Source organism: Pogoniulus pusillus, chromosome 5 (assembly GCF_015220805.1).
Source record: "Pogoniulus pusillus isolate bPogPus1 chromosome 5, bPogPus1.pri, whole genome shotgun sequence".
In the NCBI taxonomy this organism is placed as follows: domain Eukaryota; kingdom Metazoa; phylum Chordata; class Aves; order Piciformes; family Lybiidae; genus Pogoniulus; species Pogoniulus pusillus.
In genome coordinates this window covers 196,964-478,992 of record NC_087268.1, presented here as the reverse complement: position 1 = coordinate 478,992, position 282,029 = coordinate 196,964, and the positions used below count along the sequence as shown (strand labels likewise).

General features: G+C 51.5%; 4 protein-coding genes and 1 long non-coding RNA gene across 7 annotated transcripts; 2 read left to right on the top strand and 3 right to left on the bottom strand.

Annotated features, from left to right (window-relative positions):
* Window positions 1-43,298: 43,298 nt before the first annotated feature.
* Window positions 43,299-49,354, bottom strand: LOC135175623 (uncharacterized). The gene is made up of 3 exons (XR_010302404.1): window positions 49,319-49,354; window positions 47,871-48,015; window positions 43,299-43,535 (listed from the first exon to the last, which is right to left on the bottom strand). It is a non-coding gene; the product is annotated as an uncharacterized LOC135175623 (long non-coding RNA).
* A 30,577-nt stretch (window positions 49,355-79,931) lies between these two features.
* Window positions 79,932-189,288, top strand: SPAG17 (sperm associated antigen 17). Its single transcript, XM_064143929.1, has 46 exons — window positions 79,932-80,120; window positions 99,531-99,671; window positions 101,290-101,349; window positions 109,195-109,326; window positions 113,231-113,423; window positions 114,729-114,923; window positions 116,033-116,208; window positions 117,396-117,551; window positions 121,599-121,736; window positions 121,819-121,929; window positions 123,633-123,783; window positions 125,711-125,926; window positions 128,340-128,428; window positions 129,929-130,045; window positions 131,063-131,217; window positions 134,424-134,608; window positions 136,123-136,217; window positions 137,368-137,604; window positions 139,927-140,038; window positions 141,698-141,826; window positions 144,727-144,840; window positions 148,191-148,396; window positions 149,401-149,521; window positions 151,536-151,909; window positions 152,763-152,886; window positions 153,647-153,858; window positions 155,364-155,508; window positions 155,878-156,038; window positions 157,713-157,889; window positions 159,456-159,577; window positions 161,968-162,098; window positions 162,802-162,929; window positions 163,313-163,495; window positions 165,715-165,828; window positions 167,518-167,563; window positions 170,579-170,681; window positions 171,785-171,838; window positions 174,425-174,527; window positions 175,967-176,063; window positions 176,846-176,944; window positions 177,985-178,145; window positions 179,623-179,792; window positions 182,514-182,574; window positions 185,334-185,487; window positions 187,252-187,380; window positions 189,158-189,288. The coding sequence occupies exons 1-45, from the start codon at window positions 80,025-80,027 to the stop codon at window positions 187,377-187,379; spliced, it is 6,372 nt and encodes a 2,123-aa protein (XP_063999999.1). The 5' UTR covers window positions 79,932-80,024; the 3' UTR covers window position 187,380; window positions 189,158-189,288.
* A 2,098-nt stretch (window positions 189,289-191,386) lies between these two features.
* Window positions 191,387-215,309, bottom strand: WDR3 (WD repeat domain 3). Of its 3 annotated transcripts, none has more exons than XM_064142972.1 (26): window positions 215,151-215,309; window positions 213,010-213,219; window positions 212,494-212,612; window positions 211,566-211,644; window positions 210,165-210,260; window positions 209,584-209,694; window positions 208,109-208,210; window positions 207,892-207,989; window positions 206,644-206,739; window positions 206,136-206,366; window positions 205,172-205,265; window positions 204,782-204,883; window positions 204,282-204,367; window positions 203,810-203,945; window positions 202,292-202,348; window positions 201,498-201,598; window positions 201,239-201,350; window positions 200,998-201,132; window positions 199,092-199,142; window positions 198,476-198,541; window positions 197,634-197,726; window positions 196,044-196,091; window positions 195,627-195,670; window positions 195,018-195,146; window positions 192,241-192,334; window positions 191,387-192,064 (listed from the first exon to the last, which is right to left on the bottom strand). In XM_064142972.1, exons 1-26 carry the CDS (start codon window positions 215,292-215,294, stop codon window positions 191,909-191,911), a joined length of 2,790 nt encoding a protein of 929 aa, XP_063999042.1. In that variant the 5' UTR covers window positions 215,295-215,309; the 3' UTR covers window positions 191,387-191,908. The 3 variants fall into 3 exon arrangements, with proteins under 3 accessions (XP_063999042.1, XP_063999041.1, XP_063999043.1); XM_064142971.1 differs by lacking the exon at window positions 215,151-215,309 and adding an exon at window positions 214,022-214,228; XM_064142973.1 differs by lacking the exon at window positions 215,151-215,309 and having other exon boundaries at window positions 212,494-212,655; window positions 213,010-213,131.
* Window positions 214,917-260,958, top strand: GDAP2 (ganglioside induced differentiation associated protein 2). Its single transcript, XM_064143928.1, is given in 15 exon segments — window positions 214,917-215,028; window positions 216,669-216,910; window positions 220,134-220,273; window positions 223,362-223,515; window positions 224,970-225,058; window positions 226,145-226,221; window positions 226,902-227,061; window positions 229,616-229,766; window positions 230,500-230,576; window positions 232,371-232,381; window positions 232,383-232,448; window positions 232,999-233,138; window positions 233,343-233,397; window positions 238,467-238,614; window positions 260,624-260,958. Coding segments are annotated over 14 exon segments (1,779 nt in total). The 5' UTR covers window positions 214,917-215,028; window positions 216,669-216,734.
* An 8,770-nt stretch (window positions 260,959-269,728) lies between these two features.
* Window positions 269,729-278,207, bottom strand: TENT5C (terminal nucleotidyltransferase 5C). The gene is given in 3 exon segments (XM_064142974.1): window positions 269,729-274,672; window positions 274,675-275,196; window positions 278,176-278,207. Coding segments are annotated over 2 exon segments (1,170 nt in total). The 5' UTR covers window positions 275,171-275,196; window positions 278,176-278,207; the 3' UTR covers window positions 269,729-273,998.
* Between the last annotated feature and the right edge of the window lie 3,822 nt (window positions 278,208-282,029).

The window sequence follows — 282,029 nt, the reverse complement described above, 5'->3', positions numbered from 1 at the left end:
TGTTTTATTAGGCTCTTTCCTAACCCTGACCTCCTCCACTCAGACACACCTCATGGAAAGAGAGGTGGAAGCACAATTTCAGGGGCAAGAAACAGGTAATAATATTAAATGGCCACGGTGGGACTGCAGCAATGGATTGAGCAGATTGGATTTGCCCAGCGCACCAAAATGCCCATTCAGCCCTCACCTCTTTACAGGCTGCCTTCCCAGTCCCTCTGTGCTATATTTCATGGTCAAATTCAGGTGATGACATGGACAATTTAGTGTCTGAGTTCTTTCTAACCCAGGACATGGTGTTGCAATTACACGCTCCAGCGCAGGCCTGCATTCCGAGATAACAAACAACCTTTTGCAAGGGGGGGATGCTTTAATGGAGAGCAGTTCTCTTCTTCTCAGGCTGGAAAGCAGGACAGCAAAGGCCATTTCTCTGCATACCTGCAAAGGCCAACAGGAGCCAGCCAGAAATTCTTCCCCTGAGAGCTAACGACCGCCAAAAAAAAATATGACCACAAAAAGTCTCTGCTTCATCCTTGGTGTTTTGGTACAGGCTCAATGCAAATGCAGCTTTCAGCAGCAGCTCTCTCCCAGATCCATTACCTCTGGCAATTCCACTTCAGTCTCTGCTCTTGCTCAAAACACTCCTCATTGAGCATCAGAGGCTCATTCCAGAAAGCGCTTTTCATGCAAGCAAATTATCTCCCAGCACACAGTCAATAAATCTACATCCAAGTCATCTGCACTGCAATAGTTTTGGCTTCAAGACAATGGTAAAGGACTGTGGGTTAGGAATGCAAAGTACTGTGGGATGCAAATGAAGGGGAAAAAATTCCCCTGTATCAGAAGGCAAGAAGAAACAGAAGAATAGACATGAATGGAGATGCAGGGCCAGGAGGATGCTCAGAGGGCTGCAGCAGCTCTGCTGTGAGCACAGACTGAAAGAGTTGGGGCTGTGCAGGCTGGAGCAGAGGAGGCTCCCAGGCGACCTTCTGGTGGCCTGCCAGCATCTGAAGGGGGCTACAAAAAAAACTGGGGAGGGACTTTTGAGGCTGTGAAGGAGTGGCAGGAGTGGGGGGAATGGAGCAAAGCTGGAGGTGGGGAGAGTGAGAGTGGCTGTGAGGAGGAAGTTGTTGAGCAGGAGAGTGGTGAGAGGCTGGAGTGGGTTGTCCAGGGAGGTGGTTGAGGCCCCATGGCTGGAGGTGTTTAAGGCCAGGCTGGCTGAGGCTGTGGGCAGAGGGGTAGATGATCCTTGTGGTCCCTTCCAGCCCTGACTGGTTCTGTGATTCTATGATTCCAATAGAAGATTACACAAAATGTCTCTAAAGGGAGGCCTGGCAGGGGCAAAATGTTCTTGTGGGCAGCAACATCATCACATAGCTGTTTGAAAAATGTTCCAGGTTTTTGCCAGGATCAGCTTTAAACTTCATTGAAATGTTGGGAGTTGTTGCTTTTCCTATTTCTTAGCACTGCCTCAGTCATAGAATCACAGAATCATAGAATCAAGCAGCTTGGAAGAGACATCCAGGATCACCCAGCCCAACCTAGCACCCAGCCCTGGCCAACCAACCAGACCATGGCACTAAGTGCCCCAGCCAGGCTTGGCTTCAACACCTCCAGGCACAGCCACTCCACCACCTCCCTGGGCAGCCCATTCCAATGCCAATCACTCTCTCTGCCAACAACTTCCTCCTCACTGTTTTGTATTCAGGCACTTTGCTGCGACATCCTTTCAATGCTTTTTCTCTTACACTGAAATCTATCCAGCCTGTCAGAAGAGGACAGACAGGTGGAGCTGTGGCAGGCAGGGCCAGTGTGATGGTTTGGGCTCTTACCCGCCCCCCGCCACTTTTGGAATTGCCCCAGCTAACTCAGACAGCCTCTGGGAATATAAATGAAGCTATTTATTTTACAGCAGCAAATATACAAGCAGCTATTTACAATATATACAGTTATATACAGAAATATACAAAGGATAAACAATACAAAAGCACAACTCCCCTCCCAGAAACCTGAGTCCCCAGGAGGGGCTCTCAAACCACCCCAACACCTCCCCTTGCCCTCTCAACCTTACCCCAGTTCTCAGAAAGAAGAGAGGTGCAGCCAAGAGGTTAGGGAGCAAGGTTAGTGGCAGCAAGGTTAATGAGATGCAGCTTTGTCAAAGCCCAGAAGCAAAGTGAGAGACAAAATGGAGAATGTTTACTTCTCCTTCCCAGAGTTCTCAGTGTGACTGTGAGAGAAGTTGACACAATTGTTTTCATTTCACTGCCTGTTATCTAGTTCTTTTACCAAGACATTCCAGCTTGCTTCTAACTAGCACAGCCAGTCTCTTCCATTAGTTTCTGCCACTGGCCACACAAGATGAAAGACTCTGGCATTTAGGACACCAGAGAATGTACCTAAAGGGGGAGCTGAAATTCAGGCAGTGGAAGATGCTTCCAGAGGTAGCAAGGCACAGGTTTGCATACTGGAAACAGAGAATGGATGTCAGATGATATTGATTCCTAGATGCCTGGGATGGTTTGGGTCTTACCTGCCCCCCTACACTTTGGAAAATCACCCAGACTAGGCTCAGCTGAGCTGGAAATTGAATGAAGCTTAGCACAACACTCAAGCAGGTATTGACAATCTGTACAGCTAGAGACAGACACAGACAAGTGAAAAAGTGATACAGAAACACAGCAGCCCTCCCAGAAACCAGGGAGCCAGCAGGGCTCCCAACCACCCTGCCACCTCCTTCCCACCCCTCTGCCTTACCCCAGACTTTGTCTTATGCTCAAGGTGAGTTTGGAGAATCAGTCAGGGGGGTTAGGAAGCAGAAGAACTAGTTACACAGGCAGCAGGTTAGGTTAGAGAGAGAAATGCAGCCCACAAAGCCCAGAAAACAACTCTATTATCTATATTTCTGTTCTTATCCATCTCAGCAAGCCTATGAGTGCAGCAGCCATCACCACTGCTTCCTTTTCACAGCCTGGCATCTCATTCTTCTCACCAAATCGTTCTAGCTAGGCTCAAACCAGCATAATGTCCCTCTCTCACCCATGTCTTCTCCCAGGCTGAGCTCCACTCACGTTAGGAGAGGCCTGTGCAATCTGTCTTCCATATGCTGCAAAGGGAAACCCTCTCTTCGATGGCCAAACCCTGTCAATTGTTCCCTGCCAGACCCCTCCCCGTGGCTGCTGATGAATGGCCCCAGCATGCAGCCTGCTCTGGGAGAGATGCACTTCGCTCACTGGAGTTTGCAGCCTTTCTCCAAACCTTTCAGCAAGGTTTAACAAGTTCATATTTCTTCACTAGGCTCTGCTTGCAGAACTCTGTCAGAAATGGATAAATCATGTTGGGGGATTACAAAGAGGCATTATCTTGTCACTTGGCCTAGGTTCCTAGTGGGTACTTGTGAATGTGACCCCCACACCAACTGCAGTCAATAGCAGAGAGGCAGTAAGCTCCTTGGGGCTCCAGGCCTTAGTGACCAGAGCAGATTTTCTGCATATTATTCTGCATTATTTATTGTTGCATTTTCATGCTGCCTGCTGGTTTCAAATAACAGTTCAGTGCTCGTGGAGCAGCAGTGGAGAGGTCCTGTGCTTTAGGGGGTAGGAAACTGCTTTTAACACTCCATATTTCATGTGAAATCACTACATGTCTTTATCACTGTCTTTTTAATTGAGGACAGTATTCAATTTCCTGCTTAAAAAAATATGATAAAGATAAGTGACTGAGTCACCACGGTTTAGTTAGTAAAATCTGATAACCCCTACCAATGTGTGACCTCTTACCTAAACAGCATACCTACCTTTGTTGTTGCCTTGTGGAGCTGTGTAAATACCACTCACCACAACAGCAGGGAAATGGTATCTCAGGTCAAACCTACTGAGCAGCTACAGCAGTGTGAAATCAGATCACAGTGTGCTCATTGTCTGGGAGGCTATAACAATCTCACCTAAAGATGAAGTGGTTGATCCTGGTCAACAGTGAAGACAACAATGTTTGTGTGCTAGGTCATAGAATCAAGAAGGGTACCCAGGTATTAGCTCTGGCTGTGGTGCTTTCCTTGATTCATTTTCCACGACAAAGAACTGTGTCCAAACTTGGGGATGTTTTCCCCCTCTAAAAATATCCCAGCGTGTGGCTGCACTGATTAATCAGCATTGTCAGCACAAAACCTTCCTTTCCTGCCCACACAAAAGTGAAACAGCAACTGACCACAAGAAAAACAAAACAACAAACAAACAAAGGAGACAATTGCACTAAGTGAGAGGAAAATATGGCAAGGGAATGCTAATGGGTGCGGAATGCAGATCACAGCAAGTCAAAGCTAAAGCTAAAGGAGTGCACCAGTCAGAAACAAACCAGAGTCACTCCTGTACAGAAAACACCACCTCTGTGTTCACAGTCAGACTTTCTGAGCACTTGCCATGCTGTGTCTTTCATGCAAGGACATTGTGTTCAGGACCCATTAGGTCCAAACCTTCTGTAAGGCTTATAAGGATGAGCTTCAAATGCAGGATGAATAAAAGAACAAAACCTAAGGAAGAAACATGAGCAAGAAAAACCATAATGATTGACCATAGAATGATAGAATCAGGCAGGTTGGAAGAGACCTCCAAGTTCACCCAGCCCAACCTAGCACCCAGCCCTGCCCAATCAACCAGACCATGGCACTAAGTGCCCCAGCCAGGCTTGGCTTCAACACCTCCAGGGACAGTGACTCCACCACCTCCCTGGGCAGCCCATTCCAGGCTTTCACCACTCTCATGCTCAATAACTTCCTCCACACATCCAGCCTGAATCTCCCCATCTCCAGCTTCACTCCCTTCCCCCTAGTGCTGTCACTCCTTGATATCCTGAAAAGTCTCTCCCCATTCTCACACTCTCCAATAGCTTCAAGCACACTGAAAACAGAGTATCAGGGACGCTGTCTCTCAGGCTGCAGCAACTCCACTATACAGCCAGCTCCCAAAAGTATGTAGTGAATGTAGTGATCAGAGTGATCTTTCTCTGATCTACTGATTTGCTTTTTCTGTGTAACACTACTTGCTAAAGTTGCTGTAAAGACTCTAGAACTAGAAATAACTGCAGGGGTGTGGATGAGTGAGTGTGTGACAGTGTGCATCAAACAACAGGGCAGAGCAGAAGTTAAACACTACTAAACAAGACAAGGGCAGACTGCACCAAGCCCATCACAGGTGCGGAGCAACAACGGCGTGATACAGCTCCACCCTGAGCCTGCCTTATTCACAGTACAGCTCCAAGTGACAAAAATCACTTAACAACGTTCTAGTCTCTTTTCTCCTTTTCCAAACTGAGTGAAATAGCATGAGAAAAGCACTGTACCCCTAATTCACAGGCCTGTGCCAACATCAGGATTATCCAATAGATGTGCTGGACTCAAAAATAAACCTAATGTGTAGCACCAACTAGTTCAGCCACTGGCTGCACACACATCAAGAGGCCAGGAGATCAGGGAATGGTTTATCAGCCAAGCTGCCTCCTTCCCCCTTATGCCCTGCAAGACAGGCATAAGGCAGAAACAGCTGAGGTTGGTGTTCTGTGCACAGGTTCTGTCACTGTGACACAAAGGTGTAGCTTCCAGCAGGGGCATATGAAGGTGTCTGTGCTAAGCATTCATGTGGCCAGGCTCAGTTTTTCTGAAGGAAGGCAGTAGGGTGCAAAAGGAGCAGGGTTGCTGCTGCAGGCCATTAACACCTCCTGGAAGTGTGTACTCCAGGTCATGTCTGGCTAGGCTGCACATTCCTCCCTCTCCTACTATCTCTGGCCACTCCCACGGTCCACACACACAACCTGCTACATGTACAATAAATCTGACATGCTGTGCCAGCCTGAGCCTAGCTGGGATGTTTTGGTGAGAAGGATTAGATGCTAGGCTGTGAAAAGGGAACAATGGTGATGGCTGCTGCACTCATAGGCTTGCTGAGATGGATAAGAACAAGAACATAAACATAGGTAACAGAGCTGCTCTCTGGCTTTGGCTTCAGCTGCACTTCTCTCCCTAACCATCTGTCTGTGTAACTAATCCTTCTGCTTCCTAACCCCCCTGGCTGATTCTCCAAACTCACCTTGAATGAAAGTCAAGGATAAGGCAGAGGGGTGGGAAGGAGGTGGCAGGGTGGTTGGGAGCCCCTGCTGGGGACTCTGGTTTCTGGGAGGGCTGCTGTGTTTCTGTTACCACTTTTCAACTTGTCTGTGTCTGTCTCTAGCTGTACAGATTGTCAATACCTGCTTGGGTACTGTGCTAAGCTGTACATAGAAAGCTTCATTCTTTAATTTCCAGCTCAGCTGAGTCTAGTCTGGGGGATTTCTTAAGAGTGGGGGGGCAGGGAACACTCAGACTATCACACATGCCCATCTACCCTCTCCCTGAGGAAGAAGGAGCCCTGACTACATCCATGAAATTAGTAGCTGAGCGCCAAGAAAGCGGAGGGAGGGGTGGTTGGTGTTCCTCTCGCCAAGCATGAGTGCTGAACCTGTGGGGTTCACTGTATCACTAAGGCAAACACGCTTTGCTATGGGGGGATTGGGGGCTTACATGGATGATGAGAGCATACACAATTTTATCAGAGAGACATGGGGGAAATGCCTGACAGACTAAGAAGTCCCTCCTCAGCTTTTTTGAGAGTCTTCTACATCATTTTCTGGCTCTTTTGATACTGCAGGCTTGGAAAGAGACTGTGGACTTCTGTTCAGTCTGCAGAAGAGGAGGCTCCCAGGGGACCTTCTTGTGGCCTTCCAGGGTCTGAAGAGGGCAACAAAAAATCTGGGGAGGGACTTTTGAGGCTGTGAGGGAGTGGCAGGAGTGGGGGGAGTGGAGCAAAGCTGGAGGTGGGGAGAGTGAGAGTGGCTGTGAGGAGGAAGTTGTTGAGCAGGAGAGTGGTGAGAGGCTGGAGTGGGTTGCCCAGGGAGGTGGTTGAGGCCCCATGGCTGGAGGTGTTTGAGGCCAGGCTGGCTGAGGCTGTGTGCAGCCTGCTCTAGGGTAGGGTGTCCCTGGGCATGGCAGGGGGTTGGAGCTGGCTGCTCCTTGTGGTCCCTTCCAGCCCTGACTGACTCTGTGATTCTATGCCTTCAGATCACTGGTCCTTTCCGTGCCATGCCAGGGCTGTTCCCACGGCAAGGGGCCAGAGCTTTCCCTCAGCAAGGCATGTGCAGCTCAGACAGGGGCAAACACTGCCCATCCTACCCAGGCACGAATGCAGCTCTCTTAAAACATAGGCACAGCACTCCCCCCTCCTTTTTTACAGCAGGATGTTGTTCAGTTTGTGGCATGTTAATTGCTATTTACGGGGCTGCTATAAAAATTAGTTGCCTTTTTATAACAAAAGGCCCACAGCCAATATTTTATAGACAGCACACAAGGAGGTTTGGAATCGGTGATTTACACACCAGGAAATAACACTTAATCAGCTGCCCTACCTTCCTGAGCGCCGCTGTGCAGCTCCGCACCACCTCGCCGTTCTCAGCTCCTTATTTATCGGTGCCGATCGCCTGGCACTTCGCGGCAGGGTGCTCCTGCTCTGAGCGGCGCGGCCTGGCACCCGGCCTGGCACCCGGCCTGGCACCCGGCCTGGGGCTCGGTCTGGGACCCGGCCTGGGACCCGGCCTGGGGCTCGGTCTGGGACCCGGCCTGGGGCTCGGTCTGGGACCCGGCCTGGGGCTCGGTCTGGGGCTCGGTCTGGGACCCGGCCTGGGGCTCGGTCTGGGGCTCGGCCTGGGACCCGGCCTGGGGCTCGGTCTGGGGCTCGGCCTGGGACCCGGCCTGGGGCTCGGTCTGGGACCCGGCCTGGGGCTCGGTCTGGGGCTCGGCCTGGGACCCGGCCTGGGGCTCGGTCTGGGGCTCGGCCTGGGGCTCGGCCTGGGACCCGGCCTAGGACCCGGCCTGGCACCCGGCCTGGCACCCGGCCTGGGGCTCGGTCTGGGACCCGGCCTGGGACCCGGCCTGGGACCCGGCCTGGGGCTCGGTCTGGGACCCGGCCTGGGGCTCGGTCTGGGACCTGGCCTGGGACCCGGCCTGGGGCTCGGCCTGGGACCCGGCCTGGGGCTCGGTCTGGGGCTCGGCCTGGGACCCGGCCTAGGACCCGGCCTGGCACCCGGCCTGGGGCTCGGCCTGGGGCTCGGCCTGGCACCCGGCCTGGCGCGCAGGGGCTGTGGCGGCGCCGCTCCGCCCGAGTGCGGCGCCCCGCCCGGCCCAGCGCAGGGGGCTCTAGCGCCGGTGTCTGGCAGCACGAAGCCTGCTTTCGGGGGGCGGCCGCTTGCCCTGGCCACACGCGGGGGGTGCGAGGATGCGGGGCACACAGCTCGGTCACACCGCCCCCGCGGCCAAACGCTCGCTGCCGGCCGCGGAACGCCGCCGCTAACGTCTGCGGCCAGGCCCCGCCGAGCAGCCGGCTGCAGGCTGCCGCCCGCCCTCGGGAAGGCAGGGCGTAGCTGCAGGTAGTTCACGGGCAAGTGAAGGGAGGCACGGATTCTGGCCGGCTTCCATTGTAAGTGCTACAAACCAATCACTTGAGTAATGTCTGCGAACCGCTCCGAGCGCTCGCACTTGGCGCATCGCTGCTGGAGCGCTGCTGGAGCGCTCTGGGCTGCCGGCAAAGTGAAGGGCAGGTGATGTGCTGCCATCAGCAGCGGCAGAAGGTGAGCAGCCTGCTCAGTGTCCAGCCTGACAGCTCCACAGCGCTGACAACTACCCTGCGGAGGAAGTGTTTTGCCCTCCGTGTTCTGCACCCCTCCCTTGCTGGAGAAAACCTGAAAGAAGAATTAAATCACAGGCTCACAGCTCACAGGGTGTCAGGGATTGGAAGGGACCCCAGGAGAGCATCCAGTCCAACCCCCTGCCAGAGCAGGACAATCCTATCTAACACAGAGCACACAGGAACACATCCAGACAGGCCTGGAAAGGCTCCAGAGAAGCAGACCCCACAGCCTCTCTGGGCAGCCTGTGCCAGTGCTCTGGGACCCTTCCAGCAAAGAAGTTCCCCCTTGTGTTGAGGCAGAACCTCCTGTGCTGCAGCTAACACCCATTGCTGCTTGTCCTGTGCCAGGGAGCAGTGAGCAGAGCCTGTCCCCCCCTCCTGGCAGCCCTCAGATACTGATAAACATTGATCAAATCCCCTCTCAGGCTTCTCTTCTCCAGACTGAGCAGCCCCAGGGCCCTCAGCCTCTCCTCATCAGCCATGCCCTGCAGTTCCCTCATCATCCTCGCAGCCCTCTGCTGGACCCTCTCCAGCAGATCCCTGTCCCTCTGAAACTGGGCAGCCCAAAACTGAAGGCAGTGTTCAAGATGAGGTCTCAGCAGGGCAGAGTAGAGGGGGAGGAGTTCTGGGATCCTCCATTCAAGAGAGATGTTGAGGTGCTGGAAGGTGTCCAGAGAAGAGCAACAAAGCTGTGAGGGGCCTGGGGCACAGCCCTGTGAGGAGAGGCCGAGAGAGCTGGGGGTGTGCAGCCTGCAGCAGAGGAGGCTCCCAGGGGACCTTCTTGTGGCCTGCCAGCATCTGAAGGGGGCTACAAAAAAGCTGGGGAGGGACTTTTGAGGCTGTGAGGGAGTGGCAGGAGTGGGGGGAATGGAGCAAAGCTGGAGGTGGGGAGAGTGAGAGTGGCTGTGAGGAGGAAGTTGTTGAGCAGGAGAGTGGTGAGAGGCTGGAGTGGGTTGCCCAGGGAGGTGGTTGAGGCCCCATGGCTGGAGGTGTTTGAGGCCAGGCTGGCTGAGGCTGTGTGCAGCCTGCTCTAGGGTAGGGTGTCCCTGGCCATGGCAGGGAGTTGGGACTGGCTGATCCTTGTGGTCCCTTCTATAGGAAGTGTAGGAGCTGCACAGCTGCAGGCTTGTTGACTGGCAGAATGGTGGGAACCACCTGAGAATCTGCTCCTCTGGACACTGCAACAAGGACTCTCACCCTACCCAAGCCTTGCTTGCTTCTGATTAAGGCCACCAGAAGAAGCATACTCCAGGTGCTCCCTGTTGCTCACCATGGTGGCAGGAACCCTCCTTCCCTCAGACCTAGGTCTGTTCACTCTCAGCCAGTGAGTGGGGTCCCTCTTCAGTCACCCTTGCACATGTGCACTTCATTGTACTAAAGCTATGTAACAGTCCTGGTTTGATTTATGAGGGCTGCATTTCTTCCAGTGATCCCTGCTGGTACAGGACTCACTACTTCCCTTTTATGTGTCAGAGGGCAACTGGCAACCAGCTGTTGGAAACTGATTAAAAAAAGTAACCAAAAAACCAACAAAACACATCCAAGGCCTTCATTACCATCACCATGTTCTTCCAAGCTCCAGTACCTGCCTACAGTCTCTGTAAGGAGGGCAGCAGAAACTGTGGCTGCAGGCTGCCTGTCACTGGTGTGAAGAAGTTGAAATGAAACCATCGGATTTCCCACTTGGAGAAGTCGCTGGAGTCAGCAAACCAAAATGCAGAGCTGCTACCAAGCAACAGCAATTCGCTTTCCATGGGGGGGTTTATGCTCAGGGACCCCACCCTATACACATCCCCCTCTCCCCTCCTTGATGGCTGTTAATAAGGAGATACCAAAAGCTCAGGAGCAATAATTACAGTAATAGCATCTGGTTTTCTGAAAGTGAATCACTCCTCAAACATCCAATCCAGTCCAGTTACCAGTTGGACAGGACCCAGTCTAACTACCAGTAGGACTGCATCCAGTCTGATCCAGCCTGCAGCTGCCTGCAGGGAGGCTGTAGCCAGGTGGGGTTGGGCTCTGCTGCCAGGCACCCAGCAACAGAACAAGGGGACAGAGTCTCAAGTTGTGCCAGGGGAGGTCTAGGCTGGAAGTTAGGAGGAAGTTGTTGTCAGAGAGAGTGATTGGCATTGGAATGGGCTGCCCAGGGAGGTGGTGGAGTGGCTGTGCCTGGAGGTGTTGAAGCCAAGCCTGTCTGGGGCACTTAGTGCCATGGTCTGGTTGGTTGGCCAGGGCTGGGTGCTAGGTTGGGCTGGGTGATCCTGGAGGTCTCTTCCAAGCTGCTTGATTCTATGACCCTGTGCAACCCAGAGTTGGTGTTTACAGAGCACTCCTCAGTCTACCTTACAAGGTGAAAAAACTTTCATATGTGCATCATGTTGGTCCCTGTCTAGGACCTGCTGAACTTAAAGGACAATTGCAACCAAACCTAAAGGAGAATCAGAGAATCAGGCAGGGTTGGAAGGGACCACAAGGATCAGCTAACTCCAGCCCCCCTGCCAGGGGCAGGGACACCCTGCCCTAGAGCAGAAGAGTTGAATGGCTCTGAGCAGGTCCTTAGATTCTTATGAAAATGGGAAGCTGATTTTGGAGAAAAGGCCACATCTGTGTTCTCAGTAGTGGAAAGGCATAGCAAGGAGCTGGGGCTGTTGAGGTGGATGGAGGGAATAGGGCAAGGTCAAAGTGAAGCCAGGAGGTATTAATTCATTGCCTTTAAGGCCCAGATGCCAGCCCTGCACACAAGGCTACACAGCAGTGCCCACAGGTAGTTCATAGCCTTTAAGGCCCAAATGCCAGCCCTGCACACAAGGCTACACAGCAGTGCCCACAGGTAGTTCATGGCCTTTAAAGCCCAGATGCCAGCCCTGCACACAAGGCTACACAGCAGTGCCCACAGGTAGTTCATGGCCTTTAAAGCCCAGATGCCAGCCCTGCACACAAGGCTACACAGCAGTGGCCAGAGTATTGTCAGGGGCTCTTGCAGTGAACTGGTGCCTTCAGGCTCAAGCAGGCTGGAGGTAGCACAGATTTGTGGCTCGTGGTGCCCAACGCCCCATGTCTCCCAAGCCATCCCTGTGCCACCCCCTTCTCCTGGCTCCACACACGCCAAGTGACAGCCTGTCTCAGGGAGGTATTTATTTTTGCATTATTGCCTAGCTTTGTTTTACCTCCTAAGGAAACCTTGCAGTATTTATAGCCTGGCCTCCGCACTTGTAGTATATATTAGCCTTTTATGCCTTCTCTGTCACCTGTTGAAATGAGAACTCAGGGTCTTCGGGCCTCTGCAGCCCTTCCCTTACATTAACTTAAATCACACCAGATGTGGACCCTTACTGCTGAGGAAGACTAATTGATTTCGCCAGTCACAATATGCCTATTGTTTTTTAACACAAATAAACACTGTGGTGTGTGGGGCTTTGGAGGGGAGGGAGGGGAGGTTGGTTTGGTTTAGGGGTTGTTGTTTCTTTGCCACAGAAGCCAAAGGTTATTCAATTAAAGGACTCCAGAAAGTGTGACTAATAATCCACAGGCAGGGTGTTTCTACAGCAGAAAAAAAAACCCGGGGCGAGGGGGGGAAAGAAGAAGAAGAAGAAAACTCTACACTAGCCTGAGAACAGTGGCCTCACCGGGGCTGGCCATAACTGTGATGGATGGCTGGTGTGTGCAAGACGTTATTATTTGTTATGTGAGTGGGGGGAGATGGCAGGCACATTGGCAGTACACCTGCTGGGCTCCAAGAAGCAAGAACAGCTGTGTGCATTGATTTAGACGCTCGCTACTTGGGGCTCCAGGAACGAATCAAGCGACAGCTCGTAAAGAAAGGGGGGAAAGAAAGAAAAAGAGAAAGAAAAAGAAAGAAAAAGAAAAAGGGGGGGAAAAAAAGAGGGTTTTATGATTTCCCAAACCCCCCTGCCCTCTCTCCTCCTCCTTACTGCAAACGAGCAGCCACATCATCTGTTTTGCTAAGGCTGCCGTAAGTCAAACCCAGCCCAGCCCGAGGTGTCAGGCTGGTGCCGTGTCAGGCTGTAACGGCTTACTCCAAAGGCTGGCTGTGGATGCACCCGGGCAGCCCTTTCGGCCTGCCAGAGCTCAGGCACTTACGGGCAGCTCGGGCCGCTGTTAACAACGGAATGAGCTGAGAGTGTTCTAACCGGTGAGTTGATGCTGATGGCAGCTACTCAGTCATACTGTTAAACCAAGAGAAAGTGTGGGCTGCCAGAGCTGCTCCGAGCAGCCTGCTCTATGGCCCCACAGCTTCTCATTGTCCCCCAGCCTCTTCATACTCATAGCATCAACCACGTTGGAAGAGACCTCCAAGCTAGCACCCAGCCCTGCCCAATCAACCAGACCATGGCGCTAAGTGCCTCATCCAGTCCCCTCTTGAACACCTCCAGGGATGATGACTCCACCACCTCCCTGGGCAGCCCATTCCAATGCCAATCATTCTCTCTGACAACAACTTCCTCCTAACATCCAGCCTAGACCTCCCCTGGCACAGCTTGAGACTGTGTCCCCTTGTTCTGGTGCTGGGTGCCTGGCAGCAGAGCCCAACCCCACCTGGCTACAGCCTCCCTTCAGGCAGCTGCAGACAGCAATGAGCTCTGCCCTGAGCCTCCTCTGCTGCAGGCTGCACACCTCCAGCCTCACAGGGCTGTGCTTCAGGCCCCTCCCCAGCTTTGTTGCCCTTCTCTGGACACCTTCCAGCACCTCAACATCTCTCTGCAATGGAGGAGCCCAGAACTGGACACAGCACTCAAGGTGTGACCTGAGCAGTGCTGAGCACAGGGGCAGAAGAACCTCCCTTGTCCTGCTGCCCACACTGCTCCTGAGCCAGCCCAGGATGCCATTGGCTCTGCTGCCCACCTGGGCACTGCTGCCTCAGCTTCAGCTCCTCTCTACCATCACCCCCAGCTCCCTCTATGCCTGGCTGCTCTCAGCCACTCTGTCCCCAGCCTGCAGTGCTGCTTGGGGTTGTTCATCATTCATGAATGTTATTTGACTGGAAGTCAGGAGATGTGTTTATGTTTAAACTGAGAGAGGATATCATAGAATCATAGACTCATAGAATCAAGCAGGTTGGAAGAGAGCTCCAAGCTCACCCAGCCCAACCTAGCACCCAGCCCTGGCCAATCAACCAGACCATGGCACTAAGTGCCCCAGCCAGGCTTTGCTTGAGCACCTCCACGGATGGTGACTCCACCACCTCCCTGGGCAGCCCATTCCATGTCTCAAGCAACCTTGTTGTATTGATTCTCCACTTCAAAAGCAGCAAGTTATCGTCTCAGCTTCTGATACCTTCTTCTGACCCTGGTGTTCTAAGACATCAAGTAGCTTTGGAAGTTCCCTATGTACACAGTGACCCCCAGCCTGCCTCTGCTTAAGATGTAAAATCTTATAGGATCAGAGCACACAGGAGAATTTATTTGCTTTAGAAATCTGTAGTGGTTACCTCCTTCCCCTTCCAGGGCTTTACAAAGAGGCAGGCTGCCAACACTTGACATGTTCCAGATGGATATACAGAACGGCAGTGGGGGTCAGTGGTGCCATGTTCTTGTGGTTAGATGTCAACACAGGAGGATAGGAAACAATGGAGGAAAAGTAGGGTATTTCAGGCAAGGTGTCCTAGCTTCAGAAAGGGCATGGGCTTTTTGTGCCTTTACAAGCACTTTCTCACATTACAGGCTGGTGGGTTTCTAATGAAGCCCCTGTCACTCAATCAATCCCTGCACTTCTCCCCTTAAAGCCAAATAAAACCTATTTTGCCTCTGCCTTTCCCCCTTTGCTGATGTGTGTAAAGTTATCAGCTTCTTGCAGGTGTCTGCTTCTTGCATTTGTCGTGGCAGTTTAACCAAAACCAAAACCAACCAAATCTGAGGCCACAGAAAAGCTTTCACGAGAGGGGTCAAAAGGGCTTCCTCTTCTGCTAAAAGTCTGCCTCATTACTAGCAGTGCTGTGCTAGAGATATTTACCTGTTGGTTGTTTCTCATTTGGCTCTATGTGTGCCTACAGGGGGGCTGGAGTCTTTAGATTAAGCCTACTTACCTCGGGTTTAAATCTTGGGATAATTCTAAGGTAAAAAAAAAAGCAACCTCTCATCCTGCTTTGGCTCCACCCTAACTTTCCCCCCTGTCTTTAAGTTTAGCCTAAATTAAAAGAACAACAAATGGAGAGTAACAATCTCAAACAATTAGGGTTTTGACATCTAAGAAAGCCAATGTTGGGTGAGGTCATCTCATCACAGCCCATAAAGCTATCTTTTCCTCCCTTTGTAATAGACATGTTCCAGTCCAAGTTCCTCCTTAGGCTTCTCGTGGCTAGAGAGAACTAAACATCCCACTTAAAATATGTGTCTGATTTATTGGTTGTCTGGGAGAATTAATGCTACAAAGGCACTAATGTCTCACTTCAAATCAAAAGGTAAAGCAAATCCCAAAAGCATAGACCTCCCCATGAAGAAATTAAGCAACTGATTCATGGCTTATAAAGCCAGAGGGGAGCAGCCCGGTACCTTGAACCTGACCTCTAGAATAGCACAGGCCAGAGCATTTCTTCCCTGAATTAATTCCTCTGGGAGCTAAGGCACACCTTTAAGAGAAACAGTCATCTTAGTTTCCAAATTGCCAGTGGCAGAGAAATTTGCATAGCCACCAGGCCTATTATTTTGATGACTGTCTTGTGATTTAAAAGCCAAAGAGATGTGCCTTGGTTTTGTTCTGAAGTTGCCACGTTGGTGTTTCTAGGTACTGAATCCTTCGAGGCCTGTCTCCAGCAGATAAACAGCAAAGGGAAACAAACCAAGCCAAAACAAGGTTCTCCGTGGAGGCAGATATGGAATGGAGCAAAGCTGGAGCAGGTGGAGATCATAGAATCAGAGAGTCAGTCAGGGCTGGAAGGGACCACAAGGATCAGCCAGTTCCAAACCACCTGCCATGGCCAGGGACACCCTACCCTAGAGCAGGCTGCCCACAGCCTCAGCCAGCCTGGCCTCAAACACCTCCAGGGACAGGGATTCAGACTGGACGTGAGGCAGTAGCATCTCTGTAGCATCCTTTAAGAGGCTGAGTTTTTTTGGAGTCTTTTGCTGCAGTGTAAGTTCCTTGCCTTTGCTGTGAGACTTTTCCTGCTATCCACTATCCAGTGTGGATTGTGGATCTTATGGTCACACCATCACCAAATACCACACCTCTATTCATTTTTCTGCTTTCTAATTCACCTCTAACTTCTAGAGGTCCTCAGGGAGATTGTATTTGGGTGTGTCCCCACTGTGGTCTGAAGCACCCTCTAGAGTACACACACAGCATCCCAGCATCCCACCCCACTCTAGAGTGCACACACAGCAGCCTAGCAACCCACCCCCATCTATACACACAGGATGCCGGCATCTCCCTCAGGGATCAGTCCTGGGACCAGTCTTGTTCAACATCTGTGTGGGTGCTATGGACAGAGGCACTGAGTGCAGCCTCAGCAAGTTTGCTGCTGACACCAAGTTGTGTGGTGCAGCAGCCAGGCTGGAGGGCAGGGATGCATTGCCTTTGGGTTTTGCATAGGACAGATAGATGCTGTTTCTGCTGCAGACAATGCTTTTGTGCCATGTGTCTTACTTCCAATGTATAACCTTCATCCTTAGTCTACCAAAGAACAAATGTCCACTGAAATCAGGGGGTTTAAAAGCTTTGGCTAAAGAGTTTTCTAAGGCACTGAAACAGCTTTTAGATACATCTTAGATTCCTGAGGATGTTCCACAGAACTTGAGAAAAGAAGCCAACACCATGCCAGTAATTATAAATGATCACCAGGAGGACACAGGAGACTAATCCTCTGAAACTTGGCTTAGCAGCCCAGAGTCTGGAGCAGGTGGAGAAGAATCATGGAATCATAGAATCAGTCAGGGTAGGAAGGCACCACAAGGAGCAGCCAGTTCCAACCCCCTGCCATGCCCAGGGACACCCTACCCTAGAGCAGGCTGCACACAGCCTCAGCCAGCCTGGCCTCAAACACCTCCAGCCATGGGGCCTCAACCACCTCCCTGGGCAACCCATTCCAGCCTCTCACCACTCTCCTGCTCAACAACTTCCTCCTCACAGCCACTCTCACTCTCCCCACCTCCAGCTTTGCTCCATTCCCCCCACTCCTGCCACTCCCTCACAGCCTCAAAAGTCCCTCCCCAGATTTTCTGGAGGCCCCTTCAGATCCTGGCAGGCCACAAGAAGGTCCCCTGGGAGCCTCCTCTGCTCCAGCCTGCACAGCCCCAACTCTTTCAGTCTGTGCTCACAGCAGAGCTGCTGCAGCCTCTCAGCATCCTCCTGGCCCTGCTCTGGACACACTCCAGCATCTCCACATCCCTCTTGGAATGGGGTCTCCAGAGCTGGCTGCAGTACTGCAGGTGGGGTCTCAGCAGAGCAGAGCAGAGGGGGAGAATCCCCTCCCTCAGAGGAGGGAAAGGTTGGCCGAGATAGCTGTATGGAGAGAAGATGAACACTTCCACGGGGCAATATGAAACATCTCCTGCTGGATTTTCTCTCCTCTTTGACTGAAAAGTGGAAAATATCCTTAGCTAATCATTACTGGAAGAAATGAGACGCTTGGAGTTCAACATATGGAGAAACCCTTTGGTTCCAGCAGTCTACTTCTCATGTGTGTGTCTGAAGCTGCCAGACACATGCTTCCTTCACACACAAAGCCTTTCTTCCGACCACTGCTCTTCCTTTCCTTTGTCTTCCCTTGAGGCTGGGCTGTGGAGGGAATACTTTGTTACGGAGAGTCGACGTTTTCTTTGCCTCTTGTTTTTTACTTACCCAAAGCTGTTGCACATAATGAAGGCTCTCATTCCACTTGCCCTGGAGAGTATTTACCAGCTAGCAAATATCATAGTTAATTTAATGCAGGACTTTAATCTTAAACCACCTGCTTTGACCTTGCTTGGCTAAACTGCAACAAGCATTCATCTCGGTGCAGCAGTGGATATTTTTGGAAGCCACAAAAAACCCATCAGTTTTCAAATTACAAGACATATGGCTTCTCTGAACTGTCCTTTATGCCTTTGTTCTGAAAAAGATGTTATTTGGGGGCCTTTCATAACTGGAGAACACTTGAATTTGCCAGATGAATCTTCCCAGGTGTTTACTTTATGCTGTTCTCATGTTGCAAATAAACAAGTTTAAATGATGTAAGCATAATCCATTTACCACAGTCCTGTGCACATTAATATTCCTAAGCCTCTTTAAGATGGAAAGAGGGATTCTGGATTCCTATGGCTCAAGGCAATGCCAAGCACAACTGCAGGCTGGGAAGGGACTGGCTGGAGAGCAGCCCTGAGAAGAGGGACTTGGGGATGCTGCTGCACGAGAAGCTCAACAGCAGCCAGCAGTGTGCAATTGCAGCCCAGAAAGCCAAGCAGAGCCTGGGCTGCAGCAGCAGCAGTGTGGCCAGCAGGGCCAGGGAGGGGATTCTCCCCCTCTGCTGTGCTCTGCTGAGACCCCACCTGCAGTACTGCAGCCAGCTCTGGAGACCCCATTCCAAGAGGGATGTGGAGATGCTGTAGTGTCCCCAGAGCAGGGCCAGGAGGATGCTCAGAGGCTGCAGCAGCTCTGCTGTGAGCACAGACTGAAAGAGTTTGGGCTGTGCAGGCTGGAGCAGAGGAGGCTCCCAGGTGACCTTCTTGTGGCCTGCCAGCATCTGAAGAGGGCCTCCAGAAAATCTGGGGAGGGACTTTTGAGGCTGTGAGGGAGTGGCAGGAGTGGGGGGAATGGAGCAAAGCTGGAGGTGGGGAGAGTGAGAGTGGCTGTGAGGAGGAAGTTGTTGAGCAGGAGAGTGGTGAGAGGCTGGAGTGGGCTGCCCAGGGAGGTGGTTGAGGCCCCATGGCTGGAGATGTTTGAGGCCAGGCTGGCTGAGGCTGTGTGCAGCCTGCTCTAGGGTAGGGTGTCCCTGGGCATGGCAGGGGGTTGGAACTGGCTGCTCCTTGTGGTGCCTTCCTACCCTGACTGACTCTATGGTGGCTGTTAGGCATGCCCATGTATCAATGACAATTCACTCCAATATTCAGACCTGGCATAGAGGGGGATGAAAATATGGGGGGAGAGAATGGTGTGAAGTCAGCATAGTCAACGAGTTTTTAGCTGCTGCTGCCATTTGGTTGCGACTAGCCCCACTGCTGTTCTAAGCAGACTGTGACACTTCTTGGCATGGAGTTTCAGACTGGTTAATGGAAAGCTGATAGCTAATAGGTCTCACAGATTTAATCATGAATCATGTACTTGCTTTTACTCAGTAATTTCTCTCCAGCATGGCTGAACAGTGGGGAAATTGAAGCAGTAATGGCTTGAGACAAAAGAGGCTTCGGTTCCCCTTATGCTTGTGACAGTTTGCAGTGAGTATTTTGACAGCATCAGGACAATCAGTGAGTTAAGCTCCACTCCAACGACCCACCTGTCCCACTCCTTTCACCTGTGGCAGCAGTCAGTATAGAACCCTATCAGACCAAACTCACCCAACAGAAGAACAACAATGTGAAACTTCTCCCTTTGGATTGGGAAATGAACTTGCCTGCTAAAAATAGCAAGGCACGTGCCCTCTGTCAGCTTCAGTTTGTGTTGGTTTTGGCACATCATTCCACCTAACACAGCCCAGCATCACAGCTGTTACCCACCTAGGTGGTGCCCACAGCGGGATTATGCACACTGGTACCCGCGGGGTTTGCCGCCTGAATCAAACGTGTGCAGCTGTGCAGGTGCCAGCTGACTCCTCCCGTGGTGCACAGCTTTCTTTTGCCACTGGCTGCTGCTCATTCGCTGGGAGGTCACCCACCATGGGTGAAAGGAGCATTCAATGCTGGCTGAGGCTGTGTGCAGCCTGCTCTAGGGTAGGGTGTCCCTGCCCATGGCAGGGGGTTGGAACTGGCTGATCCTTGTGGTCCCTTCCAACCCTGACTGATTCTGTGATTGTATGACTCTAAGACCTGAGTTTTCATCTCTGGTGTCCTTGGGGTGGTTGATCTCCCAGAGGAGGATCTGGGGGTGTTGCAGCAGATGTAGGGAAGCTTCTTGGACTGGATGATGCTGGTGGTCCTTTCCAAGCACAGTGATTCATAGTGATGAGATGTTGTGCTGAGGGGTTTGGTTTGGTCAGGGACCTGTCCGTGTGAAACTCATGATTGCACTCCATGAGCTTGAAGAGCTTTTCCACTCTGAGGAATTCTGTGGCTTTGGTGGCAAGCAATGCATTTTGTCCCGATGCTGCAGGGAGGCTGAGACTGCAGTTTCCAGCGAGGACAGGCTCCCCTCGAGGCCGGCTGGAACAACCACCTCTTCACAGGCAAAGCCTTTCATCCTGGCAGAAACTGACCCTGCTGAAAATCTGCCAGGAAGTGCCCATGTGAAGATTCTAATTACCTGGGAAAAAAGGAGCTGTGGAAATGGCAGGAGTGCAAGATTCTGACATCTCCCTTTGCGATCCACAGAGCAACACCCGGAGTCCAGCTGGCAACACAAAGAAGATGCATAGCTTTCATTTGCCAGAAACAGAGGCAGGAAGCAGCGACCTGAGCTCTGTGAAGTCCAGCAGGTGCTGGCACTGGTAAAAAGAAGGGGAATTTCACATAAATAAGGTGAAGTGGGCAGGGCTCCTCAGAGCACATGTACCGAAATTCATTACTGTTGAATGAGGAAGCCGAGCAGAGCCATTAATTTTCAGCTCCCTGCAAGATTGATTTGACCTGTATTTAGTGAGGGACTTTTAGTCTTTTGTAGCCACCTGGAGCAGAGGACAGGCAAAGGCCAAGGTATTTCCCTGTCCAGGTGGCCCTCATAAATATCTCAGTAGAATTTATTTTCTTTCATTTACTTTGGCATTGCTTGGGCACTGCTTGATTAAGGGGTGGTGTGTAGGAACTGACATGCCCAGAGATAGACAGCCACATCTGCTAACCATTTGGATTAATTATTACACCTGTACCGTAAAACACATGTTAATAAGGGGCTGGTGGGCAGGTTCGGGTTGCAGTTTCAAAACAGCCCAAAGAGAGCAGAGTGTTAGCCACGTCCAAGGGCAAGCCAAACCTCTCATGAATAAGGCTCTTCGGGGTCCCATGCTGTCCAAGGAAGAGGCAACGCCAAACACACACGACAAGTAAACCAGCTGCAGGAGGAAAGTGCACATCCTGGCAAACTCTGTCTTTGTAGCCTACGGGCTAGAAGGTGAACGAGGTTTCCTTCTCTGCTGTTAGATGTAAGAGGAAAAAAATCATTAATCACTCTGCAGGATACAGCACTTAAATGGGTAAAGTTGCTGAAGGGGTCTGGTTAGCATCAGCCGATTTTTCATTTCCTTTCAGTGGGGACAGTGTGGTGCTCTGGGATCCCTGGAGCCCAGGAGCATGAATGTAGGGATTGAATTTTCAGGAGGAGACAATTAAGAGCAAGCATGTGAGATACAATTGTATTTAAATTAATTCAGGTACCTCAGCTGAAGACCTAAACCCTCTCTACCTTCCTCCTTCTTTGGAAGGCATGTTTGGGAGGGCTTTGCTGGGCTGGCATTAATCATTAATCAGGTGATTTCATTAATCAGGTGATTAATCATTAATCACCTTGAGTGCTGTGTCCAGTTCTGGGCTTCTCAAATCAAGAGACATGTTGAGATACTGGAAGGTGTCCAGAGAAGGACAACAAAGCTGCTGAGGGTCCTGGAGCACAGCCCTGTGAGGAGAGGCTGAGGGAGCTGGGGGGGTGCAGCCTGCAGCAGAGGAGGCTCAGGGCAGAGCTCATTGCTGGATACAATTACCTGCAGGGAGGCTGTAGCCAGGCGGGGTTGGGCTCTGCTGCCAGGCACCCAGCAACAGAACAAGGGCACACAGTCTCAAGCTGTGCCAGGGCAGGTCTAGGCTGGATGTTAGGAGGAAGTTGTTGGCAGAGAGAGTGATTGGCATTGGAATGGGCTGCCCAGGGAGGTGGTGGAGTCACTGTGCCTGGAGGTGTTGAAGCCAAGCCTGGCTGGGGCACTTAATGCCATGGTCTGGTTGCTTGGGCAGGGCTGGGTGCTAGGTTGGGCTGGATGAGCTTGGAGGTCTTTTCCAATCTGACTGATGCTATGATTCTTTGATCAACATCATTCATCCCTGTGTACTAAAATGATCCTTGCAAGTTATTATTAAGGTTTACTATCCAGCTCCACCTTCTGGTAAACTTGTATTAAATCTGACATGTTAGGCTTCTTTCCACTTGTAAACACTGTAAGCAAGACTTTGCTTTGGAACAAGAATAGGTTTATACTTAAAAGCAAGCAGTGGATTTACTTTAAATTTGCTCATTTACATCTTCTTTATGCCCCTGTATGATATGCTGGATGGGTGGGCAGAGGCCACTGGAATGAGATTTAACAAGGCTGAGTGCAGAGCTCTACACTTTGGCCACAACAACCCCAAGCAGCACTACAGGCTGGGGCCAGAGTGGCTGAGAGAAGCCAGGCAGAGAGGGACCTGGGGGTGCTGGGAGAGAGTAGCTGAAGATGAGGCAGCAGAGTGCCCAGGTGGGCAGCAGAGCCAATGGCATCCTGGCCTCTTCCAATCTGGTTGATGCTGCGAGTCTATGATTCTATGCTTAGGGAACTTGTGCACACCTTCTAGAAACCATCAGCACAAAGATGCTTTTTCATTCCACTTACTCTCGTCAAGCCTCCATCTGTGTCCTCCTGCTGCTTAGAATGTTCTAACAATGGGATCTTCATTAGGCCAGTGTGCAAAGAGGAGGATTTTCAACGTGCAGGAGGCTGAAGACAGTGTGTATTTTATTTATTTTCCTGTAAACCACATCCTTAGCTTCTTCCTCATAGAATCATAGGATCAGTCAGGGTTGGAAGGGACCACAAGGAGCTGCCAGTTCCAACCCCCTGCCATGCCCTACCCTAGAGCATCAGCCAGCCTGGCCTCAAACACCTCCAGCCATGGGGCCTCAACCACCTCCCTGGGCAACCCACTCCAGCCTCTCACCACTCTCCTGCTCAACAACTTCCTCCTCACAGCCACTCTCACTCTCCTCACCTCCAGCTTTGCTCCATTCCCCCCACTCCTGGCACTCAGTCACCTCCCTATAAACCACTCCATCTCGCCAGTTGAGTTCAAAAGTCTTACATGCTATGTGGAGACACCCATTGGATGTAATCATTTTTAACTCTGGTCTCCAAGCTTGAACAGAAGTTTCCACACCTCTAACGAGCACACAAAATTTTAACTCTGATTGAAAAAGCACAGCCTGCAGTCTGTCAGAGTATTTAAATTTCTTTGTGTTTAGATACTCAGTTTAAAATTCTGTGTGCTAGACCTCTTAGTGGTTAGGGAAAACAGTGGGGAGTTAGTAGGCTGGAGCCAGAGGGTGTCTGATTTTTGTTGGAAGCTGGAATATCCGAAGCAGGAGTTGGAGGAGCCAAAAGCCCTTCAGAATAATTTTTCTGTTTTGCAAGATAAACAAAAGAGGATTCAAATGAAAGCAATCCTGGGACAGATTCCCAGAGGAGCATACAGCATATTCTGGTGGGGTCCAGGGGCAGTTTGCTGCTTTGATTTATGCCAGCAGCATAAGCGGTTCTATCATTCACCAGCTGCTGAATAGCAGCAGAACCCACAGCAGTAATGTGACTCAGTCATCTACAATACAGCTTTGTCCTGCTTACCTCGCACTTGCCCCATCTCTGCACACATGGGCTAGCTGCTTTCTTCACCAGGAATAAGATCCAGTATAATGTCCTGTCTCTGGAGTGGCTGAGAGCAGCCAGGAAGAAAGGGACCTGGGGGTGCTGGTAGATAGCAGCTGAAGATGAGGCAGCATGTTATAATCACTGCAAGCATCTAGGGACTGAGAGTTGTGCAGACTACAGTCATTTTGCATCTCTGTTCTGTCCTGAAGCCTCCAGGCAATCTCTTAACAGCATGTGAGTGTGTGAGCATGTGAGTCTTCCCAGCTTGTTTAGAACCAAAGACTCAACCAGGTTGGAAGAGACCTCCAATCTCATCCAGTCCAACCTAGCACCCAGCCCTGCCCAATCAACCAGACCATGGCACTAAGTGCCTCATCCAGCCTCCTCACAGGCTCACAGGATGTCAGGGGTTGGAAGGGACCCAAGGAGAGCATCCAGTCCAACCCCCTGCCAGAGCAGGACAATCCTATCTAACACAGAGCACAGAGGAACACATCCAGACAGGCCTGGAAAGGCTCCACAGAAGGAGACCCCACAGCCTCTCTGGGCAGCCTGTGCCAGTGCTCTGGGACCCTTCCAGCAAAGAAGTTCCCCCTTGTGTTGAGGCAGCACCTCCTGTGCTGCAGCTTACACCCATTGCTGCTTGTCCTATGCCAGGGAGCAGTGAGCAGAGCCTGTCCCCCCCTCCTGGCAGCCCTCGGATACTGATAAACATTGATCAAATCCCCTCTCAGTCTTCTCTTCTCCAGACTGAGCAGCCCCAGGGCCCTCAGCCTCTCCTCATCAGCCATGCCCTCCAGTCCCCTCATCATCCTCACAGCCCTCTGCTGGACCCTCTCCAGCAGATCTCTGTCCCTCTCAAACTGGGCAGCCCAAAACTGAACACAGTATCCAAGATGAGGTCTCAGCAGGGCAGAGTAGAGGGGGAGGAGACCCTCCCTTGATCTGCTGGACACACTGCTCCTAACACAGCCCAGGCTCCCATTGGCCTTCTTGGCCACAAGGGCACATTGCTGTGCCATGGGGAACTTGTTAGCCACCAGCACCCCCAGGTCCCTCTGCACAGGGCTGCTCTCCAGCAGTCACCTCCCAGCCTGGACTGCTGCAGTTTGTTATTGCTCCCCAGGTGCAGGACTCTGCTCCTGTCCTTGTTGAACCTCATCTGGTTCCTCTGTGCCCAGCTCTGTGCACAGGGCTCTCTGGATGGCAGCACAGCCTGCAGCTGTCTCAGCCAAGCCTCCCAGCCTGGTGTCAGCAGCAAACTTGCTCCTCTTGAACACCTGCAGGCACAGGGACTCCACCACCTCCCTGGGCAGCCCATTCCAATGCCAATCACTCTCTCTGACAACAACTTCCTCCTGACATCCAGCCTAGACCTCCCCTGCCACAACTTGAGGCTGTGTCCCCTTGTTCTGCTGCTTGGTGCCTGGCAGCAGAGCCCAACCCCACCTGGCTACAGCCTCCCTTCAGGTAGCTGCAGACAGCAGTGAGCTGTGTCCTGAGCCTCCTCTGCTGCAGGCTGCACACCCCCAGCTCCCTCAGCCCAAAGTGCCTTGTGGTACACAGGGAGTGTACTCTGTACAATGCAACAACAATGCACTCCCATGTGTGCCTTCTAAGGAAACAAACTAACTAAACCCCCCCCCCCAAACAAACAAACAAAACCCTAAGCACAAAGGAAGCCTCTTTTTCTTTCACCTAGGTGTTGCCTCAGGTACTTCTCGTTCTTTGTCAGGATTAGAGTATGCCATTCTGGGCTGTTTAAAACGATGCTTAAAATAGGATGTTTGATTCTATCCTTTCTGCCCAGACTTTAGGCTAAACAATGCACTGGTGTCAATAAGTCACTTCCCACAAAAGGAAACTACTTGCGAGGTCACAGGCATCAAATACTGGGACAGAGTCAAGGTCTTCTGTTGTTGGCTCATCATTTTGCCCTGCACAACCAGAGAATTCCAGAAAATGGGCCAGAAAAGCACATCCAGAAACCGTTTTCTCCACTTACTATGTCAACCCTTTCCCCACTCACGATCTGGACCATTTTCTCCCCTCACCTTGCATCCCCAGCAGCTGGGGTTTATTTTCTCTGCACAGACAGTGAATACTACCTCCAGTTATTCTAGAGCCAGAAGTTGAAGAGAGGTGAGACTGGGTGCTGGAATATCTGAGAGTGGAGAAAGTGCTTCCTCACAAGCAAGGCTTCCCATGCAATCCGCAGGCAATCAGAGCTTTAGGTGGCAAATTCATCCCATAGCAAATTGTTCTGCCTAGCTGCTACTAGCTCCCCAGGGCTCTAGTCCCCCTTCCTGTCTGCAGCAGTGCCCTGCTGCTGCCCTGGTGCTTAGCCACTGAGCGCCGATTCACACACTGAACGCAGCAGTGAGCGCAGCATCACGGCGTTTTAACTCCCTGCAGCACGCCGTGAGCAAACGGGCACCAGAGAGGCGTAAAAGAAACAGCAGCAGCACACAAGTGGGAAGATGTTTATGGCATGGAGAAGGAATCAGGCCCCACAACCACCTTCCCAGCTACTAAACCCTTCCTCCCTCCTGTGCCCCTCCTTGTGCTGCCCTCTGTACCTGCGCATGCACACAAGCAGCTAGGCAAAGGGGAGAGGCGGAGGCAGGAGCCGCGCTGCAGGGGTGAAGCAGGGCTGGTCAGCGCCTGCGGGTAGAGCGAGCGTGGCAGCCGTGCCCCAGGCTGCACACGGGCTCACTCGGAGGACATCTGCAGCACTCACATGCACCTGTCACACGTCCCAGGGTGGCCACCGCTCCCGGGAGGCGCTCCAGCAGCGGCATACCTTCCTTTCCAGTCACACCGCCTCTGCCTTGTTTGCTCCGCGGCTGATGTGCAGCTTTAAGTACCTTTAATACGAGTCTTTAATGACAAGCGGCAGGGAAAAGCTTTCACAGCCAGTGCCAGGGGGAAAATCCAACCTGTTAAGCCTTCAGTGTGTCACTGACCACTCTCATCACCTACTACCGATGTCTTAAATAAATCACCCAGATGTGCTGGCCAGGCAGCACTTCATGATTGATATCTTTTAATTCGTTTAAAATGAGGCAAAGAATGGAGGAGAAAGAGATAGAAGCTGATATGTTAAAGTCATCATGGCATGAGGATTCCAGGGGGGGATTTCTGGAGGCAAGCTGATGAAGGCTCTGGAGCTTGGTGGTGCTTTGTCTCTATTACTCCCCTGTTAGAAGCATGGCATTGGCAAGTTTGGCAAGAAATTACGCAGCCCCACATTGCTCAACAGCCCTCAGAGGACCTGCACTGCAGAGACACAAAGGAGGCCAGGCTGGATGGGGCTCTGGCCAGCCTGCTCTAGGCTAGGGCGTCCCTGGCCATGGCAGGGGAGTTGGAACTAGATGATCCTTGTGGTCCCTTCCAACCCTGTCTGACTGTGCTTCTACACTGGCTGTAGAGTCACTAGGTTTTGTTACCATCTATCATTGCTTCTCCCAGCAATAAGGCACTGTGACACTGGCCGGGGCTGGATGCTAGGTTGGACTGGATGAGCTTGGAGGGCTCTCCCAACCTGGTTGGTTCTATGATTCTGTGATTGTGCAGTCACAGTACACCAGCATCTATCCAAAACACAACAGAGATTGCTGTTCCTGCCATTGTACTTACCTCTGCAGAGTAGTTTTTGACACCAAGACCAGAGCTATTGCCCGTGGCAGCTCCAACTCAAGGTTAGCTGCTCTAGCACTATGTGCTGGTTGTGCTGCAGGGCACTGCATCAGCAGGGGAGGTTTTACAGCTTGTGCCTCGTCAGTAATGTCTTGGTACCTGCAGTGGCTCTTCCTCTATTTCCATATCATCCACACTGCAGGAATTTCAAACAGTAGGATGAGGTGGAAGAGTGAGAAGCTGAAAATCTTTATGGGGGGCGAAATAAACTCCCCGAGCATGTGTGTTCTCCGGCTGCCCTATGACAGAATCACACTGCTTGGAAAAGCCCTCTCAGACCCAACCACCATCCGACTCTGCGGTCCCGGAGCCCTGGCTACCCCTGCATTCCTCTCCCTCTGCGGCTGCAGTGGCAGAGGAGAAGCCGCCTGGTCCCCCCCGCCCCGGCGCTGCAGGCGTGCGGGGGGCAGCACGGGGGGGCCTTAGGCACGGAGGGGCCTTAGGCACGGGGGGGGCCTTAGGCACGGGGGGGCCTTAGGCACGAGGGGGCCTTAGGCACGAGGGGGGCTTAGGCACGAGGGGGCCTTAGGCACGAGGGGGGCTTAGGCACGAGGGGGCCTTAGGCACGAGGGGGCCTTAGGCACGAGGGGCCCCTAGGCACGGGGGGGGCTTAGGCACGAGGGGCCCTAGGCACGAGGGGGGCCCCGTGCAGCGCCCGCGCTGGGACCGGCTCTGCTCCGCGCCCGGGCACTGCTGCTCCGCGCCCAGGCAGCGCTGCTCCACTCTGTGCCTCGGGGGCTAGGAACACTGGGGTGCTTCCCGCTCCCGGGGTGCCCGCCTTGGCGTTCACCCCTGCCCGAGCGCTCCTGCCTGCCTGCCGGAGCCTTCCACCCCTCGCCTGGCCTGGATGCAGGCAGCGCAGCTCCGGAGCACTGCTGCTGCACCATCAGCGCCTTTGTGCAGACCTTGACGACCCTCAACGACCCTGCTGCGGCTGCTGAGAGACAGCGAGGGACCGGCCGGGGACCGAGGCGGCCTGACCGTGAGTGGCTCTGGCTCAGCTTTATCATTAAGCAAACGCTACCCATTAACACCTAAAGCCTTTTCCAACTCCTGACTTCGAACCAGTCAGGGTACCTGTGGCACGCTGTAGGTCTTCTCAAGTGAGCTGAATCTGGTAATGAAAACTGAATTAATCTCCGTGTGTAGTTTTGGGGGCAGGCTTTGGGAAAGTAACACAGTGGTTTTGTGCCAAGCTCCTGCCTCGGCCACACTCATCCCCTGCCTCGGCCACACTCATCCCCTGCCTCGGCAGCGCCGCTCGGGGAGCCCAGTGCGCGCAGCAGGTGTGGCGGGGGAAGGCTCTGGTCACAGCCTGCTTCCCTGCGCACAGCGGCCTGGAGGCTGAGATGCTGCTGAGCGAGGGCAGAGCTCCTGAGCCGGGGCTGGCTGAGTGCTCTGCTCCACCACGCACTGCCCTCGCCCCGCAAGCCTGCATGCACCCCGAAGCAGCTGCAGGGGGAGAAGGCAAAAACGAACCGCTTGTGGGGGGACAGAAAGCACTTAAACAGACCCAAAGCTACCAGGGCTTTTCTGTAGGGCTGGCAATGAGAAGCCTCCCGAGGCGAGGATGGGGAGGTTGGAGTGAGGTAGGAGTCAGGCTGTGTGAGATGCTCAGGGAAGCAGGAGGGGGAGCTGCTACTGCTACGACCAGATGGGGAGATGGCCCAAAACATGAGCAGAGCTCTCATTATGCCTCCCAGGCCCTGCTCAGATCTGCAGGAGAATGTGCCTGGTGCCATGAGACAGGATAATTCACCATCCCTCCCACTCAGCCTGCGGGCAGGGGTTCTGCCAGCTGAATGAAAACAAAACCTCTCCAACTAAGTACATAGAAACCATACTCAGCTGGAAATGGCCTTCTGCAGTCCCAGGGCCTCTCTCAAAAGCCAAGTCAGCACTTCATGCTGGCCTGGGCACCAGCACTATGGTCAAATTGTACTGTTGCTCCCTGAAGACATCTCAAAGAACTTTTTGCCATCAGGGGAAGTCCAATGGCTTCACAAGTCTGTGAGAGTTTCACGAAGGCTTTGCTTCAGGGGCAGAGCTGGGGGAGATGCTCTAAGACTGTCCAAAGCCCAGGGTTTCTCTGGAGGAAGCACTGGGCTGTGGCTCCAGATCACTTTCTGTAAGGTTTGCTCCTTTGCAGTGTGTGCTTTTTGTTTAACATTTCTTAAAAGAGGACAGCAAAAATGAAATGTTTCATTCTGCCTGCCCCTGACACCAGAACCCTTATTTCACAAGAGGCATCTATGTTTCAGAGGACTTAGAACCACAGGATGGTCTAGGTTGGAAGGGTCCTCAACGATCATCCAGCTCCAACCCCCCACCATAGGCAGGGACACCTCCCACTAGAGCAGGCTGCTCAAGGCCTCATCCAACCTGGCCTCAAACACCTCAGGGAGGGAGCAGCCACAACCTCCCTGGGCAACCTGTGCCAGTGTCTCACCACCCTCACTGCAAACAACTTCTTCCTAACATCCAGTCTGAATCTCCCCTCTGCCAGTTCAAACCCATTCCCCCTCCTCCTGTCATTACCAGACCTTGTCAATAGTCCCTCCCCAGCCTTCCTGTAGCCCCCTTCAGACACTGCAAGGCCACTCCAAGGTCTCCTCGAATCCTTCTCTTCTCCAGGCTGCAGAGCCCCAACTCTTGTAACCTCTCCTCAGAGCAGAGCTGCTGCAGCCCTCTGGGCACATTCGTGGCCCCCTCTGGACTGGCTCCAACACTTCCATGTCCTGCTTGTGCTGAGGGCTCCAGAACTGCCCCCAGGACTCCAGCAGGGGTGTGAGGAGAGCAGAGCCAAGGGGCAGAATCCCCTCCCTTGCCCTGCTGCCCACACTGCTCTGGCGGCAGCCCAGCCCAGGGTTGTGTCTGGGCTGCACTCACACTGCAGGCTCCTGTGGAGCTTTGCATCACCCCAGACCCCCAGGGCCTTTTCCTCAGGGCTGCACTTGATCTGTGCTACTGAATTCCTACATTTAAGAGAATGGTTTTTAAAATTCCCATTTTCCATGTTCCTCTCTCAAACTTATTGTCAATTTGAGTTAAAAATATTTGATTTCTCCTTCTTTTTCATGCCCATAGTACCATGGCAAACATATTGTCCTCCTGAGGAGGCACTTAGTGGAAGCAACAATTCAGGAGTGCCACATCTTAGCATCATAGAAGCACAGAATCAGTCAGGGTTGGAAGGATCAGCCAGTTCCAGCCCCCCTGCCATGGCCAGGGACACCCTACCCTAGAGCAGGCTGCACACAGCCTCAGCCAGCCTGGCCTCAAACACCTCCAGCCATGGGGCCTCAACCACCTCCCTGGGCAACCCACTCCAGCCTCTCACCACTCTCCTGCTCAACAACTTCCTCCTCACAGCCACTCTCACTCTCCCCACCTCCAGCTTTGCTCCATTCCCCCCACTCCTGCCACTCCTTCACAGCCTCAAAAGTCACAGTATCATCAGGGTTGGAAGAGACCTCACAGATCATCAAGTCCCTCCCCAGCATTTTTGTAGCCCATTTCAGATCCTGGCAGGCCACAAGAAGGTCACCTGGGAGCCTCCTCTTGTTCCCACTGAACAGCCTAGAGAAGGCTCCTGAATCTCCCCAGGTGCCTGACCTCTCCCTGCCGGGCTGCACAAAGGCCAAGGGCTCCAGTGCCTCTCGCAGCCTGTGCCTGATGGCAGCAGCTCCTGCTGCCCGTCAGAGGAGCTCGGGGAGCCCTGTGCTGCACAGACTGACCCTGACAGCCTGTTCCTAGGACCATATATTGCCTCTAAACTGGCTAACACCGAACTCAGCATGGAAATGGAAAGCTATTTGTGGGAGGCTTGTCCTGAGTCCCCAGCAGGGTGTGAGAATTTGTGCTTAGAGCTGGTGGCATGGCCATGCTGCACTGCTGACTGATGCAAGAGCAGGCTGCCAAGAAGAGGCTCCAGCACCACTCCCTAAATAGCCACGATAAAATGCCTACTGGAGCCCCCACCTGCACTCCTGCCCGAGACCCAGGCAGCTCCAAGCTGCTAGGGGAGCTGGGACCTCATCCACCCTCAGAGTATCACTGGGTGAGGTTTCTGTACACTAAGCTTGTCTGTACCTGCCTCACAAGGAGGAGGACTTGGCAGGAAAGTGAGAAAAGGGAAAGTGGAGGAAGAAGAACAGGGGAGGGAGCTCACCAGGACAGGGAACCTGCACGAGTGCCATCACATGGGCCCAGGCATGGTGTCCCTGTGTGCTCAGAGGTGCCTCCTGAGCCCATGGCGGGGATATAATCACATTCTCCTGCATTCCGTTCACTTTCTGGAGGCTAAGTGAGGGCTTGTGTCGAAGCACAGATCTTCACAGGATCACAGCTCACAGGATGCTAGGGGTTGGGAGGGACCCAAGGAGAGCATCCAGTCCAACCCACTGCTTGTCCTATGCCAGGGAGCAGTGAGCAGAGCCTGTCCCCCCCTCCTGGCAGCCCTCAGATACTGATAAACATTGATCAAATCCCCTCTCAGTCTTCTCTTCTCCAGACTGAGCAGCCCCAGGGCCCTCAGCCTCTCCTCATCAGCCATGCCCTGCAGTTCCCTCATCATCCTCCTGGCCCTCTGCTGGACCCTCTCCAGCAGATCCCTGTCCCTCTGAACCTGGGCAGCCCCAGACTCACCACATCCCCTCCTTTATCCCGGCTATTTCCCACATGACACTGAAGTCTCGCCAGTTGAAAAGGTCTGCTGGAAGTTTGTACTGCACAGAAGTTAACCTTTTTGCTCAGAATCAGAATTCCCTTTGGAAGTGTAATTCACCTTTTTTCCCTTCCCCCCTGCTCTCCAGCAATTACAGTACTTCAAAATCCTGGAACATGAACTACATCTGAATGCATCCTGCTTAGTATTTTGTCTGAATTTACTTTGTTCACTTTTTCCTGATGTTTTTTTGGTTCTGCTTTGCAGTATTTGTTTATTTTCAAATTGTTGCCAGTGCTGGAAAAGCTACAGGGGAAATAGCCACAACTCAGTGTCCAGAGAACAGAGACGAGCAGTATCTCTGCCCAGAGGAGCAAGATCTGTTCTTACAGCTTTCTGTGTTGTCAAATTGAGGTGCAAGCGAGACCAGAGAGCACCACAAAACTATATATTAAAGGATAAAGTTGGACAAAACAGAGGGAGAGAGAGAAGGGGAGAGAGAACAAAAAAGAGAAAGAGAAGGACCAGGGAAGGAGAAGAGCAGGGATTATATCACCATCAGCTGCAGATGGGGGGCAGAGAAAGACTTGTGCGTGGGCCAGGGATGCTCTCTGTGGAGCTGGCCAGGAGTTCTTCCCGTGGAGGTGCAGCTCTGGTGGTGCTCTGGTGGAGGTAGATGCACACCTGGGGGCCCACCCTTTGGCAGGCATTGCTCAGATCTTTTTATACAGTTGTTTAGAAGGTGTCCAGGTGCAGCTCCCCAGGGGATCTTCCTGTGCATCCCTGCGTTCCCAGGGGTCCTGCAGCAGCACCAGGGAGTACCCTGAACACACAGAAGCCTTTTCTCTTCAGGGCAGTTGACATAAGACGTGCACACCCTGGGCATTGAAGCCAGGCCGAGGTCCTGGAATTTCCAAGGCACTGTCTGTTGATTTGCATCTCTGAGCTTTCAGCCAAGCACCTCTATGAGCCCAGCAGGTTAACAAAGGCATCTTCATCTTGGATAGGAAGAGACGATGCAATCTCTGTCTTTGATGATGAGCAAGGGAGAGATGATCTAGGCCCTCACACTCAGTTTCTCTTTTTCAAAGCTGATGTAGGGTCAGAACTAGATGATCCTTGTGGTCCCTTCCAACCCTGACTGATTCTACCATTCTGTGATTCCACGATGTGAAATTGCACATCAGCAGTTTCAGTTTCAATTATTTCCCTTCTCACACTGGTTTTCTTAAGGTGATAGAGTCATAAAAAAGTCATGGGAAGCAAAATGAAAAGCTAAGGAGTGAGGAAATAAAACAAACCCCTCTGACATTCTCAAGGTTATTCACTGACATTCTCAAGGTTATTTGCTTTCAGTATTTACAAGTATAAAACCTGTATAAAAAATGAAGGTGCTGGAAGGTGCCCAGAGAAGGGCAAGGAAGCTGGTGAGGGGCCTGGAGCACAGCCCTGTGAGGAGAGACTGAGGGAGCTGGGGGTGTGCAGCCTGCAGCAGAGGAGGCTCAGGGCAGACCTCATTGCTGCCTGCAGCTGCCTGCAGGAAGGCTGTAGCCAGGTGGGGTTGGGCTCTGCTGCCAGGCACCCAGCAGCAGAACAAGGGGACACAGCCTCCAGCTGTGCCAGGGGAGGTCTAGGCTGGATGTTAGGAGGAAGTTCCTGGCAGAGAGAGTGATTGGCATTGGAATGGGCTGCCCAGGGAGGTGGTGGAGTCTCTGTGCCTGGAGGTGTTGAAGCCAAGCCTGGCTGGGGCACTTAGTGCCATGGTCTGGTTGATTGGGCAGGGCTGGGTGCTGGGTTGGTCTGGCTGAGCTTGGAGCTCTCTTCCAACCTGGTTGATTCTATGATTCTGTGTCATTGTGCTTAGGGAAAACAGGAGGAGGCATACAAAGATTAAAAACTGGACCACACTCTGTCTTTAACGCCCTGGAAGCAGAAATAACTTTGTGTTCGGGGTTTTTCTGTGGGACCCTTTTGCTGGTTTTCTGACAGCTACAATCCACAGATGCGTTTGTGTAGTGAGATAAAGGGAAGGAAAGGAAAGGGAAAGTAGCCTAAAATAAGAATATTCATTGGTTCCCCTCTTACCTCTTTGTTTACTGCATGTCATGTCTATCATTCTCCAACATGGAGACACTACTGGTTGCATTATTGATTTGCCCAGTGCTGTTTTCCCTGCATCTCCATTCCACTTTTTTCCATCACCTTTTTCCTCTTTTTCCCGTTTCCCTCAGTCATGCTGAAACTGCTGGACAGGACCTGCACTTAGGGACAGCTTTTGCCATCTGTACCCAGGTGTCTCAGGACACATGGTGGTTAGGTTTTGAGGAGCAAGCCTAGCTTTGAGGATCCTCCTAGCTATGCAGCTTAGCCATTTCTGCCCTAACAACTCTAATGATCTCCATCCTACCAACTGATTTAGCAACCTGTGCCTGCTTTACCCCGGGGCGGGGGGGTGTCCTGGGAACGCTTCTCAGAGTCCGTAGCAGTGCACGCTGTTTGCCGTGGCACACCGAGCCGGGCCTGCGGGACAGGCAGGACCTGCCGCTGTAACAGCTCCACTCCACCTCCCACACCGTGATTTACAGAGAACCCTGGCGTGAGGGCTGCAGAAGGCAGTATTTCTTTTGGAAGGCTCCTTTGCCTGCCCCCTCCACGGCTGCGAGATGCTCAGGCAGCTCACAGGGCAGATCAGATGCCGGCTCATCTGTAGGCAGTAACAGAACCTTCTGGGTAAGTGTATATCCCACCAGGTCAGCTGCTAAGATGTGGCTCTTGCTTTTCAGCCAGGCAGGCAGGCATGAGACACTCTGCCTAAGGCCCAACTTGCACATTCCCACTAAAGCTTAATTTGGCTGCATCGCAACATCTGTGTTGTGCTGAGTCCAGTATCATTCTGTGCTTCCAGGGCCAAACTCATCTATCATCGCAGGCAGCAGTCTGGAAGACGGCAACGGCTGCTGCCTCTAGTCCCAGCTTACTGACAACAAGAAAAAGAAGGGGGAAAAAGAACCAATTCATATTTTTTTCAAGTGCCTGAAGCTGAGGCAGAATCAGGCCTGGATAGTCCTGTACAGGAGGTGCACACCCCTGACATTTAATAAAAGGAGAAAATGACACCCCATAATTTCTATCCCAAGCACTGACTGAAAGGTGACATTACACAATAAGAGTAAATCTCCCTCTCTGCTTATACCAGCCAGGCACCCAGAGGCATTTCTGCCATACCTCCCAAACCAAAATAGCAGCCGGTGAAATACAACCTGCCTGCTGTTGTCAAAAACAAGTGCAAGTATTGTAGTTAATACCTGGCAGCAAGCTGGGGAGCCAAAGTTCACCAGTGGGGCCCCACTGGGGATTCCTGGAGGCACTGTATAAATCTCTGCCCCGCTCCCTGCCGTCGGCTGAGGCTCCTGACACACTGGGTATGGGAGCACCCCCGGAGGTATGCCGCAGCCTGCCAGCAGCAAACAAACGTCACAGCCCAAAATAAGCAGCACGAAAGCATGTACCCTATGCGTGTGTGTGTGCAGGCACAGAGCAGCCAGGGCACTTCTTTGTCGGCTGCAAACGGATAATGAGCTCCTCCGCTGGTGCTGCAGACAGCCTCGAGCTGTTCAATGTTAACCCATCGCTGAGGCTCTCAATCATACAATCATGGAAGCAGGTTGGAAGAGACCACAAGGATCAGCCAGTTCCAAACCCACTGCCATGGCCAGGGACACCCTACCCTAGGGCCAGACTGGAGGGTTGTGCAATACCATAAAATCATCTAATTTTTAGCTGTGCTGACTGCTTGTGCTCTGGACCTGAGTCTTTGTTGTGATTTTGACATTTCTTGGAGTGCAGGTGGCAGCAAGCATAGGATCACAGAATAATAGCGTCAAGCAGGTTGGAAGAAACCTCCAAGCTCATCCAGCCCAACCTAGCACCCAGCCCTGGCCAACCAACCAGACCATGGCACTTTAACAGACAAGTTAAAAAGTAATCACAGAATCAGAGAAGTTCTTAGATTGGAAAAGACCTTCAGGACCATCAAGTCCAATCACGAGTTTCACACTGACAAGTCCTTGACTGAACCAAACTCCATGGCACAACATCTAATCACTGTGAATCACTGTGGATGGAAAGGACCAACAGGATTAGGATCAGAAACCCAGCAGGGCCTCCCAACCACTCTGCCACCTCCCACCCCTCTGCCTTACCCCAGACTTTGCCTCATGTTCAAGGTGTGTTTGGAGAATCAGCCAGGGGAGTTGGGAAGCAGATGGATTAGTTATGCAGCAAGTTAGGTTAGAGAGAGAAGTTCATGCAGCCCCAAAGCCAGAGAGCAACTCTGTTATCTATGATTATGTTCTTGTTCTTACCCATCTCAGCAAGCCTATGAGTGCAGCAGCCATCACCACTGTTTCCTTTGCACAGCCTGGCATCTAACTCCTCTCACCAAAACATCCCAGCTAGGCTCAGGCTGGCACAGCTGTAAATGCAGAGCAGAGCAAAATCCAGGACATCTGTCCAACAGCAAATTCAGACCTTCCAGACCCTTGTTTCATCCCAGCTTAGTGTTTAAAGCATCAGCAGTTCCCAGAGAAGGCAAGCGGGAGCCGGAGCGCACAGCGCCAGGAGGGAGGCGATGCCCGCGCCCCGCGGCAGTCCTGCCGCCCCGCCGCGGATCCGCGCTGCTGCGAGCCAACACTGCCGCGCCGCGGAGCGCTGCAGGGGCTGCAGGCTGCCGCCCGCACCGCGCCCCAGCGCCCTGCGGGGCAGCCTTCCCTGGCGGCAGCACCACTGCCGCCGCAGGCTTCTCAAGCCGAAGGAAGAGGGGGCAATAAGAAACCTGCGTGGCACTGCAGGAAGCCCAGCAATGGGAGCACTGTGCTGAGCGGCTCCGAAGGGGCACCTGGAGCACAGCAGAACTGTCCTGTCCATGTCACATGAAGACTGAAATATCTCATAGAGACATAGAATCAGTCAGGGCTGGAAGGGACCACGAGGATCACCCCAGAGCAGGCTGCACACAGCCTCAGCCAGCCTGGCCTCAAACACCTCCAGCCATGGGGCCTCAACCACCTCCCTGGGCAACCCACTCCAGCCTCTCACCACTCTCCTGCTCAACAACTTCCTCCTCACAGCCACTCTCACTCTCCCCACCTCCAGCTTTGCTCCATTCACCCCAGTCCTGGCACTCCCTCACAGCCTCAAAAGTCCCTCCCCAGTTTTTTTGTAGCCCCCTTCAGATGCTGGCAGGCCACCAGAAGGTCACCTGGGAGCCTCCTCTGCTCCAGCCTGCACAGCCCCAACTCTTTCAGTCTGTGCTCACAGCAGAGCTGCTGCAGCCTCTGAGCATCCTCCTGGCCCTGCTCTGGACACTCTCCAGCATCTCCACATCCCTCTTGCAATGGGGGCTCCAGAGCTGGCTGCAGTACTGCAGGTGGGGTCTCAGCAGAGCACAGCAGAGGGGGAGAATCCCCTCCCTGGCCCTGCTGGCCACACTGCTCCTGCTGCAGCCCAGGCTCTGGTTGCTCAGTCATGCTCCATTATTTTTAGCACTGTTGGCCACACTGCAAGAAGCCCATACAGATTAAAAACATATTCCAAAGGAAAATCTGAAAACATAAATAGGCATAGATATGACTGTGTGAGAGTCTGAAGCTAGCTAGAATGCTTTGGTGAGAAGAATCAGACAGGCTGTGAAAAGGAAGCAACAGTGATGGCTGCACTCATAGGACTGCTGAGATAGATAAAATCAAGAACATAATCATAGATAACAGAGTTGCTCTCTGGCTTTGGGGCTGCATGAACTTCTCTCTCCCTAACTTGCTGCCTGACTAATTCTTCTGCTTCCTAACTCCCCTGGCTGATTCTCCAGACTCACCTTGAGCATAAGACAAAGTCTGGGGTGTCAGAGGGGTAGGAAGGAGGTGGCAGGGTGGTTGGGAGCCCCTGCTGGGCACTCTGGTTTCTGGGAGGGCTTCTGTGCTTCTGTATCACTTTTTCACTTGTCTGTGTCTGTCTCTAGCTGTACAGATTGTCAATACCTGCTTGGGCATTGTGCTAAGCTGTACATAGAAAGCTTCAGTCTTTCATTTCCAGCTCAGCTGAGTCTAGTCCAGGGGATTTTTTTACGTGGGGGGGGCAGGGAACACCCAAGCCATCACAGACTGGCATGAACTCAACATAAGTGGGCATATCTTTCCACCTCTGTGCAAATGTGGTTGTACAAAGTATCCAGACAAGGGTACCCTTTGCACAAGAGATGTGTGCACAACAGCTGCAAACACTCAAGGTGCATCCTGCACGACACAGACCACCACAAGTACGCATGCACAGGCACCGTGAAGCCACATAGCTGCCAGTTTGGGGAGCACCAAACAGTCTGACTTCCTGGGGAGGAGAAGTAACTGATACTTGGCAGGCAAGTGGAAAAAAAATGTTGTTCATAGAATCAAGCAGGTTGGAAGAGACCTCCAAGCTCAGCCAGTCCAACCTAGCACCCAGCCCTGCCCAATCAACCAGACCAACCCCACCTGGCTACAGCCTCCCTTCAGGTAGCTGTAGCCAGCAATGAGCTCTGCCCTGAGCCTCCTCTGCTGCAGGCTGCACACCCCCAGCTCCCTCAGCCTCTCCTCACAGGGTTTGTGTTCCAGGCCTTTGTTTTGGTTGAAATTAAAATGTCAGTTTCAGGGGGTCGAAAAATAAATGAAATGCTTTTTCTCTCAAAACGGCAATTTGAAGTGACAGTTTGGGTTTTAAATGTTGTTTTGTTTGGGGGGGTGTGTGGAGGGTGTGATGTAGGAAAAAAATACTTAAGGCAGAAGGCAAACAAAAATAAGCATTGTGTTTGAACAGGCCAACCCAAGACAAAAAAACACTGCTTGGAGAAAATGAAAACCGACTGGGGAAATGGTAATGAAAGACTTTCCTTTGAGTTGTCTCTGGGGAACCTCTGCTTTCTGAAGGGTGGCAGTGCACACACTTATGCACATGCACCTAGGATTTGTAAGGGGATGCCATGAGGGCACACTTCAGGAGAATAGTGAAGAGGTGATTGGCTGCAGCATGGCTGCACCAAGGGCAAATCACAGAGTCACAGAATCAGTCAGGGTTGGAAGGGACCACAAGGAGCAGCCAGCTAAAACCCCCCTGCCATGCCCAGGGACACCCTACCCTAGAGCAGGCTGCACACAGCCTCAGCCAGCCTGGCCTCAAACACCTCCAGCCATGGGGCCTCAACCACCTCCCTGGGCAGCCCACTCCAGCCTCTCACCACTCTCCTGCTCAACAACTTCCTCCTCACAGCCACTCTCACTCTCCTCACCTCCAGCTTTGCTCCATTCCCCCCACTCCTGCCACTCCCTCACAGCCTCAGAAGTCCCTCCCCAGATTTTTTGTAGCCCCCTTCAGATGCTGGCAAGCCACAAGAAGGTCACTTGGGAGCCTCCTCTGCTCCAGCCTGCACAGCCCCAACTCTTTCAGTCTGTGCTCACAGCAGAGCTGCTGCAGCCTCTGAGCATCCTCCTGGCCCTGCTCTGGACACACTCCAGCATCTCCACAGCCCTCTTGCAATGGGGGCTCCAGAGCTGGCTGCAGTACTGCAGGTGGGGTCTCAGTAGAAGATCCTTGTGGTCCCTTCCCACCCTGACTGATTCGATGATCGTATTCTCTGACTCTACTCAAGCCCTTTGCAGGCTCCCGGGCGTGCCCGTGGGCGCTGTGTCGGAGCCGCGGCGGCTGCGAGGCGCGGGCGGGCGGCAGCTCGCAGCAGGCACACACACACACACACACGCACACGCACACACATTCACACACACACGCACACGCACACACATTCACACACACACACGCACACACATTCACACACACACACACACACACACGCACACAGACACAGACACACACGCACACAGACACACACGCAGATGTGCTCTCCGTTAGGAAGCCTCAGAAATAAAGCCAGCTTTTGATCAAGCGAGCTGCGGTCCCCTGGCTCAGCTTCTCCCGCAGGTGATTCTATAAACAAAGTTTAGTGCCAGTGTGAAAGGACAAATAGGCTATAAATAGTTCCTGACGCCCAGCCCCCTTGTCTCATTGCAGCCCTTGCTCTGAGCCAAACCAGAAGATGGGCTCTGGGCACTCCAAGCCCACTCCTCGCCGTAAACTGATGGAAATACAGGGAACAGCAGGAAGGCTGCAAAACGAGATAGGAAGGGGAGGGGGAGGAAGAGGAGAAAGGCTTTAATTGATTGGAGAGAGTGCTGGGAATGTGAGGAAGAACTCAGGAGTGGAAGGAGGAAAGGGGAGAGCAGCTTGCCCGGTTGCAGTTGTCCTTCGCTGCAGTGGGGGTGTGAAGTGCTCCGTGGGTGCACGCACACGTGGCGCACCTCCAAACCAAACCCCTGCCCCGGCTGATTTAGTGCTCTGCCCCAGCGGTGTATTTACTGCCTCTTGCTCCAGTTAATGGAGCCCAGGGGGCTTCACACCAGCACGGGTCAGTGGCAGAGCGTTTGTTACCTGTGCCAGGCAGCACACCGGAGGCAGGGGAGAGGGAGGGGATCGGCCGCTCAAGCACAAAAAGCAACAGTGCAGAGCCTGTGCAGAGGGACCTGGCTCACTGCGGGCTCTGATTAGGTTTGCAAAGCAGGAGGTTATTCCGACATCTGGAGGGAGTTTGCAAGGAGCTGGGACAACACAGGCCTGATGCAGCAGACTTTGCATGTAATGTGGACTTACACACAGGCAGAGGTGTTAGAAGCACTAGAGAGAACCCGAATTCTCTGGTGCAGGTTAAGCACCCTGCTCGCAGTCAGGGAGAGGTCGTTTTGCCTCTCGAGTTTATAGCTGCCAAATGTGAAATGCTGGCAATTACTGTGCCTTTGAGAGAATCATACAGTCACAGAATCAACCAGGCTGGGAGAGAGCTCCAAGCTCAGCCAGTCCAACCTAGCACCCAGCCCTGCCCAAGCAACCAGACCATGGCACTAAGTGCCTCATCCAGGCTTGGCTTCAACACCTCCAGGCATAGTGACTCCACCACCTCCCTGGGCAGCCCATTCCAATGCCAATCACTCTCTCTGCCATAGCTAATTGTGCCAAGCAAAATGATTTCTACTAAAAGCTGTTCTGAACTTTATCAAATAGGAGGAGAGTTGATTATAAACCATAAGGCTTCAGTTGCTCCAGAGAGAAAATCTGAGCGAGGGATCAGTGATGAGAGAGAGTTGCCAGGAAATATTTGATAAGCAGCAGACATAAGGAACTGTTAAGTGTCCATTTTTAAACCCCTTTTCTTTCCTGCTGTACAAAACCAAGAGCATGATTTGGCTATGTGTGAAGTGCAGAATCTGAAACATCTGGAGGGGTGGTTAGACAAAAGGGTAGAGAAGGAAGACTTTACTTGTTCCTGTTCCCTCATTAAAAAGGTTATTTCTCACAGAATCATAGAATCACTTTGGTTGGAGAAGACCTTTAAGATCATCAAGCCCAACCATTACCTAACTCTACCACGCCTGGTGCTAAACCTCGTCCCTCAGCACCACATCTCTGAGTCTTTTCAACACAGTCCTCCTCAATATCTTTATTGATGATCTGGGCCAGTGCCATGGTCTGGTTGATTGGGCAGGGCTGGGTGCTAGGTTGGACTGGCTGAGCTTGAAGGTCTCTTCCAACCTGCCTGGTTCTATGATTCTATAGATGTATACACACCTATACCTATATGTATACAATACTCAAGCAGGCATTTACAATCTGTACAGCTAGAGACAGACACAGACAAGTGAAAAAGTGATACAGAAGCACAGCAGCCCTCCCAGAAACCAGAGTCCCCAGCAGGGGCTCCCAACCACCCTGCCACCTCCTTCCCACCCCTATGCCTTACCCCAGACTTTGCCTTATGCTCAAGGTGAGTTTGGAGAATCAGCCAGGGGGGTTAGGAAGCAGAGGGATTAGTTACACAGACAGCAGGTTAGGGAGAGAAGGGAGGCAGCCAGAGCCAGAGAGCAGCTGTTATCTCTGTTTGTGTTCTTACTCTTGCCCATCTCAGCAAGCCTGTGAGTGCAGCAGCCATCACCACTGTTTCCTTTGCACAGCCTAGCATCTCATTCCTCTCACCAGAATATCCCAGCTGGGCTCAGACTAGCACAGGGCCAAAGCAGGCAGGCTTCTTTTGCTGTATTCTGTGCCATTCTGTACTTCTGTTCAAAGCAGCAGCGTTTGAAGTGACTCAAGAGCCAACTCTCACCATCTCTTGCAGGCAGAGTCCCACAGCTCATAAATGTCACTGAAATGATTAGTATGTTTTTTTCCCAGTGGCCCACCTCTGTTTTGGTTTGTTCACATTTATCTCATTACTCAAAGTGTGATATTTTACCCTCTTTGGTGCTTCGTGCTGAAAGTACATATGGGTGGCTTGCATAGATTTATGGTGTCTAGAAGGGACCTCTGTCATGATTGAGTTTGATTTCTATATAGCCTAACAAAAGTATGTTTGCCAGGTGATGGCTTCATCTCAGCCGCTGATTTAGGGCAGCATCAAAGCACAGCTTTTAAGAAGACCATGAGTCTCCATTAAAGAGATTTCAAGTGCAGAGAATTTATGACATCCCTGGGTGAAGTGCCACAGTGGTTCATGCTTCTTACAGTTAAAATCTTGACTCTGAATTTCAGTCACCCGAGCTCTGAGCCATCAGCTCACATTGCAGCTTCTGCCATCAAAGAATTCTGTATGCTCTGTTTGAAGAATACCTTCACTCTGATGTACCTCATGCTAATGGTGACATGGGTGTCAGTTGCAGCACAGGAGGTTCCACCTCAGCACAAGGGGGCACTTAGAATAGAATCATAGAATCAAGCAGGTTGGAAGAGAGCTCCAAGCTCAGCCAGTCCAACCTAGCACCCAGCCCTGGCCAATCAACCAGACCATGGCACTGTAAGGGTCCCAGAGCACTGGCACAGGCTGCCCAGAGAGGCTGTGGAGTCTCCTTCCCTGGAGCCTTTCCAGGCCTGTCTGGATGTGTTCCTCTGTCATCTGTGCTAGATTGTGTGGTCTGGCTCTGGCAGGGGGTTGGACTGGATTCTCTCCTTAGGTCCCTTCTAACCCTGACTGATTCTGTGATTCTTCAATACTTACAATGCTTAGACATTGTCAGGTCCTCAGCTGCAAGCCTGTCTCAGGCACCAGCTGGCTGAGAGACTGAGTGACCCAGAGTGATCACTGCCGCTGACTGAGGTTCTGTGGCGAAGGAGACAAGGAGAATAAACCCCAGGGGTGATCACTGTTGATGCAGTGTTGATCCTTGTGGTCCCTTCCAGCCCTGACTGATTCTATGGTTCTATGACTTCTATTTTCCTCACGTGGCCAAACCTCAGTTAATTCTAGGCAATGAGGGCAGCACAGGACACTCTCTGGCAGCTACACCCTGCCTCTGCTTTGCCACACTGCTCCTACTCTGTACTGCCTGTATCTTTCTCCACATCTCTTGCTCTGCCTTCTTCCCTGTAAGCCAGAAAGAAATCCTGCACTTTCCCCTGGTGGAATTGACTCTAAGCCAGTTTATTTTAGTTGCAGAGATGCTGTCAGTCTGTGGGCAGCCCCAGCAGGCCCTGAAAGATTTGGAGGTGTTGAAGGCATGAAGAGAGGGACCTTTTTCAGTGCAGTTGATTCAATACAGCCAATTCTTCCCCTGAGGTTTGGGGAGATGCAGCCTTGGCAAGCTTGGTCAGTAAACTGTTTGTTTATGGAGAGTTATTTTTGTTTCATTGAAACAGCTCTTTAAGGCTCGCAGAAACCCTGAAACAGAGCAGAGTGGAGGTCACCTCGTGGCAGAGAATCACAGCTTTGTATTTTGTTCAGCCCAGCTACCAGATGAGGTTTTCTGTAGGTCTGATAGGGCATTTCTGCTACCTGAGATGTGCCATCCCATGGTCTGACCTCACTGGCCCTAATCTGCAGAGCTAAGGTGGGTCCTAGTGTGCATTTCGCATCACGTCAAGTAAGAGGGTAGATGTTGCCACAGTTCCTAGTGCTGCATGATGCTGATAATGCTGAAAAGGGTCCTGTGGACCAACCCTGGAGCTTTTCCCTTCTTTTACTGTGTTACAGATAGAGAAGTGGCTTCTGCTTCTTGTCTCCTCTCAGATTTATTGAGCATGGGATCAGAAAACCTTTTGCTCCTTTTATTTTCAAACAAGAAATCTTCTTTAAGAGACATCTTTGTGACTGACAGATGTGCCTCACTCAAAGCAAGGTCACTGGACTCTGCAGAAGAGTAAGCAATGTCCTGTTCTGGAACTCTCTGAATTTCTGTGTAGGAGATTAGACAAAAGTGCTAAAATGCTTTCTGACCTCAATTCTGTGAATTTGAGAATCACAGAATCAGTCAGGGTTGGAAGGGACCACAAGGATCAGCCAGCTCCAACCCCCTGCCATGCCCAGGGACACCCTACCCTAGAGCAGGCTGCACACAGCCTCAGCCAGCCTGGCCTCAAACACCTCCAGCCATGGGGCCTCAACCACCTCCCTGGGCAACCCACTCCAGCCTCTCACCACTCTCCTGCTCAGCAACTTCCTCCTCATGTCCAGTCTGACTCTCTCCAGCTTTGCTCCATTCCCCCCAGTCCTGTCCCTAGTCCCTGGCAGCCTCAAAAGTCCCTCCCCAGATTTTTTGGAGCCCCCTTCAGATCCTGGAAGGCCACAAGAAGGTCACCTGGGAGCCTCCTCTGCTCCAGCCTGCACAGCCCCAACTCTTTCAGGCTGTGCTCACAGCAGAGCTGCTGCAGACTCTGAGCATCCTCCTGGCCCTGCTCTGGACACTCTCCAGCATCTCCACATCCCTCTTGCAATGGGGGCTCCAGAGCTGGCTGCAGTACTGCAGGTGGGGTCTCAGCAGAGCAGAGCAGAGGGGGAGAATCCCCTCCCCTGCTGCAGCCCAGGCTCTGCTTGGCCCAGAAGTCTTTCACCCAACACGAAGCCTCTCTTTCTCCTGGCGCTAAGCACCTTGCTAATTATTCAGCTATTAACAGCCGTTTAGCACAGGCAGAGCCGTGGCAGCCGTGGTGGCAGCCTGCGTAGGCGAACAAATGAGGGCAAAGAATGCGTGCTAAAAGGAAAATCAAAGCTGCCTGGTTTATGGCAAAGGCATCTGCAAATGAGCAGAGAGGAAATTGATATCTCGTTAAAATTGGGCAAGGGAGCAAAAGTGAGAGAGAGGAAACTGAAATCTTGTTAAAATAACTGGAGGGTGCCTCCTAATTGTGTGTTTCCAATTGCTTACAAGAGGACATTTACTGGAGGTTTGGAGTGCTTTTGCTTTAACCAGCACCGACAGCAACACTGACTTTATTCTGGCTGCTTGGTGCAGTGGCAGGGACAGAATCTTTTTTACTCAAAACAAGCACTTCAGGACTGGAGATCAGCAAAGTCAATGCAAGCAAAACATGGACAACTGCTTTTTGTTTTAACGAGCAGTTGCAGCACTGAGGCCTGACCTGAGGAGAAGGACCTGGAGGTGCTGCTGGACCAGAGGCTCAGCAGGAGCCAGCAGTGTGCACCTGCAGCCCAGAAAGCCAAGCACAGCCTGGGCTGCAGCAGCAGAAGTGTGGCCAGGGAGGGGATTCTCCCCCTCTGCTGTGCTCTGCTGAGACCCCACCTGCAGTACTGCATCCAGCTCTGGAGCCCCCATTGCAAGAGGGCTGTGGAGATGCTGGAGTGTGTCCAGAGCAGGGCCAGGAGGATGCTCAGAGGCTGCAGCAGCTGTGCTGTGAGCACAGACTGAAAGAGTTGGGGCTGTGCAGGCTGGAGCAGAGCAGGCTCCCAGGTGACCTTCTTGTGGCCTGCCAGCATCTGAAGGGGGCTACAAAAAAGCTGGGGAGGGACTTTTGAGGCTGTGAGGGAGTGGCAGGAGTGGGGGGAATGGAGCAAAGCTGGAGGTGGGGAGAGTGAGAGTGGCTGTGAGGAGGAAGTTGTTGAGCAGGAGAGTGGTGAGAGGCTGGAGTGGGCTGCCCAGGGAGGTGGTTGAGGCCCCCTGGCTGGAGGTGTTTGAGGCCAGGCTGGCTGAGGCTGTGTGCAGCCTGCTCTAGGGTAGGGAGTCCCTGGGCATGGCAGGGGGTTGGAACTGGCTGATCCTTGTGGCCCCGTCCAGCCCTGACTGATTCTTTGACCTCTACCCCACTGCAGATAAAATGGCAGGTGGGGCTTAAAAAGAGGCAGCTCAGCTTTGTAATGCGTTAGCCCAGCAGAGACATCCTTGCTCTGTAATTCAGAGTCAAGTGCTCCCTTCAGCCTGACCAGAAGCCTTTGGCTTTGCTGCAGAGGGGAAAATAAGCTGGAGCAAGAGGATATTCTATGAAAGCATATAATTTATTAATGTCAGTGTTCTGAACTCCTGCTCCCCCACACACTGAACTTTAACAGCAATCTCTGTTCTTACACGGTTATGGAAGACATCCCAGGAATAACACCAAGCAGTAACTGGTTAATGCCAGCAAACATTCCAGCTATCACCAGGGAGAGGAATCTCCCCGCGGCCAAGTGCCGCCTGGGCCAACACACCGCTTGCCCAGCAGATGGGCCCAGGCTCTCTCTGCTCATGGCAGAGGGCAGTAGAGAACTACAGAGGCATTAAAGCATTTACACAAATGCTTATTAATTATCATCACCCTCCCAGGCTAGGTCTCAGCCTGTGCAAGTGTCCAATCTTCAGGAACTCCACCCGTGGACTTGGAGGCTGTGGATCCTCCCGGCTTCGGGGGAAGGATGCAGACATCTGCCCTTGCCCTCCTGGCAGGCCCCCAGGTGCAGAGGCAGGATGCTGCACGGCAGCAGCAGGGCGCTGCACGGTGCCCACGCAGCCCATCCTGCGCGGACAGTCCAGGGCCTGCTCCGGGTGACCGGCGGCTGCAGGCAGCGATGGGCTGCACGGGAGACTGGGCTCTGCAGAGGCAGTGCAGGGTCTAGTCCTGGTAACTCACCCCAGTGCTGTGCAGGCGTGCACAGCTGGCTGGCAGCCCCTGGGAGACTGTCTCCATGGCAAAAAGTAGGTAGCACAGGCAAATAGCAGCAAAGCAGCAGGCATTAGGGGAGCACTGCAGGCGGGGCACGCAGGCAGGCAAGTATAAGCACTTGGTTTACCTGTGTGCCTCCTATTTGTCAGATGTGGGCTGACATTAATGGCCCCTTGGCCACCAGAATGACCACTCAGCTTGGCAGTTAACCAAAGCATGCCATAATAGACATGGGGATAGCATGGGCCTTGCACCCAGTAAGCCATCAGCTAGGCACATGGGCTTACACACCCTGGGCAGGACAGACTTCATGATGCAAGGTCTGCTGTTTCCTTCTGTGCTCATTTGTGTGTGTACCTCTGGTGTGGGCAGAAAAACACATCCAGGCAAGACAAAGCATGCTTAAGCCTGTTTTGGGTCTATGGGCTCTCCATGACAGGCTTGTGCTGGTGTGAGAGTCTAAATGCTCTCTCCCTAACCAACAAGTGAAAGATTGCCTTTGTCAAGCTGCTGGGCTCAGAGAGGTGCTTGGCTGAAAGCTCAGGGGTGCAAATCAATGGACACTGCCTCCGTGCACATCTCATGTCAGCTACCCCTAAGAGAAAAGGCTGCTGTGTGTTCAGGGTATGGACAGGTGAGCAGTGCAGGGAGGGGGCAGAGGCCTCCCTGGTGCTGCTGCAGGACCCCTGGGAACGCAGGGATGCACAGGAAGATTCCCTGGGGAGCTGCACCTGGACACCCTCTAAACAACTGTATAAAAAGACCTGAGCAATGCCTGCCAAAGGGTGGGCCCCCAGGTGTGCACCTCCACCAGAACTCCTGGCCAGCTCCACAGAGAGCATCCCTGGCCCACGCACAAGTCTCTCTCTGCCCCCTATCTGCAGCTGATGGTGATATAATCCCTGCCCTTCTCCTTCTCTCTGGAGGAGAGATTGGGTCAAGGAGATCGAGTCCAACCCCCTGCCAGAGCAGGACAATGCTAACACAGATCACAGAGGAGCACATCCAGACAGGCCTTCAATAAATAATCTTGTGGTGCTCTCTGATCTCGCTTGCACGAGATACTGCTCATCTCTGTTCTCTGGACCTTGACAGCTGGAAACCAGTGAGACTTGCCACTTACCTCCAAGCTCAACGTTAAGCCATCATGTCCAGCAAACAGAAGCAGACTGAGCAGCAGAAACATAGTGGCATTCACTCTCAGTTCTTCCACTGGCAGATTCAACGACTCTGCAAATGCAGCCCTGCCTCAGCTTGCTTCTGAGAGACTGAGGATGAGATCCCAATGGAAATGAAACAGAAATATGAAGTTCTACCATGCTGCAGAAGAAAATCTGGATCTTGCTTTGACAAGAGAATGGATTGCAACTCATCTCAGCTACTGTACTCCAGATGATGTCCTCAAATATGCAGTCAGAGTCAGGAAACCCACTGCAGGCCATAAATGGCAGGAGCAGCGTTCTTGTAAGTCACAAGCAAGTACCTTGAGGCCATCATATGTCCTTGGGAAGACAGAGTTATGTCTGTCCCAGGTTGCACAAGGACAGATGTAGTAAATTGAGCTCTTTTAACTGGTGCCACTGGCCATAGGTCTCCAGAATCATAGAATCAATCAGGTTGGAAGCCTGGCAGAAGAGCCCAACCCCAGCTGGCTACAGCCTCTCTTCAGGTAGTTGTAGACAGCAGTGAGGTCAGCCCTGAGCCTCCTCTTCTGCAGAGTAAGGTTAGTGTGCTGGCATGGGAATCCCTCACACTGTGCTGCTGTGGAATCTTTTTAGGCTGAACATCCACATTTAGTAGGTCTTGTCCTGGAGGATTGCATAAGAATTCTGTGGGCAATGACGTCAAAGGCTCTTTCAAAGTCTAGGTAGACAATAACAACAGCCTTCACCTCCTCCAAGCAGCTCCTGGTCCCTCACCACCACCCCTCACTTCCCCCAAGCAGCTCCTGCTCCCCCACCACTGCTCTTCATCTCCCCCAAGCAGCTCCTGCTCCCCCACCACTGCCTTTCATCTCCCCCAAGCAGCTCCTGCTCCCCCACCACTGCCTTTCATCTCCCCCAAGCAGCTCCTGCTCCCCCACCACTGCCTTTCATCTCCCCCAAGCAGCTCCTGCTCCCCCACCACTGCCTTTCATCTCCCCCAAGCAGCTCCTGCTCCCCCACCACTGCCTTTCATCTCCCCCAAGCAGCTCCTGCTCCCCCACCACTGCCTTTCATCTCCCCCAAGCAGCTCCTGCTCCCCCACCACTGCCTTTCATCTCCCCCAAGCAGCTCCTGCTCCCCCACCACTGCCTTTCATCTCCCCCAAGCAGCTCCTGCTCCCCCCTGTGCCCTTTGCTCTGTCCAAACAGCTCCTGCTCCCCCCCACCATTTTACACCCACCCCAGAGCCTGGGGCAAGACCCTCAAGCAGCCAAGACACCACAGAGAGGAGCTGAGCCCCAGCCAGCAGCCATGGCCAATGCAGGAGCAGCTGTCAAGCCTAGCCCTACCTGACCGGGGGGCCACCAGGCCCCCCGGCCTTTGTTGGACCCTCCACCAGTCACCCAGTGTGCACCAGGGGTACTCACCAGGGATGCCAGGAGGAGGATCCCTCAGCCCAGTTGGGCTCAGCTTGAGGCTTCCACCTCTCCTGGGGCTGATTAAAAAGGGGAGTGGGCAGGGAGTGCAAAGTGGCCACACCTGGGGTGGGAGGAGACTCCAATAGCCCCAGGGGCTCTGGGATTAGGGGGTAAAAAGGTGCAGGTGGTGTGTAAAAGGGGCAGATATGGCATTCAGGTGTGACCTGGCACAGGTGCTGCTGCTCTAGCAGTGAGGTTGGACTAGATGATCTATCGAGGTCCCTTCCAGCCCCTAACCAGTCCTGATTCTGTAATTGTGGATGGAGCTCAGCTTGCACCTACTGCCCTGTCTCAAGGGAAAGAAAACCTATGACAGACTGAGACATTGAGCCGTTGTGAGTGAGCTCACAGTACCAGGCTGAGGTGAGCATAACTTGAAGCCATTAACCTCTTCTGATTGGTAAGGAGCAGATACTGGAACCTGCCCAGAGAGGGGCAGCAAGGCTGGGGAGGGGCCTGGAGCACAGCCCTGTGAGGAGAGGCTGAGGGAGCTGGGGGTGTGCAGCCTGCAGCAGAGGAGGCTCAGGGCAGAGCTCATTGCTGCCTGCAGCTGCCTGCAGGGAGGCTGTAGCCAGGTGGGGTTGGGCTCTGCTGCCAGGCACCCAGCAACAGAACAAGGGGAGACAGCCTCAAGCTGTGCCAGGGCAGGTCTAGGCTGGATGTTAGGAGGAAGTTGTTGGCAGAGAGAGTGATTGGCATTGGAATGGGCTGCCCAGGGAGGTGGTGGAGTTGCTGTGCCTGGAGGTGTTGAAGCCAAGCCTGGCTGGGGCACTTAGTGCCATGGTCTGGTTGCTTGGGCAGGGCTGGGTGCTAGGTTGGGCTGGCTGAGCTTGGAGCTCTCTTCCAGCCTGGTTGATTCTGTGATTCTGTGACTGGATGCCAATACTGACCTCTTTGTGCCTTGGCTGGATAAAGTGACTAAAGTTGATGTGCAATGCAGCCATGTCAGATTTTACTAGGAGGGCCCCCAAATAAATCAAATTCAGTTCAGGATTTCTTCATTACAAGACAAAAGCCACAACATCTTCACCTCTGCTTACTCTTTTCACAGACTGCAGCCAAGCTGCCATCAAGATGTGTGCAAGGCTGGCTCTGACTTAGGTCACTGTGAATCACCCTGCAGCCTTCTGCTGCGGTACACTTGCAAGGGTGAAGGATGTAAAGGCCTTGAGCTACTTCACGTTCAGAGAAACTCTGTTGCAGGCACCATGGAGAAGCAAAGCAAACAGACAGGTGAGACTGCCCATGCAAATGCCACATGGGCCTGAACCAGCCAACCTTCTTCTTTCCAGTGTCCTCTCCTCTCTTCTCCACTTCTGGTGTTGGTTTTTGGTTGTTGTTTCCTTTCCACGAGCCGCTCCTCTGCTAATCCTGCCTGCTGGAATTACCAACGGCACACAAGTGTGTCTAAAACCTTGACGACAGTAATTAATGTGTTCCATCAGCACCCGTGTCTCACGGCCAGCTGTTTTGCTGTAAAACCTGCCAAGCCCTGGAGCAGAAAACTCTGCCCCCTCCTTTGGCTCCACACAAGGTCTGGTGTCACTTTCACTGGACGATTAGTGGCTTTATGGGATCCGTCGGCGCGGGGCAGGGGTTAGGCTGCTCTCAGAGGCATCCCGCAAATCCCCTGGGATAGGAAGCACTCTGCCCAAGGAGACGTGCCCACCGGGAGAGTGGCTGCAGGTGGGGCAGTGAGAAAGCGAGGAGGGGAGGCTGCTTAGGGAGAGGAATGCCACTTCTGTTCTGCTTGGTTATCAGGCACGCAGTAGGGTGCCTGAGGAAGAAAGGTCTTGGCTGCCAGACTGGGCAGCTAAAATAGGAGATATGCCTGATTACTGCAGTAACCACCAGATTCTGTGTTTGAGCTGTCTCTCCTTTATCATACTCCGTGTGGAATCTCAGCAACCTGCCTCGTACTGTCGAGCTCCTGTCACTGCCTCACAGGGAAATCTCCATTCCTAACTGCGCCTGAAGCAGGACTGCAGCGTGGGTATATGCCAGACAGATCTGCCAGCCTGCAAGCAGAAAAGGAACTTCCCCTCAGCTATAAAGAGAAACAACCTGCTAATCCAAGATTTGGAGGAGCTAGAAACAGGAAACCACCTCAAGAAATCCCCTTTTGAGTTTAGGAGTCATTAAGGCTACTGCTGTCCTTCTCTCTCTCATAGAATCACAGAATCAGGCAGGGCTGGAAGGCACCACAAGGAGCAGCCAGTTCCAACTCCCCTGCCATGGGCAGGGACACCCTACCCTAGAGCAGGCTGCCCACAGCCTCAGCCAGCCTGGCCTCAAACACCTCCAGCCATGGGGCCTCAACCACCTCCCTGGGCAACCCAGTCCAGCCTCTCACCACTCTCCTGCTCAACAACTTCCTCCTCATGTCCTGCCTGGACCTCCCCACCTCCAGCTTCACTCCATGAAGCAAGAACATGCAAGCAAATGAATTTTCCCTTTCATTTGTCTCAGTAAGGGCAAAGAAGACTCAGGCAAAGATACAGGTCTTGGATTTGCCCTCCAAACAGTAGGTTTATAACCTTTCTCAAGTCTCCTGAAGGCAATAGTATCAAAGCATTCTCAGCAGAAACATTAAACATGGTAGACCTGAATCTTTTATAAGCTCCCTCTTTTGTCTGGACCCATTCCGTTCTTGGAGGCTCTCAATCCAACTGTGTTGGCTGCCTTAGAAGTCCTTCAAATTCATGACTTATTCCCTTCCTGAACTGTGCTGCAGGCTGCAGGTGGTTGCTCCTGGTTCCTGCACTCCAGATTTGCAGTAGCCCTCTCTAGATTAACTCCTTCACCTTTGGCCTTCTCTTTGCACAGTATGTCTTTGTGCTTTGTTCCCACCTTCACACCTCCAGCTTTGCTCCATCCCCCCCAGTCCTGGCACTTCCTGACAGCCTCAAAAGTCCCTCCCCAGATTTTTTGTAGCCCACTTCAGATCCTGGAAGGCCACAAGAAGGTCACCTGGGAGCCTCCTCTGCTCTAGCCTGCACAGCCCCAACTCTTTCAGTCTGTGCTCACAGCAGAGCTGCTGCAGCCTCTGAGCATCCTCCTGGCCCTGCTCTGGACACACTCCAGCATCTCCACAGCCCTCTTGCAATGGGGGCTCCAGAGCTGGCTGCAGTACTGCAGGTGGGGTCTCAGCAGAGCACAGCAGAGGGGGAGAATCCCCTCCCTGGCCCTGCTGGCCACACTTCTGCTGCTGCAGCCCAGGCTCTGCTTGGCTTTCTGGGCTGCAAGTGCACACTGCTGGCTCATGCCCAGTGCTTTCCCTACCTTCATCACTATGCCTCTGTCGTTGGAGAGGGACTTGCTACCTCCATAGCTTGAAGCCCTGGCACAGGACAGCACGGAGGGCTCCAGGTGAATCACAGGTCACACCCTGAGTTCTGTGTCCAGTTCTGGGCTCCTCCATTGCAGAGAGATGTTGAGGTGCTGGAAGGTGTTTGGAGAAGGGCAGCAAGGCTGGGGAGGGGTCTGGAGCAGAGCCCTGTGAGGAGAGGCTGAGGGAGCTGGGGGTGTGCAGCCTGCAGCAGAGGAGGCTCAGGGCAGAGCTCATTGCTGCCTGCAGCTGCCTGCAGGGAGGCTGTAGCCAGGTGGGGTTGGGCTCTGCTGCCAGGCACCCAGCAACAGAAGAAGGGGACACAGTCTCAAGCTGTGCCAGGGCAGGTCTAGGCTGGATGTTAGGAGGAAGTTGTTGTCAGAGAGAGTGATTGGCATTGGAATGGGCTGCCCAGGGAGGTGGTGGAGTGGCTGTGGCTGGAGGTGTTGAAGCCAAGCCTGGCTGAGGCACTTAGTGCCATGGTCTGGTTGGTTGGGCAGGGCTGGGTGCTAGGTTGGTCTGGCTGAGCTTGGAGCTCTCTTCCAGCCTGGCTGATTCTGTGGTCCTGTGGTTCTGTGAATCAGGCCACATCCCTGCAGGACAACAAGCAAGCCTTCCTGGAGCAGAGGCACAAACACACTGCCGATTGCCAAGCAGATTTTGCCATCATTTTCTCTCCTGTCCTGGCCTCAGTCTGTATTTAAGATGAAAGAGGAGATGGCCATAAACAGCTCTTGAAATAGGCACAGCTGAAGTCAAGGCTGGCTGTGGCGCTGGGGAGCCCCCGGTGGTGCTGTGTGCAGCCGGGCGGCGTTTGCAGGCGAGCTGGAGGCCAGTAATAAGTGCATTTCTGCCCTCCCGATGAAGCAGCCTCTTTAATGCCTGCCTGATCCCAGCCTGGCCATTTAGTCTTCCCAGAGGCAAAGGAGGCTTTTGTGCATTTTATTTCTCCCAGCAGATTTGCAGTCAGCTCTACCATACACCTGCTCCCCTGCCAAAAATAACCTAAAATAAGGTCCTTCTGTTTAGTCTGGAGCCAAGAAAATCTCTGCATGTGTTGAACAACTCTGGCCTCTTGAACACACTTTTTGAATTATGGTTTTTTCCCCCTTTCACTCCTGCTGCACTGAAGGTTTGTAGATGGCTTCCTCTGCTGTATGTATGTGCAGCCCCTCTCTGTGCCCTGCTGAGGCCACACCTGGACATTCCTGTCCAGTTCTGGGCTTTCCAGCTCAGGACAGACAGGGAACTACTGCAGACAGTCCAACAATGGCCACAGAGGTGATTCCAGGATTGGAGCATTGCTCCTTCTGTGGAGCCTTTCCAGGCCTGTCTGCATGTGTTCCTCTGTGCTCTGTGTCAGATAGGATTGTCCTGCTCTGGCAGGGGGTTGGGCTGGATGCTCTCCTTGGGTCCCTTCCAACCCCTGACATCCTGTGAGCCTGTGAAAGGGCTGAAAGACCCAGGGGCTGTTTAGTAAGAAGACAATTGAGAGAGGATCTTATCAATGCTTATCAATATCTAAAGGCTGAGGGAGCTGGGGGCATGCAGCCTGCAGCAGAGGAGGCTCATTGCAGAGCTCATTGCTGCCTGCAGCTGCCTGCAGGGAGGCTGTAGCCAGGTGGGGTTGGGCTCTGCTGCCAGGCACCCAGCAACAGAACAAGGGGACACAGTCTCAAGCTGTGCCAGGGCAGGTCTAGGCTGGATGTTAGGAGGAAGTTGTTGTCAGAGAGAGTGATTGGCATTGGAATGGGCTGCCCAGGGAGGTGGTGGAGTGGCTGTGCCTGGAGGTGTTGAAGCCAAGCCTGGCTGGGGCACTTAGTGCCATGGTCTGGGTGATTGGGCAGGGCTGGGTGCTAGGTTGGACTGGCTGAGCTTGGAGCTCTCTTCCAGCCTGGTTGATTCTGTGATTCTGTGACAGAGTGGGGGTCAAGAGGATGGAGCTGGGCTGCTTTCAGTGCCATCCAGCGATAGGACTAAAGGCAACAGATAGCCAGAAAAGAGGAGGCTTCACTTGAAGATCATGAACAACTTCTGCCATTTGGAAGTGTCAGAGCACTGGGCCAGGCTGCCCAGTAAGGTTGTGGAGTCTCCTTTTCTGAAGACCTTCAGAAATTGCCTGAACGCATTCTTGTGCAACCTGGTTGAGGTGAACCTGCTTGGTGATCCCCAGATGTCCTTTGCCAGCCCTGCCCCTCTGTGATGATGTGATTCTGCAGGTCCATGGTAAGCCTCCAAAGCATGGCTCAAAGGACTGCGGCACTGCATCACAGGTATCCAAGCTTCAAGGTAGAATGTGCTGCACACACTAAGAGTCCTGCAGTGCATTGGTGTCTCTCTCTTGTACAAGGCCTGTGCAGGTCTCTGAAAAGACCACAGTGCTGTTGCTGCTCCCTTTAACTATCTTCTGCACATAGGAGACCAAAGAGTGGCTGGCAGTGGCTTCACTTCCCAGTGGAGGCCTGTGACAAGTGGGGTCCCTCAGGGGTCAGTCCTGGCACCAGTCTTGTTCAACATCTTTGTGGGTGCCATGGACAGAGGCACTGAGTGCAGCCTCAGCCTGCTCTAGGGTAGGGTGTCCCTGGGCACGGCAGGGGGTTGGAGCTGGCTGATCCTGGTGGTCCCTTCCAACCTGACTGAGTCTATGATTCTATCACACACAGTTCTGTTCCTCTGGGGAAGGGAGGTGCAGCCAGGAAGCAGATTAAGTTTCAAAGCATGATAATCGCTTTTGCAGCAGACAATTGGTTTAGGACAATTTATGGCTCACTTTGCATTTCAAAATTCCTCTTCTTAATTTCATTTTATTTTTTGTTTAGCATTTTTTGAGAAAAAAAATCATCAAAACTCATCATACAATGGGAAACTTTTTTTTCACTTGCATAACCAAGAAACATACAATGGGAGTGTGGTAAAACTTTCTGAAGAGCTTTACCTCCGGAGTCGAAACCATGCACTGAAATGGGAGACTATAATGAACGTCCAAACATAACCTTAATGATGGCCTTTACTGCTTTGGAAGCTATTATACAGCCTAAGAACTTGTACCAGCCCAGCATATGGGGGACTTCTTTTTCTCTGACACTGACAGAAGCTTCCTTTCAGCTCAGAAAACATCTTTGGATTCCTTAACTGAATCATCAAAAGGAAAAAAGAAAATAGGAGAGGAGAGGAGAATTACAGGGGAAAAAAACAAGCTTATTGACTCCTAGTTCAATAAGCTCCCAAAAAAACTCAGCCCTGGGACCAGTCTTGTTCAACATCTGTGTGGGTGCCATGGGCAGAGGCACAGAGTGCAGCCTCAGCAAGTTTGCTGCTGACACCAAGCTGTGTGGTGCAGCAGCCAGGCTGGAGGGCAGGGATCCATCCAGAGGGATCTGCACAGGCTGCAGAAGTGGGCACAAGCCAAGCTCAGGAGGTTCAACAAGACCAAGTGCAGGGTCCTGCATCTGGGTGGAGGCAAGAGGATGCTCAGAGGGCTGCAGCAGCTCTGCTGTGAGCACAGACTGAAAGAGTTGGGGCTGTGCAGGCTGGAGCAGAGGAGGCTCCCAGAGGACCTTCTTGTGGCCTGCCAGCATCTGAAGGGGGCTCCAAAAAAATCTGGGGAGGGACTTTTGAGGCTGTGAGGGAGTGGCAGGAGTGGGGGGAATGGAGCAAAGCTGGAGGTGGGGAGAGTGAGAGTGGCTGTGAGGAGGAAGTTGTTGAGCAGGAGAGTGGTGAGAGGCTGGAGTGGGCTGCCCAGGGAGGTGGTTGAGGCCCCATGGCTGGAGGTGTTTGAGGCCAGGCTGGCTGAGGCTGTGTGCAGCCTGCTCTAGGGTAGGGTGTCCCTGGGCATAGCAGGGGGTTGGAACTGGCTGCTCCTTGTGGTCCCTTCCAGCCCTGCCTGATTCTCTGTTTCTATGCAAATAGCAAGAGCAATCTGCCAAACCTCTAATGCCAGAACATTCACTGATTCCATGCCCTGATCTTGTGTTTCTCCTTCCACGTTGGAATAGACAATTTCCCTGTCTCCATATCTTCTCCTGTATTGTCTGCCCTTTCTGTAGCAGCAACACCAATAGTCATGGCACAATAAGAGCAATGAATAAGACTCAGAGGAGGGCCAGAGAGAGAAAGGGTTATATGGAAAAGCCAGAAGAGAGAAGGGATACACAAATTGAGGAGGAAAACACAGGGTCTGGAGGAGACAGGCAGCAAGTGATGTGAGGAATAGGGGTGGCCTTCAGAAAGAAAAGGAGGTTCTGCAGAGGTGTTTTACTTTCCCACCCCTAAGAAGCAGAGAAAGCCATAGGATCACTCTCCTCCTTTCATTGTGCACTCAGTGGAATGCTCCCATCTGGTTTGACACACCAGCTGAATCTACAATCCAGGCTGTAGGCTCTACAAATATGTCAATCAGAGTGACCTGCTGTGAAGACTGTGAGAAGGCACTCTTGTGTTATCCTCACAGGCATGCTAGGCTCACACAGAACCCCTGCTGTATCTTATTTTCCATCTCAGGACACTGGAAAGCTGCTGCAGATGTTATTTTTTTGCCATGCAAGCAAAGGAGTATTGTGATGTGACTAAAGCCATGAAAGATGAGGAAAGCCATGAAATGGGCTCTGGTCTGCGAGCCCCTGAGGAGGGGGATCAGCCACACGCGGGGGCTCTGACACGGGACAGGCTTAGCACTCTTTTACATGACTCATTCCGGAGCCACAGGGACAACCAACTTGGCAAATGTTGCTAGGGAGGTGATGATGAAATTGCTACAGATGTTCTTATACAGAAGGCCTTCAAGAGAAACTCCTGAAGCAACAGTGGTGGCCAAAGGAAACTTCCCTGTTGCCCCACAGAGCAATTTAAACAAGTTTCACCACCCAGCTGCAGGAGCTTTCGCAGAGTTTCGGTCACTCTTTTCTTCTTTCATGCATCTCAGATGTTCTTAGACCCACAAACTCAGTTTGGTAGGTAAATAAAAGGTCTTCATCCCTCACCCCACAAGAAGTGTGAGGAATAGCATCTCTGTACTGCAATCATAGAATCATAGAATCACCCAGGTTGGAAGAGACCTCCAAGCTCATCCAGTCCAACCTAGCACCCAGCCCTAGCCAGTCAACCAGACCATGGCACTAAGTGCCCCAGCCAGGCTTGGCTTGAACACCTCCAGGGACGATGCCTCCACCACCTCCCTGGGCAGCCCATTCCAATGCCAATCACTCTCTCTGTGAAGAACTTCTTCCTAATATCCAGCCTATACCTCCCCTGGCACAACTTGAGGCTGTGTCCCCTTGTTCTGTTGCTGGGTGCCTGGCAGCAGAGCCCAACCCCACCTGGCTACAGCCTCCCTGCAGGCAGCTGCAGATAGCAGTGAGCTCTGCCCTGAGCCTCCTCTGCTGCAGGCTGCACACCCCCAGCTCCCTCAGCCTCTCCTCACAGGGCTGTGCTCCAGGCCCCTCCCCAGCCTTGCTGCCCTTCTCTGGACACCTTCCAGCACCTCAACATCTCTCTTGTATTGAGAAGCTCAGAACTGGACACAGCACTCAAGCTGTGGCCTGGGCAGTGCTGAGCACAGGGGCAGAAGAACCTCCCTTGTCCTGCTGCCCACACTGCTGCTGAGCCAGCCCAGGATGCCATTGGCTCTGCTGCCCACCTGGGCACACTGCTGCCTCATCTTCAGCTCCTCTCTACCAGTACCCCCAGGTCCCTCTCTGCCTGGCTGCTCTCAGCCACTCTGTCCCCAGTAGTGGGGGGGGCATGCCAGTTCTGGAGCTCTTTCTTACTTGTGTAAGCAGTGCTCACAACAGGTATATGGCAGTTGTTCAGCTTCACACATTGCTATTCAAATGGCATTCATATGAATACAGATTCAGATGAATCTTTAAGCTATAGCAAAGTAATTGGAGCAGTTTGCCTTGTACAGTGTTAGTTATTTTTTCACCTTACCACCAAGCTTCCAAAGGAGAAACGGAGCCTGCATAAAGCTCTGTATTGACTTAAGATCATTCCATGCTGTGCTCTTCCACCTGCTAGCTCAGGTTCCTGCCGCAGGCTCTTGGCCTCCGCAGCGCCGGGGGCCTCTGCGGGACCTACCCAGGCGGGGAGTGCTCTAAGGCGGGAGGCAGCCTTTGTGCGAGCTCCACAGGCCTTAACCAGCCTCGGGCTCCTCTGGCACAGTCCCAGGTGAGCTTCTTGCAAACCAGGGTGGCAGGTAGTTGCAAAGCTAAGGTAGCAGGTAGTTGCAAAGCTAAGGTAGCAGGTAGTTGCAAACCAAGGTGGCAGGTAGTTGCAAACCAAGGTGGCAGGTAGTTGCAAAGCTAAGGTGGCAGGTAGTTGCAAAGCTAAGGTAGCAGGTAGTTGCAATGCCAAGGTAGCAGGTAGTTGCAAAGCTAAGGTAGCAGGTAGTTGCAAAGCTAAGGTAGCAGGTAGTTGCAATGCTAAGGTGGCAGGTAGTTGCAAAGCTAAGGTAGCAGGTAGTTGCAAAGCTAAGGTAGCAGGTAGTTGCAAAGCTAAGGTGGCAGGTAGTTGCAAAGCCAAGGTGGCAGGTAGTTGCAAAGCCAAGGTGGCAGGTAGTTGCAAAGCTAAGGTGGCAGGTAGTTGCAAAGCCAAGGTAGCAGGTAGTTGCAATGCTAAGGTGGCAGGTAGTTGCAATGCTAAGGTGGCAGGTAGTTGCAATGCTAAGGTGGCAGGTAGTTGCAATGCCAAGGTAGCAGGTAGTTGCAATGCTAAGGTGGCAGGTAGTTGCAATGCTAAGGTGGCAGGTAGTTGCAATGCTAAGGTGGCAGGTAGTTGCAATGCTAAGGTGGCAGGTAGTTGCAAAGCCAAGGTGGCAGGTAGTTGCAATGCTAAGGTGGCAGGTAGTTGCAAAGCCAAGGTGGCAGGTAGTTGCAATGCCAAGGTGGCAGGTAGTTGCAATGCCAAGGTGGCAGAGGGGCCCATGTAGGGCTCTCCTGTGCAGGTCGTTTCAGCAGAACCAGGCCTTAGCAGAGGATACCTCAGGCCCCCTGTGCTATTTTTTTCTGACAGGTAATCACCATTTAAACGAATGTGTCTGCGTGGGCAACTGATCTGGCTGTGAACACCCTCTGTGATCCCTGGTAGAGTCCTTGCATGCTTCACTGATTCATTAATTTCAGCTTTAACTGAGTTGCTTTACTTATCTTGCTTAACGAACCTGCTGAAGTTAAGTTTCCTAATGGCCTGCAACTGGATCTCAGTCATGCCCCTGAAGGATGTGGGGAGGCAATATGAGACAACCCTGATGAGTCACTGTCATGCTAAGCAGGTCGCACTTGTCCAAAAGGCTTGCGCAAGGGCTGGGGGAAGGAGCTCTCCAGGCTGAAGCTAAACTGGTCTGCGTTGGTCCCGGTCAGGCCCCTGTCCAGCAGCAAGTCAGATCCTGTGACACAAGGAATCCGAGCAGAAAGCCCTTTGTGACTGCAGCCTGCTGCTGTCTGTAACAGCAGAGCGGCAAACGATGCCTCGTGTAAAGCGAGGTGGCAACAGTTCTACTGCAGCAAGCAGATTTTCTGCTCATGGTGAGAACACTTAGAAGTACCACAGGAGTTGCTTTTGTTGTCAAGCCCTTACACAAGGAAAGGCAGCTCTCTTGTGAGTGCTCTGAGAAAACCCAGAGCCCAAGTTTTAGAAGAAATGAAGAGGAAAGGACCAGGGTTTGGTTTGTGCTTTCTAGGTTTACAGTGGGTTCTGGGGCACTGCATAAATAGGTTTTCAAAACCTGGAGCAATAAACAGCCTCTCCTGCTAGAGGATGTTCCCCTGCAGTACCTTCTGCAGGAGCCTTCCTTGTACCCTCACAAAAGTTCACTCTCAATTCTCTATCAGTTAACTAAGATGAAGTTTTACACAGGGGAAGCTAAGACCCTGGACTGGGGTGCCCAGGGAGGTGGCTGAGGCTCTGTCCCTGGAGGTGTTTGAGGCCAGGCTGGATGGGGCTCTGACCAGTCTGCTCTAGGGTAGGGTGTCCCTGCCCATGGGGGGTTGGAGCTGGCTGATCCTTGTGGTCCCTTCCAACCCTGCCTGATTCTATGACTCTATGAAACTTGGCAACAGCTACACAGTCTCAGCAACAGAACAAGGGGACACAGCCTCAAGCTGTGCCAGGGCAGGTCTAGGCTGGATGTTAGGAGGAAGTTGTTGGCAGAGAGAGTGATTGGCATTGGAATGGGCTGCCCAGGGAGGTGGTGGAGTCACTGTGCCTGGAGGTGTTGAAGCCAAGCCTGGCTGGGGCACTTAGTGCCATGGTCTGGTTGGTTGGGCAGGGCTGGGTGCTAGGTTGGGCTGGCTGACTGTAGTGTCTCTTCCAACCTGGTTCTCTATGATGTATGTGAAAGAAAGGCTCTCCCTTTCCTCTTGTCCTGCAGTACAATCATTTGGCCATGTGGTCAGTGTGCTCCTCATCACCTGAGGAAAGTAAGGGCTGTGGGGACTTAAGAGAAGAGGACTGCAAAGAAACTAACTGAAAAAATAATCCACCCTGTGTGCTGGTTTGAGCCTAGCTGGGATATTTTGATGAGAGAAATGAGATGCCAGGCTGTGAAAAGGAAGCAATGGTGATGGCTGCTGCACTCATAGGCTTGCTGAGATGGATAAGAACAGGAACACAAACAGAGATAACAGAGCTGATCTCTGCCTCTGGGGCTGTATGAACTTCTCTAACCATCTGTCTAATCCTTCTGCTGCCTAACCCCCCTGGCTGATTCTCCAAACTCACCTTGAGCATAAGGCAAAGTCTGGGGTAAGGCAGAGGGGTGGGAAGGAGGTGGCAGGGTGGTTGGGAGCCCCTGCTGGGCACTCTGGTTTCTGGGAGGGCTGCTGTGTTTCTGTATCACTTTTTCACTTGTCTGTGTCTGTCTCTAGCTGTACAGATTGTAAACACCTGCTTGGGTACTGTGCTAAGCTGTACATAGAAAGCTTCAGTCTTTCATTTCCAGCTCAGCTGAGTCTAGTTTGGGGGACTTTAATTAAGTGTGGGGGGGCAGGAAACACCCAAACCATCCCAGGCTCTTTGGGAACCACATTTCTTTTCCTTAACTGATCCTTCTTCTCTGCAAAACTTTACTGTCATGTCTCAATAAGACAGTGGAAAACTCATGAAGAATATTCACATCTGAGATGATAAATAACAACTACCAAAACAAAAAATGATGACCTCAGTATTCCACCATTTCAGTCCATTTTTTTAACTGTCTTTAAAAAAAATATTCAGAAAAATTATTTTAGGGGGAAAAAGCCTAAAATTGGCTACTTCCAATTCATAAGCCATTTCCTATTAACACTATCCAACTTGAGATCATACTTATGAGACATAATGCAGAGTCATCAAATCATAGAACCAAGCAGGTTGGAAGAGAGCTCCAAGCTCATCCAGCCCAACCTAGCACCCAGCCCTGCCCAAGCAACCAGACCATGGCACTAAGTGCCCCAGCCAGGCTTGGCTTCAACACCTCCAGGCACAGTGACTCCACCACCTCCCTGGGCAGCCCTTTCCAATGCCAATCACTCTCTCTGCCAACAACTTCCTCCTAACATCCAGCCTAGACCTCCCCTGGCACAGCTTGAGGCTGTGTCCCCTTGTTCTGCTGCTGGGTGCCTGGCAGCAGAGCCCAACCCCACCTGGCTACAGCCTCCCTGCAGGTAGTTGTAGACAGCAAAGAGTAGAGTGCAGAGTAGCACATGGCTGCAGACTTGATACAACAGCATGAGCATTTAAAGCTCTCTTTCTTCTGCAGTATAAATATTACTACCTCAGCTCTCCTTCTTGGTTCCAAATATCTGGATTGTACCAAATTCACCAATTTTTGAGAAAGTACAAAGCAATAAAATCCATTTAGGAGGAGGCCAGAATGAAATCCTTCAGGAAAGTAGCAGTCGCCCTTGAAAAGGAAGGGGGAGGGGGTTAAACTCTCCATTCTTGGGGGGGTTAAACACAACAGTACCAGAGACCTGGCGTGAGGCTCTGATCTGGAGTGCCAGACTGCAACAATGGCAAAGGAAAAAGTCATCAAGAAAAATGCTGACTTCACATCACACCTGATGATAACAACCCCAGCTGCAGTTTCAGGCTGGGGAGCCACACCTCTCCCTCATCACTTTAAAGTCTGCTCTGTTTTTAAAGTTCCTACTAACTCTGACAGTGAAAGAGGCAATTAATGGAATTGCTCATCGGACCCCTGTGTTATGCTTTAGCCCTGGAAGGAAAACCTGCCAGCTTTGCTGAAATCATGCCAGGAGAGTGCGGCCATGTGTGCTATGCACGATCATCCATGTGGGACAGAAGCAAGATGCTCACTTACTCGGACCTTTTACAGCCGCCCGAAGATCAAATGTCTGCTGTGGTTCTAATCACGGCTCGGCTCTGCAGGGCTGCCAAAAGGGAAAGGCCAAAGGAAAGAGGGAGCTCAAAGCTCACCTCATAAGAGCAGGCCCACAGCGACAGGCCAAGCTCAGAAGTGAGCAGGGTGAGAGCGCTATCCAGCTATGGCCGGCACACTGAGGCTGGTGGCATTCCGAGCGAGTCGTTGCAGCGCTCCAGCGTGGCTCCCCGTGCAGCTGGTCACAGTGCTCATCACACAACCGACCTGACGAGTCCTGCGGAGGTTCAGTAATGAATTATCCTCCCCTGCCCCCAGAGGGAGGGAAAAATGTGTGCACTTTTAGTGATTCCCAGAGCTGTACCCTGGCAAGCCTAGGAACGTGTTCAAACTCACCTCTCTCCCTCGGCTTTCTCACTCTACACAGCCTTACCCAGGCTCCCCCTGCTAAAGCCAGTCTCTGGGCGCACACTGCAGCCCTCCCACGCAGCTCAGCACGGCACTGCCAGCGCAGGTCGCCCCCCGCTCCGGCGCGCCCCAGCTCCGGCCGCACGGCAGCAGTCAGCGCCCTCGGGGAGCCCACAGCCTCCAGGGTGTCTCCCAGGGGAGCTGCACACCACCTGTGCTTCCCCACGGCTGACGGCACAGCGCTCATCCACAGGGCTCCATCACCAACAGCTGCCTGCAGGGCAGGGCCCAGAGAGTGGTGGTGAATGGTGCCACAGCCAGTTGGCAGCTGGCACCAGTGGTGTGCCCCAGGGATCAGTGCTGGGCACAGTCCTGTGCAATGTCTTTAGTGATGATCTGGAGCAGGGGATTGAGTCCAGCATCAGTGAGTTTGCAGATGACACCAAGCTAGGAACAGCTGTGGAGCTGCTAGAGGATAGCAGAGCCCTGCAGAGGGACCTGGCCAGGCTGGATGGGTGGGCAGAGGCCAATGGGATGAGACTGAACAAGGCCAAGTGCAGGGTTCTGCACTTTGGCCACAACAACCCCAAGCAGCACTAGAGGCTGGGGCCAGAGTGGCTGAGAGCAGCCAGGCAGAGAGGGAGCTGGGGGTGCTGGCAGAGAGGACGTGAAGACACTGAAGGCAGCAGTGCCCAGGTGGGCAGCAGAGCCACTGGCATCCTGGGCTGGCTCAGGAGCAGTGTGGGCAGCAGAGCCAATGGCTAGACAGACTATGTCAATGAGAACTGGAAGGTGTGAGGTGGCCCTGCCTGCAGCAGGGGGTTGGAGGTCCCTTCCGAGCTAGACCTTGCTATGATTCTGTGACAGCCTGGTATTCAGAACCTGTGTACTTGTTCCTTGAAATAATGAGGCAATTTACTTTGCTGAGCTTTGTACTTTGGTGAAGGCAAAAAAACGTTGTAGATGATTGGTCTTGTGCAAGTTACATTTGAGTCTTCAGTGCCAGGTGGCAGGGGAAGGGTTAACTGCAAGTCCCACCGAGCAGTTGTACAGCTGGTGAAACGCATCTGTCAGCAGAACTATTACTGTCATCCCCAGATCAGTGCAGTGTCCTTGACCCTGCAGGTCGACTGCGAGGCATTAGCTGTTACACTGACAGAGCTGTCATGCCCTGCTGGGAACAGAAAGGTCACAAGACCAATTGGATCAGCCCAAGAGGTAAAACCACTCCTCCTATCCAACAGCAGCTTAGAGGGGCAGGTGAAATGCAGTGTGCTGGAGGCACTCCAGCACCTCTTCCCCTTGGAAACCTGCATTTGAACACTCCCTTTCAAACAGGCAAAGGGAGAGACTCTGCTCATTGCAGTCCCATGGATGCAGGTTACAAGGCCATTGTGCAGCCTGCTAGTGCACAGCTTGCACTAGACACTGAATGGCTGAAGGCTGGAAGGGGGTAGGAAGCAGATTTAAAGAGGGGGGACCACAGGGTTGGCACAGCTGTGGGGGACATAAGCAGTACTGGACAGAGGTTGTAGGACTAAGAGAGTGAAGAGCTGCAGGAGAGATCTAAGATGTTTGTGGTTTTAACCATAAAAAGGTGAATAGGACAGGCTGGAGAGGTGGGCACAAGAAAAGCTCAGGAAGTTCAACAAGACCAAAGGCAAGGTCCTGCAGCTGGGTGGAGGCAATGCCAAGCAGAACTGCAGGCTGGGCAGTGAGTGGCTGGAGAGCAGCCCTGAGGAGAGGGACTTGGGGGTGCTGCTGGAGGAGAAGCTCAACAGGAGCCAGCAGTGTGCACTTGCAGCCCAGAAAGCCAAGCACAGCCTGGGCTGCAGCAGAGCAGCAGTGTGGCCAGCAGGGCCAGGGAGGGGATTCTCCCCCTCTGCTGTGCTCTGCTGAGACCCCACCTGCAGTACTGCAGCCAGCTCTGGGGCCCCCATTCCAAGAGGGATGTGGAGATGCTGGAGTGTGTCCAGAGCAGGGCCAGGAGGATGCTCAGAGGCTGCAGCAGCTCTGCTGTGAGCACAGCCTGAAAGAGTTGGGGCTGTGCAGGCTGGAGCAGAGCAGGCTCCCAGGTGACCTTCTTGTGGCCTGCCAGCAGCTGAAGGGGGCTACAAAAAATCTGGGGAGGGACTTTTGAGGCTGTGAGGGAGTGGCAGGAGTGGGGGGAATGGAGCAAAGCTGGAGGTGGGGAGAGTGAGAGTGGCTGTGAGGAGGAAGTTGTTGAGCAGGAGAGTGGTGAGAGGCTGGAGTGGGTTGCCCAGGGAGGTGGTTGAGGCCCCCTGGCTGGAGGTGTTTCAGGCCAGGCTGGCTGAGGCTGTGTGCAGCCTGCTCTAGGGTAGGGTGTTCCTGGCCATGGCAGGGGGATTGGAAGTAGATGATCCTTGTGGTCCCTTCCAGCCCTGACTGATTCTGTGATTCTAGGGATTAAACCCCCAATTTTTAGTCTCAACTAATTTTGAAGTCTTGCTGATTCCAGCACTGTTTCTCTATCACACTGTTTATAGTGCAGTTGCAGTAACAACTTCTCAGTCACAACAGGGGCAGGGGGCTCTTAATGTCACATTTATTTCTCTGAAGGGATGTGAAGTCTTAAAGCTAATATTTCGTTAGTGACCAACTTCATTAAAGCTGCTCTGATGATATATATAGCCATCTAGGCCAGCGCTGCTCAGCTGCCAAGCCTGGCAATCACACCCAGCTTAGCTGTAATATTGCCTCTACTGCAGTTTTAAATGGGTGATTGACAGCAAGTGGAATGGCAGCCCTTCCCCTCCAGCCCTTCCCTCCATCCCTTTCCTCCAGCCCTTCCCTCCAGCCTTTCCCTGTAGCCCTTCTCTACAGTCCTGTTCAACATCTTTATTGATGATCTGGAGCAGGGGATTGAGTCCAGCATCAGTAAGTTTGCAGATGACACCAAGCTAGGAGCAGCTGTGGAGCTGCTGGAGGGTAGGAGAGCCCTGCAGAGGGACCTGGCCAGGCTGCATGGGTGGGCAGAGGCCAAGGGGATGAGACTGAACAAGGCCAAGTGCAGGGTTCTGCACTTCAGGCATAAGAACCCCAAGTAGCACTAGAGGCTGGGGCCAGAGTGGCTGAGAGCAGCCAGGCAGAGAGGGCCCTGGGGGTGCTGGTAGAGAGGAGCTGAAGATGAGCCAGCAGTGTGCCCAGGTGGGCAGCAGAGCCAATGGCATCCTGGGCTGGCTCAGGAGCAGTGTGGGCAGCAGGACAAGGGGGGTTCTTCTGCCCCTGTGCTCAGCACTGCTCAGGCCACACCTTGAGTGCTGTGCCCAGTTCTGGGCTCCTCCATTGCAGAGAGATGTTGCAGTACTGGAAGGTGTCCACAGGAGGGCGACAAAGCTGTGAGGGGCCTGGAGCAGAGCCCTGTGAGGAGAGGCTGAGGGAGCTGGGGGTGTGCAGCCTGCAGCAGAGGAGGCTCAGGGCAGAGCTCATTGCTGCCTGCAGCTGCCTGCAGGGAGGCTGTAGCCAGGTGGGGTTGGGCTCTGCTGCCAGGCAACCAGCAACAGAACAAGGGCACACAGCCTCAAGCTGTGCCAGGGCAGGTCTAGTCTGGATGTTAGGAGGAAGTTGTTGGCAGAGAGAGTGATTGGCATTGGAATGGGCTGCCCAGGGAGGTGGTGGAGTCGCTGTGCCTGGAGGTGTTGAAGTGCCATGGTCTGGTTGGTTGGGCAGGGCTGGGTGCTAGGTTGGACTGGATGAGCTTGGAGCTCTCTTCCAGCCTGGCTGATTCTGTGAGTCTGTGATTCTCTGAAGTGCTTTCCCTCTTGCTCCTCTAACCTGCACTCCCTGCCAGGTCTGGAACCGTTGTATTTTTGAGGCAATGTCCATTTTTGGGTTAGTTAAATCCCTGCTGACCTCCCTCTTCACACCGTGTGAGAGGGACTCTGCCCTTTTGTTTGACATCCCCAGGCTCTGCAAACCCTGCAGCATTTCTGGAGCCAGCTCAGCACTCGCAGCAGATGGAAGCTGCCAGCCCCGCAGCAGCTGTGCACAGCCTTGATCTCCAGGCTTTCACACAAGGCCTGGAAGCCTCCCTGAGCAAGCCTCCTCTCCCTTTTTTTTCATGTGAAAAGCAGTAACCCTTTGCCCTGCCCAGGCTCTGCTATCGGATTCCAGGGCAGGAATTATGGGCACGGAACTGCACAGGCTAAACCTGTCTCTTGCTTTCTCTGAATGTCTCCCCCTCCCTCCTCCTCTCTCTCCGTGGGAGAATCCAGCCTCAGCCACTGGGGTGGGGAAGGTATTTTTGAGTTGTGTTTATTTGTTGGCACCCTGGTGTCAAAGTGTTTCCCATCAGCTGCATATTAATCTTGTCAGCAGTTTGTGAACGTTTTCCTTGCTCCCTGCCCTAACTAACTGATGGCTTTTGGGTCTCTTGCTACCTTCCATCCTCACCTCCACTGTAATTAAAGAGCAATTACTCTTCCTGATTCCTGTTAAGGTGACTCCAAGCATGTCGAAATGGTAAGGAAGGGACTGTTTGAGCTCTGTGGAGTGAATTTAAGGAAGCTGTGAACTGGCTTTTAGAAAAGCACAGGTGGTTGTGCCAGTCTGAGCCTAGCTGGGATGTTTTGGTGAGAGGAATGAGATGCCAGGCTGTGCAAAGGAAACAGTGGTGATGGCTGCTGCACTCATAGGCTTGCTGAGATGGGAAAGAACAAGAACACAAACACAGATAACAGAGTTGTTCTTGGGCTCTGGGGCTGCATGAACTCCTCCTCTCCCTAACCTGCTGTCTAACTAATCCATCTGCTTCATAACCCCCCTGGCCTATTCTCCAACCTCACCTTGAGGGTAAGGCAAAGTCTGGGATGAGGCAGAGGGGTCAGAAGGAGGTGGCAGGGTGGTTGGGAGCCCCTCCTGGGGACTCTGGTTTCTGGGAGGGCTGCTGTGTTTCTGTATCACTTTTTCACTTGTCTGTGTCTGTCTCTAGCTGTAAAGTGTCAATACCTGCTTGGGCATTGTGCTAAGCTGTACATAGAAAGCTTCAGTCTTTCATTTCCAGCTCAGCTGAGTCTAGTCTGGGGGATTATTTTAACTGTGGGGGGCCAGGGAACACCCAAACCACCCCAGTGGTGATACAAGTATCCAGCCATTGCACGCTCAGGTGATCTTTACAAACCCTTGGCTGCTTGTCCTTGTACTTTTCCACTGATCCAGAGGCACTGATTGGAGCCTGGACTGTGTTCTCTTGAAAAACCCAGGGTCAGTGCAGTCTCACCCGTTCATTTCCTTTGCCTCTCCATGGTTTCTACAACAGATGCACAGACTTTCTCTGAACATAAACTAACTCAAGGCCTTTACACCCTTATCAGCAATGTGCCCAGGTGGGCAGCAGAGCCAATGGCAACCTGGCCTGGCTCAGCAGCAGTGTGGGCAGCAGGACAAGGGAGGTTCTTCTGCCCCTGTGCTCAGCACTGCTCAGGCCACCCCTTGAGTGCTGTGTCCAGTTCTGGGCTCCTCAATTCAAGAGAGATGTTGAGGTGCTGGAAGGTGCCCAGAGAAGGGCAGCAAGGTTTCTCCTGCCACACAGTGGAGCTGTCTGCTGCAGGCAGGCTCTGCCTCCTTTGGAACAGTAAGAGAAAGAGCAGGCTGCGCACTCAGCCGCGCAGCAGGGTGAGCAGGTTTGTGCTGGTTGAAGGCTAGAAAGGCAGCAGGCAAAGGACATGTGACCCCCCAGGTGCTTCAAATGCAGACAGTTCCATAACTTGGCCTCTTCCTGCAGCGATTTCATTTGCCTCCTGTCCAAATACTCCTCCTCTCTTTCTGCTGACACCTCTGCCTTCCCTTTCTGAGCTCCTGGCAGTGTCTCGCTGCCAAACAGACCCAAGTTGCAAGTCATGTCAGCATCATCCTGGCTGGGAGGAATAAGGCTCTGTGGCCCCCAGGGCTGCAGCTATTTCTCTTACTTGTGTTAAGGACTCCTGCATAAAATGTTTTGCCAAAGAAGTGTGAAAATGATGACATAATCTTAGAACCACAGAATCAGTCAGGGTTGGAAGGGACCACAAGGAGCAGCCAGTTCCAACCCCCTGCCATGCCCAGGGACACCCTACCCTAGAGCAGGCTGCACACAGCCTCAGCCAGCCTGGCCTCAAACACCTCTGGCCATGGGGCCTCAACCACCTCCCTGGGCAGCCCATTCCAGCCTCTCACCACTCTCATGATGAAGAACCAGCCTGAACCCATCTCCCCCTAGAGTCTCCAGCAATATTAAGAAGGAATATGAGAGTGACCAGGGCAGGCTAGGGACAGTGAGGAAGAGGAGAAGCTAAAGTGAGTAGAGACTTAGGAAAGAAGGTAGCTATGCCATAGGTGTCTTCCCTTCTTCATCAGTGGTTGCAGTAAGTGTATAAAAAGATGGTTGTTAGGATACTCTCTTTACCCCTCTGCTTCTTTTCTCTTCATACTTGATTCAATTCCTTCTCTAATTCCTCATCCCAGACACTTTTGCCCTTTGGTTCTGCACTCATTTCATCTCCTACTCTTTATACTCTCTTTGCACCCCATTTTTTTTTCCTATTCTGCTTTTTTATTATATCTTAAATCTCTTCTCTTGGCTCTTTTCCCCCCTCATGCCATTATTTTCTTCCCTCTTCAGTCTGCTCAATGGAATAACTGTGGCAATGAAAAAGAAAAAAGAGCAAAAGACAATAGCTGTAATGCCAGATGTCTGAACATCAGCATTCAGTTGTGCTCTTATTTCCACTCATACACAAATCTGCCCAGCTGTTGCACTAAGCCCTTCAAGCAATCAACAAATCCCTGCTCTGCCTGCCCTGAATATATTCATACGTTGAGTCCCATCTGGAATTGCTCATCTTCCATCTCAGGTCCTCTTAAAACTACTTCTGGGTTTGATTGAAGAAAGAATTTTATAAAGAATATTTTGAGCAAATCCCATCCTTTTAGTTGGAAATGTTCTCAACTGACATGTTTTCCACTGTGGGAGTAGGGTGTGCTCCCTTCAGTGTTCCCTGGCCTTTCCTTATGGCTCTCTCTTGCTTCATCTCCATTCATAGAATCCTAGAATCAGTCAGGGTTGGAAGGCACCACAAGGATCAGCAGTTCCAACCCCCCTGCCATGGGCAGGGACACCCTACCCTAGAGTAGGTTCCTTTATATCTTACATCTGTGCTGCAGATTTGCTCTGCCTGTGTTTGAAAGCCCCAAGCTGCTTAGTGCTAGCACCTGTCCAGCTAGTTGGAGAGGGTACAGACCTAGTGGGGACTGTGGAGGGAAGCAGAGGCAGCTCTCTGCATTCTGCATGACACTGAGGGTTAATAGAAGGAAAATATTGATGTTTTATTAAGTTACTCCTATAGGTTGGATCATGTAACGTGCCCAAGATCTAAACAATGATCCTGTTCTGGAGGAATGTGAGGCTCAGACTGATGAGATAAACCGTTTGCTGGGATATCTCTCTGAGCTCAGTCAATTGCTTCCCTTATTTAATTACAGATTAATTGGAAACACTCCTTGCCCAGAGGAACAATTCTTACAACCTGATTTGTTGATAGTATCCTAATCCCTCTTAATATTCCTGTAGACTCTCCCACCATTATGTCATCATTTTCACACTTCTTTGGCAAAACATTTTATGCAGGAGTCCTTAACACAAGTAAGAGAAATAGCTGCAGCCCTGGGGGCCACAGAGCCTTATTCCTCCCAGCCAGGATGATGCTGACATGACTTGCAACTTGGGTCTGTTTGGCAGCGAGACACTGCCAGGAGCTCAGAAAGGGAAGGCAGAGGTGTCAGCAGAAAGAGAGGAGGAGTATTTGGACAGGAGGCAAATGAAATCGCTGCAGGAAGAGGCCAAGTTATGGAACTGTCTGCATTTGAAGCACCTGGGGGGTCACATGTCCTTTGCCTGCTGCCTTTCTAGCCTTCAACCAGCACAAACCTGCTCACCCTGCTGCGCGGCTGAGTGCGCAGCCTGCTCTTTCTCTTACTGTTCCAAAGGAGGCAGAGCCTGCCTGCAGCAGACAGCTCCACTGTGTGGCAGGAGAAACCTGGCCAAGAAAGGAAAAACAAAGCCTGCTTTCAGTCCCTAGGTTTTAATTATTCAGCCAAGCCACTCATCGTTTTGTTAGGCATGGTGCTGACCCAGACAGGCTGGAGAGTTGGGTGGAGGGGAACCTCATGATCATCAGAGAGTCAGAGAATCAACCAGGTGGGAAGAGACTTTAAAAAAATCAACTTAAAACCTGAAAAATTAAATTACAGACCTTTGTCCCCTCTCCTTCTCATATTGAACCCGTTCTGATAAACTTGATTATTTAGGAGCTGCAGTGGCACTAATGTTCCGAAGGAAACGTGGCCTTGTCACAAGGAATGGCTTTGAGGCAGAGCTGTTCCTCTCTCTCTTCTTGTGATAGCTTCTAAAGCCTGGGCAAGTTGGCAAGGCACCATTGTGATGTGCACAGGCCAAAGCCTTGCAGGTGATGTCACCAAGGATCCTGTGCGTGCCCTGCATGCTAACTCAAGTAGGTTGCTTGCAATAGACACTGCTTCTAGAGTTAATAGTGACAGGGCAGACACCCACAGAACTGTGATGATCTGCAAAGGGCACTCAGGAAACACGGTCAAGAAAACCTATTAAATGGAAGTGGATGTGAAGGAGAGAGGAAAGGAGATAAAACTCATTGATACAGATCAGGAAACTGACAGGAGCATAAGAATTGCAAACAGGAGTTGTTTGTGTAATGCTTAGGGCAGGGATCTGAGGAAAAGTGGAGGGTACATTCAGAAGAAAGGAGGAGGAATCTGAGGAAGAGAGACTAAGCTTGGGGAGAAGGCTGGAGCCACAAGCTACACTGAAAACCTGTTAGATGGAGAGATGTGGCAGGAGAGAAATCAGTTCTAGTAGGAGTTGTGTGCAAGGTAAAGGGGTTGGTCTGGATAAACCTAAGGGATAGAAAGGGAGCAGAAAGTATGGAAGGCAAAAAAGGGGGTGAATGTCAAGGGGGAATGAAGTGTCTGAAGAGCTGGAGCAGTACAGAGCAACAGATTGAGGTAAAATGCAGGTAGGGAGAAATTACTGTTAATTGTGAGTGGCACAGAAACACTGACCAGGGAACTAACCAGTCAGTGCTGGTGACACAAATCAGGGAAGGGAGCTAGGGACAAGCTGAACCAGGACACTGAGGCAGGTATGGATTGAACAATATGGCAAAGACAGAACTGCAGCAAGGACCAGGAACAGAGATGGGGCAAAAGTGTCATTGTTTGGAGCTGGCAGAGAAGCTCCCCTGTGATCATGGTCCCCACAGCTCACCAACCCCTGCCACGGAGTGTCTCTGTAAGCCAATAGCAGGTGGCAGTAGGAACTGTGTGACCTCACCTCTTTTTAATGCTCACTCACCTCCTAAACAGCAAACCTCTGCTGTTCCCAGTTATTCCAATGGCTCAAGTGACCAAGGCTGCTGAAAGTGATCTGAAGTTATCAGTTGTGAAATTAAGGATGTCAGCATGATCCTATGGAACTGGCTTGTTTTGCCTCGAGTTCACCTTTCCTCTTTGAGGTATAAGAACACAAGCTCAGGAAAATATTTTAAGAGAACACTATCAAGCTGTTAAGGTCAAAGACTTCAAGTTGCTTAAAATAAGGTCAGCATTGTGAGGCATGGCTCAGGTCAAAAGTATGAGGTTATGCTACCGTAAGAATTTCACTCTGTTTTTCTTCTGATTTCTTTGTATTAATCTCTGCTTTTTATCTAGCAGTGAGCTCCATGTCCTGTTTGCCTTTCAGAACCCAGAGACAATGCATTCAGCCTATCTGGAAATGGCTCCAACAACAACAACAATTCTCTGTGCCCTTCTTCAAATACACATCCTGCAGAGAAAATGCCTATGACAAGAAACGTCTGACAGAGCTTCTGGAAGTTCTCTAGAAACTCCTCCTTTCCCAGTCCAGCAGCTGTTGTCCACCCTGTCCCTGTCAAGCTCCTAGAGGTAGGTCCTTTTAATCTGTTCAGTGGCCTGGGTACTTCAAATACATCTTGAAGAACTGGATCATATTTTCCAGCTGCCCAGTTCCTTATCTGAGTGTGGTCCAGCTTCTGAAATGATCATAGGTTCATAGAATCAGCCAGGTTGGAAGAGACCTCCAATCTCATCCAGTCCAACCTAGCACCCAGCCCTAGCCAGTCAACCAGACCATGGCACTAAGTGCCTCATCCAGGCTTTGTTTGAACACCTCCAGGGACGGTGACTCCACCACCTCCCTGGGCAGCCCATTCCAATGCCAATCACTCCCTGTCAAGAACTTCCTCCTGACATCCAACCTATCATGTCCTGCTATGTCTAATTTGCCTCAGAAACCTGGAAAGAGATGGCTTTCCTGCTGGAGAGACCAGGCAGGACCTGGTAACAGGGCAAGACAAAACCCCATGAACACAAGAATTGCCTTGGCTGGGGCACTGGGGTTTGGTATTTATAGTCTGCCCGACCCCAGGCATTGAATGCAGCTGCAGACTTGGCTTGTTGTATCACTTGGCTTGTTTTTGTCTTTGTTTTAGTTGCACCAACACCTACAAAGGAAGCAGAAAAGGGTTTCTGAGCTTAACCACTGCTAAGTTTTTGCCCAGATGTACAACCTCTGGCATTCCCTCAGATAATTATGGAAGGGCCAGAGGCTTGAGCCTTGGCCACATAGGAATTTTGTCCTCTGCAAAAGGGAAATAAATAGCTCTTAAGAGGAGCCAAACAAGACCAGAGGCTTTGCCATAGGAAATAACAATGCATGGAGCCTAAGTTAGGGGTTAGGCAGGGCCCTGCTGGCATCGCTGGTTTCATTACAGAAGATAGAGCCAGGAGAGGCCATTGTAATTGTCTGCTCCAGCCTCCTGCACAAGACAAGACACAGGACTTCCCTAAATTAGCTTATCTTTGAGATATAGCATCTGCTACAGGAGGAAAAACATCTCATCTTTCCTGGAAGCTTTCCAGAGCAAGGCTAATTTTCCCCAGTGATTAGCCGTGTTTCACATTAAATGTGTGAGGCTGTGGTTGCAGTTGGGACCAGTTGGTCTTTAGCTTCACCCACAGGTATCACCACGAGTTTGTTCAAAGAGGTCCACTCCTCCCTTTGCCTTTCTTGCTGCTCCTGAATGGTAGGATAGCTCCACTGAATGGCATCATCTCAGCAGTGCGGCTCACTGACGGAGCAGGGACTCGAATACCAGCCACGACTGACATCCCTGCCTCCTCGCCAAGGGTTGCAGGGCATCGCTGTGAAGCTCCTTTCTGTTGAAGTCCACGGGGGCCCTGGTGGGAAAGGCAGCACTGCAAACTGTTTATGAGTGAGGTGGCCACTCGGAAATGGCTCTGGCGAGCGATCAGTACAGCAGCGCAGAGCGCAGAGAAGATTCTGGACTGGGTCCTTGCCCCAGTGTGAGTTCCCTGACCTGGCAGATGGGGATTGAGTGTCTGTTTATGCCAAGAGCAGGTTGCTAACATTTCTCCCCTAATTACTAATTATACCAGAGAAAGGGGCTTTACCAGCAGAGCCCTGGAAACGTGAAACTCGATCGGCAGAGATTTGCAGCAAAGATGGAAGACTGATGGGTGACATCAAACAGCTGACAGAGGCCAGGGCAGCCAGACAGACAGCAGCTGCTCCAAGGAGCTTCAGAGGTGGCAGGGGGTGCAGCTGCTCAGGGGAGACAGGAGTCTGTGGGGGAGCAGCAATGAAGGGGTTGCAGCAACTGAACACATCTGTGTCCAGTTCTGGGCTTTCCAGTTCAGGACAGACAGGGAACTACTGCAGACAGTCCAACAGAGGCCCACAGAGGTGATTAGGGGATTGGAGCATTTCTCCTTCTCTGGAGCCTTTCAAGGCCTGTCTGGATGTGTTCCTCTGTGACCTGTGTTAGGTAGTGTTGTCCTGCTCTGGCAGGGAGGTTGGACTCAATCTCCTTGGGTCCCTTCCAACCTCTAACATTCTGTCATCCAGTGAAAGGGCTGCAAGGCCCAGGGGATGCTTAGACTGAAGAAGAACGAGAGAAGATCCTACCAATGCTTATCAATTTCTAAAGGCTGAGGGAGCTGGGAGTGTGCAGCCTGCAGAAGAGGAGGCTCAGGGCAGAGCTCACTGCTGTCTGCAGCTCCATGAAGGGAGGCTGTAGCCAGGTGGGGTTGGGCTCTGCTGCCAGGCACCCAGCAACAGAAGAAGGGGACACAGTCTCAAGCTGTGCCAGGGCAGGTCTGGGCTGGATGTTAGGAGGAAGTTGTTGCCAGAGAGAGTGATTGGCATTGGAATGGGCTGCCCAGGGAGGTGGTGGAGTTGCTGTGCCTGGAGGTGCTGAAGCCAAGCCTGGCTGGGGCACTTAGTGCCATGGTCTGGTTGGTTGGGCAGGGCTGGGTGCTAGGGTGGGCTGGCTGAGCTTGGAGCTCTCTTCCAGCCTGGCTGATTCTGTGACTCTCATATTTTCAGTGCAAACTCTGGCAGAATTCCCCGTGTTGACCCTCCATGGTGTTAATGTTTGCTTTTAATGGATTTCAAACATTTGTATTTATTTTTACAGAGTACAACATTTCATATTCCACTTATTTAGGCTTTGCTTTGTTTGGCTATTGAGAAAGGTTAATGGTTAGTGCTCAGCACTACTGCGTAAGACTTCCTTTCTTGATGGTGGTAAGAGCAAGGAGTTCTACAGAAAGAGATCTCCATGGAGCACCCTCTAACCTGAGGGAAACTACTCTTGTGCCAAAAGAAAACAGGCAATGATACAGGAGTTGAAAGTGCAGGAGAACTGGGTGGAGGTGGGGGGGTTGACTTCTGGAAGGGTGGGAAAACAGAACCATAGAATCAGTCAGGTTGGAAGGCACCACAAGGATCAGCCAGTTCCAACCCCCCTGCCATGCCCAGGGACACCCTACCCTAGAGCAGGCTGCACACAGCCTCAGCCAGCCTGGCCTCAAACACCTCCAGCCATGGGGCCTCAACCACCTCCCTGGGCAACCCACTCCAGCCTCTCACCACTCTCCTGCTCAACAACTTCCTCCTCACAGCCACTCTCACTCTCCCCACCTCCAGCTTTGCTCCATTCCCCCCACTCCTGCCACTCCCTCACAGCCTCAAAAGTCCCTCCCCAGATTTTTTTGGAGGTCTTCTTCAGATCCTGGAAGGCCACAAGAAGGTCACCTGGGAGCCTCCTCTGCTCCAGCCTACACAGCCCCAACTCTTTCAGTCTGTGCTCACAGCAGAGCTGCTGCAGCCTCTGAGCATCCTCCTGGCCCTGCTCTGGACACACTCCAGCATCTCCACAGCCCTCTTGCAATGGGGGCTCCAGAGCTGGATGCAGTACTGCAGGTGGGGTCTCAGCAGAGCACAGCAGAGGGGGAGAATCCCCTCCCTGGCCCTGCTGGCCACACTTCTGCTGCTGCAGCCCAGGCTCTGCTTGGCTTTCTGGGCTGCAAGTGCACACTGCTGGCTCCTGTTGAGCTTCTCCTCCAGCAGCACCCCCAAGTCCCTCTCCTCAGGGCTGCTCTCCAGCCACTCACTGCCCAGCCTGCAGTTGTGTTTGGCACTGCCTCGATGCAGCTGCAGGACCTTGCACTTGGTCTTGTTGAACCTCTTGAGGTTGGCTTGTGCCCACCTCTGCAGCCTGTGCAGGTCCCTCTGGATGCCATCCCCTCCCTTCCCAAGACATTTTCTTTGGATTTATTTATTTGGGAAGAAGAATGCATCCTTGTGATCTGGTTTGGAAAGGGGCAGGAATAAAGCCTGAGACATCAGAGACTTCTGCGCTGACTGGCAGCACTGAACTGCTTCCCAGATTCAGTCACCTACAGCCAGTGGAACTACAATAGCAAACACAGAGGGAATCTTTCTTTAAAGAAGCCAGTGCACAGCCTCCAGATGGAATTTGGAAGTCATTTTACTGACAGATGATAATGGATTTCATTTTGAGCTTTGCCAGGAGCCCCTATACCACTCGCTACAGAGAGAAACAAACCTTCCCCCCACCTGTGCATGCACAAGAGCATCTCTTCTGAAGTTAAATGCAGGGTCCTGCAAGGTTGGATTTTCCTCCAGAGGGAAAATAAAGACAGCTGGTGGAGACTCTCAAACCTAAACTTATTCGCATGGATAAGGGAATTTTGATCTCCTCTGTGCATTCTGCTTGTGACAAACAAAAGAAGCTGAGTACATTTGTAACTCAGCTTGGCAGGAATGCCTGAGTGGAGGAGAGACACTGGCTGCCCAGGCCAACACTGCAGCTGGAGCTGGAGGGGAAAGGGACTAACTATAGCTCACTTTGACGCTGGCCATGTTACTGTGCAGGAAGACTTAAATAGGTTAGGTTTATTGATTGTGCATCTACTGGCCCAGGATCAGAGGGCAGGCCTTGCCATGTGGCAGATGGACTGGCCTGAATCACAGAATGACTGAATGGTAGGGGTTGGAAGAGACCTCTGAAGACCATCTTGTCCAGGCCTGCTACTCGAGCAGCATCACCTAGAGCAAATTGGACAGCAACACATCTAGGCAGGTTGGCAGTGTCTCCAGGACACAGACTTCACAAGCCCTCTGGACAGCCTGTTCCAGTGCTCTGCCACCCCTAAAGGGAAGGATTTTTTTTCCTGATGTTTATGTGGAAACTCCTGTGTTCCAGTTTGTGTCCATTGCCCCTTGTCCTATCACTGGACACCACTGGGAAGACACTCAGCCTTTAGATACCAAAAGGCACTAATGGGAGCCCTGCTCCGTCTCCTCCGGGCCAAAGAGCCCCAAGTCTCTTAGCCTTTCTTCAAAAGGTAGATGCTCCATTCTCCTCACCATTTCAGTGTCTCTCTGCTGGACTCCAGTAGTTTCCTGAACAGAGGAGCTCAGTACTGGATGCAGTATTCCAGATGAGGCCTCACCAGGGAAAAGCAGAAAGGGAAGAGAACTTCTCTCAATCTGCTGGCTTCATTCTTCTTCATGCACCCCAAGATGCCACTGCACTTCTGGGACATGAACTGCATTGTCTTTAAAATTTTTCTGCTCCCTTTCCCTCTAGAGCCATCCCTTGATATTGCCACCATTCAGCAACCCTCATCTTATCAGAAAAGCCCCTAACAATCTGAGAGGGAGAGTTCATTTGGTTTCATTACTGTTAAGTCCAATTCAGAAACTACTGACCTTTGTGGAAAGATAAAAATGCTAAGTGCACCATGCCACACTCAGAAGCAGAGTGGGGATTTGTACTCCAGCTTAACCCTTACCCCTTCAGGGCACATGCACTTACATTTGCCTGATGTAGGAAAGCACTTCCTGGCTCCTAAAGCTAGGACAGATACTTGGTCTGCAGCCACAAGGCCAATGCAGTCCATGTGGGAAGCTTTATGCACATGATACAAACAAATTCAGAGACTGAGAAAGAAACTGTAAGGAATCATTTGGTGGCCAGAGCAAGCAAAGACCTCCTACATTCACGTTGGTATGTGAGAGTTCAGGCCTGAGCAGTGCTGAGCACAGGGGCAGAAGAACCTCCCTTGTCCTGCTGCCCACACTGCTCTTGAGCCAGCCCAGGATGCCATTGGCTCTGCTGCCCACCTGGGCACACTGCTGCCTTCAGTGTCTTCAGCTCCTCTCTGCCAGCACCCCCAGCTCCCTCTCTGCCTGGCTGCTCTCAGCCACTCTGGCCCCAGCCTCTAGTGCTGCTTGGGGTTGTTGTGGCCAAAGTGCAGAACCCTGCACTTGGCCTTGTTCAATCTCATCCCATTGGCCTCTGCCCACCCATCCAGCCTGGCCAGGTCCCTCTGCAGGGCTCTCCTACCCTCCAACAGCTCCACAGCTGCTCCTAGCTTGGTGTCATCTGCAAACTCACTGATGCTGGACTCAATCCCCTGCTCCAGATCACCACTGAAGACATTGCACAGGACTGGGCCCAGCACTGACCCATGTAATCAAGGATCTTTTATTCAGCACATACAGAAGACACTGCCAGCCCAGGGTGCCAATGTAAGGCAGTATCACAGCAGGGCTCTGAGGCTGTGGCCGAAGCCGCAGGACTGCCGGCAGCGCCGGTGGGTGCGGGCGCGGCGGGCAGGGCAGCATGTGGCTCCGGGTGCTTTCACCGAACGTTAAACCACACAGGACAGGTCACTGTCTGCAGCGTGAGATCACGGCGGGACCCCTCTGCGGCGAGTTCTTCATCTTGGCAGCTCTCCTGCTTTCTCTCCCAGCTGTGCCTCCCGCTCCGCTGCTGCCCCCAGCGCGCTAGCACAGGGCAGTCCTTGGGAGCAGCCCTGCGCGCCGCACCTGTGCTCGCAGCCCGCCCGGGGCACTGCTGCTGCGCAGTGCTCGGGGTGCGGCGTTAAACTCGGTGGTCTGGGGCACGCTGCAAGGCCTGCTGCCGGCCCCCGGGAACTGCAGCACGGGCAGCCCTGCCGAAGCCTCTCGCCTGGAGGCAGCTCCAGGTGGCGGCGGCGGCGGCGGCGCTGCGCTCGCGGGCACAGCAGAGCCCCCCCCGCCAGCCCCGTGCGGCAGCGGCGGGAGGAGCCCCGCACGGCGCGGGCGGGAGGCGCGGGCCCCGGGCGAGCCGGTCGCCACGGCGACGCCAGGTGCGTGTCTGCCCGCCCGCCCAGCCGCCATGGGCCCCAGGCGGCCGAAGGCCAGCGAGGGCGGCTCGCCGGGAGCCGAGGTCAAGAGCTGGGAGGCTGCGCTGGTGGCCGCCCCCTTCGAGGAGGTGAAAGCAACCGAGGGGCAGGGCAGGACCGTGCAGGGGCACGGCGGGGCGGGCACAGCCTGCGCGGCGGCCCGAGCGTGGAGGGGACCGGGCCCGGCGCGGCCCCGGCGGCTTGCCTCGCCTGGGCGGTTGGCTCAGTGTCAGTTGGGCTGGGGGGACACCGGGGAACGGGACTCAGGAGGGTGAACCGCCCCGACGCGCCGTGCAGTTGCCCCCTCTTTGCCCCTCCTGCGCCGTTTAAGCAGCTGCTCGGAGGGTTTCTTGCTTTTCTTCCTCGCACCTTTCCTTCTTGGGGCTGTGGGTGCCAGGTTCCAGCTGGGAGTGAGCTCTCTCAAACTGCTGAGCAGCGAGGTTTGCGGAGCTGCTGACGCAGCATTAGCTGCAGCGCTCAGCATGCGAGCCTGTAATTTTCCCCGCTCGGGTCTGTGCAGCTACAAGGCACTTTTTTCCCCCCTTCTTTTGTTTTTTTGTCTTTCCTCCCCCCCTTCCTCTTTACGGAGCGTTAGGACCATTGTGTTGTGCCCACACAGTGTAATTGTAACAAACCTTAACCTGCGAGGGGCGCTTGGGTTCTAGAACAGGGCAGCCATTCAGCAAACAGTAACGTTTAGCTGGTGTGTGGTTTGTCTCTCGCTGCTGCTGCAGCTGAGACAAATTAATTCCGTGGCTTCCTTCTCTGGTGGGTTCCTGTTGTGCCCTGCTGGAAAAAAGAGGAGGTGTTTTCTCGTTCCTGCTTTGTTTTGGGTTCTGTGGGTGTTGTGTTTGCTTTTTGTTGCTTCTTTTGTTTGCTTTTTTTCTGGATGCGAGGAGGAAGTTCCTGGCAGAGAGAGTGATTGGCATTGGAATGGGCTGCCCAGGGAGGTGGTGGAGTCGCCGTGCCTGGAGGTGTTGAAGCCAAGCCTGGCTGGGGCACTTAGTGCCATGGTCTGGTTGACTGGCCAGGGCTGGGTGCTAGGTTGGGCTGGCTGATCTCGGAGCTCTCTTGGACCTGGCTGATTCTATGTTTTTAACGTGCCAGCTGTTCTGGTTACATATGATGACTTTTGAATTCAAGGAGAAGCTTTTAAATTGCCTACTTAATTTTCTGCCCCAAAACCGCCACAGGCGTTCAAGAACTCTTGCAACACTTGATTTGTATTTTATTAGATGGCTTGGGGGTTACGTTGGTTTTTATTTGTTAGTACCAGTTTAGCTGGTAGTAGCCAGGTTTGGCAGGAACAAGTTTAACTGAGCAACCGGTAAGCTGCTCAGCTAAGGTAGTTGTTGCTTGTTTTTCTCTGGAATGTTGATGTTTTTCAGTAGAGTACAGAGGTCCTTGAAGCCGTTTCTTGCTTGTGAATCCTGCCCTTAACTCTAGGAGAACCTCTCTGAAGCATGGGAACGGGGGGAGGTGCAATCTTCGTCACCTCCTCAGTTCCTGACGTTTCTCTCCTGCTTACTAGTAAGGTGTCAAGTAGAGTTTGCTGGTTTGGGGTTTTTTAATGGTAGTGTTTATTGTGGTTGTGGATATCACCCAGCGAATTCAATGAACAAAGCACTTTGTTTGCTGCTTCTACATGCAGTTTAGTGTATTTGCTGAATGCAAACTGTTATGTTGAAGTATTCTTAAAGGTAGGAAAGAGAATGTCCAGCAAATTCACTGAACAAAGCACTTTGTTTGCTGCTGCTGTTTATTATAGTTGCTAAATATTGCTGTTAAATTGCAGTATTTTTGAAGGTAGGAAACAAAATGCCCAGACTGGGTGATCTTGGAGGGCTCTTCCAGCCTGACTGATTCTATGATTCCATGAATTCACTGAACAAAGCACTTTGCTGCTTCTACATGCAGTTCATATTTGGTAAATATTGCTGTTATAGTGATGTGATTTTAAAGGTAGGAAATAAAATGTGCAGTGAATTCACTGAACAGCACTTTGTGTGCTGCTTCTATCTGCAGTTTATTAGAGTTGCTAGATGTTGCTGTTACATTGAAGCATTTTTAGAGGTAGGAAATCAAATGCCCACTGAATTCACTGAACAGCACTTTGCTGCTTCTACATGCAGTTCATATTTGGTAAATATTGCTGTTATAGTGAAGCGATTTTAAAGGTAGGAAATAAAATGCAGAGCAAATTCACTGAACAGAGCACTTTGTGTGCTGCTTCTATCTGCAGTTTATTAGAGTTGCTAAATGCAAACTGTTGTATTGAAGTATTTTTAAAGGCAGGAAAGAAAATGTTGAAAACTTAGGAGATGCCAGGATCAGGAATATTTGGGACCACACACTGAGGCAAACGGGGAGAAGTGCTGAGTGTGTTCACTGAACGGGGAAGGAAAAAAATAAGCGATCAGCCTAATTAAAGGTTGTAATGCCTGTACCCATGAGGGCTGAATTAATCCCATGGCTCCTTAATTCTGGTGTTGTCCAACTGTTTTCTGTTACAGTTAAAACTAATTCCGCGTTCTCTGTCCTGCTGTTGGTGGGCAGAGCCTTGGGAGCACAGGGAGAAGCTGTCTGCCTGCTGCGGTCAGCTCGAACTTGGCTTTTGTGATGCTGGGCAGCTGCTGAAGTTTCTTATTGCAAGCGAATTTTCATTCTGCTCTTATGGGCAGGAATGGGCTCAGTGCAAAGAGATGCTGACAAATCTGAGCATGTGTGAATCGAGATTCATCAGTATGGCAGCTGTGGGTATATCTAATGTAAATAAACATGCTCTGTAATAGCACATCTTTGACACAGCTATGACTGCCGTCCCAAATTTAGTTCTTTCCTCTTGGATGTAGAGGGGATTGAGTATCTTAACTACTCTATCACATAAGAGTTATTTTTTGCTCAAGCATAAACATGACATTTAAAAATCAGATCTCCTCCTGTAACTAGTCTAACCACACTGTCCCTCCTCTCAGCCCAGTAATCTCATAGCACCTAAAAGCTCGACTCAGATGTGTAAAGGTCAGGAACTGAAAACAAGCCTGAAAGAGGAAATCTCCAGCAACTTGAATTGTAGATGCACAAAGTTACCTCTTACTCCTCCTCGGGATTATATGTGTTGTGCTGCAGGAATCTGAAAGTATTTGGGAGATGACAGCAACTCCTATCAGTGTTTCCATAGCCAGTGTGTAAGGAGTTTTTACATCTGCCCAGGGAGGTGCTGGAGTGGCCGTGCCTGGAGGTGTTGAAGCCAAGCCTGGATGAGGCACTTAGTGCCATGGTCTGGTTGATTGGCCAGGGCTGGGTGCTAGGTTGGGCTGGCTGAGCTTGGAGGTCTCTTCCAGCCTGCTTGATTCTGTGATTCTGTGATCTTTTGCTCGTGTCAGCTTAGAGAATATCCTTTGCCTTTATTGGAGCGAAAGGGAATTTCCTAGAACTGGGTTTAAATCGTACCAGATAGACTGAGCAATGAGATTTTATATTTTAACTTGTGTTTATGGCTTAAAAAGTTTTATTAGTTTGATCTCATAAAGGGAGTCATTTTAGCCCTGGTGTTAAGATTTTACGGGCGGCTATGCTAACTGAAATATTTAAATGGTATTTGCTAACCAAATAATTGGCCTTTACTACATGCACTGTAAAAACTGCTAACAGGCAGCTTAAAAACAGGTACAGAGGAGATATGAATTTCTGCAGAGCCTCTCCTTGTAGTTCTGTGCATCTCTTTGGTGTGCTGTGCAGAAGAAATGGAACTGCAAGTTGTGTTTGCATTCAGACAGCAAGATGCTTTGATCGGGTTCGCTGCAGAGTTAAATTCCAACACAGAATTTAGGGTTCTTAGCTTTAAACTTTGCATGCCCTAAGTGGCTAAATAGACATATTTGCTAAGTGGAACAGCAGTCACAGCCCTTAGTTGAATTAACTATATGCTCTAATTAGCTAGCATAAATAAATGTGGGAGCTGGATGCCGTGTCGTGCTGTGACTTCACATCTATATGGTACTTCATTTTATTGTCATTTTGGGGCCTGAAAATGGAACTGAAATGAAACCTGAACCAATTACAAAAATTCTAAAGATGACAGGATCACAGCTCACAGGATGTTAGGATTTGGAAGGGACCCAAGGAGATTGAGTCCACTCCCCGTGCCAGAGCAGGACGATCCTATCTAACACAGATCACAGAGGAACACATCCAGACAGGCCTGGAAAGGCTCCACAGAAGCAGACCCCACAGCCTCTCTGGGCAGCCTGTGCCAGTGCTCTGGGACCCTTCCAGCAAAGAAGTTCCCCCTTGTGTTGAGGCAGCACCTCCTGTGCTGCAGCTTACACCCATTGCTGCTTGTCCTATGCCAGGGAGCAGTGAGCAGAGCCTGTCCCCCCCTCCTGGCAGCCCTCAGATACTGATAAACATTGATCAAATCCCCTCTCAGTCTCCTCCAGACTGAGCAGCCCCAGGGCCCTCAGCCTCTCCTCATCAGCTATGCCCTCCAGTCCCCTCATCATCCTCCTAGCCCTCTGCTGGACCCTCTCCAGCAGATCCCTGTGCCTCTGAAACTGGGCAGCCCAAAACTGAAGGCAGTGTTCAAGATGGGGTCTCAGCAGGGCAGGGCAGAGGGGGAAGAGGACAGCTAGACTATACTAATCAGGTTGCTTCCTCTTTAGAGAGGAACTAACATTCAGTTGAGCCTTGCTACCCTTTAACCTGCCCAGATGGTACTCACAAGCTCAGGCTCTTAAGATCCAAATCCTTTAGTAATACAGGCCTGTATCAGTTGGCAGATAAGGAAAGTGGGCTTGCAGCTTTCTTAGCAGTGCTGCACTGCTTTAGGGCTACAGAAGGTTGCTGCTCAGCAGCCATTCCTAGTAATGTCAGCTGTAATTGCTGATTTACCATCTTCCTCCTTAGTGAAAGTAGAGAGTGCTAGAGGCACTATCACTTGTGAGTGTTCATAAGTCCCAGGCAATACTTGAAAGTCAGGAGGTGAAGGAGCTCTTGCTGTTTGATGTTCAGACCTTAGGAGCTGAAGTTTTCAGATGTTCCTCATCAGGCATTACAGTTCAATTTTTAATAGTGCTGTAATGAAATGAACCTCCTAGTTCTGGCTTCTAAGGAAAAAAGCCACTGCCACCAACAAAGAAAAGATTCCAGCAAGCCCCACAAGCACACACTCCCTGCATCCCTGTCAAATGCCACACAAATAGGTAATGATCCGGATCACAGGGACTGGGATTGCCTGGGTGAGAGGCAGTGTGTGTGAGATGGCTGCTCTGTGCTCAGGTGTGCCTGGCTGCATCAGCTGTCGTCTGTGAGCAGCTGCCCTGCTGTGTCTAGGAACTGAAGCAGAGAAAAACAGGTCTGCTTAAAAGGAGACGAAAAATGGAGAGCCTGTGCCGTGGTCTGGTTGAGTGGACAGGGCTGGGGGCTAGGTTGGACTGGATGAGCTTGGAGGTCTCTACCAACCTGCTTGATTCTATGATTCTGTGATTGCTTTTTCCTGGAGTGCTGCTTGGGGTTGTTGTGGCCAAAGTGCAGAACCCTGCCCTTGGCCTTGTTCAGTCTCATCCCATTGGCCTCTGACCACTCCTCCACCCTGGCCAGGTCCCTCTGCAGGGCTCTTCTGCCTTTCCACAGCTCCACAGCTGCTCCTAGCTTGGTGTCATCTGCAAACTTAGTGATGCTGGACTCAGTCACCTGCTCCAGATCATCACTAAAGACATTGCACAGGACTGGCCCCAGCACTGATCCTTCTGCAATAATATTTGGAAGGATTAAACTAAGTAGAGGAGCAGTTGTATATTGAGGGAGAAAATATTTTTAAAGTAACCATAGGCAGTCCACCTCATTTCCTTCTCTCTATAGCCTGTGATTTTAGGTGGTGAGCTGTAGAAGCAGGGCCTGTTTATTCTCTGTTCTGTCAGTGCCTTGAAGGTTAAGGATACTGTTCCAATATTGATAAGGGCAGTACTGCACAAATCACAGATTTTTAAGGTCACAGAAGAGCAAAGTCAGTTACACACCTCAGACTGTCTCCTCAGGCTGCACATTTGCTGTCCTTGCTTTAGTTGCTGTTCTTAATATTCAGCTCTTGTGAGAAATCATAGAATCACAGCATCAAGCAGGGTGGAAGAGAGCTCCGAGCTCGGCCAGTCAGCATTATCTCTAACACTGTTTGCACTTCTGCAGAGCAGACCTTGTCTCAGGCTGCACAGTGTTCTGCAGAATTGAGGTAGTTATGACTTTCACTGTGAGTTAGCTTGTAGAGGCTCATTCCATGTGCTTTATAATGCATTGGCCAGAGTTTTGCCTGCACTGTAACTGTTCTCTTAGCTGTTCTGTGGAGAAGCTTTGTCCTTTGGAGGCAGAAGAGAATACGTGGCACACTGACATCAAGTGCATGCTTTATACCAAGAGCATACAGTTTGCTGGGAATGTTTGTGTTTCAGTAAATCCTGAGGTGCTTTGGGTTTGTTTTTTTAACAACCTGATTTTCACAAGCAGGATTTACCTTGGTGCTCTGTTAGAGGCTTTGAAGGTGGCCACCACGGTGGAAATCAGGGAAATATTCTCCCCGTTGCTTGTTGTGCTGTTTCAAGGAATGGCCTCTGGATGGAGGGACAGCCAGAGCCTGGGCTGCAGCAGCAGCAGTGTGGCCAGCAGGGCCAGGGAGGGGATTCTCCCCCTCTGCTCTGCTCTGCTGAGACCCCACCTGCAGTAGTGCAGCCAGCTCTGGAGCCCCCATTGCAAGAGGGCTGTGCAGATGCTGGAGTGTGTCCAGAGCAGGGCCAGGAGGATGCTCAGAGGCTGCAGCAGCTCTGCTGTGAGCACAGCCTGAAAGAGTTGGGGCTGTGCAGGCTGGAGCAGAGGAGGCTCCCAGGTGACCTTCTTGTGGCCTGCCAGCATCTGAAGGGGGCTCCAAAACAGCTGGGGAGGGACTTTTGAGGCTGTGAGGGAGTGGCAGGAGTGGGGGGAATGGAGCAAAGCTGGAGGTGGGGAGAGTCAGGCTGGATGTGAGGAGGAAGTTGTTGAGCAGGAGAGTGGTGAGAGGCTGGAGTGGGTTGCCCAGGGAGGTGGTTGAGGCCCCATGGCTGGAGGTGTTTGAGGCCAGGCTGGCTGAGGCTGTGTGCAGCCTGCTCTAGGGTAGGGTGTCCCTGCCCATGGCAGAGGGTTTGGAACTGGCTGCTCCTTGTGGTCCCTTCTAGCTGTCTGATTCTGTGCTTCTAACTTGGATAAGGAAAAGAATGGGAATGGAAGGAGAAAGGAGCTGGCGATAGTTGTCAGCAAGGGGGGAAAGAAGAAAAAGCACTCTTGAGGAGCACAGATTGCCTGGGTAAGTTTGTTGCAGGATGCTGTTAATCAGAGGTGAGCAGGTTTAAATTGTGGGCATGGAAACTTTAGTTGCTTCTAAGGAGAAACTGCAGACAGCCTAAGGCAGGAGGTTTAGGGTTCTGCTGGGAGTGTCTCCCTGTCCCTGAAGGCGTGCAGGAAGCTGTGGGAACAAGCTGCCCAGAGAAGTGGTGTTCTCTAGAGACTTTCAAGACCCATATAGGCTGCTCCTGTGTGACCTGCCTTGGGTGATGCTGCTTTGGCAGAGGAGTTGGAGTCAGTGATCTGCAGAGGTGCCCTGTAACCCCTGCCATTCTATGATTTTATGTTGCTGCTGGACCATGCCTCCCCTGGTATCAGGAGCAGAACTTGGCATTTCCTGAGTCTTCTTGTGCTGTCAGCACCTGTCTGTGGTACTCGTTGGGCCTGGTTCCTCTCCAAAGCAGGTAGTGTAGGGATGGTATCAGTTGCTCCACTAGCTCCATGCCACAGGTGGATGGTTGTTCAAGGCTCTGTCTCTGCTGGCAGGCTCTGGGAACACTGAGATACTGCCAGATGAGGACGTTTCAGATCTCGTTCTCAAAGCCTACAAAGCAGAACAGTGTGGGCAGCAGGACAAGGGAGGTTCTTCTGCCCCTGTGCTCAGCACTGCTCAGGCCACCCCTTGAGTGCTGTGTCCAGTTCTGTGCTCCTCCATTCAAGAGAGATGTTGAGGTGCTGGCAGGTGTTTGGAGAAGAGCATCAAGGTTGGGGAGGGGCCTGGAGCAGAGCCCTGTGAAGAGAGGCTGAGGGAGCTGGGGGTGTGCAGCCTGCAGCAGAGGAGGCTCAGGGCAGAGCTCATTGCTGCCTGCAGCTGCCTGCAGGGAGGCTGTGGCCAGGTGGGTTTGGGCTCTGCTGCCAGGCACCCAGCAACAGAACAAGGGGACACAGCCTCAAGCTGTGCCAGGGCAGGTCTAAGCTGGATGTTAGGAGGAAGTTGTTGTCAGAGAGAGTGATTGGCATTGGAATGGGCTGCCCAGGGAGGTGGTGGTGTGGCTGTGCCTGGAGGTGTTGAAGCCAAGCCTGGCTGGGGCACTCAGTGCTATGGTCTGGTTGGTTGGGCAGGGCTGGGTGCTAGGTTGGGCTGGGTGAGCTTGGAGCTCTCTTCAACCTGCTTGATTCTATCATCCTATGTTTTTTGCCCAAGTGTGGACATCTAAATGCTCTCTGTTCAAAAAATGGTAAAGTTTTTTCCAGCTTTTGGTGGTTCTACAATGACAACTTGAATTCACAATGACTGCAGCTCTGGGGGTTGGGGTGTGGCTGTTACCTGCCCTCCCATGCTTTGCCTTATGTTCAGGGTGAGTTTGGTGGGCTGGCCAGGGGGGTTAAGAAGCAGAAGGATTAGTTAGACAGCAGGTTGGAGCGAGAGAAGTGCAGTCTAAAGAGCCCAGGGAGCCAGTCTGTTTTCTGTGTCTGTGTTCTTGTTCTCACCCATCTCACAAGCCTATGAGTGCAGCAGCCAGCACCGCTGTTCCCCTCTCACGGCCTGGCACCTCATTGCTCTCACCAGAACATCCCAGCCCGGCTCAGGCTGGCACGAAGTGCTGTGCACGCCTTGGTAACGTTGGGATGTTTAGCTCTGCAGCGCTGTGCATGAGATGGGCAACTGTCGGCAGGAGCAGTTCCCATCCCCCATCCCTGCCGGCTGGGCAGGGGAGCAGGAGGGCATCTGCGTGCTGGGTGCAGTGCCCGCACAAGCCATTGCTGCCACCTGCTGCCCCGGCGCGGCCGCACCCCCCTGCACCTTCGGAGCTTAAAACAGCGCCGTGCTGCTGCTCTGCTGCTACCAAACGTTTATGATACAGACAGGTGGTGATGGGTGAAACTGTATCTGAAGCTGCCCTTTCGGGCCCTGGCTCTGCTCTGTAGCTGCTCACAGTTTTGGGAGCTGACAGTGACCTAAGTCATGTCTGTGCCTTTGTTTTGTTCCCCTAAGTATTCCTTGGTTTAAAAATGAAGGTGTGTATAATCACACATCATTGATCAAATCCCCTCCCAGTCTTCTCTTCTCCAGACTGAGCAGCCCCAGGGCCCTCAGCCTCTCCTCATCAGCCATGCCCTCCAGTCCCCTCATCATCCTCACAGCACTCCTCTGGACCCTCTCCAGCAGATCCCTGTCCCTTTCAAACTGGGCAGCCCAAAACTGAAGGCAGTGTTCAAGATGAGGTCTCAGCAGGGCAGAGTAGAGGGGGAGGAGAACCTCCCTTGATCTGCTGGACACACTCCTGCTAACACAGCCCAGGCTCCCATTGGCCTTCTTGGCCACAAGGGCACATTGCTGTGCCATGGGGAACTTGTTAGCCACCAGCACCCCCAGGTCCCTCTGCACAGGGCTGCTCTCCAGCAGTCACCTCCCAGCCTGGACTGCTGCAGTTTGTTATTCCTCCCCAGGTGCAGAACTCTGCACTTGTCTTTGTTGAACCTCATCTGGTTCCTCTGTGCCCAGCTCTCAGCCTGCCCAGGGCTCTCTGGATGGCAGCACAGCCTGCAGCTGTCTCAGCCAAGCCTCCCATCTTGGTGTCAGCAGCAAACTTGCTGAGCAGACTCTGCCTGTCTGTGCCCTCATCAGTGTCACTGATGAAGATGTTGAACAGGACTGGCCCCAGCACTGATCCCTGGGGGACTCCACTGGTCACAGCTCTCCAGCTGGACCTGGCACCATTGATCACCACCCTCTGATCTCTATCTTGTAACCAGTTCCTAACCTGACTCACTGCCTGCTCTTCCAGCCCACACTGCCTCAGCTTGCTCACTATAATGTCATGGGAGATGGTGTCAGAGGCCTTGCTAAGGTTGTGGTAGACTACAGCCACTGCTCTCCCTGAATCTGCCCATTCAGTTATGGCATCATAAAATGCCATCACCGTAATGGTTCTGATTAGTGTGGCAATATCTTGGGACTACCTTGGTTTAGTGAAGATTTTTCCATGTTTACCTCTGTGCAGCTTTGCTGATATCCTTGCAGTTGCCATGTGCAGGTGTGCAATGACCAAAGTAATGTGGTGACCCCTGAAGAGTGCAGAGCAGAAGCGTTGAAGTGCTCATGGCTCAGGCACTGTGGATGCTGGTGGGTTAAATCACATCATTTTCCCAGAATCACAGACTGGTAGGGATCAGCAGGGATGTCTGGAATTCATCTCGTCCAACCCCTCTGCTAGTGCAGCATCACTCAAAGTCAGTCACACAGGAATGCCTGAAGGTGGGTTTGGAATGCCTCCAGAGACAGACTCCACAGCCTGTCTGGGCAGCCTGTGCTGCTGCTCTGCCACACTCAAAGGGAAGAACTCTCTCCTGAGGTTTGTGTGGAACCTCCTGTGTGCCCATTGTGCCCATTGCCCCTTGTCCTGTCCCTGGACACCACAGGCTCCATCCTCCTCTAGATGTTGATAAGTATTAATGAGATCTGCTGTCAGCCCCAGCTCTCAGCTGTCTTGGGTTCAAATGCAAGTTCCCAGAGACTCTTATAAATTTGGTAGACCCAATGACAATTTATAGAATTTATAGAGTTTATAGAGTGCCCTCCCCTCCTCCCCCTCCTTTCCCCAAAAGACAGGGAGAGAGATAAAAGGTAGGGACACCCCAATAAATCAATCTCACTCGATTTGGAAGTAAAAAAGGAAAAGTTTAACAATAACTTAGAAAAAAGGGATTGGAGGTAGGGGAGTTTACAAAGGATGAGGAAGGGAAAACAGCAAAATACAAAACAGGGATGGATACAACCCGAGTAGTGTGATGGTGTCTCTGCCTCGTGGCTGGTATACAGTATCAGTGTGTGTGTGCGGTCATGAACGCAGGTAGTGAGCAAGAGGGCGAAAAGAGGAAGAGACAGGAGAACTCCTGTCTTTTATACCACAGGAAGTGGGGGGAGTGGGCTAACCATCACCTGGAGTGTGGCCCACCCCTGAGGAGGGGCCAAGACCCCTAGGGTCAGGTTCAGGGTCACTCCCCCAGGAGTGTTAACCCTATACATTCCACCCCTTGGTTAGACCACTTCCACCTTCCTAAGAACAGTCTTCTTCTCCAAAGATGGGAAAAAAGTTGTCCATGGGTTAAGAGTTCTTAAAGTCCTTCTTGGTTCCCGGCTGTATCTCAAGGCGATGTGCTCCTCTGGTCCGGTGCAGGTTGCTGAGATGTGAGCAGGGCAGGAACGGAAGAAAAGTCAGTGAAGCAGGAACAGTTCTTGTTGGTACTCAGGAAAAGAGTCTTTTCCCTCTGTGAAGAAAACATCAGGAACAGTCTCTTCATGTCTGGCATCAGGGGAACAGGTGTGGATGAGATGGCTGTAGACATCCTCTGGAGGGAAATCAGGAACAGTCTCTCACTGCAGGGCATCAGTGACGGATCAGGTGCAGGGTTCTGGTTGGACGCCGTGGTGTGATGCGATGCTGTAGGACTCTGGATAGCTGCTGCTGTCATGTAGGTTCTGTTGGACGCCGTGTAGTGGTGAGGGTATAACTACAAAAAACAACTTGTAACCCCTTATGAACTATAATACAAGTATTGCACAACTATGATACAAGTATTGCACAACTATGATACAACTATTATACAACTATAATACAAGATAACCTGAAATATCTGGAACACATGGAATCAACTCTGAGATTTCAAAACCTTTTCAGCTAAAGAGAGGTTTCTCTGAGGGACACACTCGATAACACCAGTTTCCATCATCACCCAGTATGTGTGACCAGGACCCTCTGCGGATACCACCCCTTTGATAGGTTTTCCCCCACCAGAGGCAGGAGCCACCCACACGGTCTTTCCCAGTAGATTCCTTTCACAGACTACAGGAACTCCATCTCCCTCAACTATGGGCAGTAGGGCAGACTGAGCAGGACCAGCTCTGTTAACTGATCCCCTGCTGTTCACCAGCCAAGTGGCTTCTGCAAGGTGCTTCTCCCAGTTGCTGAGAGTTCCACCTCCCATAGCCTTCAGGGTGGTTTTCAGCAGGCCATTGTGTCGCTCAATCTTTCCTGCAGCCTGTGGGTAGTATGGGATGTGATAAACCCATTCTATCCCATGCTCTTTTGCCCAGTTGCTTACAAGGTGGTTCTTGAAATGGGTCCCATTGTCTGACTCAATTCTCTCTGGGGTACCGTGTCTCCACAGGATGTGGCTCTGCAGACCCAGAATGGTGTTACGGGCAGTAGCATGAGGTACTGGGTAGGTTTCCAGCCACCCCGTGCTTCCCTCCACCATGGTTAACACATACTGCTTGCCACTACGAGACCGAGGCAGAGTGATGTAATCAATCTGCCAGGCCTCCCCATACCTGTACTTTGACCACCTTCCCCCGTACCACAAAGGCTTCATGCGCTTAGCTTGCTTTATGGTGGCACAGATGTCACATTCATGGATAACCTGAGTTATGGCCTCCATGGATATGTCCACGGATCTGTCTCGGGCCCATTGGTATGTGGCATCTCTTCCTTGGTGACCAGAAGAGTCATGTGCCCACCGAGCTAAGAACAGTTCACCTTTGTGCTTCCAGTCCAGGTCAATCTGGCAGATGTGGGCAGCCTGGTCAGCTTGATGGTTATGCTGCTGCTCTTCAGTGGCTCTGCTCTTTGGGATGTGAGCACTGATGTGTCGGATTTTAACTGGCAGTTTGTCCAGGCGTGCAGAAATGTCTTGCCAGAGATCAGCAGCCCAAATAGGCTTCCCTTTTCTCTGCCAATCATTTCTCTTCCACTCCTTCAGCCACCCCCATAAGGCATTTGCTACCATCCATGAGTCGGTGTAGATGTATAGCCTTGGCCACTGCTCTCGTTCTGCAATGTCCAGGGCCAGCTGGATGGCTTTCACCTCAGCATACTGGCTGGATTCGCCTTCTCCATCTCTTGCCTCTGCAACCCTGCGTGTGGGGTTCCAGACGGCAGCCTTCCATCTTCGCTTGCTGCCTACCAGGCGGCAGGATCCATCTGTGAAGAGAGCATATGCCTTTTCCTCCTCAGGGAGGTCACTGTATGGGGGGGCTTCCTCGGCACGGGTCACTGCCTTCTCTTCTGCTGGTTTTCCAAAGTCAGTGCCCTCTGGCCAGTTGGTGATGACCTCTACAATGCCTGGACGCTCGAGAGTCCCCATCCTAGCCCTCTGAGTTATCAGAGCCATCCACTTACTCCAAGTGGCATCTGTGGCATGGTGCGGAGTCGAACCCTTCCCCTTAAACATCCAAGTCAGGACTGGAAGCCTTGGAGCTAAAAGGAGTGGTGACTCCGTCCCAATCACCTCAGAGGCAGCTCTGACTCCCTCATAGGCAGCTAGGATTTCTTTCTCTGTGGGGGTATACTTGGTCTCTGAGCCTTTGTACGCCTTGCTCCAGAACCCGAGTGGGCGGCCTCTTGTCTCATCAGGAGCTTTCTGCCATAGGCTCCAGCTAGGACCATTCTCACCGGCTGCTGTGTAGAGAATGTTCTTAATCTCTGGGCCGGTTCGAACTGGTCCCAAGGCCATGGCATGGACCACCTCTCGTTTGATCTGGTCAAATGCCACCTGCTGCTCAGGTCCCCACCCAAAGTTATTCCTCTTTCTTGTAACGTCAAAGAGGGGTTTCACAATTTGACTGTACCCGGGAATGTGCATCTTCCAAAAGCCCACAAACCCCAGGAAGGATTGTGTCTCCTTCCGGTTAGTGGGTTCCACCATAGTGGCCACTTTATTCACCACATCCATAGGGATGTGGCGTCGGCCATCCTGCCAGCGAACTCCCAGGAACTGGATCTCTCTGGTAGGCCCTTTCACTTTGCTTCTCTTAATGGCAAAACCAGCATCCAACAGGATATTAATGATCTTCTCACCCTTCTGGAAGACCTCCTCTGCTGTCTCACCCCATACAATGATGTCATCGATGTACTGCAGATGTTCCGGAGCTCCACCCTTCTCCAGTGCAGTCTGGATGATGCTGTGGCAGATTGTAGGGCTGTGCTTCCACCCTTGAGGCAGTCTGTTCCAGTGGTACTGGACTCCTCTCCAGGTGAAGGCAAACTGCGGCCTACATTCTTCTGCAATGGGGATGGAGAAGAAAGCATTAGCAATGTCAATTGTGGCATACCATTTGGCCTCCTTTGTTTCCAGTTCATACTGCAGCTCCAACATGTCAGGCACGGCTGCGCTGATTGGAGGAGTCACTTCATTCAGGCCTCGGAAATCCACCGTGAGTCTCCACTCCCCCGTCTCCTTTCGCACTGGCCATATCGGGCTGTTGAAGGGCGAGTGGCTCTTGCTGATGACAAGCTGCTGCTCCAGGCGGCGAATCAGCTGCTGTATGGGTAGCAGGGAGTCTCTGTTGGTGCGGTATTGCCTGCGATGAACTACACGAGAAGCAATAGGTAACTTGACATCTTCCACCTTGTGGGTACCAACCACGGAAGGGTCATCTGACAAGCCAGGCATGATAGACAGCTGCTCTTTGTCTGCAGTCTCTACAGCTGCTATGCCAAAAGCCCACTTGTTCCCCTTTGGATCTTTAAAGTACCCTTCCCGGAGAAAGTCGATCCCCAGGATGCAAGGTGCATCAGGGCCAGTTACTATGGAGTGCTTCTCCCACACATTCCCGGTGAGGCTTATCTCAGCCTGCAGCACAGTCAACTCCCGAGACCCCCCTGTGACTCCTGCAATTGTAACAGTATCTGTCCCCCTGTGGCTGGAGGGGATCAGAGTGCATTGGGCACCGGTGTCTACCAACGCTCTGTACTTCTCGGCTTCAGAAGTGCCAGGCCATTTCACAAACACGTCCCAATATACTCTGTTATCCCTGGCCTCCGCCTGGCTGGAGACAGGGCACCTCTAATTCTGAGCAGTGTGACTGCATGAGGCACATGGACCTGAGTTACTGGCTTCACCACCCCTTGAGCGAGAGCGCTGCCTGCGGGACACTGGGGCAACCCCTCTTCTGGAGGAGTTATTCCCTGTGTTTGTCCCCTGCAGTTCCCTTACCCTGGCCCATAGAGCTGAGGTGGGCTGGCCATGCCATCTATCCATGTTTTCCCCATGGTCACACAGTGTTCTCCAGAGTGACCCCCTGTGTGTACCCTGTCTGCTCTGGGCTGGTCTCCTGCGGGGAGGAGGAGGAGCACGGCGTGTGTTCCTTATAGCTGAGACTTGCACCCATTCTGAAGGTGAAGAGCAGTCCTCCTCTGCCTTCTGCATTTCAGAGAAAGAGGCTTTTAGCTCGTTCATTTCTTGGGTGAGGGTCTCTACAGTGGCAATTAAGGTTTTCCTCGACAAACTGTCTTCAAACTGTCTTAGGTCATTCACAAACTCCCTGATTGTGGGAAGGTTGTTGGGGTCTCTGCCCAGCAGCAGTGCTCCCAATGTGGGGGCATATGTGGAAGGGGCACACTGAGTCAGTTTCTTTAAGAGGGCTGGCTTCATGCGGACATCATCAGGGTCCGAGGGCCTCTGGTCGGCTCCATAAATTATCTCTTGAACCGCCATTTGCCTCAGGTATGAGATCCCCTGTTCCATATCTGTCCATCTAAGGGGATGGAAAATCATGTCATCCTTAGTCGGGTACCTGTACCTCACAGCTATCAGAAGCCTGGCCCAAAGTGAGTGGGTACCATCGAGCCTTCCCAGCTCCTTATCCACACCTCCATCCCTCGACAAGGATCCCAGCTGTTTCGCCTCCCTGTGATCTAGGTCCACTGTTTCTGCTCCTGCATCCCAGCATTTCAAAAGCCAGGCTAAAAGGGACTGTCCGTTTGCCCTTGCATACTCCTGCCTTATGTGCCTGATTTCCTTTCTGGGCGTGGAGCTGATAAGGATCACTCCATTATCAGGTCCATTTCCAGCTGGTTGCTGTTGCTGGGGGGTGCTGGTTCCCGAAGAGGTCCCTTGCCCTGGATCGGCATCTGCGGGAGGGTTTTGATTTGATCTTGCTGGCCGCGTGGTTATTGGCGCTAGGTGAAGGGGGCTGGGCTGAGGGGGCAGGGTCCGGGGGGCTGCCCTGGGCGGGACCGGAGGCGGAGTTCGGGGCGGAGCCGCGCTAGGGGCGGTCTGCCCTGTCGCCCATCCCCCGCAGTTGCAGCTGGGGCAGTGAGGACCACCCCTCCCCCTAAGCACCCTAATGGCGGCGCCCACTCGATATTTCCACGTGTCCCAGTTCACCGCTATCTTATTAATTCCCAAACCCACATTTACACACAGTGAAATAACAGCTATCCAGTACCATTTCTCGCCCAAAATATCTGGAGCTTCTGTGCTCCAATGCATATACTCAGATTGATTCCATGTTCCAGAAACATTTCTAAACACAGTGATATTACTAACAGAATTCAGGAAATAGGCATAGACTCGGGCAGGCAAATGCTTAGAATATTCCCAGAGCATATCAATGACAATCCAGAAGACATGGTAACTTATAAACTTTAACAGCCAGCCCCACAACAGCCATGCAAAAGCGTTAATGATTAAGACTTTCAGAATATCCATTTTTTAACTTCCAAATCTTCTCTGAAAGAATTCTTTCTACCTAGCCCCACGTTGAGACGCCAAATAAATTGTCTTGGGTTCAAATGCAAGTTCCCAGAGACTCTTATAAATTTGGTAGACCCAATGACAATTTATAGAATTTATAGAGTTTATAGAGTGCCCTCCCCTCCTCCCCCTCCTTTCCCCAAAAGACAGGGAGAGAGATAAAAGGTAGGGACACCCCAATAAATCAATCTCACTCGATTTGGAAGTAAAAAAGGAAAAGTTTAACAATAACTTAGAAAAAAGGGATTGGAGGTAGGGGAGTTTACAAAGGATGAGGAAGGGAAAACAGCAAAATACAAAACAGGGATGGATACAACCCGAGTAGTGTGATGGTGTCTCTGCCTCGTGGCTGGTATACAGTATCAGTGTGTGTGTGCGGTCATGAACGCAGGTAGTGAGCAAGAGGGCGAAAAGAGGAAGAGACAGGAGAACTCCTGTCTTTTATACCACAGGAAGTGGGGGGAGTGGGCTAACCATCACCTGGAGTGTGGCCCACCCCTGAGGAGGGGCCAAGACCCCTAGGGTCAGGTTCAGGGTCACTCCCCCAGGAGTGTTAACCCTATACATCAGCCTTTCCTTGTAGCATAGATGTTCAATCCCCATGTCATCTTCATGGTTTTCCACTAGACTCTGTCCAGTAGTTCCTTTTGCTTCTTATCATAGGATCAACCAGATTGGAAGAGACCTCCAAGATCATCCAGTGCAAACTAGCACCCAGTGTACAGGGTTGGCCTTGATGTGGGGGGTAATCTTGAACCTAACCCCAGCTGGTCTTGACCCCTCCCCAGGTGATTGTAGTTAGCCCACTCCCCCTTCCTAAGATCCATAAAAGCAGGGGGACTTTCTCTTCTCTCTATCTCTCCCTGCCTGCCAGTGTCACCCCTCCTGTTTGCTGCTGCTCCTTGTCTCACCACGTGGACATCATCACTGCCATTGCCAGCAAATCTGGTTGTATATTTACAGGTTTTGTACCTTGTTTTCCCTTCCCTGTGTTTTTGTAACTTCCCTACCTCGTAGACCTTGTGTTTATTGCTAAACTGTTCTTCTTTTAACTTCCAAATTGCAGTGAGAGTATTTATTTGGCTCTGCTTACCTTTCCTCTCCATCTCAGTCCTTTTCTTCTGAGAAAGAAGGGGGGAGAGGGAAGGGCATCCTAGAAATTGTGATGGGTTCTATCAACTACAATTGAGTCTCTGGGAGATTTGAATTAGAACAGAGACACCCAGCTCTGCCCAATCAACCAGACCATGGCACTAAGTGCCCCAGCCAGGCTTGGCTTCAACACCTCCAGGGACAGCGACTCCACCTCCCTGGGCAGCCCATTCCAATGCCAATCACTCTCTCTTCCAACAACTTCCTCCTAACATCCAGCCTAGACTTGCCCTGGCACAGCCTGAGACTGTGTCCCTTTGTTCTGTTGGCCTGGGGAGCCCAGAACTGGATGCAGTATTCCAGATGAGGCCTCAGCAGTACAGAGTAGGGGTAGAACCCTCCTCGACCTGCTGACCAGAGTCTTTGCAGTGTTTCCTTAGATGCCATTGGCCTCCTTGACTGCGAGGGTACAGCCTGTTGCCCACCAGGGCTCCTGGGCTTTGAAGCTTCCGTGGCTGTGTATCAGTAGATCATGCATTCCTGTCCTTTATTTCTGCAGTTCCTTAGTGCCAAAGTAAGAGATTGCATTTTTCTTTCATGCAAAGATTTCCATTTCACTGCAACCCTTTGAAAGCTGCCACTGTTGTGCATTTGCCAATAGTGCAGGGAAATGTAACTTGCCTTTGGGATGTGTTTTTTTCCTTAGCTCAGAATACTTAATGAAACCATGTAAGGATTATGAAGCATACCCTCATAAACCATGATGCTACAGTTTTCAGGTGTAACAGTGTCTGGGCATTATTTAGTTAACAGGATAAGGGAGCCAAAGTTTGGTTTGGTGTTTTTTCATAGAATCAGTCAGGGTTGGAAGGGACCACAAGGAGCAGCCAGTTCCAACCCCCCTGCCATGCCCAGGGACACCCTACCCTAGAGCAGGCTGCACACAGCCTCAGCCAGCCTGGCCTCAAACACCTCCAGCCATGGGGCCTCAACCACCTCCCTGGGCAACCCAGTCCAGCCTCTCACCACTCTCCTGCTCAACAACTTCCTCCTCACAGCCACTCTCACTCTCCCCACCTCCAGCTTTGCTCCATTCCCCCCAGTCCTGTCCCTAGTCCCTAACAGCCTCAAAAGCCCCTCCCCGGGTTTTCTTTCTACAGCAAATAATCCTAACAGTACCTATATTCAGTGCAATAATACCTATTGTGAGAGTCCTCTTCTTGTGTGCTTACTGAAATGTCAGCTCTGCAAATGGCATTTCAAAGTTGCTTTACCTTTTAGTGATGCTAATACAGCAGTTGCCTGCCGGGAGGTTCCTTGTTAGGTATTTGCATTTCCCATAGTTTAATGCTGCCATCCAATGGCAGAAAGAACTGGAACTAAGTAGAACGTGCTTTTTTGGGGGGTTGGATACAGTTTATTTTGGTGTCATTAATACAGTAATGTTTAATGTGTCTTAAGAGGAGTAACCATCTCTACAGCTTTATCCTTGAAACTGCGGAGAAGTGCTTCTGTTTGCTTGGCTTTTAATACTTGAAATGTTTTCTTTTGGAAAGCAGGATGCCTGGAAGCCAAGCATTGCTTTTATTGTTGGGACTCAACCTGAGGATGAAATCCATACCAAGGCTCTGGCTCTGGCTGTGCAGTTGCCCCTGCGGAAGCTCTTCAGTGTGGTGGCACAGGATGACATTCTCAGACAGGTATTCATAGAGTGAACCACAGGGTGGCCTAGGTTGGAAGGGTCCTCAACGATCATCCAGCTCCAACCCCCCACCACAGGTAGGGACACCTCCCACTAGAGCAGGCTGCTCAAGGCCTCATCCAACCTGGCCTTAAACACCTCCAGGGAGGGAGCAGCCACAACCTTCCTGGGCAACCTGTGCCAGTGTCTCACCACCCTCACTGCAAACAACTTCCTCCTAACATCCAGTCTGAATCTCCCCTCTGCCAGTTCAAACCCATTCCCCCTCCTCCTGTCATTGCAAGACCTTGTCAATAGTCCCTCCCAGCCTTCCTGTAGCCCCCTTCAGATCCTGAAGGCCACTCTAAGGTCTCCTCAAATCCTTCTCTTCTCCAGACTGAACACCCCCAACTCTCATAGCCTCTTCTCGTAGCAGAGCTGCTGCAGCCCTCTGAGCATCTTTGTGGCCCTCCTCTGGACTCACTTGAACAGTTCCATGTCCCTCTTGTTGTGTTGAGGGCTCCAGAACTGCACCCAGGACTGCAGGTGGGGTCTGAGGAGAGCAGAGTAAAGAGGGAGAATCCCCTCCCTTGCCCTGTGCCCACACTGCTCTTGCTGCAACCCAGCACTCACACTGCTAGCTGCACTCACACTGCTGGCTCATGTTGAGCTTTGCATCACCCCAGACCCCCAGGGCCTTTTCCTCAGGGCTGCTCTCAGCCATTCCCCACCCAGTCTGGAGCTGTGCCTTGGATTGTGCCAGTCCAGGTCCCTCTGGATGGATCCCTGCCCTCTGGCAAGTGACTGTGCCACACAGCTTGGTGTCATCTGCACACTTGCTGAGGGTGCACTGATTCCTCTGTCCATATCACTGACAAAGATGTTAAACAACACTGGTGCCAGCACTGACCCCTGAGGGACAGCTCTTGGCACTGGTCTCCAGGTGGCCAGTGTGCCCTTGATCACCACTCTCTGTGTGCAGCCATCCAGTCAATTCCTTATCCAGTGAGTGCTCCACCCATCCAGTCTGTGTTTTTCCAGTTTGGTGACCAGGGTGTCATTCAGGAAAGGAACTTGTAATAACAAATCAGACTCTCTATCTCACTGCTTGCTATTGACTTCTTTTGTGTCTGGTAACTATATAAATTTCATATTCAGTTTAATTACTCCATGGGGATTTTAAACATTACATTAATTACTGCACACTCTACTTGGTCCTTTCCAGCCATGGCTATTCATAGTGATTAGATGATGTGCTAAAGGATTTGGTTGAGTCAAGGACTTGTCAGTGTGAAAGTCATGATTGGAATCAATGATCTCAAAGGTCTTTTCCAGTGTAAGAAATTCTGTGATGAATTCATAGGAGTGAAAAAAGGATCAAAAGAAAAAGTTGCTGTATGAGTTGATCTGCCCCCAGTAAATGGTTAGAGTTTGGTACAGACTTTAAGGTGCTGATCACAAAAGCTCCCTCCCTAAGGCAGAGGGGTGTGGTGAGATGCCCTAAGACAGATGGGTATGGTAAGATGCTACTTCAATCTCCTGGGTTGTTCACACTGTCTTTGCAAAAGGGAATAGTGACTAAAATGGTTTGTGTGAGGTTAAAATCTTCTCACAGTGGAATGTTCTGTTTCTCACAGGTCAGAGAATCTGGGAATCAGAAGGGCAAAAAGGCTAAAGGCATGCCTCTGTACTATGAGGTAGGTTGAAATGTAGTGCAGAGCCACTGCTCTTTCAGAGTGAAGTAAATACAGCTGTGTGATTGTGTTCTGCATGCCTGGGTACATGCAAATCTGTTGGGTGTAGCCCATAAAACCTCAACCATCAAAACACTTAAACTGCTTTCTTTTTGTGGTGTGAATGGTGTTCTGTTAATTAAATGAGAGCCAAGATGTCTTTATGGGGATATAAGTTTTATTATGTCATGCATATGTTAGCTGGCCATATTTTGAGGGTGGTGCCACAAATTACAGAACAACTATGAGACTCCACTCTCTTAGCTGCTCTTCCTGATTGTCTTAGGCTCACAGGATGTCAGGGGCTGGAAGGGACCCATCAAGTCCAACCCCCTGCCAGAGCAGAAAAATCCTATCTAACACAGAGCACAGAGGAACACATCCAGACAGGCCTGGAAAGGCTCCACAGAAGCAGACCCCACAGCCTCTCTGGGCAGCCTGTGCCAGTGCTCTGGGACCCTTCCAGCAAAGAAGTTCCCCCTTGTGTTGAGGCAGCACCTCCTGTGCTGCAGCTTACACCCATTGCTGCTTGTCCTGTGCCAGGGAGCAGTGAGCAGAGCCTGTCCCCCCCTCCTGGCAGCCCTCGGATACTGATAAACATTGATCAAATCCCCTCTCAGTCTTCTCTTCTCCAGACTGAGCAGCCCCAGGGCCCTCAGCCTCTCCTCATCAGCCATGCCCTCCAGTCCCCTCATCATCCTCCTAGCCCTCTGCTGGACCCTCTCCAGCAGATCCCTGTGCCTCTGAAACTGGGCAGCCCAAAACTGAAGGCAGTGTTCAAGATGAGGTCTCAGCAGGGGAGAGTAGAGGGGGAGGAGAACCTCCCTTGATCTGCTGGACACACTGCTGCTAACACACCCCAGGCTCCCATTGGCCTTCTTGGCCACAAGGGTACATTGCTGTGCCATGGGGAACTTGTTAGCCACCAGCACCCCCAGGGCCCTCTGCACAGGGCTGCTCTCCAGCAGGCACCTCCCAGCCTGGACTGCTGCAGTTTGTTATTCCTCCCCAGGTGCAGGACTCTGCTCTTGTCCCTGTTGAACCTCATCTGGTTGCTCTGTGCTCAGCTCTCAGCCTGCCCAGGGCTCTCTGGATGGCAGCACAGCCTGCAGCTGTCTCAGCCAAGCCTCCCAGCCTGGTGTCAGCAGCAAACTTGCTGAGCAGACACTCTGCCCTCCTCAATGTCGCTGTCATATGGCACAAAACACATACCTTTGTTTGTGGGAGTGTAGTTCCTTAAATGAAAGGCATCACCATGTGCCAGTATTCCTTCTAATTTAGTCTGGTTCACCTGGTGTGGTATGTCAGCAGGGCTGGGAATCAGAGTTAGTACAAAGAGTACTTCCTCCTACCTTGTTAATGCTTTGCTTACAGCTTGTGAGTGGTTATAAAATGCTGTGATTAATTAGAAGGTTGTTTAAAATTTTCTCGGGTAGAGCTTTATGACCTTACAGACCTGGAGCATAAAGAATTCTGTTATCCCTCTGAACAAAATCTTGTTTGCATTTTAGTTGTGCAATGGCTAATAAATCTTTTATGTGTCTCAGGGTTTAGTGGACTTTATAACAGGTCTTTTTAGTGGCAGGCTGTTTTTCTGCAATGCCAGACTGCTATCTGAACAAGTCCCTTTGGAGTTATTTACCACTAACACGACTGTGAATTTTATGCAATTAACCTTCTTCATTTAGGATAGCCTCCTAGGCAAACTCACCCTCATACTCTCTGCTTTGTGAAACCTCTGTGGTCCCCCTGACAGAAGGAGTTTGATGTCTAGCTCTAAGCAGAAGCTGTGTGTGATACCTGCATTTAATTAGTAAGAGCGATTTTCCTTGTGAAGTAGATACTTACTAAATTCCAGCTGTCAGTGCTGTGTCTCATTAGCTACTTACTTTGCTCCTCAAAGACATTTTTTTGCTTTCCCAACTTGAAGAGAGAATATAAAATGCCTGTTCTGACCTTTTGCTTGGACTTGGTTTCCGTTCTGGCTGTAGCAAATTAAGAGATTGATCCTGATGCCACAGCGCTAAGATCCTGCCTCCCTGGGCAGAGTTTGCTCCTGAGCGTTCACTTAGAGCATGTGCACAGTTTGCTTTCACTGCAGTAGGGATGAAACAAGCATAATATTGTCTCAGAGCTCAGGGCTGTGCAGTGTTCTTCTGGAAGGAGCATTTCTGTCTTCACTGCATGCAGTTCCCTTCTTCGTGGTGGGATTCAACACACTGGCACTTCCACAAGCACATAATCATTTCAGGGGAGACTGTGGATGGGATTCCTGACATTTAGTGGCCTTTGAACCTATGCTGTGTACGTGTGTTTCATCTGGGGCTGGTGACATGCATAATAATGTGGTTGTTAATGGTCTTCACAGTGGCATTCTTAGCCCATGCCGTTGGCCTTGCATTTTGCATCTGCTGACATGCAGGGGTTGAAAGTACCTCTCAGTGCAGCAGCCTGCAATGCCTACACACCAGCCTTTCCCAGGCTGCTCATGGTATGCTGCAAGAGAATTACATATCCTGTTAAAGTAATACCAGTTGCCAAGATGATTTCCCTTCAGAGTTTGTCTTCTTACTGTACTGAATTTCAACGGAATGATAGAATTAGGCTGCTTGGGAAAGACTTTTAAGATCACTGAGCCCAGCCATTAACCCAGCACTGCCAGTTCATGACTAAACCATGTCCTTCAGCACACTTACACAGCTTTTCAGTCCCTCCAGGGATGGGGACCCCTGGACCGGGGCTTGACAACCTTTTTAGGGGAGAGATGGTTCTTTGTGTCCAACATAAACCTCCCCTGGCACAACTTGAGGCTGTTTCCTCATGTTCTGTCACTTGTTCCTTGGGAAAACAGGCTGATCCTCACCGTGTTGCAGCCTCCTACCTCAGTCCTCAGAGTCACAGTGTGTGACAAGAGCTGTGGTGTTATGTGACTCAAACTGGAACAGGTCTCCTGTTTCTGCACTGCAGCATGATGTCATCACTGGTGTGTGCTACAGGATGTGAAGATCTAAAAGTATCTAAATCTAGGTAGCAAAAATTCTAAGAGCGTGGAGGCTGTAGCCAGGTGGGGTTGGGCTCTGCTGCCAGGCACCCAGCAACAGAACAAGGGGACACAGTCTCAAGTTGTGCCAGGGCAGGTCTAGGCTGGATGTTAGGAGGAAGTTGTTGTCAGAGAGAGTGATTGGCATTGGAGTGGGCTGCCCAGGGAGGTGGTGGAGTGGCTGTGCCTGGAGGTGTTGAAGCCAAGCCTGGCTGGGGCACTTAGTGCCATGGTCTGGTTGACTGGCCAGAGCTGGGTGCTAGGTTGGTCTGGATGATCTTGGAGGTCTCTTCCAAGCTGGTTGATTCTATGGTGGAACACACAGAATGTTGATTTTCTGCTCCTTGCCATCTTTGGCTGAACAAGGGGCCTGTTTGAGTTGCCTGGTGGCTTGCCTCCAGAGCTGCATGGTGCACGGTTCAACGCCTCACTTCATTTTGCCTCCTTGCTAACAGGGAGGGACTGCCAACTCAGATGCTTCAAACTTCAGCACTGGCAAAAGCAGAAGTGTTTTACTGTGCAAGTAAATGTACATTACAGCCAACCCATATCACAGCTCTCAGAATGTCAGGGGTTGGAAGGGACCCAAGGAGAGCATCCAGTCCAACCCCTGCCAGAGCAGGACAATGCTATCTAACACAGAGCACACAGGAACACATTACCAGCCATACTGAGAGACCACTCTCGTTGTTCTGTTTCAACGAACCAAAGATGCTCCCAGATTAAGTCCATCCACTGCCAAGCATAATAGGCACAGTTTTGCCATTAAAGTCCAGTTGAATGGAGTGCTTGCTTATAAATCTTAATTAGTTCATGCTTCATACACAGCTTATTAGAAGGGCTAAAAGATTATTGCTTATAAACAGAATCCTGTATTGTTTTGGCAGTATTTATATCGTGTGTGAGCTTTTTTTTCTTTAGGTTTTGTTTGTTGTGGCTTTCTCCCTAATGTTCTGCCCTCAGAGTCCTTGTTCCACGCAGTTCTTGCCTTAATAGGCAACAGGCTGCAGCAGAGGCAGAGGGCTCCTTGCGTTTTCTCTGTGTAAATCAGGCAGGTTCCTCACACAAAACACAGAACCCAAGGTACTCAGAACTTGTGTAGGTTTGTGAAGCAAACAATGAACAAGCTGAAGTCATTTTTTTTTTTGGTATTAATTTAGCCAAGAGATAAGGAATTTAAAGCAATCTTTAAGCATTGCTGTGAATGGCACTTAGTGCCATGGGCTGGTTGGCTGGGCAGGGCTGGGAGCTAGGTTGGACTGCATGAGCTTGGAGGTCTCTTCCAGCCTGGTTGATTCTGTGATTGAGTTACTGCTTTGCTAGAAGTGGGTGGAATGTAATCTTAGGAAGTGAAGGTTTGTGATGGTTTGGATGTTCCCCACCTCCCCACTCTTATGAAATCCCCCAGACTATACTCAGCTGAGCTGGAAATTGGAGAATGAAGCTTTATGTTTACAATCTGTGCAGCTAGAGACAGACACAGACAAGTGAAAAAGTGATACAGAAACACAGCAGCCCTCCCAGAAACCAGAGTCCCCAGCAGGGGCTCCCAACCACCCTGCCACCTCCTTCTGACCCCTCTGCCTTACCCCAGACTTAGCCTTACATTGAAGGTGAGTTTGGAGAATAGGCCAGGGGGGTTAGGAAGCAGAAGAATTAGTTACACAGACAGCAGGTTAGGGAGAGAAGGGAGGCAGCCAGAGAGCAGCTCCGTTACCTGTGTTTGTGTTCTTGTTCTTACCCATCTCAGCAAGCCTATGAGTGCAGCAGCCATCACCATTGTTTGCTTTTCACAGCCTGGCATCTCATTCCTCTCACCAAAACATCCCAGCTAGGCTCAAACCAGCACACTGAGTAAACTCTAAATGACCAGAAGAGCAGCAGTGATGTCCCCAAGACTGAGAAAGGGAATTTTAAGTGTTGATTATCTGTAGATAAAGAGGGGAAGATAAAATAAGTGAGATTTTAACTTGGAAAAGAGAGAGATTCTTCTCTCACAGTGACATGAATTGCCTGCGTGGAGACAGCTGATGGATTTGTGCCTGGACTAGCATTTTGAGAGATTTTACTCTGCTGAGACCCCACCTGCAGTACTGCATCCAGCTCTGGAGTCCCCATTCCAAGAGGGATGTGGAGATGCTGGAGTGTGTGCAGAGCAGGGCCAGGAGGATGCTGTGTGTCTGAATAGTCCAGAGGACCAGAGATGAACCAGACAATGATCTCCTTGGGTCCCTTCCAACCCTTAACATCCTGTGAAGTTTAACATGCATAAGTGTAACAGCGTTTTTCATTCTTCTGTCCACTGCACAAGGATTGCTCATGTCCTGCCTTTGAGCAGGCTGTGATGGAGGATTGGTTTTTATTTGCTTATGCATAAAGCAGCTTTTACATTGCTGCATGGAAAGCTATTTGCTTTCTTTGTATTGCCATGGGATCATAGAATCAACCAGGTTGGAAGAGCCCTCCAAGCTCAGCCAGTCCAACCTAGCACCCAGCCCTATCCACTCGACCAGGCCATGGCACTAAGTGCCTCAGCCAGGCTTTGCTTGACACCTCCAGGCTCGGCGACTCCACCTCCCTGGGCAGCCCATTCCAATGCCAATCACTCTCTGGCAACATTTTTTCTGGCAAAGCATTTTTCGTGGCTGTGTTTGCTTAGCTCTGTTTCAGTTGAGAAGTGAGAACTGCTGAGGTGGGCAAGAAGCTCTGAGGGCTGGGAGCTAAGGGTGGTGTTTGCGTTTAGACAAGACACAGCTCCGTGCGGTGCAGTGTGCACCTTCATTGTCTGAGCCTCGGCAGCCAAAATTGACCCCAGATGTGCCCAGCTGTAATTGCTCCACCAGGGCAAAAGAGAAACATGTCAGAACATTTCAGTCACACCTCATTCAGCCCACGGTTATAAATAAAGCTGATGGCTGCTTAAAAACAATAGTGGAAAAAAGGTTGTGGTTGTATTATTCCTCAGCAGTGCTTCCTACCTAGGCAAACTTTATTGCAGAGACAGCACACGTGAAAAGGAGCACAGAGCAACGGTTTGTAATGGTGTTTTTGTGTTATTTCATTCTTTTCACAGTAAATAGAGTGCTTATGAGGCTCCAAGGAGAAGGGCCCAGCTGGTAGTGAGTTGTATGAAATTTAGTGGAAACAAGCTGTAAAAAACACAGCCATAAACCAGCCTGTCAGTGCCACACATCTGGACAATGCAGCTGTATGTTCCGCTGCTGTCATCGCCCCACCAAAACTCAATAGCCTTATTTCACCCCAATTAGGCTGCATACCAGCAGGAGCAGAATTACACAGGCAAGGGGGTGGATTTTCTCACCCAGACAGAGCCTCTCAGGTTCCCTTCAGGAAGCTTTTATCTGTCTTTCAGGGCTGGTGTCTCAGACACTAGGAACTTAGAATCACAGAATCAGGCAGGGCTGGAAGAGACCACAAGGGTCAGCCAGCTCCAACCTCCTGCCATGCCCAGGGACACCCTACCTTAGAGCAGGCTGCACACAGCCTCAGCCAGCCTGGCCTCAACCACCTCCCTGGGCAACCCACTCCAGCCTCTCACCACTCTCCTGCTCAACAACTTCCTCCTCACAGCCACTCTCACTCTCCCCACCTCCAGCTTTGCTCCATTCCCCCCACTCCTGCCACTCCCTCACAGCCTCAAAACTCACTCCTTCAGATCCTAGCAGGCCACAAGAAGGTCACCTGGGAGCCTCCTCTGCTCCAGCCTGCACAGCCCCAACTCTTTCAGGCTGTGCTCACAGCAGAGCTGCTATTTCCATTTCACATGTCCAGACCTTACAAGAGCAGCAATAATACACCCATAGTAACAGCTGTGATTTCAGATTGATGACTTGAACAACTCACAGGTTCACTTACCTAATTTTGAAGTCTTTTTGTGTGTTATATGATTAAGAGTTGCATAATGTTATTCTGTGTTTAAAACCTTAACCAAAACACAAAGGCATTTTATTTGGGTGACTCTGTGAATCTTTACAGATTTCCTTTCCATTCCAGTTTTATCTCACACTGTAGCAGATGTAACTCAGTTTGAGGGCTTAGAAACCAATGAGTAGCTGTGCATCTTACTGAAATGTGGCTTTACTGAAAGCATGCCATGCACTGTGCAGTGTGAGACAGCACTTTGTGCCAGTCTGAGCCTAGCTGGGATGTTTTGGTGAGAGGAATGAGATGCCAGGCTGTGCAAAGGAAGCAGTGGTGATGGCTGCTGCACTCATAGGCTTGCTGAGATGGGTAAGAACAAGAACACAAACACAGATAACAGAGTTGTTCTTGGGCTCTGAGGCTGTATTTTTCTCTCTAACTTGCTGCCTGCTTAATCCTGCTTCCTAACCCCCCTGGCCTATTCTCCAGTCTCACCTTGAGCGTAAGGCAAAGTCTGGGGTAAGGCAGAGGGGTGGGAAGGAGGTGGCAGGGTGGTTGGGAGCCCCTGCTGGGGACTCTGGTTTCTGGGAGGGCTGCTGTGTTTCTGTATCACTTTTTCACTTGTCTGTGTCTGTCTCTAGCTGCACAGATTGTCAATACCTGCTTGGGCATTGTGCTAAGCTGTACATAGAAAGCTTCAGTCTTTCATTTCCAGCTCAGCTGAGTCTAGTCTGGGGGATTTCCTAAGGGGGGGGCAGGTGACAACCCAAACCATCACACACTTCCTCATTTCATCATGCAAAATAAGGGTCAGATGTAATACTAAAACTATACAAGTAATAGTTACTCTGTTGTGGTTTTCTCTTTGCTTGTTTTTCTCTCTGCAGGTGATAGAAGTAGCTAAAGCCATTCTGGATGGTGGTGAAGAGATTCCTGTAACACTAACTGGAAAGCTGTTGAAATTTCAACTGCTTTTCCTGAAACAGAAGGACATTCAGAGAAGAGAAGCAGAAAAGAAGGTACTAGAGTATTCCTTGGGGAGGATGCTTAATTGACTTCGGAAGACACTTCTATTCCAGTGCTGTTTCCATAAGTTGAGCTTTCTTTTCACACTTAACTGTATTTGAAGAGAAACATGAATATAAATTTATCTTAAATTATTAGATTAGGGGGAAGAAGCTGTTGTTTTTTGAAAGGCAGGTAAAACAAGGGTAAAAAAAGTTAGGCAAGAACTCTGTCTACTGTGCTCTGCTGAGACCCCACCTGCAGTACTGCATCCAGCTCTGGAGCCCCCATTGCAAGAGGGATGTGGAGATGCTGGAGTGTGTCCAGAGCAGGGCCAGGAGGATGCTCAGAGGCTGCAGCAGCTCTGCTGTGAGCACAGCCTGAAAGAGTTGGGGCTGTGCAGGCTGGAGCAGAGGAGGCTCCCAGGTGACCTTCTTGTGGCCTGCCAGCATCTGAAGAGGGCTACAGAACAGCTGGGGAGGGACTTTTGAGGCTGTGAGGGAGTGCCAGGAGTGGGGGGAATGGAGCAAAGCTGGAGGTGAGGAGAGTGAGAGTGGCTGTGAGGAGGAAGTTGTTGAGCAGGAGAGTGGTGAGAGGCTGGAGTGGGCTGCCCAGGGAGGTGGTTGAGGCCCCATGGCTGGAGGTGTTTGAGGCCAGGCTGGCTGAGGCTGTGTGCAGCCTGATCTAGGGTAGGGTGTCCCTGGGCATGGCAGGGGGTTGGAGCTGGCTGATCCCTGTGGTCTCTTCTAACCATTCCAATGCCAATCACTCTCTCTGCCAACAACTTCCTCCTAACATCCAGCCTAGACCTCCCCTGGCACAACTTGAGACTGTGTCCCCTTGTTCTGTTGGTGCTTGCCTGGCAGCAGAGCCCAACCTCACCTGGCTACAGCCTCCCTGCAGGCAGCTGCAGACAGCAATGAGCTCTGCCCTGAGCCTCCTCTGCTGCAGGCTGCACACCCCCAGCTCCCTCAGCCTCTCCTCCCAGGGCTGTGCTCCAGGCCCCTCCCCAGCCTTGCTGCCCTTCTCTGGACACCTTCCAGCACCTCAACATCTGTCTGCAATGGAGGAGCCCAGAACTGGACACAGCACTCAAAGTGGTGTCTGAGCAGTGCTGAGCACAGGGGCAGGAGAACCTCCCTTGTCCTGCTGCCCACAAGCATCTCTGAAGACTGTTTGGGGTACTAAGTTAAATCTTATAATAATAATTACAGAGCATAAAGCTAATGGAAGGGTAGAAACTTCCCAGAATGCTGCATCATGTAGGGAAAGTGAAATGTGACAGTGAGAGGTGAAGGAAAGAGTCCTGGAAAGGAGAGACTTCTGGTTCCTGAGGTGTTAAGGATGACTTATGTTCTGTGTCAGAATCCTGGCAAGTTCAGAAATGTCTCTGCTTATTTGAGACTCAGCTATATAAATTACTGCAGGCTGGCTGTGACTGTCAAGCCTGATGACTGTGTTGTCTGTTTTGATGTAGCCATCAGATGAGAATTCAAAGTATTAACTATTCACATCTTTGGTTTGAAATGTCCAAAGTGGAATAAGATTGAAAGTAAATTTAAGCATCCAAATAATTCATTTCCCAGCATAAATAATTATCATCAAAGAATCCTTAATGGTTGGGAAAGACTTTAAAGGTCATTGAGTCCAGCCATCCCTGGAGGTGTTCAAGAAAGGCCTGGATGAGGCCCTTTGTGCCATGGTCTGGTTGATTGGGTAGAGCTGGGTGATAGGTTGGACTGGATGGTCTTGGAGGTCTCTTCTAACCAGGTTGATTGTATGATTCTCCAACTCTGCAAAGGCTGCTGTTAAGCCCAGCACCACTTTTCTGCATGTTTCACAGAATTCTTTAGGTTGGAGAAGCCCTTCAAGCTTGTGGAGTCCAGTCATGAGCTTCACACTGACAAGTGCTTGACTAAACCAAACCCCTCAGCACAGCATCTCCTCACTGTGAATGGCTGTGGTCGGAAAGGACCACCAGGATTTGAAACACCTGCAGGGATGTGGATTCAACCACATCTCTTGGGAGCCTGTTCCACTCTTTGAGAAGCCTTTCAGAGAAAAAAATTGCTTCTCGTAGTCAATCTGAGCCTCCACTGATGCAACTTGAATCCATTTCCTCATCTTCTTGTCTTCCCCTTCCTCTCATCTTCATCTCTGGAAGACTTTTCTAAATTGTACAGAAAAGGAATGCATGAGGAAAGGGAAAGCAGGACAGGCTTTGCCGCTGCAGTTTTGACTTTGAACTAAAGCATGGCTTCCACAGCTGGCAAGGCTGCTTCTCCAGCTGGCCTTAGGGACAGTGACTGCAGAGTCGGCTGCCCTATGTCAGATGCACAGAGAGCTTTTCTCATTGCTTTCCTAGCTCTTGAAGTGGCACCAGCAGGATGGTAACAGTAAGTTGATACTGCTTTATTGTGTTAAATTTAGCTTTACCATCCTTAAATGTCACTTTTGCGTTATTAGAATGGGGTGCTGTTGCTGGGTGGAAATAAAGTGGAGGCTTTCTTGCTCTTGCAGCACCTTGCTTTACCTTAATACGTTTGAATGCTTTTAATTTTAGGCTCTGAGCTTTCTGAATTTATAGTGTGAGGCTTTGGGATTCTTAACAAAATCTTTTTTCATTCTTTACTCTTAAATTACTGAGCAGAGCTTTATGTAGGTGTTTTTGCTTGAAAATAATGAGGGTGGCTGAGTAATATCCTGTGTGAAATGAGCCCAAGACTCTTGGTTCTAGTTGATAGTAGACAGATATTTACATCAAAGAGAAATAGTGCTGGTACCATTTTACACCATGCTCTGAAGTGTTAACAGAGATGCTGAAGACTTTTTGTCTTACTGCACTTCAGACCAGGGAAGGTTTCTGGCTGATGGAAGTGCTGTAGTTTAACTTCACAGAATCAGTCAGGGCTGGAAGGGACCACAAGGATCAGCCAGTTCCAACCCCCTGCCATGGCCAGGGACACCCTACCCTAGAGCAGGCTGCCCACAGCCTCAGCCAGCCTGGCCTGAAACACCTCCAGCCATGGGGCCTCAACCACCTCCCTGGGCAACCCACTCCAGCCTCTCACCACTCTCCTGCTCAACAACTTCCTCCTCACAGCCACTCTCACTCTCCCCACCTCCAGCTTTGCTCCATTCCCCCCACTCCTGCCACTCCCTCACAGCCTCAGAAGTCCCTCCCCAGCTTTTTTGGAGCCCCCTTCAGATGCTGGCAGGCCACAAGAAGGTCACCTGGGAGCCTCCTCTGCTCCAGCCTGCACAGCCCCAACTCTTTCAGTCTGTGCTCACAGCAGAGCTGCTGCAGCCTCTGAGCATCCTCCTGGCCCTGCTCTGGACACACTCCAGCATCTCCACAGCCCTCTTGCAATGGGGGCTCCAGAGCTGGCTGCAGTACTGCAGGTGGGGTCTCAGCAGAGCACAGCAGAGGGGGAGAATCCCCTCCCTGGCCCTGCTGGCCACACTTCTGCTGCTGCAGCCCAGGCTCTGCTTGGCTTTCTGGGCTGCAAGTGCACACTGCTGGCTCCTGTTGAGCTTCTGGTGCAGCAGCATCCCCAAGTCCCTCTCCTCAGGGCTGCTCTCCAGCCACTCACTGCCCAGCCTGGAGTGCTTGGCATTGCCTTGAGCACAGTGTTTCTTTACTTGTCTTTCAACAAGCAGGCATTTAATTAGTTTCCTAGGTATAATGTCTACCTTTTTAGTGTGAAATCTTAACATTATGATTTAATAAGAATATAATGAACTGTATGATGTGTTTGAAAATGATACAGCAGAGTGTCCAAGACAGCTTCACCCACCTCAGCGTTGTAGTTTTGCAGCAGTCCACCCTCTGTTCTTCACACAGGCTACAGTCACAACTTAACTTTGTTCACTCTGCACACAGGCTACAGTCACAACTTAGTTTGTTCATCTTGTCAGGCAGAAGAGGAGAGACAGAAAGAAAAAGATGGAGGAAAAGAGAAAGCTAAACCTGATGGCAAAAGGGAGAGCCTCCCTAGTGCAAAGACAGCTGAGAAGGAGAGGAAAGCAGCCCCCTCAGCAGCAGTCCCGGTTAAAAAGGAGACCAAGCTGAAGCGACGGGGAGAAGTGGAGGAGGAAGTCAAATACATTGGTATGCCACATGTGCAGATACACTGATAAACGTGCTAGGAATCTTGCAGCCTGCCGTCTCAAGGTGATATTTGTTCCACCCCGAAGGGTCAGGCATTGCCGCTTTGCATTTGAAGAGGGCTCTGTGTTGCGTTCGGTATTAGGGTAGGTTGTTGTCCCGGGGGGGGCTCCCTCCCCAGGTAGCATAAACTTGCCACAACACAGGTTTTTTTGGAAAGGCAGGCAAAATGAAATAGTATTTGTTATAGTTTAAATGTAACTGCATAAGGAGAATAAACTACCAGAGAAATAGAACAAGCTTAAGGAGGATGGGGAAGGGGTCAAGCGGCAGCAAAGCAGCAGCAGCCGAAACAGCAGTGAGGGAGGATAGCAGCAGGTGCAGCTGAAGCGGCAGAAGCAGCCAGGGGATGATCCAAGCTGTGCCTCTAGACATAGAGCTCTTGATGCTCCAATGAAAGGCCTTCCAGGATCTGAAGGGGGCTACAGGAAGGCTGGGGAGGGACTATTGACAAGGTCTGGTAATGACAGGAGGGGGAATGGGTTTGAACTGGCAGAGGGAAGATTCAGACTGGATGTTAGGAGGAAGTTGTTTGCAGTGAGGGTGGTGAGACACTGGCACAGGTTGCCCAGGGAGGTTGTGGCTGCTCCCTCCCTGGAGGTGTTTGAGGCCAGGTTGGATGAGGCCTTGAGCAGCCTGCTCTAGTGGGAGGTGTCCCTGCCTATGGTGGGGGGTTGGAGCTGGATGATCCTTGAGGACCCTTCCAACCTAGGCCGTTCTGTGATCCTATGAAATGATACTAACTTCCCCATTGTTGCCATTACATGGCCTGTCCCTGGAGTGCCCACCTCTCCTCTGAGCTAGAAGTCTAGCTGAAACAGCCGCCTGTGCAGCCCAAGAAATAAAATACAGGAGAGGTACATGTGGCATGTCAGCATCAAGATCTGCTCTGCTCTGCTGAGACCCCACCTGGACCACTGCATGCAGCTCTGGAGCCCCCATTCCAAGAGAGATGTGGAGATGCTGGAGATTCAGATACCAGATTTGGTAGTTAGATAATGGTGCGACTCAATGACCTTAAAGATCTTCTCCAACCAAAATGCTTCTCTGATTTCCAGGGGCTGGCTACAGAGGACTTCAGTCTAATGCTCATCATTTTGAACCGTGCCTGTGCCTATCCCAAGGATGTTACAAAAGGACTTTCTCTGACCTTCGTTTGCAGTATCCCAATGTAGCCAAGTTAAAGAAGAATTCTGTTTAGCTGTCGAAGGTCCTTGCACTGATCTGGTTTGGTTGTGTTTTGAACAGATGATGAACCAGATGATGGTGCCCATCATTACTTTATCATTTTGGGTTTCCACAACCCTCAGCTGTTGCCTGTGCTGTCTGAACTTGGGATCAACGTTTCCAGTGTGATTAGAATTTCTTCTGAGAACTACAAGACTTTGCAGACATACCTGGAAACAACTGCACTTCAAGGAGCATCTTTGCTTGCACTCGAAGGTAATTGGGTCATGGAACAAAATGTGGGTAGAAAGGAGACTGGTTTTTTATCTGAGTATCCTTCCTGCTTTTATCTGTTCCTTCTGTGGTTTTTATCCCTCTCAGTGCTTTGTGTTGGTGCAGGTTACCTGCGAGGAGCTGTATTTGCAATGCAGAAATGGTATTGCCAGTGATTGATCTATGCAGGTAGTTCTGGGAGGAGGAGGAGTTGTTACGATCAGTTCCTGGAACTCAGTTCCATCCTGCCCCACCTCTTCACGCATGCTCATTGCCACCCAGTGGTCGTCTTTTGGGGTCTCTGGGAGGAGGGCCGACGTCTTCCTCAGTGTGACCTCTCCACCTTTCGTCCTGTTACCTGTGAGCAGCTGTATTTGCAATGCAAAAATTGTACTGCCAGTGATTGATCACCAAACCAGGTGATTTGTCAGTGCAAAAGCTTGCATCAGCTGGACAGTGGAAAGGAAGGACCAAGCAAGCAGTAGTTGCAACAGCCACTGAAAATCATTTTAGCAAATGTTTCCTTCTATGAACTGTTAGCCCAGAAGTGTTGCTAGGCAAAGCTTGGCTCATTTGGTAATTTCAGGGGAATTGCACAGCTGGCCACCTTGGGACTGGGGGTGATGTGATAGCAGCCCTGTGGAAAAGGGCTTTTGACACAGCACTCCAGGTGTGACCTGAGCAGTGCTGAGCACAGGGGCAGAAGAACCTCCCTTGTCCTGCTGCCCACACTGCTCCTGAGCCAGCCCAGGATGCCATTGGCTCTGCTGCCCACCTGCCTGGCTGCTCTCAGCCACTCTGTCCCCAGCCTGTAGCACTGCTTGGAGTTGTTGTGGCCAAAGTGCTGAACTCTGCACTTGGCCCTCTTCGATCTCACCCCCTTGGCCTCTGCCCACCCATCTGTCCTGGCCAGGTCCCTCTGCAGGGCTCTCCTACCCTCCAACAGCTCCACAGCTGCTGCTAGCTTGGTGTCATCTGCAAACTTACTGATGCTGGACTCAATCCTCTGTCCTGAGATCTCTGTGCTTGCAGAAGACTATTATACACTATGTCTGTGTGTGAAAGAGATGTTTTACCATGATTTATCTCACACTGATAATCTTCACTTGTAGAAGCAGAGAAAGGAAAGAAAGATGGAGCTAGCCAGGACCTGGAAACATTTTGGAAATACCTGGAGCCAGTTCTGAGCAGTGGAAAGCATGGATCAAGTCTCTTTAATGTTGCCAGATTTCATCACGTAGTTAAGGAGAGTGTCCTTCCTCCTGACTGGTCTGACAGAGAAATGCTGGTCAGTAGATCCTGCTTTCAACAAGCAGCCCTTACATTTGGGATGTAGCAGTGCAGGTCAGTTCAGAAATAACAGGGTGTTGAGCTTAGTCTTCTATGGAAAGACAACCTGAGTGCTTAGTGTATTTGTAATTATGAGCAAAAGTTACTGCCTGTGAGTCCAGCAACTTTGTTCGGCTTATGTGTGTTCCCAAGGGGTCCTTTGGGCAGAAAGAAATGATTGGGAATCTCCTAATATTGTAGGCCCCACAGCAGTTTCAAACACTTGGAGGTGTTTGAGGTCTCTCTCTCTTTGTACTCAGCGCTGGTGAGGCCACACAGTGAGTACTGGCTCAGGAGCAGTGTGGGCAGCAGGATAAGGGAGGTTCTGCCCCTGTGCTCAGCACTGCTCAGGCCACACCTTGAGTGCTGTGCCAGTTCTGGGCTCCTCCATTGCAGAGAGATGTTGAGGTGCTGGAAGGTGTCCAGAGCAGGGCAGCAAGGCTGGGGAGGGGCCTGGAGCACAGCCCTGTGAGGAGAGGCTGAGGGAGCTGGGGGTGTGCAGCCTGCAGCAGAGGAGGCTCCCAGATGACCTTCTTGTGGCTTTCCAGGATCTGAAGTGAGCTACAAAAAAGCTGGGGAGGGACTTTTCAGGTATCAGGGAGTGATAGGACTGGGGGGAATGGAGCAAAGCTGGAGATGGGTAGGTTCAGAGTGGCTGTGAGGAGGAAGTTGTTGAGCAGGAGAGTGGTGAGAGGCTGGAGTGGGTTGCCCAGGGAGGTGGTTGAGGCCCCCTGGCTGGAGGTGTTTGAGGCCAGGCTGGCTGAGGCTGTGGGCTGCCTGCTCTAGGGTAGGGTGTCCCTGTCCATGGCAGGGGATTGAAACTGGCTGATGCTTGTGGTCCCTTCCAGCCCTGACTGACTCTGTGACTGTACTGTGGAGATCAGCTGTGCTCTATGACAGCTGAAGCAAAGGGCAGCACTCAGTGCAGTGAGTGTGGCACTCTGAGGGCTGTGGCAGTGTTGGTGCAAGCAAAGCTGAGGCCTCGCTTTCTTAGAATAATTCTACAAACATTCTGGATTAATGAAGCAAAAGAGATCCCTTGGAGTGTGTTTGAACACCTGTAGCTCTGCTGGGGAGTCAGTGGCTGGCATGGCTGAGTTATGTGCTGCTTTGGTCTGCAAACTTCCTTTCGTTTTCCTGTCGCAGGTTGAGTTTGGGACAGTGCTGTTCCAGAGCATTGCTTGCTTAATGTATGACTGCCTCGACTGGAGAAGACAGCATCTCAACTACCTGAAAAACACCAAGTTTATTAATGTGCCTGCAGTATCAGAGAGCAAATCCACACAGCCAGCTCTCACGGAGGCAAGAATCCTTTTCACTGTGCTCCTTGTTGAGAATAACGAGCCATAGGCTGGCTGCCTGTCTTTATGCACTCAAGAATTCACCTTGAACCATCACTCCCTGTGTAGTTTCCTGTGAATGAAATGGGGATTTTTGTCTTCAGCATTTAAAACCCGCAAAAGGATGGGGGGAGAGGGGGAGAAGGGAACTGATCACTGAGGAAACAGAAAAAGGTAAATCACAGAATCAGGCAGGGTTGGAAGGGACCACAAGGATCAGCCAGTCCCAACCCCCTGCCATGGCCAGGGACACCCTACCCTAGAGCAGGCTGCACACAGCCTCAGCCAGCCTGGCCTCAAACACCTCCAGCCATGGGGCCTCAGCCACCTCCCTGGGCAACCCACTCCAGCCTCTCACCACTCTCATGGTGAATCTGGAGGCTCATACAGGTATGAGATATCATTAAGTGTAAAAACTCCTTAAATACCTTCTTGTGCCCAAAAAATCAATATGCCTGCAAAGAGCTACTGTGTTGCTGCAGATCTGCAAACTAGGCAAGATTAGTTCTTTTTTCTGGTAAACAATAGCTAAAGTGGCAGAATAAAGTGCCTTACAGGGCATGCACTGGTGACAGGGGCAAAGTGGGCTTAGTCCTTCTGGTGCAGTACTACTGAATACTCATTTAAAGCATTCATCAAACTACATTTGGACTATCTTGTTCCGTTCAGAGTTAGGTGAAATTTGCTTCCACCAGAGCAGGACAATCCTGTCTAACACAGAGCACACAGGAACACATCCAGACAGGCCTGGAAAGGCTCCACAGAAGGAGACCCCACAGCCTCTCTGGGCAGCCTGTGCCAGTGCTCTGGGACCCTTACAGGAATAAGGTTACCCCTTATGTTGAGGCAGAACCTCCTGTGCTGCAGCTTACACCCATTGCTGCTTGTCCTGTGCCAGGGAGCAGTGAGCAGAGCCTGTCCCCCCCTCCTGGCAGCCCTCAGATACTGATAAACATTGATCAAATCCCCTCTCAGTCTTCTCTTCTCCAGACTGAGCAGCCCCAGGGCCCTCAGCCTCTCCTCATCAGCCATGCCCTCCAGTCCCCTCATCATCCTCACAGCCCTCTGCTGGACCCTCTCCAGCAGATCCCTGTCCCTCTGAAACTGGGCAGCCCAAAACTGAAGGCAGTGTTCAAGATGAGGTCTCAGCAGGGCAGAGTAGAGGGGGAGGAGACCCTCCCTTGATCTGCTGGACACACTCCTGCTAACACAGCCCAGGCTCCCATTGGCCTTCTTGGCCCTCGTTCCAGCCATTTATAAGATTTGCTTCAAGTCTAGGATGAAGAAACAGAGATAAGGAATCTCATTTCTCCCACATTTTTGTGCAATCTTCCTTTGTGCCACTATTTCTGAGTTGTTTTTTTTAATCCTTGTTTTTGTTCCTTTAGGTACAACCAACAGCACTTGCAAAGAGCAAAGGATGCAGAGAAGATGGAACTTTGGCACAGGGTATGTCTAAGGGATTAGAGCCCTGGCTGTGGCTGTTCAGTCTGCCATACCATTCACTCCTCTGACAGCACAAATGCTAGGCTGATCTGCACACTTCTGGAGAAGTGATTTGATGTCCTGAGAGTAGTTTCTGGGTGAATACACTGTGACAGTCTCGACACTGGCATGGTGATATCTCAGTTCTTTAGAAAATTAGGATCACAGAACGTTAGGTACTGGAAGGAACCTCAAAAGGTCATCTAGTCCAGCCCCCCTGCCAGAGGAGCATCCTCTATACCAGGCAGCACTGGAACACATCCAGGTGGATTTCTAATATCTCCAGAGAGGGAGAGTGCACAGCCCCCCTGGGCAGCCTGTGCCAGTGCTCTGTCACCCTCATTGTGAAAAAGATTTTCCTCATGTTCTCGTGGAACCTCCTGTGCCTCAGCTTCCACCCTGCTCCCTCTCCTGTCATCGGGCATCACCGAGCTGAGCCTGGCTCCAGCCTCTTTAAGAGTTGGGGCTGTGCAGGCTGGAGCAGAGGAGGCTCCCAGGTGACCTTCTTGTGGCCTGCCAGCATCTGAAGGGGGCTACAGAAAATCTGGGGAGGGACTTCTGAGGCTGTGAGGGAGTGCCAGGAGTGGGGGGAATGGAGTAAAGCTGGAGGTGGGGAGAGTGAGAGTGGCTGTGAGGAGGAAGTTGTTGAGCAGGAGAGTGGTGAGAGGCTGGAGTGGGTTGCCCAGGGAGGGGGTTGAGGCCCCATGGCTGGAGGTGTTTGAGGCCAGGCTGGCTGAGGCTGTGAGCAGCCTGCTCTAGGGTAGGGTGTCCCTGGGCATGGCAGGGGGGTTGGAACTGGCTGCTCCTTGTGGTCCCTTCCAGCCCTGCCTGATTCTGTGGTTCTAACCTGAGCCACGACAGGCTGAGTAACCCTTCCTGCAGATACCTGTGTAGTTAGAGTTCCCCATGAGAACTGGGGGCTGCAATCGCAAGGATGCTGTCAGCTGCCTGTAGAAGGCCTCAGCAACTTCCTCATCCTCATCAGATGGCCTGGAATAGATACCCACAGCTGTGTCACCCATGCTGGCCTGTCCCTTCTTTCACACCCACAAACTCTCGACTCGCCTCTCATCCACCCCTTACTGTGTCTGTTTCTGGCCACAGTCAGGGTTAAGAGGCCTGTGCTGATGGGCTTTGTTAGTCTTGTTTTAAGCTCATTTTCTGCCATTTGAACTGGCTGCTGATGTAAATTGCATTTCTGAAGAAATTGATCTTAATGTTTTATTTCTTATTTAATAAGAGGGAGAAGCTTCTTTCTTGGCTGCTCCTGTGGACATGAGGTACTACAACGACTTACTCAGCCAAGTTCCTGAGGAGTACTTTTCCGTGCCCTTGATGCTGAGCTGCATGTTGGAACAGGTGGGAATGTTCTCTTTCTAGTTCCTGTGGCTGATTTGTTTAGGCCTGGTAGATGGATCAAAGCTCACACATAGGAGGCTGTGCGCAGAGGCACTGACCGAGGCAGCTCAATGCAAAGGAAGTGCAGCTCCACAGTGTCTTGTTTTCTGTCCTGCTGTGCACTTCTCCTGTACTTAGAGTGTATTGTGATTAAGTTGGGCAATTAACGAGGCAGGAATTACAAAATATGTAGTTCTTTCTTTATTTTTGGGAAGCCCTGCCCACAACTATATACAAATTAGTTAAAGTTGGGGTTAATTCGGTTGGGAAACAGAATCACAGCTCACAGGATGCTAGGGGTTGGAAGGGACCCAAGGAGAGTATCCAGTCCAACCCACTGCCAGAGCAGGACAATCCTATCTAACACAGAGCACACAGGAACACATCCAGACAGGCCTGGAAAGGCTCCACAGAAGGAGACCCCACAGCCTCTCTGGGCAGCCTGTGCCAGTGCTCTGGGACCCTTCCAGCAAAGAAGTTCCCCCTTGTGTTGAGGCAGCACCTCCTGTGCTGCAGCTTACACCCATTGCTGCTTGTCCTATGCCAGGGAGCAGTGAGCAGAGCCTGTCCCCCCCTCCTGGCAGCCCTCAGATACTGATAAACATTGATCAAATCCCCTCTCAGTCTTCTCTTCTCCAGACTGAGCAGCCCCAGGTCCCTCAGCCTCTCCTCAAGCTCAGCCAGCCCGACCTAGCACCCAGCCCTGGCCAATCACCCAGACCATGGCACTAAGTGCCCCAGCCAGGCTCGGCTTCAACACCTCCAGGCACAGCGACTCCACCACCTCCCTGGGCAGCCCATTCCAATGCCAATCACTCTCTGCCAACAACTTCCTCCTAACATCCAGCCCAGACCTGCCCTGGCACAGCTTGAGACTGTGTCCCCTTGTTCTGTTGCTGGGTGCCTGGCAGCAGAGCCCAACCCCACCTGGCTACAGCCTCCCTGCAGGCAGCTGCAGACAGCAATGAGCTCTGCCCTGAGGCTGTAGAACAAAAGCTACCTGGTTCTTCTCACTGACAAGATCTATGGCTCTGTGTTTAGCTTGTGGCAGGATCCACTGAGAAGCTCTACTGAAGTTAAGCAGCAGCATGCTGTAATGGAAGCTAACACATATTGTGTTTGCCAGGTTATTGCAAGTGAGGAAGACCTCACACCACCCAGCCTGGTGGTCCCAGAGCCTCGGGCAGATGGGCTCCATCATACCATTGCAGAGCACATAGCTTCCATCCTTCCTTCTCTGGCACTTTCTGAGAGTGAAAAGAAGGTCTGTGTTGCCTTTTGTTTGCTTCCTAAAACGAGCAGTAAATCTGATTCTTGGGGGTTAATACATCTTTCTTTTTCAGCAGGATCTCTACCACTACTTTTCTCCTCAGTACAGTGGCAGACAGATTGTTAGCCCCGGGTACCCTGTCTTTAACTGCCATGATACCCGGGCTCAGCGGCTGCACACGTTGAAGGTATGGTGCTACCTGCCATCTGTAAACTCTCCACAAGTCCACAGGCAGTGAATACTCAGTGCCCTGAGGAGGATGGAGTGGTGTTTTCACAAAGCAGAACGCTGTAGCCTAGATTTTTCCTGCTGAGATAGACGCACTAATGTGTTTAGTCTGGTTTAAGAGGCAGTGAGTTACTCCTACTGGCAGACAGACAGAGAGCATTACTGCAATCTGTTTGCATTATTAATGAGAAGGTTTAGCCTTTGGCATAGGTGAGATTACAGAACTCTGTTGATCTACTGCAGTCAACGCTGATGAAAACTGCAGAGAGTTTCCCTGGCCATGGCAGGGGGGTTGGAACTGGCTGCTCCTTGTGGTCCCTTCCAACCCTGACTGATCCTGTGATTCTATGATTCAGTTGATTAAAACTGTTCAGAATGGAATGCTTTGACAACAATTGATGAAAACAGTGCTCAGAATGGAATGCTTTGACAACAATTGATGAAAACAGTGCTCAGAAACAAATCAGTCTTGACACATTGGAAGTATTCAAGCAAAAGGCAGTAGTGAGTAATCACTGAGGGGTGCTATTAGCAGGTGTATGACTGATACACTTTCTGAGGAGGAAATTCAGGTTATAGCAGAATGTTTGAGGAGTAGATAGAGCAAAAAGGCTTGAAAGGTGTAATCCAAGACAAAGGTACTGTAGATGTGTAATACTAAAAAGAGCAAAGCTAAAAGATGCTAGTAGGTCTCAAAAGATAAATCCTTCAACATATAGGGATGGTCACAGACAGATAATGAGTTTGCAGCCTTCGTTTCTGTGAGGTGGTGTACAGAGTGGCTGAAAGACACATGAAAGGTACCTGCTGCTGCCTCTGAACAGATCAGTACACAGTCAGAGTTTGACTCTAGCTGGCACAGCCAAATAGCTTCTAACAGGTGTCTGTTGGGATGCTATTGGTTATTCTCTTGTGTGATCTGATTTACTGCCTAAAATTTCTGACCTCATGCTTCAGTAGCAAACTGTGAGCACATGTTCAGAGCCTGTGCCTGACCAGCTTAAGCACATGACACAGTTACATGTTTTGCTGTAAAAAAGGCTTCTTTTATTCAGATAGTAGGTTTAGAATTTTCACTGGTGTGAAAGTTTACCTCACCTCTACTGCTCTTGTGCTAGTTTGAGCCTAGCTGGGATATTTTAGTGAGAGCAATTAGATGCTAGGCTGTGCAAAGGAAGCAGTGGTGATGGCTGCTGCACTCATAGGCTTGCTGAAATGGGTAAGAACAAGAACACAAACACAGATAACAGAGCTGCTCTCTGCCTCTGGTTGTATGCACTTCTCTCTCCCTGACTTGCTGTCTAATTAATCCGTCTGCTTCCTACACCCCTGGCTGATCCTCCAAACTCATCCTTGAGCATAAGGCAAAGTCTGGGGTAAGGCAGAGGGGTGGAAAGGAGGTGGCAGGGTGGTTGGGAGCCCCTGCTGGGGACTCTGGTATCTGGGAGGGCTGCTGTGTTTCTGTATCACTTTTTCACTTGTCTGTGTCTGTCTCTAGCTGCACAGATTGTCAATGCCTGCTTGGGCATTGTGCTAAGCTGTACATAGAAAGCTTCAGTCTCTAATTTCCAGCTCAGCTGAGTCTAGTCTGGGGGATTTGGTGATTTTCTTAAGTGTGGGAGGGTAACAGGCAAACCATCACACCTCTGGCTTTTGTTGCAGGTCCAGGGTGACTTAAATCCAGAGAAGATAGAACGCGAGATGATGGATAAACTGCCTCTTGCAGGGCTTGTCCGTTTCGCTCTTCCCTCAGCTGAAAGCAACACCAGACGCTTGGCGAGAGCACACGAGCTCATGCACTATTGCACCAGTGGTAAGCTGATGTTCCTTTTCATTCACATAACTAACTTCCTTCAGTTCTGGTTAGTTGTCCTCCTCAGTAGGAGGAACTTTGAGATAAGGATTTTCATCTCTCTGAAACCTTTGCAGAACTTCCCATACTATACAAGTTAGGGCCAACTTTACAGGCTCACAGCTCACAGGATGTTAGGGGTTGGAAGGGACCCAAGGAGGTCATCGAGCCCACCACCCCTGCCAGAGCAGGGCAATCCTATCTAACACAGATCACAGAGGAGCACATCCAGACAGGCCTGGAAAGGCTGCAGAGAAGGAGACCCCACAGCCTCTCTGGGCAGCCTGTGCCAGTGTGCTGTGAACACACCAGAGCATGGTACCAACATTCCCTTTCAGCCCTAAGCCTTTCCACTTTGCCCTTCAATTCAGCCACTAGGTTAAGAAGACTGTTAATATTCTCACACCTAATGCTCACTTCCCTGGTCCTGCTGGCCACACTATTGCTGATGCAGACCAGGATGCCATTGGCCTTCTTGGCCCCCTGGGCACAGGTAGTTTCAGAAGTTAGACTATTAAGAAATGTGAACTGCAAAATGCCTGTGGTTACATTAATGCTAGCAGCACAAGGCCCAGGATGTTAAGGTACTTTCCCAGTTATTCAGTCCTGAAATCCTTTCTGATGGATTAATTCCCACTCACTGCTTTGTTTCTAGTTGCTGGTATGTTCATTTCGGGCATTGAGCTACGAAGGGGGTTTGTACTGGTGTATCATTCTGATGATAAGTATCAAATCTAGTGGTCTTCACTGATCATGGCACTACAGCTTGCCCAGGGAGCTGGTGGAGTGGCCGTCCCTGGAGGTGTTCAGGCAAAGACTGGATGGGGCACTTAGTGCCATGGTCTGGTTGACTGGCCAGGGCTGGGTGCTAGGTTGGGCTGGCTGAGCTTGGAGCTCTCTTCCAACCTGGTTGATTGTATGATTCTATTGCCAAACTGTCCAACTGTGTACTTAGCCAGCAGTGTCGTCACTTCTACCAAGAGGGTGATTGGTTTGAACAGGAAATGAGACACTCAGCATTTCAAAGATGTGTGACACGTTTGGGTGTTTATCTGCCATAAAGAGAAAACACTTCAAAGAGAAGACACTCTTTGTATGATTTGGACACTAAACTACTGTCTTAAAATCCAGTCCTCCTCATAGAATCACAGAACCATAGATTCACAGATTCATGGAATCATAGAATCCCTGGAGGTGTTGAAGCAAAGCCTGGATGAGGCACTTAGTGCCATGGTCTGGTTGATTGGGTAGGATTGAGGATAGGTTGGACTGCATGATCTTGGTGGTCTCTTCCAACCTGGTTGATTCTATGAACAATTCCAATCAACCAGGTTGAAAGAGACCTCCAAACTCATCCAGCAGAACTTACCACCCAGCCAGATGAACTCCCCAAAGCATCTCAGCATAAATAAGGTTTGTTCTTGCCATTGTTTGCACCTGGCTTGCTTCTAGGTAGGTTATGTGTAACATTCTATGCAAAGAGGGGAAAACCAAGTGATAGTTGTTTGAGAAGCTGCCAAGAGCAAAGAGGAGTTTATAATAAGGAAGTATTTTAATGAACTGGGGGTAACTAATTGTTAACTGGCTGGATAGTCTCCTCAGTGTTTTAAAATCAGCATCATTTGTGCAGAGGCAATGGGCCAAAAGGTACTGAGAGGTGGGGGACACTGCACTGAGGTGGAGGAGCAGTGCAGCATACCGTGCTGCAGTTTGGAACCGTTCAGCTTCGAGTGCAGAGTGTGGCTCAGAGAATTTGATCCAGCACCATTAAGGAAATTGCAGTTGGCTTTTGCAGAGTTGCCAAAAACAATACACTCACATAGTCTCCTATTTATCTGCTGCTGGGCCTTAAGGACATTTTCACTTAATGACTGTAATTCTTTTGTAGAACTTCTGAGCTGGGCTGAAGTAGAAAGAGCCTTCAGAGTGTTTACTTTTGAAAGCCTGATGCTGACTGGGGTGAATGACTCTGCTTTCCTGGAGAGCTCTGGATCAATGGTGGGAGGTCACTGTGAAGTATCCAATATCCCTTGGGATAATCCAGCCAGGTTTGCAACACAGCTGAGACAACTCTTCCTCAGTGGGAAGTCTCCAGGAAGCTCTGGTAAAAAACCCTGTTTACATTACTCCTGAAGAGTTCCAATCCACTGTTCATTCTACCATGGATGTTGCTGTTTCAGGGCTGACTTTTTTTCCATGCATGTACAAATCACTGAATTTCAAATATTGTAGCATCTGTATGTTGGGGTCTTTGCAGAAGCACTGGGTAAAGGAGGCCAGGGGCATCCTGGGGTGCATTAGGAGCAGTGTGTCCAGCAGATCAAGGGAGGTTCTCCTCCCCCTCTACTCTGCCCTGCTGAGACCTCATCTTCAACACTGCCTTCAGTTTTGGGCTGCCCAGTTTCAGAGGCACAGGGATCTGCTGGAGAGGGTCCAGCAGAGGGCTGTGAGGATGATGAGGGGACTGGAGGGCATGGCTGATGAGGAGAGGCTGAGGGCCCTGGGGCTGCTTAGTCTGGAGAAGAGAAGACTGAGAGGGGATTTGATCAATGTTTATCAGTATCTGAGGGCTGCCAGGAGGGGGGGACAGGCTCTGCTCACTGCTCCCTGGCACAGGACAAGCAGCAATGGGTGTAAGCTGCAGCACAGGAGGTGCTGCCTCAACACAAGGGGGAACTTCTTTGCTGGAAGGGTCCCAGAGCACTGGCACAGGCTGCCCAGAGAGGCTGTGGGGTCTGCTTCTGTGGAGCCTTTCCAGGCCTGTCTGGATGTGTTCCTGTGTGCTCTGTGTTAGATAGGATTGTCCTGCTCTGGCAGGGGGTTGGACTGGATGCTCTCCTTGGGTCCCTTCCAACCCCTAATATCCTGTGAGCTGTGAGCCTGTGCTCCGTTTCTGCTGTCACACCTTTAGGCTCATGATGCTCCCCATGCTTTCTCAGGATAGATGCCTTGGCACCTTATATGAGGTCTTTCCTTAGAAGGTCAGAGCAGACAGATCCTGCTTTTCTGCCTCTTCCAAATTGTAGTGTTCTTTGATGGGTTTATTTTACCTTTAAGCTAATCACAATGCTGAATGCTGCAGGTGCAAACATTACACCCAGTGTTTCTGGAATCCTCTAAAGGCAGGCAGTAACAGAGAAGCAAAACCTTCCTGTCTGGGAGCTGAGCTGTGTGTGAGCCACCTAAGGAAACACACTTTCCAGGGTGTTTTCTCCCTGGAAAACTGTTTCTCATGTGTGTATCAATTTTTGTCAACTCTTAGTAACCTCTGCATAACTCTGGACACAAATAACTCTCAGAGTCATGGAACTGTTTTGATGAGAAATGATGCTAGCACACTGGTGGCTGTAAGGAGCATTTGTTAGACCCCAGAAACATGCAGGACTATTTTCAGAAGGGAGACAAGAAGCATCTCATCTGTGGAAGGGATGAACTATTCAGACAGCCTACAACTACATCACTAGCAACAGTAAGGACAGGAGGATGACTATGATGTTTTCTAACACTGATGAAGAGCTAACACATCTAATGGAAGTTCGACCCTTCCTAGCACTCCTTGGTTCAGTGAGAGCAATTCCACAGGGTTTTGGCATATACACTAATTGTTAATGGTTGCTTTCCTCTTGGAAACATTCTCACCTTGGTTCTGAGAGGATTTGAATTCATAGAATCCTAGAACCAAGCAGGTTGGAAGAGAGCTCCAAGCTCTTCCAGCCCAACCTAGCACCCAGCCCTGCCCAAGCAACCAGACCATGGCACTGAGTGCCCCAGCCAGGCTTGGACTCAACACCTCCAGGCACAGCCACTCCACCACCTCCCTGGGCAGCCCATTCCAATGCCAATCACTCTCTCTGCCAACAACTTCCTCCTAACATCCAGCCTAGACCTCCCCTGGCACAGCTTGAGGCTGTGTCCCCTTGTTCTGTTGCTGGGTGCCTGGCAGCAGAGCCCAACCCCACCTGGCTACAGCCTCCCTGCAGGCAGCTGCAGGCAGCAATGAGCTCTGCCCTGAGCCTCCTCTGCTGCAGGCTGCACACCCTCAGCTCCCTCAGCCTCTCCTCACAGGGCTGTGCTCCAGGCCCCTCTCCAGCCTTGCTGCCCTTCTCTGGGCACCTTCCAGCACCTCAACATCTCTCTGCAATGGAGGAGCCCAGAACTGGACACAGCACTCAAGGGGTGACCTGAGCAGTGCTGAGCACAGGGGCAGAAGAACCTCCCTTGTCCTGCTGCCCACACTGTTCCAGATCCAGGCCAGGATGCCATAGTTGTAGACGTCAGTGAGGTCACCCCTCTTGTTCTTATCCATCTCAGCAAGCCTATGAGTGCAGCAGCCATCACCATTGCTTCCTTTGCACAGCCTGGCATCTCATTCCTCTCACCAGAATATCCCAGCTAGGCTCAGACTAGCACAATGGTAATCTGATCAGGGAGGCTAAGGAAATAGCACCACTCCAGCCTTAATGTTTTAGGGGTAACATTTCTGGGATGCTTCTTAAAATTCTGCTTTCAATTTCCAGGACATACAGAAACAATTGGCAAGGATGGAGGAAAAGGCCTGGCTGATCCTTATTGGAGCAAAGAGTCACATCTCTCTACTTCTGATATGGCAAGTGTGAGGGAAGGAATAAACAGTGCAGCATACCACAACAAACACACAACTGTTCAGTGCCAGAATGTGTAACTGGGGACTCCTCTGCAATGCTGCATGTCAGTTTGTGGTATTTGGAAGAAGTGCTGCAGGCTCTGTGAAGTCACAGAATCACAGAGTCAGTCAGGGCTGGAAGGGACCATAAGGAGCAGCCAGTTCCAACCCCCCTGCCATGCCCAGGGACACCCTACCCTAGGGCAGGCTGCACACAGCCTCAGCCAGCCTGGCCTCAAACACCTCCAGCCAGGGGGCCTCAACCACCTCCCTGGGCAGCCCATTCCAGCCTCTCACCACTCTCCTGCTCAACAACTTCCTCCTCACAGCCACTCTCACTCTCCCCACCTCCAGCTTTGCTCCATTCCCCCCACTCCTGCCACTCCCTCACAGCCTCAAAAGTCCCTCCCCAGATTTTTTGTAGCCCCCTTCAGATGCTGGAAGGCCACAAGAAGGTCACCTGGGAGCCTCCTCTGCTCCAGCCTGCACAGCCCCAACTCTTTCAGTCTGTGCTCACAGCAGAGCTGCCTCAGCCCTCTGAGCATCCTCCTGGCCCTGCTCTGGACACACTCCAGCATCTGCACATCCCTCTTGGAATGGGGGTTCCAGAGCTGGATGCAGCACTGCAGGTGGGGTCTCAGCAGAGCAGAGCAGAGGGGGAGAATCCCCTCCCTGGCCCTGAGAGATTGAAATTGCCAAACTGTGTCACATGAGTAGCCTGTGTAGTTTGGCACCTTCAGAATCACCACCCTGACATAAGACCTTGGATAAATACAGCAATTTTACCCTGACTTCGTGGGCCATTTTTAAATATTCCTAATTGCTTACAGAGCTCAGAAACAAATCACCTAATAGTAAAAGTATTTAAATTGTGTTTCACATTAAAAACCCCAAGACAAGAAAAACACCTTTGGGAGTCATTGTGGGGTTGACTAAATAATCCCTTACAGGTTCCTACACATGTGCAGCATTACCCTGTTGGAATCATAGAATCAGTCAGGGCTGGAAGGGACCACAAGGATCAGGCAGTTCCAACCCCCCTGTCATGGCCAGGGACACCCTACCCTAGAGCCAGATGTTAGCTGTGATGCAACATGGGATGTTGCAATAGAACCAGCAACAGAACAAGGGGGGACAGCCTCAAGCTGTGCCAAGGCAGGTCTAGGCTGGATGTTAGGAGGAAGTTGTTGGCAGAGAGAGTGATTGGCATTGGAATGGGCTGCCCAGGGAGGTGATGGAGTCACTGTCCCTGGAGGTGTTGAAGCCAAGCCTGGCTGGGGCACTTAGTGCCATGGTCTGGTTGATTGGGCAGGGCTGAGTGCTAGGTTGGGCTGGATGAGCTTGGAGGTCTCTTCCAACCTGCTTGATTCTGTGATTCTATGTTGTATATGAAGTCACAAGGTTGATTTATACAATTGACACTGAAATGCTGATGTTCATGGGTTTATTTTGATGTATTTTGAGGTGGATTTGGAAAATGCTGGGCTAGGACTGAAGTTAGAAGATCTACAAAAGACCCAGAGGCGCTGTTTGACCGACTGGACTTTCGATGAGCATTTCCAACCACATGTTCTTCTTCAGGTAACTGTGCAGTGACAGTCCTAGACAGAGTCATCCCACAGGTGTCTGTACAAAGAAGCAGGAGCAGAGTATATAGGTATTTTTCCTTGCTAGGCAGAATCAAACAATCGTTTTGATCAGAAAAGTCCCTTAAGATCGTTGAGCCCAGACATTATCTAACTCTTCCAAGGCTGGTGTAAGCCATGGCCCCCAGCACCACATCTCTGTGTTTTTGAAGCACATCTGGAGATGGGGATTTAGCCACCTAACTGGGGAGCCTTTCCTAGGCTTTGAGAACACTTTCAGTGGAGGAGAGGTGGTGGAGTCACCGTCCCTGGAGGTGTTGAAGCCAAGCCTGGCTGGGGCACTTAGTGCCACGGTCTGGTGGATTGGATAGGGCTGAGTGCTAGGTTGGACTGGCTGAGCTTGGAGGTCTCTTCCAGCCTGCTTGATTCTATGATTCTATGATAATGGGCAATCTAAACTGCTCTTGGGACAACTTGAGGCTGTTTCCTCTGACCCTATCACTTGTTACTAGGGAGAAGAAACCAACACCTGTGTCATTGCAGCCTTTCAGGGTGTTGTCGAGAGCGAGGTCTTCCCTCAGTTTCCTTTTCTTCAGACTAGAAAGCCCAGTTCCCTCCTCTGCTTCTCACAAGACCTGTTCTCCAGACCCTTCACCAGTTTTGTTGCCCTTCTCTGGCCTGTTTCAGCGCCACAATGTCTGTCTTGTAGCAAGCACCCCAAAACTGAACCCAGTACTCAAGGTGTGACCTCACCAGTGCTGAATAGGCTGAGGATATCACTTCTCTGGTCCTCCTGGGTAGAGGCCAGGATGCTGTTGTCCTTCTTGGCTACCTGGGCACACTGCTGAATATGCTCAGATGTGATGTGCAGTGTAACTCCAAGATTGCTGGACTCCAGTGTGTTCACATACACGTTGTAGGGGAGCATGCCTTCCTGAAGCTGTGCTCTCTAGCACCCGTGTGTGTGCTAGTGTCTGGAGGGAAGATACACCTTTGTTTCTTTCTTTTCCAGGTTCTTCATACTGCATCCCAAGAGTACAGATGTATTGATTCCTTCTATCATGCTCAAGATAATTCCTTGCTTGTGGTTCTTCACAATCCTAGGAATCAGCAGCGTTTGTGCCAGGAGACTTGGGGTGTTGCACTGCACTCCGATGTTGGATTCAGGTAATTGGGTTTTGTCGCTGTCGTGGCTTCAGCTGAAGCTGCTGCTGTTGTTCATGCCATGCTGCAATCATGCCAGCTTCAAAGATGGAAGTACTGTCTGCAGCAAGGACCTGGGGCCTTGAAGTTCAGATTGATAGATGGGAGGCTTCCTGTTCTCATTGCTGCTTCCGGGTTCCAGGTTCTTGAATGTTGGTCTTCTCCTGCTGGGATGGCAGTGGGACAAAGAGGGATTGAGGGAGTAGTTTTCTTGCTTGGGCTTTTGGCTTGCCTGCTTCTGCTTGCTGCTGCATTGAGCCATGCTTTTTTCTGCAAACAGGCTAAGGTAATTGTGCTTTTTGTGCCACGTTTTTCTGATTCTGCTCAGTGAACTATTCTTAGCTCACTTTTTCCATCTCTCAGTCCCAAGATTTTGTGTGCTACTTTTTCCCTCACTTCAGTGTTGGAGGAATAGAAATAGCAGGAGAAGTGTGGCCAGAAGGGCCAGGGAGGTGATTCTCCCCCTCTACTCTGCTCTGCTCTGCTGAGACCCCACCTGCAGTACTGCAGCCAGCTCTGGAGCCCCTGGGACAAGAGGGCTGTGGAGATGCTGGAGTGTGTCCAGAGCAGGGCCAGGAGGATGCTCAGAGGCTGCAGCAGCTCTGCTGTGAGCACAGCCTGAAGGAGTTTGGGCTGTGTAGGCTGGAGCAGAGGAGGCTCCCAGGTGACCTTCTTGTGGCCTTCCAGCATCTGAAGGGGGCTCCAGAAAATCTGGGGAGGGACTTTTGAGGGTGTGAGGGAGTGGCAGGAGTGGGGGGAATGGAGCAAAGCTGGAGGTGGGGAGAGTGAGAGTGGCTGTGAGGAGGAAGTTGTTGAGCAGGAGAGTGGTGAGAGGCTGGAGTGGGTTGCCCAGGGAGGTGGTTGAGGCCCCATGGCTGGAGGTGTTTGAGGCCAGGCTGGCTGAGGCTGTGTGCAGCCTGCTCTAGGGTAGGGTGTCCCTGGCCATGGGACAGACCACTCCAGCCTCTCACCACTCTCATGCTCAACAACTTCCTCCTCATGGCCAGCCAGAACCTCCTCACCTCCAGCTTTGCTCCATTCCCCCCAGTCCTGGCACTCCTGACAGCGTGAAAAGTCCTCCCCAGCTTTTTGCACCTGCAGATCCCTGTTACCCTGCCTTCTCTGTGGCTAGTCTCATAGTTCATGTAGAACAGTAAAACACCAGCAGTTGTGGTGTTCAAAGGGCAGGCAGCAGGTGGCTGTGCCTGAAACCCAGTGGATGCTACTGGTCCAAAGGCATGGGCCTTCAGTGCTTCCTGTGTAGAAAGCATTTCAGCTCCAGGTAGGAGAAATGGAAGCTGAGTTCTTTCAGATGTTACCAGAACTCCACTTTTGCTCCAAGTTAAGGCCAGTGGCATTTGTGTGCTGTTTCATACTAAGTGCACGACACAAGTTACTGGAAAAGATTCATCCTTTCTGAGAAGTGGTTCTGAGTCAGACACTGGCAGTGCTGACATCAGAGTGCATATTAATAGGATGTGTGTTTTTGGCTTTGAATGACTGTTTCATTGCCCCAAAGTGCTTTCCACATGAATAACCTCTCTTTGTATTTATAATGTATATTCCTCTTCAAGTTATTCCAGCACTGGCACCTTTAGGTTCCTGCCTAGTTCTGACTTTTGATTTCACCACCTTTGGTTTTCGTACCCTGTACACTTTTCTTCAGATGCAACCAAAGCAACCTTGTCCTTACTGAGTATATAATCAAGAGGTTCTCCACAAGTAAGCTTCCCCTACATTTTAGGAGTTGAGATAGAATCACAGAATCAAGCAGATTGGAGGAGACCTCCAAGCTCATCCAGTCCAACCTGATATCCCTTTGCAGAAAGAATAACCAAAGTATCAAATAGAAATAGAATCACTTTGGTTGGAAAAGATCTTCCAGATCATCAGGTCCAACCACTGACACAGCTTTGGCAGGTCACCACCAAACCATGTCCCTCAGCATCACCTCGGCATGGCTTTGAAACCCCTTCAGGGATGGGGCTGCCACTTTCCCTGGCGCCTGTTCTGAGGCTTGACAACCCTTTCAGTACAGAACTTTGTCCCTGATATCCAGCATAAATCTCTTCTGGGGGAACTGTGACAATTTCATCATGTCCTGTGACTTGTTACTGGGGACAGAAGACCAACCCCCACCTCTTGACAACCTCCTTCCAGGTAGCCACAGAAAGCAGCAAGGTCTCCATACTTGCATCCCTTCCACAGCCATCACTTGCAGGAGTATTTCTTCTTGTTATCTTCTTCTCCATGGACACAGAGAGCAACAAGCTCTCCATACTTACATCACTCCCATACTCATCACTTGCATGGGCATTTCTTCCTGTCCCTTTCTTTTCCATATATGGTGTGTATATATATATGTATATATGACATTGTTTCCTTTTCACAGCCTAGCATCTCGTTCTTCTCACCAAAAAGGTTATCTATGGTATATTAAGCTGTGCCAGTCTGAGCCTAGCTGGGATGTTTTGGTGAGAGGAATGAGATGCCAGGCTGTGCAAAGGAAGCAGTGGTGATGGCTGCTGCACTCATAGGCTTGCTGAGATGGGTAAGAACAAGAACACAAACACAGATAACAGAGTTGTTCTTGGGCTCTGGGGCTGCATGAACTTCTCTCTCCCTAACTTGCTGCCTGACTAATTCTTCTGCTTCCTAACTCCCCTGGCTGATCCTCCAAACTCATCCTTGAGCATAAGGCAAAGTCTGGGGTAAGGCAGAGGGGTGGGAAGGAGGTGGCAGGGTGGTTGGGAGCCCCTGCTGGGCACTCTGGTTTCTGGGAGGGCTGCTGTGTTTCTGTATCACTTTTTCACTTGTCTGTGTCTGTCTCTAGCTGTACAGATTGTCAATGCCTGCTTGGGCATTGTGCTAAGCTGTACATAGAAAGCTTCAGTCTCTAATTTCCAGCTCAGCTGAGTCTAGTCTGGGGGATTTTACTTAAGTGGGGGTGGGGGCAGGGAACATCCAAACCATCACTGAGCAAATACCAGACAAAGAAAAGTACCAGCAGCTGTAAAACCTCAGTGAAACCCTGTCAAAGACAAGCTTGCTTTCAAGAGTTGTGGAAAATCTGTGTGTACAGTCCTGAGGAGCTAAGGGAATTTGTTTGGCCTAAAATCATATTAGTAAGAACTGTGTTATGGTAAACTAAGGAGTGTGGTGCTCTTCAGGAACTATCTTGAGATGGTGGCCGACTCAATTGACGACTGGGTGAAAGAGGAAGAAGTCAAATATCAGCAAGAAAAGATGGCTAAGAAACTAGAATCTCTTAAACTGGAAAAAGCCAATGCAGAAAGACCTTCAGAATTGTCTGCAGCTACTGGCAAAAGCCCTGACTTCCCTAGGAAAGCCAAAAGTGAGTGTCTTTGTTCACACAGCTCACAGGGTGCTAGGGGCTTGGAGGGACCTAAGGAGAGCATCCAGTCCAACCCCCTGCCAGAGCAGGACAATCCTATCTAACACAGAGCACACAGGAACACATCCAGACAGGCCTGGAAAGGCTCCACAGAAGCAGACCCCACAGCCTCTCTGGGCAGCCTGTGCCAGTGCTCTGGGACCCTTCCAGCAAAGAAGTTCCCCCTTGTGTTGAGGCAGAACCTCCTGTGCTGCAGCTTACACCCATTGCTGCTTGTCCTGTGCCAGGGAGCAGTGAGCAGAGCCTGTCCCCCCCTCCTGGCAGCCCTCAGATACTGATAAACATTGATCAAATCCCCTCTCAGTCTTCTCTTTTTTTTTTTTTTTTTGTTATATCATAGAAAAATAAACTTTCCTGATAAGGTGCCAAGACCCAAAGTTGTTCAGGGCAGAACTGGATGAATTTTAATGTATTGCAAATGTTACCATTGGTTTGTTGTCTGTGTAGGGATAAATAAGCAGTGAATTAAATACTTTAAAGACTTGGGACTTTTTAGTCTGGAAAAGAGAAGATTAGAGGGGATTTGATGAGCTCTGCTGAGACCCCACCTGCAGTACTGCAGCCAGCTCTGGAGCCCCCATTGCAAGAGGGCTGTGGAGATGCAGGAGTGTGTCCAGAGCAGGGCCAGGAGGATGCTCAGAGGCTGCAGCAGCTCTGCTGTGAGCACAGACTGAAAGAGTTGGGGCTGTGCAGGCTGGAGCAGAGGAGGCTCCCAGGGGACCTTCTTGTGGCCTGCCAGCATCTGAAGGGGGCTACAAAAAATCTGGGGAGGGACTTTTGAGGCTGTGAGGGAGTGGCAGGAGTGGGGGGAATGGAGCAAAGCTGGAGGTGGGGAGAGTGAGAGTGGCTGTGAGGAGGAAGTTGCTGAGCAGGAGAGTGGTGAGAGGCTGGAGTGGGCTGCCCAGGGAGGTGGTTGAGGCCCCATGGCTGGAGGTGTTTGAGGCCAGGCTGGCTGAGGCTGTGTGCAGCCTGCTCTAGGGTAGGGTGTCCCTGGGCATGGCAGGGGGTTGGAACTGGCAGCTCCTTGTGATCCCTTCCAGCCCTGACTGATTCTGTGACTCTGTGATTCTTGGGTGACACTTGGGGAAAAAAGGAAGGGGGTTGAGGAGGTTGTGGGGCAGTTGAAAGTATTGTAGGATCTGTGTGACAGGGGCTGTTGGAGGGATGGCAACCTGGTGGTTGGTTTTTCCTCTGTCCTAGTCACACCTTGGTAGCTGCTGAAGGGTCTGAAGGGAGCTGTGGCTGTTTAGTCTGGAGAAAAGGGAGACTCAATGATTTTAGAGGTCTTTTCCAGCCAAAGGATTCTATGGTTCCAGGATTTAACTTTTATTTCAATTCTATTTTTAAACTTTTACTGTATTCAGTTATTTTTGATCTGGTTTTGGTTTTCCATTTAAAAAGAATGACATTGTTTGTATTTGTAGCTTCAGTTATTTCCCTTTTATTTATCAAAGGCAATGCATCAGGACCTGAAACCGTAACAGAGACTGTTCCAGGATCTCAATCCAACAATGAAGAAAGGCCTTTTATTAGAGAAGGTTCCCTAAAGGTGAGGCAAAACCTATGTAGGTTTCTGAACCAGACCAAATAACACTGCTTGCCCAGCAAGGTAGGTCTTCAATTTTACATAGGCTTGGCACAGTCCTCTGAGATTTTCTGCTTTTGGATATATCTTGTGTGTTTTATTCTTCCTTTGAATTTAGTCCTTGTTGATTCAGTTATCTGCTTAAGGGAGGACAGTGGATGAAATTGTTATCTACAACTACCTGCAGGGAGGCTGTAGCCAGGTGGGGTTGGGCTCTGCTGCCAGGTACCCAGCAGCAGAAGAAGGGGACACAGTCTCAAGCTGTGCTGAGGGAGGTCTAGGCTGGATGTTAGGAGGAAGTTCTTCACAGAGAATCATATAGAATCATAGAATCAACCAGGTTGGAGGAGACCCCCAAGATCATGCAGTCCAACTTAGCACCCAGCCCTGGCCAGTCAACCAGACCATGGCACTAACTGGCATTGGAATGGGCTGCCCAGGGAGGTGGTGGAGTTGCCGTGCCTGGAGGTGTTGAAGCCAAGCCTGGCTGGGGCACTTAGTCCATTTCCCACTCATACTGGGTGTGAAAACAGCCAACCACCAGCTGGGTTCCAGTGGGGGCTTCTGCCCGGCTCTGCCCACATGCAGAGAGGGCTCCTTTTGCTGCCCCACTGCAAGCCTGCAGGGCAGAGGGAAGCAGGTTTTCACAGCTTTCTTTTCCCATTCAAACCCATGGAGTGAGAGGGAGAAGAGAGGAATTGGGGGTATCCCAGAACGACCATCAGGCAGGGCAGCAGGCAGGCAGCACACTGTGGCAAGAGGGAAGGTCGCAGGTCGGTTCTGGATGGCTCTGCTCTCCAGCCGCTGGCTTCTCAGCAGCCCGTTCTGTGCTTGGGGCTCCCTCGCAGAGCAGCTTTCCCCCAGCGGCGCTTCCTCACGGCAGGCAGTGACCCGCCCTAGCCATGCCCTAGCGCATTCCCAGCAGGTTCCTAGCAGGTTCCTAGCAGACATCCTATCACTCTTGTCAGCTAAGTATAGAATCACAGACTCAGTCAGGGTTGGAAGGGACCACAAGGATCTGCCAGCTCCAACGCCCTGCCATGCCCACACACATGAAATAGCTTTTAGTGCAAAGGAAACCACAGCGGTTTTCAGTTCCTAACATCTAATGCAGGCTTGGAAAAAGGAGCAGGAGCAATTCCTGAAAGAAGAACAACTCAAGGAAGAAAGAAAAGGGAAAAAGGAAAGTTTGGAAGGTAAAAAGAGAAGACAAGAGGTGATTGCACATGAAGAAAGCAAAGATCCCTACAAGAAAGTTTCTGAAGAGAAGTTTAAAGATGAGGCAGCAAAAGCTCCTGAACTTCAGAAGGATCCCAGGATCCCAGAGCCACAGTCTGAGGAAGTTTATAAGGTAAGGATGCTCCTACTGTACTGTGGCAGGGCAGTGTGAGCCTGCAGAGCCTCCAGCTGGGGAATTCTCCTTGTCCCCATGCCCCTCTGGCTCTGTGCTGTGTTTCCAAATCATAGAATCACAGATTCAACCAGGTGGGAGAAGAGCTCCAAGCTCATCCAGCCCAACCTAGCACCAGCCCTGCCCAAGCAACCAGACCATGGCACTAAGTGCCCCAGCCAGGCTTGGCTTCAACACCTCCAGGCACAGCAACTCCACCACCTCCCTGGGCAGCCCATTCCAATGCCAATCACTCTCTCTGCCAACAACTTCCTCCTAACATCCAGCCCAGACCTGCCCTGGCACAGCTTGAGGCTGTGTTCCCTTGTTCTGTTGCTGGATGCCTGGCAGCAGAGCCCAAACCCACCTGGCTACAGCCTCCCTTCAGGGAGCTACAGGCAGCAATGAGCTCTGCTGTGAGCCTCCTCCTCTGCAGACTGCACCCCCCCAGCTCCCTCAGCCTCTCCTCCCAGGGCTGTGCTCCAGGCCCCTCCCCAGCCTTGCTGCCCTTCTCTGGGCACCTTCCAGCACCTCAACATCCCTCTTGAATGGAGGAGCCCAGAACTGGACACAGCACTCAAGGTGTGGCCTGAGCAGTGCTGAGCACAGGGGCAGAAGAACCTCCCTTGTCCTGCTGCCCACACTGCTCCTGAGCCAGCCCAGGATGCCATTGGCTCTGCTGCCCACCTGGGCACACTGCTGGCTCACTTGTATGTTAAGCCACCAGTCTACTTGCAGTTCTTCGATCTCATGATGGCTCTGAAGGAGCAGAATCTGCTCTCCTGGCTGGGTGTCCCAGGCCAGCCCTGGGCAGCAGGAGAGGGCATGCTAAAATTCAGAAATTCCTAGAGTTAAGCAAACCAACAGCACATGACTGACAGCTTTGGTTTGTTAGAGCCAATTAAAACTCTCAGTAATCAACTGGGGCAGAGGGAAAATGGTAGGAAAAGGAGAGGGAAAAAGAAAGAGAGTTAAGAAGTAAGAGAAGAGGAAGTGTATTACCATTCCTTGGATCCAATGACATTTTCAGCTGACATAGTCCAAGTTCTTGGTGACAGATGTACATCCCAGCAAGGTCTTCTGTGATAGATGCAGCATGTAGACCCCAGAAGTTGAGCCAGCAGTGTGCACCTGCAGCCCAGAAAGCCAAGCAGAGCCTGGGCTGCAGCAGCAGCAGTGTGGCCAGCAGGGCCAGGGAGGGGATTCTCCCCCTCTGCTGTGCTCTGCTGAGACCCCACCTGCAGTACTGCAGCCAGCTCTGGAGCCCCCATTGCAAGAGGGCTGTGGAGATGCTGGAGTGTGTCCAGAGCAGGGCCAGGAGGATGCTCAGAGGCTGCAGCAGCTCTGCTGTGAGCACAGACTGAAAGAGTTGGGGCTGTGCAGGCTGGAGCAGAGGAGGCTCCCAGGTGACCTTCTTGTGGCTTGCCAGCATCTGAAGGGGGCTACAAAACAGCTGGGGAGGGACTTTTGAGGCTGTGAGGGAGTGCCAGGACTGGGGGGTATGGAGCAAAGCTGGAGGTGGGGAGAGTGAGAGTGGCTGTGAGGAGGAAGTTGTTGAGCAGGAGAGTGGTGAGAGGCTGGAGTGGGCTGCCCAGGGAGGTGGTTGAGGCCCCATGGCTGGAGGTGTTTGAGGCCAGGCTGGCTGAGGCTGTGGGCAGCCTGCTCTAGGGTAGGGTGTCCCTGGGCATGGCAGGGGGTTGGAACTGGCTGCTCCTTGTGGTCCCTTCCAGCCCTGACTGATTCTGTGATTCTATGGCTCTGTGGTCATTCTGTACCCTTCTGCACTGGGCTGGGGGAGGAGGACAGTCAGTAGCAGCAATCTCTCCAAACCAGAGGCATTGAGGCTGCAGAGGTGAGTGCTGCAGTGCCGTGTCTGCAACTGGCCTGGCCGTGGTGCTGTTGCAGTGGTTTTAAAATAAGGAAAAAGAGATTTCCTCTGCAAAGAAATTCCCTCTTCTCCTTGTTCTGCTGTGTTGCCAGGCCAGCAGCTCTCCTGGAGAGCTGTGAAGGGCCATCAAAGCCTCTCTGTTCAGCGCAGGTGTGTCAGACACTGCTTTCAGACAGCAGTCATTGGGCTCTTGCCTCTGCTCTTACATGCAGCAAGTTACTTCACCTAGTAACTGAGCAATGATCCAGATAGGAGAATAGCATGGTGTGGGGTTACTGAAGTGCTTGTTACAGATCAGCTAAATATCTAAGCAAAAATAATTGAGCAGAACAGTGGTGTTTGTCCTTCACTTACTCTTTTGTGGCTTCTGCATAACTTAAAACTTCATTTTCCAGTTTCTTGGCTACAACACAGGGGAGAATCTTATTAAAGTATCAGGAACCAATCAATATCTTTTCCCGTCTGATGGAGGGCAGATTCAAGTCGAGAAGATAGAGTTTGTAAAAGGTGACTGTTGGATTCCTTTTGCTTTGCTTTACTGTCTGATGGCATACTTTAACCTAGAAATGCTTTGTCACACCTCAGTAGTAGAAAATAAATGGCAGACACAGTGAGGGTACCATGTCCCATTGTGATCTGTGTTCCTGTGTGCTCTGTGTTAGATAGCATTGTCCTGCTCTGGCAGGGGTTGGACTGGATGCTCTCCTGGGGTCCCTTCCAACCACTGACATCCTGTGAGCCTGTGTTGTAATTCCATATTAGCCTCTAGCACTATTCATGTTTACCTTTTTCTGTAGTATGTTAACAATTCATAGCTACATAGGAGTACAAAAAACAGTGAGAAGTGGATAAAAACCAGTTCATATTTATCCATTTAATGTCAACTAAAGGTATATCAGGAGTGCATCTTCCATTGTTTTGTGCAGTCAGATGCAAATATCTGAGCAACAGGGTTAGGAATTGTAGACTCAGGCAGGGTTGGGAGGCACCACAAGGATCATCTGGTTCCAACCCCTCTGCCATGGGCAGGGACACCCTACCCTAGATCATCCCTACCCAGTAAGGTAAAAGCAGGAAAAAACTGGACTAAGCCAAAAATGCAACTGGTCTTTGGTGAATGTTACCTTCAGAAGTTGTGATCAGCTTGTTCTGTATCCACACAGCCATCAAGGTTCTCTGTGATAAGACACAGATTAATTTTCTGTCATAAATTGTAGCAATACCTCTGACATACCCATTCTCAGATTTAAATGTAGGTTGGAAAGGCACTAGGGGCAGTGAAAGATCTGTTCCACAAGATTCCAGGAGCTGGAATATACTGTGAGGAAGAGCAGATTGTAGCAGCCACCCACTTGTCCATATGCATTTTCATAGTCACAGAATCAATCAGGGCTGGAAGGGACCACAAGGAGCAGCCAGTTCCAACCCCCTGCCATGCCCAGGGACACCCTACCCTAGAGCAGGCTGCACACAGCCTCAGCCAGCCTGGCCTCAAACACCTCCAGCCAGGGGGCCTCAACCACCTCCCTGGGCAACCCACTCCAGCCTCTCACCACTCTCCTGCTCAACAACTTCCTCCTCACAGCCACCCTCACTCTCCCCACCTCCAGCTCTGCTCCATTCCCCCCACTCCTGCCACTCCCTCACAGCCTCAAAAGTCCCTCCCCAGCTGTTTTGGAGCCCCCTTCAGATGCTGGCAGACCACAAGAAGGTCACCTGGGAGCCTCCTCTGCTCCAGCCTGCACAGCCCCAACTCTTTCAGTCTGTGCTCACAGCAGAGCTGCTGCAGCCCTCTGAGCATCCTCCTGGCCCTGCTCTGGACACACTCCAGCATCTCCACAGCCCTCTTGCAATGGGGGCTCCAGAGCTGGCTGCAGTACTGCAGGTGGGGTCTCAGCAGAGCACAGCAGAGGGGGAGAATCCCCTCCCTGGCCCTGCTGGTCTGCTACTTTTACATGCAGAGTGAGGCTCTCAGGTTTTCAGTGTTCAGTCTAAGCTCAGATAAACTCAGATTATTCTTTGGTCTGGACCTACTGCTGGTCAGGTCAGTCCAAGTCTCAGCCATTTTCTGCTGTGTGCGTTACAGTTGCAGGTGCAGACACTTTTTGGGTGCGGGGCAGATCTGAAGCCTGATGAGAGCAGTAATAGTGCTGTGTTCCTTTGCAGGTCTGACTTTGGTAAAAGTGAAAGTGGCAAAAGACAGCCACAGCTTCTTCATTCATATCACAGACCCCAGGGAAAACTCAGAAGAAATGGAGGTGCAAGAAATCAGTGAAGGACAGAAAACTGCATCAGGTCAGTGGGTGATTGCCACTGATACAAAAATTAACCCTTTGGCATATTTACCAATTGGGTGCAAGCCTTGGAAACTAACAGAAAATATCTCTGTACTGATTGTAGAGAGGGAATAAGGTCAGTGCTCTGTGAACAGGAGTGAAAACCCAGAGAAGCCAAGGAGGGGCAGACCAGTAACACTAGAATGAATGTCTAGCTGTGAAAGGGAAGGTTTCCCTCTCTGAGCTGGACATGGGTCAGATCACCACAGTGCCTCTTCAAGAGCTTTGCTGTGGAAATGGGTCTGGTGTAGTTCAGCACCTTCTACTGCTGGCTGACATGTTGCTGGCACAGGTGAAAATGAACCAGAGGTGTGCCCAGGTAGCCAAGAAAGCAAACAGGATGCTCAGAGGCTGCAGCAGCTCTGCTGTGAGCACAGACTGAAAGAGTGGGGGCTGTGCAGGCTGGAGCAGAGGAGGCTCCCAGGTGACCTTCTTGTGGCCTGCCAGCATCTGAAGGGGGCTACAAAAAATCTGGGGAGGGACTTTTGAGGCTGTGAGGGAGTGGCAGGAGTGGGGGGAATGGAGCAAAGCTGGAGGTGGGGAGAGTGAGAGTGGCTGTGAGGAGGAAGTTGTTGAGCAGGAGAGTGGTGAGAGGCTGGAGTGGGTTGCCCTGGGAGGTGGTTGAGGCCCCCTGGCTGGAGGTGTTTGAGGCCAGGCTGGCTGAGGCTGTGTGCAGCCTGCTCTAGGGTAGGGTGTCCCTGGCCATGGCAGGAGGTTGGGACTGGCTGCTCCTTGTGGTGCCTTCCAACCCTGCCTGATTCTGTGATCCTGGCCTGTATCAGGAAGAGTGTGACCAGCAGGACTGGGGAAGTAATTGTCCCCCTGTACTCAGCTCTGGTGAGGCCACATCTTGAGTCTTGGGTTCAGTTTTGGGGCCCACCCTACAAGAGAGACATCAGGGTGCTGGAGTGGATCCAGAGGAGGGCACTGAAGCTGGTGGAGGGTCTGGAGAACAGAACTTGTGAGGGGTATGTGGCCGTTAGAGGTAGATTTCTAGCTCAGATGTAAAAGTATTCAGAACAGAGAAACTTCGAGGCTGTGAGTGGAGAGGTGAACATTCCAGGGACAGGCCATAGAATGGCAGCAGTGGATCAGTGAATATCATTTCATTGGAGCACCAGCAGCTTTATGTCTGGAAGCACAGCTTGGACCTTGCCCTGCCTGCTTCTGCTGCACCTGCTGCTCTCTTCCCCTGCTGCTCTCTTCCCCTGCTGCTCTCTTCCCCTGCTACTGTTTTGGCTGCTGCTGCTTTTGCTGCATCCCTGCCACTCGACCCTTCCCCACCTTCCCTAAGCTTGTTCTATTTCTCTGGAGTTTATTCTCCTCATACTGGTACATTTAAACTGTAAGAAATACAGTTCCACTCTCCCCTGCCCCTCCAAATACCTGTGTTGTGGTGAGTCTATTCTACTAGAGGAGGGACCCACCTTAACCCGGGAGAGGGGCAGCCGTGGGAGCTGGGGTTGTTTAGTCTGGGGGAAAGCTCTCTGTGGCTTCCTGTCAGGAGGCTGTGGTGAGGTTGGTGCTTATCTTTTCTGCCAAGTAACAAGTGAGAGGATGAGAGGAAACAATGGCCATAAGTTGCACCAAGAGAGGTTTAGGCCCCAACTCTTTCAGTCTGTGCTCACAGCAGAGCTGCTGCAGCCTCTGAGCATCCTCCTGGCCCTGCTCTGGACACACTCCAGCATCTCCACAGCCCTCTTGCAATGGGGGCTCCAGGTGGGGTCTCTGCAGAGCAGAGTAGAGGAGGAGAGTCACCTCCCTGGCCCTGCTGGCCACACTTCTCCTGCTGCAGCCCAGGCTCTGGTTTGCCCTCTGAGCTGCAAGTAGGGAACAGAAACAAGGATCCTTGACTCCAGAATTAGGTTCTTTTGCTGTTTAGCTTCACAAAGACTTTTCAGTAGTTAAACCCATATAGTCATAGCCATAGAATGCAGTGGGTTGGAAGGGACCTCTAGAGGTCATCTAGTCCAGCCCCCGTGCAGCCAAGAGACATCCCCAACGAGATCAGGTTCCTGAGAGCCACACCAAGCCTGACCTTGAGTGTCTCCTTCACCACCTCCCTGAGCAACCTGTTCTAGTGTTCTACCCCTGTCAGAGTAAAGAGCTTCTTCCTAATGTCCAGTCTAACCATGCTCTGCTGTGGTTTAAAACCACTGCCCCTTGTTTTACTGCTGCATGCCTTTGTAAATAGTCCTTCCTCAGCTTTCTTGTTTGCCCTCTTCAGGCCAACCTCCTTTCCTCCAGGCTGAACAGCCCCAACCCTCTCTCTCTGGAGAGGTGCTCTAGCCCTCTGATCATTTTTGTGACCATCCTCTGGTCTGCCTCCATCAGGTGCACCTTGTCCTTGTGCTGCGGATGCAGGGGTTGTTGCTGCTGTCAGCAGGCATGCTCTTTTACACCTTCACACTTAGCAGGAGAGGAGGGACGTGCCAAGAAGCATCTCCAGCCAGGGCTGGACACGTTGGGCTCCACAGCTGTTTGCTGCCATGGTGACCGTTTGATTTTGCAGGGATTTCGGAGGGCCTGCGCTTCTGCTCCAGCATCTCTGCTTCAGCAAGGCAGGCATTGCTCAGCAGCTGAGCCGCTGGCAGGCTCTTATTTACACACTTAGTTGTTGGGATGCAGTTTTCACCTGGAGAGTCAGATGCATGACACAAACCAGGGTGGCATGTGCAGTACTCTGGGTGGAGTGGTGTCCTTTCCCCCCTCTGCTCTCCTGTCTCTCGGTTGGCCATCCCTGTTTGAGCTGCCGCTGGTCATGCCAGTCGCTGTTTGGCAGCTCGGGTGGTTCTGGTCCGTGTTGCTACCTTTAGCATTCATTCTGGTTTTCCTTTGTTTGGGCTTTTGTTTTTCAAGGAAAAAGAACTACTCAGAAGACAGCTGTGAGCAGGTTTGGATCCTTTTCAGCCACCTTGGCAAATGGAATCCAGCTGTCGCTGAGCCGTTACGGACCTACAGGGAGGGCAGCAGGTAAAGGAAGCAAACAGAAGAGGATATTTGAGAACCATAGGGGCAGTCCTCCTTTTTTTTTTCCCTTCATGCACTTCTTAACCCAATAATTTGTTAGGTGCAATTCTTGCCTCTCTCAGCAGCTGTTACTACGTGGTAGGGAATTTTGAGACTAAAGATGAGATTACATTGTTAGGAATCAGTCAGGGTTGGAAGGGCCACAAGGATCACCTAGTTCCAACCCCCCTGCCATGGGCAGGGACACCCTACCCTAGAGCAGGAATGCTCTTCATCAATGACGTTGATAAGGGCAAAGACAGGCAGAGTCTGTTCAGCAGGACACCAAGATGGGAGGCTTGGCTGAGACAGCTGCAGGCTGTGCTGCCATCCAGAGAGCCCTGGGCAGGCTGAGAGCCGGACCCCCAGGTCCCTCTGCACAGGGCTGCTCTCCAGCAGTCACCTCCCAGCCTGGACTGCTGCAGTTTGTTACTGCTCCCCAGGTACAGGACTCTGCACTTGTCCTTGTTGAACCTCATCTGGTTCCTCTGTGCCCAGCTCTCATTCTGCCCAGGGCTCTCTGGATGTCCCTCTTGTGTTGAGGGCTCCAGAGGTAGACACAGTACTCCAGGTGGGGTCTCACAAGAGCAGAATAGATGGGCAGAGTCACCTCCCTTGACCTGCTGGTTTGGTGCCCAGGGTATGGTTGGCTTTTTGGGCTGTGCAGGGATTTCCAAGCACTGTCTGTTGATTTGCATCCCTGAGCTTTCGGCCAAGCCCTCGTCTGAGCCCGGGCGGTTCACAAAGGCAATCTTTGTTGATTGAGAGAGGATGGCAATCTTCTTCTTTGTTGATGAACAAGAGAGAGGATTTAAACTCTCACAGGCAGTTCCCTTGGTTTTCCAAGAAGTGATATTTTTTAACTTACATAAGTGATTGCAAAACTTTTCTGTTAGGAGCTGGACTTTAAGTTGCAGTCCTGCAGGCTTAAGGAGAGCTTTTCCCGAGCCTTGCAGTAAGCACATTCGCCAACTGGCAGCAATTGCTTCACAAAACCACACTGCAAAGAGTGCCTGCTTTTACCAAGGGCCTTCTGTTTCCATTTCATTTGAAAGCCATGGAAACCATCATCTCGAGAAAAGTGAAACCATCCTCTCATCCAAAAAAATCACACTGTTTTTCAGTTCTTAAAATAGAAAACCACTTAATTGAATGCATCTTTGTGTGGACTGGGGTAAAACCATTGAGTTGTATTCTCAGTTATCATCCTTCAAATACTGTTTTACAAATTAATTGCTAAAAATGTGCTTTTTAAAAGTGAGCCAAGATTCACACTGCTGCAGCCTGTGATGACACCAGGCTGGGAGGCTTGGCTGAGACAGCTGCAGGCTGTGCTGCCATCCAGAGAGCCCTGGGCAGGCTTGAGCTGGGCACAGAGGAACCAGATGAGGTTCAACAGGGACAAGAGCAGAGTCCTGCATCTGGGGAGGAATAACAAACTGCAGCAGTCCAGGCTGGGAGGTGACTGCTGGAGAGCAGCCCTGTGCAGAGGGCCCTGGGGGTGCTGGTGGCTAACAAGTTCCCCATGGCACAGCAATGTGCCCTTGTGGCCAGGAAGGCCAATGGGAGCCTGGGCTGTGTTAGGAGCAGTGTGTCCAGCAGATCAAGGGAGGGTCTCCTCCCCCTCTACTCTGCCCTGCTGAGACCTCATCTTGAACACTGCCTTCAGTTTTGGGCTCCCCAGGTTCAGCGGGACAGGGATCTGCTGGAGAGGGTCCAGCAGAGGGCTGTGAGGATGATGAGGGGACTGGAGGGCATGGCTGATGAGGAGAGGCTGAGGGCCCTGGGGCTGCTCAGTCTGGAGAAGAGAAGACTGAGAGGGGATTTGATCAATGTTTATCAGTATCTGAGGGCTGCCAGGAGGGGGGGACAGGCTCTGCTCACTGCTCCCTGGCACAGGACAAGCAGCAATGGGTGTAAGCTGCAGCACAGGAGGTTCTGCCTCAATACAAGGGGGAACTTCTTTGCTGGAAGGGTCCCAGAGCACTGGCACAGGCTGCCCAGAGAGGCTGTGGGGTCTGCTTCTGTGGAGCCTTTCCAGGCCTGTCTGGATGTGTTCCTGTGTGCTCTGTGTTAGATAGGATTGTCCTGCTCTGGCAGGGGGTTGGACTGGATGCTCTCCTTGGGTCCCTTCCAAGCCCTGACATCCTGTGAGCTGTGAGCCTGTGTTTTGGCATAAAGGAGAGATGTGTTTGCAAAAGCACTCAAGTGCCAGCTGTGGTGTTCAGGCTTTTTCACAGCTACTGTAATCATCCACTGGGATGAGGTTTAAGAGGGCCAAGTGGGTACTACTCTCTGCTTATTCCATGGCTGCTGTCTAATAAATGTGGATCAGAATGGACCTCCTGGAGAACCTGAAATTTTCCTATTTTATATCATTAGCTAAGGATTTATCATGGAATCGTTTTGGTTGGAAAAGGCCTTTAACATCTTTCTGTCCAACCAATGTCTACCAACTCTTTCAGTGAAGAAGTTTCTTCTAAAATCCAACCTGAACTTCCCCTGGTGCAGCATGAGGCCACTTCCTCTTTTCCCATCGTTTTTTACTAGGGAGAATGAGACACTTGTCTCTAAGGAGAAGAGACTAACACCTACCTGGCTCCAACCTCATTTCAGGTAGTTGTAGAAAGCAGGAAGGTATCTCCTCAGCCTTCTTTTCTTTGGGCTAAACAACCCCAGTTCTGTCAGCCTCTTCTCACAAGACCTGTTCTACATATCCTTCACCAGCTTCACTGCCTGCCTCTGGATGTATTCCAGCACTTCAGTGTCTTTGTTGAAGAGAGACCCCCAAAACTGAACCCAAGACTGAAGGTCTGACATCACCAGTACTGGGGAGTCTGCTTATCAAGTGTAGATCACAGAATCATAGAATCAAGCAGGTTGGAAGAGAGCTCCAAGCTCAGCCAGCCCAACCTAGCACCCAGCCCTGCCCAATCAACCAGACCATGGCACTAAGTGCCCCAGCCAGGCTTGGCCTCAACACCTCCAGGGACAGTGACTCCACCACCTCCCTGGGCAGCCCATTCCAGTGCCAATCACTCTCTCTGGCAACAACTTCCTCCTAACATCCAGCCTAGACCTCCCCTGGCACAACTTGAGGCTGTGTCCCCTTGTTCTGTTGCTGTGTGCCTGGCAGCAGAGCCCAACCCCACCTGGCTACAGCCTCCCTGCAGGCAGCTGCAGACAGCAATGAGCTCTGCCCTGAGCCTCCTCTGCTGCAGGCTGCACACCCCCAGCTCCCTCAGCCTCTCCTCATAGGGTTTTTGTTCCAGGCCTTCTAGATGCAGTTAAAATATTGCTTTTCTCTTCCTTAGATGATGAAACTGATCCTATCCTAGAAAACATCCTGAGCATCCCTTCTGTTCATGTTCCGAGCGCAATTCCTCTCGGTACACCTGCTTCAGGAAAGAAGGAGAAGTCCAGCAAACAAAAACCAGGCAAGTCTCTGCCATCTGCCAAGGCCAGCCAGAGCAAAACAGGCTTTCCACCACCTGATGACCTGCTAAAGCAAGAAGAAAAGGTGAGAGAGTAGATGTTATCCAATGGACACAGAAAAGAAAGAAATACAAATTCACACACATAAGTATATGTGACAGAAGCCAAATATTCTTCTCAGAGGGCTTTCTACTGTGCCCCAAAAAAACCTTAACATGTTGTGGTGCTTCTCAGCATGCCTTGTAGGCTTTTCTCCTCAGGTGCATGTGTTGGGAACGGTTAATGAAGCCAGCTTGAGTCTGTCATGTACATCTTCTGTGACCCAGAAACAGAATCACAGAATCAGTCAGGATTGGAAAGGACCACAAGGAGCAGCCAGTTCCAACCCCCTGCCATGGCCAGGGACACCCTACCCTAGAGCAGGCTGCCCACAGCCTCAGCCAGCCTGGCCTCAAACACCTCCAGCCATGGGGCCTCAACCACCTCCCTGGGCAACCCACTCCAGCCTCTCACCACTCTCCTGCTCAACAACTTCCTCCTCACAGCCACTCTCACTCTCCCCACCTCCAGCTTTGCTCCATTCCCCCCACTCCTGCCACTCCCTCACAGCCTCAAAAGTCCCTCCCCAGATTTTCTGGAGCCCCCTTCAGCTGCTGGCAGGCCACAAGAAGGTCACCTGGGAGCCTCCTCTGCTCCAGCCTGCACAGCCCCAACTCTTTCAGTCTGTGCTCACAGCAGAGCTGCTGCAGCCTCTCAGCATCTTCCTGGCCCTGCTCTGGACACACTCCAGCATCTCCACAGCCCTCTTGTCGTGGGGGCTCCAGAGCTGGCTGCAGTACTGCAGGTGGGGTCTCAGCAGAGCACAGCAGAGGGGGAGAATCCCCTCCCTGGCCCTGCTGGCCACACTGCTGCTGCTGCAGCCCAGGCTCTGCTTGGCTTTCTGGGCTGCAAGTGCACACTGCTGGCTCCTGTGGAGCTTCTGGTGCAGCAGCACCCTCAGGTCCCTCTCCTCAGGGCTGCTCTCCAGCCACTCACTGCCCAGCCTGGATCTGTGCTTGGAGTGAAACTAACTCGTTTTTCATTCTGTAGATGGAGCTGCAGGGATCAGCTTCCCAAACACCAGTGCCGGCAGATCCTCGCAGCTTCCCGAGTTTGAACGTCTCGTGTCCCAGTGGACTGGTGTTAACTTTCCTTGCTGAGAGTGTTGGAGGTTAGTGGAGTTGTGTGGTGGTTTGGGTGTTCCACTCCCCCCCCCCACTTTAGAAATCACCCAGACTAGGCTCAGCAGCTCTGGGAATATGACTGCAGCTATTTATTTACAGCTGGCACAATGCACAAGCAGATATTTACAGGCTATACAGCTATAGACAGAAGGTAAAAGGTAACACAGAAACACAACTCCCAGAAACCTGAGTCCCTAGGAGGGGTTCCCAACCACCCCAACACCTTCCCTCTGCCCCTCTCAACTTCACCCCAGTCCCAAGGAAGAATGGATGTTCGGCCAGGGGGTTAGGAAGCAAAGTGGGTTAGCCCAAAAGAAGGTGAGGTTAGGGAGATGCAGCTCAGCCAGCAGCCCAAGCCAGAGTGAGAAATGGTGCCCAGTGTGTGCTATCAAATGTTTTTGTTTCTTGTTCCCATACTTCTCAGCAAGGCTGTGACCAAGTAGACATCACCACTGTTTTGATTGCACAGCCTATGATCTAGTCCTTCTCACCAAAACATTCCAGCTAGCTTCACACTAGCACAAGTTGCCATCCCTGGAGGTGTTGAAGCCATGGTGCTGTGGTCTGGTTGATTGGGCAGGGCTGGGTGCTAGGTTGAACTGGCTGAGCTTGGAGGTCTCTTCCAGCCTGGTTGGTTCTAAGAAGAGGAGGGATACAGAGGGTTTTCAAGCATGCACAATTTGGCAAGGAGCTTAAATTGGAATATTGAATAGCTGAGACAGACAGGGCAGCTGCACACACATGCATGCAGTCTCTTGACACAGCTGGCATGTTTGTACAAATATTAGCACACCCACAGGCTCACAGGTTGTTAGGGGTTGGAAGGGACCCAAGGAGAGCATCCAGTCCAACCCCCTGCCAGAGCAGGACAATCCTATCTAACACAGAGCACACAGGAACACATCCAGACAGGCCTGGAAAGGCTCCACAGAAGCAGACCCCACAGCCTCTCTGGGCAGCCTGTGCCAGTGCTCTGGGACCCTTCCAGCAAAGAAGTTCTCCCTTGTGTTGAGGCAGAACCTCCTGTGCTGCAGCTTACACCCATTGCTGCTTGTCCTGTGCCAGGGAGCAGTGAGCAGAGCCTGTCCTCCCCTCCTGGCAGCCCTCAGATACTGATAAACATTGATCAAATCCCCTCTCAGTCTTCTCTTCTCCAGACTGAGCAGCCCCAGGGCCCTCAGCCTCTCCTCATCAGCCATGCCCTCCAGTCCCCTCATCATCCTCACAGCCCTCTGCTGGACCCTCTCCAGCAGATCCCTGTGCCTCTGAACCTGGGGAGCCCAAAAGTGAAGGCAGTGTTCAAGATGAGGTCTCAGCAGGGCAGAGTAGAGGGGGAGGAGACCCTCCCTTGATCTGCTGGACACACTGCTCCTAACACAGCTCAGGCTCCCATTGGCCTTCTTGGCCACAAGGGCACATTGCTGTGCCATGGGGAACTTGTTAGCCACCAGCACCCCCAGGTCCCTCTGCACAGGGCTGCTCTCCAGCAGTCACCTCCCAGCCTGGACTGCTGCAGTTTGTTATTCCTCTCCAGCAGACTGATGTAGTTTAGTCTAATCCCCTAGGTTGGAGTGGATGATCTTGGAGGCCTCTTCCAGCCTGGTTAATTCTGTGAGTCTGTGAATATCCAACTTCAGCTCCCAGATAACCTCAAGCTGGGTGAAACTTAGCAACTTTTTTTCTCTGTCATGGGAAGTTGGGAAATTATTCTCACTTTATGTCAGTCTTCCAAAAGTTCAGCATCCCCAACAAAATCCTTCTTCTGGTTCTCCTGTTTTCATCTGGAAGGACAGACACCTGCACAGGAGGATGCAGTGCTCCTGACCAGAGGGCTGCTGTGAGTTCTTCTCTGAGCAGTGGAGCCTGTGGGCTGTGGAGGAAGCTGAGGAGGATTAGCGTTACTGGGGGTTGCATACCTGCTGTGGACACCGTGCTGCTGGGCTTTTAGCACGGTCTGAACGGGTGCTGCCTGGTATTAATTATATGACAGTTGCTTTCCAGATTTGGAAGGTGAAGCTACTGCAGCTGAAGGTGAGAAAGAGGTGGTAAAGAGAAGCCAGGACAAAGCAGACAAAGCCAAGGAAGAGGCGTCCCAGAGTGGCGAAGGCGAGGCAAGTGAAGCAAAGGAGGAAGGAGTTAGGGAAAGTGAAGAGAAGGAGCATGCTGCTGCAGGCTGTGCCATGAAGCACAAAGACACAAAGGGAGAGCAAGCCAGGCAGCCCACTCGGGGCATTCTGGTTAGGCAGAGTTACCCCCAGAGGGTGAAGAACGCTCGTCTGTATATGCCTGTGTCAAGACAGTCGGGACAGGAGGTGTCAAGAGTTGTCACCAGTCAAGGAGCTGTGATAAAGCACATGATGGATGGCTCTACCCAGGTATGTCTGGCAGGACTCGCTGAAAGCCTCCTGCCTGTGTGATCACCCTCCAAGTTGTGCTTGTCAGCTGAGATAGAAAAGTGCCCAGCTTGCAGATGAAGTTAACTAACCACTGATTTCTGCAGCCATGTCGAAAGTAAAATGCTCTTAGCTTGGTTTGGAATTAGAAGGTGCATAGATAGCTTTAATGATGAAAAATTTTAGGCATGTGAAGGTTTTAGATGATTTTGATATTAGGAAACAGCCAAATTTGGTTTTGATAACAATATTGTTGGACTTAAACATCTGAAGTATGAATAGTTGGGCTTTGGGTATTTGGGGAACACAAAAGCATCCATGTATTTTTCCACAGGCTCCTGTGCTGCAGCTTACACCCATTGCTGCTTGTCCTATGCCAGGGAGCAGTGAGCAGAGCCTGTCCCCCCCTCCTGGCAGCCCTCAGATACTGATAAACATTGATCAAATCCCCTCTCAGTCTTCTCTTCTCCAGACTGAGCAGCCCCAGGGCCCTCAGCCTCTCCTCATCAGCCATGCCCTCCAGTCCCCTCATCATCCTCACAGCCCTCTGCTGGACCCTCTCCAGCAGATCCCTGTCCCGCTGAAACTGGGCAGCCCCAAACTGAAGGCAGTGTTCAAGATGAGGTCTCAGCAGGGCAGAGTAGAGGGGGAGGAGACCCTCCCTTGATCTGCTGGACACACTGCTCCTAACACAGCCCAGGCTCCCATTGGCCTTCCTGACCACAAGGGCATGTTTCCAGTCATCTCAACAGTCATATGGGACTGATGACTTTTGAGACTTCCCCGTAGGTGCTGGAAGTGAATTCCTCCTCTAATGTGTCCTTTATTGCTGCAGATTCTTTTTGCTGATGGCACAGTGAGTAGGAGTCCTGATTCTGGTCCGGTTCTGCCACCACCTGCAATTTCAGGTGAACAGTTACCAGAACTGGAGCCTTCAGCTGAGAGCATCACTAAGAAAGGTAATACTGTCAGTGTTTGGGGCACATCTGAAGTTAGCAGGGCTGATTTTACTTAAGAAAGTACAGATTTCTGTAGCCTGAATATTATTCCAGCATGAAAATGCAGTTTTATCTGTACTCAGCTGCTACACAGTTATGATTTGTGTCCTTCTATCAAGCAATTGCTCCTCTGCTCCACATGCTTGGCTTCTAGGGTGTGTGAGAACTGCATCTCTAGCAAAGCAATTCAAAACAAAGGCTGGGGACCGAGTGGCTGAGAGCAGCCAGGAAGAAAGGGACCTGGGGCTACTGGTAGGTAGTAGCTGAACTTGAGCCAGCAGTGTGCCCAGGTGGGCATGGCATTCTGGCCTGGCTCAAGTTGTACCAGGGCAGGTCTAGGCTGTATGTTAGGAGGAAGTTGTTGTCAGAGAGAGTGATTGGCATTGGAATGGGCTGCCCAGGGAGGTGGTGGAGTCACTGTCCCTGGAGGTGTTGAAGCCAAGCCTGGCTGGGGCACTTAGTGCCATGATCTGGTTGCTTGGGCAGGGCTGGGTGCTAGGTTGGACTGGCTGAGCTTGGAGCTCTCTTCCAACCTGCTTGATTCTATGATTGGTTCAAGGGCACACTTTTGAGTAACATCCCTTGCAGTTGTCCTGATAAGTAGTTCTACTTTCAGTTCTGTCAAAACCAATACAGAAACTCTTAACTTAATTGAATTTTCCTTTTTTGTCTTTTGCCTTAGAGGATGCCAAGTTTGATACAGAAATGTTTGTTTCTGCAGGAAAAGACAGTGACAAAACCAGTGCAAGCAAGGACAAGTCATTTGAGAGTCCTGTGAAGGGTCTGGCTGATTCTGAGCAGCATCAGGAGAACCAGGCAGGAACCTGGATAACAACAACTCCATCAGGCTTTCAAGTGGGCACTGTGGGAGCAAAGAGAATGGATCTGCAGCCACTGTTAACCTACCAGGCGACTGACCCAGCTGATGGAACAGTACTGCCACTTTCTGTTACTGCAGTCTTCTAAGCTAGGAGCCTGGGCTGCCCTCCTGGAAATTGTAGCCTTTGTTCTTTGAACATATATCCTGCAGGTCAAACAGCCACACTGTTACTGGTGCTGGGGGTGCTGGTGGCTAACAAGTTCCCCATGGCACAGCAATGTGCCCTTGTGGCCAAGAAGGCCAATGGGAGCCTGGGCTGTGTTAGCAGGAGTGTGTCCAGCAGATCAAGGGAGGTTCTCCTCCCCCTCTACTCTGCCCTGCTGAGACCTCATCTTGAACACTGCCTTCAGTTTTGGGCTCCCCAGGTTCAGCGGGACAGGGATCTGCTGGAGAGGGTCCAGCAGAGGGCTGTGAGGATGATGAGGGGACTGGAGGGCATGGCTGATGAGGAGAGGCTGAGGGCCCTGGGGCTGCTCAGTCTGGAGAAGAGAAGACTGAGAGGGGATTTGATCAATGTTTATCAGTACCTGAGGGCTGCCAGGAGGGGGGGACAGGCTCTGCTCACTGCTCCCTGGCATAGGACAAGCAGCAATGGGTGTAAGCTGCAGCACAGGAGGTGCTGCCTCAACACAAGGGGGAACTTCTTTGCTGGAAGGGTCCCAGAGCACTGGCACAGGCTGCCCAGAGAGGCTGTGGGGTCTGCTTCTGTGGAGCCTTTCCAGGCCTGTCTGGATGTGTTCCTCTGTGCTCTGTGTTAGATAGGATTGTCCTGCTCTGGCAGGGGGTTGGACTGGATGCTCTCCTGGGGTCCCTTCCAAGCCCTGACATCCTGTGAGCTGTGAGCCTATCACACAGAAAATGCAAGTCCTCAGCCTGCAAAATAGACTGTGCAGTAGTCCAGTTTTGTTAGTTTTAGTAGATAATGCCTTGTTCTGTTGTTGCTGTTACAAGTGTCACAGAGGAGTAGTGTGACCAGCAGGACCAGGGAAATCATTTTGCCTCTCAGCACTGCTCAGGCCACACCTTGAGTGCTGTGTCCAGTTCTGGGACCCTCCATTTAAGAAAGATGTTGAGGTGCTTGAAAATGTCCAGAGCAGGGCAGCAAGGCTGGTGAGGGGCCTGGAGCACAGCCCTGTGAGGAGAGGCTGAGGGAGCTGGGGGTGTGCAGCCTGCAGCAGAGGAGGCTCAGGGCAGAGCTCATTGCTGTCTGCAGCTGCCTGCAGGGAGGCTGTAGCCAGGTGGGGTTGGGCTCTGCTGCCAGGCAAGCAGCAACAGAACAAGGGGACACAGCCTCAAGTTGTGCCAGGGGAGGTCTGGGCTGGATGTTAGGAGGAAGTTCCTGGCAGAGAGAGTGATTGGCATTGGAATGGGCTGCCCAGGGAGGTGGTGGAGGTGTTTAAAAGGAGGCTGGATGAGGCACTCAGTGCCATGGTTTGGTTAATTAGAAGGTGTTGGGTGATGGGCTGGCCTGGGTGCTCTCAGAGGTCTGTCTCAGCCTGATTCATTCTGTCACGGTGTGTTTCTGAGAGTCCATCTGAATGTTCCTTCTTTGTTTCAGACTGTGACTGTACGAGACGATGGAGTGGTGACTGTGGAGAAGCTGGATGGCAGCAGAGTAGTAGAGCATGCTGATGGCACAAGGATCACGACTTTTTATCACCCCTGTGAAGAGCTTTTTGTGCCAGAAGGTAGAGAGGAGACAGGTAAAATCAAACAGGGAGCATGATTTGTGCTGCTCAGTGTACAGTCCAGAAGCTTCAGAACTGCAGGGTATTTAACCTAAAGAAGCACAGTGTTTCTTAGACTGGAGAAGCCCTTCAAGCTCACTGAGCTATGGACTCAGAGATGAATAGAACAGCTTGTGGTGGAAGGGACCTTAAAGATCTTCTGGTTCCAAGCCTGCCTGCCATGGGCTGGGACACCTTCCACTAGACAAGATTGGCCAAGGCCTTTTCCAGTCTGGCCTTGAACGGCTCCAGCGACGGAGGCTGGGCCTTAGGAGAGGAAAGGCAAAGCTGAACGCTGGGCTTTGTGCCTGGTCCATGAGCTCCTCTCTTCTTGTCCTGCACCAGCCCTAGGTGAGCGCCCGGCGGCTGCCCGGCGGCGCGTGCAGGGGGTGCAGGTGCAGAGCCCCGAGTTCGCGACGCTCACCGTCAGCCCTGGGGACGGGGCCTGCGCTGCCACCTTCGGCGATGGCACATCCGTGAGGGCAGAGCCACAGGGAACCTATCAGGTGGGCATTCCTTCTGGTTTGTGGCAGTTAAATGTATCTTCGTGCTCCCAGCTCCCTGCCAGCAATGCCTCTCACTCTTGACTACTGTCACTCCCTTCTCTGAAGCCTTCACACTCTGTGATCGTCTCCTTCATACTCAGCTAATACTCAGACTGCAGAGGTTGTAGTTGACTGAAAGCTGGCAAATGTTTGCCCACTCAGTGCCATGGTCTGGTTGATTGGCCAGGGCTGGGTGCTAGGTTGGCCTGGATGGTCTGGGAGGTCTCTTGCAACCTGCTTGATTCTGTGGTTCTGTGAATTCTCCAGAAGGGCAAGGAGGAAGACCCTGGTAATGCCAGTCTTACTCCAGTGGCTGGTAAAGTGATGGAGAGGGTTATTCTTGGAGTTACTGAAGAGCACTTGAGAGAGAGCACCATCACTGGTCCTAGCCAGCACAGCTCCACGAGTGGCAAGTCCTGACTAGCAAGTCAGCTTCTTTCTGTGGCAAGGTTACCCATGCAGCCACCAAGGGGAGGCAATCAGTATGGGGTGGGTTTGGATCTCTGCAAAGCTTTCAGTGCTGGCTCTGACAGTGTCCTTTTGAATGAAGTGTCCAACACACAGCTGGACAAGTCCAAAACACTTTGGGTGAGCACCTCGCTGACAGATGGAGCTCAGAGGGTGAATGGAGTTGCACCAGGCTGGCAGCCAGTCACCAGTGAGGTTCCCCAGGGCTCAGTTTCAACACCAGTGCTCTTCAGTATCTTTATAAACTATCTGGATGCAGAAATCCAATGTAAATTCAGAGAGTTTGATGATTATAGTAAACTTGCAGGAGCTGTGGTGTCCCTGGCCATGGCAATGGGGGGTTGGAACTGGCTGATCCTTGTGGTCCCTTCCAACCCTGACTGATTCTATGATTCTGTGACAGGACAAGAGGGAATAAATTTAAGCTATGTTAGGGGAAGTTCAGCTTGGACATGAGGAAAAGGTTCTTCACTCAGGGTGGTTGATGACTGGAACAGGGTCTTGGGAAGTGGTCATGGCAATAAGCCTATCAGAGGTCAAGGAGCATTCAGACAACACCTTTAGTCATAGAAGTCATAGAAGACATTGCATCAAGCAGCTTGGAAGAGACCTCCAAGCTCAGCCAGCCCAACCTAGCACCCAGCCCTGCCCAAGCAACCAGACCATGGCACTAAGTGCCCCAGCCAGGCTTGGCTTCAACACCTCCAGGCACAGCCACTCCACCACCTCCCTGGGCAGCCCATTCCAATGCCAATCACTCTCTCTGACAACAACTTCCTCCTAACATACAGCCTAGACCTGCCCTGGCACAGCTTGAGGCTGTGTCCCCTTGTTCTGTTGCTGGTTGCCTGGCAGAAGAGATCAAGTAAAGCCTGGCTGGGGCACTTAGTGCCATGGTCTGGTTGGTTGGGCAGGGCTGGGTGCTAGGTTGGGCTGGATGAGCTTGGAGCTCTCTTCCAACCTGGCTGATTCTATGATCATCCAATCCAAATCATGTGATCCAGTTTTAGTAGCACTCCAGTGAGTAGGGATTTGGACTCAATGATCCTTGGGTGTCCTTGAGATATTCAAGAATGACATAATTGAGATTTATGTCTGGTTTTCATGTTTGTGGTACCTATGAACTGAAGAGTTCACCTTTCAGAACCACATCTCTTCCCATGATAGGTTTTGCCCACCAAGACAGGCTCTCTTTTCATTGACAAAGACTGCTCAGCTGTTTATACCCATGAAGTTTACAGTTCCATCGGCAAGAAGGAAGAGCAACAAGCAGGGAGATACATTATGAGACACACTTCAGGCACTATTTGCCAGGTGATGGACCCTGAAGGAAATCTGTTCAAGGTAAAATACATGGGAGGAAACAGGATTTTGCATTTTAAATCATTCTGTCTTCTGAATGTCTCTCAAAGACAGCTCATGGCCTTGTATGTAGTACTTACTAACTTAGCCTGGCTAGCCAGAAGGAATAGCTCCTGTTTCAGGTCTCTGGAATGTTCTTGCTGATGTGATGGGTTCCCCTTTTTTCAGAAAATCAGAATCATAGAACCACTCAGGGTTGGAAGGGACCACAAGGAGCAGCCAGTTCCAACCCCCTGCCATGCCCAGGGACACCCTACCCTAGAGCAGGCTGCTCACAGCCTCAGCCAGCCTGGCCTCAAACACCTCCAGCCATGGGGCCTCAACCACCTCCCTGGGCAGCCCACTCCAGCCTCTCACCACTCTCCTGCTCAACAACTTCCTCCTCACAGCCACTCTCACTCTCCCCACCTCCAGCTTTGCTCCATTCCCCCCACTCCTGCCACTCCCTCACAGCCTCAAAAGTCCCTCCCCAGATTTTTTGTAGCCCCCTTCAGATGCTGGCAGGCCACAAGAAGGTCACCTGGGAGCCTCCTCTGCTCCAGCCTGCACAGCCCCAACTCTTTCAGTCTGTGCTCACAGCAGAGCTGCTGCAGCCTCTGAGCATCCTCCTGGCCCTGCTCTGGACACACTCCAGCATCTCCACAGCCCTCTTGCAATGGGGGCTCCAGAGCTGGATGCAGGACTCCAGGTGGGGTCTCAGCAGAGCACAGCAGAGGGGGAGAATCCCCTCCCTGGCCCTGCTGGCCACACTGCTGCTGCTGCAGCCCAGGCTCTGCTTGGCTTTCTGGGCTGCAAGTGCACACTGCTGGCTCCTGTTGAGCTTCTCCTCCAGCAGCATCCCCAAGTCCCTCTCCTCAGGGCTGCTCTCCAGCCACTCACTGCCCAGCCTGCAGTTGTGCCTGGCATTGCCTCCACCCAGGTGCAGGACCTTGCAGCTGGTCTTGTTGAACCTCCTGAGCTTGGCTTGTGCCCACCTCTGCAGCCTGTGCAGGTCCCTCTGGATGGATCCCTGCCCTCCAGCCTGGCTGCTGCAGCACACAGCTTGGTGTCAGCAGCAAACTTGCAGGGTGCAGCAAGGCTGATGTTTGCATATCAGTATTTTGATGTTTCCCTCTTTTTGCCTGGATATCCAGATGAGTCCAGGTTATTAATGTTGCTTCATCCATCACAGCATGTCTTCCAGAAATGTTCATTTTGCTTTTTTTTTTGCTCTTTCCAGTTTTCTTCTTCCTTTTTCTTGTGAAGTTCAGGTTGCTCAACCCTAAATACGTTGGGATTTATTTTCTGTCTCTGCCTGGGCTAGCTCACAGGCTCACAGGATGTTAGGGCTAGAAGGGACCCAAAGAAATCATCCAGCCCAACCCCCTGCCAGAGCAGGACAATCCTATCTAACACAGAGCACAGAGGAACACATCCAGACAGGCCTGGAAAGGCTCCACAGAAGGAGACCCCACAGCCTCTCTGGGCAGGCCATATTGCATTCAGCAACAAGTTACTGGTTTAAATGTGTCATGGAATTGAAGTGATTTTATGTCATTTCTGTTACAGGTCATGGCTGATGGCAGCACATCTGTGCATGTTCCTAGCACTGACTTGGGTGGCCAGGAAGATGCAAGTCCAGCATCAAAACTCCCAGATAAATCCATAGCTTACGACGAGCATATCCCCAGGTAAACTGCACTGCCTCCAGAGCTTTACACTTCCTTTCTTTGTGCTGTATCTGCACAGGTTTTGTGGCTTTGTGCTTCCTCTGTTCAGTACTGAGCATTGGTGCAGGCTGCCCAGGGGTTCAACCTCAGAGGTGTTCAATGAAACAGGTAGACTTGGCACTTTGGAACATGATTGAGTGGGCGCAGTGGTGTTGGGTTGAGAGTTGGAGTTGAGCTCTTTTCCAGCCTTAATGATTCTATGATTCTACTCTGTAGAATGACATTTCACAGAACCACAGAATCAGTCAGCTTGGAAGAGATGTCCAAGTTCAGCCAGCCCAACCTAGCACCCAGCCCTGCCCAAGCAACCAGACCATGGCACTAAGTGCCCCAGCCAGGCTTTGCTTCAACACCTCCAGGCACAGCCACTCCACCACCTCCCTGGGCAGCCCATTCCAGTGCCAATCACTTTTGCTGTGAAAAAACTTCCTCCTAACATCCAGCCTAGACCTCCCCTGGCACAGCTTGAGGCTGTGTCCCCTTGTTCTGTTGCTTGTTGCCTGGCAGAAGAGCCAACCCCACCTGGCTACAGCCTCCCTGCAGGCAGCTGCAGGCAGCAATGAGCTCTGCCCTGAGCCTCCTCTGCTGCAGGCTGCACACCCCCAGCTCCCTCAGCCTCTCCTCACAGGGCTGTGCTCCAGGCCCCTCCCCAGCCTTGCTGCCCTTCTCTGGACACCTTCCAGCACCTCAACATCTCTCTTGAATGGAGGAGCTCAGAACTGAACACAGCACTCAAGGTGTGGCCTGAGCAGTGCTGAGCACAGGGGCAGAAGAACCTCCCTTGTCCTGCTGCCCACAGTGCTGCTGAGCCAGCCCAGGATGCCACTGGCTCTGCTGCCCACCTGGGCACACTGCTGGCTCCTCTTCAGCTACTCTCTACGAGCACCCCCAGGTCATTTGATGACTTCACCTTGGAGTTCCCTTTTCTTGTCATGTCCTCACAGTATTTTTCCACTTTTCTTGTCTAGACAGAATACAGAACAAAAGCCATTGGATTTGATCAGTGTGGTGGGCTGACCTCAATCAGGTGCCAAACACCCACTTAGAAACTCTCTTGCCCCTCTACCTCAGTAGGGCAAGGGGGAAATTAAAACAGACTCAGCTTGAGGAAAATTCATTACTCTTTTCCAATTAAAATAGATCTGAGTGGTGTGAAACAAAGACAAACAATCTAAAATCCTCCCCCCATCACCATTCTTTCCAAGGCTCAGCATCACTGCCTCATTCGAGACCTCTCTGCCTCCTCCCCACCTCAGCAGTGTAGTTTCAGAGGGACAGGGATCTGCTGGAGAGGGTCCAGCAGAGGGCTAGGAGGATGATGAGGGGACTGGAGAGCATGGCTGATGAGGAGAGGCTGAGGGCCCTGGGGCTGCTCAGTCTGGAGAAGAGAAGACTGAGAGGGGATTTGATCAATGTTTATCAGTATCTAAGGGCTGCCAGGAGGGGGGGACAGGCTCTGCTCACTGCTCCCTGGCACAGGACAAGCAGCAATGGGTGTAAGCTGCAGCACAGGAGGTTCTGCCTCAACACAAGGGGGAACTTCTTTGCTGGAAGGGTCCCAGAGCACTGGCACAGGCTGCCCAGAGAGGCTGTGGGGTCTGCTTCTGTGGAGCCTTTCCAGGCCTGTCTGGATGTGTTCCTGTGTGCTCTGTGTTAGATAGGATTGCCCTGCTCTGGCAGGGGGTTGGGCTGGATGCTCTCCTTGGGTCCCTTCCAAACCTTAACGTCCTGTGGGCCTGTGAATGGGAGGCTGTGGTCAGTCTACAATAGCTCCTGTCTGCTGCTCCTTCCTCCTCATGCTTTCCCCCTATTCTATCATGTGTCCTTCCATCAGCTGCAGCCCTTTTGGTTAAACCTGCTCCAGCATGAGCTCTCCATGGACTGCTATTCCTTTAGGAAACATCTGCCTACCCTGGCCTGGTCCTGTCCACAGGCTGCAGGGGAGTACCTCTTCCAGCATGGTCTCCTCCACAAGCTGCAGCACGGATATCTGCTCCACCTTTGTCCTGCCCACAGGCTGCGGGAGAATCTGTTCTGGCACTAGGAGCACCTCCTCCCCCTTCCTCCCTGGCCTTAATCTGTGCAGGAGAGTTGTTCATACATTTTCAGTCACTCATCCCTGCCTGTGTGGCACTTTGCCCTTTCTTACACACATTTACCTTGAGATGTCACCCTCTTGACTGTGGCACTCAGCTGTGCCCAGCAAGGGGTCTATTTGAGCCAGCTGCAAGTGTCTGTGTCCAGCAGAGGGGAGCCCCTGGCCTCTTCTCACAGAGGCCACAGTGCAGCCCCTTGGTGCCCACACCTTGCTTGCAGTGCCTGCTGCAATGCAGTGTGTGCTGGCTGTGCAGGTTCTTCATCGTCTATGCGGATGGCTCTGGAACCGAGCTCCTGCGGGGCAGGGACGTACACAGGGAGCTGGCCGAAGCCTGCAGTGACCCCACTGTTGCCGTCCTGCAAGAGCCTGCACAAGAGCATCCAGGTAGGAAAACTGGGCTTGTGTCCCAGCAGAACTGATGACAGAAATGGCTGTAGAGGTGGAGTCAGAATCCATCGTCCACAAGCTGCTCACCAGGGCTGGTTTAGTGTCTTTATGGGTGAGGTGGAGTACAAGTGCGCCTTCAGGGAGTTTGAAGGTGACATCGGAGGGGGTGGGTGTGTTGTCCTGCTCCGGGGTAGGAATGCTTTGCAGAGAGAATCCTGGACAGGGCAGACCTCATCTTGAATACTGCCTTCAGTTTTGGGCTCCCCAGTTTCAGAGGCACAGGGATCTGCTGGGGAGGGTCCAGCAGTGGGCTGCGAGGATGATGAGGGCACTGGAGGGCATGGCTGATGAGGAGAGGCTGAGGGACCTGGGGCTGCTCAGCCTGGAGAAGAGAAGACTGAGAGGGGATTTGATAAATTATGTGTGATGTGATCCTCCTTTGGGATACTCCACTCTGCAGCTGAGCTGTCACCCAAGACTCAAAACAAGTAGCATAGACATGGTCTGAGTAATCTGAGCTGGTCCAGTATTCTCTCATCACTGCAGTGGTGCACTGTTGCCTCTAGCTACAGCTATCTCCTTGTCACGTTGAGTTTTTCCCCTTGATAAGAAGGGTTTTTATACTCGAGTAGGTTGGGAGACACTTGTCCATCATCGTTTGGTGTGAACTGGTTCTTAGCAAAACATGTCTTTGCACCAGATGTCCTGTGTGTCACTGTCCTCCGCCCTTTGCCTGAAGCCTCTCCCTGGGTAAGGAAGAAGGAACCAGAGAGTATTGTTCCTCCCAATCTTCAGTCACAGACTCGAGACACATTTCCTCCTCCTGAGGTACAGTCCTTTCAGAACTGCCCTTTGCTGCTTGAGCAATAGATGGGTTGCCAGAGGGCGGGGAACAGAGCTCTCAACAATAGGGCATTGTTAAGGTCTGTTTATTAAGCGAGGCAAAACGAGGGGAGGCCACGCCAGGGGAAGTGTAATCACCTGAGCCTTCTATTCTCAGTAAGATGATACAGCAGGTTTTAGGAGAGCCAGATGAAGAGTCTGAGGCTGTTTAGAATAGCTGCATTGTGGCTAAGAGTGTCTTGACTTTGCTGTCTAGCTCTCTGATGCTGAGAGGAGAGGATGTGCTTTTCAGCTGAGACACACAGTGGCAATATCTGCATTTTAGTCTGAAAAGCCTCTTGCTTTTGTTTGTCCTTCTCTATGTTCAGAAGGTCATCACAGCTCCCTCAGTCAGGAGATGGGGTTGGAAGGGACTCTGCATTGGATCCAAAGAGCAGGCCTGCTTGCCACCACCTGTGCAGAGATGTCCTGATAAACTGCAGATCCGCCAGCTCTTCCAGTACAAGCCACTCAGCCAGGAGCTACGGGAACAGCTGCAGCTTTCCCTCAAGGTAACACTCACAGACTCAGTCAGGGTTGGAAGGGACCACTAGGATCAGCCAGTTCCAACCCCCCTGCCATGCCCAGGGACACCCTACCCTAGAGCAGGCTGCACACAGCCTCAGCCAGCCTGGCCTCAAACACCTCCAGCCATGGGGCCTCAACCACCTCCCTGGGCAACCCACTCCAGCCTCTCACCACTCTCCTGCTCAACAACTTCCTCCTCACAGCCACTCTCACTCTCCCCACCTCCAGCTTTGCTCCACTCCTCATAGTTCTGGCACTCCCTGACAGCCTCAAAAGTCCCTCCCCAGCTTTTTTCTGGAGGCCCCTTCAGATGCTGGCAGGCCACAAGAAGGTCACCTGGGAGCCTCCTCTGCTCCAGCCTGCACAGCCCCAACTCTTTCAGTCTGTGCTCACAGCAGAGCTGCTGCAGCCCTCTGAGCATCCTCCTGGCCCTGCTCTGGACACACTCCAGCATCTCCACAGCCCTCTTGCAATGGGGGCTCCAGAGCTGGCTGCAGTACTGCAGGTGGGGTCTCAGCAGAGCACAGCAGAGGGGGAGAATCCCCTCCCTGGCCCTGCTGGCCACACTGCTGCTGCTGCAGCCCAGGCTCTGCTTGGCTTTCTGGGCTGCAAGTGCACACTGCTGGCTCCTGTTGAGCTTCTGGTGCAGAGCACATCCTTTACTCAAACCCTTGCATACTCATACTTGCCAGGCTGGTGCGACAGTTGGGAAGACAAATCTGCCTGCCTACTCAGAAGCAGGGTAAGGCACAGTGATGCACCAGGGGCACCTAGATAGTTGTCAGATGTGGTCCAAGTTGCACAGTTCATTGTGGATGCCAATGTGTGCTAGTGGTCTGGGAGAGCTTCTGCAGACTCTTGGTGTCCTTACCGTTTGACTTCACCTAGGTTGAACAGTGCTGCTAGTGGTCAGCTTCGGAAGGCGTTCACCTGCTGGCCTCTCAGCAGACCAGCCTTCTCTTACACCTCTTGGATTTCTTTTGAGCCACTCTTTCAGCATCCAAACCTTTAGGTAGCTACAGAACCCATTCACAGAAGGGGCCTTGGTGACACTGAGAAGAAGTATGTATGTCCATTACTTCTACAGACTTTTTTCTCTCCCTTTGTGACTCTTAAGTCTGCCTCTGCAAACTGTGAGGGGTGATGCAGAGCTAATAACCTGTGTTCATTCTCATAGCCAGGTGATGGTTGTTAATGCCTATGCAAACTGTTTATGGACAGGAAACTTATGCACAGGTTGGAAATTCCTACAGGCAGGGCACAGGCAAAACTACATCACTTACTTCTTAAAATGGCCAAAGCAAATATTATCCTGGGAGAGGCTTTTAAGTGTTTACTCACCAAGTATAGATCAGAGAGTACCCAAACACTTTCAGGGAGCTCTGTCTTGTTGGTCTCTGGGACTTGATCCTTTCCAGGCTTCCAGGGAAAGGAGGCAAACAGTCTCTGAGCTTGTGTCCTGGCTGCTCTGGACAATCTGTGTACAGTCTGTGTATCTCCAGCACTTCTAGTCCCAGCAGGAGACGTTCAGGTGCAGGCAGGCTGTGATGCAGTGTGCAGTCTCAGCACAGTGTCACACTGGCTCTGCAGGCATTTGGAGCCTGATCCTGGTAAGCTCTCCAGGCAGATTCAGGATGCAAAATGAGGCAGCAGCAGCAGCCCTGTGCTACCTGCTTGTCCCTTTTATCAGTGGGGCATTGGACATAGATTAGTCAATCAGAATGGCACTTTGCCAGGCCATGTTAGCTGAAGCCAGAGCTTGTGCCCTCCCCTCCCGCGGTTGGCTCCCCCAGCACAGAAGTTGCTCTCACTTGCTCCCTGGCATAGGACAAGCAGCAATGGGTGTAAGCTGCAGCACAGGAGGTGCTGCCTCAACACAAGGGGGAACTTCTTTGCTGGAAGGGTCCCAGAGCACTGGCACAGGCTGCCCAGAGAGGCTGTGGGGTCTGCTTCTGTGGAGCCTTTCCAGGCCTGTCTGGATGTGTTCCTGTGTGCTCTGTGTTAGATAGGATTGCCCTGCTCTGGCAGGGGGTTGGACTGGATGCTCTCCTTGGGTCCCTTCCGACCCCTGACATCCTGTGAGCCTGTGAAGTAGGGGGAGCAGGGGAACACGTCTGGGCAAGGCAACATGGCTAAGCCTATCAAGCCTACCACCACGCAAACAAAACTCATTTTCTCTTGTTCTTTCTCATTGTGCCACCAGGAGTATATAGACAGCATTTTAAAGCAGGAAAATGATCTGGAAAGGATGACTGTAAAAGAACCGAGAACAGAAGAGGAAAAGGAGAATGCTGCAAGTGTCCTTGAACTGCTTATGGTAAGGAAATACACAATTCTGAGCTACTTTTTCCAACACGATGATTGTGTTACTTTGGACATGTCAGCATCAAGACAAATCATCCATTAATAAAACAGCAAATGTTAGGACAGTCCAGTGCCTGCTCTGCTGTCATGTCGTGGGAGAGCAGAGCCACACACAGCATTCAGCTGGGCTGCCAGGAGGGGGGGACAGGCTCTGCTCACTGCTCCCTGGCATAGGACAAGCAGCAATGGGTGTAAGCTGCAGCACAGGAGGTGCTGCCTCAACACAAGGGGGAACTTCTTTGCTGGAAGGGTCCCAGAGCACTGGCACAGGCTGCCCAGAGAGGCTGTGGGGTCTGCTTCTGTGGAGCCTTTCCAGGCCTGTCTGGATGTGTTCCTGTGTGCTCTGTGTTAGATAGGATTGTCCTGCTCTGGCAGGGGCTTGGACTGGATGCTCTCCTTGGGTCACTTCCAACCCCTTCACAGCTGTTAGCCTGTGAAGAGGAAATGGCCTCAAGTTGCATCAGGGGAGGTTTAGGTTGGCTGTTGGGAGGAAGTTCTTTCCTGAATGGGTGGTCAGGCACTGGCACAGGCTGCCCAGGGAGGTGGTGGAGTCACCATCCCTGGAGGTGTTTAAGAGGAGAGTGGATGTGGTGCTTGAGGCTATTCTCTGGTGCTGAAGGATGCTGGGATGCAGGTTGGACTGGCTGATCCTGGTGGTCCTTTCCAAGAATAGTGATTCACAGTGATGAGATGTTGTGCTGAGGGGTTTGGTTTGGTCAGGGACTTGTCAGTGTGAAACTCATGATTTGACTCCATGATCTTGAAGGGCTTTCCCAATATAAGGAATTCTGTGATATTGCTTACAACAGGGGTGGTGAGATTCTGGAACAGGTTGTCCAGGGAGATTGTGGATGTTCTCCCTGGAGGTGTTCAAGGACAGATTGGATAAGGCCTTGACCAACCTTGTCTAGTGGAAGGTGCCCCTGTCCATGGCAGGCAGGGTTGGAACCAGATGATCTTTAAGGTCCCTTCCAACTCAAGCCATTCTGTTAGTCAGTGAGTCTATAATTAGAGCATGAAAAAGGAGGGGAATGGATAACAGGAAAGGTAAGAAGAGGCAGGGGGACACGGGGCAGCAGTGAGGTTAGTGGGAGAGGAGTAGTAACAAAGACTTAGGAAAGTTCAAGCAGCAGAAATGGGTGGAATAAATCGGGGTGAACAGGAGAAGCACTGCTTACATCTAGTGTGAAAGGTGATCAGCTTGCTGTATTGCAGTGTCACAAGGGGGAATTAATTCACACAAAATATTTTTCCAAGGTTAATATTGTTTCTTAGTTTTGGTATTCAGAACTCTCGCCACCCCATCCACTGCTGTTTAATCACATGCGGTTCTTTTGCACTCCCGCGGAAACATTTTATGGCTGATGTCCAAAGTAACAACCAGCAAAGTATACAGGCGTTAATTAAGTGGAGGATGCCGCTTGCGGTCAGTGCAGCGCTTGGCCACTAGAGGGACCCAAGGAGCTCTTTCTGCTCCCGGCAGAAGGCAACGGGAGAGAGCGAGGGGCTCCCGGCCGTGCCTTGTCGTTACAGCCCGGGGTAACGACACAGCACTCGCTTGGGGTGGAAACCCTTTGAACAGCCTGCTGCTGTTGTGACATCTGTTTCCCACACGGTCACAGTGATCCCTTTCTCGTTGCAGTCCTTCCCTAACTGGGAGCAATCATCTGAAGACCCCAGTGCTAGAGGTAATAAACATTGAATATCCATCTTTTAACATTGTAAAATACCCTGGTAGAGTACTGTAGTAGTATTTTTAAGGGAGGAACATAAAGGTGGGTTTAGCTGTGTGCTATTTGTGTGCTTACGTTTAATCTGCAGAGGTGGTTAGAGCTTGTTAGCATCAGCCATTCAGCACCTCTGAAAAGCAATGCTTTGGGCCACTGAGATGAGAAGGGAACCAGAACATCTGCCTTATGAGGAAAGGCTCAGCGACCTGGGGCTGTTTGAGCCTGGGGAAGAGCAGGCTGGGGGGGATCTGATCAATTTTAATCAATGTCTGAGCTGTGAATGTCAGGAGGAGGGAGCCAGACTCTTCTGAGCTGTGTCTGCTGGTAGGACAAGAGGCAACAGACACAAACTGGAACACAGGAGGGTCCACATAAACAGAAGGAAAGAAGTATTCCTTTTGAGGGTGGCAGAGCACTGGAGCAGGCTGCCCAGAGAGGCTGTGGAGTCTCCATCTCTGGAGGCATTGGTGGGATTTACTTCAGGTGATGCTGCTCTGGCAGGGGTTGGACTGGATGATCTCTTGGGGTCCCTTCCAACCCCTGACACCCTGTGAGCTGTGAGCACCTTGTTTCCTGGGTATGCTCCCTGCGCAGAGATGCTCCCAAAAACCATGGTCATGGTCCTAGGGTAGAAATACAAAGTCTTTCAAGGCAGAAGGAAGGAGAGGAAAACTGAGTCGCTGCAAGTTGCTGCAAGCCCTGGTCCCTGTGAACAGAGCGTTTCTGCAAGCAGGGGCACAGCTAAATGCCAGCTGATGGGGACTCAGCCTGGGCGTTCACAGAGGGAAATCACTCCAGCAGTGCAGTGCAGAGGAGGGCTGGAGCACGGCACTGGAGGGGCAGGCTTTTCACATCGGCCCTCCACTGCGTGCAGTGCTTGAAAGTCAAACGGACAAATAGGCACCAGCATCAGAGGGTCTGGCCACTGGGTTCAAGGCGTGGAGCCTCCTGTGGCTACATCCAGTGCCTGAGTGGGCTCAAGGCACATTAAGGGGCTGCACAAGACACTGACTCAGTGGTGCTCAGCTCCTAGCCCTCAGGGCACAGCTTTGCTGGAGCCAAACCTCCATTTTCTATCTGCTCATCAACTCAACCCCTGGACCCTGGAACAGGGGAGGAGGAGAGCAGTGGCCAAACCGGTCTGGCAGGGTTTATGCCTCTCCAGGACAGATGCAGACTTGGAACGTTGCCCTCCAGTCAGAAAGTGGCTGAATCCCAGAATCATTTCTGTTGGAAAAGACCTTTAACATCTTGATGTCTCCAGCTGTTACCTAACTCCACCAAGTCTGGTGATAACATCTTCCTCAGCACCACAGCTCTGCATCTTTTCAACAGGGGCAGGGTTGAGGATTCAGCCACCTCCCTGGGGTGCCTGTTCCAGCCTCTGGGAATCCTTTCAGTGAAAACACTTTTTTTCTGATAGCCAACCTTAACCTCCCCTGGAGCAGCTTGAGGCCATTTCTCTCTTTCTACCACTTTTTTCCTAGGGAGAAGAGAGTAATCTCCACCTTCATCCAACTTCCTTTCAGGGAGTTGTAGAGTGCAAGAAGGTTACTTGTTGCTAGGAAGAGACCAACACCCACCTCACTACAGTCCCCTTTCAGGTAGCTGCAGGGTGAGAAGGTCTCCCTTCAGCCTTGTTTTCTCCAGACTAAACAACCCCAGCTCCCTCAGCTGCTCCTCACAAGACCTGTTCTCCAGGTCCTTCACCAGCTTTGTTGCCCTTCCCTGGACCTGCTCCAACACCTCAGTATTTATCTTGGAGAGTGGGTCCTAAAACTGAACCCAGTACTCAAGGTGTGGCCTTACCAGTACCAAATACTGGGGACAATAGATTCCCTGGTCATGCTGGCCACACCATTCCTGATAGAGGCCAGGATTCTGTTGGCCTTCTTGACCACCTAGGCACACTCCTGGCTCAAATGCAGCGAGACATCAGTGTCAGCAGCTTTACCTATTTGCACATATTTAATTTATAGCTTGAAAGAACACAGAGACACTTTGAGAATCACAGAATCAAGCAGGTTGGAAGAGAGCTCCAAGCTCAGCCAGCCCATCCTAGCACCCAGCCCTACCCAAGCAACCAGACCATGGCACTAAGTGCCCCAGCCAGGCTTGGCTGCAACACCTCCAGGGACAGTGACTCCACCACCTCCCTGGGCAGCCCATTCCAATGCCAATCACTCTCTCTGACAACAACTTCCTCCTAACATCCAGCCTAGACCTGTCCTGGCACAGCTTGAGGCTGTGTCCCCTTGTTCTGTTGCTGGGTGCCTGGCAGCAGAGCCCAACCCCACCTGGCTACAGCCTCCCTGCAGGCAGCTGCAGACAGCAATGAGCTCTGCCCTGAGCCTCCTCTGCTGCAGGCTGCACACCCCCAGCTCCCTCAGCCTCTCCTCCCAGGGCTGTGCTCCAGGCCCCTCCCCAGCCTTGCTGCCCTTCTCTAGGCAACTTCCAGCACCTCAGCATCTCTCTGCAATGGAGGAGCCCAGAACTGGACACAGCACTCCAGGTGTGGCCTGAGCAGTGATGAGCACAGGGGCACAAGAACCTCCCTTGTCCTGCTGCCCACACTGCTCCTGAGCCAGCCCAGGATGCCATTGGCTCTGCTGCCCACCTGGGCACACTGCTGGCTCCTGTTCAGCTACTACCTAGCAGTACCCTCAGGTCCCTCTCTGCCTGGCTGCTCTCAGCCACTCTGGCCCCAAAGAGAAATACCGGCTGGGGAGGCATGAACTTAATCTGCTTCTGTTGCTTTCTATGTTGAATTAATTAAGAAATAGGGAATGTTCCAAACTTGATTTCTGAAGGATGTTCTTTATGCCTCTTCCTGCACAGTGAAAAAGAATCTGTTGGGTTTTCATCAAGCCACAGAAAGATGCATTAAATGTGTGCCCTTTTATGCTTCTTATTCATAACACTTAGCAGTGCTTAGCAGGGCATGCACATTCAGTCACAACCTCTTCATTGCAGCTCGGATAACGGAGCTGTACGAACAGGCAGTGGCTGCTGACCCCCAGTGTGGCACAGCGAAGACAATGAGTGCTCTAACAGAAGACCAGGAGCAGAGCTTCAGGTAGGACAGAGCAGTGACAACTGTTACAACTGTAACTGAACACACAGGATGGAACCAAGCACTCATAGCACAGTGCAAGGCAGTGTACTGTCATCGAGGACCAGGCCATGCATCTCTAGGTACATAGGATCACAGAATCAGTCAGGGCTGGAAGGGACCACAAGGATCAGCCAGTTCCAACCCCCTGCCATGGCCAGGGACACCCTACCCTAGAGCAGGCTGCACACAGCCTCAGCCAGCCTGGACTCAAACACCTCCAGCCAGGGGGCCTCAACCACCTCCCTGGGCAACCCACTCCAGCCTCTCACCACTCTCCTGCTCAACAACTTCCTCCTCACAGCCACTCTCACTCTCCCCACCTCCAGCTTTGCTCCATTCCCCCCACTCCTGCCACTCCCTCACAGCCTCAGAAGTCCCTCCCCAGATTTTTTGGAGCCCCCTTCAGATGCTGGAAGGCCACAAGAAGGTCACCTGGGAGCCTCCTCTGCTCCAGCCTGCACAGCCCCAACTCTTTCAGTCTGTGCTCACAGCACAGCTGCTGCAGCCTCTGAGCATCCTCCTGGCCCTGCTCTGGACACACTCCAGCATCTCCACAGCCCTCTTGCAATGGGGGCTCCAGAGCTGGCTGCAGTACTGCAGGTGGGGTCTCAGTAGAGCAGAGCAGAGGGGGAGAATCCCCTCCCTGGCCCTGCTGGCCACACTGCTGCTGCTGCAGCCCAGGCTCTGCTTGGCTTTCTGGGCTGCCTGTGCACATACCTGTCCTGGTAGGGCATAATTCATAACCAATTATTAATTCCAACACAATACCACACTGTTTGCTGGCTTTTCTCAGGGTTCCTTTGTCCCTTTGTTCCTGGTTTTCTTTATCTGAATAATACTCTTGGAAAAGATTTTTTTAACTGAATCATGCAGTAAAAACACAGCTATGAGCAAACAATTTTGTGTGCAAACCATACAAAGCAGCAGTCACCTGAGATGTCAGTGTACCATAATCTCACAGAGTGTTCTCTTTCCTGGGTTATCTTGTAAATATTTTTATACTTAAAAACCCACAGTGTTTTCTCATCTGCATCCCTGTTGTTTTCCCTTTCCTTGTCATTCAGCCCAGAAGGAGCAGCACCAGAGTCCAAGTGGCAGAGCAGACTAGAAGAGCACAGGTGGGGACAGAAAGTTATTTATTTGAGCCAACTTAAGTCTGCTTTTGGAAAGACGTTTACTGAATTCACCAGGTTTTGTGTCATGGTCCAGTGGTTTGCTAGCAGAGAAGGGAGTGTTCTTTGCACCAGAATGAATAGAATATGGAATCAGAGCATAGAATCAAGCAGGTCAGAAGAGAGCTCCAAGCTCACCCATCCCAACCTAGCACCCAGCCCTGCCCAACCAACCAGACCATGGCACTAAGTGCCCCAGCCAGGCTTGGCTTCAACACCTCCAGGCACAGTGACCCCACCACCTCCCTGGGCAGCCCATTCCAATGCCAATCACTCTCTCTGACAACAACTTCCTCCTCACATCCAGCCTAGACCTCCCCTGTCACAGCTTGAGGCTGTGTCCCCTTGTTCTATTGCTGGGTGCCTGGCAGCAGAGCCCAACCCCACCTGGCTACAGCCTCCCTGCAGGCAGCTGCAGACAGCAATGAGCTCTGCCCTGAGCCTCCTCTGCTGCAGGCTGCACACCCCCAGCTCCCTCAGCCTCTCCTCACAGGGCTCTGCTCCAGGCCCCTCCCCAGCTTTGGCGCCCTCCTGTGGACACCTTCCAGTACTGCAACATCTCTCTGCAATGGAGGAGCCCAGAACTGGACACAGCACTCAAGGTGTGGCCTGAGCAGTGCTGAGCACAGGGGCACAAGAACCTCCCTTGTCCTGCTGCCCACACTGCTCCTGAGCCAGCCCAGGATGCCATTGGCTCTGCTGCCCACCTGGGCACTGCTGCCTCAGCTTCAGCTCCTCTCTCCCAGCACCCCCAGGTCCCTCTCTGCCTGGCTGCTCTCAGCCACTCTGGCCCCAGCCTCTAGTGCTGCTTGGGGTTGTTGTGGCCAAAGTGTGGAACTCTGCACTTGGCCTTGTTCAATCTCACCCCCTTGGCCTCTGCCCACCCATGCAGCCTGGCCAGGTCCCTCTGCAGGGCTCTCCTACCCTCCAACAGCTCCACAGCTGCTCCTAGCTTGGTGCCACCTGCAAACTCACTGATGCTGGACTCAATCCCCTGCTCCAGATCATCAATAAAGATGTTGAACAGGACTGGGCCCAGCACTGATCCCTGGGGCACACCACTGGTGCCAGCTGTCAACTGGCTGTGGCACCATTCACCACCACTCTCTGGGCCAGGCCCTCCAGCCAGTTCTTGAGCTATTTCAGAGTGAATCTGTCCAGGAATGCAGCATGGATGTTCTGAGATGCTTCTGTCTGTAAAACCTAGCTGCATTAGTGTTAGCTTACCCCATGTAAACTAGGGCTGAAGTTAGAAGCCCTGTGCTCTCTTCTCTGGCTCTGCCACCAGCATGGAACATAATGGCTATCCAGACTGCCCAGTGCTGATGCTTTAGCTCAAGCCTCCAGTGTTTCTCAAATCACTGAGGGCTTCACAACTGAAACCACAGGCCCTCTACTTTGCCCTGGTGTACTGTGTCCAGTTCTGGGTTCCACAGTTCAGGAGAGACAGGGACCACTGGAGAGTGAGAGGAGAATTAGAGGGAATCTTACCAATACTTCTCCATAAGGGTGGGGCTGGGCTCTTTTCCCTGGTGCCCAGTGATTGGCAGCACCGTGGGTACCAGCTAGAGCAGAGGGACTTTCACTTGGGCTTAAAGAGAAACTTCTTTCCTCTGAGGGTGCTGGAGCACAGGACCAGGCTGCCCAAAGAGGCTGAGTCTCCTCTGGAGACATTCAAACCCCTCTGGTTAGAGGAGATGGTATCCAGAGACCCCTCCCAGCCCCTCCCGGCTGTGGTTCTGGTGGTCCTGGGGCAGGTGCTGTGCTCCTCAGGCCAGAAGTGGTGTTGCAGGAGGAGCTGTCTGTATGCACGCACAGGTTAACATCTTCTGCCTCTAGGGGTAGGATTCGAGACCAGTCCTCGATTTTAACACTAATCCCCTGGATTATGAGCACAGACTGAAAGAGTTGGGGCTGTGCAGGCTGGAGCAGAGGAGGCTCCCAGGTGACCTTCTTGTGGCCTTCCAGCATCTGAAGGGGGCTCCAAAAAAGCTGGGGAGGGACTTTTTAAGCTCTCAGGACTGGGGGGAGCTTCCTCTTCTGCAGCCTGCACAGCCCCAACTCTTTCAGTCTGTGCTCACAGCAGAGCTGCTGCAGCCTCTGAGCATCCTCCTGGCCCTGCTCTGGACACACTCCAGCATCTCCACAGCCCTCTTGCAATGGGGGCTCCAGAGCTGGATGCAGGACTCCAGGTGGGGTCTCAGCAGAGCAGAGCAGAGGGGGAGAATCCCCTCCCTGGCCCTGCTGGCCACACTGCTGCTGCTGCAGCCCAGGCTCTGCTTGGCTCTCTGGGCTGCAAGTGCACACTGCTGGCTCCTGTTGAGCTTCTCCTCCAGCAGCATCCCCAAGTTCCTCTCCTCAGGGCTGCTCTCCAGCCACTCACTGCCCAGCCTGCAGTTGTGCTTGGCATTGCACACACAAATCCCTTCCACTCTTCAGCGTGTCACAGAGACCATTAAGCCAGGCTGACCTTGGTTATAATGCTTTTTGTTAACTTTCTTTTCCTTATCAACAATGTTAAAATTGGCTCAGGAGAGAGCTGGCTGAGGAGAAGGAATCCCTGATGGCAATAAGAAACAAAGTGATGCCTCCCTACTTCGAATCGGAACTCAGCAAGGGCTTCTGCCTGGGGAAGGTGAGTAGCTGAAGCTGGCTGTGTGCCAGGCTGGGTAGCTGCTGCCACAGTCCCACACTGGCTCTTGTGGCTTTGTTTCTCAGCCTCTCCACTAGAGAGGACAGTCTTGGCACAATTAATTCTGGGAATGCTGTAGGGCCTTCTCAAATGCTGTCTTGGAGGTGGCTTATGCTTCTTGAGCACAAACCCTTCAGATTCTTTACATGACCCCTGGAATCTGGCTAAGAGCAGAAGCTGAGTCTCAAGTCTTATCACTCAGCCCTCTCTCTGCTACTAAAAGCATTAGTAAGAGAACCCCCCCAGGTAAGAGGTTGCCTTGGAACTTTTCTTGCTATAATCTCATCAAACAAATGTTCATAGTGCATAAAGTGAGGGGAGGCTTAGACTTTTCTGCCTAGAAATGAGTAACAGGATGAGAAGAAATCACAGAATCACAGAGTCAGTCAGGGCTGGAAGGGACCACAAGCATCAGCCAGTTCCAACCCCCTGCCATGGCCAGGGACACCCTACCCTAGAGCAGGCTGCACACAGCCTCAGCCAGCCTGGCCTTAAACACCTCCAGCCATGGGGCCTCAACCACCTCCCTGGGCAGCCCACTCCAGCCTCTCACCACTCTCCTGCTCAACAACTTCCTCCTCACAGCCACTCTCACTCTCCCCACCTCCAGCTTTGCTCCATTCCCCCCACTCCTGCCACTCCCTCACAGCCTCAAAAGTCCCTCCCCAGCTTTTTTGTAGCCCCCTTCAGATGCTGGCAGGCCACAAGAAGGTCACCTGGGAGCCTCCTCTGCTCCAGCCTGCACAGCCCCAACTCTTTCAGTCTGTGCTCATAGCAGAGGTGAAATGGCCTCAAGTTGCTCAAGGTGAGCTTTAGATTGGATCTTAGAGGAAACTTCTTCACTGAAAGGGTGACTGGAATAGGCTCCCCGGGGAGGTGGTTGAATCCCCATCCCTGGATGTGTCTAGAAGCAGAAATGTGGTGCTAAGGTCCATAGTTTAGCATCAGAATTGATAGACTTAGATGCTGTTTGGACTTGACCTTTCCATCGACAGCGAATCTGTTACTCTGTGTCTTTTTTATCATTAGCATTTCTGTTCAGCTTCTCTGCTTGTTTCCTTTGCACCTTTTTGCTTGAAGTTCGTCCCTTTCCCTTTGCCTTTCCCTTTCCCCTTCCCCTTTCCCCTTTCTGCTTTGCCTTTGCCCTTGCCCTTTCCCTTCCCCTTTCCCCTTTCCCCTTTTCCTTCCACTTTCCCCTTTTCCTTTTCCCCTTTCCCTTTCCCCCTTTCCCTTTCCCATCTTTTCTTTATGGTGGCTCTTCTGGGTTGTGCTTTGTTTTGTTTTTGCAGGGTATGGCAGGGGGTACAAGTCTGCTGTTGGGGTTTTTTCCCCCAAGTGCTGAGTCAGCAGAGGTAACCTCCCCCTTTTTCACTCTTCTCTAGTTCCCTGATGTGGAAGCACTCTCTATGGAACTTCCTCCAGTTCAAACAAAAGAAAGTGGAAGTTGCACTCCAGATATGACCAGAAAGCCCAGCAGAGGTAATCTGCTGTGAAGCAGCATTATAGTACCTCCCCCACTGCTTTAGCCAGTTGTCTTATTTCATACTGGGGACAGAGTGGCTCAGAGCAGCCAGGCAGAGAGGGACCTGGGGGTGCTGGTACACAGTAGCTGAACATGATCTGCTCCTAGCTTGGTGTCATCTGCAAACTTACTCAATCCCCTGGTCCAGATCAGATGGGAGATGGAATTCTAGAACTCAGTGGTCAGAGGGGCAGCTTGGGGACTGGAATAGGAAACATGCAGGGGAGGATACAGGAGGAAAGCAGGGACTGGCTGATGGCAACCAGTAGCAGAGTGAGCCATCACCATCGATTTGAGCTTCGTATCATCAAGAAGAGTGCTTCATTCTGTCTGAAAAGCAGCTCTGACAAGTAGCTGAAATCAGATGGTGAAACTAACGATGGGCCACAAAGAGTCGTATCAGGAAAGCAGTCCTCTGTGGGGCTTCGTCAGAGCCACACCAGTTCCTGCTTTCCCTCCTTTGCAGTCACCAGAAGAGCTGTGCTGGGCCTGTCCATCAGCTCAGCCAGAGAACGAGGAGTGACTGCTCACCAGATGGCCTGCTTGATCCCTTTTGCCCAGTGGAGCAAAGCAGTCGTGCAGAATTCACCTAACCTCTCATGGTTATACAGACAGCTTTCAAAGGGTGTCTTAATTAAGGTGCCAAAGACTTGGGTTTGGTTTGAGGGGTTTTGTGTTTATGAAAATGATGATGATTGTGAAAAGCTGTTGTCACAGCATTCCTTTATTTTCCTGTTAGCATTTGGAAGTCTCAGTTCCACGAGTGATGCTTCACTTTCACCTGGCCTTCTGCTGCAGGCTCATTCCAAACAAACTGAAGATTCCAGCAGCACCACAGGTAAGGCAGACTTCATCAGGCAGTCTGGAGCAGGCTAATCCTTCTTAAAACTCTTGGCAAGACATTTGCAATAGAGATTGAATTCCACCTCTTTCTGATCCTCCTTCTGAATACAGCTGGATGTAAGACTGGCAGAAAGAGGGCAATCTCCTAAGTGCTTATCAATAGCTAAGGGAGAGTGTCAGGAGGATGGAGCCAAACTCTTCTCAGTGCCCAGGGACAGGACGAAGGGCAATGGACACAAACTGGGATGCAGGTGGAGGCTCTGAGGTGGCCTTCTTGTGGCCTGCCAGCATCTGAAGGGGGCTACAAAAAAGCTGGGGAGGGACTTTTGAGGCTGTGAGGGAGTGCCAGGACTAGGGGGGATGGAGCAAAGCTGGAGGTGGGGAGAGTGAGAGTGGCTGTGAGGAGGAAGTTGTTGAGCAGGAGAGTGGTGAGAGGCTGGAGTGGGTTGCCCAGGGAGGTGGTTGAGGCCCCCTGGCTGGAGGTGTTTGAGGCCAGGCTGGCTGAGGCTGTGTGCAGCCTGCTCTAGGGTAGGGTGTCCCTGGCCATGGCAGGGGGTTGGAACTGGCTGCTCCTTGTGGTCCCTTCCAGCCCTGCCTGATTCTATGGTTCTAAGTATTAAGACAATAGTCTTCCTTTTGGGGGTGGCAGAGCATTGGAGCAGGCTGCCCAGAGAGTTTGTGGAGAGTTCTCTGCTGGCATTTCAAAATCTCCTCATGCAGAGGAGTGAAGGTTAGATCAGGCCACATGGGTTTCATGCAGAGGAGTGAAGGCAGGATGCAGCCAAGCACACAGACTAAAGAAGAAGTAGTGAGAGACTTGGTTACATTTTGACTCCTGGTGTCCCTCAGCAGCAGCAATGAGTGACACAGACATCACAGCCAATGATCTAATAATCCAGCTCTAGGGTAGGGTGTCCCAGCCCATGGCAGGGGGGTTGGAATTAGGTGATCCTTGAGGTCGCTTCCAACCCTGACTGATTCTACAATTCTGTGATTCTGAGATTGTAATTTCTCTCATTAAAATATTCCAATTAGCCTCAAACCAACAGAAGCAGATTGCAAGATCACAAGAGACACCCTTCCAGCATAAAGTTCAGAGTCTGCTGGTGAATGCTGCAGGCCAACCAAGACAAGGGAAGGTGGCCCTGCCATCCTGCCTTCAGGGGAGAAAACCAAGCTCTATACCAAATGAAAAGGTAAAATAGCATCTTTTTTTTGCTGTTGTTGTTGATCACAGAACCACAGAATCGAGGAGGTTGGAAGAGAGCTCCAAGCTCATCCAGCCCAACCTGGCACCCAGCCCTGGCCAGTGAACCAGAGCATGGCACTAAGTGCCCCAGCCAGGCTTGGCTTGCTGATGTTAGTATCCTCTCAGGCATCTCTTTCACGCAGTGCCTGCAGTCGGGAGCAGCCCTGCAGGGGGTTTGCTGTCTCCCGAAGCACAGCGGTTAGATGGAAGCTGCCTACGTTTGCTTGGCGCTGCCGAAGTGGCTTTCCTCTCCACTGCCAGGACTAACCCCCATGCCAAAGGCATGGCTCTGCCCAGGCAGCCAGATGAGTTCCAGAATAACAGATCTTCATCTCCCTCTGAGACATAGCAAAGGCTTAGCACGTCTGAAAGCTCAAGCCAGTGTAAATGTACAGACAGTATTCCAAGTGCCTCTTCAGGCTTTACTCAGAGCAGGATACCTGTTTGTAATTCTTCAGGATTAGTGCACTGAAGTCAAATGCAGGTCAAGCCAGGAGCAGCTGTGGAGCTGCTGGAGGGTAGCAGAGCCCTGCAGAGGGACCTGGCCAGGCTGGATGGGTGGGCAGAGGCCAGTGGGATGAGATTGAACAAGGCCAAGTGCAGGGTTCTACACTTTGGCCACAGCAACCCCAAGCAGCACTAGAGGCTGGGGCCAGAGTGGCTGAGAGCAGCCAGGCAGAGAGGGACCTGGGGGTACTGGTAGAGAGGAGCTGAACAGGAGCCAGCAGTGTGCCAAGGTGGGCAGCAGAGCCAATGGCATCCTGGGCTGGCTCAGCAGCAGTGTGGGCAGCAGGACAAGGGAGGTTCTTCTGCCCCTGTGCTCAGCACTGCTCAGGCCACACCTTGAGTGCTGTGTCCAGTTCTGGGCTCCTCCATTGCAGAGAGATGTTGCAGTACTGGAAGGTGTCCACAGGAGGGCGCCAAAGCTGTGAGGGGCCTGGAGCAGAGCCCTGTGAGGGGAGGCTGAGGGAGCTGGGGGGGTGCAGCCTGCAGCAGAGGAGGCTCAGGGCAGAGCTCATTGCTGCCTGCAGCTGCCTGCAGGGAGGCTGTAGCCAGGTGGGGTTGGGCTCTGCTGCCAGGCACCCAGCAACAGAACAAGGGGACACAGCCTCAAGCTGTGCCAGGGGAGGTCTAGGCTGGATGTTAGGAGGAAGTTGTTGTCAGAGAGAGTGATTGGCATTGGAATGGGCTGCCCAGGGAGGTGGTGGAGTGGCTGTGCCTGGAGGTGTTGAGGCCAAGCCTGGCTGAGGCACTTAGTGCCATGGTCTGGTTGGTTGGCCAGGGCAGGGTGCTAGGTTGGGCTGGCTGAGCTTGGAGCTCTCTGCCAACCTGCTTGATTCTGTGATTCTGTGATTCCCTCTCTGAAGGTAACCTGATGGACACTAACTTTCCCTCTAATCTAATATTCCAATCTCATTTCAAAGGTAGAAGATCCTGTCGCAGGAAAGGTCCACACATCTTCCCTTGCAACAACCAGAGAGCAGCTTAGTGATTTCCATCTCATTCCAGCCAGAGTGACATTTGGAGTACTAAAGGAAGGCTGCACTTATGCAGCAACTGTGATCTTGAAGAATGTTGGTGTGAACTTCCTAAGGTTAGTCTGAACTTTCAGAGGAGTTGTTTTTAGCTGTCCAGAAGCATATTGCTTGATATCTGTCAGCTTTTAAATCTGATTATGTCCAGATAGGAAATTGTGTTTCTATATTTGGAATAAGTTGATAATTTCTGACTGGACAGAGGAGATGCTAGAAATGATTCAGCACTGAGTGCAACCTCAGCAAGTTTGCTGCTGACACCAAGCTGTGTGCTGCAGCAGCCAGGCTGGAGGGCAGGGATCCATCCAGAGGGACCTGCACAGGCTGCAGAGGTGGGCACAAGCCAAGCTCAGGAGGTTCAACAAGACCAAGGGCAAGGTCCTGCAGCTGGGTTGGGGCAGGGCCAAGCACAGCTGAAGGCTGGGCAGTGAGTGGCTGGAGAGCAGCCCTGAGGGGAGGGACTTGGGGATGCTGCTGGAGGAGAAGCTCAACAGGAGCCAGCAGTGTGCACTTGCAGCCCAGAAAGCCAAGCAGAGCCTGGGCTGCAGCAGCAGCAGTGTGGCCAGCAGGGCCAGGGAGGGGATTCTCCCCCTCTGCTCTGCTCTGCTGAGACCCCACCTGGAGTCCTGCATCCAGCTCTGGAGCCCCCATTGCAAGAGGGCTGTGGAGATGCTGGAGTGTGTCCAGAGCAGGGCCAGGAGGATGCTCAGAGGGCTGCAGCAGCTCTGCTGTGAGCACAGACTGAAAGAGTTGGGGCTGTGCAGGCTGGAGCAGAGGAGGCTCCCAGGGGACCTTCTTGTGGCCTGCCAGCATCTGAAGGGGGCTCCAAAAAATCTGGGGAGGGACTTTTGAGGCTGTGAGGGAGTGCCAGGAGTGGGGGGAATGGAGTGGGGCAGAGTGAGAGTGGCTGTGAGGAGGAAGTTGTTGAGCAGGAGAGTGGTGAGAGGCTGGAGTGGGTTGCCCAGGGAGGGGGTTGAGGCCCCATGGCTGGAGGTGTTTGAGGCCAGGCTGGCTGAGGCTGTGTGCAGCCTGCTCTAGGGTAGGGTGTCCCTGGGCATGGCAGGGGGTTGGAACTGGCAGCTCCTTGTGGCCCCTTCCAGCCCTGACTGGTTCTCTGACTCTGTGGTCCCTTTTCCCCTTTGAGAAGGGTGTGATCCATCTGCCTCCAGCAGACCAGGTGCTGTGTAAACCTCCCCATGATCAGGGAACCCAGAAGCCCAGCAGTGCACCAGCCTGTGCCACCTGGGGATCAGTGCTTTCCACTTCCTCCAGCGGTTTTCCATAGCACTTGAGGGATTGATGAAAGCAGAACCTGTGCACTCCAGCTTTCAGCTAGTCACCCCAGTGCCTTGAAGTCCTTCTTAATTGCCTCATCGACTAACAAAGCATAATAATCAGAGGCCTGTCAGAGCAGCGAGCTTCCTTTTTACATCTCTAATCTGAGTGCCAGGGAGGCAGCAGACTTCTCTGTGGGATGGCTCTGAAGTAGGTGACTCTCCCCTGAAGGGAACAGAAGGGCCCATTTGCAGACCAGAGCCACCCAGGGGGATGCCTTTGCCACTGAGCAGAAACCTGCTTCCCCCTTCCCTCATCTCTTTTGTTACTGCTGGCCTGGTGACAGGAGAGCAGGGGATTCTTCTTCCTCACCTGTCTGCCGATGTGCCTGCCTGAGGGATGGTACAGGGGCCCCTCAGTCTGGGTGCTCCACTCCCATGCAGGCAGGGCAGGGCCTGGCTCCACCGCTCTGTATCTCCATGTCAGCCTCCCCAACGCTCCTACACCTTTGCACTGCGTCTTGCAGCCCTTCACCTTCACCATGCAGCTGTGCCCCCTGGCTGAGCAGATCACCTACCTGCTCATACCACACTCAGCCCCTTGCTGCCAGGGACGGGCAGCATTCCCTGCAGCCTGCACCACCACATCCTTCTGTGGCAGCTCTGTTCCCAAGTCCGTTGTGGATTGCATCAGGAGCACGGGCTGCTTCTGCCAGGGGGAGACCACTGTACTCTGGCTGCTGAGGGCTTTTGGGCTGCCTGGCTGGGCAGGGATGACACATCACAGTGATCTTGTAGTTGTGGAGTTGTTCCTGACTTTTAATGTCATCATCACATCCCCAGGTGAGTTACATGGACAAGAGAGGATTCTCTCCTGAAGAGGGACAGGGATCTGCTGGAGAGGGTCCAGCAGAGGGCTAGGAGGATGATGAGGGGACTGGAGGGCATGGCTGATGAGGAGAGGCTGAGGGACCTGGAGCTGCTCAGTCTGGAGAAGAGAAGACTGAGAGGGGATTTGATCAATGTTTATCAGTATCTGAGGGCTGCCAGGAGGGGGGGACAGGCTCTGCTCACTGCTCCCTGGCACAGGACAAGCAGCAATGGGTGTAAGCTGCAGCACAGGAGGTGCTGCCTCAACACAAGGGGGAACTTCTTTGCTGGAAGGGTCCCAGAGCACTGGCACAGGCTGCCCAGAGAGGCTGTGGGGTCTGCTTCTCTGGAGCCTTTCCAGGCCTGTCTGGATGTGTTCCTGTGTGCTCTGTGTTAGATAGGATTGCCCTGCTCTGGCAGGGGGTTGGACTGGATGCTCTCCTTGGGTCCCTTCCAAGCCCTGACATCCTGTGAGCCTCTCACTGTGACAGGGGATGTTTATTTCCGTGCTTTCAGCCTGGACGAGGCTCACAAACTCTGATGGTGTTTACACAAGCAGAGTGCCTGCTTGCCCAGTAGGACCTCTGCCTGCCTGAAGCAGTTTCTGGTAAAGTGATTCTCTCCTCCTCCTGACAGGTTCCGTGTGAAGCAGCCCCCTCCACACACAGGACTCAGAGTGAGGTACACGCCGGGACCTGTAAGTCACACAGGAGAGCTTTAGGGGTTCTGCCAGAGCTAGCTGGCCCCCAGGCCACCTAGAGGTGCTCTCATAACTGCTGTCTGGGAACAGCACTGGCACAGTGCATGATCTGCTTAAAGTTATTTGAAGCAATGCTGCCTTCCACCGTCCCTCTGCTGCCTTCAGCTGAGCACCCTGCGCGCTCTGAGCCAGAATGCAGAGGCAGAAAGGTATTCAGGGGAAAGCAGCAGGTCAGGCACTGAGCTGTTAAAGAGCTTTTGTGAAGCAGAGGTGATACTCTACCACTACCTCCAAGATTTCCCATCTGTTAGGGTATTTGTTGTATCTGCTCTGTCTTATGCCCAGACATTAACCCCATGCAATGTGCCAGGCTTGGAAGGGTGGCTGAAAAGCTGCCCAGCAAAGACAGACCTGGGGGTGTTGACTGACAGATGTCTGAGCATGAGCCATCAGTGCCCAGGTGGCAGACAGCATCCTGGCCTCTATCAGGACTAGAGTGACCAGCAAGACCAGGGAAGGGATTGCCCCACTGTACTCAGCGCTGGGGAATACTCAGCACTTCAGTACTCAGCTTTCAGCCCTGCCCTCCAAGAAGGACATCGAAATGCTGGAGCCTGTCCAGAGGAGGACAACAAAGCCAGTGAAGAGTCTGGAGAACAGGTCTGAGGAGCAGCTGTTGGAACTGGAGTTGTTTAGTCTAGACAGAAAGAGGCAAGGGGAGACCTTGTCCCTGTCTACAACACCCTGAAAGGAGTTGCAAGCAAGGAGGTCTCCCCTCAGCCTCCTTTTCTCCAGGCTAAACAACCCCATCTCCCTCAGCCACTCCCTGCAAGACCTGTTCTCCAGAGTCTTCATCACCTTTGCTGCCCTCCTCTAGACACACACCAGCAATTCAATGTCCTTTGAACCATTGACCACTACCCTGTGGATGTGGCCATCAATCCATTGACCGCTACTCTGTGGATGTGGCCATCAGTCAATTACTCATCCATCAAAGAGTCCATCCATCAACCCATATCTCTCCAACTTAGAGATAAGGATGTGAATTACTGTGTCAGAGGCCTTACAGAAGTCCAGTTATCTGGCTGGAACAATTCCCATTCTCTTTTCCTATCCACATATCCATGCTTTTGGATCTCCCTTTTTCCTCTACCTCTGTGTTCATTTTCAAATAGAACAGACTAGTTCAGTTAGAAGAGACCTTCAACAATCATCTCTAGTTCAACTGCCTGACAGCTTCAGGGCTGGCCAAAAATTGAAGGAAAGTACTAAGGACACTGTGCAAACACCTCTCAAACACTGACAGGCATGGGACATCAGTTGCCTCTCTCTGACTCTCTCTCATCTGTCCCAGTTTCTCCATTCTCCCAGAATCTAAAAGGAAGTTGTGAAGGAACAGACCTGCCAACACCTTGCAGGTTTTCTTGCCAGCTACAATGTGAAGAGACACTTTTGCAGAACAGATACTGAGTAACTGGCAAGCACCATCATGTGTGCTGGGAGCTGTCTTTAATTCCATCAGACAATGTGGGGCAGGCTGTGGAGGGAGTCTGCCTGGGCTGCAGCAAAGCCTTTGACACCATCTGCCACAAGCAGCTCCTAGCACAGCTGGCAGCTCCTGCCTTGGACAGATTCAGTCTGATATGAGTCAAGAACTGGCTGGAGGGCCTGGCCCAGAGAGTGGTGGTGAATGGTGCCACAGCCAGTTGGCAGCTGGCACCAGTGGTGTGCCCCAGGAATCAGTGCTGGGCCCAGTCCTGTGCAATGTCTTTATTGATGATCTGGAGCAGGGGATTGAGTCCAGCATCAGTGAGTTTGCAGGTGACACCAAGCTAGGAGCAGCTGTGGAGCTGGTGGAGGGTAGGAGAGCCCTGCAGAGGGACCTGGCCAGGCTGGATGGGTGGGCAGAGGCCAGTGGGATGAGATTGAACAAGGCCAAGGGCAGGGTTCTGCACTTTGGCCACAGCAACCCCAAGCAGCACTACAGGCTGGGGCCAGAGTGGCTGAGAGCAGCCAGGGAGAGTGGGACCTGGGGGTACTGCTAGGTAGTAGCTGAACAGGAGCCAGCAGTGTGCCAAGGTGGGCAGCAGAGCCAATGGCATCCTGGGCTGGCTCAGCAGCAGTGTGGGCAGCAGGACCAGGGAGGTTCTTGTGCCCCTGTGCTCAGCACTGCTCAGGCCGCACCTTGAGTGCTGTGTCCAGTTCTGGGCTCCTCCATTGCAGAGAGATGTTGCAGTACTGGAAGGTGTCCACAGGAGGGCGCCAAAGCTGTGAGGGGCCTGGAGCAGAGCCCTGTGAGGAGAGGCTGAGGGAGCTGGGGGAGTGCAGCCTGCAGCAGAGGAGGCTCAGGGCAGAGCTCATTGCTGCCTGCAGCTGCCTGCAGGAAGGCTGTAGCCAGGTGGGGTTGGGCTCTGCTGCCAGGCACCCAGCAGCAGAACAAGGGGACACAGCCTCCAGCTGTGCCAGGGGAGGTCTAGGCTGGATGTTAGGAGGAAGTTGCTGGCAGAGAGAGTGATTGGCATTGGAATGGGCTGCCCAGGGAGGTGGTGGAGTTGCCGTGGCTGGAGGTGTTGAAGCCAAGCCTGGCTGGGGCACTTAGTGCCATGGTCTGGTTGCTTGGGCAGGGCTGGGTGCTAGGCTGGGCTGATTCTGTGGTTCTATGAATGCAGAACAGGAACCATGCAGTGGCTGCTGCAGGGAACTGTGTACGAAACACCGACCTTACCTTCGTGTAATCAGTCCTCTTTGTCTCCTAGGTGGCAGCAGGCTTGCAGGTTGAACTGGAGATAGAAATGTTTGCCATGCTGTTTGGAGAGGACAGTACTGGTGGCCTTGAAGATGTTTCCCATGACATTGAATTATTGACAGAAACAGCAACTCTTCTCCTGCCTGTGAGAGCAAATATCCTTTGTTGTCTTAATTTCCACACATATCTTCTAGCTTCAACCCTGGGGACCAACTGTTAGGAGCCTTCAGCATCTTTTCCAGCGTGGGCTGCTGAGCTGGCAGGCTTCACTGGCCCTTGCAGAAACACACAGCACAGCAGCTGCACAGTGTGGGCAACCAGAAGCAATTTCCACCAGAGTAACAAGGTTTTGAAGGGTGGGGAAAGGAGAAACGGTAAGCTCAGAAAGATGAGTAAGCTCTGAAACAATGGGAAGCCTTTCACACCAGCCCAGTCCTTTATGAGTCTGGGGTGGCATCTGATGGTACAGCCTGGTGGGCTGTAAGTCGTGGGTCAGCCCAGGGGGTCTGTGAGCAGAGACGCCAGCAGAGAAGCTCAGCAGTGGTGTCAGACACTAGCACAGTGTGGGCTCAGTGAGCTTTCCTGCACCCTGAGTCGTTAGACTACAAGAGAACAGCTGTGTCATGAACCATTGTTGCTCTTCTCAGGTACTAGAAACTCTGAAATAAGATTTCAGGCTCCTCTTTGTAAGAGCAAGTTAAGAAGGAGGAGGTGTGAAGTGCTTTTTGACTTGTAATCAAATTTATACTTCAAAGCCTGGCAGAAGGAGGCCTTCTGGAAGCCTGTGAAAGAAATAGCAAAGCTGGGTGCTTCCAAACACAGCAGACATGCCATGCCTGGTAAAAGGCCGTTTGTAGCACAGAAAGAACCCCAAGGTCGTCTGACATCCTCAAGAGAGATGCTGAGATACTGGAACATGTCTAGAGAAGGGTGATGAAGCTGGTGAGAGGCCTGGAGCACAGCCCTGTGAGCTGCCTTTAAGGTGAGGACAGGATCACCAAGTCATAGGTTGGGTCATAGTCTTGGAAGGGGCCTCTAGAGATCATCTAGTCCAGTCCTGCTGCTAAATCAGGTTCAGCGAGGTCAGGCTGCCCAGGAGCATGGCCAGGTGGGTTTTGAAAGTCTCCACAGATGGAGACTCCACAGCCTCTCTGGGCAGCCTGCTCCAGTGCTCCCAGCACCCTCGGAGGAAGTAAGCTTCTCCTCAAGTTCAAGCAAAATCTCCTGTGTTCTAGTTTGGATCTTTTGCCTCTTATCCTATCACTGGGCACCATGGAAAAGAGCCCAGCTCCATCCTCCTGAGTGCCACCCTTTAGCTATTGATAAGCATTGCTAAGATCCACTCTCAGCCTTCTGCAGGCTAAAGGCCCCAGGTCTGTCAGCCTTTGCTTGTAAGAGAGATGCTTCAGTCATAGAATCACAGAATCAGGCAGGGTTGGAAGGGACCACAAGGAGCAGCCAGTTCCAACCCCCTGCCATGGCCAGGGACACCCTACCCTAGAGCAGGCTGCACACAGCCTCAGCCAGCCTGGCCTCAAACACCTCCAGCCAGGGGGCCTCAACCACCTCCCTGGGCAGCCCACTCCAGCCTCTCACCACTCTCCTGCTCAACAACTTCCTCCTCATGTCCCCTCAGCATCCTTGTGGTCCCTCTGTTGGACTCTTTCCAGTAGTCCCCTGTCTCTCTTGAACTGGGGAGCCCAGAGCTGGACACAATACTGCAGGTGTGGCCTCACCAGGGCAGAGCAGATGATGATGAGGACCTCCACGGACCCGCTGGCCACACTTGGGAATCCTCCAGTAGTCCAGATTCAAGTTGCTTCACAGCCTCATTCCCAGAATTGATCCCAGCCTCCACGCCCATGAGTCTGGGTGCACAGCCCTGCAGGAATGGTTAGATCCTTAACATGCTATTCCACCAGTGCTAGCCAGGGGCCTCTACGAGTGCCGCCCTGAAGGGTACCCCCAGGGCGGGATGGCAGCCGCAGTCCGGGCACTTGCTGCCAGCGCCAGGCCACGGCTGCGGGTCGCGCTCCCCGGGAAGCTGTCTGTCTAAGGTAAGTAGCGGCTGCGGCGAGCCCAGCTGCAAAGGCAGCTACAGCTGCGCTGCTTCACTTCCTTGGGCTTCGGAGCCACATCAGCAGACCCCGCACGCTGCTGCCCCTCGCACGTCGCAGCCGTGGCACGGACAGCGAGGGAGTGCAGGCTGTTAACAAGAGGGCTCGCTGCCAGAGGGGCACGGATGGCAGCTGCTCCTGTCTGGGGGGTGATGCAGAGCTAATAACCTGTGTTCATTCTCATAGCCAGGTGATGGTTGTTAATGCCTATGCAAACTGTTTATGGACAGGAAACTTATGCACAGGTTGGAAATTCCTACAGGCAGGGCACAGGCAAAACTACATCACTTACTTCTTAAAATGGCCAAAGCAAATATTATCCTGGGAGAGGCTTTTAAGTGTTTACTCACCAAGTATAGATCAGAGAGTACCCAAACACTTTCAGGGAGCTCTGTCTTGTTGGTCTCTGGGACTTGATCCTTTCCAGGCTTCCAGGGAAAGGAGGCAAACAGTCTCTGAGCTTGTGTCCTGGCTGCTCTGGACAATCTGTGTACAGTCTGTGTATCTCCAGCACTTCTAGTCCCAGCAGGAGACGTTCAGGTGCAGGCAGGCTGTGATGCAGTGTGCAGTCTCAGCACAGTGTCACACTGGCTCTGCAGGCATTTGGAGCCTGATCCTGGTAAGCTCTCCAGGCAGATTCAGGATGCAAAATGAGGCAGCAGCAGCAGCCCTGTGCTACCTGCTTGTCCCTTTTATCAGTGGGGCATTGGACATAGATTAGTCAATCAGAATGGCACTTTGCCAGGCCATGTTAGCTGAAGCCAGAGCTTGTGCCCTCCCCTCCTGCGGTTGGCTCCCCCAGCACAGGAGGAGCAGGGGAACACGTCTGGGGAAGCCAACGTGGATGAGGCCATGTTTGCCCCATCAAGTCTGCCACCACACTGTCCCAAAGCCTCCACTTAATGTGTCCACCTTGAACAAGTCCTGTTGCCAGGAGGCTCAACAGAGCTGGGTTTACTGCAGCTAAACCCTAAGTCAGCCTCTCCTTAGCACTGTTCACTTGTTAAAACCAAGTCTTCCTGCTGACCCTTCGACACTGGCAGCAAGTCATGACAAGAATGCTGCAGGTAGACAGGGCAAGCTTTAGGTGCCAAGTCTGAGCACACACAGCACTCTGCCGTGCTGGCTCACACAGCCCGAGGCTGTCACCTTGAACCAGCCTGTGCAGAGTGGATGTCTTCACTGCCAGCAGGAAAGCCTTGTTGGAAATTTCTCTTTAAACCAGGGGTGGGGAAGCAGAAACCCCTCTGTTGTGAGCAGACTGCCAGGGCTCTGCTGCCAGCTGAGTTAAAAGCAGGACAGAGAAATCCCATCAGATTCTCACTTCTTTCCCTTTGGAGAAAAAGGAAAGCAACAAGAAACCCTGCAGAGAAGCAGGCACCTCTGACTGCTGCATCTGCACTAGGGCTGTCCAGAGTGCATCCTTACACCACTCCATTTATGAAATCAATGCACTTGACTGGCACAAAATTGGTTCCTTTGAACTCCTCATGTTGGAACTAAGAGGTTCTCTGCTGACCAGAGAGCCCTGTTAGAGCTCCACCAAGGCAGAGTTGGGGTTTGGTTGGCTTTGCTTTGGGGTTTTCTTTGGGTGTTTTTTTTTTGGTTGGTTTGTTGTTGTTGTTGTTGTTGTTGTTTTGTTTTTTTTTTCTTTTGGTTTTAATTTTTGTTTGTTTTCTTCTCTTTCGTGTCAATTTTCTCTCCTTTTTCACTACAGAGTCCCTGGAAGAGGACCATGATCAGTAGTACTGAAATAGCTGAATTTTAGTCTGAAAGGGTGGAAATGTCCCTAGTGTAGACCTTTTCTTTAACCAGATTGACGGGAATAAATACTTCACCTTGCCTCCTCCTGATGGAAACCATGGTCCATAAACTGCACAGCCTCATGAGCTGGGGGTCTGAAATGCAAACAGATGGATGCCATTCAGCACCAACAGCCAATTCTCTGCATTCAGCAGTGAGGAAGGGTCCACTCAGGTTTATTTCCTTTTGAGAAGGGGTTAGGTTTCTTGGACCTGTGTTGAGGCACCTAAAAATCTTTAAGTACTGAGCATGCAGCAGGTTTCACCAAACCAGCTGTGATTCTTCAGGAATCCTGGATTCAAGTGCTGGAGCAGGTGCAGAGAAGGGCGACGAGGCTGGGGAGAGGGCCAGAGAACATCACCTATGAGGAGCAGCTGGGGGTGTTTAGTCTGGAGAAGAGAAGGCTAAGAGGGGACCTTATTGCACTCTACAACTACCTAAAAGGAGGCTGTGGTGAGATTACTAATGATAGGACAAGAGGAAATGGCCTCAAGTTGCATCACAATGTTGGAAGTTCTTTCCTGAGCAAGTGGTCAGGCACTGGCACAGGCTGCCCAGGGAGGTGGTGGAGTCATCATCTCTGAAGGTAAGGGGAGAGTGGATGTGGTGCTTGGGGCTATGCTCTGGTGCTGAAGGATGCTGGGATGCAGGTTGGACTGGCTGATCCTGGTGGTGCTTTCCAACCACAGCGATTCACAGTGATGAGATGTTGTGCTGAGGGGTTTGGTTTGGTCAGGGACTTGTCAGTGTGGAACTCATGATTGGACTCCATGAGCTTGAAGGGCTTTCCCAATCTGAGAAATGCTGTGATTCTGTGAAGAAACAGCTGCTGCTCTGATTTGGTCACAGAATCACAAAGTGGCAGAGGCAGGGAGGGACCTCTGGAGATCATCTAGTCCAAACCACGCCTGCTAGAGCAGCATCACCTACAGTAAGTCACACTGAAAGCCTCCGGAGAAGGAGACTCCTTGGGCAGCCTGCTCCAGTGCTCTGCCACCCTCAAAGGGAAGAGTTCTTTCCTTCTGTTTACACGGACCCACTTTGTGCTCACTGCCCCTTGTTCTGTCACACAACACCTAGCTCCATCCTCCTGACACTCACTCTTTAGATACTGCTAAGCATTGAGATCCCCCCTTCAGTCTCTTCCCCTTGATGCACTGAAAAGTCTCAGTCATGAGTGCCTTAAAGATGCTTGGATGGACCAGAGCCAAGGGAAAATGGAAGGAAAAAGAAGAGGAAAAAATGGAGAAAGAGGAAACCTGTGCCACTGTATAAAGTTCAACCAAAAGAGGTTGTCCCAGCACCATCCAGAGGCCTTACCCTTCTGTGTGGGGCTAGAAATAAGAAGGTCTTGAGGAGCATGTCCAGAGCAGGGCCAGGAGGATGCTCAGAGGCTGCAGCAGCTCTGCTGTGAGCACAGACTGAAAGAGTTGGGGCTGTGCAGGCTGGAGCAGAGGAGGCTCCCAGGTGACCTTCTTGTGGCCTGCCAGCATCTGAAGGGGGCTACAAAAAAATCTGGGGAGGGACTTTTGAGGCTGTGAGGGAGTGGCAGGAGTGGGGGGAATGGAGCAAATCTGGAGGTGGGCAGAGTGAGAGTGGCTGTGAGGAGGAAGTTGTTGAGCAGGAGAGTGGTGAGAGGCTGGAGTGGGTTGCCCAGGGAGGTGGTTGAGGCCCCCTGGCTGGAGGTGTTTGAGGCCAGGCTGGCTGAGGCTGTGTGCAGCCTGCTCTAGGGTAGGGTGTCCCTGGCCATGGCAGGGGGTTGGAACTGGCTGCTCCTTGTGGTCCCTTCCAACCCTGAGTTTATGATCCTATGAAACATCTCAGCCTTTATGAGACACTGCACAGCACAAACTAACACCCTGCCAACAGCAGCAGAGAGTTGCTGGCTTTGTCCTGTGCCCCTGCTTTTCATCTGATACAGGACAAGCACACCACTGCAGCAGTGCAGTTTCTCAAAGCTGGAGCAAGCACAGTGCAGGAGCCTCATGCCTCTCTCTCCAGAGTAGCACAGGCCCTTTCATCCCTTTCATTTGCTCCCACAGATTTTATTCACTGGAAAAGGAGAACCCTTTGAGAAGAGACACAGAGCAAGGCAGTTACTAGAGAACTGTCACAGCAGCAGTGCATGAACAAAGCCACCTCGTGCAGCAATGTGCCTTTAATGGAGCTTTCCCTGTGAGTGACATGTGAGTGGCTGCAGAGCCACGGCACACGCTGGCAGGAAGCACATGGCTTTGCCCTCCACAACCCAGCAGGTGTCAAACCATCATCAAACCTTGCCAGCTGCCTGCCCTGCACAGGGCACAGGTCTCGCCAGCTGCTCCATCTGCTGCATTCACCCCATGGAGTCAGTGCTGCTAGAGCGAGCCAGTACCTGCTGTAGGAGAAATCAGCTCCATTTCCAACAGGTATTCTGCCGGAGGAAAGCAGGTCCCTTGGACAGTCACCTCAGAGGTGGTCCAATCCATACAGCTGCAGCAGACTACGGTGAGTTCAGTGACAACCATTCTGAGCTGGGGTTATATGCCAGGTTACAGCACATGAGTAGGGGACAGACTTTGTCCCAGTCTCATCATCACAGATGCTCAGTTACAAGAACACTTCCCTGGCCAGCACTGAGGTTATGTGATGCCACCCAGGTGCTCTGGGCCTTGGGCAGCAAAAGCTAGAGCACTGCAAGAACCATCTTCTCTTTCTTCTTCCTCTTCCTCTTCTTCTCCTCAAAACGTTCAGTAGCATCGGCAAAAAACATCACCTCCTCTTTGGCCTCTATCTCCCTCTTCAGGTACTGCAGCCCTGCCATGTTGAATCCCAGCACATCCTGCAGAGACAGACCAGCACCACACTGCTGGGTGCAGCTCCAGCCTGTTGCAGGGCAGAGAGCCCTGGGCTGCCCCAGCAAACCTTCCAATTGCACAGCATAGGCAATGCACACTCCCAGATGCTGCCCCACCTTATTATTCCCAGTCTTGGAAAACAGGAAGGTGCAACACTCACCCGGGCCTGACTGACTCTGGAGATGGTAGTTTTCTTCAGCCCTTCTATCACTGTCACCAACATGTGGTTGCTTGTGATCTGTCCAAAATGTATCCTGGGAACAAACCAAGCAGGGATGGGCTGCAGCACTGCTCTTACAGGGACCTCACAGCTCCTCTCTCTCTCTTACAGGGACCTCACAGCTCCTCTCTCTCTCTTACAGGGACCTCACAGCTCCTCTCTCTTACAGGGACCTCACAGCTCCTCTCTCTCTCTCTTACAGGGACCTCACAGCTCCTCTCTCTTACAGGGACCACACAGCTCCTCTCTCTCTCTTACAGGGACCTCACAGCTCCTCTCTCTTACAGGGACCACACAGCTCCTCTCTCTCTCTTACAGGGACCTCACAGCTCCTCTCTCTCTCTTACAGGGACCTCACAGCTCCTCTCTCTCTCTTACAGGGACCTCACAGCTCCTCTCTCTCTCTCTTACAGGGACCTCACAGCTCCTCTCTCTTACAGGGACCACACAGCTCCTCTCTCTCTCTTACAGGGACCTCACAGCTCCTCTCTCTTACAGGGACCACACAGCTCCTCTCTCTCTCTTACAGGGACCTCACAGCTCCTCTCTCTCTCTTACAGGGACCTCACAGCTCCTCTCTCTCTCTTACAGGGACCTCACAGCTCCTCTCTCTCTCTCTTACAGGGACCTCACAGCTCCTCTCTCTTACAGGGACCACACAGCTCCTCTCTCTCTCTTACAGGGACCTCACAGCTCCTCTCTCTCTCTTACAGGGACCTCACAGCTCCTCTCTCTCTCTCTTACAGGGACCTCACAGCTCCTCTCTCTTACAGGGACCACACAGCTCCTCTCTCTCTCTTACAGGGACCACACAGCTCCTCTCTCTCTCTTACAGGGACCTCACAGCTCCTCTCTCTCTCTCTTACAGGGACCTCACAGCTCCTCTCTCTCTCTCTTACAGGGACCTCACAGCTCCTTTCTCTCTCTTACAGGGACCTCACAGCTCCTCTCTCTCTCTTACAGGGACCTCACAGCTCCTCTCTCTCTCTTACAGGGACCACACAGCTCCCCTCTCTCTCTTACAGGGACCTCACAGCTCCTCTCTCTCTTTCTTACAGGGACCTCACAGCTCCTTTCTCTCTCTTACAGGGACCTCACAGCTCCTCTCTCTCTCTCTTACAGGGACCTCACAGCTCCTCTCTCTCTCTTACAGGGACCTCACAGCTCCTCTCTCTCTTACAGGGACCTCACAGCTCCTCTCTCTCTCTTACAGGGACCTCACAGCTCCTCTCTCTCTTACAGGGACCTCACAGCTCCTCTCTCTCTTTCTTACAGGGACCTCACAGCTCCTCTCTCTCTTACAGGGACCTCACAGCTCCCCTCTCTCTCTTACAGGGACCTCACAGCTCCTCTCTCTCTTTCTTACAGGGACCTCACAGCTCCTCTCTCTCTCTCTTACAGGGACCTCACAGCTCCTCTCTCTCTCTCTTACAGGGACCTCACAGCTCCTCTCTCTCTCTCTTACAGGGACCTCACAGCTCCCCTCTCTCTCTTACAGGGACCTCACAGCTCCCCTCTCTCTTTCTTACAGGGACCTCACAGCTCCTCTCTCTCTTACAGGGACCTCACAGCTCCCCTCTCTCTCTTACAGGGACCTCACAGCTCCTCTCTCTCTCTCTTACAGGGACCTCACAGCTCCTCTCTCTCTCTCTTACAGGGACCTCACAGCTCCTCTCTCTCTCTCTTACAGGGACCTCACAGCTCCCCTCTCTCTCTTACAGGGACCTCACAGCTCCCCTCTCTCTTTCTTACAGGGACCTCACAGCTCCTCTCTCTCTTACAGGGACCTCACAGCTCCTCTCTCTCTTACAGGGACCACACAGCTCCTCTCTTACAGGGACCTCACAGCTCCCCTCTCTCTCTTACAGGGACCTCACAGCTCCCCTCTCTCTCTTACAGGGACCTCACAGCTCCTCTCTCTCTCTTACAGGGACCTCACAGCTCCCCTCTCTCTCTTACAGGGACCTCACAGCTCCCCTCTCTCTCTTACAGGGACCTCACAGCTCCCCTCTCTCTCTTACAGGGACCTCACAGCTCCTCTCTCTCTCTTACAGGGACCACACAGCTCCTCTCTTACAGGGACCTCACAGCTCCTCTCCCAAGTTTCTCCACGCTCTGGACATAGTATTTTTCTTAAATTTGGCCTCTCTAGACCAGCCCTGTGTAATAAACGTGGGCAGATTTATCTGGGCATGCTCTCTGAAGCTGCTCTTGAGGACACTGGTTCCAAGCAAAGGCCTCTGTGAGGCACTCCCTGAAGGCACAGGCTCTAGAGTGACTCCATGCCAGTGAGAAGTGCCACACTGCATCCAATCAATCCATTCCCATAAACCATGTGCTGTGGGTTACAGACTGCTTATCTGTGGCAGAGACCACACTGTTATTCCCAAAGACACTTTCCAAGAGCTTCAGACCCAGAGATAAGACCACATTTTCCCCACTCTGCTCTCATGCTACACACATTCACAAGCAAGGAACATCACCTTTGCAGCTCCAGCAGTCTGTGTTCTCCAGCTCTCTGCTGCCCCTAAGCCCTGACTCACACCACAGGAGCAAGGACCCTTCCAGTCACATAACTCACAAAGTTAGGCAAGATGTGCACCAGTGTGAGGCTCCCAGAGGAAGCAATGGGCCCACTGCTGACCAGAGAGGCCTGAGAGGCCCTCCTGAGGTCCAGCTTCTAAACTAGCAGATCTGTCTGTGCAGGTGAAACTCACTTGAGCAGGAAGAGGAGAGCTCGGCACAGGAGCTCAACTTCTGAACCCAGGTGAATATATTCGTTGAAGAGTTTGAGTAGGTCTGGGATATAGGAGAAGGGCAGCACCAGGAGGGCCTCCTCCAACTCACTGAGGAGAAAGCAAAGGGACAGAGGCATTAGCTTCAGTCCCTGCACTGCCAAAGACGAGCAGGAAACAACTCCATGAAGGTAGGTTCTGGTACATAAGCTGTGCTAAGCAGTCATCATTGCAGGTCAGTGCATGTGCACAGATTACAACCCAGGCCAGCAGACATCTGGCATGGGGAACAGGCACGCAACTCAGGCACAAAATCCTCCCTCTTCAGCATCCCAAAGCTGCTCTGCACATGTATGTGCTTCTGCAAGCAGCCAACTCACACATGCACAAGCTTCATCCAGTACTCCCCGTGAAATAAACCGCTTCCATTCCCCAGTTCCACACACACTCCAAAATAGGCTGTCAGGAATAGCAGCTCCAGAATTCTCAGCACTGCCCACACCCAGCACCAGAGACTGTTCCCAGCCCTCAGCCAGTGCTGGGCCCAGAAGTCCAATGGTCAGTTTCAGCAGTAAGGCTCTTGGGACTCACCTTGACTTGACCTTCTTGAAAACTTCCAGCACGTAGGCAGAAGGCTGCAAGAGAGGAAAGACATCAGCTCTCCTTACCAAGAAACCTTCCAGGACTAACAGGTGCCTTGAGGTCCATTTCACACCGTTACACCACACAAGCACTTCTTGTGGGATGAGCAAAGCAAGCTGAATGTAGCAGGGGAACTCCCTTGGCCTCAGTCAGCTGCAGGCTGCCAAGTCCTCCCGTCCCAGAACAAACCCAGCCTCCTCTCCCACAGCAGAGCCCCACAGAGCTCCCAGCTGGTCCCTCTGCACAAGCAGCAGTACTGAGCTCTCGGCTGACCCAAGCAGTGCAGTGTTCTGGCACAGCAGCAAACCAACCAGCGCCGCGCAGCTGAGAACGGCCGCGGGGGCCTGGCCGCCCCCGGCCACTTACCGAGAGACTGCCACAGGCACGGAGGATGGGATTGACAGAGAAGGGGACCTGGAGGAGAGGAAGGGTTAGAATGAGGCAGGTGTGCGTGTACAAATGTGCATCCACAGAGAAAGCCTGCTGGAACCTCTCTCTACTGTGAGGTCAAGTGGCCTCCTGCAACCCTCACACTTCTGCCCTACCCAGAAGGCCTCATTTGCAGCCAGTGTGCCATAGAACCAAGCAGGTGGGATGAGACCTCCAAGCTCAGCCAGCCCAACCTAGCACCCAGCCCTGCCCAACCAACCAGACCATGGCACTAAGTGCCCCAGCCAGGCTTGGCTTCAACACCTCCAGCCACAGAGACTCCACCACCTCCCTGGGCAGCCCATTCCAATGCCAATCACTCTCTGACAACAACTTCCTCCTAACATGCAGCCTAGACCTCCCCTGGCACAGCTTGAGGCTGTGTCCCCTTGTTCTGCTGCTTGTTGCCTGGCAGCAGAGCCCAACCCCACCTGGCTACAGCCTCCCTGCAGGCAGCTGCAGGCAGCAATGAGCTCTGCCCTGAGCCTCCTCTGCTGCAGGCTGCACACCCCCAGCTCCCTCAGCCTCTCCTCACAGGGCTGTGCTCCAGGCCCCTCCCCAGCCTTGCTGCCCTTCTCTGGACACCTTCCAGCACTTCAACATCTCTCTGGAATGGAGGAGCCCAGAACTGGACACGGTACTGAAGGGGTGGCCTGAGCAGTGCTGAGCACAGGGGCAGAAGAACCTCCCTTGTCCTGCTGCCCACACTGCTCCTGAGCCAGCCCAGGATGCCACTGGCTCACCTGGGCACTGCTGGCTCCTGTTCAGCTACTCTCTACCAGCTCCCCCAGGTCCCTCTCTGCCTGGCTGCTCTCAGCTGCTCTGTCCCCAGCTGCTTGGGGTTGTTGTGGCCAAAGTGCAGAACCCTGCACTTGGCCTTGTTCAGTCTCATCCCATTGGCCTCTGCCCACCCATGCAGCCTGGCCAGGTCCCTCTGCAGGGCTCTCCTACCCTCCAACAGCTCCACAGCTGCTCCTATCTTGGTGTCATCTGCAAACTTACTGATGCTTGACTCAATCCCCTGCTCCAGATCATCAATAAACATATTGAACAACCTCAGATTTCTGTGACTAACCCAAACATGTATGAATTTTCTTCCTCTTCTTAGCTGCCACTTCTCCCATTTACATCACAGTCCAGCTTTAGCAGGGAGCGTTGAGATGACAGCAAAGAAGAGGCTTTGGGATGATTTTGGAGCAGCATGCTCCCACAGGCACAGAAACGGTGACTTAAACATGAAGATGGCTGGAAAGAACACAGCCACCAACCATGTCCCAGAGCACAGTGCCATTTTTGGTCTCCAAAAGATCTCAGCATATCTCTGCTATTTCTAGCTGTCACTGTTCTATCTGCTTGCTGAGCCTTCACACCTGAGCTAGGAGGATACACCCAGCACATCCTGGGATTAGTATATTCCTAAGTCATACAATCACAGAATCAGTCAGGGTTGGAAGGGACCACAAGGATCATCTAGTTCCAACTCCCCTGCCATGGGCAGGGACACCCTACCCTAGGTTGGTCTGTTACCTCTTTTCCTGCAGCTTTGCATATGGCCTCATGTTCCTTCAGTTTTGCTGTCTCCTCTCTGTACAGCTCAATAGCTTCCATGATGCGCTCAGCCTGTGCAGAACAAGAACAGCACATCAGTGAAAGCAGACACAGCTCAGCCTCTCCTCACAGGGCTGTGTTCCAGGCCCCTCCCCAGCCTTGCTACCCTTCTCTGGACACCTTCCAGCACCTCAACATCTCTGCAATGGAGGAGCCCAGCACTGGACACAGTACTCAAGGTGTGGCCTGAGCAGTGCTGAGCACAGGGGCAGAAAAACCTCCCTTGTCCTGCTGCCCACACTGCTCCTGAGCCAGCTCAGGATGCCATTGGCTCTGCTGCCCACCTGGGCACACTGCTGGCTCCTGTTCAGCTCCTCTCTCCCAGCACCCCCAGCTCCCTTTCTTCCTGGCTGCTCTCAGCCACTCTGCCCCCAGCCCGTAGCGCTGGTGTCTGCCGCCATGACATTACTCATTCCCACACCTTTTTGCTACACCTCCTGCCTCAGGCACTGTGATCCATTGCCACCTTTCACAGATGTCCTTCAGAGAGGCACTTAGAGAACACCCTGGATGCTTTGTGCTCCTGTGGGCTGCAAACTCCAAAGGGCAAGGGCTGCCCCCTCTGTCCCACATGTGATAGACAGAAACTGCAGCTGGAGGAACCTCACACCTGGAGCAGGTGTCACGAGCAGGACAAGGCACTGTGCCCTTACTGCACAGGTTAGTCCTCTTCAGAGTGATGCTGTGAGCCTGTGCCAGCTCCTTCCCCTTGAGAGACTGGTAAGGCACAAAGTCATGCTGGCAGACCCATGCAGTCTTACCGCTTTGATGGTTTCAATGGTCTTCCTTCCTGCCAGCCCTGTCTCTCCTTGCGTCTCTCCAGCCACCTACAAAACAGTTAGCAGCTTCTGCAGCTGACATGCACAGGCTCCCCCTGCATCCTGCCCCAGCCCATACTAAGAAAAGCACCAACCCCATTCCCTAGGCTGGGCATTTATCTGGAGAAACACTGGATTTCCAGAGCACACAGCTCTTCCTCAGGACAGAGGCACCACGCTAACAGTGAGCTCCAAACACAGCTCTTGTTCTGCCAGAGACACAATCAGCAACACATATCCCTAGCATTTGAGCAAGACTGATCAGGTTTCCCCACCCATCCTGACTACAGGGACTTGAAGCAGCTGTCAGAAGGCAGTCCAACTTTGGTACACTGCTGCCGTGGACCTGAACTGGGGAGATAGGAAGGGCAACAGCACAGCAAAGTTTCACTGTCACAGCTACTGTGTTTGACTAACTGCATCACTTGGCAACCACAGCTGCAGCAGCACCTCCCCAAAGCAGGGAAACTGTCAGCCCACTGTGACATCTCTTCTATGCCTCTCACAGAAAGAGTTGTTCAGATTTTGTACAGTCAGACACTCAGATGGTGCAGCTCACCACAGGCTGTTCCTCCTTTGCCACGCTCTCCTCGTATTCAGCTTCTCGTTGCTACAGTGGGGAAGAGAACACAACATGTTGGCACAGGAGAGCAGGAAGCAAGCAAGGGTACAAGTCCTTTCCAGACCAGGCAAGCACAAAGGAGTCTGCATCTTCATGCAGCCCATTGCAAAACCAGGACAAATCAGCAGAGATCAGCAATGCCAGTGCAAAATGTCCACTTGTTCCTGGCCCCAAGCCCACAGAGAACTCTGCAATCTCCCAGACAAATCAAGGTCCCTGCTCTGGATGCAGAGATAACCCTTAGGCAGCCCTCCAAGCTGAGGTAGGGAAAACAGCAACTCAGCAACAGACCTTCCACTTTGGCACAGATCACAGAAGAAACAAGCCTGGCAAAGTTTCAGGGCTGTCTTAGAGTACAAGAGCAAAGAGCCTCCTGCCCAGTGTCTCTCATATGGATAGGAGCCCAGTAATGTGTAATTCACTGCTGGTGTATCCATGCCCACCTGACCCAAAACACACTGGTACCTGGGAAAGGAGCTGTCTCTATCTGTGCTTTTACCACCTTCATTCCTGGCACACTAATCACTGGGCAGCAAGATCCTGTCTATAGGTCACCTGAGTTCTCTGCAAACAGGCTAAGATAAAAAAAATCCTTCCCAGTTTATTGCAGATTTCATAGAATCAGCCAGGTTGGCAGAGAGCTCCAAGCTCAGCCAGCCCAACCTAGCACCCAGCCCTGCCCAACCAACCAGACCACGGCACTAAGTGCCCCAGCCAGGCTTGGCTTCAACACTTCCAGGGACGGTGACTCTACCACCTCCCTGAGGTGGCCTGAGCCAGCCCAGGATGCCATTGGCTCTGCTGCCCACCTGGGCACTGCTGCCTCATCTTCAGCTCCTCTCTCCCAGCACCCCCAGCTCCCTCTCTGCCTGGCTGCTCTCAGCCACTCTGGCCCCAGCCTGTAGTGCTGTTTGGGGTTGTTGTGGCCAAAGTGCAGAACCCTGCACTTGGCCTTGTTCAATCTCATCCTTCTGCACATTTCTACGTCCTTCCCCCACTGTAGTATCAAAAACACTTTAAGAGGAGAGACAGATTCCTTTGAGGGACAGTGAAAAGGCAAGAGTTAGAAGTTGTTCCAAGGGAATTTCCAATTGGATAGGAGACAAATATGTCTGCCAGTCCCAGCAGTAGTTCAGCACTGGTTCAGTTCAGGCAGCCTGGAAGAGCTCCTTCCTTGGAGACTGTCATGTGTGAAGACAAGTCCATGAGCAGCCTGGTACAGCTTTAAAGTTATCCTGCAGTGAGCAAGTGGTTGGACCAGAAACACCTTCGTCTTGAAGTCCTCACGTGAGTGTGATTCCTCACAATAGAGGCTCAAATGGAGTAGGAAGGAGCTTCTTCCAGCATCCCTGAGCTACTGAGATAGAATGGACCTTTTGCAGTTGCAGAAAGGGAAATCAAGAAGAAATTCATTGAACAGAAGCAGTGCTCTCCACCACTTCACACCACCACCTGCTGAGCTGCCTCCAAAGCACACTTGCATTGCAAGCAGAGTAAGAGAAGGTCAAAGACTGTAGCCAACAGATCTGTGCAAAAACACAGCTGTAGGGGACAGTCTGGGAAGCAAGAGAGAAGCAAAGCAGGGAGGAGTTTGTTCAGGCATCTGCAGTGCAGTACAGACAGCCAAAGCACTTGCAACATCTGCAGAGGTGCTTCCAGACACAGGGCACCAGTCCCATCATGCAAAAGACACCAGTCTACCTTGAGGACCTCAGTGCCAAGCTGCAGTTAGTGCTCAGCAAGTCTGCCAAGTGTGGAGCCAGACTGTTCCACAGTGGAAAATGCCTGCTGCTGAGAAAACAGTTCTGGCAGTTGTCTTTGGCAGCAAAGATGTGGCTCTCACCATCTCCCTCTCCTCTTCCAAAATAAGTGGCTCCCTCGTCCTTTCCCAGAGGCGCAGGGACTTGTCATGGGACGAGGACACCAGGTAGTCTCCATTGGGACTGAGTGCCAAACACCACACTTCCTTGTGATGCCCCTGTATGACAGACAGGGGAGAAAAGCTGTGAACAGCTCCCAGCCCCTGAGGGACATGCTGCCCATTCTGGGATAATGCTTCGTTTCACAGCTCCAAAACCTCCTACCTCCAGGGTCTGGATGTGCTCAAATTTATCTGCATCCCACTGCTTTATCTTGCTGTCCTTCCCAGCTGTGAAGAAGAGATGGGATTTTGCCACAAACTGCAGATACATCACACTGGAAGGGAAAAAGGCTCCAGTTAACTCACTTGGGGAATGCTGCAGACCTCTCCTCACTCTATGCTGGACAAAATTGTTATTGCTGGACCACAACCCTGGCAGTAAGTCAGCTCCCAGCGCAGAGACGCTGTAGGATTTGACTGACCTGTCATCGTGGGCGAAGAGAGAGCGGTGACAGTCCCCAAAATCCAAGCCCCAAATCTTCACATTCCTGTCAGCAGAGCCAGTTGCAATTAGAGTCCCATCCTACAGAGCAACAAGGAGAGGAGAGCATGGGCAGCTGGCTAGCAGCCCCAAAAGGAACTGCTGCTGAACCAGGGACTAAGCAGCATTGAGTAGACACACACATGGCTCCTGAAACACACCCTCCTGACTCCTCCACCTCATCTGAATGAAGTGGATCAAGCTTATGGTATCAGCACAACTCACTGACAGCACTCTGCCTCTCTGATGAACCTCTGCAGGCATTTAAGACCATAAATGTATCTTGATCTGGCTTCCCATTGGCCTTGTTCCACAGACACCCCAGAGCAAAAGGCAGCCCAAGAATGAAGAGGCATGAAGAGGCTGCTCCACCTCAGCACCTGCTCTCTGCTCTCATTAATGAAGAACTGAGGCTCCTCTCTCACAGCTGTGCCTTTAGCAGGGCAGGCTGTTCCTCTCTGGACAGTGTGTGGCACCACCACAGCGTTTTGATTTCCACTTGCTCACAAAGTGTCTTGGGCAATTCTATGACGACTGCTACTCCATGGTCCCTCCCAGTGAGCACATGGCTGTGGGCTATGGAGGGGCTTCTGCTGCCCCCCATCAAAAAACTGCTAAGTCAGGAGCACGGAGGTGACAAGAAATCATTATCTTAGAGGCCCTGCTGCCCACAGAGGTTCTCAGTCATCTGTGTCACCACAGTCCCACCTAACACACAGCCATACTACTACTTACGTAGGAGATGTCCATACACAGCACTGGCAGCTTGTGTCCATACAGGGAGAGGAAAAACTGAAGCAGAACAACAACATCTCAGTTAGATATGCTGGGTAGAGAGACAAGAAAAACTCAAGCTCCAGGCTAGCCCTGCTCTGCTTCAGGGGCTTTTTCTGTCACTGCCCAACTTCCACTCTTACCCTCAACACTGTTAGCAGCAGGGCCACAATCACACAGAAACACAAAGGATGGTAGGGGTTGGAAGGGACCTAGCATCCAGAACTGGACAGAGTACTCCAGGTGTGGCCTCTCTACTCTGCTCTGGTGAGGAAGGAGAACCTCCCTTGACCCGCTCACCACATTCTTCTTAACGCATCCCCAGAAGAGCGTTGGCTGCCTTGGACACAAAAGCACATTGCTGGCTCACTGCTGTCCACCAGGACTACCAGGTCCTTCTCTGCAGAGCTGCTTTCCAGCAGGTCAGCCCCTAATCTGTACTGCTGCAGGGGGTTATTTCACCCCAGGTACAGGACTCAACATTTGGTCTTCTTGAACTTCATGAGGTTCACATCTACCCAGCTCTCCACCCTGAGAGAAGTGTGAGAGTATCCAAGCAAGATGAGCTAAGTGGTGCTAATCACCACTCCTCAGAGTTTATCTCTTTCTCCTCACATGTGGTTGCTGGTCTGTCTTCTGTCACTCCCCAGCATTCACGAGCTAGCACACAGCTCACAAACCCACCACACACCGCTCACAAGGAAGATGTTTCCCCCTCAAGCTTTGCCTCTGACATGCCTTATTTAATGCCAAGTGTGACACACCCATAGAATAACAGAATCAAGCAGGTTGGAAGAGAGCTCCAAGCTCAACCAGTCCAACCTAGCACCCAGCCCTGCCCAAGCAACCAGACCATGGCACTAAGTGCCCCAGCCAGGCTTGGCTTCAACACCTCCAGCCACAGAGACTCCACCACCTCCCTGGGCAGCCCATTCCAATGCCAATCACTCTCTCTGCCAACAACTTCCTCCTAACATCCAGCCTACACAGCCAACCAGCCTGTACCATCCCCAGCCTTACAGTGCCTCACAGCGCTGCAGTACCATCATGCCAACAGAGTTCACAGGCTCACAGGATGTCAGGGGTTGGAAGGGACCCAAGGAGATCATCCAGTCCAACCCCCTGCCAGAGCAGGACAATCCTATCTAACACAGAGCACAGAGGAACACATCCAGACAGGCCTGGAAAGGCTCCACAGAAGGAGACCCCACAGCCTCTCTGGGCAGCCTGTGCCTGTGCTCTGAGTTGAGTGAACTGTGCCGCCTGAAGCTTCCCAGCACTGTCCTGGTGGAAAATGCATCTCCTTCCCCATGCAGGCCAGCCATGGCTCTGACAGCCTTTCTAGCAGAAAGGCATCTAGAGGTATCTGAAGTGGAATGTTTGGTCTTCCTTTGATTCCTACAACTCTTCTGCAACACTCTTCCTACATATTCTGGAGCTCCCACTGCTTGTGGCCTCACAGCCCATGTGGCCACACACCTTGAGTGTGTCAACGTAGAAGACCTTCACTGTGCAGTCCAGTAAGGAGACAGCCAGCAGCTTCTGGCTGGGGCTGTACCGAACGCAGAGAACATCTTCATCCAGCTGCAAGATGCGCACCTGCCTCATGGAGAGCCTGCGACCAGAAGAGGCAAAACCCCACTGTTACCCACACAAACCAGCTGGGAAGAGGCATGAACACAGCTCCCACACTGCACCCTGGGCAAGCAAGTCAATTCTAACACAGCATCTCCTGGCAGTCCTTTCCAACCATCGCCACTCACGGTGATGAGATGCTGTGCTGAGGTATTTGGGTTAGTCAAGGACTTGCAGTGTGAAACTCATGACTGGACTCAAGGATCTTGAAGGGCTTTGGCAACCTAAAAAATTCTCTAATTGTGTAATTTTCATTCCTCAGTATGACTTGAGCAAGAGTGAAGCTGAATGTGCCCTAGAAAGATTCTTTCCTCACCTCTTCTGTACACTGCTCTCATCCTTCACAAGCTCAAACTCCCAGAACTTGACACATTTATCAGCACCTCCTGTCACAAAGCCACGCTGCAGGGAAAACCAGAAAACACAATTACTGTGGAGCCAGAGAAGGGGGAGAGCAAGGAACCAGCAACACACAAGGAGGTATTCGAAATCACAGAATTAAGCAGGTTGGAAAAGAGCTCCAAGCTCATCCAGCCCAACCTAGCACCCAGCCCTGGCCAATCAACCAGACCATGGCACTAAGTGCCCCAGTCAGGCTTGGCTGCAACACTGCCAGGGACAGCGACTCAACTAGAAGACAAGTCACAAAGCTGCGTGCATACCCACAGCTAAAGTTCTTAGACACCATCAGCTGCATCCTCCATCTCCCAGAATGAAGAGATCTCACACTCCCTTCAGTAGTGCAAACAGCACTACAGGAAGGAGCTACGTGAAAAGATGTGCAGCAGGTGATACTCAGAAGGGTGGCTGAGTTACCTGGTCTGGAGAAAGAGCAATAGACCACACTGCTCCATCATGAGCATCCAGTGTCTCCATCAGACTCCCGGATGCCAGGTCATACAGCTGCAGCTTCCCAGTCTGTGGAGAAAGAAGTCACAGAGGACAAATCAGACACTCTGCCTTCACAACACACAACAGCTCCTAGCAGGAGAGCACCCCTGCCACCCACCACCCAGGCAGCCTTATTAGATGGCTGTGACAAACAGATGGCCAAACTTTGGATCTCCATCATATACTTCCCAAAGCTCTTCCCAGCTATCCAAGTCAAGTCACAAGAGCTAGAGAGTCTAGGAATAGAACAGAAGCTGAAGTCAGAGAGGGTTTGACACCTCACTGGCATTTGCAGAGCAGAAGGACAGTATTTACCTTGGTGCCAAGGATGACCTGCCGATCCCCGGGGACAAAGAGCGAGCAGAGCGCGTACTCACACTCCATCGTGCGGATGCACTGCAGCGTCGTCCTGCGGACACAGGCAGACCCAAACCCTCACCACACACACAATCTGCTGTGACACAGTCACAGAATGGTAGGGCTTGGAAGAGACCTCCAGAGATCATCTAGTCATAGAATCGCAGCATCAACCAGATTGGAAGAGAGCTCCAAGCTCAGCCAGCCCAACCTAGCACCCAGCCCTGCCCAACCAACCAGACCATGGCACTAAGTGCCCCAGCCAGGCTTGGCTTCAACACCTCCAGGGACAACAACTCCACAACCTCCCTGGGCAGCCCATTCCAATGCCAATCACTCTCTTTGCCAGGAACTTCCTCCTAACATCCAGCCTAGACCACCCCTGGCACAGCTTGAGACTGTGTCCCCTCATTCTGTTGCTGGGTGCCTGGCAGCAGAGCCCAACCCCACCTGGCTACAGCCTCTCTTCAGGGAGCTGCAGACAGCAATGAGCGCTGCCCTGAGCCTCCTCTGCTGCAGGCTGCACACCCCCAGCTCCCTCAGCCTCTCCTCACAGGGCTCTGCTCCAGGCCCCTCACCAGCTTCATTGCCCTTCTCTGGAGATGTTCCTGCTGATTCTATGACTGTATCATGTGTGACCTTTGCATTTAGGGATTTGGTTTCCCATACCTGTCACTAAACTCAGCCTCTGTGTTGCATTAGAGTAAACTCTGAGTTATCTACATAGCTTTAGCTCTACAGCTTCTCAGTTTCCCTAAAAAGGAAAACAGTCAAACAGTTTTCCATTTTCTTCCTTCATTCACTATTTCATATTTCTCCATCATCCCTTCTTCCTTATCATTGCCTCTGAACAGAACATCTCCAAGTGCTGGGACACTGACACACGTGAGGCAGGGGGGGCTGACACAACCAGCCTGCATACCTGTTCCAAATCTTCACAGACTCTGCAGCTGCTGAGAGAATGGCAATGTTGTCAGAGCTAAAAGCCAAGGTCCTGACATCGCTGCAGTGGCCTCCAACGGTTATCTTGGATGCACGGACAGCCTGCAGGACTTGTGCTGACAGGTTCAGGTTGTATGACTCAATGACGTTGTTCTGGAGCAGCAGGACGATCTTCAGCTCTCCTTTTGGAGAGAGAAACAAGTCAAAGGACCTATTGGATTAGACAGAAGTCAGAGCTGCACACAAAGGCAATAAACACAACATGCAGGCAGGATCAAACAGATGGAGTGCACTTGCTGTTGGCATGCACTCCAAGACACAGAGGTGTGTACAGGGACCACTTGTGCAAGAGGTGTGAAGGGACTGAGAGGATGGTAGGCTCCTCCCCGGCTCCAGTGCCTTGCACGCCTGCCTGCACTGAGCTGCACAGCTGCCCCCGGGTAACTGCATCAGCTCAGCTCAGTCTCTACAACAGCCTCTCCACTCACTTGATTTTAGAAGAAGCTCTGATGTTAGTGACCCGCTGAATCTCCTCCTGCAGGCTCAGCTCCACACTCTTTTCAGGCTCCTCTTCAGAGTTCTGTCTAGAAACGTCAGATAATGGAAGACAGTCAAAAAAACTCAACACAGCTAGCACAGAGAACAGCATTTTGAAACCACTTAGCCTGCTGAAAACAAGCACCCTTTATTCATCAGTGCTAACGACATTTAAGAACAGAGTGAGACAGTGAAGTTCATCCTCTTACACAAACTGCCAAACACAACAACTGTCCTACAGAAGGAAACCTCTTCTGGAGCCAAAGCACCTGAAAGAGGCATGCTAGAAAGATGGATACAGAACTGACAGTAGAAAGAAGTGTTTGACAGGCAGTTCAGCTTTTGCTCATCTCCTGTCACCCAAAAGAAGTCCTTAACCACTGCCAAAAGTATCTCCAGATTTACATGACCTGTGCTTCAGTTTCTATCCTGGACTGAGATCTCTCCCTAGGGGCTGCTATGAGGCTCTTGGTAAGACCCAAGATACCCAGAAATCCACTCAACATGAAGTAAATATTGAGAAAGCTCTTGCCTGTATTTCTGTCTGTGGTAAAAGAGGAGAGGAGGTAACCAGAGTCACTCTGACTTCTTCGATGAAGCTCTCATTCCTGCATGTCCTAGCATGAATTTATTTGATGCTCCAAGCAGTGTGAATGTCAGATAGCTAAACATCCACTTTATGTTCACTCCTTGCCATAGATTACCTTTTCTTGCAGGGCAAAAACTCAGAAAGGAAGGCATCTCCTTAGTCCTCAGGAGCAAGTGTTGCTCAGACAAAGATCAAGGATCACAGAATCAGTCAGGGCTGGAAGGGACCACAAGGAGCAGCCAGTTCCAACCCCCTGCCATGCCCAGGGACACCCTACCCTAGAGCAGGCTGCACACAGCCTCAGCCAGCCTGGCCTCAAACACCTCCAGCCAGGGGGCCTCAACCACCTCCCTGGGCAACCCACTCCAGCCTCTCACCACTCTCATGCTCAGCAACTTCCTCCTCACGTCCAGTCTGAACCAACCCATCTCCAGCTCTGCTCCATTCCCCCCAGTCCTGTCACTACCTGATGCGCAGGAACAGTAAGCCCAAAACACAGACAGCATGATCAGTAGTTTGCAGTTGTACCACCATGTCATCCTGCTGAGGGGCTTTTCTAGCAGCTCTCTGGACGCAGGCAGCACCCAGATCCATCCAAGAGACTGCTTACTTGGCTTTTTTCTTTGCTTTCTTCATTTTCTTTTCCAATTTCTTTTGAACTTCCTCTTCAGAAAGGACAGAGAACACTTCCAGAACAGCATCTGTTCCCTAGAGGCAGAGCAAACAAAATCAAAGGCATGCAAAGCCCAGGCTGGCCCTTGCAGAAATCATACAATCTCTTGAAGAGCCTCTTCTACAGCTGCAGAGCAGAGCCCCCCATTACATACATGGCAGGCCAAGATCTTGCCCGTCGGGTCTGTGGCAAGAGTCACTACTCGGTCTCTGCCTTCCCGCAGGATGGATCCAGCCCTGCTGCACTTCACCAGGCGCTGTGGGGAAAGAATGAACAATTGTGATCTGAAAGCTCATCTTCTCAAGCAAACTCAGAAACCTGCTAGCAAGGAAAAACAAAAGGAGAAATAAACCTACAAGATCATAGAATCAAGCAGGTTGGAAGAGACCTTCAAGCTCAGCCAGCCCAACCTAGCACCCAGCCCTGCCCAAGCAACCAGACCATGGCACTAAGTGCCCCAGCCAGGCTTGGCTTCAACACCTCCAGCCACAGCCACTCCACCACCTCCCTGGGCAGCCCATTCTAATGCCAATCACTCTCTCTGACAACAACTTCCTCCTAACATCCAGCCCAGACCTGCCCTGGCACAACTTGAGGCTGTGTCCCCTTGTTCTGTTGCTGCTTGCCTGGCAGCAGAGCCCAACCCCACCTGGCCACAGCCTCCCTTCAGGGAGGTCTGGTTTGGTTTATTTTAGGGGAAATAAGCACTGACAGTGAAAGAATAACTTTACTGGCAAACCACAGTCATTTAAGAGACAGCTGAACTTTTATGCTGCAAAGACAGCAGAGCTCAGCTCCTCTCTCAGAAATAGCAAAGAAGATGAGAACAAAGACTCTTAAACGTGTGGTTGAAGGGAGAGAAGCTCCAAAGCAGAAGTGTATATGGAAAAGCAGGTTCCAGAGCTTGAGAATTTGAGAAGGGATGCAAGACCTGGTGGCACTTGCTTGGGGCTCCAATACAAGTTCTATCTCCAACCAACAACTCATTTTATGGTTAAGCCAAATCCTACACCTGAGTTGCTGATTTACTGACTTTTCTGGAGATGAAGTTGGAAAAGTACTTAACAAGGTCAGGTACCTGCCATAACTACATAGGGTAGGTTAGAAATCTGAGCAGGACCCCACAAAGTTTCACCAGAAAGCAGATTCAGTTAAGTCTCCACCAGAGGCACGAGTGGGAATGGCTTTCTGCAACAGGATCTCATACTGTACTGCATTATGTTGCTGCTCTGAACTCAGGAGCTTTCCACCCAACTATTTTATTCCCATGCTGTTTAATGGAAGAGCTCTGCTAGCACTGTCAAGTTTGAGAGTGGGATTGTCCTCCCCAAAAAGAAGGCAAAGAAAACGCTTTCCACTGAGAATAGAAGTTGGTTTAGCACACAGACTTCTGCTAATGTTTTGCAGGTAGAGGAGGTAGCAACTGCTGCTGAGGAGAGTGCTACAAAGCAAGACAGGAATCGCCATGGTTTCCCTAAGAGGCTAACTATGACACTCAGAGGATAAATCCACTAGAGAGCAGCAGCGTGTGAGCAACTCTGGAGCAGCACCATGCCAGTGGGGTTAGAGACACCATGCCAATAGGGTTAGAGACACCATGCCACAGGCAGTGTGGAAAACTGAGCTTACATCCTCAGGATGCTCATCCAACTCTAGGGTCTCATCCTCTTCGGTGTTTTCTTCTGCTCCAGGTGAAACCCCTTTGCTTTTCTTTGATTCTGGCTCATCAGGGTCTTTTACCTATTCACAGACACATAAAAACCAAACCTAAGTGTTTGGGGTTTTGCCTCACACTTCATTTCCCTGGAGGAACAAGTGGTTAGCAAACACTGCAACAAAGGAGTGGCCTATAGCATGCCTCCAGACACCAAAAGCTGTGTCCTCCCCTGCTTATCACAGAATCACAGGTGACATCTGGTTGTAAGAGATCATTCATCATTTACTGCTAAGACTGTCTTGTCTAGCTCTAAGCCAGAAGGCAGAGAGATGTGACACACTCTGGAAATACTGTTCAGGAAGTACTCACAACTTCACCTGGAAGCTCACAACACACAGAACAGCCAAGATTACCCAAGAGCAGTTTCTGGATCTCTCAAACAGCAAAGACACTGCTTTGGCTGTTTCCACAACATTGGTTAGATCTAAACACATGCCAGTCCCACCTTAGTTCAAAGACAAGGCTGTGAAGGGTCAGAGAGGGAATACCTTACCTCCTGGATGTAAGTAATATCCCAGGCCCTCAGCTCACTGTCAGCACTCCCAGTGATCAGACGCTTCTCTTCAGATACCAAAGCCATCCCCCAAACCTGTCCAAAGACACAACGTGAAGAATTAGCTTACAGCTCCTTTAACTATCATACCAACGGCAGAGTAGCTGAAGATGAGCCAGCAGTGTGCCCAGGTAGGCAGCAGAGCCAGTGGCATCCCGGGCTGGCTCAGGAGCAGTGTGGGCAGCAGGACAAGGGAGGTTCTTCTGCTCCTGTGCTCAGCACTGCTCAGACCACACCTGGAGTGCTGTGTCCAGTTCTGGACTGCTGAGTTGCAGAGAGATGTTGAGGTGCTGGAAGGTGTTTGGAGAAGGGCAGCAAGGCTGGGGAGGGGCCTGGAGCAGAGCCCTGTGAGGAGAGGCTGAGGGAGCTTGGGCTGTGCAGCCTGGAGAAGAGGAGGCTCAGGGCAGAGCTCATTGCTGGCTGCAGCTGCCTGCAGGGAGGCTGTAGTCAGGTGGGGTTGGGCTCTGCTGCCAGGCACCCAGCAACAGAACAAGGGGAGACAGTCTCAAGTTGTGCCAGGGGAGGTCTAGGCTGGATGTTAGGAGGAAGTTCACACAGTATCACAGTATCACCAAGGTTGGAAGAGACCTCATAGATCATCAAGTCCAACCCTTTACCACAGAGCTCAAGGCTAGACCATGGCACCAAGTGCCACGTCCAATCCTGCCTTGAACAGCCCCAGGGACGGTGACTCCACCACCTCCCCGGGCAGCCCATTCCAGTGTCCAATGACTCTCTCAGTGAAGAACTTTCTCCTCACCTCCAGCCTAAATCTCCCCTGGTGCAGCTTGAGGCTGTGTCCTCTCGTTCTGGTGCTGGCCACCTGAGAGAAGAGAGCAACCTCCTCCTGGCCACAACCTCCCCTCAGGTAGTTGTAGACAGCAAGTTGCTGGCAGAGAGAGTGATTTGCATTGGAATGGGCTGCCCAGGGAAGTGGTGGAGTGTCTGTGGCTGGAGGTGTTGATGCCAAGCCTGGCTGGGGCACTTAGTGCCATGGTCTGGTTGGTTGGCCAGGGCTGGGTGCTAGGTTGGCAGAGAGCTCCAAGCTCACCCAGCCCAAGATTTTACGATTTATTTAAATGGCAACCAGGAAGAGATCAGATTTAGCCAGGACCTTTTCCAGGAACATTTGTATGGCAGTTGTCACCCACTGCATGTTGCTGACAGCTCCTGGAAAGTTTGGAAGTTTCCTACTTGCTCACTCCTAAAGCCTAACAACAAGCAAAATATATCCCAATGCCTGTTTACAATTCCTGAGAGCAGGAGTTGCAGGGAAAAGCAGAGTCAGCCATGACAATCCATAGTCCCTCCACCCCATCAGCTCCTCATACATCTCTTTACCTCAGTACGGTGTCCAACTAGAGTTTTGAAGCAGTGCTGGGTGTTCAGGTCCCACCATTTCACCAAGGTGTCTTTGCCACTTTAAGAAAAATGAAAAGGTTAAGACATGAGGAAAAACCACCAGAGCCTTGCACACTTACCAAACAAAACAATCTAAACCACACCACCACATTATCACAGAGCAGCTGCTCAGACACTGGCTGTCTGGATGTGCTCCTGTGTGCTCTGTGTTAGATAGGATTGTCCTGCTCTGGCAGGGGCTTGGACTGGATGCTCTCCTGGGGTCCCTTCCAACCCCTGACATCCTGTGAGCCTGTGACTTCCCCAGGTGTTCCTCTAGGTGATCCTGCTCTAGCAGATAGGTTGGACTGGATGATCTGGGGTGCATCAAGAAAAGTGTCCAGCAAGTCCAGGGAGGTTCTCCTCCTCCCCTCTATTCTGCCTTGTTGGCAGTCCTAGGTTGGACTGCATGATCTTGGATGTCTCTTCCAACCTGGTTGATTTTATGAAGTGACAGGATGAGGGAAAATGGCCTCGAGTTGTACCAGAGGAGGGTTAGGTTGGATGTTAGAAGAAACTTCTTCACTGAAATGGTTCTCAAATGCTGCCACAGCCTCCCCAGGGATGTGGCTGAATCCCCAGGTGTTTCAAAGGTGCAGAGATGCTGAGGGAGAAGGGTTAGCAGAAGCCTTGGCAGAGATAGGTAATGGCTGGACTCAATGATCTTACAGGTTGCTCCCAACCAAAGCAATTCTAAGACTCTAGCTGGACCCAAGCACCAGACTTAAGAAATCCCTGTGCAGGACAAAATCTCAGGCGCTGGTGGGTCGGACATACCAGCCAAGAAGGAAAATGTAAATGGCAGTAGCACCTGGGATGTACAAACTGCAAATAAAGACACTCAGACCACTCACTTTTTCTGGCTCACCTGGTGACCAGTAGGTTCTTCTCCTTCAAGAAAAGGGCTTGAGTGACAGCATCCTTGTGTCCTCTCAGCCGGTACATGCCACTCTCATTGATGACATCCCACACAATGACATCTGTATCCTGGAACAGACAAGAGAGTCTCCAAAGCACTGGAGTTTTCTTCCTGTAAAACATCTACCTCTGAGACTGAAATGATTTCTCATCTTTCTCACTTTGAATTTTAATGCCAGGGATGAGAAGGCAAATGACACTCCGTCCCCAGAGATGCATTCAGACCAGTAAATGCTCCTCTGTTGTGGCTTGAGTGGCTTTTGCTGTCAGTGACCTCACAAGCTTTTACCCCTCAACAGCTCTACTAGGATCCCACTCCTGCTCTGCCTCCTCCCTGCTGCCCTCCCAACCCCTGGCTCCCCAGCTCTATTGTTGTCTCATTGCCATCCTCTGTCTACAGTGCAGTTCAGTGTCCTCCATAGAGCATGTCGATGAAAGGACTGTCCCCTAGATATGCAGTTCTCACCTTTGAGCCAGATACCAGTTGGCCACCCAAGTGGTCATAATGCATGACTGTCACTGCAGCCTTGTGTCCATTGAAAGTGACATTTGCTTCTCCACTTAGAAGGCTGAAGATACGGATTGAGCCATCTTCATACCCGACAGCCAAGTGCAGCCCGTCTGGAGACGGGCAGAGGCAACTGACCTCCTGCTTGAGACCCTTAAGGATAAGAACCTGCAATGTTTAGGATACAAAAAAACACACACAGTGTTGATAAACAGCATGTCAGAGCCAGGTACTTCTGCAGCAGGAAAAAATAGTCTCTGCTTTTCTACTGAGCTGCAGCTGAGTGCTGGGTCGAGGCAATGCCAGGCACAAGTCCAGGCTGGACAATGCCAGGCTGGAGAGCAGCCCTGAGCAGAGGGACTTGGGGGTGCTGCTGAAGGAGAAGCTCAACAGGAGCCAGCAGTGTGCACTTGCAGCCCAGAAAGCCAAGCAGAGCCTGGGCTGCAGCAGCAGCAGTGTGGCCAGCAGGGCCAGGGAGGGGATTCTCCCCCACTGCTGTGCTCTGCTGAGACCCCACCTGGAGTACTGCAGCCAGCTCTGGAGCCCCCATTGCAAGAGGGCTGTGGAGATGCTGGAGTGTGTCCAGAGCAGGGCCAGGAGGATGCTCAGAGGCTGCAGCAGCTCTGCTGTGAGCACAGACTGAAAGAGTTGGGGCTGTGCAGGCTGGAGCAGAGAAGGCTCCCAGGTGCCCTTCTTGTGGCCTTCCAGCATCTGAAGGGGGCTACAAAAAATCTGGGGAGGGACTTTCGTGGCTGTCAGGGAGTGACAGGACTGGGGGGAAGGGAGCAAAGCTGGAGGTGGGGAGAGTCAGAGTGGCTGCAGAACGGAGAAGCTGCAGAGACGACGCTGCCCTTAAAACGCAACCCCGAACACCAACAGCTCTGCGTGGGACGGCGCAGGAGCCCCGCACGCTGCAGCCCCGCTGCTCCTCAGCCCCGACACCCCAGCGCCGGGCATCCCCGGCTCCCACCTTCTCTCCTTTCCGCGTGTCCCAGACGAAGACGTGCTCGCAGGCCGGCACGGCCACGCAGCGGCCCCGCTCACCGCGCAGCGCAACGAAGGCCACGTTCGCCCTGGCGCTGGCCACCAGCCCGAAGAGCGCGGCCGGCGCGTAGCGCAGGTACTGCCGCGTCAGGCCCATGGCGGCGACGGGAGGGCTGTGCAGCGGCGAGGGCAAGGCCGGGCAGCGGGCGGGCGGCGCCGATCGGACCCGGCCCGGGCTGTCCCCGCGGCGCCGATCGGACCCGGCCCGGGCTGTCCCCGCGGCGCCGATCGGACCCGGCCCGGGCTGTCCCCGCGGCGCCGATCGGACCCGGCCCGGCCTGTCCCCGCGGCGCCGATCGGACCCGGCCCGGCCTGTCCCCGCGGCGCCGATCGGATCGGACCCGGCCCGGGCTGTCCCCGCGGCGCCGATCGGATCGGACCCGGCCCGGCCTGTCCCCGCGGCGCCGATCGGACCCGGCCCGGGCTGTCCCCGCGGCGCCGATCGGATCGGACCCGGCCCGGGCTGTCCCCGCGGCGCCGATCGGACCCGGCCCGGGCTGTCCCCGCGGCGCCGATCGGACCCGGCCTGGGCTGTCCCCGCGGCGCCGATCGGACCCGGCCCGGGCTGTCCCCGCGGCGCCGATCGGACCCGGCCCGGGCTGTCCCCGCGGCGCCGATCGGACCCGGCCCGGGCTGTCCCCGCGGCGCCGATCGGACCCGGCCCGGGCTGTCCCCGCGGCGCCGATCGGACCCGGCCTGGGCTGTCCCCGCGGCGCGAGCGCTGCCGCCGCCGCACGTGCCGAGGCCGGGAGCGCGTGAGCGGGCGGAGCCGGCGCCCCGCCGGAAGTGACGCGCACGGGTGGTGGGGCGCTGGGCGGCGCCGGAAGCGGAAGCGGGTAGCGGCCGCTCCGCGCCTCTGGGTGATGTCGGCACCGCGGCGCCGATCGAGACCCTGTGGCCGGGCGGGCCTGGCAGCGGCGCTGCGATCTGCCGGTGAGTTTCCGCCCGCCGCTTCTGCCGGTGCTTGCGCGCTGGGGGAGGGCTGCTCGTAACCGGCGGCGAAGGGCGAAGCAAGCTGCCTGCTCGCTGGCCTCGTCTCCGGCGATGCGTCCTACCGGCAGCCGGGGCGCGGGCGGCTGGTTGGCGTGAAGGGCTTCGGGCTCCTCGGCTCCCGCCGGTTTTGTTCCGCTTTCCAAGTCTGCCACCCCTAAGAGGGGTGCCTCTGCCGCGGAGGGCCTCGGGCAAAGCGGGGAGGACATCAGGCAGAGCTTGTGCCTCCCTTCCCCGCTGCCTGCCGCTTGTGCTGAGGGTTTAGCTGTTAGTCGGAGGGAAGAGGCTGTCGTAGAGGAGCTCTTGATTGGAACCGCTCCGACCGCTGTTACCTTCTCGTTCGTTGCCTTTGTTCATCCATTGCTCTTCGTGGCGAAAAAAATGCGTTTCGGTGCTCTTAGGGCTGTTGTGGAAGCGGTGCCAGGTTTAGTTGGAGGTCTCGCTGTTTGCTTGGCCGGGGCTCTGTTGCTGGAGAGCGAACTGCCCTCGCACATCTCCTAAAACGTTCTTTTCTGCTGGGGCTGTGACAAGCCCTACATAATAGGGGTGCGTGTGGCTGGCAGCAGCGACACCAGCAGCCCCCAGCGCCGGGGCCACCCCTGCAGTACGGAGCGCAGTCTTGGAGCGCTCGGAAAGATACTGAGGTGCTGAAGCATGTCCAGAGAAGGGCAACAAGCAGGTAAAGGACACGTGCTCCATGCCCCTCCTGAGCCTCACTGCCCTCCTCTGAACGTGCTCCAGAACCTCCATCTCCATCCTGCAATAAGGCTACAAATTGGCTTTGTTTTAGTCTTCTGAAACTTCTTATTTTTTCTTTTATCTCAAGCCCTTTCTGCACCTGGGAGCTTGTGTTCAGCATTTTTAAGGTGCAAGATCACAAGTCAGGTGGGCCAATTTAATAGAGAAAGAGTTTTCATCTTGCACTATTTGAAAGCACTTGTCTGACTGCAAGGATTTCCATTGCCTTTTTGCACAGATATTGCACAGAAATTGGAGTCAGTTGAGAGCCAGGTGGGATTAGGCTCTGCTGCCAGGCAAGCAGCAATAGAACAGGGGACACAGTCTCAAGCTGTGCCAGGGCAGGTCTAGGCTGGATGTTAGGAGGAAGCTGTTGTCAGAGAGAGTGATTGGCATTGGAATGGGCTGCCCAGGGAGGTGGTGGAGTCGCTGTGCCTGGAGGTCATGGAATCAGTCAAGGTTGGAAGCAACCACAAGGATCATCTGGTTCTAACCCCCCTGCCATGGCCAGGGACACCCTACCCTAGAGCAGGCTGGCCTGAGCCCCATCCAGCCTGGCCTGAAACACCTCCAGGGATGGGGCCTCAACCACCTCCCTGAGCAACCCATTTCAGGTGTTGGAGCCAAGCCTGGCTGGGGCACTTAGTGCCATGGTCTGGGTGATTGGCCAGGCCTGGGTGCTAGGTTGGGCTGGTTGAGCTTGGAGGTCTCTTCCAACCTGCCTGATTCTGTGATTCTGTTTTCTGCTAACTGTAGTTCCACTGCAGTCCTGAGAAGGGCTGGCTCCACAGGAATTACTTTTAGAGAACAGCTGGTGACCTGATCTGATTTTCTTCTTTAAACAGCTGGAAGACTCCAGTGAGAATTGTAGTGTCAGATTACCAGAGGAGAGGAGTTGTTTTTTCCATCTCATGGATCCCTTGGGTGCTCCTTCCCAGTTTGTGGACATTGAGAGTCTGTCGTGCTGGACTGATACCTATGAGGACAGGCAGCTTGAGTCTGGCCCAAGCCCTGACGAAAAAGCTCCAGTTGATGTTAGATCACCTTTTCCATACAGGAAAGACATCAATGCAAAAATAGTCTTATGGTAAGTTCCATGTGTTTGTCATCACTGCTTCATTTACTGTGGCATCCCATTGCCTTGTTTAACAATTATTGCCCTAGAATAAATCCTTCAAGGCCTCTTTGCTTGAATCAAACCTTGTGGGCTCTTGGAATAAAGTTAATCTATTTTGTTCTCTGTAAATCTTCAAGTCTGAGATTTGCTCCATCGTAGGTTACAAACTGCATGTTCATAGGCATTGCTTGATGCAGCAGGCTGGAGCTGTGCTGCTTGCTCTCAGGCTGCACACTCGAATATCAAAGGTAATTTTGCCCTTTGATCTCATACAATATACCTTGCTGTCTCATGGCTCCTTTCTTGCTTTGCTTTATTCTACTTTCATCTTTCTACTGTATCACAGCATGTTAGGGGTTGGAAGGGACCCAAGGAGAGCATCCAGTCCAAGCCCCTGCCAGAGCAGGACAATCCTATCTAACACAGAGCACAGAGGAACACATCCAGACAGGCCTGGAAAGGCTCCACAGAAGGAGACCCCACAGCCTCTCTGGGCAGCCTGTGCCAGTGCTCTGGGACCCTTCCAGCAAAGAAGTTCCCCCTTGTGTTGAGGCAGCACCTCCTGTGCTGCAGCTTACACCCATTGCTGCTTGTCCTATGCCAGGGAGCAGTGAGCAGAGCCTGTCCCCCCCTCCTGGCAGCCCTCAGATACTGATAAACATTGATCAAATCCCCTCTCAGTCTTCTCTTCTCCACTGTAGATCGAGTATTTCTTTTACATGGGTCTTGTGGCTTGCTTTGGGTCCTTTTATGTTTTGGGGTTTCTTTAACTTCCTCTCTACTTGTGTGCCATGTCTCATAGATTTTATCCCAAAATCTCTTGCTGTAGAGCATGCTGAGATGAACTGACTCCATTTTCTCTGTCACACAGATGTGTGAAGCTGCTCTCTAGATGAGCAGCACTCTGTTAAGCAGTGTGAAGAGAGAAGGATTTCTCAGGCAGAGATGCGGGGCTCAGCGGGATCCTCTTTGTGGTTAATACAGGCAGGAACCAGCAGCATTCATGGATGTTTGTGAACCCGAGTAGTGAAGCCAAGTAGAAGGTTAAACATTTCTTGTGCCTTGGCCTTGAGTGTAATAAATGTATGTGATTTAAACTGCTACTGGAGTCTCTCCCTGTGCGTGGGAATCTTTTGTTCCTCTTTCTGTGCTCTCTGATGGCTTGGCACTGTGACAAAAAGCAGAGCTCTGCCACTCCATTGTCCCTCACGTGTCACTGCTTTGGTTATCTTCTGCGTGTCTGACCCTGGAACACCAGAGCAAACAGGATCAAACTGATGGTTCACAAATTCTCCCCCTCTGCTGTGCTCTGCTGAGACCCCACCTGCAGTACTGCAGCCAGCTCTGGAGCCCCCATTCCAAGAGGGATGTGGAGATGCTGGAGTGTGTCCAGAGCAGGGCCAGGAGGATGCTCAGAGGGCTGCAGCAGCTCTGCTGTGAGCACAGACTGAAAGAGTTGGGGCTGTGCAGGCTGGAGCAGAGGAGGCTCCCAGGTGACCTTCTTGGGGCCTGCCAGGATCTGAAGGGGGCTCCAAAAAAGCTGGGGAGGGACTTTTGAGGCTGTGAGGGAGTGCCAGGACTGGGAGGAATGGAGCAAAGCTTCCTGACTGATTCTATGTGCTTAGCTGCAGTGGCACTGTAGATTCTCAATGGCCTGAGGAAGAGCAGTTGTAGTACTCAGGTGCCCTGGGTAGTGTGTATGCACACCCAAAAAATGAAGAAGTACATTGAGGAGACTGTTTTGAGAGTAATACAGCACAAGGACTGTTCTCTTATCTCCAGGGGACAGTAGATGCTTTTTGGAACACATCACACTCCCATCAGATTAGCACATTGCTTCATGTATTCTGCTAGTTGAACTGCACTGCTTGCAGCTACAATGCTGCCTTTGCTCCATACTCCATTCATAGAATCAGCCAGGTTGGAAGAGACCTCCAAGATCATCCAAAGTTGCCGAGGGGGCAGTAGGATAGTTTAGAGTGAGCCTCATTATGCTTTTTAGAAGTTTGCCTTCTTATGCCATTTATCACAGAATTCCTTAGGTTGGCAAAGCCCTTCAGGCTCAGTAAGTCCAGTCATGAGTTTAACACTGACAAGTGCTTGACCAAACCAAACCCCTCAGCACAGCATCTCATCACTATGGATTGCTATGGATGGAAAGGACCACCAGGACAGAATCATTGAATCAACCAGGTTGGAAGAGACCTCCAAGCTCATCCAGTCCAACCTAGCACCCAGCCCTGGTCAATCAACAAGACCATGGCACTAAGTGCCCCAGCCAGGCTTGGTTTGAACATGGCCATTGTCAGTTACGGTCCAGGATGGGAGTTTTTAACTAAGTAGAACTGTTTAGGTTGGAACAGCCCTTGAAGGTAAGTCCATATAATGGGGCTTGATGCCCAGGTGGCAAATAGAGCCAGTGGCATCCTGGCCTGGCTCAGCAGCAGTGTGGGCAGCAGAACAAGGGAGGTTCTTCTGCCCCTGTGCTCAGCACTGCTCAGGCCACACCTTGAGTGCTGTGTCCAGTTCTGGGCTCCTCCATTCAAGAGAGATGTTGAGGTGCTGGAAGGTGTCTGGAGAAGGGCAGCAAGGCTGGGGAGGGGCCTGGAGCACAGCCCTGTGAGGAGAGGCTGAGGGAGCTGGGGGTGTGCAGCCTGCAGCAGAGGAGGCTCAGGGCAGAGCCCATTGCTGTCTGCAGCTCCCTGCAGGGAGGCTGTAGCCAAGTGGGGTTGGTCTCTGCTGCCAGGCAAGCACCAACAGAAGAAGGGGACAGAGTCTCAAGCTGTGGCAGGGCAGGTCTAGGCTGGATGTTAGGAGGAAGTTGTTGTCAGAGTGATTGGCATTGGAATGGGCTGCCCAGGGAGGTGGTGGAGTGCCTGGAGGTGTTGAAGCCAAGCCTGGCTGAGGCACTTAGTGCCATGGTCTGGTTGCTTGGGCAGGGCTGGGGGCTAGGTTGGGCTGGCTGAACTTGGAGGTCTCTTCCAACCTGCTTGATTCTATGATCTTTCTGCATCAGTCAGAGGCAAAAGGTGGTTCTGCATGGAGAGGTGTCAGGTATGCCAGTGTTTTTGGGCACTGAAGTACTGCTAATTCTTTACCTTGTCACTTCCCTGCTCTTGCGAGCCCTTAGTTTAGAATATCCTGATTAATCTTCCATTTGGCTCAAAAATAAACCATGTCCTTGTTTCCTCAGGAAAGGAGACGTAGCATTACTGAACTGCACAGCCATAGTCAATACTAGCAATGAGTCTCTCACTGATAAGAATCCGGTATCTGAAAGTATATTCATGCATGCTGGGCCTGACCTGAGGGATGAACTCCAGAAGCTCAAAGGTAAGTAGCCAGAGATGTTTCTATTGTATTGAAAGCAACTGTCCTTGCATAGTGCAATGATCAAGATTTAGACAGCAATTAAGTCAAGGTCTTGCTGTTTTGTAGTGGTTTGGGTTTTTTTCCCCCAGCATCTGACAGTGATGTGAAATGAGTGGAGGGAATGCATAGCAATGTAGTCTCTTCTCATTTGGCTGTTCAGACCATAGATTGTTGAACACCTGCGGCAGATACTGGAGTTGCAGGGCCCCTACTTTGTGATACAACAATTCCCACTGTTATCTGGAGCCACTTAGAGTGGTTAACTTATCAGAGCTTGGACTCTTGGGAGCAACCTTCTTTGAATTTTGCTCTTACCCTGGTCAGTATGTATGCATTGTAGAAGACAGGAGCTAAACCTGATGACTGCACAAGTTAAGTGGTTTCTAATGATATGGTGAACTTGCCTCTTTTTCACCCCTGCCCATGGCAGAGGTGTTGGACCTAGATGATCCTTGTGGTCCCTTCCAACCTGACTGTTTCTGTGATTCTGTTCTATGACTTAAGCCAAGCTGGTGCAGTGTTGCTGCCAAAAAGGTGGTCACAGCCACTCATTTGTGTCCCATTCCTTTTTGTGGGCACTTAGCATAACCTGAAAGATCAGGCTGAAAGGTAATCCAATGAAGCTAATCATTTTCTCCCAGATGAAAAAGCTAAATTGCAGTTATGCAAGTAGAAGGAAGAAGATGGAAAATTATTGTCTTTGCAGATGGGGAAAGAGACTAGAAGCACTTATTTTCCCTGGAAGTGTTCAAGCAAAGCCTGCATGAGGCACTTAGTGCCATGGTCTAGTTGACTGAGTAGGGCTGGGTGCTAGGTTGGCCTGGCTGAGCTTGGAGGTCTCTTCCAACCTCCTTGACTTTATGATTCAGCTGTCCAGAACTGGGGCAGAGTAGATTTGGGTGAGGAAGGGGAGAGATAGCAGACTCCTCCAGGCATCCGAGAAAAGTCAGGCTTCAAACACAGTAGCTGTTCCTGGATTTGAATGTGTTGACAAAGTGAAGGGAATTCAGTGGTCTCTGGATGCCACTGAGGTTTCTGACAAAGGGAAAAATGACAAGGATTAAGTGGGAGTAACTTGCAGGGGAAAAGAGCAGTCAAACACAGAAAGAGGTAAAGACATGAAGTATGTTTGCCTGCAGTACATGATCCTTGAGGATGTAACTGGAGGGTGCTATGGGTGGAACAGTTAAGTGTGCTGTTTGAACTTCATTGCCTTGAGACTAGACATGTCTGTCAAGAACATGTAAACTTGATGATTATCATTCCTCTGCCTTGTGGACGTGAAAAAACTTGCAGAACAGAGAAAGCTACCTTGTTCTGGGAGCGTAGATGAAACAGGTGTTTGTTCTGTGGCTTAATAACCTGCTGAGCAGCCGGTGGGCTTGGTAAAGGAGGATGCAGTGCTTTATAGAGCCAGGGAACTCTTTTGCTTGGAAAAGGTCTTCTAAGATCATCAGCTTCAACCATTGGCTAACTCTACCAAGTCTGATCACAGGATGCTAGGGGTTGGAAAGGACTCAAGGACATCAAGCCAACCCCCTGCCACCAGAGCAGGACAATCCTATCTAACACAGAGCACAGAGGAACACATCCAGACAGGCCTGGAAAGGCTCCACAGAAGGAGACCCCACAGCCTCTCTGGGCAGCCTGTGCCAGTGCTCTGGGACCCTTCCAGCAAAGAAGTTCCCCCTTGTGTTGAGGCAGCACCTCCTGTGCTGCAGCTTACACCCATTGCTGCTTGTCCTGTGCCAGGGAGCAGTGAGCAGAGCCTGTCCCCCCCCTCCTGGCAGCCCTCAGATACTGATAAACATTGATCAAATCCCCTCTCAGTCTTCTCTTCTCCAGACTGAGCAGCCCCAGGTCCCTCAGCCTCTCCTCATCAGCCATGCCCTCCAGTCCCCTCATCATCCTCCTAGCCCTCTGCTGCACCCTCTCCAGCAGATCCCTGTGCCTCTGAACCTGGGGAGCTCAAAACTGAAGGCAGTGTTCAAGATGAGGTCTCAGCAGGGGAGAGTAGAGGGGGAGGAGACCCTCCCTTGATCTGCTGGACACACTGCTCCTAACACACCCCAGGCTCCCATTGGCCTTCTTGGCCACAAGGGCACATTGCTGTGCCATGGGGAACTTGTTAGCCACCAGCACCCCCAGGGCCCTCTGCACAGGGCTGCTCTCCAGCAGTCACCTCCCAGCCTGGACTGCTGCAGTTTGTTATTCCTCCCCAGGTGCAGGACGCTGCAGTTGTCCTTGTTGAACCTCATCTGGTTCCTCTGTGCCCAGCTCTCCTGATGCTAAACCATGTTCCTCAGTGCCACGTTCTCTGTGTCCTTCAGACACCTCCAAGGGATAAGGGTTCAACCACCATCCTGGGAAGCCTATTTCAGTGTTTGAGAACCCTTTCAGTGAAGAAGCTTCTTCTAACAGCTGAAGTAAAATGCAAACCAAGTTTGTACATTCAGAAGTGCTTCTGTTGCTGGATGTATAAGCTTTGTGCATCAGTTCTTCTGCACATCATGAAATCACCTCTCCTATGGCTTTGTATGTAGCATGGTAAACACTGCAGTTAAGGCAGTATTTCTTACCATGGCTGGGTTGCTGTGTATATACAGACTTTGAAATGGAGAGGAATGAGCAGAGTTAGCCTGGATATTAGGAAATGTTTATTCACTGAAAGGGTTATCAAACACTGGATTGATCTGCCCAGAGCAGTGGTGGAGTCACTGTCCTGGGAGGTGTTCAAGCAGCACATGGACGTGATGCTTAGGGATATGGTTTGGTGTTGGCCCTTCAATGCTGGGTCAGGGGTTGGACTGGATGATCTTTGAGGTCTCTTCCAACCAGATATATTCTGTGCTTCAGTTCTCTCCTTTTCAGCTTTGCTAGGTGGTATTAAGGACCTCATTAAATACTAAAGATAGCAGTCTAAAACACTGACTTCTGTATCTGGAGTGGAGTGGAGTCCCTCTGGAGGAAATCAAGGACTTGATACTTCCAGCTTTCTTATCATGACCTCGGCATTTATCCTGGCGGGCTTTGTGGTTGTGTTTTGCAGGCTGCAGGACCGGTGAGGCTAAACTCACCAAAGGGTTTAATTTGGCTGCACGTTTCATCATCCACACGGTGGGGCCCAAGTACAAGAGCCGCTATCGCACAGCCGCCGAGAGCTCTCTGTACAGCTGTTACCGCAACGTCCTGCAGCTGGCAAAGTAAGTGCACAGCCGCTCCCTAGCGCTTGCCATCCGCGGTGCGTCTGTCTTGGGCGCTCAGGTCTGCACAGAGGCGAGTGGATGTCGGTATCTCCTCTATGGACTTAAAGGCACGAGAGCATTCCAGGCGTCCTGGTTTCCTTCACACCTTTTGTTACCTGTGTTGCTGTGTGGAGATCTGAGCTGGCACAAGTGGTGAATCTGTGTCGCTGGAGCTGCGCAGCATTCAGTTACTCTCAAAAGAAGCAGCATTGGTAACTGTTGCTTCTGTCTGTGAGAGCCTTAAATGAGCTTGCTCCAGCAGCAGTTTCTTGTGTTTCTGCAGCCGAGTGGACCTATTCCCAGGCAGATCTTGCTGATCAATTCAGGTATTTGGCTTCTCTGCCTTCTCAAATTCTGAGTCAGGGTGTAAGCTTATTTCTAAATCTACAGTTGATGCAGGTGGGTTTGTAGCTTTGCCTCTTCCATCTATGGTATTTTCTCCTTCCTCTTAGCTAACTGGGATTTTTTTTTCTTTCTAACTTTCTGTATTCCTTCCTTTATTCTGCTCTTCTCCTGCCACGGCTGTCATAGTGATAACAGTCACAAAAAAAGGCCTGAACAAGAGCAATGTCAGAAATTCCACTTTACAGTTTCTTAGGGCTGGGAAGATCAATTCTGCCAAGTCTAGATTGGGCATTACAGTGGAATAGCAATTGTGTCACAATGAAGATTGCAGCTAAGGTTTCTAGTATGTGCCACTTTTGTCCTGCCTCAGAAGTAACAAGCAAAGTCAGGCTTGGATTAAAACAAGTTAAAAACCAACATGAATTAAAATAACTCAGCTTACTGAATTCTGAATACCTTTCAGTCAATCTCCAGAGTAACTTCTGACATTGTAAAGTTGCCTACCACCTCTGAGCTTGCTGAGACTCCTCTGATGATGGTTGGCCACACCTCTGCTTTACTCTTCTGAAAATTTGTGTCTCTGTTGGAAAAATCTTTCTCATCTTCAAGTATGTATCAGCCCATGCCATTGCTTGCCTAGGTTTGAATAAGCTGCCTTGCTCTGTGGTAGCTCACATGAAGGACAAGGAGAATGGTTGCAGTAAAGAGCACCTTCCTCTCAGCACCTTCTAGCCGAGGTAGAAGGAGAAACTGGAGAACAAGCACATGAGGAAATTAGGGAATCATTAATGATTCCCTCCTCCTCTCCTTAATTGTGGTATGTATAGATCATGTCAGGAAATCATACCTGCTCTAGGGTAGGGTGTCCTTGCCCATGGCAGGGAGGTTGGAACTGGATGATCCTTGTGGTCCCTTCCAACCCTGACTGATTCTGTGACAGACTCCTCCTGTGAAAATGTGAAAGAGGAGCATAGACAAGAAAAAAAGCACTAGTGTTACCTACTGTCCAGACAGGCATTTGTTCTTATCTGTTCTTATTCACTCCTTCCTGTCTTTCTGTGTTTCAGGGAACAGGCAATGTGCTCCATAGGGTTTTGTGTCATTAATTCTCTGAAAAGATGCTACCCCTTGGAGGATGCAACCCACATAGCACTGCGTAAGTTTCTTGGGAAGTGACATAAAGTTGATGGTAGTGTTCAGCAGATTGCTTACTTCTGGAAGACTACTCTTGATATGGGGAAACTGTTTTATTTTTCAGGGGGTTGTAGTTTAACAGAATCATTTTGGTTGGAGAAGACCACAAAGAATCAAGCCCAAACTTCATCTCTCTCTACCAAGCGGCTAAACCATGTTCTTTAGCACCGTATCTCTGCGTCTTTGAAACACTTCAAATAACGGGGATTCAGCTGCCTCCCCAGGGAGACTGTTCCAGTCTGTGGGAGCTCTTTCAGTCAAGAAGTTTCTTCTGTTCTCAAACCTAAACTTCCCCGGCACTTAATTTTGCAGGGTGTGCCAGTCTGAGCCTGGCTGGGATGTTTTGGTGAAAGGAATGAGATGCCAGGCTGTGAAAAGGAAGCAGTGGTGATGGCTGCTGCACTCATAGGCTTGCTGAGAGGGATAAGAACAAGAACACAAACACAGATATCAGAGCTGCTCTCTGGCTCTGGCTGCCTCCCTTATCTCCCTAACCTGCTGTCTGTGTAACTAATCCTTCTGCTTCCTAACCCCCCTGGCTGATTCTCCAAACTCACCTTGAACATAAGGCAAAGTCTGGGGTCAGGCAGAGGGGTGGGAAGGAGGTGGCAGGGTGGTTGGGAGCCCCTGCTGGGGACTCTGGTTTCTGGGAGGGTGTGATGGTTTGGGTGTTCCCTGCTCCCCCACATGTAAGAAAATCACTCAGGCTAGACTCAGCTGAGCAGGAAATCGAAGACCAAAGCTTTCTATGTACAGCTTAGCACAGTACCCAAGCAGGTATTTGCAATCTGTGCAGCTAGAGACAGACACAGACAAGTTAAAAAGCCTCTGTAAAGTAAGCAACAGGAGAGAGCGGAGGGGAGAGTTCCAGTGTGGCAAACAGGCCATTTGGTGTGTTAAACTAACACTTAACCCACACTTGCATACAACCTGTGGAGCTGTGTTGTAGGAGATCTGCCTCTTTGTTCTGCACTCTTCTTCAGTTGTGGTTGTCTGTCTGAATGTCTCCTCCTGTTGTACTAACTATATTTGATCTTCTTCCTTGCAGGCACAGTTAGAAGGTTCCTGGAGATTCATGGAGAGACTCTGGAGAAGGTGGTGTTTGCAGTCTCTGACCTTGAAGAGGTATCTCTTTGATATTCATTCCACCAAAATTAATGGGCATGTTTGATCTTCTCTCCAGCAGTATTAACTCTTGCCTTGTAGAGCTGAATTTGGGTTTCCCTTCCAAATCTTAGAGACATTTGGTCCCACAGCATCCTTTTGTCTCCTATTAGCATACCAATTCTTCCAGTACTGTTTATGCTCTTAGCAGTCACTACAGACAGAATTTTTCCTCTCCTGGCTTCAGTGTTCCTGAGCCATAAACAGGAACCAGTGCTAGAAGTTACAGCATGGAATTGTACTGGATGGTACCTGCCAGCCAGAAAGGAAACTTCTTGTACAAGATTTCCTCCTTACATAGTGGTGCATCCCTTCTGCTTTAAAAGGACTAGTTTAGCATGCCCACAGGTTGCCTACAGGCATCCTAAACGTTGCTTGCTGGCTTGCTAAAACAGCAAGCCTGGCATGTAATGATCTGTATGCAGACAGGTGCTAGCAGTCTGGGTATTGACTTCTCTTGTATATGTAACTTGATAAAGATTATCTGCTTTCATTGCTAGGTAGCAACCCAAATGAAGCCATTGAGGGCAGTGGTATCTTGTCTCCAAGCTGCTGGGAAAGGCCCCTGCCGCAAGGGCAGATGTTACTTAACTGCAAAGCAAGGGAGCCTGCCAGACCCTTCACCTTTTTCTTGCTCGCAGGCCACTTACCAGAAGCTGCTTCCTCTGTACTTCCCAAGATCTCTGGAGGAAGAGGCCCGATCCCTGCCTTACCTCCCTGCAGACATTGGCAATGCGGAAGGGGAGCCTGTAGTGCCAGAGCGGCAGATCAGGATCAGCGAGAAGCCAGGGGTTCCAGATGGTGAGTTCCTGCCTGAAGTTTGGAATGAGTATCTTATCAGAGTCCAAGTCGAGTGAAAACCAGAAGAGGCACCTAGGAAGCAGCCTCTTTTTTTGCCCCCCACCTCACCTAAAGCAAGCTATAATGATGACAGTTACCAAGCTGCCTTGCTGGCTTTGTGTTCCGCAGCAGCAACTTCTGTTTCCTGCCTTGCTGTGTAGAGTAGTGCGGTTAGAGGTCGTGGTAGAGCTGCTGTTCAGTCTTTTTCTTTCTTGGGAGGAGAGGGAAGGTGGTTTATTCTCTATGCAAATATTCTCTCAAAGTGATGAGTACCTTTGCAGGCCTTTTGCAGTGTCTTGTATGGCCCATCACTTAAAAGAGCATTGTTGTTGATGATCAAGGTGACCTTAGAGTGGCCTTCCAGTGTCTGAAGAGGGCTACAGGAAGGCTGGGAGGGACTATTGACAAGGTCTTGGTTATGACAGGACAAGGAGAAATGGGTTTGAACTGCAAGAGGGGAGATTTAGACTGGATGTTAGGAAGAAGTTCTTTGCAGTGAGGGTGGTGAGACACTGGAACAGGTTGCCCAAGGAGGCTGTGGCTGCTTCGTCCCTGGAGGTGTTTAAGGCCAGGTTGGATGAGGCCTTGAGCAGCCTGCTCTAGTGGGAGGTGTCCCTGCCTACGGTAGGGGGTTGGAGCTGGATGATCCTTGAGGTCCCTTCCAACCTAGACCATTCTATGATCTGGCCAGCTTTGGCTCTTGCCAGCCTGCTCTAGGGTAGGGTGTCCCTGCCTATGGCAGGGGGGTTGGAACTAGGTGATCCTTGTTGTCCCTTCCAACCCTGACTGACTCTGTGATCTATTTCATACACTAGGTAAATGTTGCTTATCTCTTAGCAAATGATGTCCCAGATGATAGGCTCTGTTCACACAGCATGTGCATCCAACTAGTAGATGCTGAATGAACACTAGCAGAAATTACCTAAAAGATAGAGCTAGGTCAAGCCAGAGATCAGTGTTTGGCATAAGGTTGCTAAAGCTGAGCGAAGGAAGTCTGGTTATGAAGAGCTTGCCTTGATGTCAGGATTGAGGAGGTGAGATGCATATGGCAGAACAATTTGGTGTATGAATGGACATAGCTGGCAGGTATTTATTAAGCAGTGCTGTAAAAGTTCCACATTTCTTAGTGTGAAGAATTAGATATCAGATAACTTGGAATAAGTCTCTGAAGTTTTCTGCCTTTGCATGGCTACTTGGGGTAAGGCTGAATATGCAGTGGTGATACAGACAACTTGGTACTCCTGGTTATCTGATTATTCTTGATCAACAAGTCCAGGTGCTGGGTCTTGCACTTGAATCACAGCACCATGCAATGCTGCATGCCTGGGGGCAGAGCAGCTGGAAAGCTGCTCAGCAGAAAAGGACCTGGGGTTGCTGGCCAGCAGCTGGCTGAACACAAGCCAGTGTGTGTCCAGATGGCCAACAGCTTCCCCTGTATCAAGAACACTGTGAGCAGGAGGACAAGGAAAGGGATTGTTCCCCTGCACTGGCAAGGTCATACCTTGAGTATTGGGTTCAGTTTTAGGACCCACTCTCCAAGATAAATACTGAGGTGTTGGAGCAGGTCCAGGGAAGGGCAACAAAGCTGGTGAAGGACCTGGAGAACAGGTCTTGTGAGGAGCAGCTGAGGGAGCTGGGGTTGTTTAGTCTGGAGAAAACAAGGCTGAAGGGAGACCTTCTCACCCTGCAGCTACCTGAAAGGGGACTGCAGTGAGGTGGGTGTTGGTCTCTTCCTAGCAACAAGTAATGGGACAGGAAGAAGTGCCCTTATGTTACCCCAGGGGAGGATTAGGTTAGAAGAAACTTCTTGACTGAAGGGGTTCTCAAATACCAGAACAGACTCCACAAGGAGGTAGTTTAATTCCCATCCTTGGGGGTGTTTAAAATATGCAGAGATGTGGTGTATCAGACTTGGTAAGAGTTAGACAATGCTTGTATTGGATGACCTTAAGTCTGTTCTAACCAAAAGTATACTATGATCATTCTATACTCATACCAGCAAGTCCTCTTGTATTTCATTATTGAGTCATCAACTCTAGCCTAAAGATATCTCAACTTAGTTTATTGCCAGCTCTACAGCAACTGTCCAAGCAGTGGCAGTGATATAAGACCTGAGGCCTTTCTGCAGCACAGCTTCTAAACTGAGTGAAGTTGCACCAAGCTAACGTTTTTGCTTGTGAAAGTAAGACAGCTGTAAAGCACAACTTGCTCTCTCCAGACCCCGAGGCTTTTGAGGGTATTAACCATTATCCTGTCACTGCAAGCTGAGACTTGCTGAGTTAGTTTCCAGTACATCCAACTTTGGATTCCCTTAAATCATCTGTCACTGCTATCATCTGTCTGTGGTACTGGTGAGAGACCAGAACCACAGCATGGGAGATGGTGGGGGTGTGGTGCTGGTTTGCAGCAGAATGGCTGGGCTGGCTCACTGCAATGTGTGGCAACTCAGCAGCAGCAGCACTGCTGTCTTGCATGCAGTTTGAACGGTTTTGCACTGCCTTTGTTTCTACTGCAGATGCTTCAGATGAAGAGGGTCTGGAGGCAGATTTGTCTTTCATTGGTTCCCATGCTTTTGCCCGCATGGAGGGAGACGTCGATAAACAGAGACGCCTCATCCTTCAGGGACAGTTGTCAGAGGCAGCCCTGCAAAAGCAGCATCAGAGGAAGTGAGAATTGCCTTACCTGTGACAATGCTTTCTGTTAGGGCTTCGTAGGAGCAGCCCTTGCGATGCATTTGTAAGGCCTGATCTGGCAACGGGTGCCGCCCTGGATCTCAGTGGGAGCCCCTTTGGCCTGAAGGTAGAAGGGAAAGGCAGTAGGAGGTGAAGGGAAGCGTAGCCAGTGCTTCCCACTAGCTGTCTTCTCTCTTTGCCACGAGATGTCACAGTCACCACTCATACAGTGGAGTCGCCTGCTGCTGAGGCTCTGGGCAGATAGCACAACTCTTCCATCTTTCAGAACGGACAGATAAATAAGGGAAGGCTAAGGTGGTCTTCCTCTTTCCCCTTGCCCCTTTTTTGAGTGAGTGAGTTGCCCTTGCCCCTTTTTTGATTTCAACACTAGCATGGAGGTATTTAACTTCTGAGATGTAAAAAACTGAGATCCAAACACAATGCCACTAACTACAGTCAGCTACTTGGTGCACATTCATTGCCCCAGTGGAAATCATTAATTACAGAACTAACCCCAGTACAAAACTAAGTCCAAAGACTAAGGCACCATTCCTTTTCTTTTCTTCCCCCAGCATTTAACAACTGGCACCTGCTGCACAAACCCGAGAAGTGCACCATTAGAGAGAGGACTGAGTTAGAGCTGCTTTTGGCCTTCCCTTCCCATATACTTTTCCAGGCTTCTGATTCTAATCCCAGATCTGACCAGATTTTTCTTCTACCTTTCTAGTTACAATCGCTGGCTGTGTCAGGCAAGAGCTGAAGACCTCTCTGATATTGCCTCTCTTAAGGCCTTGTACCAGACAGGTAAGTTCAGAGTAGCAGTGACTGATGGGAAAATAAATACAAAATAAGAACATCATTGTGTCTTTGGTCTTGAGCAGACAGTATGTCATCTCACCACAGGATTCTATTATGTTAGTGTATGAACTGGACAAGGTCTCTGCAGCAAGGCAGGGATTTGCTCTTGATTTTCGAGACTATGGTAAACTCACAAGCCACTGAGCTGTACCAGCCTGAGGATACCTGCATGCCCTGAATTAGCTGGAGCTTCAGGTGCAAAGCACTGCTGTTAGGTTAAGTCAGTGCATGCAGTGCTCTGTATCAGCTAATTTGGACCAAAAGAAGAACTATCTCCAGCCTTATGCTACAAATAAATGTGTGTTGCTCTCAGATGATTAATGCAGAGAATAAGCAGTTACTGAAGCAGGTTAAATATCAAATCACAGAATCAGCTGGGTTGGAAGAGACCTCCAAGCTCATCCAGTCCAACCTAGCACCCAGCCCTAGCCAGTCAACCAGACCATGGCACTAAGTGCCCCAGCCAGGCTTGGCTTCAACACCTCCAGGGACAGCAACTCCACCACCTCCCTGGACAGCCCATTCCAATGCCAATCACTCTCTCTGACAACAACTTCCTCCTAACATCCAGCCTAGACCTGCCCTGGCACAGCTTGAGGCTGTATCCCCTTGTTCTGTTGCTGTGTGCCTGGCAGCAGAGCCCAACCCCACCTGGCTACAGCCTCCCCGCAGGCAGCTGCAGACAGCAATGAGCTCTGCCCTGAGCCTCCTCTGCTGCAGGCTGCACCCCTCCAGCTCCCTCAGCCTCTCCTCACAGGGCTGTGCTCCAGGCCCCTCACAGCTTTGTCGCCCTCCTGTGGACACCTTCCAGTACTGCAACATCTCTCTGCAATGGAGGAGCCCAGAACTGGACACAGCACTCAAGGTGTGGCCTGAGCAGTGCTGAGCACAGAGGCAGAAGAACATCCCTTGTCCTGCTGGCCACACTGCTGCTGAGCCAGCCCAGGATGCCATTGGTTCTGCTGCCCACCTGGGCACACTGCTGGCTCATCTCTACCAGCACCCCCAGGTCCCTCTCTCCCTGGCTGCTCTCAGCCACTCTGTCCCCAGCCTGTAGTGCTGCTTGGGGTTGTGGCCAAAGTGCAGAACCCTGCATTTGGGCCTTGTTCAGTCTCCATCCCATTGGCCTCTGCCCACCCATCCAGCCTGGCCAGGTCCCTCTGCAGGGCTCTCCTACCTTCCAGCTGCTCCACAGCTGCTCCTAGCTTGGTAGAACTGAAACTGAAGGGATGTTGTGTTTGGGGGTTTTAAACAGAAACCTTTCTGCTACCTGGATTTCAGCAAATATGGAGTACGCAGGCAGCATAAAATTGGACGTCCTTTAGACTTAAATATCTCTGATGTGATGCAACCCATTTTTTGAGTCAGAATAGCTACGGTATAGTGAGAACAGTAATTAAGTGTTATTTCATAGAATCAGTCAGGTTGGAAGGGACCACAAGGAGCAGCCAGTTCCAACCCCTGCCATGCCCAGGGACACCCTACCCTAGAGCAGGCTGCACACAGCCTCAGCCAGCCTGGCCTCAAACACCTCCCTGGGCAACCCACTCCAGCTCTCACCACTCTCATGCTCAACAACTTCCTTCTCATTCTCTGTTGTCAACTTTTTCTGTTGTCAAGATGAAACTGAGTGTTGCAGAAGTTGTGAGCTGTGGCTGGTTCCCCTGGCTCGAAAGGCAGCAGCTGCAGCACCTGGCACAACTTAGAGAAGCTCAGGAGCCTTTTTTGTTTCTCCTGTAGGTGTAGATAACTGTGGGACGCACAGTGATGGTGGTGGTTGGAAGGAACATCCCTGTAACTCTGATAGACATGGAAAAGGTAAGGCTTTGTGAAACCAGAGCTTCAGGATGCAAGAGCCTGGCTTACAGCATAATTCAGTGTTAATACTAGAAATGGTATCTGTAGAAGGCTTGAAATACTCAGCAGAGACTACAGGTGGATGAAAATGTATTGCCTTAAGAAGCTTTGTGTGTATTGGGGTGGGTTTTTCCCAGGAGGAACTGGACTGGTGTTAGAAAGGAAGCCTAAACCTGAGCTCCTTTCTGTTCTCAAGGAAGAGACTGCCAAGACATGGGTAACTGAATGTAACAAATGCAGTCAGTCTTTCACAGCAAAGCAAGCATTTCTGGCCATCTCTGACATCAGCTGGACAAAGACAGACATCTAAGTTACCACAGCTGAGCTGAACACTTGGCAGTGCTCACTTGCCTATTGCAGCTGAACACTTGCCAATGTTCACCTTCCCTCTGTAGCTGAAACTGGCTGCCACCCAGCCTCGTGCTTCCTGACCTGTGAAGGAAGGGAAGCGTGGTAAGATGTAATAGCAGTCAAAGTGTTCTCTGCCACACAGTGTTCCTTCCTGCCTCAGGCTCTGCTGTACTTCATCCACGTCATGGATCACATTGCAGTGAAGGAGTACGTCCTGGTGTACTTCCATACGCTCACAAACGACTACAATCAACTGGACTCCAATTTCCTGAAGAAGCTGTACGATGTTGTCGACACCAAGTGAGTGCCCATGAGAAAAGAGCCCCTGCTGCTCTTGGCAAATGCTTGCCATTCCCTGGGCCTGGTTTCCTACTGGGATGCTTTGGTGTTACTTTATAAACTCCATCACTTAAGCAGAATGCCCTGCTTTGGTAGTTGGGCTGCATAGGTGAGCTTAATCAGAAGCCCCTTTGAAATGTTTTCTTCCACCTTTCTCCAAACCAGGTACAAGAGGAACTTGAAGGCTCTGTATTTTGTCCACCCAACATTTCGCTCAAAGGTGAGGTAAACAGTACCAAAGGAGGGTGTGTTCCGTGTGTTTGGCAGAGTAGCCTCTCAGACTGCACTATGAGGAACAGGGAGGTATATAGAAGACTTCCAAAAGCAAGCAGTAGCTTCTGGATCCACCATCACAACTTGAAATTCATCCTTTTCTTAGAGATGTGTGCTGAGCAGCAATGAGGTTAGCTAGGACTGAGAGTGTAGAGTAGCTGGGAAAGGTGGGAAGAATGCCTTTGTGATGGAGAGCAGAAAAATCCTCTTCTGCCTTCAGGAGATGGAAAACTGAACTCTTCAAACAGTAGTTTGGAGGTGTTTGAGGCCAGGCTGGCTGAGGCTGTGGGCAGCCTGCTGTAGGGTAGGGTGTCCCTGAGCATGGCAGGGGGGTTGGAACTGGCTGCTCCTTGTGGTCCCTTCCAACCCTGACTGATTCTGTAACATGCTGTCTGTGGACCAACAGGAGGTGGTGCTCACTCCCTTCTGAACTTTGTGCTCAGGTTTCAGGAGTATGAGTACTGCAGATGAATCGTGTGTCAGCAGCAGCCCTTCCTAGAATTTTAGTTTCTCTTGTTAAAACAGAAATGTGATCCTCCATGTGCACAGCAGATTAACCTCTGTGTTTATTCTGCTTTTTTGCTGACATTCATCAAATTTGAGAACATTTATATGTCTGGGGAAAAAAACCCACATCTGTTTGCACATTTTCAAGCAAGAAGTTCTTTAACTGCTGCACTTCATAGAATCACAGAATCAGTCAGGGTTGGAAGGGACCACAAGGAGCAGCCAGTTCCAACCCCCCTGCCATGCCCAGGGACAACCCTACCCTAGAGCAGGCTGCACACAGCCTCAGCCAGCCTGGACTCAAACACCTCCAGCCATGGGGCCTCAACCACCTCCCTGGGCAACCCATTCCAGCCTCTCACCACTCTCCTGCTCAACAACTTCCTCCTCACCTCCAGGCTCACTCTCTCCACCTCCAGCTTTGCTCCATTCCCCAGTCCTGGCACTCCCTGACAGCCTCAAAAGTCCCTCCCCAGATTTTTTGGAGCCCCCTTCAGATGCTGGCAGGCCACAAGAAGGTCACCTGGGAGCCTCCTCTGCTCCAGCCTACACAGCCCCAACTCTTTCAGTCTGTGCTCACAGCACAGCTGCTGCAGCCTCTGAGCATCCTCCTGGCCCTGCTCTGGACACACTCCAGCATCTCCACATCCCTCTTGGAATGGGGGCTCCAGAGCTGGATGCAGTACTGCAGGTGGGGTCTCAGCAGAGCACAGCAGAGGGGGAGAATCCCCTCCCTGGCCCTGCTGGCCACACTTCTGCTGCTGCAGCCCAGGCTCTGCTTGGCTTTCTGGGCTGCAAGTGCACACTGCTGGCTCATGCTGAGCCTCTCGTCCACCAACATTGCAAGTCCTTCTAGAGTCTCTCCTTTTGTGCCTTTACAAATGGGACACCATGAGACTTTGAGCTTCACTGAATGTCAGAGGTTGGAAAGGCCCTCAAAAAATCATTTAGTCCAATCCCCCTGGCAGAGCAGGATCACCTGTGTAGGTGAGACAGAGGCTTCCCAACAGATACCTTCTGGTTTGTGTCAGCATGTTAATTATTCCCATATGGTACAGGTCTGGATCTACAAATATAGCTTCTAGCTCTTATTCCTGAACATGTGGCAGCTAGCATAGAACATTACTAAGGTCACAAAGCCAAGTGGAAAAATCAAAACCCAGAAGCAGCCAGTGGTTTATATTCCCAGCAGCACTTTATCTCCCTCCTCTCTTCCCATTTGGTTGAGAGAAGTGAGTGGTGGTTTTTTTCAGTTGTAGTAGGACAAGAACTCAGCTTTGTAGGATAAGAACTGGGCTTTGCTATTCCATTACCATGTTCTCTGCCCCTTTAGGAACTGCAGTGAAACTTAGTGGGGACAAGCAGAGAGTGGGTGGGAAACAGGGAGGGTGAGAGACTCTTCAACTTGCTGGAAACAGAATTGGTTTGTATCCCATTCTAGCAGCACAGCTGGAGGAGAAAGAGGAGAATGTGTGTCCGTGTCTTGCTGCCAAGTGTTTTTCCCTAAGTGAAAGGCAAGTGGGGTTGCTGCTGGCTGTTGTAGAGACTATCAGCTCATGAAAAATGATGGGGGGTAGGCAGCAGAAGGAGCAGGTGGCTGCTAAGATGGAATTCTTTTCCTCTCCTCCTTTTTCAGTTATTTCAGGGCTGTTCTCCCCATGGATGATTGCTGGCTCAGAAGTCTTTGGCATGTTGATTTTGTATCTGGAGCACTGACTTCTTTCCCTAGAAGTAGGGAAAAATACCCCTTGTCTCAAGTGCAGGAGGAAGACTTGCTGCAGGACAAGAGGAAATGGCCTCAAGCTGCGTCAGGGGAGGTTTAGGTTGGCTGTTGGGAGGAAGTTCTCTCCTGAGTGGGTGGTCAGGCACTGGCACAGGCTGCCCAGGGAGGTGGTGGAGTCACCATCCCTGGAGGTGCTTAAGAGGAGAGTGGATGTGGCACTGGAGGCTATGGTCTGGTGCTGAAGGATGCTGGGATGCAGGTTGGACTGGCTGATCCTGGTGGTCCTTTCCAACCACAGCGATTCACAGTGATGAGATATTGTGCTGAGGGTTTGCTTTTGGCCAGAGACTTGTCAGTGTGAAACTCATGACTGGACTCCATGAGCTTGAAGGGCTTTGCCAATCTATGAGACTCTGTGATTAGGAGAAATTTCTTTCCTGAAAGCATTCTCAAACACTAGAAGAGACTCCCAGGGAGGTGGTTCAATCCCTATCCCTGGGGGCCTTTCAAAGACACAGGACATTGTTTAGTGCCAGAGTTGCTGCAGTTAGATAATGGTTGGTTCAGTGATCAGGAAGGTCTTTTCCAAGTGAAACAATTGTCTGAGGATAATTGCCTGTCTGGAATGTGTGAGTTTGGGTATGCAGGGAGGAGGGTTCATCTTTAGTCTGAGATTTACTTCTGGGCTTGTTTAGCCTGAAGAAGAGGAGGCTCAGGGCAGACCTCACTGCTGGCCACCACTACCTGAAGGGAGGCTGTACCCAGGTGGGGTTGGGCTCTGCTGCCAGGCACCCAGCAACAGAACAAGGGGACACAGTCTCAAGCTGTGCCAGAGGCTGGATGTGAGGAGGAAGTTGTTGGCAGAGAGAGTGATTGGTATTGGAATGGGCTGCCCAGGGAGGTGGTGGAGTTGCTGTGCCTGGAGGTGGTCAAGCAACGCCTGGATGAGGCACTTAGTGCCATGGTCTGGTTGATTGGGCAGGGCTGGGTGCTAGGTTGGGCTGGCTGAGCTTGGAGGTCTCTTCCAACCTGCTTGATTCTGTGATTCCAGCCTATAGCTCCCCTGGCACAACTTTGAGACTGTCCCCCCTTGTTCTGCTGCTGGGTGCCTGGCAGCAGAGCCCAACCCCACCTGGCTACAGCCTCCCTGCAGGTAATTGTAGAGAGCAATGGGGTCTGCCCTGAGCCTCCTCTTTTGGCCATGTATACTCAAGTAAAACCTTGCAGACTAAGATAGTCAGGCTTTGCTGTGAACCGTGGAGAAACATCACACACTCAGCCAATCCACAGCAGAGATGAGTTCTCGGTAGGACCTCTGAACAGCTGGAAGTCTCTCTTCCTTCAATTGCTGTGAAGACTTCAATGCAATGGGTAAAAACATTTCCGTGGAATATAGAGCCATGGAATTGTTTTGGTTGGAAAAGACTTGGGAAGATCATTGAGTCCCAACCATTATGTAGCTCTGCCACGCTGGTGTTAAACTGTGTCCCTTGGCACCACATCTCTGCATCTTTGAAACATCTACAGAGATGGGGATCAACCACCTGCTGGGGGAACCTGTACCAGTCTTTAATTCAAGAAGTTTCTTCTCATAGCCATCCTAAACCTCCCTGGTGCAAACCTGAGGTCATATAAAGTCAGGCTGGGATTTGAGCCTGGCCTAAATTCACTGTGAAAATGTGCCACTATCTGATGGTGTTTTGGAAGCAAACAGCAGCAACAGCTCACATTACAGAGGCACCTTCAGCTGGCAGTTCAGGAGGAGCAGCTCTGCTGTGAGCACAGACTGAAAGAGTTGGGGCTGTGCAGGCTGGAGCAGAGGAGGCTCCCAGGTGACCTTCTTGTGGCCTGCAGCATCTGAAGTGGGCTACCAAAAAAGCTGGGGAGGGACTTTTGAGGCTGTGAGGGAGTGGCAGGAGTGGGGGGAATGGAGCAGAGCTGGAGGTGGGGAGAGTGAGAGTGGCTGTGAGAGGAAGTTGTTGAGCAGGAGAGTGGTGAGAGGCTGGGTGGGTTGCCCAGGGAGGTGGTTGAGGCCCCCATGGCTGAGGGGTTTAAGGCCAGGCTGGCTGAGGCCTGTGTGCAGCCTGCCTCTAGGGTAGGGTGTCCTGGCATGGCAGGGGGTTGGAACTGGCTGATCCTCGTGGGTCCTTTCAGCTCTGACTGATTCGTGATTCCAAGTGTAGAGTCAGGAAACTGCAGACAGTGCTTGCTGGCATTTCTGACTCTGTGGTTGGCATTGCTTGACTTTGTCTCACGGGTTGGGTTGAGTATTTGCTGTCATTCAGAACCATCCTGCTCACACGAGCTTCAAAACGAAAGTGCTGGCTGGAGCACAGTAATTTTGGGGCTCCAAGTTCAAATTGATACATGGGAGGTTTTCCTGTTCTGGTGCTTTTGGGTTCTGGGATTTTGGGTGTTGGCTCTCTTCTGCTGAGATGCCAGCAGGCCCAGCAAGGGGTGGGGGGAGCAGCTCCCTGGCATGGGTTTGGCTTGCTTGCTGCTTTCTGCTGTGCTTTTTCTGCCAACGGGCTAAGGTCATCGTGCATTCTGTCACTGTTGTCTCCTTTATTCAGTAAGCTCTCATCTGCACGCAGAGGTTTTTGTGTGTAACTTTCCCCTCCCTCCTGTGCTGCAGGGAAAAGGCTGTGTTGAACTAGCACAGCTTGTGTTACTGCTGTGATGGTTAGTGTAACTCGGGCCCTGCAGGCTAGAGTATAATGCCTGAACTTGATGGTTTGGAAGCAGCACCATCTTTTACTTGGCCTTTGCTGGAATTTATTTTCCAGGTCTCAGCATGGTTTTTTCACTATCCTTTTACAGTCTCTAGGGCTAAAGGACAAATTCACTATGTTGAAAGCCATCAAGCAGTTATTCTCAGCCATACCCCAGACAGATTGATCTCCCTCCTTATCGTCCTCGAGTTTGATGCCAGGGGTAAGTGCTGCATGTAGCCATTATGAGTCTTTGCTCTAAGTGTAGTTCTTGGGCTTCTCTCAATTCTCGCTTACTGAAAGAAGCTTAAAGGGCCTCACTTCACAACTTAAGCATCCAGAATAAAGGGAAGGTTCCTGGAGAGGTCTAATTGTTCTTCTGTAACTGTTTTTCCCCTAAGTTAATTCTTCTACAGCAGGCCAAGCACAAGGGGGAGGGCTTGGTTAGAAGCAGTCTCCCATGTGCATAAAAGGCAGACTGCCTTTCCTCAGCAAAGAACTGTGCCATAAAACACTGAAAACAGTGGGCAAAGGTAAAATGTCTGTTACATACCTGCTGCATACCTTCCATTGACTGCAAAATATCCTACCTTGAATCTTAGAATCAGTCAAGGCTGGAAGGGACCACAAGGATCAGCCAGTTCCAACCCCCCTGCCATGCCCAGGGACACCCTACCCTAGAGCAGGCTGCACACAGCCTCAGCCAGCCTGGACTCAAACACCTCCAGCCAGGGGGCCTCAACCACCTCCCTGGGCAACCCCTGCCAGCCTCCACCACCCTCTGCCTCAACAACTTCCTCCTCACAGCCACTCTGAACCTACCTATCTCCAGCTTTGCTCCATTCCTTCTGTGGAGCCTTTCCAGGCCTGTCTGGATGTGTTCCTCTGTGCTCTGTGTTAGACAGGATTGTCCTGCTCTGGCAGGGGGGTTGAACTCGATTATCTCTTTGGGTCCCTTCAACCCCTACATTCTGTCGAGCCTGTGATCTTCCTCCCCAGTCCTGTCACTCCCTGAGAGGCTAAAAAGTCCCCCTCCCCAGCTTTTTTGTAGGCCCCCCTCAGATACTGGAAGGCCCACAAGAAGGTCACCTGGGAGCCTCCCCTTCTCCAGACCCATGTTTCATCTTCCCTGTCCCCATTTATCAACAAGCATACAAAGGGGGGCGGGGAGGAAGTGGAACTTGAAAAGGGCTTCCTGCTCTTCCTTCCCTAATCCATCCCTTCTCCATCTCTAGCCACCTAATGGAATGCATGTGGCTTGTATTGGCCAAATCATTCTAAAGAGGAGGATGGTGGAGTTGCTGTCCCTGAGGTGTTCAAGCAAAGCCTGATGAGGCACTAGAGCCATGGTCCAGTTGACCGCATAGGGCCTGGGGTGATCACAGAGACCCTCCAAGCTCTGTCCAGTCCAACCTAGCACCCAGCCCTCTCCAGTCAACTAGACCATGGCACTGAGTGCCTCATCCAGGCTTTAATAGGTTGGACTGGATGATCCTGGAGGTCTCTTCCAAGCTGGTTGATTCTGTGGTTCTCTGCTGTGCTGGAGCTCTGCAGTAGCAGCCAGAGCTGTGTTTGTGCAAGGCACTTCACTGAAACCCAAGGCAAATGCAAGCTGTGTTTTTGCTTAGTCGCCAGCAGAGCCCTCTCCCGGGGGGATTGGGGCAGTCACTGCATACTTGCCTGTATCATCCAGGTGTACTGGAGGAGACCTTTATTTACCTGCTCCTTCTGTCCTCACTGCAGGAAAATGGGCCTTACTACTCTTCTTACCCTCCATCCCCTGACTTGTGAGCCACACTCCTGCCATGCTGCTGCTTTTCCCACGGATCCAGCGACCTGCTGCCTGCCAAAACCTGTGCATTCACCCATGGACAGAATTCAGAGAGAGGGTTTTCCTCCCCCAGCTCTGGTATTTTTTTACTGATGAGATATTTTCAAGCACTCAAGCAATCAGAGAACTTTATGCCACTGTGAACTACTGTACAACTCTTTCAAAATGTACTTATCCAATGTAAATGTTGATTTACAAAAGAAGAAATCAGCAGGAGGGTTTCATTTTGGGGGTGGGGCTTTGGTTTGGTTGTTAACTGTGGCATGTCTTTCTGAATGGACTTGTCTCCTCAGATCTCCCATCCTGTCCTGTTCTTAACTTCCAGCCATTTTCCAGCCCCGTTTACAGACCCTTTCTTACTGGGCTGCACAAATGCTGTGCGGTGCCAGCCTGACACCCTGGTCATCACCCAGCCTCTGCCTTTCACTTCTGCTCGGTTTCCCTTTCTGTTAGTGCTGATTACTTTTGGTCTCGACCAAAGGCAAACTGTCTGGAATTGGGAATGCCATGTCTGCAGGCTGACACAACACTACAGCCCAGCCAAGGTTGCTGCAAGCCCTAGCTGCCGTAAACGCCAGGTGAGCCAGGAGCCTGCTGAGGCTCCTGCTAGCTCTCATGGGATGCTGTGACTTGGCAGGGGGCCACGACCCTCCACTAAGAATAAAACTGAAGAACATGTGCGGCTTCTTTTCTCTAACTGCAGTTAATCTTCTTTTCAGCTGGGCAGGTGTTTTCACCTGATAAATGAATGCCATCTGCCTGAAGTATGTATGAAGGGGAGGGGGGAAAGGTGGCCCAGGATGCTCTCCCAGGCATGCTGCTGGCTCATGTTCAGCTACTATCTACCACTACTCCCAGCTCCCTCTCTGCCTGGCTGCTCTCAGCCACTCTGGCCCCAGCCTGTAGCGCTGCTTGGGGATGTTGTGGCCAAAGTGTGTATGGAAGGGAGGGGGAAAAGTTGGCTCCAACCCCAATCCCTAGTGCCAGAGGTTGTTTCTTAGAGATAGCAGAGTTATTTCCTGGTACCCTGATGCTGATTTTTGACAGCCATGACTCTGTGTAAAAGGGCCTAGCCACAGGGTACGTAGAGAAGTGGAGGTGAAGTCTTTCAGCCAGTCAATGGAAAGCGAAAAGCGATGGAGAGGGCTCCTATAGCGAGGGGTGGCAGTCCCCAGCACCTGGAAGGCCTGGCAGGAAGAATGTCACAACAGTACCGCCCAGGAAAATGACAGTGTGGTTGTCATGGCTTCGTTCTAGCTGCTTTCTGCCCTGATTTGTGGGCTAGTGGCTCTTTACAACCTTCAGTTCCCCTTGTTCTACCACTGCTGCAATAACTTTTCTAACTGTAAACTCAAGTTATTAACTTATTATAACCTTAGCTGGGGTTTATTCACATCCAGTGTGTTGACTGGAAAGAGATCTCTTTCTTCCCTTTAAAGATTCTATAAATTGCTGGGATAAACAGGAAAATAAATCCCCTTGATCTTGGCTGTCTGATTGCATATCACAGTTTGTGTTTGCAGTTGGAGTGTAGGCTTTTGCAAGCTGGGAGTGCAGTGAAAGGTGAGCCATACCAAGTCTCCTTTCACAAATGAGAACAGAGGAGATTTCACTTAAGCATGAGGAAAAAAACCTCTTTCCTTTCAGGGTGCCTGAGCACTGGACCAGGCTGCTCAGAGAGGTTGTTGAGTCTCCTTCTCTGCAGACTGTCAAAACCTGCTTAGACACATTCCTGTGCAACCTGCTCTAGGTGATACTGCTTTAGCAGGGGCTTGGGACTAGATGATTTCCAGAGGTCCCTTCCAACCCCTGCCACGGTGATGCTTTCTTACTGTGGCCTCATGGCTTAATGTTACATTCTTACTCCACATATCACAGCTCACAGGATGTCAGGGCTTGGAAGGGACCCAAGGAGATCATCCAGTCCAACCCCCTGCCAGAGCAGGACAATCCTATGTAACACAGAGCACAGAGGAACACATCCAGACAGGCCTGGAAAGGCTCCACAGAAGCAGACCCCACAGCCTCTCTGGGCAGCCTGTGCCAGTGCTCTGGGACCCTTCCAGCAAAGAAGTTCCCCCTTGTGTTGAGGCAGAACCTCCTGTACTGCAGCTAACACCCATTGCTGCTTGTCCTGTGCCAGGGAGCAGTGAGCAGAGCCTGTCCCCCCCTCCTGGCAGCCCTCAGATACTGATAAACATTGATCAAATCCCCTCTCAGTCTTCTCTTCTCCAGACTGAGCAGCCCCAGGGCCCTCAGCCTCTCCTCATCAGCCATGCCCTCCAGTCCCCTCATCATCCTCGCAGCCCTCTGCTGGACCCTCTCCAGCAGATCCCTGTCCCTCTGAAACTGGGCAGCCCAAAACTGAAGGCAGTATTCAAGATGAGGTCTCAGCAGGGCAGAGTAGAGGGGGAGGAGACCCTCCCTTGATCTGCTGGACACACTGCTCCTAACACAGCCCAGGCTCCCATTGGCCTTCCTGGCCACAAGGGCACATTGCTGTGCCATGGGGAACTTGTTAGCCACCAGCACCCCCAGGGCCCTCTGCACAGGGCTGCTCTCCAGCAGTCACCTCCCAGCCTGTACTGCTGCAGTCTGTTATTGCTCCCCAGAAGGAAGAATCACAGAATCAGCCAGGTTGGAAGAGGCCTCTAAGATCATCCAGCCCAACCTATCCTCAGCATGCTGGTATGCATGTCAGTTGCAGAAGCTACTGGCTTGGCTGGTGTCAGCAGCCAGGCACATGGCACCTATTAAAAGCAAGGCAGTGTTGCTTTTGAAGTGTCCAAAGGGGCCTCGCCTGATTCCTTTACCAGCTCCAAGGTGCCTGCTCAAAGCTGGAAGCTGCAGCACATCGGAAAACTACCTTGGAGCTAATACTTGGAAGCGCTGCACCTTCTGCTCAGTTCACACATCATTCTTTTGGAGAGCAGCAGCAGCAACCTCTGCAGAGCAGCCACCATGTGCCCCTACTGCCTTTTTCCACCTCGCAGTTGCCAGCTGCCCTTGTCTAGTGACTTTTTAGCCAGCAATGAATTTTCCATGCTTCTCTAACGATTTGTATGGCTTTCCACCCACAGTCACCAGCTGCTGTTTTTCACACCCCTGGCATTTTCAGTGAGGCTGCTGCAGTGTCCACAAGCAGATTAAAGGAGACTCAGAACATACTGTGAAAAACCAAGACTCTTAGCTTTGCACTTCTTAGATGGTTTCTGTCCTTTTAGCTCGCAGATGGCTCAGAGCCATAAAGCTGAAAGAGTTCCTCTTAGGGACTCAGCCTGCACGTTTTTCAAACCCCAGTCCAGTCATTTTAAGAAATGACTTGGCTCAGTCAAGTGTGAATGTGCCTCCAGAGCTTTTGCAAAGCAGAAAGGAGATCTTGGCAGCATGCTTCTTATTGTGTATATTTTTCCCTTGAAAGACTTGGCTTCTTTCTTTTTCCCCTTACCCAAGTCTCTCAAATCTCAGTGGCAAGACAGAACCTGCATTGAATCCTGTAATCATAGCATCAGCCAGGGTAGGAAGGGACCAGGACCACAAGGAGCAGCCAGTTCCAAACTCCCTGCCATGGCCAGGGACACCCTACCCTAGAGCAGGCTGCACACAGCCTCAGCCAGCCTGGCCTCAAACACCTCCAGCCAGGGGGCCTCAACCACCTCCCTGGGCAACCCACTCCAGCCTCTCACCACTCTCCTGCTCAACAACTTCCTCCGCACAGCCACTCTCACTCTCCCCACCTCCAGCTTTGCTCCATTCCCCCCAGTCCCGTCCCTAGTCCCTGGCAGCCTCAAAAGTCCCTCCCCAGATTTTTTGTAGCCCCCTTCAGATGCTGGCAGGCCACAAGAAGGTCACCTGGGAGCCTCCTCTGCTCCAGCCTGCACAGCCCCAACTATTTCAGGCTGTGCTCACAGCAGAGCTGCTGCAGCCTCTCAGCATCCTCCTGGCCCTGCTCTGGACACACTCCAGCATCTCCACAGCCCTCTTGCAATGGGGGCCCCAGAGCTGGCTGCAGTACTGCAGGTGGGGTCTCAGCAGAGCACAGCAGAGGGGGAGAATCCCCTCCCTGGCCCTGCTGGCCACACTGCTCCTGCTGCAGCCCAGGCTCTGTTTGCCCCTCCGGGCAGCAAGTGCACTCTGCTGGCTCCTGTTGAGCTTCTGATCCACCAGCATTGCAAGGCAGAGGTGCTGCACTTTCCTCCAAGTCTGGAATTGTGGCAATTCACCAATTTATTTATCTTGGTTTTTTTAATGGAGGCTTCTAAATGTGGCACACCAGTGGAAAAAAATCGAAGTGCTCAGGATATTAATTGCTATTAAAATGCTTAACTGTTTGTTATGTAAGAAATTAGCATTACAGTAGCTGAACTCCCTTCGATTTAGGCTGAGATAAGCACTGCCGTGCCCTGCTTGAGGGCAGCGGTAACGATTTCCTCCTGGAAGCGGCCAGGGAGGCAGTCTGTGTATATCAGCATTCTGCCTGCATTTTAACACTGCTGCCTAGTTCAGACAGTGTAGAATTAAAAGTTCTGCTCAAAGTTATATTGCCTTGCTTAAAGCTATTTCACACCTTCTTCAAGATCACAGCGGGGGATGGGTCTGTCTCAAAAGAGAAGTATATTAGTGTAATGTTGCATGGATGCCTTTATTACCACTGTAATGCCCTGAGTGATGCTGACAGTATAGAATCATAGAACCAAGCAGGTTGGAAGAGAGCTCCAAGCTCAGCCAGTCCAACCTAGCACCCAGCCCTGCCCAAGCAACCAGACCATGGCACTAAGTGCCCCAGCCAGGCTTGGCTTCAACACCTCCAGGCACAGCCACTCCACCACCTCCCTGGGCAGCCCATTCCAATGCCAATCACTCTCTCTGACAACAACTTCCTCCTAACATCCAGCCTAGACCTGCCCTGGCACAACTTCACACTGTGTCTGTTCCTGGGTGCCTGGGAGAGGAGACCAACCCCACCTGGCTACAGCCTCCCTGCAGGGAGCTGCAGACAGCAATGAGCTCTGCCCTGAGCCTCCTCTGCTGCAGGCTGCACACCCCCAGCTCCCTCAGCCTCTCCTCACAGGGCTGTGCTCCAGGCCCCTCACCACCTTCATCTCCTTTCTCTGGACACCTTCCAGTACCTCAACATCTTTCTGGAATGGAGGAGCCCAGAACTGGACACAGCACTCAAGGTGTGTACACTCAAGTAGAGTGACACTGTTGTGGTGCTCAGGCATCCATACAGGTAAGAAATGGTGGGGACTGGGAGGAACCTCCAGAGATCCTCTAATCCCATCCCCCTGTCAAAGCAGGTTTGCCTACAGCGAGTTGCTCAGGAACGCATCCAGTCAGGTTTTGAAAGTCTCCAGAGAAGAAGACTCTAAAACCTCTCTGGGCAGCCTGTTCCAGTGCTCCAGCACCCTCACAGTAAAGCTTTTCCTGGTGTTCCAGGCTGAAGAGCCTCGTGTCTCCAGCCACAGGAGGTCTGAAAGCAGCCTATATTCCCTTGCCAGAACTGCCTTTAGTTGTCTCAAGAGCTGGAGTCTGTCAAGCTGATGTCTGTCTGGGGGCAGGTGACTCAAACTGTCTCAACTCACCTGGAGTCGTTTGGTGAAGACAGTTTGAAGCAACTGCCACAGCAGTGAAAGGGCAAAGTATCTGGTGGCTTCTCCTCCTCTTGTGTTTTGTGCTAGTCTCTTAACTTTATATTCTTGGGAGTAGGAAGTGGCAGAAAGATGTAGGCAAGGTCAGAAAGTCACCTTTTTACAGGCTGTTGAGCTGGCATGAATTTGTCATCTACACTTCAAGCTGAGCTGCTCTTTTCCTGTGCTTTCCTGCTTACAGGATCCTAGAATGAAAACTGAGCTGCTGACTTTGGCATCTTCTCTTCTCCAGCAGTAGCCTAAACCCCTGTTTTTCCTATCACATATGCCTCTGTGGCCTCAGCTTTGCACTGAGTGAGGCCTTCTCCCTGGCCTGTCCCCTAGCTGTAGCACTGCAAAGGATTAGCATCCTGCTGCTGAGACCAGACACTCCATGTGAAATTAATTTAGATGGTTCTGCTGTTCAGCAAGCTGATACCAGTCCTTGTCCTCTGTCAAACTGAAAAACAAGAGCAAAAGGAGTTACTCCCTTTCCATGGCCTCTCTGGGATGAATCTCCTCTTACATCTGTGACCGAGCAAGCGAATGAATAGTCTCTATGTGGAACTTGTTTGCACCTCTAAGCATATTACAGAAATTCCTCAATATGTTGATTCTGGCTAAAGAGGGACTGAGTCCAGTGACTTCTGTTAGCAAGAGTGCTGTTGGGAGGGCAAGGGAACGGGTTGGGCTGCTCTTGGGGAAGAGAGGAAGAGGAGCTGCCTGGGGAGGTGCTGAAGCCAAGCCTGGCTGAGGCACTTAGTGCCATGGTCTGGTTGATCGGACAGGGCTGGGTGACAGGTTGGACTGGCTGAGCTTGGAGGTCTCCTCCAGCCTGGAAGAGAGAAAGAGAGAGAGAACAGAAGAGAGAGAGAACGGAAGAGAGAGAGAGAGAGAACGAGAGAGAACGAGAGAGAGAGAGAGAGAGAGAACGAGAGAGAGAATGAGAGAGAACGAGAGAGAGAACGAGAGAACGAGAACGAGAGAGAGAACGAGAGAGAGAGAAAGAGAGAAAGAGAAAAAGAGAATGAGAGAGGAAGGAAGGAAGGAAGGAAGGAAGGAAGGAAGGAAGGAAGGAAGGAAGGAAGGAAGGAAGGAAGGAAGGAAGGAAGGAAGGAAGGAAGGAAGGAAGGAAGGAAGGAAGGAAGGAAGGAAGGAAGGAAGGAAGGAAGGAAGGAAGGAAGGAAGCCTTACCTAAAACTACTGAACCCCTGGTTCTCCAGTGCCAGGAGGACTAACACCAATACCCATCCTGTGCTCCTAAGGCAGCCTCCCCGGGAAAGGAATCAGCCCCAAGTTAAAGGGGGAAATGACTGAGGACACAGACCAGCAACATGCAGTGTCTGCACTAAGCTGTTTCCTTCCAAAACTGGGTGAGAGAAAAAGTGATTGATGCCTCAGCATTGGGATACTGAGCCTGCTTATCTCACGTGCTTAAAAACTGCAGCAAAGCGTGCAGGGCAGTGGGGAGGTTCCTCATCCAGTGCAGGGGCTAAAGACCGCAGCGTGACCTCTGCCGCCTCGGAACACAGGGAGAATTTCTGATAAGCAGGTCAACCACTTGACTCTCAGATTCCCCTCAACTATCTGAAAGGGTAAAAAAACCCACCATTCCCAACATGTATAAGTGAAAAGATGCCAAGATTCCTAATGCAACTTAGACATAGCTATGGGGGAGGAGGCTTTGCTTGGAAGGACACTATGTACAGAAAGGAGGGGAAGGGGATTGTATCGGATGAGCCAGGGCAGCCTGTCTGCCAGCACAGCATCTGGGTTTAATCAGCTAATCAGGTCCTATTTGAAGCCCTTTTTTTTTCAGCTGTGTTTCCCTTGAAAACCAGATTTCTTGTCCAGCTGGGGCAGCACTGCTTGTGACAGCAGCACGGTTAGCACAGGGGCAGCAAAGCACAAACCATTATCTTGTGCTCAATGCTTTCACCAAAACGCTGCAAGAAGGAAGCCTTACTCCAGGGAGCTATAAAATAATTTCACTTGGAAAAGATGTTTCAGATCATAGAATCAGCCAGCTTGGAAGAGACCTCCAACCTAGCACCCAGCCCTGCCCAATCAGCCAGACCATGGCACCCAAGCCAGGCTTGGCTTCAACACTTCCAGGCACGGCAACTCCACCACCTCCCTGGGCAGCCCATTCCAATGCCAATCACTCTCTCTGACAACAACTTCCTCCTAACATCCAGCCTAGACCTGCCCTGGCACAGCTTGAGACTGTGTCCCCTTCTTCTGGTGCTGGTTGCCTGGCAGCAGAGATCTAGTCCAATCATTACTTAACTCTACCAAGGCTGATGCTAAACGATGTTCTCCAGGGGAGACCTCTTCTCTCTACAGCTCCCCGAGAGGAGGTTGCAGGGAGATGAGGGCTGGGCTCTGCTCCCTAGGATCAGGAGAGGAAATGGCCTGAAAGCTGCTGTTCAAGGGGCTTCCTACCTGTGTCCAGCACAACCACCCAGCTCTGGCTGCCCTATGCTGCTGTTGGCCCAACACTTGGCTGGGATGAGCAATAGGGGACAGTGACCTTGCCCTCCCCCCCCCCCCCCCCAAAAAAAAAAAAAAAAAGGCAACCTCTGGGTGCTGCTTCCCAGCAGGTAGCTCTCAGCCACTGCTCCGTGGTGGCTCCAGATGCAGCTGTCAGCAGCAGTGAGTCCCTCTAGGGACTCCCACCACATCTCTGCATCTTCCAAATACCCCCAGGGATGGGGATTCAACCACCTCCCTAAGGAGTCTCTTCCAGTGTTTGAAAACCCTTTCCATTAAGAAATTTCTCCTACTGTCCAACCTAAACCTCCCCTGGTGCAACCTGAAGCCATTTCCTCCCAATCTATCACTTGTTATTAGGAAGAGGAGACCAATACCCACCTCACTATGACCCCCTTGCAGGGGACTGCAGAAATCAAGGTTGTCTCCCCTGAGCTTTCTTCTCTGCAGATTAAACAATTCCTTCAGCAAGCCTCACAAGACCTGTTCCCCAGACCCTTCACCATCTTCTTTGATCTTCTCTAGGCCTACTCTGGCACCTCAATGTCTTTGTTGTAGTGAGTCCCCTAAACTGAGCCCTGGTGCCAAGGCATGGCCTCACCCCAGTGCTGAGCACAGCGGCACAACCCCTGCCGGTCACACACAGGCAACGATGCGGTGCTAAAGCAGACGGTTTAGCAGCATACCTGGCAGACTTAGACACCAAAGGGATTTGATGATCTTAAAGGACCTTTCCAGCTGAAACAGTTACACCATTCTGTGGCACTGTAACAAACTCACACCTAAGATAGAGCAACACTGCATGAAACAAGACAGATGTATCAATGAGTAACCAGCACCGGGGTTAGGGGCGCGTCCCAAACACATCCCGAGCGCTGTCCATCGACTGCTTTCTGAGAGACAGGCTGCGCGGATCTGGGTGTTACCTGCCCCCCCACTCTTATGAAATGACCCAGAGGAGATCAGCTGAGCTGCAAACTAGAATGGAGCTTTCTATTTACAGCTTAGCACAACATCCAAGCAGGTATTTACAATCTATGCAGCTAGAGGCAGAGAAGCTAAAAAGCCATACAGAAACACAGCAGCCCTCCCAGAAACCAGAGTCTCCAGCAGGGGCTCCCAGCCACCCTGCCACCTCCTTCCCACCCCTCTACCTTACCCAAGACTTTGCCTTATGCTCAAGGCAGCTTGGAGGTTTGGTCAGGGAGGTTAGGAAGCAGAAAAATTAGCCACACAGATGGTAGGTTAGAGAGGTTGAGCCCCAGAGAGTGACTCTGTTATCTCTGTTTGTGTTCCTGTTCTTATCCATCTCAGCAAGCCTATGAGTGCAGCAGCCATCAGCATTGCTTCCTTTTCACAGCCTGGCATCTCATTCTTTTCACCAAAACATTCTAGCTAGGCTCACACAAGCACAGAGGTGCTGCAAAGCCTCTTTCTAGTTCTCACCAGAAGGTTTGCACCACAAGGAGCTCACAACTCACATAATATAAAAGGTTAAGAACAGCAGCTGGCTGCTCTAACGACTTGGAGACACCAAGGCATTGCAAGTAGCTTGGCAGGAAACGCTGAGTTTACATCATCCAAACAGATCTGCGTCTTCATAAGTAAGGTGTTACCCTATCAAGGGGGAACTTCTTCACTGGAAGGGTCCCAGAGCACTGGCACAGGCTGCCCAGAGAGGCTGTGGGGTCTGCTTCTGTGGAGCCTTTCCAGGCCTGTCTGGATGTGTTCCTCTGTGCTCTGTGTTAGATAGGATTGTCCTGCTCTGGCAGGGGGTTGGACTGGATGATCTCCTTGGGTCCCTTCCAACCCCTGACATCCTGTGAGCTGTGAGCCTGTCTGCCCAGGAAGAAGATTTCAAAGGTGGCTTTGCATTTCAAAGACTAACACACATTGTCACAAGACAAGGGATGGTACAACATGACCCCTTGACTAAATGAGTAGTGGCAGTGAAGGAAATGCCTGGCTGGCATTTGTTAGCTCTGCTTGGTCTCTGGTTCACTGATCCATCAGCATCCCCAGTGATGGATCTCGTTGTGCTGGGTTTCAGTAAAGCAGTGCTCAGCCACCATGGCCCTGCTGGAGCAAACACAAGGGAATTGGCAAAGAGCATGCAAGAAGAAGTGTACAGTCTGGGCAGGTGGATCCACAGTAAACAAACCACTGTCCCTGGAGGTGTTGAAGCAAAGCCTGCATGAGGCACTTGGTGCCATGGTCTAGTTGATTGGACAGGGCTGGGTAATAGGTTGGACTGGATGAGCTTGGAGGTCTCTTCCAACTGGGTCTATTCTATTCTATCCTATTCATGGCCAGCAGCAATAACAGACTAAGAGCAACTAAACACTGCCCTCAGAGTTGCATACATCCCCTGTGGATTTGGGAGTTCCTGAACGTCTTTAGGCCACTTCCTCTGTAAAATGCAATGACCCAGCAATGAACCATCAACAGGAGATACCAAAAGAGTCACTAAACCAGCCCAGCAAGTGCCCACTCACATGTTCCACTCCACAGAAGAGTGGAGAAAGAACTTCAGACCCTGAGGTTGCTTGATTCTGCCATCATTTAAAGGCTCTGTTGGCCTACTTCCGAGGGGCTCAAAGCACAACACCCTTCCAACACTTGGGTTGAAAAAGTATGTCAGTGTGTGCTGTTGGGTGGGAGTTGTTTTTGATGCTGGATGATCAGAGATGCAGCAAGCAGTAGAACTAGAAACAGTAAAAAACTGTGGGACAGAGTGTTGCAGAGTCAGCAGCAAAGGTTTCAGATGGAAGGTATCAGCCTGGTCTGACACACATAGAATCATAGAATCAGGGACTCATAGAATCATGGAATCATAGAATCAACTTAATTTGGGTTGCTACCTAGCAATGAAAGCAGATAATCTTTATCAAGGTTAACTTCTTATTTTTTCCACATAGAATCATAGAACCAAGCAGGTTGGAAGAGACCTCCAAGCTCAGCCAGTCCAACCTAGCACCCAGCCCTAGCCAGTCAACCAGACCATGGCACTAAGTGCCCCAGCCAGGCTTGGCTTCAACACCTCTAGGCACAGCAACTCCACCACCTCCCTGGGCAGCCATTCCAACATCTCCTGCCCAAGTCAATGCTCCATCAGGTATCCCAAGAAAATACACTACAAGCCTGGAGCAATCAGCAAGGATCACAGAGGTGGCAAGCAGTTCCAGCAGCACCCCATCCCACAGCACAGATTGGTGCAGGCTTTAAACCATCATCATTAAACTGAACATGTTGACTCCAGACTCTTAGAATCACAGAATCAGTCAGGGCTGGAAGGGACCACAAGGAGCAGCCAGTTCCAACTCCCCTGCCATGGCCAGGGACACCCTACCCTAGAGCAGGCTGCACACAGCCTCAGCCAGCCTGGCCTCAAACACCTCCAGCCATGGGGCCTCAACCACCTCCCTGGGCAACCCACTCCAGCCTCTCACCACTCTCCTGCTCACGGCCAGGTTAAACCTACCTATCTCCAGCTTTGCTCCATTCCCCCCACTCCTGCCACTCCCTCACAGCCTCAAAAGTCCCTCCCCAGATTTTTTGGAGCCCCCTTCAGATGCTGGAAGGCCACAAGAAGGTCACCTGGGAGCCTCCTCTGCTCCAGCCTGCACAGCCCCAACTCTTTCAGTCTGTGCTCACAGCACAGCTGCTGCAGCCCTCTGAGCATCCTCCTGGCCCTGCTCTGGACACACTCCAGCATCTCCACATCCTTCTTGGAATGGGGGCTCCAGAACTGGATGCAGTACTCCAGGGTGGGTGTGGAAGTTTTTGGGATGAGGTGTTTTGGGTGGAGAGAAAGCATCTCCCTGGGCATTTCAGTCATGCTTTGATGTGCCATGGGTTCTGTGAATGGAGCATGTGCCTGCACCTGGGCACCACAGAAGAGATGGGTGCTGTGGCCATGGCAGAGCTGCACAGCGGGGAGCTCACACTGCTCAGAGCCCTCCACCTCCAGCTGACAGCACCACCAAGCAGTCTAAATAGCAGGGGCTTTGCTGTGTCTGGCAAATCCCAAGGGAAGAGCAGCTGTAGCAGCTCCAGGACAGCAGTAGAGGGGTATGCACATTAATTCAGAGAGAAATATTCTTTTCTCTTGGCTCTGTAACAAGTCCTAATGAGAAGCAGCCCACACGAGCTTCTGAAGAATGCACTCACCAGGAGAATCCTCTGCTCTGATCAGCCTCCAACCCTCTCATCCGCTTAGGAGGAATAATAAACTGGGACATACAAGTTATTTTCATCCACACACTTGAGTAACCTCCCACAGGGAGGACTGGCAGGGAGGACAGGGGCAACATCGGGATTGCTCCCCCCAGGACAAGGCAGTGCCTGCACAGGACAAGGCAGTGCCTGCACAGGACAAGGCAGTGCCTGCACAGGACAAGGCAGTGCCTGCACAGGACAAGGCAGTGCCTGCACAGGACAAGGCAGTGCCTGCACAGGACAAGGCAGTGCCTGCACAGGACAAGGCAGTGCCTGCAGCACACCTCTCAGCCCCTTAGGGAAGACGTGGCACAGGGGCTTTGTTTCCCAGGGCCCCAGAAGGCTGGCTTATTGGGTTTGCCAAGCTGGGCTCAGTCCTGCCTTGTGCAAGCTGCTGTGTTCTAACACACTGGTGCGTCAGGACAGACGCCCACCTGCTGCCTGCTTGAGAAGGCACAGCACCCACAGTGCTGCTTGGCACACACAGTGTGCTAGTTTGAGCCTAGCTCAGGTACTTTAGTGAGAAGAAGGCAGGTTAGAGAGGGGAGTTCATGCAGCCCCAGAGCCCAGAGAGCAACTCTGTTACCTGTTTATGTTCTTGTTCTTATCCATCTCAGCAAGCCTATGAGTGCAGCAGTCATCACCACTGTTTGCTTTTCACAGCCTGGCATCTCATTCCTCTCACCAAAATATTCCAGCTAGTTTGAAACTAGCACAATTATGTTTTTCTTGTTCTCAGACTGTAAATATTTTGCATTTTTAAACCACCAAGGAGGTGGCTGAAACCCCATAGAGGGAGGTATTTCAAAGTCGCAGAGAAGTGGTTCTGAGGGACGTGGTTTGGCACCAGATAAGCAGCACCAGGGCTGAGGCAGAGGGAAGCAGAGCAGCTGCTGCTCCATCATTGCTTTGGTAGACGTTACCTTTGATAGAAGTGACCCTGACACAGGCCATGCCCATTTGCCAGAGTCGTGCCCAGGGAGTCTCTTTTTGTGCTGCAGCAAGGCACTGAGGTGAGGAGTGCAGTGAGAACAGACCACACAGGCCCTGTGACAGGCAAGCTTCCAGAAGATTGCTGCTCAAGCAAATGCAATTACCACTTTGTATCAAGACCAAGAATCATAGAAGCAACAAGGCTGGAAGAGAGCTCCAAGCTCAGCCAGTCCAACCTAGCCCCCCGCCCTGCCCAACCAACCAGACCATGGCACTAAGTGCCCCAGCCAGGCTTGGCTTCAACACCTCCAGGCACAGCCACTCCACCACCTCCCTGGGCAGCCCATTCCAATGCCAATCACTCTCTCTGCCAGCAACTTCCTCCTAACATCCAGCCTAGACCTCCCCTGCCACAGCTTGAGACTGTGTCCCCTTCTTCTGTTGCTGCTTGCCTGGCAGCGGAGCCCAACCCCACCTGGCTACAGCCTCCCTGCAGGCAGCTGCAGACAGCAATGAGCTCTGCCCTGAGCCTCCTCTGCTGCAGGCTGCACACCCCCAGCTCCCTCAGCCTCTCCTCACAGGGCTGTGCTCCAGGCCCCTCCCCAGCCTTGCTGCCCTTCTCTGGACACCTTCCAGCACCTCAACATCTCTCTTGAATTCAGGAGCCCAGAACTGGGCACAGCACTCAAGGTGTGGCCTGAGCACCAATGCAGCACTCTCTCCTTTTTTCTGCACAACTTTAGCAGCAAAAGCTTCATTCATGTTTTGAGAAGCCACTCAGCTGAGCAAAGGCAGTGGTCAAACAGGGCAGAAGGTTTTCTGAGGCAGGCTGCAATCTTTCCCAAGCTACAAGCAATATCAGTCAAGCTGAAGCATGATCCCCAGGTAGAAAAAGGGCACAAGCTCTGGAGCGAGTCAGCCACTCACATCATCATTCCCAGGGGTGACAAAAGTATCTTCTGCTCTCTGAAAGGTCACAGGAATTCGTGCTTGTGTGCAAGTTTTATTTAGAATCATGGACTCAGTCAGGGCTGGAAGGTACCACAAGGAGCAGCCAGTTCCAACCCCCCTGCCATGCCCAGGGACACCCGACCCTAGAGCAGGCTGCACACAGCCTCAGCCAGCTTGGCCTCAAACACCTCCAGCCAGGGGGCCTCAACCACCTCCCTGGGCAGCCCACTCCAGCCTCTCACCACTCTCCTGCTCAACAACTTCCTCCTCACAGCCACTCTCACTCTCCCCACCTCCAGCTTTGCTCCATTCCTCCCAGTCCTGCCACTCCCTCACAGCCTCAAAAGTCCCTCCCCAGATTTTTTGGAGCCCCCTTCAGATGCTGGCAGGCCACAAGAAGGTCACCTGGGAGCCTCCTCTGCTCCAGCCTGCACAGCCCCAACTCTTTCAGTCTGTGCTCACAGCAGAGCTGCTGCAGCCTCTGAGCATCCTCCTGGCCCTGCTCTGGACACTCTCCAGCATCTCCACAGCCCTCTTGGAATGGGGGCCCCAGAGCTGGCTGCAGTACTGCAGGTGGGGTCTCAGCAGAGCACAGCAGAGGGGGAGAATCCCCTCCCTGGCCCTGCTGGCCACACTGCTCCTGCTGCAGCCCAGGCTCTGCTTGGCTTTCTGGGCTGCAAGTGCACACTGCCGGCTCCTGTTGAGCTTCTGATCCACCAAGGACTTTGTTGCAGGACTTTTGCTTTCTGGTCTGTAAAACCCCCAAGGTAGACAAGAAGAGCTTCGAGTTTTGGGCCTTCTACTCCTAGATTTGGAGGTCAAGCCTGAACTGGGTTCTCTTTGCACAACCTGCATTTCCTGCCTCTCTCCTCTTTCCAGCAGGAAGATGGTGAGATAAACAGAGATGGAAACCTTGCTCATTGCTGGCAGTATCAGCAATTGCTCTTGGAATTTTCACATAAAATGCTTCCCACCACTTGCCAGACATCTGGAGACACGGGGCTGCTCCACATAAAACATGTACATCTTGAGTCATTTGATTGACTAAAATATCTGTGGAGCCTCTTTAGGTGCTCTTGTTTTTCCTTCCCCTCCCTTGGGCTGTATCACATCCACATCCTACACCGCCTCCACTACTGGACAGAGTCTTTCAAGCCTCTTTAGGTGCTGTTGTTTTTCCTTCCCCTCGTTTGGGCTGTATCACATCCACATCCTACACCACCACCAGTACTGGATAAAGTCTTCCAGGGAAAAAGAGAAACAAATGCCTGGTTTCCTAAACAAATAAACAAACCCAAGCATCCCAGGCCTGCCAGTGCTGCAGGTATTTGAATTTACTTCTAAAGAAGCAAAACCCCCAAACCATCTCCCCAAAGCCACTGTCCTTCCTCCTACACCTTGCCAGGTGGGTTAGAAAGGCAGCTGTGATGTTTTGTGTGTGACCTGCCCCCCCACTCCTATGAAATCCCCCAAACTAGACTCAGCTGAGCTGGAAATGAAAGACTGAAGCTTTCTATGTACAGCTTAGCACAATACCCAAGCAGGTATTGACACTTTACAGCTAGAGACAGACACAGACAAGTGAAAAAGTGATACAGAAACACAGCAGCCCTCCCAGAAACCAGAGTACCCAGCAGGGGATCCCAACCACCCTGCCACCTCCTTCCCACCCCTCTGCCACCCCAGACTTTGCCTTACGCTCAGGGTAGCTTCGAGAGTTGGCAGGTTAGGAAGAAAAGGGAGGCAGCCAGAGGCACAGAGCAGCTCTGTTATGTCTGTTTGTGTTCTTGTTCTTACCCATCTCAGCAAGCCTATGAGTGCAGCAGCCATCACCACTGCTTCCTTTTCACAGCCTGGCATCTCATTCCCCTCACTAAAATATCCCAGCTAGGCTCAGACTGGCACAGCAGCTCTTCTTACTGCTTTACTACTTTCAAGTTGCAAACAGAATGGAATTTGGGTGGAGGCTTCCAGAAAGCTTTAGCCTACCATTTTCAAGGCCCATAGGACTCATAGCCTTACCTGGCAAACCACTGGAGGCAACAAACAAGGGAGAAGCAAAGATCTGTTCAGCAAAATCTCCAAGCACTGACTGCAGCCTGGGATGTCTCCTGCGGAGTGAGTGCCGTCATCTCACGAATCCAGCAGGGTGTTCAGCTGAGCCAGCCAAAAGGGGCTGAAAGGGAATGAACTGACAGTTATTTGGACTCTCAAAGGGTTTTAACACGGTCTTTTGTAAAATAATCTGCAGACAGTGTAGGGCCACAGGCTTGAGGGTTGGGTTTCTTTCCTAGTCATTCTGCCTTGTGGTGTTTAGTACCAGGCCATGTGGTCTTTACTGGTTGGTTCCTGAGCAAGAGGAAGCACCTTGAGTGCTGTGCCCAGTTCTGGGCTCCTCCATTCAAGAGAGATGTTGAGGTGCTGGAGGGTGTCCAGAGAAGGGCAGCAAGGCTGGGGAGGGGCCTGGAGCACAGCCCTGTGAGGAGAGGCTGAGGGAGCTGAGGGTGTGCAGCCTGCAGCAGAGGAGGCTCAGGGCAGAGCTCATTGCTGGCTACAACTCCCTGCAGGGAGGCTGTAGCCAGGTGGGGTTGGGCTCTGCTGCCAGGCAAGCAGCAACAGAACAAGGGGACAGAGTCTCAAGCTGTGGCAGGGGAGGTCTAGGCTGGATGTGAGGAGGAAGTTGTTGTCAGAGAGAGTGATTGGCATTGGAATGGGCTGCCCAGGGAGGTGGTGGAGTCACCGTGCCTGGAGGTGTTGAAGCAAAGCCTGGATGCCATGGTCTGGTTGATTGAATAGGGCTGAGTGCTAGGTTGGGCTGGATGATCTTGGAGCTCTCTTCCAAACTCGTTGGTTCTATGATTCTATGAAGAGGAACCAAGGAAGAGTAAAGCCCAGCCTGAAGTCTTCCCTCCTGTGGTACAAGGGGAGAAGAACTGCTGCTGAGGTTCCAGTCCAGGAAAAGAGACACAACTGCAGGCAGGAATACTTCATAGCCTTCCAGGGCAATGATTAAGATTAGCAAGCTTAAAGACAATGTTGATTCTAGATTAGGCTAGTAATGAGGGTGCTGGAGCACTGGAAAAGGCTGTATGGAGAGATTGTGAAGTCTCCCTCTCTGAAGGTGTTCAAAACCCATCTGGATACCATCTGTGCAACCTGCTCTAGGCAAACCTGCTTTAGCAGGCAGGTTGGACTAGATGATGTCTGGAAGTCCCTTCCAGAGAAATTATTGTGTTCCTGGATTCAGCCCTGGTGAGGCCTGTTCTAAGCATCACGGTGTAAGGTCCTGGAGTGTGTCCAGAGAAGAGGTTTGGAGGGCATGTGTACGAGGAGCAGCTGAGAGAAGTGGGGTTACTTAGTCTCGAGAAGGGGAGATCTCATTGTGCTCCACAACTACCTGGAAGGGGGGTGCAGTGAGGCTGACATTGGTCTCTCCTCCTAAGTAACTAGCAACAGGATGAGAGGAAATGGACTGAAGTTGTGCCAGGGAAGGTTTAGAGCAGATGTTAGGAAGATTTTTTTTCCACAGAAAGAGGGTCAAGCATTAGAACAGGCTGCCCAGGGAGGTGCTGACATCACTGTCCTTGAAAGTCTTCCAGAAGCATGTAGGTGTGGCACATCAGAATATAGTTTAGTGGTTGTGGTAGTTGGGTTGTGGTTGGACTTAAGGGTCTTTTCTAAGCCTAATGATTCTGACTCCAACCCCTACCATCCTGTGCTACTGTGAACTGTCTGAAGCACAGCTGGAAGGACAGACATCTCTCATGACAGCACCACGTGCAGGGACAGACACCTCTCATGACAGCACCACGAGCAGTTTTTGTTCACAGAATTAACCAGGTAGGAAAAGACCTCCAGGATCATCAAGTCCAACGTACCACCTAACCCTTCTAATTAACTAACCCCTGGCACCAAGTGCCTCATCCAGCCTCCTGCTCCAAGCTCCCAGACCACTGGGCCCAGGCCCTAGAAGCACCACTGCAAATAGATGACAGCTCCATGCAGAGCAGTGCCCAGCAGCGCTGCAGAGCCACAAGCAACTGCTTCAGACCTTTCTCAGCCCCAGATTCTGCTCCCTTCAGCAGGCAGCTGCTCTGGAACAGTGGCTGGCACTGGTTCTGAGAGGCTCAGCAGTCCTTTGAGCACATGAAGCCAGAGAAAAGCCCAAGCAGAGGCTGCTTTTCAACATCCCAGCATCTCCTCTGCTGCCGTGATCATACCAACCGCTTCCATCCTGGAAACAGCACGCAGCAGCTCAGTAGACCCATGTTTAACACAGGTTTTGGCCCTCTTGAACAGATGGTCCTAATTTCCCAGGCTAGGAGCACATGCTCCAGTAAAACCCACCCCGCAGCCTCCACGGCAGGAGCGATGCCGACAGCAGCAAGCATGCTCAGCAGCCGGCACCTGTCTGGCTAGTGCCACGGCCAGAGCAGTGCAGGTATAGCGCCGGCTGCCGGCACTCAGGAGAGGGGTTTGAGCAGGTGCCGTCTCCCCGGGGACACAGCTTTTGCAGCATCCCAAAGCACAGCACAAGCTCAAGGCTTGCTGTGCCTCCCCCTTTCCGGGATAAATGCCCAGCCACGCAAGGCTGGGGACGTGTGGCAGGGCAGCGAGCGCAGCCAGCGGGCAGAGGCATGCACAAAGGGTCTCTCCAAACAGGCTGTGCTTGGAGAAGGGGTCTCATCTTGGCATGGAACCTCGCCTCACTGCCTTCTCCAGGTCCTTTTCCTCCAAGAGAAAACATCAACAACCTTGCAAGCAGCTGATGTTTAGTCTGACCTCGCTGCTGTGTCTCCAGCCCGTGCTGCCTCATAGGGATCACTGGCTTGCAGAGATTTTGCATTGCAGAGCTCTCAGGCCACTGAACGAGGGTCAGAGCTATGACATGTCCTTAGCACCAGTCCTGGCTCCCCTGCAAAAATGAGAGGCAGCTTCCAGAGTCACCGTGTGCTGGCCCAGATGCAAACACCAGAGGACTGGCTCCTGGCATGGGGCAGAGCAGCCATGAGGTTCAGCCAGTACTGTGACTCTATCAGATGCACCACGGCCGCCATCCACAGCTGCCAATGTCTTTGAAACACTTCAAAGAGCCTCTCCCTGATGCAAAACAGAGGAGTTGGCCAAGCAAGCACGTTACTGTCTGCTGCACTACACTGCTCAGAGACAGGGGCACAATCCCTCATGGCATCACAGAGACCTTTTGGGAAGACCACACAGTCCATATTCTCCAAAGGAGCAAGTGCTTCCAGGGAATGCATGCACCACTTTATCAGATTGGTTACTGGGATGGACTATGAACAGCTCAAAAGCTTCCTAAGCTGCTCTCTAGGTACACCCACACATTGGTCCTCCAGGAACATCCTCCCCCACCCAACCACTCCGTCAGCTTCAGGCTCCCCAGGATGGGATGGAGATGAGCACGAGCAGAGTATGTGTGGCACTAGGCACACAGTGGACTGGATTCAGGTTTGGGAACAGCACAGGCAGTTCACTAAAGATCCATGCATGGAGCACTTGTTGTATGAGTCACAGACCCTGTTGCAGGCCACTGCTCTGGCAGCAGGCACCAAGCTAGTGCCAAGATGGTGAGCTGATCCATCACCAGGCTGAACCAGGGAAGACAGGAGCACGTGTGGGATCTCACCAGTGTGTGGCATTTTGCTTGCAAGGCAACCACCAGCTTTTTGAAGGCATCAAATGACATCTCTGTTGAAAGACTTTTGCTCAAGCCAGCCAGTTGCCTGGGTGCAAGTCTCCTCCACGTGCCTGCGGCAAACCCTGCGGCTGCAGGCAACCACAGTGACTGATGGAGACCAAAGGATATAGAGCAGAGCTCTGGTGTGATGTGCTCTCTGCCAGTCACAGAGCCTGAAGCTTCTGGTGCTTGGGTCACAGCAGAAAACCAGGGGCAAGAATCATTTGGCAGGGTGTAGAAGTGCAGGAAAGCAATGGAACAGTCCTTATCTCAGAGGGGCAGAGGCAGCTCCCCTTCCCTTGCTGTCCTTAAGCATGACATGCGAGGAAGAAGGAAATCAAAGTAACTTGCAAAAAAGGCCCTTCGCTCATGTACCCCAGGAAACACCTGGCTCAGGTCTCAGCCAGGTCCCTGGGCTGCTGTGTGCACGCAGGGGACGCATCTGGTTGCTCTCTCCTTTTCCCCCTGCCTGGCTCAGTACGTCACCAGCACCTGGCACACTATGGCAGCTCCTGCGCAGGCTGCACCTGGCCCTTCAGCTTCATCCCGGTTCAGCTGCCCTGTCCTCTCGAGAGCTGCCGTTCGGAGCCTGAGAAGGGCACTCACACAGCAGCTGTTTCCAGCCACAAACCCTGCTGCGCCACGGCAGCCAGCTGGTCAGAAGAGGGACATGCTTCCCATGACACTGAAAGCCCCCAGGAGTCCTGGCTTCAGTGTAACCACAAGGCTCCTGTTCCTGCAGGTTCCCCCTTTGGCTTCTGGCTCCCCGGCAAGCCTGGCGTCTCCTCCAAGGCCATGGCACGGCCGTGGTGACCACAGTACTTGCTGCCCCTCGCCACTGCTGTGCCAACAGCAAAGCCAAGCACACACAACACCTCCAGCAGAGAGCGTCTTCCTTTGCACCCAATTGAGCATGAGCCAGCTCTGCCCTAGATCCACCCCTAGGAGAGCCCGAAATCCATAGGCTTCCTTTTCCACTTCCTCAGGCCGTGTCCAACACACAGCTCCCTCACTGCAAGTCATGTCCAAGTCTACAGACTGCTACAGGAGACTCTCCTCATGCAAGCTGCCTGGGATACCCAGAGAGCTCATAGAATCAGTCAGGGCTGGAAGGGACTACAAGGATCAGCCAGTGCCAAGCCCTCTGCCATGCCCAGGGACATCTACCCTAGAGCAGGCTGCACACAGCCTCAGCCAGCCTGGACTCAAACACCTCCAGCCATGGGGCCTCAACCACCTCCCTGGGCAACCCACTCCAGCCTCTCACCACTCTCCTGCTCAACAACTTCCTCCTCACAGCCACTCTCACTCTCCCCACCTCCAGCTTTGCTCCATTCCCCCCAGTCCTGCCACTCCCTCACAGCCTCAAAAGTCCCTCCCCAGATTTTTTTGGAGCCCCTTTCAGATGCTGGAAGGCCACAAGAAGGTCACCTGGGAGCCTCCTCTGCTCCAGCCTGCACAGCCCCAACTCTTTCAGGCTGTGCTCACAGCAGAGCTGCTGCAGCCTCTCAGCATCCTCCTGGCCCTGCTCTGGACACACTCCAGCATCTCCACAGCCCTCTTGTCGTGGGGGCTCCAGAGCTGGATGCAGTACTGCAGGTGGAGTCTCAGCAGAGCAGAGCAGAGGGGGAGAATCCCCTCCCTGGCCCTGCTGGCTACACTTCTGCTACTGCAGCCCAGGCTCTGCTTGGCTTTCTGGGCTGCAAGTGCACACTGCTGGCTCCTGTTGAGCTTCTCCTTCAGCAGCACCCCCAAGTCCCTCTCCTCAGGGCTGCTCTCCAGCCATTCACTGCCCAGCCTGGATTTGTGCTTGGCATTGCCTCCACCCAGGTGCAGGACCTTGCACTTGGTCGTGTTGCACCTCATGAGGTTGGCTTGTGCCCACCTCTCCTCTGTCATGTGTTACAGCAGCTCCCTGCAGGCTCAGCAGTTTACTGGTTGCAACCACAGGCATAACCACATTAGGCCAGCACACCAAGGCACACCAGGGAAGGGATACATTTAATCTGTTCACATTGTCCTACCATGAGTCTTCTCCTCGGGGAAAGCTGAAGCAGCACATCTCACGGGGCTGAGAAGGCTGCTGGCCAGCTGTGATCCTCGCTATAACATCTTCCAGGGAGTGAGAGATTGGAGCCACTTTGGTTGGCTTCACCAACACAAACCTTCCCACCACACAAAAGCTGTAGGCAGACTTGACAGAGGAGCCAAGCTGAGTTGAATCTGAGCAGTGCTGCAAAGCAATCTGACTCATCTCCTCACTGAAGAAGGGGCTGCAGGAAGCCCATCTACCAGTATTTAGATGACCTCCAGTTGCCTAGCCTTGCTCTAGAGGCAAAACTCCAGACCTTTATTTTGATCCACCAAACCTTTCTCAGGCACTGCAATCTCTGTGATAGGAGGAGCTGGCTCTGTCCCTGGACCTCCAGCCCTGCCAGTTAATGCTGGGCTGTGAAGAAGAGCAGCACAGTTCCTCAACCGTCAGTCCATAAGCCAGCCATGAGGCTGCACCAAACGGCTGGCTGGGACCAGGCTCAGCTGGCTCAGCAGCAGCACTGGAGATGGGCAGAAGGTGGGGGCTGGCTGTAGCCACTCTGCCAGAAGTGAGGGACTTGCATGGCACCAGGTCATGCCACCATGCAGGGCACAGTACATTTTCTGTCCTGCATAGCAACAAAGCTGCCTGTGAAGGGCTACATTACTGCTCTTAGGTTAAATCAGGCCACATGGCCAGCACCAGCTTCACTGCTGAGAGACCAAGGCAATGGGAAGTGAAAGCCACAGAGACTGCGACACCTGCTCTGCCTGGCTGTTTCACTTGTGTCTCTCCAGAAACCTTGAGTTGCTATATTTGAGCACTGATTGTGTCCCGGCTCTGCTCTTATCCTTGTTTGTGAAGTTTGACTGAGTTCACACACTCCTGTGTATACCACATGCCACTCTCTGGCTGCCCGGGAGCACTCGCAGCTGGCTGAGATCCTCCCACACTGCAGGGACACAGGCTCCTGGGGACAAAGCAAATGCTGTCCTCAGGCTTTCCACACCACCAACATGCCAGCACACACCGGAAACTTGAGAGCAGCTGCTGACAGCCCAGGCTGGGGGCAGGCTTTTTTACCTGGAGGGTGGAGGGGGCACTGGACAAGGCTATCCAGCCTGGTTGCGTGTGGAGTCTTCTCTGGAGACTGTCAAAACCCACCTGCACACATTCCTGTGCAACCTGCTCTAGCAGGGAGGCTGGACCAGAGGATCTCCAGAGGACCTTTCTAACACTACAACTCTGTGATACTCTCAGGAGTCAAGCTCAGATTCTGTAGCCAGCACTCAAGTAATACAATCGGTCATGGTTGGAAGGGACTACCTAACCGAAACCTCTCCAGTGCAACCTGAGAACATTTCCTCTCATCCTATCACTTGTAATTAGGGAGAAGACACCAACCACCCCCTCACTACAACTTCTTTTTAGGTGGTAGTGGAATGCAAGTAGATGTCCCCTCAGATTCCTTTTCCCAAATCTAAGCAACTCCTGTTCCCTCAGCTGCTCCTCATAAGACACCTCCAGACCCCATGCTGGCTTTGTTGAGGAGAATGACTTATCCTAGCATAAAAGGTAGCTTTGAAATGCCTTCCTCTCTTCCCTCAGCTGCAGAATCCATGTTTCTCTAAAGAAAAAAACAGAACATTTTCCTTGTTAGCAGTAGTTAATCCTTTTCTGGGCATCTTCAAAATCCACCTGGACACATTCCTGTGCAATCTGCTCCAGGAAAGCCTGTTTTAGCAGAGGGGTTGGACTAATTCATATAATCACAGAATCAACCAGATTGGAAGAGACCTCCAAGCTCAGCCAGTCCAACCTAGCACCCAGCCCTGGCCAATCAACCAGACCATGGCACTAAGTGCCCCAGCCAGGCTTGGCATCAACACCTCAAGGGATGGTGCCTCCACCACCTCCCAGGGCAGCCCACTCCAATGATTTCCAGAGGTCCTCTCCAACCTCCATCATTCTGTGACTGTTTCCTCTTTAGAAAAGCCTGCATCATCAGTGGCGTGTAAGCACCCAGAGCAGCAAACACACAGGAAGAAAGCTTTTCAGTGTTCTTCAAAGGCAAAAGCTCAAGAACAAATTATGTCATGTGCATTTCCTAATGGGAACACTTTCCTCACAGCCTTGAATTCACAGAATCAGTCAGGGCTGGAAGGGACCACAGGGATTAGCCAGTTCCAACCCCCTGCCATGCCCAGGGACACTCTACCCTAGAGCAGGCTGCACACAGCCTCAGCCAGCCTGGACTCAAACACCTCCAGCCAGGGGGCCTCAACCACCTCCCTGGGCAACCCATTCCAGCCTCTCACCACTCTCCTGCTCAACAACTTCCTCTTCACAGCCACTCTCACTCTCCCCACCTCCAGCTTTGCTCCATTCCCCCCACTCCTGTCCCTACTCCCTGACAGCCTCAAAAGTCCCTCCCCAGATTTTTTGTAGCCCCCTTCAGATGCTGGAAGGCCACAAGAAGGTCACCTGGGAGCCTCCTCTGCTCCAGCCTGCACAGCCCCAACTCTTTCAGGCTGTGCTCACAGCAGAGCTGCTGCAGCCTCTGAGCATCCTCCTGGCCCTGCTCTGGACACTCTCCAGCATCTCCACAGCCCTCTTGCAATGGGGGCTCCAGAGCTGGCTGCAGTACTGCAGGTGGGGTCTCAGCAGAGCACAGCAGAGGGGGAGAATCCCCTCCCTGGCCCTGCTGGCTACACTTCTGCTGCTGCAGCCCAGGCTCTGGGTGGCCCTGCGGGCTGCAAGTGCACACTCATATCTGAGAGCCAGGCTATGACTGGCACCTCCCCAAAGAAAAATTAAGATGGAAAATATATAATAGAAGATTTTTTTTAAAAATCAGTAATAAGAGCTCTCTGAACATGAAAATCAACTCTTTAGAAGTTTGTTCCCAACGGTTATACAATATTTACACCTTGCTTTTGCAGCACTTGAGTGCTCTGCTCACTCTAAGCTGTGAAAATGAAGAACTGGTTGAAGTCTAGGTAAGCTGCCAGCACTGAGGCATGTCTGGATTGTTAAGAATCCATCAGTAGGGAAATAAAAAGGAAATTAAACCACTGGAAAAATAAAAAAGTATGTTAGGTTGTTATGGAGCACGATTACAATTCAAGGTAAGGTTTAACTTGATGCTTAATTCACATCGCTATGCAGTGAACACAGCAGGAGGTTAAAGGCCCCTGTGCTGCTTCTCAGCTCTTGGCAGCGTCCTGGGGTCCTCTGTGGAATGGTCCATGCACAGAAATACTCTCACAGAAGCAACCAGCTTGGAAGAGACCTCCAAGCTCAGCCAGTCCAACCTAGCACCCAGCCCTGCCCAAGCAACCAGACCATGGCACTAAGTGCCCCAGCCAGGCTTGGCTTCAACACCTCCAGGCACGGCGACTCCACCACCTCCCTGGGCAGCCCATTCCAATGCCAATCACTCTCTCTGACAACAACTTCCTCCTAACATCCAGCCTAGACCTGCCCTGGCACAGCTTGAGGATGTGTCCCCTTGCTTGCCTGGCAGCAGAGCCCAACCCCACCTGGCTACAGCCTCCCTTCAGGGAGTTGTAGACACCAATGAGGTACCTCTGCTTCAAAACTCTGCTTCTCCAGTTCATCTCTGAGGTTTCTTAAACACCTGCAAACTATTCAGTTTCTGAAGCATCCCAGGACTATCCATCCCCTTTCCCTTCCTTCTCAATCAATAGGCAGATATGATGGTTTGGGTGTTACCCACCCCCACATTCTTATGAAATCACCCAGACTAAACTCAGCTGAGCTGGAAATTAAAGACTGAAGCTTTCTATTCACAGCTTAGCACAACATGCAAGCAGGTACTGACAATCTGTACAGCTAGAGACAGACACAGACAAGTTAAAAAGGTAATGCAGAAACACAACAGCCCTACCAGAAGCCAAAGTTCCCAGCAGGGGCTTCCAGTCACCCTTCCACCTTCTTTCCACCCTGCTACCTTATCCCAGACCTTATCTTATGTTCAAGGTGAGTCTGGAGAATTGGCATGGGGGGTTAGGAAGCAGAAGGATTAGTTACAGACAGCAGGTTAGAGAGGGAAGTGCATGCAGCCAGAGCAACTCTGTTATCTCTGTTTGTGTTCCTGTTCTTATCCATCACAGCAAGCCTACGAGTGCAGCAGCCATCACCATTGTTTCCTTTTCACAGCCTATAATCACCAAATTATTCCAGCTAGCTTCAAATAAGCACACATCCAGCCTGAACCTCCCCTGGTGCAACTCACAACCATTTCCTCTAGTCCTGTCGCCTGCCACCAAGAAGAGGGCTGACCCTCCCCCCACTCCAACCTCCCTTCATGTCCTTGAGAGTAAGGAGGTCTCCCCTCAGCCTCCTCTTCTCCAGACTGAACAACTCCATCTCCCTCAGATGCTCCTTGCAGGACACATGTTCCATGCCCCTCCTGAGCCTCACTGCCCTCCTCTGAACGTGCTCCAGAACCTCCATCTCCATCCTGCAATAAGGCTACAAATTGGCTTTGTTTTAGTCTTTCTGAAACTTCTTATTTTTTCTTTTATCTCAAGCCCTTTCTGCACCTGGGAGCTTGTGTTCAGCATTTTTAAAGTGCAAGATCACAAGTCAGGTGGGCCAATTTAATAGAGAAAGAGTTTTCATCTTGCACTATTTGAAAGCAACTCTTATCTCTGCATTCTTGTTCTTATCCATCTCAGCAAGCCTATGAGTGCAGCAGACATCTCCGTTTCCTTCTCACAGCCTAGCATCTCATTCTTCTCACTAAAATATTCTAGCTAGCTTCAAACTAGCACAGCAGACCTTCCAAAATACCTGCTTCTGGCCCTGCCAGCAAGTCCCTGTCTTGCCTAGGCCCCTCTTCAGGCTAATTTTTTTTGTCTGGGAAATAGTAGTACTTAGGAATCCTCTTTCTGTCAGACAAAAGAGGCTAACCAGCAATGTAAAGCATGTACAAGCTCAGCTGGAATATTGCTCCATTCAAGGTTTCCTCTGCTCCAAAACAGACTTTTTTTTTTTTGTTTTTGGTACAAGCAGCATTTGTCTGGAATAATTCCCCAAATTCACTGCCAGAGGCTGAGCCCCATCCACACATGTTGCTCCCACTGATGGAACAGGGCTGCAGAAACATACTCCAGTGCAGCTGGACAGCAAATCAGTCACAGCCACTGGCATCTGCCAGGACATTAGCATATCCCTCACAGCATTTGCTAACCCCCACAACTTGCTACAGGGAATCTGGGTGGTGGGACCAACAGCAACCTCTTCTCTCCAAACCAGCTTCCTTTTCCTCCTTCTTAAGAAAAGCTGTCCTGGAGAAAGAAGTGGAAGGGAACTCACGACGTCTAAAGAGCTATATCAGTCCTGGCTACACAAGATTTGGGGGAGCCCTACATGAGCAGATGATTGTGAGGGCTAACAGATGTGATGACAAGAGCTCTTTGCTTCAGACGTGTTGTGACCTTGTGTCCCAAGGATACTCATCCTCAGTGTTTCAGATATGGGAGTACAGAGGAAAGGACCAAGGAACTGCTGCCAAGTGGTGACAGAACATAAGCTTTCTTCCTTGCTCTCTACTCTGAATTTGTAGGAGAACATAAAATACTGCCAAAATAATCTGCATCCATCTGTGGACTTTCCAGGAGGTATGCTGAGATAGCTAAGTTATTCTGAAAGCTGTGATATGAAGGTGTAGAGCAGGGAATTGTTGCAGACAGTGGGTTCATAGGCAGGAGAATACCCACAAAGGGACCAGCTCGTGAGTACAATTCACCTACCCCACACCCAACATGGCCTTCCATAGCAGCTGCAATCAGTATAAACCCCGAGCGGCACAAGTTTCCCTGCTCTCTGAAGCAGAATAAAGTTAATGTTTCAGGGGTATAAGAGCACAGCATTTTGTGGGATCAGCCAGCCAAGCAATTTGTTTCTGGCAGTTCACTAAACCATCAAACTGAGAATCAATGCAGTAACACCAGAGTAGGGAGTAAAGCTTTCCTTAACTATCAGATTAGGATCTAGCAGCTGTTTTGTGCACAGCTCTTGGCAAGAGTCCTTTCCCACCAGGCTAACTCAGCTCTTTCCTACTAGGAAAATCACTAAGGTTTGGCAGGTTAACTGCTCCTTCAGCCTACAGGATACAGAGCTCATCTTGAGAAAGCTCAGCAGATAATAGCACTACTACTACATGACCACTATATCTAACACCCATGCTGAAGCGATATATTACACCCTTTTATTTATGGTTCTTTTAGGTCAGTGGACAAGTAGAAATCCTACTTCATAGCTGAAAATAGCAGCTTCAGGTGTTTAGGGTATTCATGCACTAAGTATGTAGTAAGCAACAGGGGGTAAGGCAAAGATATGCAAAGAAAAATCTCTCACAAGAACGTCTATTCTGCCTCTGATCTCATCTTACACAGCATGAACAAGACTGAGTTCTAGCAGTACAACAGAACAGGATCCATGAACAATACAACAGCAAGAGAGCAAGAACACCTATCTTTAGTTCCTCTCAGTCTTCACCATTATGTAAGTTCTTTGTGGAACCAAAAGTGCATACCACCACTTGCTTAAGCATTGCTCTTTTGCTATTTTGGTATCTGACCCCATAAAACTAAGCTGGGTATTCTAGAAACTTCAAGATGTTACTTAAAATAGCTCAGATGAGATAAACTGGGGAGTTGAGGTAAGGGAGTTTCAGGTAACAGACAGATGGTTTATGCTGCCCAGCTGCATTCTCAGTTCTCCATTTAAGTTCTGAGGGAAACAACTGCATCTTGAAAGTGGACTACACAAGCTCCACTATTACTGCCACAGGACCACACTGCCTCTGCTAATCTCCACATAAGTTGCCACTGCAGGTGTTACAAGATCCTGAAGGCTGGAACTTCTCCAGCTGAGAGTCCAAGCTGTGGAGGGAACCAGATGCAATCACTTCACTGCCCATTATTTTTTGACCCTGGAGCAGGAGGAGCAGTGAGTAGCCTGCCAGATCCCCCTAGCTTTTATTTAAGTTTCACCAGCTCAACCTCCATTGACTGTTGGTATTTAGAAGGATTATATTTCAGGATGGAGCAAAAGCATGAAGATTTCCACCTGCAAATAACTTGAACAATTGCTGACTTCATTCCTCACTTCCTCAGCTCATGAACTGATACATGCAGATGTCCCTCACCTGGAGTGGCATATAAAGTGAAGTGCATCACAGAACAAACTGGCAGACTCTAAATCAGACAAGACACTACTTAACAGACATAGGACTTCTAAAGTCAAGCTGAGAACAGATAACAGTCAAAGGGCAAAAATGAGTCTCTAGAAACTGTCACTAGAATCACAATGAATCGTATCTCCCTTTAGTATTCATTAAGTCAAGGCAGATGTGTACATTCATGAAGAAAGAGCACCTTGAATAACATCTAAAACCAAGCATTACTGTGTGCCCCATCACTATTTGTTCCCCCCAGTGCATCTACACACATTGGCCAACAAGCTCCACAAATTCTTTGTCAGCACTATTTTGATGCAAGAATTACTCAAGGCAAGCAATGTTTAGCATAAATTTATTTGCACAAGAATTTCATTAATATTGAAGTCCAAACCCCAATTTCCACAGACAAATGATCACCACAGTGCAGATCAGTAGACAAGATCACTGTGATCAATCTCACATTTGGGCTCATCACAAATCCAAATGTTCCTCTTACTTTAAGCTGGCAAAACAAAAAACACACCTCACTTCCTCCAAAGACTTCTTTTAACAACTAAAAAACCTAAAAAACAACAGAAAAAAAGCCTTCTAAATGTCAACAGAAAGTACAATTTTAATCTGAAAGAGACAAGCCCAATTTACACACATCACTGAGTGGCCTCTTCCCATACTAGTGAGAAAGTGCTCCAATAATTTCCCCACAGAGCCCAGCATCCCACCTCATAACTAGTTCCACCAAAGTTCAAGAACACAGGAAATGTATTTCACCTTATCTAACAAATGGTTGAGTACAACTTGGATGCAAGGGCTAGAATTATTACTATCCATCTGGCCCTCCCAATGCCCAAATTAGACCAAGTCTTCAGTGACCGTGGTCAACTTACTGCTTATTCCTGCCTAGAAATAAGCACCCTGATTGAATAGGTTCAGTGAGGATGATAGTAAACAAGTACACTAACAGCTGAAAATTGAAGTTCTTTCCTAAGAGGCCTATTCCCAAGTTCTCATATAGTAACAGGCTGAGATTACTATCAAAATTAGTGGTTATTCTTGTGATCAGAAACCCACAAAACCTAGACATGAAACATACCAAGTGTTTAACCCCAGAACTCAGTCTTTAAGTTTCACTAAAAAGCCTTAGGCATTTAGATTAGACTTAAATATGGCCTACTGCTTCCTAGATATGAAAACTGTGAAGAACTCTGCAGAAATGGCTGCTCAAAAGCAAGCAGTAGTCTTCAGCCTCTGGCTTAGTGACTGACTGAACTAGCTGAAGAAAAACACAGCAATAATTAAATCTTGAGCCACAGGAGCATAAAGTATGCTTTAAGGTTACAACTTTTCTAAGTGGCCATGGATCAGTATGGGGATTTTCCAAAAGTGACTAAACCCCAGTCTAGATCTTTGGTAGCATCTTTATTAAAAAAAAACAACACAACACTAAAAGAGCTGATGAAGAAATTAGACCAATGAACTGTAATCAAACAGAACTTGGCAGTAAATACTGACAACAGATGCTTAACCTCAGACCGACTTAGCCCACCAGAAGTTAAGCCACAGGAAGAAAACAGCTATTTTAAACCACACAGTCTAGTTTAGTAGAAGCCTAGTCCTGAGGAACGATGCAGTGATACAAAAACCTAGTGTTACTGCAGCTTGGATCTGATGCCACTGCCTAGAGGGAATGGTAACAGTCTGAAGCAGAGCAGTCTTTCTCTAACCTCCACTTGACGCAAATGAACAACAGAACAGAGTAGGTTTGCAGCAGCATTAAGTACTAACAGCAGACAGAATCAAGCAGGCACCTTAGATTCAGCACAGGGGCATTAGTAACTTCAACCTGACACTCATTCTCATGTTACTCTTTGTTACAGAGGCCACCATAAAATCTTAACTCAAACTAGCTTGTACAGATCAAAATGAAGCTGCTGCCACATGCAACATCAGCCTGCTAGGACAACTTAAAACAGAAAGGGGTAGACTGCTTGCAGCAGTGATGAAAAGCTACTGAGTATTCCAGCTCTAAGTGCCAAGCCAGGATTATTGGAAGGCAAGGAGACAGTGTGGCCCATCAATTCCTTATACAGTAGGGCCGATGCAGAAGGTAGTCTGCAGCTTCAGCATGAAGTTTAACTATTCAAGAGCTTGATATCCAGGCTACAATACTAAGACTCAATACACCAGAGCCATTTAAGAGCCAGGCAGGGCATACAGCAGTACTGCAAAGCTTAAACCCCTCAAGCCAGCTGTTCAGAGAACAGTCACTAAACATAAAGCTCACTCAGAGGCCCAAGTAATGTTATACTAGCAAAAACACAGTCTTTATGGCAGGAAGCTTGAATTCTCAGTAGCTCAGTCGGAACACATTAGAGCCTTCCTTCTAATACTTTCTTTTTCCAACAGATGCCCCAGCCTGATGTTCATCAGGCAAGCCATTCAAAGACTTAATAAAATTTAAGCTTGTCAGTTTCAAGTCTGCAAAGATTCCTCCTGAGCATCTGACCACTTCTACATGAGCTCATGTACAGGAACAGTTTCTAAAGATCAGCCACGGGATTGCACAACAAAGATACAGAAGCCTGAGCTATCTGGCATGCAAATAAAGCATGTCCCTCTAGGCACTGGTTCACTTCTGCAACCGGTATAGCTTGGGTTGGCCCTAAAAACAGCTACTTAAGAAACAATAACTATGACACAAGCAAAATGATTCCTTCTTTTCAGTGGCATGCTACACTAAACCAAGCATTGCCTTGCATGCAGAAGTTATGCATAACCAGCTTTGCATTCAAGCAGTAAGCCTGCACCAAGATTAACATCCATGACAATGCTGGCATGTGCAATGTTACTAGGTGTTGGTCCTATGAAGAACAGTCAGGGTTGTATTGCCATGTAAGTGCTGCACTGCTGCTGTTTTCCACCTTGAACAGCAACTCTGTATCGGTGTTTTGGCCACATTTGGCTTTAAGTGCAAATCGTTCATTTGGTCAGGCACTTTGGTCTCACAAGCTTGCAGAGACAGCTAGAAGTCATAAAAAGCTCAGGAAACAAGTATTAAGCATTGCACCAGAACATAGTAAATAGCTCTAAGATATGCCTTTTTAGTCTACTTCTCTGGATAAGCAAAGGAAACTCAAGATCATTTACTCGATGTATTTTACTCCTGCAATTCAGTGAAAGTTACCCAGTTAACGTAGTAGTACCACCATATAGGTGTAAGTGGGGAAATTTTAGCCTTCCATATAAGGCGCAGGAGCCTCAAAGCAGCAAGTTCAGCACACATCCTTTGGGAATTTCAGCCCACTACATCTCCAAAGGAGTAGATACTCTTCCAGAGGCTATTCCAAAACCAGGGACAGACTTTCAACTTCTGCGGAGAGCTCTGCTTAGGGTTTATATACCTCTTCAAATTAGGGTTAACACCAGTAGAAGAAAAAAAATAGACTTTAAACACTCAAAATATCATCTCAGACAGTGATGGGGTGATAGCAGTAAACTAGTAAACTCACTCCATAAGTGCTATCAGCAAGACAAGCCTTCAGGGCCTGCCTAAAGTTCTACAAGGACAAGTGTATTTTTAGGATGCACTTCAGGAATTCATACTGTGGTAGGAATGCACATCATCCTGCTACTTACAGTGGCTTAGGGGAGGTTTGTGGGTCTGATTTTTGTTGTTGAGGAGCTTTTGTTTCTTTTAGCTGTGGACCTGTGAGGAAAGCTGCATTAAACCTTGGTGTAAGAGCTGCAGTGCTTTTCAACTGTGCCAAAAATGGTTTTGAAAGATGCAGTCAGAAGTTTTATCTTGATCCTGCACTTAGGAGTTTTCCCATGCTAACTAGTCCAACTGTGGTTCCAGTCCCTAATTTCAAGGGCCTTTCACATTAGCAAGTCTTAGGTTGTATTTTGGTGCATGTTTAGAGACCCCACTATCAAAGTTTTTGCACTCAAGAAAAAGTTAGCCAGCTTATGCTAATAATCCATCTTCAACTTCCAATAAGTTTATCTTGAACTTGAGGCAGGACCATAAACCCCTAGGTAATACAGGACACAACACTTAGGCCCCCTACAAGACAGACAGTATCCTTTCAGTTACCAGCTCTACACAGCCAGAAAGCAGAAGCAGTCCAAGCATGACATGAGCCCACTCTTGCACAATTAATTCAATAGAAAGTTGGCCAGCACTTGAAGTGAGGAAGTGTAGGGCAATGAGGTTAAGCAATAGAAAGCACAGTTTTGCTGCTGTTCCAGGGCTGGCTTCTGCCTGGCTTGAGGCATTTTACAGTTTTTCTTCTATTAACTAACTCAGTTTAGTGAATACTCCACTTCCAGAACTAGTACAGAGTTACTACTCCTCTCAACATCTGGCTGCTGGTTCTCTTCTCCTAACGAAGAGGTAACCAGCAGAGGCTTCTTGGCATTTGTAAAGAGATACTGAAAGGTCCATTGCAGGTCCCCTGGCTGCATATTCCTATAGCACACCAGGAAACCAACAGTCCAACGCAGCCACATTGCCATTAGAAAGCCTCCAACTGACAGTTATTGCTTGTCTATATACACGCTCAGCATCTGGGCCTTCAGTAGCCTCCACTCAACACTGAAGCAGAACAATCAGTTGCAAGGCAGCCAAGTAGGGTAAGACTGGCTGTAAGGCACAGGAGCATTGGCAAGGTAGTAATTGCTGAAGTTAACATCAGTAACATAAGGTGCTGGCTGGTAGTAACAGGTGACATTAGTGGCATTGGGGATGATGTTTTGTTCTGCCAGGACTTTGATTGCTAGCAGAGAAATCAAGTTGAGAGTCTGCCTTCGCTCATGTCCCATTAGACAGACTGTGCTCTCATTCACCACCCTGCGCAGGATCATGAGGTAGTCATATTTGCTCCTCTCTTCTTTGGAGAAGTGGTTCTGGAGGTAGGTCTCTAGCTTGCGCTGCTGATCTAGGATGTCTGGGAAGTCTATGAAGAATCGGGAGCACATGTAGCGCTCTAAGGTTTTGATCTCATCCTTATCCATGGGCCTGAAGTCTCGTACTAAGAGATTACTGTACTTCAGAAGACCACCACCTCGGATCTCTTCAGGATTTTTGGTAGCTATCAGCTTGTTCTGGAGGTGATCAAAAGCTGCTTCAAAGTCTCCATACATGCTCTCCCCAATCACGGTTGGATGGAAGTGCTCTGACATGGGGGTCTCTGAGTAGTCATAGTAAAAGAGCAGGGAGTCCAATATGATTTGGAAGGAGTCCACACTGAACTCAAACTGCCGCCGTATGCAGTCTAACAACTCAGACTCACGTTCCTGCCATGTTTGTTGGAAAGCGATATCAAGCTCCAGCGGTCAGACTCTGTGTACACCTTGACTAGCTTCTGAATGTAAGCTTCCTTCAGTGTTACTGGACTGATTTTCAGCTTGCTTACTCCTTCTGGCAAGAAATTCAAGAGGGACCGCAACACCACATCTCGAACTAACTGAAACTCTGCCTCACTTGGAAGAGAAACTTGGAAAATGAGATCCAGATCTTTGCACCCCAGCCCATTATCTTTGACCAGGACATGACCAGCTGCAGACCCATTCAGACGGACATCACGTACCACAATGCCAGCTTCACTCAGCCTGGTCCGAACAGTCTGAACAATGTCCTTCAGAGTTATCTTCAGAGTTGGGAAGTTACCTCGACCATGGATTGGAACCACCTCTGTAAGAACCTCATGCAGACGACTGACCTGCTCCCAGTTCAGTACACTGCATGACATGCAGTCTGTGTTACTTTGTTTGCTTGCCATCTTGAGGTTTTTCTTCTCCAAAGGAACTGTAACAAGGTGGAATAAAAACATAAGTCAGACTTTATTTATGCTTCCTAGATATATTCTATGGTCTACTTTTCTGTCCACACACAGAGGTGCAAACTTGAAAGAAATAACTGCATATCAAAACGATTATTGGGAATCCTTTCACCTGAAACGATACTCAGCTCCTCTCTTGCTACAGGCACAAAATTCTAGTTGTTATTGTCCTTTTTCTTTTGGTGATGCAGTTAAGTACTTCAAAGAATTGTGTGTCAGCGAGATAATCAATGAAGACGGTAAAAGCTCTACCTAAATTTACTATGTGTATCACCAGCTGATGTCAGACAGTACACAAAGCACTTCCATACATTAAGCTTTGAACTTGTTTCATTAAAGCTCAAACCAATCTTTCTAACAGCAAAAGACACTCAGATGTTCTTTCAGGACTTAGACATCCAATCTGCTGAAAGTAGTTCAATTACAGAGACAGACTCCTTCCCCTCCATAAAAGTTTCTTTCTTAGCTACCCAGCATCTTATCACTCATGAGATAAGGATGAAGCAGGTCTTGCTCCTGCAAAAAGCTACAGCACTTCTGCTTCCTGGACAGAATTTTGGTTACAAAGTCAGGTAACACAACTACTCCATTTGAGCCCCACTCTTTGTAAATAACTCTTTACTCTTCTTCAGACAACGCACAAACTACCTTTAAGAACTATTCATGCTTGGCCCAATCTTTTAGGTCATTTGTAGGAAGGCAAAAAGCTTTTAAGAGTTGGCATATACTCAGATGAGTATATACACATCACATCAGCAATGCACTTCAAAGACTTACAAGCCTCACCGGCCAGACTCAGTCACAGCCTCATTTGAGCTTGTGAACTTTAAGAGTCTGTCATCATAGCTGACAAAATAATTTTCTTGCACTTAAATGGCTCTGCAAATACCAAGATAAGTTCTGCAGTCACACAACTTCAACTGGTATTAATACACTTTTCTAAGTGTTCTAGGTTCCTGTTCTGGCCAGGTACTTCCTAACAGCTACAGACCAAGGGATGCCTCACCTCTTGCCTCAAGTACTAGCAAAGGCTGAGGCTGCCAAAGTCAGACTAGCCAAACTTAATGTACTTAACTCTTGCCTACTATAAACTCAATCCCATGGTTTGCTAGCATGCATCAGTATGGTACACAGAACACTTTTCAAGCAAGAGCCAAGGACCAGCTTTTATAATTTCATGCCTATCCTCTTTCAGCTTTTAGTTTTTGAATAGCTCATTTGACACATTACCTACTCTACCTAGAATTCAACTTTCTCCTGTAAAATATACAGTAAGGTAATAATATTCCTGAGGAAACAATTTACACAGCATGAACTGCTGCATTACTGTGCTGTGGATCACATCAATTCCAGCAGGCACAAAACAAACCTATGACTTAGAAGGCAATTAACTCACCAAAAAATCAAGGGACTCTTCAAACTCAATCCTTAAGTCTGCAATGCAACATAAACAAAGGCACCAAGCCTGCCAGCAGCTGTCCTCGAGCACTTCAAACACAGTAAGTACAACGTTTTTAAGATGCAGATGCACTTATTACAGTCTTCAGATCACTAAATAATGCAAGTCTTCCATGAATTCTACCTTAAGCTGCAAAGGCTTTCAGCTACTACCTCTGAAAGCTTTCCCTCTCTTTCTCCCCAACTGTAGCAGCTAAGAAAACACAGACATCCCACCCAGCAACCAGAAAGGACTGGGAGGAGTGCCCCCCATTCCACCACACACTTAGTTCTGCTTGGTGATCCTCATCTAGAAAAATGCACTGCCCTGTCATTGCGGCAGGAAGATGGAAGTATTTAATTTCCAATTCAGGGGAGAGTTTAATGCTCAGGCTGTCAGCCTATGAAGCCTCCCACTTCCAAACCACCCATGTGTTTTCCTATCTGGCAAGATTTAAGTTAGCAACAACAGAATCTATCAACTTTACTTGGGATGCTGGCAGTTTGCATGCATCTTCTTTCACTTAATCATTTTGGTTGAAAAAGATCTCTAACATAGTCAAACCATTACCTAACACCACCAAGGCTGACGCTAAACTATGTCCCCTAGCACCACATCTCTATCCCTTTGAAACACCTCCAGGGATGCGTATTCAGCCACCTCCACGGGAAGCCCATTCCAGGCAAGAAGGATTTTTTTCTAACACCAAATCTAAACGTCCCTGGTGCAACTTGTGACTGTTTCCTCTCACCTTGTAGAGAGAGTAGGCAGGAGAGACTAACACCCACCTGGCTGCAACCTCCTTTCAGGGAGCTTCAGAGAGCAGGGCGGCCTCCCCTCAGCCACCCCTTCTCCAGGCTGAACAGCCCCTGTCGCCCCAGCCACCCCTTACAAGGCCTCTTCTCCAGACCCTTCCCCTGCTTCATTGCCCTTCTCTAGATCTACTCCAGCACCATGTATTTCTGGTGCTGAGGGCTCCAAAACGGAACCCACTGCTCCGTTTCCCTTCCCATACCTTCCTAGCACAAGAACTTCTAACATCTCAGGCTGCTCGTTCAGCGGGAAGAGGAAAAACAGAAGCTAAGAGAAGCAGCGCCTACATGCCATGCCAAGTGTAAAGAGTACCTGTAGCTTCGCTTCCTCAAGCCTGAGGCAGGGGAGGAAAACACCCCTTCACCTGCACCATGATTAAGTACCTGACCCTGCAGTGGCAGATTTTCCCTCATAAAACATAATTTGACACGACACCTAGAAAGACTTTAGTGGCCGTACCCCTGTGACAGCACCGCATAGCAAGCCCCAAGCCCGGCCTCCATTCCCGGCCGCCCAGCTCTGGAGAGCGGAGCTGAAGCAAGAGGCGGCTCACACGGCCGAACTTGGCAACTCAGCCGCTTCAAAGCACGACCACCGCCGCAAAAGCGATCCGCTGCGCTCGCCTCCAGGAGCTGCTCACCTACGCGGAGCCGGCACCGAGCCGGCACCGAGCCCTCCCGCCCCCGCCGCTCACCGGTCAGCTCGGCCCCGCCACGCACGCCCCGCGCCCGCGCCAGCCTCACCGCGCGCCGCGCGCCGCGCCAGCTCCCGCCCTTTATCGCCGCCGCCGCCGCCGCGCCCGCCCCCGCCGTGAGGTGAGCGTGGGGCGGGGCGGGAGGCGGCGCCGCCGGCGGGGGGGGCCGCGCTCCAGCTCGCCGCCTCCATCACCTTCTTCCTCCGAAAGATCTCTGGCGGTAGGCGCCGGGTTCAGGCCGCCCGGTAGCGCGGGCGGGGGAGGCTGCTCAAGCGGCAGGGCGAGCCGCAAAGGTGCCCTGGCGGTAGCGCCGCTTCTGCCCGTGAGGATGGACGCTCCTAGTCTGGTAGTGGTTCCTGTGAATGGCACTGAACTCGTAATGGTTTTCTTCCCTAGTCTGCCACCTCCTTCTCGTCCACCACAAGATCCTCCTCCCTGTCCATGAGAAGGTGGGGGGGATGTTGGGGAAGGTTAAATAAAATTGGAAGCGCTTCTGTTTCGATCGGGGAAGGAAGACAAGGGCAGGGACGGGTGGTGCGGCGGGCTTTGACTCCTGCCCGCGCAGCGGGAGCCGAGGCGGGTGAGGTGCCTCCCGTGCAGGTGCTCCTGGGCGGCGAGGGGTGCCCGCCGGTGCCCGCCGGCGGCAGTCTGTCCCGTCCCGGTCTGCCCCCGCCTCCCGCCTGTACAACTGCACGAGGAAGGGACGGCAACGGCCCAAACGCTTCAAGGAATTTATGGACAACAGGGAAGTTGACTACAACGCAAAGCAGACGGAAATACAGCCTTCCCTACCGAGGAAGGCTGAAAGGGTTGGAGATGTTCAGCGTGGAGAACAGCCCGCGAAGTTCTGCGCCAGCGATGTGCCCAGGTGGCCAAGGAGGCCGACAGCATCCTGGCCTGCGTCGGGAATAGCGTGGCCAGCAGCACCAGGAAGGGGACTACCTCCCCGTACTCAGCACTGCTGCGCCCACACCTCGAGTCCTGCGTTCAAGGGTCCGGGAGTTTGGGGCTCTTACTACAAGAAAGACATTGAGATGCTGGTGCATGTCCAGAGAAGGGTTGTTTAACCTAGAGAAAAGGAGGCTGAAGGGAGACATTTTGACTCCTTACAACTACCTGAAGGGAGGTTGTAGTGAGGCAGTTGTCAGCCTCTTCTCCCTAATAACAAGTGACAGGATGAGAGGAAATGTCCTCAAGTTGCACCAGGGGAGGTTTAGACTGGATGTTTGAAAACACTTCTCGACTGAGATGGTTCTCAAACAGTGGACAAGGCTCCTTACAGAGGTGACTGAATCCCCATCTCTGGAGGTGTTTAAAGTATACAGAGATGTGGTGCTGAGGGCCATTGGCTAGCACCAGCCTTGGTACTGTTAAATCATGGTTGAAATTGATGATCTTAATGATCTTTTCCAACCAAAGTGATTCAATGATTCCATGATTATAATGAAATCTTTGGGGAGACCTTACTGCATTGCCTTGGTATTTATGAAGGGCCTATAAGAAAGATGGGGACAGTCTTTTTAGCAGGGCCTGATGTGACAGGATATGGGGTGATGGTTTTCAACTATAAGATTTAGACAAGATATGACGAAGACACTTTTTTACAGTGGGAGTGATGAAACTCTGGCACAGGTTGCCCAGGGAGGTGGTAGATACCCCTTCACTGTCAATGTTTCAGGTCAAGTTGGACTAAGCTCTGAACAACTTGATCTAGTTGAATTTGACTCTGCTCACTGCAGGGGGCTGAGCTATTTGACTTTTAAAGGTTCCTTCCAACTCCTAACATTCTATGAATCTATGGCTTTCCCAAAAGTACCTTGTCCCAGATAGAACAAATGTAAGCTTTGATCCAAAATCATACAATCAACCAGGCTGGAACAGACCTCCAAGCTCAGCCAGCTCAACCTAGCACCCAGCCCTGTGCAGTCAACTAGATGCTAGTCACTAAGTGCCCCAGCCAGACTTGGCTTCAACACCTCCAGGGACAGAGACTCCACCACCTCCCTGGGCAGCCCATTCCAATGCCAATCACTCTCTCTGACAACAACTTTCTCCTAACATCCAGCCTAGACCTGCCCTGGCACAACTTGAGACTGTGTCCCCTTGTTCTGTTGCTGCTTGCCTGGCAGCAGAGCCCAACCCCACCTGGCTACAGCCTCCCTTCAGGTAGTTGTAGCCAGCAATGAGCTCTGCCCTGAGCCTCCTCTGCTGCAGGCTGCACACCCCCAGATCCCTCAACCTCTCCTCACAGGGTTTGTGCTCCAGGCCCCTCCCCAGCTTTGTCGCCCTCCTCTGGACACCTTCCAGCACCTCAACATCTCTCTTGAATTGAGCCATTTGTGAGAGAAAATGACTCTGCTTCTGTGTCCTCCTCCTGTGTAAGCACAGCAGGAGCTTGGAACTCTCCCTTCGCAGTGGTACTGCTGGCGTACCTGACACCATTTCTTGCCTCTTGGAGGAAGGTCTCTCGGCTTTTGCTGAACTCGCAACTTGGTGTCAGCTGTGAAGCCCTCCATGACATCACCCCATCCCTTAGAGCAGGAACTTCCCAGCTGTTGCTGCGCTTCTAGGAGCAAATCTAACCTCAAGGTTTCTGAAAGAGTACTGTTCCCTGCATTAGTACACTCTGCACGTCCATACTGGACTTAAGGATTGCTGCATCTCAAGGTTTGTCAAGTCAGCCAGCAACAGAGAAAGGGACTCGCTCTTGATACTGAAACTCTGCAAGAGGATTTTGCCATAATCCTGTGTGGGTGGGATGTTCCTACCTGTCTCCATGTTCTCAGCATCTACAGACATAAGAGTTACTCCACATGTCAGATAAAAGAGAAGTTATCCAACAATAGATTTGATGCTTAATTATAGAATGGAACATGACATCTACTACTACTGAGTGTTAATAACTCTGCTTTTTACTTTATGGCTTAAAGAGCTGTACCAACCAAAATATGTAATGGCATGTTGCATTCAGCAATGTATCACGTAAGGAAGCTAATCTGACAGTGCCCAGTCACTGAGCTGACTTACAAGTTTTTAAGTGTGTTTATTCTGCCAAATTTACTGCCCTATTTACTGGATTAAAATGAATTAAGTTGCACTGTGTTCATAAAACCCTGTACTTGCCTCTGTCTTGGCATCTGGTGAGGGGCCTGGAGCACAGCCCTGTGAGGAGAGGCTGAGGGAGCTGGGGGCGTGCAGCCTGCAGAAGAGGAGGCTCAGGGCAGAGCTAGTTGCTGGCTACAACTCCCTGAAGGGAGGCTTTAGCCAGGTGGGGTTGGGCTCTGCTGCCAGGCACCCCCAGCACAGAACAAGGGGAACAGTCCTCAAGCTGTGTCAGGGCAGGTCTAGGCTGGATGTTAGGAGGAAGTGTTGTCAGAGAGAGTGATTGGCATTGGAATGGGCTGCACAGGAAGGTGGTGGAGTTGCTGTCCCTGGAGGTGTTGAAGCCAAGCCTGGCTGGGGCACTTAGTACCATGGTCTGGTTGACTGGGCAGGGCTGGGTGCTAGGTTGGGCTGGATGAGCTTGGAGCTCTCTTCCAACCTGCTTGGTTCTATGATTCTATTATTTTTGAAATATGTCATTAGCCCTTCTGTCTGCTGCCATGTGCCACTTCTGGCAGTTGGAAACTGTGGGCTGCAAACACTTCCTCACAAACCTTTTGATGTACATGCCCCACCACCTGCTTAAAAGCCTGAAAAGATCAGAGCCACATGAATTTGTGACAAAGTACTCAGGCCAAATTCTTCCAGTAGGGAATAGGCAGTTACACCTTTGCCCACACTGCCAATGCTTTTGCTTCCACAGCAGGAGACTCAGTTTTGCCAATCTAGTTGTGCCATGAGGCTCCAGAGCA

Excerpts from the sequence above, each read along its gene's own strand:
- WDR3 (XM_064142971.1), bottom strand. The coding sequence starts at position 214,192 with ATGGGCCTGACGCGGCAGTACCTGCGCTACGCGCCGGCCGCGCTCTTC. Across the intron at positions 205,266-206,135 it reads TCTGTGAAGATTTGGAACAG|GACGACGCTGCAGTGCATCC; the intron begins GTATGCAGGCTG and ends CTGTGTCCGCAG. Across the intron at positions 201,351-201,497 it reads CTCTTCGCCCACGATGACAG|TGTGATGTATCTGCAGTTTG; the intron begins GTCAGTCAAATC and ends TTTCCCTTCCAG.
- SPAG17 (XM_064143929.1), top strand. The coding sequence starts at position 80,025 with ATGGGCCCCAGGCGGCCGAAGGCCAGCGAGGGCGGCTCGCCGGGAGCC. Across the intron at positions 153,859-155,363 it reads CTGACCCAGCTGATGGAACA|ACTGTGACTGTACGAGACGA; the intron begins GTACTGCCACTT and ends TCTTTGTTTCAG. Across the intron at positions 179,793-182,513 it reads GTTGGTGTGAACTTCCTAAG|GTTCCGTGTGAAGCAGCCCC; the intron begins GTTAGTCTGAAC and ends TCCTCCTGACAG.